General features: G+C 37.3%; 20 protein-coding genes and 1 long non-coding RNA gene across 45 annotated transcripts in view; 13 read left to right on the forward strand and 8 right to left on the reverse strand.

Moving 5' to 3' along the window:
• fndc3bb (fibronectin type III domain containing 3Bb) overlaps positions 1 to 924 on the forward strand; it is a 56,718-nt gene extending 55,794 nt beyond the window's left edge. For both annotated transcript variants that reach the window (XM_079863766.1, XM_079863765.1), the window contains exon 24: positions 1 to 924. This exon is cut by the window's left edge and continues 258 nt beyond it. In XM_079863766.1, the coding sequence (XP_079719892.1) occupies positions 1 to 42 (42 nt within the window). In that variant the 3' untranslated portion in view covers positions 43 to 924.
• Positions 925 to 3,869: 2,945 nt separating this feature from the next.
• On the reverse strand, positions 3,870 to 6,187 carry ghsrb (growth hormone secretagogue receptor b). The gene is made up of 2 exons (XM_079862406.1): positions 5,339 to 6,187; positions 3,870 to 4,240 (listed from the first exon to the last, which is right to left on the reverse strand). Exons 1-2 carry the CDS (start codon positions 6,123 to 6,125, stop codon positions 3,933 to 3,935), a joined length of 1,095 nt encoding a protein of 364 aa, XP_079718532.1. The 5' UTR covers positions 6,126 to 6,187; the 3' UTR covers positions 3,870 to 3,932.
• On the forward strand, positions 5,874 to 41,581 carry pld1b (phospholipase D1b). 6 transcript variants are annotated; one of them, XM_079862403.1, is made up of 27 exons: positions 5,874 to 5,894; positions 23,142 to 23,318; positions 23,954 to 24,120; positions 24,654 to 24,796; positions 26,387 to 26,498; positions 26,576 to 26,641; positions 26,728 to 26,786; positions 26,884 to 26,976; positions 27,092 to 27,244; positions 27,342 to 27,491; positions 28,676 to 28,759; positions 29,974 to 30,055; positions 30,258 to 30,368; positions 31,817 to 32,005; positions 32,386 to 32,602; positions 33,800 to 33,928; positions 34,159 to 34,277; positions 34,572 to 34,685; positions 34,774 to 34,884; positions 35,062 to 35,150; positions 35,440 to 35,553; positions 36,345 to 36,394; positions 36,627 to 36,677; positions 40,305 to 40,439; positions 40,678 to 40,831; positions 40,928 to 41,045; positions 41,271 to 41,581. In XM_079862403.1, exons 2-27 carry the CDS (start codon positions 23,174 to 23,176, stop codon positions 41,493 to 41,495), a joined length of 3,180 nt encoding a protein of 1,059 aa, XP_079718529.1. In that variant the 5' UTR covers positions 5,874 to 5,894; positions 23,142 to 23,173; the 3' UTR covers positions 41,496 to 41,581. The 6 variants fall into 6 exon arrangements, with proteins under 6 accessions (XP_079718529.1, XP_079718531.1, XP_079718526.1 ...); XM_079862402.1 differs by lacking the exon at positions 5,874 to 5,894 and adding an exon at positions 12,057 to 12,123; XM_079862401.1 differs by lacking the exon at positions 5,874 to 5,894 and adding an exon at positions 16,812 to 16,930.
• Positions 41,582 to 45,337: 3,756 nt separating this feature from the next.
• tnikb (TRAF2 and NCK interacting kinase b) lies at positions 45,338 to 105,471 on the forward strand. Of its 13 annotated transcripts, none has more exons than XM_079863265.1 (33): positions 45,340 to 45,654; positions 57,104 to 57,169; positions 70,481 to 70,537; positions 71,992 to 72,117; positions 73,808 to 73,918; positions 74,054 to 74,144; positions 75,901 to 76,031; positions 76,148 to 76,202; positions 77,284 to 77,362; positions 77,483 to 77,658; positions 79,699 to 79,765; positions 79,879 to 80,077; positions 81,053 to 81,169; positions 84,556 to 84,642; positions 85,029 to 85,232; positions 85,971 to 86,324; positions 88,356 to 88,520; positions 88,601 to 88,846; positions 89,474 to 89,583; positions 89,762 to 89,880; positions 90,685 to 90,782; positions 93,288 to 93,469; positions 94,718 to 94,826; positions 95,151 to 95,297; positions 96,217 to 96,319; positions 96,535 to 96,711; positions 96,857 to 97,000; positions 97,128 to 97,262; positions 97,474 to 97,574; positions 97,803 to 97,952; positions 99,217 to 99,376; positions 101,026 to 101,165; positions 102,349 to 105,471. In XM_079863265.1, exons 1-33 carry the CDS (start codon positions 45,598 to 45,600, stop codon positions 102,430 to 102,432), a joined length of 4,347 nt encoding a protein of 1,448 aa, XP_079719391.1. In that variant the 5' UTR covers positions 45,340 to 45,597; the 3' UTR covers positions 102,433 to 105,471. The 13 variants fall into 13 exon arrangements, with proteins under 13 accessions (XP_079719398.1, XP_079719400.1, XP_079719391.1 ...); XM_079863270.1 differs by having other exon boundaries at positions 85,029 to 85,217; XM_079863272.1 differs by lacking the exon at positions 84,556 to 84,642 and having other exon boundaries at positions 45,338 to 45,654; positions 85,029 to 85,217.
• Positions 105,472 to 107,536: 2,065 nt separating this feature from the next.
• On the forward strand, positions 107,537 to 110,876 carry eif5a (eukaryotic translation initiation factor 5A). The gene is made up of 4 exons (XM_079863281.1): positions 107,537 to 108,788; positions 108,871 to 108,975; positions 109,823 to 109,954; positions 110,042 to 110,876. The coding sequence occupies exons 1-4, from the start codon at positions 108,621 to 108,623 to the stop codon at positions 110,102 to 110,104; spliced, it is 468 nt and encodes a 155-aa protein (XP_079719407.1). The 5' UTR covers positions 107,537 to 108,620; the 3' UTR covers positions 110,105 to 110,876.
• Positions 110,877 to 112,796: 1,920 nt separating this feature from the next.
• On the forward strand, positions 112,797 to 114,697 carry rpl22l1 (ribosomal protein L22-like 1). The gene is made up of 4 exons (XM_079863282.1): positions 112,797 to 112,854; positions 113,196 to 113,300; positions 113,720 to 113,841; positions 113,936 to 114,697. Exons 1-4 carry the CDS (start codon positions 112,846 to 112,848, stop codon positions 114,078 to 114,080), a joined length of 381 nt encoding a protein of 126 aa, XP_079719408.1. The 5' UTR covers positions 112,797 to 112,845; the 3' UTR covers positions 114,081 to 114,697.
• Positions 114,698 to 118,935: 4,238 nt separating this feature from the next.
• slc7a14b (solute carrier family 7 member 14b) lies at positions 118,936 to 128,064 on the forward strand. Its single transcript, XM_079863533.1, has 8 exons — positions 118,936 to 119,007; positions 122,000 to 122,545; positions 124,455 to 124,691; positions 124,815 to 125,032; positions 125,132 to 125,278; positions 125,814 to 126,022; positions 126,441 to 127,288; positions 127,663 to 128,064. The coding sequence occupies exons 2-8, from the start codon at positions 122,248 to 122,250 to the stop codon at positions 127,977 to 127,979; spliced, it is 2,274 nt and encodes a 757-aa protein (XP_079719659.1). The 5' UTR covers positions 118,936 to 119,007; positions 122,000 to 122,247; the 3' UTR covers positions 127,980 to 128,064.
• Positions 128,065 to 128,250: 186 nt separating this feature from the next.
• Positions 128,251 to 133,648, reverse strand: cldn11b (claudin 11b). The gene is made up of 3 exons (XM_079863534.1): positions 133,254 to 133,648; positions 132,834 to 132,998; positions 128,251 to 131,086 (listed from the first exon to the last, which is right to left on the reverse strand). Exons 1-3 carry the CDS (start codon positions 133,477 to 133,479, stop codon positions 130,827 to 130,829), a joined length of 651 nt encoding a protein of 216 aa, XP_079719660.1. The 5' UTR covers positions 133,480 to 133,648; the 3' UTR covers positions 128,251 to 130,826.
• A 968-nt stretch (positions 133,649 to 134,616) lies between these two features.
• Positions 134,617 to 148,303, reverse strand: LOC307154008 (polyhomeotic homolog 3). 3 transcript variants are annotated; one of them, XM_079863891.1, is made up of 14 exons: positions 147,314 to 147,425; positions 145,494 to 145,697; positions 144,234 to 144,323; positions 143,968 to 144,117; positions 143,297 to 143,413; positions 142,333 to 142,573; positions 140,774 to 141,609; positions 139,965 to 140,124; positions 139,321 to 139,571; positions 138,892 to 139,030; positions 137,803 to 137,917; positions 136,552 to 136,648; positions 136,208 to 136,478; positions 134,617 to 135,680 (listed from the first exon to the last, which is right to left on the reverse strand). In XM_079863891.1, exons 1-14 carry the CDS (start codon positions 147,404 to 147,406, stop codon positions 135,520 to 135,522), a joined length of 2,925 nt encoding a protein of 974 aa, XP_079720017.1. In that variant the 5' UTR covers positions 147,407 to 147,425; the 3' UTR covers positions 134,617 to 135,519. The 3 variants fall into 3 exon arrangements, with proteins under 3 accessions (XP_079720017.1, XP_079720019.1, XP_079720018.1); XM_079863893.1 differs by lacking the exons at positions 143,297 to 143,413; positions 147,314 to 147,425 and adding an exon at positions 148,155 to 148,303; XM_079863892.1 differs by lacking the exon at positions 143,297 to 143,413 and having other exon boundaries at positions 147,314 to 147,421.
• A 1,324-nt stretch (positions 148,304 to 149,627) lies between these two features.
• Positions 149,628 to 153,969, forward strand: LOC307154058 (uncharacterized protein; the record flags this gene model as incomplete). Of its 2 annotated transcripts, XM_079863957.1 has the most annotated exons (5): positions 149,628 to 150,186; positions 150,360 to 150,418; positions 150,981 to 151,064; positions 152,247 to 152,320; positions 152,410 to 153,969. In XM_079863957.1, the coding sequence occupies exons 1-5, from the start codon at positions 149,891 to 149,893 to the stop codon at positions 152,425 to 152,427; spliced, it is 531 nt and encodes a 176-aa protein (XP_079720083.1). In that variant the 5' UTR covers positions 149,628 to 149,890. The 2 variants fall into 2 exon arrangements, with proteins under 2 accessions (XP_079720083.1, XP_079720084.1); XM_079863958.1 differs by lacking the exon at positions 152,410 to 153,969 and having other exon boundaries at positions 152,247 to 152,326.
• Positions 153,970 to 154,699: 730 nt separating this feature from the next.
• On the forward strand, positions 154,700 to 165,244 carry skilb (SKI-like proto-oncogene b). The gene is made up of 7 exons (XM_079863959.1): positions 154,700 to 154,912; positions 156,203 to 157,383; positions 159,927 to 160,015; positions 161,779 to 161,948; positions 162,026 to 162,222; positions 162,324 to 162,536; positions 163,627 to 165,244. Exons 2-7 carry the CDS (start codon positions 156,325 to 156,327, stop codon positions 163,837 to 163,839), a joined length of 1,941 nt encoding a protein of 646 aa, XP_079720085.1. The 5' UTR covers positions 154,700 to 154,912; positions 156,203 to 156,324; the 3' UTR covers positions 163,840 to 165,244.
• Positions 165,245 to 165,529: 285 nt separating this feature from the next.
• On the forward strand, positions 165,530 to 172,339 carry lrrc31 (leucine rich repeat containing 31). Its single transcript, XM_079862407.1, has 12 exons — positions 165,530 to 165,580; positions 165,672 to 165,815; positions 165,966 to 166,047; positions 166,557 to 166,772; positions 166,846 to 166,992; positions 167,089 to 167,256; positions 168,038 to 168,208; positions 169,109 to 169,276; positions 169,455 to 169,622; positions 170,115 to 170,279; positions 170,368 to 170,535; positions 171,175 to 172,339. Exons 3-12 carry the CDS (start codon positions 166,035 to 166,037, stop codon positions 171,522 to 171,524), a joined length of 1,734 nt encoding a protein of 577 aa, XP_079718533.1. The 5' UTR covers positions 165,530 to 165,580; positions 165,672 to 165,815; positions 165,966 to 166,034; the 3' UTR covers positions 171,525 to 172,339.
• On the reverse strand, positions 172,336 to 175,189 carry lrrc34 (leucine rich repeat containing 34). Its single transcript, XM_079862408.1, has 10 exons — positions 175,071 to 175,189; positions 174,876 to 174,988; positions 174,621 to 174,685; positions 174,434 to 174,517; positions 174,016 to 174,144; positions 173,846 to 173,941; positions 173,587 to 173,741; positions 173,078 to 173,233; positions 172,846 to 172,972; positions 172,336 to 172,762 (listed from the first exon to the last, which is right to left on the reverse strand). Exons 1-10 carry the CDS (start codon positions 175,160 to 175,162, stop codon positions 172,538 to 172,540), a joined length of 1,242 nt encoding a protein of 413 aa, XP_079718534.1. The 5' UTR covers positions 175,163 to 175,189; the 3' UTR covers positions 172,336 to 172,537.
• A 1,112-nt stretch (positions 175,190 to 176,301) lies between these two features.
• On the reverse strand, positions 176,302 to 183,605 carry mynn (myoneurin). Of its 3 annotated transcripts, none has more exons than XM_079862632.1 (9): positions 183,519 to 183,605; positions 182,996 to 183,036; positions 182,140 to 182,430; positions 178,940 to 180,351; positions 178,131 to 178,290; positions 177,678 to 177,856; positions 177,488 to 177,571; positions 177,318 to 177,404; positions 176,302 to 177,230 (listed from the first exon to the last, which is right to left on the reverse strand). In XM_079862632.1, the coding sequence occupies exons 3-9, from the start codon at positions 182,409 to 182,411 to the stop codon at positions 176,833 to 176,835; spliced, it is 2,592 nt and encodes an 863-aa protein (XP_079718758.1). In that variant the 5' UTR covers positions 182,412 to 182,430; positions 182,996 to 183,036; positions 183,519 to 183,605; the 3' UTR covers positions 176,302 to 176,832. The 3 variants fall into 3 exon arrangements, with proteins under 3 accessions (XP_079718758.1, XP_079718759.1, XP_079718760.1); XM_079862633.1 differs by having other exon boundaries at positions 182,996 to 183,033; positions 183,517 to 183,556; XM_079862634.1 differs by lacking the exon at positions 177,318 to 177,404.
• Positions 183,606 to 185,085: 1,480 nt separating this feature from the next.
• On the forward strand, positions 185,086 to 187,167 carry apodb (apolipoprotein Db). Of its 2 annotated transcripts, none has more exons than XM_079863602.1 (5): positions 185,086 to 185,176; positions 186,175 to 186,314; positions 186,522 to 186,643; positions 186,732 to 186,817; positions 186,922 to 187,167. In XM_079863602.1, the coding sequence occupies exons 2-5, from the start codon at positions 186,195 to 186,197 to the stop codon at positions 187,155 to 187,157; spliced, it is 564 nt and encodes a 187-aa protein (XP_079719728.1). In that variant the 5' UTR covers positions 185,086 to 185,176; positions 186,175 to 186,194; the 3' UTR covers positions 187,158 to 187,167. The 2 variants fall into 2 exon arrangements, with proteins under 2 accessions (XP_079719728.1, XP_079719729.1); XM_079863603.1 differs by having other exon boundaries at positions 185,089 to 185,176; positions 186,255 to 186,314.
• A 740-nt stretch (positions 187,168 to 187,907) lies between these two features.
• Positions 187,908 to 188,963, forward strand: otos (otospiralin; the record flags this gene model as incomplete). Its single annotated transcript, XM_079863604.1, has 3 exons — positions 187,908 to 187,968; positions 188,320 to 188,343; positions 188,644 to 188,963. The coding sequence occupies 3 exons, from the start codon at positions 187,908 to 187,910 to the stop codon at positions 188,817 to 188,819; spliced, it is 261 nt and encodes an 86-aa protein (XP_079719730.1). The 3' UTR covers positions 188,820 to 188,963.
• Positions 188,964 to 189,631: 668 nt separating this feature from the next.
• cops9 (COP9 signalosome subunit 9) lies at positions 189,632 to 192,900 on the forward strand. Its single transcript, XM_079863112.1, has 3 exons — positions 189,632 to 189,825; positions 190,186 to 190,258; positions 192,738 to 192,900. The coding sequence occupies exons 1-3, from the start codon at positions 189,763 to 189,765 to the stop codon at positions 192,773 to 192,775; spliced, it is 174 nt and encodes a 57-aa protein (XP_079719238.1). The 5' UTR covers positions 189,632 to 189,762; the 3' UTR covers positions 192,776 to 192,900.
• A 1,145-nt stretch (positions 192,901 to 194,045) lies between these two features.
• On the forward strand, positions 194,046 to 198,217 carry and1 (actinodin1). The gene is made up of 5 exons (XM_079863113.1): positions 194,046 to 194,135; positions 194,757 to 194,829; positions 195,645 to 195,689; positions 195,822 to 195,961; positions 196,200 to 198,217. The coding sequence occupies exons 2-5, from the start codon at positions 194,775 to 194,777 to the stop codon at positions 197,649 to 197,651; spliced, it is 1,692 nt and encodes a 563-aa protein (XP_079719239.1). The 5' UTR covers positions 194,046 to 194,135; positions 194,757 to 194,774; the 3' UTR covers positions 197,652 to 198,217.
• A 110-nt stretch (positions 198,218 to 198,327) lies between these two features.
• Positions 198,328 to 203,234, reverse strand: adipoqa (adiponectin, C1Q and collagen domain containing, a). The gene is made up of 3 exons (XM_079863919.1): positions 203,148 to 203,234; positions 202,835 to 203,070; positions 198,328 to 199,771 (listed from the first exon to the last, which is right to left on the reverse strand). Exons 1-3 carry the CDS (start codon positions 203,153 to 203,155, stop codon positions 199,224 to 199,226), a joined length of 792 nt encoding a protein of 263 aa, XP_079720045.1. The 5' UTR covers positions 203,156 to 203,234; the 3' UTR covers positions 198,328 to 199,223.
• Positions 203,235 to 240,007: 36,773 nt separating this feature from the next.
• On the reverse strand, positions 240,008 to 278,211 carry tmtopsb (teleost multiple tissue opsin b). The gene is made up of 4 exons (XM_079863596.1): positions 277,714 to 278,211; positions 266,586 to 266,914; positions 250,773 to 251,006; positions 240,008 to 242,492 (listed from the first exon to the last, which is right to left on the reverse strand). Exons 1-4 carry the CDS (start codon positions 278,075 to 278,077, stop codon positions 242,217 to 242,219), a joined length of 1,203 nt encoding a protein of 400 aa, XP_079719722.1. The 5' UTR covers positions 278,078 to 278,211; the 3' UTR covers positions 240,008 to 242,216.
• A 3,497-nt stretch (positions 278,212 to 281,708) lies between these two features.
• On the reverse strand, positions 281,709 to 282,959 carry LOC307153878. The gene is made up of 3 exons (XR_013820220.1): positions 282,732 to 282,959; positions 281,967 to 282,077; positions 281,709 to 281,747 (listed from the first exon to the last, which is right to left on the reverse strand). It is a non-coding gene; the product is annotated as an uncharacterized lncRNA (long non-coding RNA).
• Positions 282,960 to 288,358: the final 5,399 nt, after the last annotated feature.

Here is a 288,358-nt window from a genome sequence, read left to right on the forward strand (position 1 = left end):
CTCTCGGTCTTAATGGCCTTCCTGCTTCAGCTTCTGATTTAGACTTGAGTTTTAAACTAAAGCTTGCAAAACCATTAGTGCAAGTATTTTTTTTTTTGGTCATTGACCAAAATACACTTTTTACAGTTTTAAGAACGACCACCACATTATTTTTTATTACAGGTTTTTTACAGTTTCTATAAGGTGAGTCACAGCTTTAAGAAATCAGTAATGATGAAACGTACTGTTCGGCGTCTGTGCCTGTTTTTTGTTTTTGTTTTTTTTTGTTTTAGTTTAAGATGCTGTAGCATATTTTATACATTTTATATTTAGTATTTAGGAGATTTTTAACACTAAAGTAATAAGTGGCCTTTCGGATCTCAAGTTATGTAATAATGGAGTCTGAGGATGTTTTTTTTTTTAATGGTCAGTTTTGATTAACTTTAATTCAGTGTCTAGACAGATAAACGTCACCGATATTCTTTCTCTTATCTGTGCCCCTGAAAGTCTGTCTAAAAGCTTCTTAAAAGCTTTATGCTTTAGTTTGTCTTTCAAAAAAAAGAGGTGTCCTTGGGCCTTCTATACAAAAAAAGGAAAAAATTCAGAAAAACACCAGCAACTGTCAGTCCAAAGAGAGTCAAATGACAGTCTTTGCAATCAATCATCAATGTACAGTGTTGTGAAGTCTGGAGTGTTTGTACCTCAGGGACTTGATGTGATGTGAACCTGTGCCTTTAAATCCACAAATCCAATCTTTCATGACAAATCATTTCAGATCTGCTGCTTACAGTATTCAATTAACCCTTTACCCTGGTCACATACAGTACATGATCATGTTTACTAGCTCAATCAGCCCTTAACCAAAGTTAGTGAGCAAAAAATGGTATACAGAAACAGTTTGGTTGGATTTATTTATGCTATATACTTTTACTTTATAATGCAAATCACAGTGCAATCTTCATTTATTTATTACAAGAATCAGAACTGTCAGATTCAATATTTTCCTCATGTAGCATGTCTTTTTTACGACAAATCTTTATTATTTTTCCAAATATACCGCAGCATTTTAACATCATTAACCTGTCTTATTTCAGATATATTTGTATTGTTTGTTATTCTGTTTTTGGTTCTGAAAAGGTTGATAGACCTTGTGATTTCATCTGCACAACAGCAAGTTTAAGCCAAATCTTGGCATTTTTATTTTTACTTCTTTTAACTACTCATCGTATATATATATACATGTATTGCTGAAATTTTTAGACAAACATTCCATTGTTGTCTGATTAAAAGAAGTTGAAATGACTTGACACTAGAAAACTTGAAGTGGAAACACTTGAAGAACACTTTTTCTTTTTTTTTTAAAAGAACTATAGACCCAGAATCTTTTTAAGTGGAAAACATAAATACTTTTTTCTTTAAATTTTTTTTTTTTTTTTTTTTAGCTGGATATCAGGTAATAAGTGGCCTAGACATAGTTTTCCATGCTTGCATATTGTTTCATGAAAATCATTCCATATTACCATTTTGTTTTAAAGCATAACTGTCACATTTATTGATGTAAATTATAATCATAGACATATTTAAAAAAAAAAAAAAAAAAAAAAAAAAAAACTACCATATCAATTTAAATGTATAGATATTGAAAATTACTACCCTTTGTATTTAAGATGATTATGTATCTGTAGCATATATGTAATATATTTATACACAATAAATTTTTTTAAATTTCTGAAACAATTTGAGGTGTTTGTATTTAATTTGACCATCAATTATATTAGGTTTTATATTTTATTTGTTGTATTATTTACATTTTATCTTTACAGAAGGACACAAAAAACATTTTCATTGGATTTTCCTTGCTGGGGAGTCGAAACTTTTTATTCTTTTTTCCAAGAACAAACAAGCTGTGTAGTCGATAACACAAAATCCATTTTAATTTTAAAATCAAGTAATACTGCATGACATCAAAACCTTTATGTATATTACACAATAATGCCTTCCAGAAAATGCATCACAGTGTGAATTTAGGCATATAGACAATATACTAAATATCTTTCATAAATATTTTCATTAACAAAAACATGTCTCCTCTTGAAGATTCTTGTGTTTTACAGGCATCACAAGAAAAGGTTTTACATTAATTAGAATGTCATTGCCAACAAGTAACATACTGAATTCAAACACAAAGCTTACAATACACGGCATTGTTCACAAACCTGCAATAAGTGCACTTTTTATGCCTGCTATGCATTTATGTACTATGATCCAATGGCATAAGCTTGGTGATGGGCTTTAAATGGCATGGGATGTTATCATTCAGCACCATTGTATCTCTCCCACATAGGGTACAATGTTAGAGTGCTTACATCTACAGTGCTCTGTCATCCAGTACTTCACACAGTTTAAGGCATTTTGGGTAGTGTGCATATGTACAGTTTGCATGAATACCAGGTAAAGGGAATCGTCACACTGCTGGTGTCTGCTGATGATGGAAATACCTGTGCATAAACATTATCATAAAATACACTAATATTTGGTGTATGCACTAGGTATGTTGCTCTTCAAGTTAAAAATACAGCCATCAATAAAAAAATTAAAAAACAAAATATATGCTTTTAATTATTTAAAATAAAAAAAACTTTTCAGTCAGCATTAGAATAGTTTAAAAAATAAAAATGTCATTAATCACCCTCATGTCGTTCCAAACACGCAAAACTTTCATTCATCTTCGGAACACAAATGAAGATTTTTTTTAATGAAATCTGAGCGATATCTGTTCCTCTGTTGCCAGCTACACAACTGACACTTTAACGCTTCAAAACATTCATAAAGAGATCGTAAAACTAATCCATATGAATTGAGCGGTTTAATAAAAAATTTCTGAAGAGACATGATCTCTATGATGAACAGATTGAATTGAGGCTTTTATTCACATCTAAACATTCATCAACTCACACATCAGTTGTGGTAAATGGAGCAAAAGCATGTTCACATAACGTGCGAAAACCAATGAGGTTCATTCTCGTGTTATGCAGCACGTTTGAGCTTCTGTAAGAACCAATGAGGTTCATTCTCGTGTAAAGGTCCTTGCACAGAGTCTGAAATTTTCGTATGCGTTTTTCCGTATTCGTGTTTCAGAGGCTCTGAATTGTCAAAATACCATTCAAAATGCTTGCTACAGATGCGAAAAATGCAGAAAATCTAACCCGATCCAAAAAATGTTATGCCGGACGAAAGTTTCGGAGGCAGTGTGTAAGCGTGATTGACAAAACATGAGGTCATATTTATTTTTTAACGTGCGAAAATTTCGGACGCGAATTTCGAAACCAATTCGTTACGCAGCACGTTTGAGCTTCTGTAAGAACCAATGAGCTTCCACAAGGTTTGTTCTCGTGGTTCAAGCAGGTTTGGTTGAGTTTGTTTACGTTCGCTGATCAATGTTTATATGTGAAATAAAAGCCTTAATTAAACCTGTTCATTATATAAAGCGACGAGTCTCTCTTCATATGGATTAGTTTTACAATCTCTTTACGGACTTTTTGAAGTGTCAAAGTGGTAACATAGGCTGTCAATGGAGGGACAGAAAGATCTCAGATTTCATAAAAAAGATCTTCATTTGTGTTCTGAAGATGAACGAAAGTCTGAAGGTGAAACGACATGAGGGTGAGTAATTAAGGACAGAATTTTTTTTTTTTTGGTGAACAATCCCTTTAATATACTTAGTGTGATCAGGGCTCAGCAGTTCGATTATTTTTTTTCTGCTATATACAGGCTAAATTGAAAATATGCAATGGCTTTTATGATATCAGATGACTCAGTGGATGGTTGAAATGAAATGCATAATCTCAATATCACCAAAATGATGAGGTTAATGTTGACTGTCCTTTTCATTCTCATTCAGTGTTTTTAGTCTGTGTTGAAAAGTGCACGTTTCAAATCGATTTTTTCCTTTGTCACGTGCTCCAGCTGTATTCATTACACACCGAAAAACTCTCCGCGTTCACGATGCTCTGCACAGATCGTCCGGGAGCGCGCCTCACTCCGAACAGTTTGCACGCCGCGCTCCTGTACTTCTTCGACATGATGTTGTAGAGGATTGGGTTGATCGCAGCGCTGAGGTAAAACAGCACAAATGAGACCAAGTTGCAGTATTCGCTGATTTGGGAGATGATGGGAGAATTTGCCTCGGATGACTTGGAGAAGAGATAACGACCAACGTGGAACGGCAGCCAGCAGAGAACAAACGCAAGAACCACCACAGCTGAAAAAGGGAGAGAGAGAAAGTTATTGTTTTTAATGGTTTTTACATTGCATTATAAAAATAATTATATAAAAAAACATTCAATACGATATTCAAAAAGAGTGTTTAAACATGCTGGTAGCAATTATTTCGAGTCGGAAATTATTAAGTTAGGCTACTTACGGCTGAGTCGAATCACTAATCGATCCGACTAAATGGTTCGCTAAAAGAACCGACTCAAGAACTCGAGTCATTCGTTCTGGTTTCGGACTACACTGGTCGCTGTATGTTTTTGATTCACTCAAAGAAAATCGAATCTGAGTGACTCGCGGGGTAGATATGTTTTTGATTTAGAACCGGACAAAGAGTCATTTGTTCAGGAATCATGCTACCTCTAGTCAATGAATGTGTTCTTCATTAAAATAATTTGATTCTTATAAATAATAATAATAAGTTCAACATGCTTTTAAATGGAGGCTGGAGATACAGTTCTTGGTTCCAAGTAATAGTTAATGGTCCATAAAGTTGTAATATAGAATATACACTAGTTTAATCAAAAGCATTAATTGTGTATGGCAGAAATGAACGAATTTTAGACCATCAAAATAGGAGATTTCATCACAGATAGTCCCCATGTCTGATTAGGAGACACAATGTTTTTTTTTTGTTTGTTTTTTTTTTGCTGTACCTTTGCAGTCGTGCACAAAATGAGCAAAACATTTATTCTGATTCTGATTAATAATTAATGTAAACTGTAATGTCAAAAATACAGATCAATGTCAAAAATACAGATCAATGTACATTTATAACAATACTTTTATTATAATTTTTTTATTATTATTATTATTTATAGCCTATAGGAACACTTAATTTGGTTAAAATCACCTCTCGTGGCTTATTGCTTTATGCACATGGCGTTTAATTAGCGTCTGTTCTGTTAGATGTAAATACATATTAAATTAAACAATTGTTTTAAATATAATTTTTTTAAATAAAATTTTCTGAATGAAACCCACGCAACACATAGCCTAATATAATGGGCTAGATAGCCTATGATTTTTAAACATAATATAATACACAAAGTATTTGTCCGACTTTTCAGGGCATCGCTGAGCTCACCTAGCATTTTGACCGTTTGTTTATTGTTCTTATCTCGACTAGAAATGGGTCCGACTGGATTCTCCTTTCTTCTCCACAGCCTTCTGCCTATGAGGCTGTATAACACTGTCAAACAGAGGACCGGGAGGAAGAAAAACACACTGGAGACCCAAACCATCATAGTAAGCAGTCCGGACCGGATGGCATATTCGGTCGCTTTACACTCGTTGGTTTCCCAGGAGTTGGTGCCGTTCTCGTGCTCGACCCCAACCAGAATGAATATAGGTCCCGCGCTGCACAGAGCCACAGCCCAGAGGAGTAAAATCACCACTTTTACCCGACCCCGCGTGACGATGACTTTTGCCCTGAAGGGAAAGCATATAGCGAAGTATCTTTCCACGCTCAGCGCGGTGATGTTGAGGATGGTGGAGTACGTGCAGCTTTCACTCACAAACTGAAAGAGTTTGCACAGCTCGTCGCCAAAGTTCCACGGGCGATACCGCCAGACCCGGTACAGGTCGAGGGGCATGCAGAGGAAAATGAGCAGGTCTGAAAGTGCCATACTGCAGAGGTAAAGGTTAGTGGTGGTTCGCATGTATTTGTATTTAGTGACCACCGAAATGGTCAACAGGTTCCCAGCGATTCCGACGAGGAACAGGAAAGAGCACGTCACTGTGATGCTAGTCAGTATTGGGACTGGGAAGAGATGGACCGGGTACTCCTCAGCAGTTGCATTACTGTCCATAATGTCCTCAGCGCATAAAGTGATGCTGAACGGGCAGCTGGACACGTTTGTCCAATTAGTCATTATGATGAAATTTCAGAGGATTTGCATGGGCTTAATGGCACCTCATGATTTCCACCCAGCTGTTGTTTCCATGCACATCTTACAGGTGTTCAGTGCACAGCATGAGAAGTGCACGCGAGTAACCTGTCAATGATGCGCCCCGAGCTGCGCGCGGGGGTACACGATCCACTCCACGCACGCGCACAAGATGCCTCGACTAATTGGACTGTGAAAGGCAGATTTGTGCATTTGTTCATTCGCTATGTATTTTGTTTCCGCTTAGCGTTTTAGCATTTCTAACAAATACGAATTACATTAATAGAGCGATTGAAAGCTGGATTGCACGGCGATGGGTAATAGTTGTATATTTTATGCCACCTGGTGGTGTGAATAGACCATCTAAGAATGTGTAACAGAAAAATAAATTGTCGTGATATATAATACACGTTAAATAAATAGTAAGTGTAGCGGCGAGTGCTGCTGTCCAGGGTGCTGAAACCTGTTTGTTTGGTTTCTTTCTTAATGAAACAGTGCTGGATTCTCAATCTCAACTAATTCTGCAAGTCATAATAATGAGAAACTTTCTTGTAATGACTTAGTTTCTCAAAATATTGAGAGACTTTCTCGTAATAATGACGAAGGCTGTGTCCGAAATCGCCCCATATACCCTTAAATAGGGCACTATTTGAGTGGACAGCCATTTGTAGTGGTGTCTGAAACCATAGTGGAAGTATCGAGTGCACTCATTCAATCGCACAATGCACCGTCCGTAATTACGAGAGTACAATCCATTAGTGGAGTAACGTACTGTATATGGAATAGTGAATGAGGGTATAGGGGACGATTTCGGACATAGCCTTAGGTTCTCATAATAATGACTTAGGGTGCGTCTCAATCAGCTCCCTAGTTCAGTTGTCAGGGTGCCTGAATCAGGGAGTCAGTCATTATAAAGGCTGTCTCAATCGCAAAATCCTCCCAGTGCACTAGAACGTTCGCTCACTAAACATCCCACAATGCACCACAAAAACCAGGGAGCATCGATTGCTCACTATGGCTGTGTCCGATATCGCCCCCTATACCTTTCACTATTTGAGGGGACAGCCATTTGTCGTGGTGTCCGAAACCATACTGTTCGTTATCGAGTGCACTCATTCAATCCCACAATGCACTAGGGAATAGTGAATGAGGGTATAGGGGGCGATTTCGGACACAGCCTTAGTTTCTCTTTAATATGAGAAAAGTAAGTAATAACTACTAAGAAAGTTTTTCATTATTATGAGAAATTAAGTCATAATTATGAGAAAGTTTCTCATTATTATGACTTACAAAGTCATATTATTTTAATCAAGTGTGGCAGAAACGGTCTTGCATACGCCACAGATTTCACTAAGGCTTTATTTCGCTTTTCTAGTGGTCAGAAATATCTGTTTAAAATATCTGCATTTTTTTTTTAATATCTGAAAACTATTTAAACGTGTATTTATATATATTAAAGAAAAATGTAAGTCATGTCTTCTATAATAATTAGTGAGGTGGGTTAGGAACACTAATCTTCCGATTTTCGCCACACGATGGCAGCATTGTCACTTAAAAGACACCAGTTATTTAAGTTATTAAGTAGTTATTTATAAAAGACACTCATATTTCTAGCTCAAAATATTTCAAGAAAAGTTGAAAACGAAAAATAAATAAACCCGAGACTTCACAAAGTAAATGATTGATAAAAAAAAAAAAAAGAGAATAAAGTTTCTGCAGATTGCATCTGGTTTGGTATATTGACAGGATCCATATTTTAAAACATTTGAGACATGATCTTATCATTATCACATTGCCATGACCATACTCCCAAAAAAGTCAATAATGCTCACATTTTATTTCTGTAAAAGCTAAAAAATAAAAAAAGGGCTTTATTTTTTATATTTACTGTAAATCATTATGAGATTATTTCTTTCTTATTTTTACTCTATTGCTTGAGATAGTCTTTCTCAAATTCTGTAATGTTACATTCATAAGAATTTTAATATATTCCTGCTATGTGTAAAGAATCTTTTCTGACCTTTAGAAACTTACCAATAGCAAGAAAGGAAAAAATGCTTCCCTTGTGTCAATGAAATCGTAGTAACTATGTTTGGCATGCATGAAGGGGCCCTAATGACTATCCTGCCTCAATTAGAAGCCGGTGTGATGCAAGATAAGTTTCTGAGTTTAGTAAACGAGATTACCCTAATTTGTGTGAGGTAAACAGAACTTTTTGAATTTTTTGTTTAGCAGTCTACCTACACAGCCATTGTTAATTGGTATGAGGGCGTCTGATGCTGCTCACAGGGCTTTGAGACACAGCCGCAGTGTTTCCACTGCTGCAGTTGGCAGGGATGGGCAGTATTTCAGATACATTTAAAATATGTATTTGAAATACAAAATACTATTTTGTATTTTAAAGACTTTGGAAAAAATCAAATGTAATGTGTATTTAAATACATTTAAGATGAGTATTTTTGTATTTTCAAAATACATCAAATAATTTTTGCCAGTCAACATCTTTATCAAGGTATTGATTTTGTGGATCAACTAGTTCAGACATTCACTAGCTCAGCATTGGATCAGCGATTTTTTTTTTTTTTTTGGAATAAGGTGAGAATGTCATGATCAATTCTACTTGTTGATTAAAGTTAAAATAGTGCACTATTCACTTCAGTTAACATGAAAGAATAAAAAAGCACAGACAAATGGGAAAATAGCGTTAGCCAATCAGTCTTGACCGGTTGTTGATTTTGATCAACTAGCTTGTCAAATGTGTTTAAAGCATTACTGCATGTTAGTGTCACGATTCATGTCTGTGTTCCCCTGTCTCATCCTATGTTTAGCAGTTCCCCGTTATGTTGATTAGTCTTCCCAGGTGTTTCTTATTTCCCACGCCCCCTTGTTATCTTGTTTAGCTTGTTTGCCTTTGTATTTAAACCTCTGTTGTTTGTTGGTTGTTGTAGCTGTTTCCTGTTCCTGTCCTGAGTTCTGTTATTTGCCTGGGATTACCTGTTTGTTTTATTAAAGTGTTGCATGTGGATTTTCTCTCTGCCTTGTTCCTACCTCATCCTAACAGAACGACCGACCGACCGACCGACCAACCATGAATCCAGCAGCACGGATTATGTGTTTCCATCAAGGAGATCGACCCATCGAGGATTACGTAAGAGACTTTATCGATCTGGCAAATGTAACTTCTATGGACTCTCTGTGCCTCATGATTTTTTTTAGAGGGGGATTATCAGAGCCAATTGGCTCAGCCATGCCACTGCATAATCCCAATTGGACTTTAGAATTTTATATTTACTTGGCCCTGCAACTGAGTGGTTCTGTATGTGCTGTGGGGATCACGGAGGAGAAACGTGGTACTCCCACATTAGCCCTCATTCCACAGCCTCGTCCTGTCACGTCTGCCGAGCCAGAGACCATTCACGTCACGTCTGCCGAGCCAGTGTCTCCGGACAAGATGGCCGCCGCCACCACGTCACCTGAGCCCTCAGCAGAGATGGCCGCCGCCACGCCTGAACCTGAGCCCTCAGCAAAGATGGCCGCCGCCACGCCTGGACCTGAGCCCTCAGCAAAGATGGCCGCCGCCACGCCTGGACCTGAGCCCTCAGCAAAGATGGCCGCTGCCACGGTGTTTGTTCCTGTTCCTGAGCTGGCATCTGTTCCTGAGCCGGTTTCTGTTCCTGTGCCATGGTCGCCTGCCCAGCCTGCCCCGCCCTGGTCGCCTGCCCAGCCTGCCCCGCCCTGGTCGCCTGCCCAGCCTGCTCCGCCCTGGTCGCCTGCCCAGCCTGCTCCGCCCTGGTCGCCTGCCCTGCCTGCTCCGCCCTGGTCGCCTGCCCTGCCTGCTCCGCCCTGGTCGCCTGCCCTGCCTGCTCCGCCCTGGTCGCCTGCCCTGCCTGCTCCGCCCTGGTCGCCTGCACTGCCTGCTCCGCCCTGGTCGCCTGCCCTGCCTGCTCCGCCCTGGTCGCCTGCACTGCCAGCTCCGCCCTGGCCTCCCATCTTGCCGCAGTCTCCAGGTCCTCTTCCACTCCACGGGCCTGGCCCCCCATCCCGCCCCCGGGTCCGCCTCTGTTCCACCACCCTCCTGGACTGTTTTCCCGAGCGTCTGGAATCCGCTCCTTAAAGGGGGGGCTATGTCACGATTCATGTCTGTGTTCCCCTGTCTCATCCTATGTTTAGCAGTTCCCCGTTATGTTGATTAGTCTTCCCAGGTGTTTCTTATTTACCACGCCCCCTTGTTATCTTGTTTAGCTTGTTTGCCTTTGTATTTAAACCTCTGTTGTTTGTCGGTCGATGTAGCTGTTTCCTGTTCCTGTCCTGAGTTCTGTTGTTCTGTTATTTGCCCGGGATTACCTGTTTGTTTTATTAAAGTGTTGCATGTGGATTCTCTCTCTGCCTTGTTCCTACCTCATCCTAACAGTTAGGGCTGGGTGATATGACACTACATATCATAGCGATGATATAAAGTGCGAATTGATGGAACTTTTTCTAAATCGTTTACATAGATAGGCCTATTTGTGGGGTAAGCAAATTTATCCGTGCAGCTTTTAGTGGGCAGGAATTACTGGAACGTTGGAGTGGAAAAACAAACACTGATGAATGATACACCACAAATCTTCAGCTTTTAGTTTTATTGTACATAAATAATAAAAAAGGGGTAAATGGTGTCAAATGAATCTAAATTAATTCTAATTTAAAATTTTAGATACACTTTCTAACTTTAATAAACTTGTAGAAACAAATAAACTTTACATAAACATAAAATTACTTAAAGCATTGTACTACCTGCAAAAAAAACAAACTCAAAAGAGTTTGAAATTCAGTTTATGCTGTGGAATCAAAACTGATTTTGAGAATTGTGAAACCACAATATTGTTACTGTGAAGTAAAATTGAGATTTTGGTCATATCACCCATCCATATTCTTTCCTAGATAGCAGAAAAGGTTCCCACAGTTTTACATACAGTATGCAATTTTTAATAGTGTTCACCACAAGTAATAGACTACATTGTAACCAGAAGTATAAATGGCTGCTATTTTGCATAAGTTTATTTGTAATTGCCAGAAAGAAAGAAAGAAAGAGAGGGCAGAGATGTGGTTAGGAATGAAAAGTCAGTAGGCCTATGTAGTTTCTTCATTCACTGTGACCTATACCTGCACTGGATGGTTAATTTCACATGTATTTTGTGTATTTTCAAAATACAAAATACTGTTTTTGTATTTAAATACATTTTTCCACACAGTATTTTGTATTTGTATTTTAAATACATTTCCATGTATTTATGCCCATCTCTGGCAGTCGGTCTGTTGTAGTTGAGTCTGCCGCAAACTCAATATGTATCCTTAAAAGCATTGTTTTCAGCTGTCTAACCCTAACTTTATCCAAGGTTTCATATGAAACATATAGGCTGCAGCCTGCAGGTAATCACAGCCATGCGGATTTATACAGTAGTTCTGTAAATATGTAAACAAATATTAATTATTCAACAAAACTATTCAGAAAATATTCAACAAAATTGGCCAGTTTGTTTAGTTCTCCAACTTGAGTGTCTCCACAGAAGAGCACACACTGACACCCGGACAGACAACGTCAAGTGATACAATCAACATTATTGGAGAGCTTCTTGTTGGCTAATAAAATTTTCTACAACTAACTAAGGTGACAACTACAACATTAACTAACCCCCTTTTAACCCCTTTCTCATAAACTACTGAATAAATATAGTGCACATTTTACTTCCTTAATAGCTTTCGAAACCAGATTATGAACAAACATACATCAGCTTATGAACACGGTAATTGTTATTTTTAACCCTCAAAAACATCTCATCGAGTGTAGACGTACATGCATAATTTACATGGGCGGGTCCAACTGTACAGAAGAGGAAGCGCGAGCCAGATGATCCTCGTTCGCGTCCTTCTCGTGCTCACTTTATATTTGAGAAGCGGATTCAGAGCAGCGCGGACGTGCCTCCAGTTTTTTTTTTATCAGGTATGTTTACATGGCTTTTATGACTAACTAACGTTCTGTTCTCTGAGTAGAAATTAACCGAGTAAGTTTTATCACGCGGAAAAGTAGCCTAATGACATGTTAACAGAGTACTGTACAAAGATAGACCTCTGTCCTAGTGCAGTAACGAGTGAGTGACATTTGAAATGCATGGCAACAGAAGGTGGCAGTCATATATTGCATCTGGACTGCATCACATTAGATGCGAGTCTATCAAAGAGACTATTATTGGGATTTGATTTGATTTGTTTAAATTAACTGCAGTGAGAGTAGGCTATGACACCTTTCCAATAATGCAGTTATGGTATCATTGTTCACACCGACTAATTTTGCAAGGCAAACAACCTGCTGTACCTGCAGGGCAACTTCGACGACTTGAACTGATTCTGCTACAGCTGACTGACAGGTTTAAGACAAATACCAACAAACAGAGGAGCTTTGTGTGCTTCATTTTATGTTAATGTTTTGCTTGAAACGTCATTTCTAAGACCCAAGTCTGACCGTTTACTCCATGTAGCATCCTTTGGACCTTTTCTCTCAAAAAGGTGGGGTACAGGCCACGTGTAGCATATAGGCTATATCAAATTTTTTATAGATATTTTAAGTCATTGCATATGTAGTTTTGTATAAAATATAAGAAAATATCATTTTTTTCTCAGGTTTTGTGAGATTAATCCAAAAATATATGATGAATACAGTTCATTTTCTAGATTAAAATGTAGGATTGGCTGAGGAATCTTTACATGAACATGAATTACGTTATAATCAGTCTGACCACACTGTATTGTATAGTTCTATTAAGTTTGTATGGTCATTTTTATTTTTTTTGTCATCAGTACGATCCCCTCAAGGATCTTGGGACGGAATGGGAGTGTCTGGTTGACTTAGTGGGAAGGTGTGTGATATGTGTTTGGCAATTTTACCCTTTGTTCCTCTTTGTTGGCTAACTATCCCATCTGACAACAACTCGCATTTAGATAATGTGTAGGTTATATCTTGGATAGAGATGGTGACTACTGTACTTTCCAAGACCCATGGGTGTGGTTTCTGAGAACTACATCCGTGAGATATGACAGGTCTATTGATTACAACCGAGCTGTCAGATGATAATGTTGATGTTATACATGGGGAGACGCCTTATCTACAGGTTATACGTAAAAGTGTTGCCAGGTCACAATAGTTGCTAAACCACTTTTTCCCCTGTAGCAATATCACCCTTCCTCCTCTTTTATTAAACACAGGGGGCTGGACATATGTTACCACTTTTGCATGTTGAGCAAGTTCAAAAGAAGCATTGGTGGTGTTGTGCTCTCATTGTGGTTAATGTGCATCATCACACTTTGGATCCTCGTTGCAATGCACATGAAACCATGATATACAGTCGTTGAGAACCTTTTTATGCTCAATACTTAGAGATGTGATTCTGTTTTTAACATTTTACAAATCAAATAATATTGTGGCATGACCAAGCATGTGTGTTTGCCTTGAGGAAAGAGGAAACAGAGCTTGTGGTCTATGTGTAATTGTATTTTTTTTAATCGAGGGACAGGAAGTTGAGTTCACCAAGTGAGGATTAGCAATAGCGATCCTAAGATAGGCTGTGTTTATGTTTCACGTATCCAGGATTCTTCTAGAACCTCCACGCATGTGATCCTCTTTTATTACGAAATGACGCACAGAATTAGCATTAATGTGGATGTAGTGTTGCAATGCAATGTCCAGAGCAACTGTAGATCTGTTCATGCCTGTGGTTTTGTTAGTGATTTTAGATTTGTGGTTTTACCCTGATGCTCGTCGAGATGCATTTGCGAGCCACTTTAAATTAGAGGGGAATGACTGTTGGCTTAATGAAAGTCCTGTGACCATACACACGCTTTGTCTTCAGTTTAGCACAATAAACAAGATGCTGTTGCACTCACAGGTCACATGTCAACCAAGCTAGTCCTTTAATTTCTGATTTGGTATTTGTGTTAAATCTGACATTCTTTGGAATCAGTCTTGTTTACTGAGCATAATAGTGTTTATTAGGGATGACAGAATTGCAATTAGCAGACCTGGTGTTAAATTAAATCACAAGCTGTGTTTAATCAAATCCCAGTCAGTTTTAACAACATTAAGTCACTTGCAGGATCAGGAGGAAAATAAAAAAATAATACATGTTGGTCACAACTAGAGGGCGCTTACTCCAAAGATTTACCCTTGATCATGTCTGCAGTTTCATTTCAAATCCACGTGGATTTTCATAGCCAATATCCAATTTTTTTTTCTTTTGGAACATGACGTTTGTTCCACCTCCCGAGATCTCATTCTCATTAAGGGACCAAAGGAATGTAATGCAATTTCTGCAGATGGTCCAAACAATATGGAGATGCTTGTATGAATAAATTAGCTGCAATAATAAATAGAGTAGAAATGGTGCAATGTGGATTCAGATGTGCTCAGCAGTGCCATATTTATCTGCTTTCTGAGCATTAGCTGGGTTACGTGCCTTCATTGTGCATTGATGTTCAATAAAAAAATAAAAAAATAAGGAAAGAAATTCCTGTTAGTGGCGTGTCAGCCCTCCTCTGTAATTCTTTATAAAAGCCCATTAGAAAAGCAGTAGGCAGGATCCATTCTATTGGACATGAAGTTAATATATCAACAGCAAACACACAGTGCCTGGATAAAACCGATCAACACTGTCTCCAACTAATGTTGTTCAAGGGTGGGAATGAGTACATAGCAAAGCTTAGGCCTGTTTTAGATTCTAAATTGAAGATTCATGTCTGATCTGTGTTTGATGCAGGCAATGAATTATTTACAATGGATTACATTGCTTTGTACATTTAGAAAATGGATGGCCACAGCAGTACTTGAATTATTTGATTGTTTGTCACTAGGTTTTGCTCTGATGGTTAAATTATGGAATTTACATACAGATCAAGGGGAATGGTCAATTGCATTACTTGTCTGTCTGTTTTATTTTAACAAATTAAAAATATTTTATTAAAAAATAAAAAACGTTCTTTATGTCAATTTCACCAAGTTATGTACACTAATCAAAAGTTTGGATGGTAAGATTTTTTCACCAAGATGTTCACCAAGGATGCATTCATTTGGTAAAAAAATAAATGTTTTACTATATTTTAAAAAGGTAATTTATTCCTGTGATGGCGAAATTAAAGCGATTTCTTTCAGAAATCAATCAGATATGCTGATTTGGTGTTCAACAAACATTTCTTAATATGTGAACCGGACCACAAAACCAGTCACATGGTTAATTTTTTTTTTAATTGAGATTCATACATCTAAAAGCTGAATAAATAAGCTTTCCATTGATGTATGGTTTGTTGGGATAGGACAATATTTGTCCGAGATTCAACTATTTGAAAATCTGGAATCTGAGGGTGCAAAAAAATCTAAACATTGAGAAAATTGCCTTTAAAGTCCATTTATGTTCGCGATTGTGCTGCATTCACTCACAAAAGTAAATGTTTTGTATATTTACGGTAGGAAATTTACTAAATATCTTCATGGATCATGATCTTTACTTAATATCCTAATGATTTTTGGCATAAAAGAAAAATCGATAATTTTGACCCATACAATGTACTGTTGGCTATTGCCACAAATATACCCGTGCGACTTTTGACTGGTTTTGTGATCCAGGGTCACATATTATCAATTATTTTAAGTTTTTTTTTTTTGTTTTTTTTTGAAAACTGAGATAATTTCCCCTCAGGATTCTTTAATGAATAAAAGAAGTTAAAAAAAATGACTGACCTCAAACTTTTAAATGACAGTGTATTAATATTATGTAATTTTAATGCTTACAATATTATTGAATTTTCTTTGCAATGTAATCATCAAACAAGCATGTAAATACAATAATATGGGACTAGCTAGATGCGTATTATCATAGGTCAGGCCCAAAATGCAACAATGTTACTCAATATTTGAATATCTCAATATCTGAAGACCCCTTATTAAGGGGTCCTTGATGACTAAATATAACATTATTTTATATTTTATAGGGATGTCTCAATGTAATATGAGTTGTTCAACAGCTTTTATGTAAAGAAACATCACAGTTATGTCCTTTATCACATCTGTGGTGCAGTTTTTGTGCAGTATCTCAGGTTTCCATCACCACTGAAAGAGCCACAAGTGTTACATTTCAAACACTCTCTTTATGTGTGACTGTACACCGTGTGGGTGTGTATGGACTGTCATGTCATCTGTCATGCCGTCCTACCAGGAGATGAACGATTAATAACAGCTTTCAACAAGGACTGTGGGCTCAAACACGGCTTTGTTTTAAATGCTATGCTGGGAGTCCAGAATCTGATGTGCATCCACTAGATTGACAGGTTAAAATGCGATTAAAAGCAAACGAAGGCTGTGATGAATTATATGTTTGTGCGTAGACTCGGTCCACTTAGCGATAAGAGAAGAAGATAAGTTTTATATAAACTGTTGGAACCTAATCATCTGCCAAATATTAACCTAAATAGCACTTTTCTGAGCATGAGATGTCAGTCTTCAAGAGGATAGAAAAAAGAAGCATGTTGGTGCATCTCTGGGAGAGCTAGTGAGGCTCCGCCCCCTCTTGACATGTGACTACTCTGTCTCAGCCCCCATTGCCCCCCTCCTTGGACATATACTCAAGCACACGCTGTTGTGAGCGCTATATCAGTGTGTGTGTCTGAGTGTGTTAAACGCTTCTGGTTAGTTTGACTTTTCTGGGGTGAAGAAGAAACTGAGGATAACAGAAATGATGGGGGTGTCTCTGCCTGCGTGCAGGCAGGTAAGTTAACATTCTTTAAGGTCGATACGTTTTTTTTTGTCATACCAAATCTGCATATTTCTAAATGGATATTTAAACCTCTTTACGAATAGCTGAAAGGGATCTTTTTTCTATTTTGCAATTCAAACAGCAGAAATGAGGAAGAAACTTATTCTGTCATGGGTCACTTTTTTTTTACAGTGTTAGACTGCTAGTTGAAAATGCTTGAAATAGATAAACACTGAGCGATCAGAATGATCTGCATTTGCACAGAGGGTGTGATTTCTCAATGTTTGTGCAAATGTATGTGGGAGAGCATGAGTCACTGCAGCATGTCAATGAATGGAATATAAGCAGATGTTACATTTTGTAAAAGAAATTCATATTAATCAGAGATGAATATGTGCAGAATTGGATTTAGTCATCTATGTATGTATGCACATCATAAATGCTTCAGCACCTGGTTTGCAGTAGACTTTGGAAATGTAGCGGCGTATTCCTCCTACAGAGATCGCCGTCCACCTACCCGATTTGTGTCTTGGTAGCATATACAGTACATCCCACCAACCTTTGCGATGTACACAGAAAATGTTTCCTTGTATTTGCATTTGGTTCTTCTCACTATTCAGAATTTGTTAGAGCATTTTTCTCTGTACAGAACATGGTTAGTTTTTTAATAAATTATCAAAATAAGGTTACACACCAGCAATGTTTGGGAAAATGGCTTCAGGTAAAATACAGTGCCAGTGAAGTTTGGACACACTTGACTCAATTTGTTTCTCATGATCATAAATGATGATGCCTTAAATTTGTTTGCACCGCAAATTGCACTTTTTTATTTTTATTTTACTGACTATATGCCAGTACAAATGGGAACTTATAAGAAGCAAAAAATATAGATGTAAGAATATTTTATGTGTACTTTTTTGTCACTATATAATTATTATTGTTGTTTTTTTTTCAAATACCGATGCCATATGTTATAAAGGGAAAAAACGTCTATCAATATGTTTTTACTTCCATTTTTTACATTCATATTTTTGGGGAAAATCCTGCTTAAAGGAGAACTCCGGTCAATTTTAACATTGAGCTCATTTTTTTGTACATTTGGAGTGCTGTCAATACAGAGAACAACGACAAAAATCGGTGTTGCCTACACCGTGTTATCCTCTTTTTAAAATTTACACCCTGTTGACTTCAATGGGGCAAGTTTTCAACCTGCTTTTAGCCTCTTAACATCCTTGATGTGTCATTACAAGTGCACAGGTCATGTGAGTGATTCCTTCGGAGTGAACGCGGGTGAATCTGACTGCAGTAGATGTGAAAGATATGAATAAAAATGATATTTATTTAGCCAGCGCTCATCCCTGTATTTACATCCTGTTTTCGGTCAAAGTCCATAGTAATCGATTGTCGAGTTCACGCGCATTGGTTTAGTACCTATGATCATGCGCGTGAACTCGACAATCGATTACTATGGACTTCGACCGAAAACAGGATGTAAATACAGGTATGTGCGCTGGCTGAATAAACATCATTTTTATTCATATCTTTCACATCTACTGCAGTCAGATTCACCCGCGTTCACTCCGAAGGAATCACTCACATGACCTGTGCACTTGTAATGACACATCAAGGATGTTAAGAGGCTAAAAGCAGGTTTAAAACTTGCCCCATTGAAGTCAACAGGGTGCAAATTTTAAAAAGAGGATAACACGGTGTAGGCAACACCGATTTTTGTCGTTGTTCTCTGTATTGACAGCACTCCAAATGTACAAAAAAATGAGCTCAATGTTAAAATTGACCGGAGTTCTCCTTTAATGAGAGATTGCAACATAATGCACTATTAAACCTAAATAATCACAATAGCATCACATCCGGACCCAAATATTAATATAATATTGTATAATCAGGTCTCTTTCGTTCATTCATTTTTAATATCTCTCTTTCATGTTATTTGAACCTTTATGGAAGTGGGTTTTGCATCAGGGTAAGGTATTTTTGTAGTAGTGTCTGTTTGGATACTCCTACAGTGAGGTGACGTTGTTGTGGCAATACCGGTTTGACTGACTATACCGTTCAGCAAATTTACTGTTATAGAGGGACATGCTTTATTGCTCCACAGTTACAGTGACCCTTTTTCCTGCTTCTGTGTTTGAAAAGACTTGGTCACTTGCCAGTTTAACAGATGCCTTTCAACAAGCACAATTGGCTTTGGCTGTGCATTAGTTACAGGTATAGTCCCATTGGAGCAGCCTGCGGAACAATGCATGGCTCAGTAACTCACCAGTTCCTGGATCGCATGTTAATGCAGTCTTTTTTTTTTAGCCAAAAAGCCCAGATTGTTAATGATTAAAGTGCAACCTGCCATTTCGTTTTCATATAAAAAAGAAGAAGAAAACCGAAACAACATAATAAAATGCTTTGCCAAACTAGATTTTTACAATTTCAAGAGAATTTGAGAGGTTCTGCTTAATTTGCTGGCACAGTGCTAGGGTGTTGTGAGTGGTTGCCAAGACCTTTTTATAGTGGCTTTAAGGTGTTCTTGATTACGAAACAATTGTAAGGGGGTTCTTCTGAGCATCTGTAAGTGGTTGACATGGCATTGTTATATTGTTGCTAAAGTGTTCTTGATTGGGATGCAATTGCTTGGGTGTTCTGAATGGCTGTTGGGGCATCTCTAAAGCCCAAAGTATATTCCAGCTGTGCAGTGTCCACATGACATTTTAATTATCGTCATCAGGAGGGTCCGTGCACATTGTCCATGTGCAGCCCAATTTTTGTGTCCGTGCGTGAGTGATATGAGCGCTTGAAAACGAAGTCCACTAGATAGTGTGCACACGCCGAACCCATCTTTCTGCATTTACGGCCAAAAGAGTATAGGCCTACTTTGAAAGTATATTTTGAAAGATGGTGTGGAACGCGGAAAATGAAAAAGCCTCGCCTTAAGTGGTTGGTAGGGTGTTGGTTGCTTATTGGTCCCTAGATATGTCTTGGTTAATTAATTTATTCGAATTTGACGTCCAATTTATTGTCTGACAGGTATAAATCATAACCCTGATCGCTTAATAGCACACCCTTCCCAAATAAGCGACTTGAGGTATCAGTCATGTTCGTAGCACATGATTTTCAACAAACCCCAAGTACTAAAAAGTGTGAAATTATTTTCTCCCAATACATTTTAAACACCTAGTAGGACATAGATGGGCCCCACTAAATATATGATGTACCTTCAGGACTAGATCAACTAGATAAACATACGTCTGTGAGCTTCAGTTTGACACTTGAAGCAGCATGAGGTTGGGCGTTGAGAGTTTGAGGGTGTTTATAGTGGTGGTGGGAATGTGACTTTGCTGCTTTGCTCCAGTCATTATTCAACAAGTCTATCACTGTCCGCCCTCACACTTGCAGGACAGGTGCATTAATGAAATCACATGGGAGATTTCCAGAACTGTTGGAATGCGTGCTTGCATTCCTCATCTTATTTGTGAACAGTGAACTGTTTCCACATACTGATGGAGGTGAAACTTTCTCAGCGAAAGTCTATCACTAGTGTGAGGGTAGCAGAATGAGAAGTGGTGGATGTGTGAATTTGTGTTTTGCAGACTATGCAACACTGAAATGTAAATCGTAAAAAGCTGCTTTTGGTACCTCGCGATGTTAGAGAGATTGGTGTATGTGTGTGACGGGTGTCCACACTGGAACTCAAGGTTATTTGACTGTCTGATTTACATAAAACGAGGAATATTTGAATAAAGTCTTTGACCTGCAAATGTCCGCTTTTACGAGGATTTTTAAGAAAAGCATTATCTAGTGTTTGTCCTCGTTCTGCTCTAGAAATTTATTCATGATGTTAAACCTGTGTGATTTGTTACCTTGGCAAACGTGTTGTTTTAACTCTGCTGCTCTGTTACCCACAGCAACCTATTAATGGCTGTTTATAGTAGGTTTCCATTCATCTCTGTAATATGAGCCCACATTTACCAAATTGAGCTTTTTCTTTTTGCATACCTGGATGTTAATTGGAGAAACTGTAATTGGTGGTCAATGAGAACCAATAATTCTGTAAAACTGGATCTCTCAAGCAGCTTAAAGCCACTGATCTCCACTTCACAGCTTCCTTGAAACACTTTTAGTACACAAATTCTAAAAGACCATTGACATTGTAGAGTATCCACATCTAAAGATTTATCCAGTGCACCATTTTGTGCAATATATCAGCCAGTATTATAGTTTAGATTGGTTGATGCTGGATATACAGTATTGGATTTTTTTAGTGCATGCTCATATGCCCTATTTTTACATGTAGATTAACTTTGCCGTCATCTAACGCTTATGTTATATAAAAAAAAATAATACTCATAATTTACTAACATTGTTAAATGTAATCTGTATCAAATCTCTTACTGACTATCAATTTGTACATTATAATGTTGTGATGCCTGAATTCACTTGGAATTATTTAAATAGATTGATTTTTCTTAAAATCAATATTTTTAGAAATATTAGGTATTATATTTCATTTATTTAGACAGATTAGTTTAGAATTTTTTTATTAACCATTTATCGGTAATAGAGTAACTTACAACATGAAAATAATGATGAGCCAGAATTTGACTATCAGTGCAGTGCATCTCTTGTTGCTAGGGTGTTGTAGATAGAAGGCATAGTGGACGCATATCAGTTTTCCCAAAATAATTGTATTATTTTTCTCAGAGAGAAACTTCTCTTCAAGAGCCTTTGCATCACCGAATCATCTTAGAGGAAGTAAGAGCAGATGTATTTTAGTCCTCCTGTTGTGATTACGAGAATCCACTTTTTCGTAATGACACTTTAGGTCAGCTAGCAGCTCATTCAACGGAGAAGTGTCTGAACTATTACTGAAGATGTGATGATTGTAATGGGCTTTGATGGCTTCAGGTTACATCCATGGAAACAAGAGTTATCCTTTAAGAGATCTTCACTCCGAGAGTGTCTATTCTAACATTTCATTATGACAAGAAACATTCACTTGGACGCCACAGACCCACTCACATACACAGTATGCCTCGTCTAGAGTGGATTAAAGTGTTATCATAATGTCATGAATTCTGAGGTCTAGATTAGACTAAAGGTTTAAAAGTGATTAATCATCCTCTTCATTTTGTTCTGTGTGGTCACTGATATGAAGAGTCAATGATTTTAATTTAGTACCGATGTTTTCATTATGACATGCCATTTCCTAGAAAGATAAATGGAAAAATTGTTACCACACTATTATGATGAATATTGTAATTTCTTAAACCTGAAATGAGGATATGAAAAAGGAAGATAGGTTTAATATGATTATAAAAGAGAATTAAAAAAGGACTATGTCTATAAAATGTTTGGGATCAGTAAGATTTTTTTTTTTTTTTATGTTTTTGAAAGTCTTTTATGCTCACCATGGCTGCATTTATTTGATCATAAATACAGTAAAAAACTTAATATTATCAAATATAGTTTAAAATAACTATATTATAATATTATATAAAAAAAAATCTGGATTCTTTGATGAATAGAAAGTTTAAAAGAACAGCATTTATTTGAAATAGAAATATTTTGTAACAATGTGACTTCACTGTCACTTTTGATTAATGCAACCTTGTCCTTGACCAATAAAAGTATTAATATCTTTTAAAAAAATCTTTCTAACCCCAAACTATAACTTCTAACCTACCACTAAAATGCATTTTCAGTGGTTTTAAACAGACTATATGTTATCTTCAAACTCAGAAACTAACAAAATGATTTGTGTGTTTCACTGGACAGTGCAAAGGTGAGGTTTGTTGTGATATTAATGAATTGCATTGGTGTGTCTGGACAAAAGAGGGATTTTTGGTTTTGTATGCGATGTCTTTATGCTTCCTGAACCTATTTGTGAGCAATTAGGAGGAAAGAAGAACAGGAAGGAGGTTGCAGACTGTTGTCTGTTTAGTTGAATTTAGTTCTCAACTTTAGACACTCACCGTGACTTGTCTCCTGTTTCAGTGCTGAATGAGTTTCTCTCCTCCCCCAAACACAAGTCAAACCACACACACATGCTCACACACTCGTTTGTTTGACATTCCCTATTGTTGATACAGTGTTTGAACAAGATGATTATCATTTCTCATTCCATTCAATAAATGTTTTATGGCTTTTTTTGTCAAGAGCAAACTGTTTTAATACTTCCTCATTTCCCATGCTGAAAAAAGTGTTGTGTGTCTCAAAGGAGCGCCCTGGCCAGCAGGCCGATTGTTAGCCATGCTGCGACAGCAAGAACCCACGGTTAGCACCCTGCATCTGGTGGCCAATGATATGACCGATATCATGGAGAACTTGGACACACGAGAACTTGATATTGGCGATGGGGAAGAGGAGTTTGATGGCCGGGATCCCAATAGTACAGGTAAAAGAAACAAAGAAGTTGAACCACATACAATCACAAACATATTTAAACACAAAAAAAAGTTATATGAAGATAATATTCATATACACTACCATTTGGTGGCCAGTAAGATTTTTTAATATATATTTTTTCTTAATATATTTATTCAGCAACTATGCATTAAATTGATCGAAACTGACATTAAATACTGTACCAATAATCTATAAAAATGTATATTTCAAATCAATTCTATACTTTTGAACTTTTTATTCATCAAGGAATCCTGAAAATCATGGCATCCACAAAAAAATTAGGCAGCACAACTGTTTCACCATTGATAATACTAAGAGATGTTTCTTGAGCACCAAATATCAGAATGATTTCTGATCATGTGACACTGAAAGCTGACGTAATGGTTCCTGAAAATTCAGCTTTGCCATCACAGGAATAAATTACATTCGAAAATATATTAAAATAGAAAATGGTTATTTTGAATTGTTAATATTTTTTTCAATATTTCTGTTTTTACTGTACTTTTGATCAAATAAATGCAGCCTTGGTGAGAAGAAGATACTTCTTTCAAAAACTCTTTCTTACTGACCCCAACTTTTGAACAGTAGTGTGTCATATTTTAATTTTAATTATTTTATCCACAGAAAACCGCATCCCCTTCTCAGCTGTGTATAAAACAACAGGCTTTAAAGAGACCGGGGCACGCGTGTTTCTTACCGCGCTTCCCATCACCGCCAAAATCCTGGAGGTGGAACGCTTCACTTCTGCCCAGGATCGCTTCAACCTCACGTCCCAGAGAAGCGTCTCTAAGGTGAGATCTCCCACTCCTGTTCCCTTTCATGAAGTGTTAGTATGTGGGCTGACGGGGTATATTTGTTTCTCGGGAGATTTAGAGGTTGCCAGAGCAATTTACATGTTGCCCTGGAGATTTGGACACCATATCCGAAAATACTTAGCACATGTAAAATTGTTTTTCAGAAAAATAATGACAAACACTCATCACTCATGTTTTGGATGTAGTTTGTTAAAGGTTTATATAACTACAGTATTCCTTTAAGATTTCAGCTAATTATGTGCTCTCCATCATGTCGTTTCAAACCCAAATGTTCTTATTTTCATGTTTTTACACAAAAATGAAGCATTTTGAAGAAAGCTCCTTCCATACAATGACCGTATCTTTTAAGGTCCAAAAAGACACCATAAAAGCACAATCAAAGTGGTCCATACGACTTATGCACTATGTTCCAAAAAGCATTTAGGTTTGGAGCGACATGACAGTGAGGAAATTATGACAGAAGTTTCATTTTTGGGAGAACTATCCTTGATGGCTGGTCTTGTATCCAGGCGCTTCCGGCATTGTTTAAGATCGAGATGAGGCACGGAAACTTCACCTGGTTGGTAAAGAGGAAGGAGAAACATTTTATGGAGCTTCACAGGGAACTCCGTGCCTACAAGACCTTCCTCAGAATTCCATTGCCCACCCGCAGGTGACCTGATCATACATTGTATTATAATTATATCAATCATTTATTTATAATTATTTATAATGTTTATATGAATATATTAATAATTACATTTAATTAATTTGGTTATATGTTATATTTGAAACTAATATATTTATATTTTGTATATACTATATAATATAATATTGTTTTACATATACATTACTGTTCAATGCTTGGGGTCAAAAGTACAGTAAAAATAGTAATATTGTAAAATATTATTACAACTTGTAAAATGTAAAATGTAATTTTCCTGTGATGGCTAAGCTCAGCTGAATTTTCAGCATCATTACTCCAGTCTTCAGTGTCATGACATTTTAAATGTAATGACATTCATAATAGTAAAGTAGAATGTACATTTCCTCAAGAAAATGACATTGTGACACATTTTCACAAAATGACATTACATTTAAATGTCGAAAACAGTTGTGCTGCTTAATATGTTTGTGGAAACCATGATGCAGTATTGTCAGGATTATTTGATGAATAGAAAGTAGAAGTCTTTTGTAACATATATGTCTTTGATCAATTTAATGCATTCTTGCTGAATAAAATGATTAATTTCTTTCAAAAAAATCGTACTGACCCCAAACTTTTGAATGGCATTGTATATATAATCATGTTTTTCTCCCTAAACATAAATGTAAATATTACTCCAACAAAAGGATGTGTCAGTAGCCCCTTTCACACATCATGTCTTTTCGGGTAAATTAATTACCATTAAGAGATCATGGGCCTGATTCACTAAACAGGGCAAATTAGCATGAGAGAGCAATTCCAAAAAAGCGCAGATGGGAGTGGAAATTTCCAGAGATTCGCGTTATCTACTGACGAGTGACGACGCGCAAATTAAAGAACACAGAACCAGCCGGATCATTTCCATAATGACCAACGCAATCTAGCATCGCAAATAGCACCTGGGTTAAGACATGCTTTTTTAGGGCATTAAATAAATGCATATGCAATAAGATCAGCCGCAAAAATAACTGTGTCCACGCCTTTTCAGTGCTAATTGTTCACTATGTGTCTTTAGTAAATCCTGACAGTGGTTTTATAATGCCAAAAGAGGGTTTGCACTGGCGCAGGCTTTTAGTAAATCTGGCCCTATGTGTGAACAGGACCTTTTCAAAAATACCAGTAAATTGGTTCTGGCATTTTACCGATATGAAAAGTTGTAATATTACCAGTAAATTACCGGTATGATGCTGTGTGTGAACAAAGAATAAAGAGTACCGTTATGAGCATGAATGCGCTGATGTAAAAAATCTGCTTTGAGCCAATCATAAAGTTCTGACATCACAGAATTTACTGGTATTTTGGTGCTGATGTGTGAATGGTCTCTTACCGGTAAAAAGCCATATCACCATTGCTTGTGTGAACAGCATATTTGTGTATTTACCTGTGAAGTCATTATGGTAATTTACTGGGATTACTGTGCAAAAGGGACTAATGTCTCATCACGCCTATAGGCCAGCAATTGAGTCATGAACACTACTGGTCTACATGTTGACTTTATGCAGTGTGTTTGCCATCTTCTGGAAATCTTAAGATCTCTTCCTCTGTCTTTTGAAATAGTCACACGGAGCGAAGGCACACTATAAACCGGAACCTTGAACGGCACATGCCAAGTCTACCCCGGGGAGGAGGCGAAGAACTGGCCAGGGAAGAGCAAGTCTCTAGTCGAAAAGTCAGTTTCCTGTTTCAGTGGCACACTGCTAACTTATTCAGATGATTCGTGTCTGAATATTGTGGTTTTCTTCACAGAGACAACTTGAAGACTACTTGAATAAGCTGCTTAAAATGCCAATGTATAGAAACTACCATGCAACAGTATGTATATATTTGGATTATGTACAGTATTTCAGTAGGTGTGTTGTTTTTTACATGCATTAACAAATCTTTTTTTTCTTCCATAGATGGAATTTATTGATGTGAGTCAGCTGTCCTTCATTCATGATTTGGGACCAAAAGGCTTGTAAGAGCTCTTTGTTTATTAGCTAAATTTTTTATAAATATATTCTTGCATTTTTTTTGTAATTGATCCTTGACATTTTGCGCTGTTTCCTTCCCAGGGAGGGTATGGTTCTCAAAAGGTCAGGGGGTCACCGTATTCCTGGACTGAACTGCTGTGGCCACAGCAAAATGTGCTACCGCTGGTCCAAACGGTCAGTGTAGTGTCTTTCATTCTCATCACACACAAAAAAAACCTTGATTAAAAATGAAGAAAAAGGATTTTCAAGGAAATGCCATCTTATAATGTCTTACTGTTGGTCTTTCCAGCTGGATGGTGGTGAAGGACTCCTCACTACTCCTCATGAAGCCAGACACAGGTGCCATCTCATTCGTCCTGCTGATGGATAAGGCGTTCGGCATTAAAATGGACACTAAAGAAACTGAGACAAAGCACGGTGTCCGCATAGACAGTCTGTCCAGGTGTGTGAACTGAGGCTCACATGGTCATTAAGGCAAAATGCAGTTGACATGCACCATCAATATTTGATTAAATGAAAGCGCTTTCTGCTTTTTAAAGGACTCTGGTGCTGAAGTTCACAAGTTACCGTCACGCCCGCTGGTGGGGACAGGCAATTGATGAATTTGTGCGCAAATATGGCAGCAATTTTCTTAAGGATCACAGATATGGTTCCTTTGCCAATGAACAGAAGAACATCCCATCTAAATGGTAATTATGGCTTTTTACATGCATTCAATGTCTGAAAAGATCATATCATAGATGCTTTTGACTTGGGCTAATAATCAACCACCTACAGGTAGCAACACCCTGGCAACCTCCCCTCAAAGCCTTTGCCCTGTGGCAACAACTTTTACACAGAAAGTTCAACTAGGCAAAGAAGTACTTTTAGCTTTAGTTTTATTATATATTATATTTCATTATTGATAATATTATTTATTGAAAGAAATAATAATTTGGGTTTACTAAGCAAACTAAACTAACTTTTAGCTTTAGTTTTATATTAAATTATATTATATTACATTATAATATATTTCATATACATTCATTCATTTAGCAGATATTATGTTAGTATTTATTTATTGAAAAATAATATAATAAAAATAATAATTTGGGTTTACTAAGCAAACTAAAGCTAACTTTATCTTAAATTACATTCGCTATTGTACTGTATTATATTATATCAGTGATTTATTATATTAGTGATTATATTATTTATTTCTTGAATAAATAAAAAATATAATTTGGGTTTACTTAGCTTTAGTTTTATATTAAATTAAATGTAATTATATTGGCATATTATTTATTTATTTATTTATTTATTAAAAATAATATAATATTGTATTTTATTATATTATATTATATTAGTGATTGTATTATAATATTATTTATTTCTTGGATAAGTTGAGTTTAGAAATGAAAACTAAAGCTTTATTATATGAGTGATCATGTTATTATTTATTTCTCAACTTTTCTCACAATTTTCAGTTGATGTATTTCAAAACTATCCAGAAAATGTCAATAATCAAACTAGCCGAAGCAGGTCTCATCTCTCAGGTTTTCTAGAACAGATAAACATGTGAAAGCTTTAGCCGTCTGCCGCTGTCTTCAGGTGAAGCCTGTTTAACAGGAGTAACTTGAGAGAATGAGAGGGAAAGTGTAACCATAGACTCCATCCTCTTTTGACCCTGTGGAGAAGCGAGATATCTAGGGCAGCAGCTTCACTGCTGGTCTGGGCAGATGAGTTGTTCATTGTTGCAGCATTAAGCCCTATTAGCATGCTTGTTCCCTGAATAATGAAAATTATGTAATTAAGTTTGAGAATCAGCGAGAGTGTGAGCTTGGGACTATCAGCCTCACCCACTGATTTGACTGATTGGGTGTGTGTGTTTCAGGTATGTGAATGGGAAGCAGTACATGGAGGATGTGGCAAATGCGCTGGAAGAGGCAGAGGAGGAGATCTTTATCACTGACTGGTGGTATGTTGAGATATAGCCCTTCCCATACGTTCCTCTTTCCTTTGGGTACTATTGATTCATTTTAGAAATAATGAACACACAGATCAGGTGAACTGCATTGGTTAATGTTTCCTCAATAAAATTCTGAGAGGAACAATAACCTTGCCCAGTTCTAGGAAGGCAGCAGGAAATGGAGTGCATTTCTTGGAGGGTTTTTTGTTTTTTTAGAGGGATAAACTGACTTTACTTTAGGATATCAATGTCCTAACCTTGCGTCACACAAGAAGTGCTTTATCTGTCCAAATAGAAAGGGAATGTACATGAAAACTACAACATTACACATATTTGATGTTTTTAATATGCATGTGGAGCACAATTTTGAACCATTGAAATTTTATTAATAATGAGAATTATCATTTCAACATGCAATGGTTATTGTAATTTCCAGGCATGGAAAAGTAATTGAAAAGTATTTTATCATGACTTTTTAAGATATTATTCAATTTATGCTCTACAATGTTTGTTTTTCTTAATTGTATTTAAATATTTATTATTGATTCTTTATTAATAAACTAAGTTATTGAATTTAATTTTTATTTATAATTTTTTTGTAGTGATTATATCCTTAAGAATTTTTTTGTACTTAATTTAATTTGACAAATCCTTGATTTTACAAATCCTTATCCAGTAACGATGTATGATTGCAAAAGTTATGTAAGTTTATTGCTCCAAAAGTGTGAGAACCTTGAAAATTGAAACAAGTGACTATTACAATTTATTGTTGCTTGTCACGTTCTCAACTCAGATGGATGAGATGTATTGCTTATTGCTTTGACCTGTCATAACAATAAGGTCATGAACTGCGAGAAAAGCCCAAAGGAAGGTAGTAGAAAGAAGAGAGGGAAAGAAAGATAGTTGTATACTTTGTGTGCACCCTCTCAGAGGGCACCTCCAGCTGGGAGCAACAGCCAAACAGATCCGTTACCTTCATCAGACAGATGCCTGGTGCTGTGTTACAGCATCACTCAGTCATCCTGCAAGTGTGAGATTCCAGTGTGTGTGTGTGTGTGTGTGTGTGTGTGTCTACTTTTTTCACTGGCTTAATACATTTGAAATTATGTAAGTGACAGTGAGATGTGAGACTAGACGTTTATGCATATTTTATGTTACAAATGCTTCCCCTGCTCATGAGGTCACTGCTGTGTGTGTGTGTGTGTGTGTGTGTGTCAATGCAGGCTGAGCCCTGAGATCTTCCTCAAGAGGCCTGTCGTCGAGGGCAACCGCTGGCGACTCGATTCCATTTTGAAACGGCAAGCGGTGAGTTAATCCAATCCAACCCAACCCATAGCTGCAGTGAAACGCCATACATCCATCTGTGGCTTTACTGCGCCAGCAATAAAACCTTCCCATTCACTGTTCTCATGTAATAATTTACATTACAGGGTGTTTTCTGGGTTATATATTAATTTTGACTGGTGGATTTGCTGTACTGATCATTAAGAACTGTTTGTTCTTGCAGCAAAAAGGTGTGCGGATATTTGTGATGTTGTACAAGGAGGTGGAACTGGCTCTCGGCATAAACAGCGAATACAGCAAACGAACACTTCTACAACTTCACCCCAATATCAAGGTCAGATAAAAAAAAAAAAGTCAGTTCATTAATCGGCTAGTGCTGTCAAATAGATTAATCGCATCTGACATAATAGTTTGTGTGTTTGTGTGTGTATATATATATATATATATATATATATTAGGGCTGTCAAACGATTAATCGCGATTAATCGCATCCAAAATAAAAGTTTGTGTTTACATAATATATGTGTGTGTATGGAGTATAATTATTTTCTATATATAAATACACACACATGCATATATATTTAAGAAAAATGTGTTATTTATATGTAAAATATTTATATATAATATAAATTATATATAATATAAATATATATACACAGTATATACATGCAAATATTTCTTAAATATATACATGCATGTGTGTGTATTTATATATAGAAAATAATTATACACCGTACACACACATATATTATGTAAAAACAAACTTTTATTTTGGATGCGATTAATCGCGATTAATCGTTTGACAGCCCTAATATATATATATATATATATATATATATACACACACACACAGAAACTTTTATGTCAGATGTGATTTATCTATTTATCTATTTAATCTATTTAATATATGTAAGGAATGTGAATGAAAAAAAACAATATTATGGACAATTCAAGCTTATTTGATGTTTAATATGTATGTGGAGCACAATTTTGAACCAGTGAAATGGGGATTCATTGTGAATGTGGATAATCGTCGCAACGTGGATGAAAAATCTGGAATTTTAAAGTTGTGATTTCCAGGCATGGAAAAGTCATTGAAATTAATAATATCTTAAAAAGTAATGGGAAAATCATGGATAAAAATAGTTGTATTTCATATAAATTAGTTCCAATCGACTGGCTTTAGTGATCCTGAATGTATTTGTGCCATTTAAATATGACTACAAAATAAATAAATGTAAAAAATTGTTTTGAAAGAATATTTCTGCCTGCTTGAAAAAAAAAGTAACATAAAAGTAAAAAAGTAAAATACTGATTATGGGTCTGACAGGTCACTCAAACAAAGTTGATTCAACTATATATATATTTTTTTAAATGTTTTAATTTTTTTTGTTTTGTTTTTTGAATACCATTTTATTATAACAAATCTCTGTTGTGAATATGCATCTTAAATTAAACATTGTCATATGAGCAAACCTAAAGTGACATAATATTATATTATAATAATAAAAATTAAATTAAAATTCTCATTAAAAAGAACTACATCAACCGAGTCATTTGTTCATGAATCAGAAATCATGTTTATTATTGCACTCACACTCTAACATTATTGAACAATACACACAGAAAGTTTTCCTGACTGTCACCAATGGCAACATGATTAGTCACAAATTGTAGTTTTTGTCGTATTTGCATCCATTTTGCGATCTTTAACCCCTGTGCCACACCAAAGAAACAAAGAGAAGGAAAGACTCACCAATAACAAACTTATTTTCTTCTCAGGTAATGAGGCACCCTGACCACGTATCCTCTTCCGTGTACCTATGGGCGCATCATGAGAAGATTATAGTCATTGACCAATCGGTGGCGTTCGTGGGAGGTATTGACTTGGCGTACGGACGCTGGGATGATCGGGAGCATCGGCTGACCGACATAGGAAGTGTCACCAGGACTCTTCCCGTGTCTGCAGAGGTTTGGAACTTATATTCTAATGTTTAATGACATACAGTGTTGCTTTAGTATTATTTATTCATTAGTATAGTATTTATTCATATTTTGATTTTGTTGTGTTTTTGTCAATTTGATTAGTTTTTGCTTATTAAAATATATAGATTTCATTTATTTTATTTTTATTATCATCAACTTAAAGTTGGCATGAAACAGAAGCTTCTATAGTGTTATCTTCCATATTAGACGTTCGACCTAGTGAAACGACTTCTAGAGCGTGACTTGATTTTGTCTGCTGGGAATTGATAAGATCATAGGAAGTTGGGTGTTGCTATCTAAATGGAGGCAGATCTGATATGGGGGATATGCTTAAATTTAACTTGATGCCTTATTATTTGTCACAGAATGCCTCTGAAGCCTCTCCTGCTATGGCTGCTCCATCAAACGGGCCCAGTGCGGTGCACAGTAATGGTAAAAGTTTACCTGTCGACACAATGGACCAGCCAAAACTAAAAGGACAGGGGAAGACCAAGAAGACCCGTTTCAGCATCCGTAGGCACCTGCAGAAACACGGGCTGGCACCTACAGACAGCGTGAGCAGCGCCGAGAGCTCTGAAGAAAGTGAGTACGCCCCCGTCTCTGGAACGCTCGCGAATGCCGACTAGTGACACGTTACTGACCTAAACTCCCACATTCAGCTGTTATCACACTTCACAGCTGATTTTGTAATGCCTTTTGGCAGCGCTTTCATATGACCGACCATCTTATGCAATGATTTACAGTATTTACCATAAGTGCTGATAAACATGAATCATTACGGTTTTAGTTGAGGCTTAAGACATTAAGATATTTGCCTGGTTTCACAAACTGGGTTTAGATTAAGCCAGGATTAGGCCTTAGTTCATTTAGGACATTTAAGTAGCTTTTATAAACGTGCCTTAAAACATTACTGGTGTGTATTTTGAGACAAAACAATGTCACTGACATATTTTAAGATATGTCAGTGCAAGTTGCTTTCAGTTAAACAGCTCAAACATGCATTTTAGCCTAGCTTAAGCCTTGTGTGTGAAACCTGGAGATTGAGGATTAGATGTGATATTAAAATGCGTTGTTGCAAAAGCTTCCAACTAGATATACTTGTGCTCATGAATATTTTTGTCTAGAATCTATATTCGTGTTCATCTTCCACACCACACGTTTTAAAAGGGTTGTCCAGGTTGTAAAGATGCCTCCTTTTCTTTAGGTTATTCTAATAGTATTTGCAGCCACCAAAATTTGATCCCTCTTAAATGGATTGAGCTGAGGGTGTCCATGCCCTCCTGCCTGTGCCCAAGTGGTGAGTAAGAATCAGGCTTGGGTGAGACGTCTCGGGTGTGCACTCTATGAGAGGTTGTCCCTGATTCTGATCCCGAACATTTTAGTTGTAAAGAACTATTTTATTAGAAGTTAAATATCATCCATGTCAAACGGGCAACCTCTCAAAACACTCTTGGCACTCAGAGCACTGTGTGGTTTGCTGTGTTTCAACAGTCAGATTGGATTCTTGCAGACTCTTCCAGATGAGTAAGATGCAGAATATCCAATGCTTGCAGATTCCAAGCATGTGTATTATCTTGGACTGATGCGGTCGTAACTCAGCAGTGTGAAAGCATGGATTGCTTCCTTCATGTGTTCCATAAAAAGTGGTTTTGGGTGTGGTTTTTGATTTGACATGATTTTATGAAAAAACTAATGTTCTACTCTTGGTTGTATTATTTTTTTTTTTTGGTTTGGGTCTTTATTTGTTGTTGAATTTCTTTTGTTTGTCACTCTTATTAGAGGCTGAAGCTGCACAGGATCTGCAAGCGGACGTTATTGGCCTGATGGGGAACACCCGGTTCTGGCACGGCAAAGATTACTGCAACTTTGTGCATAAGGACTGGATCCAGTTGGATAAACCTTTTGATGGTGAATCATTTTTCTGAAGATTACAGCATTTATTTTTATATTAATTTTTTATTCATATAAACATAATTCATATAAATACAATATAACACATACAAATAAATTAATTAATATAAATTATAAGCATTCATATTATGTACATTTGTAAAAAAAAAAATTATTTAGAATGTTTTTTATTTTTTATTCAAATTATTTAAATTAAAATGTATTTCTGCAATATGCTCTTTTTGCAGATTTTATTGACAGGCACATAACTCCCAGAATGCCTTGGCATGACATTGCCTCAGTGGTTCATGGGAAAGCAGCCAGAGATGTTGCACGCCATTTTATTCAGCGCTGGAATTTCACAAAGGTGTGTGTGTGTGTGTGTGTGTGTGTGTGTGTGTGTGTGTGTGTGTGTGTGTGGGTGTGGGTGTGTGTGATTAAAATAATTTTAAAAGTACAAAATATTCCAGTTTTTTTTTTTTTTTTTTTTAGGTCAAAGCTGCATGCATAATACTTTAAAATGAATTAGTTTTAATTATTTTACATGCCACGTCACAAGATATTTCAACCTCCCAAAAGTATTTAATGTCTTCCCCTTGTTGGCTAATATCATAAACATGGCTTTGAATATGTTTGTATTTGCATTGCCAACTCGTTACAGATCATGAAGCCCAAATACAGATCCCTGTCGTACCCGTACCTCCTTCCTAAATCTCACACTACTGCAAATGAGATCAAGTATCAGGTCCCTGGCTGCACCCAGACTAATGTCCAGGTAAAATTTTACATAAAAGACAATATTCCCATCAGACCTCATACAGACCACGTACAGCTTTCATAATACTAATTCTCTTTTTACTCAGGTGTTACGATCCGCCTCAGACTGGTCAGCAGGTATAAAATACCATGAGGAGTCGATTCATACAGCTTACGTCAACGCAATTGAAAATAGCAAACACTATATCTACATAGAGGTGTGTGACGCAATGGACTTACTTTCCGTTTGTTCATATTATCCCTAACTAATAGAATCAATGTTGATGTATTGATTGCTAACCACAGAGACTGTGGCTTTTCTATATATTCAGAATAATTCAGGATGTCCTAAAGCAGCATTCCATTGATCTAATGTTATGCATTTCCTCTTTCAGAACCAGTTCTTCATAAGCTGCGCCGACAACAAAGTCGTTCACAATAAAATTGGAGATGCCATCGCCAAGAGGATCATAAAAGCGTATCGGTGAGCTACGGTCAATAACTTTTACCCAGTCCTCCCCCTATTATCTTTTGTATGTGCACACACCTATAACACACACAAGATACATTATTTCTTTAATGAAACACGTGTAAATCAATAGGACAGAGACAAGTGTTTGTCTAAAGACAAAAATGTATTCTTCATTTGTAAATGAATAGCCAGCTGCGATAAATAGAATGTATAAGGCCATACATAGGCAAAGCATCTCATATTGATCTCTTTTACTTCAAAGATGACAAGTAATCTTGTGTTCTTTCTGTGTGCTTCACAGGGAGGGTAAAAAGTACCGTGTGTATGTGGTGACACCACTGCTTCCTGGATTTGAGGGGGATATCAACACCGGTGGGGGCAGTGCCATACAGGCAGTCATGCACTTCAATTACAGGTAACACTAAATATCATGATCCTTTATATGCATACATACATGCATACACACAAACAATAAAACACTTCATTCAGTAAAGGATGCAGTTGATCAAAAGTGACAGTGAAGAAATTGAAATTAGAAAAAAACATTATATTCATCGAAGCACTCTAAAGAAAAGAACATTTTTTTTTAGTACCCTATCAGCATATTAGAATGATTTCTGAAGGATCATGTGAGTAATGATGCTGAAAATTCAGCTTTACCATCACAGAAATAAATTGCATTTCAAAATATATTAATTTAATTATTTTAAATTGTAATAATATTTCACAATTTTATTGTTTTTACTCAATATTATAATTTTTTTGTTAGTATTTTGATCAATCAAAAATATTACAAAATCTTACTAATTTTATTTTTGTTACTAATATATATATATATATATATATGAAAAAATATTTCCCTCTGTTTAATATAACTATACACACAAGGTAAGTAAATGATTCTATAACACCTTATGTTACGTAAGATGTCCAATTTTTTTTTGTGACTATACTATATTTCTATACTATGGTTTTCAACATTTTCTGTAGTAATTGACCAAAGAATGCCTCAAATGTTTGCGATAAAGCTTAGCTTGTATTGAATCCAATACATTCTTAAATTTACCTATAAAAAAGTTCGATATTATTCCTGCTGGAAGTTATCATTTATCATATAAACAGGGTGGAATCCATTGGAGGAATTTGTTTATTTGGTCATCTCTGAAATTATTGTGCCATTTTTTTAATACTCTCATGTTTGTGCAGGACCATGATTAGAGGAGACTGCTCCATTATCTCACAGCTGAAGAAAGAAAGTGAGTACAAATATATATAAATACCCATCAATGTTTAATCTGTACAGGGTGTGTCTGTAATTCTTCAGAAGATCTGACTCGTCTCGTACCCTAATGAGATGTTCTTTCTGGGGGTTCGGTGAAGTTCCTGTGGTTGACCAATGCAGTGCAGGAACTCACAGAACTGTGTGGTTTTCTGTATACATCGTTTTGAAAAATTAATGGCTTTGTTGATTTGTTTGATGGGTTTCAGTCTCAAAGGAGTGGAGCAAGCAGACTCAAACAGACAAGAGCAACAAAACAAGTATTTCCTGCTATGCTAACCTTTTACCTATAAACTAAAGGCTTTAGGCTTTCCATCCCAAAACTACATTGAAATAGACTATAATGAATCATTGCGTCTTGTATTCTCAAACAAGTTTGCTACATCTCTCTTTTTCATACTTTTATGAAATTTGGTAAAACATGAACATCAAAAAATGTATTCTGTCATAATGCCCTTCATTGGAATAAGATGCTTTTTTTTAGTCAGATAGTGTAGTGTAGTTACGTCATCTACCAGCAGGGGCTTATAGGACTGCTAACAGCCAAAACTTGACCCCTAGGGGACGACGGCCATAAAGGGTTAGTTCACCCAAAAATGATGCCATAATTTGCTCACCCACAAGCCATCCTAGGTGTATATGGCGTGCTTTTTTTTAGCCAACCACAATCGGAGTTATATTAAAAAATATCCTGGGTTGCCTACAGAGACGTGGTTTTTTGACGGCATGCTTATGGGGCGGGCAGCTAGCGGATCGTTAGGAAAGATTAGATGAAAATAAATGTGGGCCTGAAATCACTGATACAACCTTTAAAGGGGTCATATAATGCCATTTTTGTACAAGCTAATATGATTCTTTAGGGTCTAAATTAAAAGTTTGTAATATACTTTAATTAAAAATTCTCATTAGTATTGTAAGAAAACACTAATTTCACCTGCTCAAAAACAGCTCTGTTTTCAGCACGCCGTTTCAGTGCATGTGTCTTTAAATGATAATGAGCTTTGCTCACCCCGCCCCTCTGTTCTGTGCGTACACCGTTTCTAACACAATAACCACGCGTTGTTCATTATAAACGTGGGATTATGAATTATATTGAGAATGTCGTACATAGAAAATGTACTGTGTATAATGTGCCGTAATGTACCCGGAGTGTAAACCTTAGATGCATTCATCATGAAGCGTGCAGCAAGGTTTGCAAATTTGCAAAGATTAATATAAATATTAATATAAAGGTTAATAAAACATCACACTCACTTCTGGAGGTTCAGCAGGAACACGTTGGTACCGATCCGTTTTTTCTCGTTTGTAAAGCTGTCTGGTGTGAAATGATTCACGCAAACAGGAAAGCGCAGACAATCGTGGGGAATCCCCATGAGGGAATCCCCATGAGGGAATCCCCGCGTCAATCCTTTGGGCATATCCCTTCAAAAACAAAACTCAGCCACTGCATCTTCAACGGCTCGGATTTAGGAACATCCAAATGACTGCTGTGTTCCTTATTACACCGAAGAACAATCGCAGACGCCATTCTGCTCATAGACAGCGCTCCAGTGAGGGTATCAACAATGACACGCGGACTATGATTGACAGCTCGCTCATGAGCGAGGGCGGGTCTGTGTTGAAACGCTGCAGCTGTCAATCACAATCGTGGGAGGGGCGTCCGACCGTGTGACGTCACACGGTCGAACGGCTTGATTTCAGAGAGGGTCAAACATATAAGGAGATTAAAAAAAAAACACTGGATGGATTTTTATCATTTTATGATGGTTGTGTACAGGCACTGCCAACACACATTTCAATACAATCAACTTGTAAAAGTGCATGTACCATTATATGACCCCTTTAAAGCCCAAAAAAGCGCATCCATCCATCATAAAAGTAATCCATACAGCACCAGGTTAATAAAGGCCTTCTGAAGCAAAGCGATGCATTTTTGTAAGACAAATATCCATAATTTTAACTTTATAAACTAGAATCACTGACTTTTGTACGCGAGTCGAGTTCCGACGGAAGATTAAACTCTGACCCGACGCATTGACGAACGCGGAAGCGCAGAGGATAGAGCACAACAAAACACAGGTCACAAATTAGAAGTCTAAAACGAGAATTTCTAAAGAGAAATGTCAAGAAATCCAACAGTTTTTTACCCAGCACTATTTGTTTGAACCGCGAGAGCCGTCTACTCTCACCTGAGCTCACGCTATTCCTACATCCTACGTCACAGCCGGAATGCATGGACGGACATTACCGGAAGCTAGTTATTACAGTTTATTAAGTTATAATTATGGATATTTTTCACTTCAGAAGGCCTTTATTAACCCCCTGGAGCTGTATGGATTAATTTTATGATGGATGGATGTGCTTTTTTGGGCTTCATTAAAAAAAAGTTACTGTTCACTGGCATTATAAAGCTTGGAAGAGCCAGGATATTATTTAATGAACTCCGATTGTGTTTGTTTGAAAGGAGAAAGTCATATACACCTTGAGAGTGAGTAAATTATGGGATAATTTTCATTTTTGGGTGAACTATCCCTTTAAGAGCATTAAAACACAACAGCGCCCTCTTGTGGTTCTTAATTCATAGTAAAAGAGTTTGTTGTGAAAGACCTTGTTGTGGAGAAATAGCACTGTGTGTGTTTTTTATCATGCAACATCTACTTGCAGTCAGACACGTTGCAGTGTCACAATCATTCGACCTGCATCTATTAACCCGCCATGAGAGAGAAAGGAGTGAAGTTTCTCTTTGTGCCTGAATTATCCAGCAAGTTGTTGGTGTTTTGTTGCAGCTTCACTGGATCAGAGCGTTCCCGCCGTGTCCCGAACACGGATACAGATACATATCGCTGTTCTCTGATAATGCAGGAGCTCGATTGTGGGTGCATAATTGGTCTGGCGCGGTTTTAAGACGCAGTTAGAGTTCATGTGCTGTGTAACTGCATATCCTCCTGCTCAATTAAAACTGCTAGAGAAAATACAAAAATATTGAAAAAAAAGGTTTTATACATAAAAGGTATTTTAAAAAGAAAGATGAGATTAAACTGTAGGTCAAACAGAATGACTCTGAAACTATATCCGCTGGTGTTACTGTTATACAGAGAGGAAGGAAGTGTTTCTTTTGCCTCCATTGAGCTCCTAAAGTGGCTTGAATGTTAGGGGTGTCAAAATACATGCCAAAAAGTCCAAGTTGGCACAAAGCAAATGGGTTAAACTGCTGGAAATGGATAGAATAATTACAGAGCAAACAACTCAGACATTCAGTCAGAGTCAAAATTACTAACATGATATGACTTTAAACATGAAATGATTTTCAGATTCAGCTTGTTTAATTCACATTAAACCTTTGTGCCTGTGATTAATCATGACACCTATTTGATGACTTATACTCTGATATATAGGTGCCTATAAATTATTTTTATTATTATTAGGCATTTGGCTGACGCCTTTATCCAAAGCTACTTATGTTGCATTTAAGTGCACTTATGTCTAAATACTTTTTTCTTTTCTAAATATTTCTTTCTTAGTTTCTTTGTGCATTAAGTTTAACTAAATGAAAATGAGATGTTTTGTTTTACATTTTTATTTTATTTCTGTTTTTATTATCTTAATTTTAACCTTATTCCTAACCTTCTGTGGAACTAAAGAAGATAGTTTGAAAACAAAATTTCCATTCAGTTTTGGACCCCATTGACTTGCATTGTAAGGACAAAAACTGTATGTTCTGGGTGTTCCACAGAAGTAAAAGTCATAGAGTTTTGAAAGGACATGAGGGTGGGTAAATGTCAATGATGACAGAATTTTCATTGTTGGCTGAACTATTCCTTTAAACTGTGTAAATATCAAACGAAAACAGAAAAAGAAAAAGCCATTTGCTTTCTCTGTCTCTGCAGTGGGGGATCAGTGGATGAATTACATCTCATTTGGGGGTCTGAGGACCCACGCTGAGCTGGAGGGAAAGCTGGTGACTGAACTGATATATGTGCACAGCAAGATGCTCATTGCCGACGACAACACCGTCATCATCGGTGAGTAAAAATAGAAATTTGCAGACAGGAAAAGCATATGACTGTATCATCTATGCACATGTGCTGATAGGAATGATAAATGACTAAATGTAAATGTGATACAGCAATCATGAAACTGATGCTGTCATAATGTGAGATGAAAAAAATGGTGAAAAAATAGCAATGGCTCCTCCTATTGTTGAGATGTAGTATTGCATTCTGAATGTCAGTAATCAAAAATCCATATTACATCCATCAGGTTCTGCCAATATCAATGACCGGAGCATGCTGGGTAAGAGAGACAGTGAGGTGGCCGTCATTTACGAGGATATCCAGACTGTGAAGTCGGTCATGGACGGTCAGGAGTATCAGGCTGGACGCTTCGGATTGAGTATGCGGCTGGAGTGTTTCAGGTTCAGGACTCTTCAAGTCTGTTTACTGCATTTAGCATTTTTAGACACATGCAAATAAGGTTCAAACATGTCTTCTACTTCCTTTGAAATCAATAGGATGATTCTAGGTGCCAACACTGACCCCAGCATTGACGTGACGGACCCTATCAGTGACCAGTTTTATAAGGAGGTGTGGATGACCACGGCTGCCCGGAACGCAACCATCTACCAGAAGGTCAGCTTAACCTATTCACCCAAAATGTCTTCTTCTTCAGACGTTTAATTGAGTTTTATCTATCTATCTGTATATAACTTTGTTTATCTATCTGCATAACCATTTGTCTATCTGTCTGCATAACCATTTGTCTATCTTCTATCTATCTCTCTGTTTGCCTGTCTGTCTGTCTGTCTGTCTGTCTGTCTATCTATCGATCTACCTAAACTTCTCCATCTCCTCCAGGTTTTCCGCTGCTTGCCATCCAGCGATGTTCGGGCAATTCTGGAGTTGGATGGCTTCCTCTCAAAGCCTGGTTTGGAGAAGGAAGACCCTGCCCGTGCTCAAGAGGAGCTGAAGAAGATTCGGGGCTTCCTGGTCCAGTTCCCTCTCCAGTTCCTCAGCGAGCAGAACCTGCTGCCACCCATCGGATCAAAAGAAGCCATGGTGCCCATGGACGTATGGACGTGAGAGAACCTGTCAACATTACCAGGCTTAAAACAAACTGCAAATCTAGCAGATGTACCAGGAATTACTTCATCTTTCTTCTTACAAAACGGACACTTCTGAGACCGAAAAGGAGATCTGGAGCCATTAGTCGTTTACGCGCCTGGAATTAAGGACATCAGACTGGTTTGTTTCGTCCCTGTTCGAAACTTGATTGTTTGTGTATTCTAACACTATGCAACTTAAACTAATATTATTTTTGATGAACTATCCGTACAAGTCCTGTACAAGATGATGAAATGGACGTTTTTGGTGTCCTTGGACCCTTGATTGGATGCTAATATATTGATTCTTGTTCATCATCATTAGTGAATGGTTTTGTGCCCTGTAACACGCATTGAATATGTATTATTCTCTGCATGTAAGTGCCAACTATGTCTGTGTAACTTTTCTCATTTCTCAATATGAAGTGTAAACATTCCTTGTGTACTGTATTTTAAGGTAATTTATGGGTCTGCGATAGTGGACACGATCCATTAAATTGCCATGTTTTGGTGGCCTTATTTGTTTACTGTGCGCTTGATGCTAGTTATGAACTGAAATTGACCAAAGCATTTATCTATTATGACCAAATTGAATTGGTTTCATAAGAATACAGACTAGTATTCAGATTTATTCCAATTATTTGTCCATGTAGTACAGTATACTGTAAAAACATGTTATGCCTGAAGCTCTAAAGAAGTTTACTAATCGTTCTTATATACACTGTCGATCATCATACAGTCCATTCAGAAGTACTGAATCAACTACAAACATTTTAAGCTTTAAATAAACTGTTCTGGATTAACGTCACTGTAAAGATCGCAGCATGTGTGTTCGCAATTTAAAAATGCAGCAAGTAACCTCTAAACAGTTGTTAGCCAAGCACTTAAATGTCTGCACTGTTGACTGTGTATCTGCACTTTTATAGTAGTTCAGGAACTGATTTCTATTCTCTTTCTATCTTCTTTTCCTCATGTCTTTTTACCATTTTCCCCATGAATTGCAGTTTTGCACAAAATATTTATCATCAAAAACACAAATTATGCGTGTTGGAATGTTTATGAAATATGTGAATTGATGTTATACAGATGATTAAACAATGATTTTCACACTACTGAGGTGGACCTGGTCTGTAGATGGATTCGTCTGTCTTGCATATTTGCTTATCCATTTGTCTGTCTGTCTATCATCTCTCATATGTCTCTGTGTTTATCTGTCTGTCTATAGTATCTATCTGTGGATGAATCTGTCTGGTTGATTGAAACATGATGGAAACATTGTGTGTGTGTGTCTCTCTCTCTCTCTCTCTCTGGGGTGTCTGATAATGACTGAATGTGTGAACACTGTCTTATTGTCTCAGTGGTCTGTGTGGGTGTGTGTGGCGTGTACATTTGTTTCTTTGGGATATGTACAGCTGTTAAGTTCCCTGCAGACTGTGGTCTATGAGCTACAGCTGAGCAACAGTCCCTGATACAATCTCCTGACCTTTGACCTACCTCTCCCACAGTGCACAGATCACTTTACGGGGCGTCACATGGGAGAAACACATCAGTGCAGTTATAAAGCTATAAAACCTGATGAGTGACTTTGGATTCCTCTTGATCCCACATACAAATAATACATTTCACTGTCAAATTGTTAGCTGTAGCTATCATTTCAGCATGTAAATGTTCTATTATTGTAACAATGGTAACTGGCCTAAAGTTTGCCCTGAGCCTGTTATTTTAGAGAACAAGCCCAAACACAAAGTGTCATTTCTGTCTGATGGAAAAAAATGAGATAGACAGATAAAGACCAGGATTACTACAAAGGCATGTGGTCCTGTGCTCAAGCTCATGCATGTCTGAACATTGTTTCTAAAACCCTCAGATATGTGTACCAGTGAGAAAGCTTTCTTGTTACAATTAAAAAAAGTGAGATCTCTTTTTATCATGTTAAAAATGTAACCATGTGTTTTTATATACATTTGCGTCCTTCTGTAAATCTCAGTGAGACGGTGTGGTAAAAATGTTCACACAGGCATGAGTCACTGGGGTCATTTAAAGGTTCCTCAGAGAGGGTGTAAATGGAAAGATGATTGTTAAAAACCTAGAGCCATGCAAACATTCATGATCAACCATCACCATCTCAAAAACATTATTTAATTTTTTTTAAGTATATCAAAATACATTAAATTTCATTTAAATTCAAAATTATTTGTAAAAAAAAAAACTTTAATAATATCCTTATTTTCTTAAAACTTTTTCTCTATTTTCTACATTCAACACGAGGCTCTTTCAATAACCTATTTAGGTCTGATTAACCTACTTTATTCATCACAGGAATCCACAGGGGAAATGTTGCATAACCACAGGTTTCACTCCTAATAAATATCCCAGAACATACGCGTGTCTAGCAAAGTCTTTAATGATATGTGTACTATTGTGACCGATATTGTTCTGCTAACACTTTTACTTAATTCATTGTCCATTAGACAGGGGAAGAAAGACAACCACACTTTTCCTCAAATCTTCAGACAAATTCTAAACAACAGTGACAATGATGAATGGGAGCAAATCTGGTTTGAAGGCATGAAATGTGATCAGGCTAAGCCACACAAATACAAAGGATCTTATCATAAAGGCAGGGTATTGCACAAACCACTGCAATGGGGTTGACTGCATTGTCAGCACAAAACATTTTCTCACAGGCAATGCTAATGCTAATAGTGTTGTTGCAACAGATGCCCAAGAACCCAAGCAGGTTTTCAAACACAAATAAAATGGCCTGTTTTTACAAGCAAAAGTCACTGAGGAACAAAGCTGTTCTGTGGCAAAAAGCGAAGAGGAATGAGAGAAATGTAGCACACATATATAGCACAGTCTGTGCTGATAAGATGAAAGCTATTACGCAAGGGAGGCTTCACACTAGCTGAATGCTTGACAGGGATTCACTCTGGGGAAACATGGATTTTTACAAACAAGATGTTGAGGGAAAAGCTTCAAAAAGATGTATGGTTTCAGGACTATGTTCCTGTAAGGCACATTTATGCATGTATTTATAAGTTTCCCCCATCCAGCACAAAAATGCCTTTAGAATAATTAATATCCCCATTCAGTCTGTTGAATGACTAAATTATTTCAAACTTCCACCGCTAGATGGAGCAGTATTCACTGTAGTACTATGTCATTAATTTGTTAATCGATAGGTAGATAGATAGATAGATAGATAGATAGATAGATAGATAGATAGATAGATAGATAGATAGATAGATAGATAGATAGATAGATAGATAGATAGATAGATAGATAGATAGATGTAGCCGAGCTCACAACATTCAATGGGACTGCCGTTATGACAGACTGAGTGTGTCAGAGAGGATGTTTTCTGCCAAGACAAATGCGAAAGGAAGGTGGTGTGGGGGGAGGAGGTGTTTTATAAATCGCGCTGCTTACATAAACGGAAGGTGAGAGGAAGTGTGCTGTTTGTGGCTCACTGTCTCACTGTCTGAAATGTGGCTTCCTGTTTCTGACTGGTCTTACACATCTAAGTTGCTCAACACATGCATAGGACAACAATAACAATACATTTTCTGAAAAAAAGTGGTGGTTCTATGGTTACAACGACATTAAGACATTTTCACGTTTTGTTCTATAAAATAAACTACACCGCTTTTTTTTAATTGTCAAATTTGTCAAGCATCTAACTCATACCTTTATCTTTAGTTTCAAGTGCCCGTGTAACTACTGTGAGTTTGGCCCCGCCCCTTGCCCTGACCACGCCCTAGAAACCCCAGTGATTGACACGCCTTCTCCGCCTTGCCGAGCCCTGATTCACGTCCACTCGTGCGCGCGCTGGTGCTTTGGACTCGTGCAGCAGCAGATCATCGGTACCAGCACGAGATGTGTCCTTCACATGCGACCATATAGCGGCTAATTCGGTTTTATAAACCCGGAATCGCGAAGAACGGCGACTTCGCACCATCCGGGAGCTTCATCTGGTCCGATTGAAGTCAATCCAGCCTGTTTGGTGTATTACACGGATCAGCTCGGCGTCTGTATTCATGATATTTCGGGCATTATATTGTTGAATATAACAGATAATCATGGCGAGTGACTCTCCTGCGAGGAGTCTGGATGAGATCGACCTGTCTGCTCTGCGGGTGAGTGGAGAGATTCAGTGCAGTGAGATGTTTAGACTTACAATGGGTGAAATATGTTCAGCATCTCGCCATTAACGATGGAGGGGAAATATGGGAGCTGTTATTCATGCACCTGACCGAGAAAAAAAACTGATTAGAGATGTACGAATTGTTTTATTATTATTAGAAAATTTGTATAATTGAATGTATTTTCGAGATTTGTAGAGATGGTTTGTTAGGAATAATACAAATATTTTATAAAGGATTTTTAAAGACAAAGCTGCAGCACTGTTTGTCCTCGAGCATCTGATGAAATAATAAAGCTACAAAATTGCTTTTATTAGGCTAATACACAATTCGTGTTGTGTTCAATGCGGCATTAATGTGTGAATAATACTAAAACAGCATATTCAATAGACATAAGTCACCATTAAGCGTTCATTTTTATGTCTAATGTGACTGCACGACAGTAGTGTTTATGGGAAATTTCGTAGCCTACCGTGAGCAGTTTTTGCGTCATCCGTTTTTTTTTTTTTGCGTCTGAGTGAAATTATAGCTGGATATTTTTATCTGATACACATTAAGTATCTAGGATTCATCCGAATGAAATGCCCTATGCTGTATGAGGCCTATTAAAAATGGCAATGTGTGCATTGCAGACAGCTTCACTTCTTGTCCCCGCCATTATATGATAATGATATACTATCAAGATGTTTCCGTGCCAAACATGTGCACGTATTGTGTTGGATTTGCAGCTTCTGTCTGTCTGTCTTTTGTTTGCTCATTGTTTGAGATCATTTCTCTGTGACATACATCCTCTGACTGGGTGGACAGAGCCCGGGCTGCCCTGGATCCTGGGTGCTCTGGGCTACACTGAGTGGTCTGAATGCTGAGTTCCTTTTTGGTTGCTCTGCTTTATGGGTACTTCAGTTCTCCTTTCCCAACAACAGGAAAAATCACTGGCCCTTAAAACCTGCTGTACTCAAACCGGGAATTGTTAACGTGCAAGGGCCGGGAGGTGGGATAAAGTACAATTGTCAAATTTCTAAATCTGGCAACACTTAAGGAGCGGTCAGGTTAGCTAAATTCCACATGCAAAAAAAGGTCAGTTGGCTTTTCTCAATAGTGTAGCGATGTATGAAGTACAGCTCACACATAAGTCACTTTAAAGACAAGCAGCGTTCTGTTGGTCAGTGCGGCAAATTCATATGACCAACTTGAAAATTGATGAAATCTTGAGGGGGGAGATTTTTCACCCTCATGTGGAACTCCAGACATCTCGGATTCTTATCAGAATGACTGTATTTTGCCAGCGAAATTTTGCCGATAAATGTGAAAATGAGGGTCGAGATAAAGTACAACTTATATTAATCTGATTCTGGCAAGACTAAGGATGTGGTCACACTAGACTTTGGCCATGCAAAATTTCTTCAGACACTGCAGTGGTCGTGATATTCAACATATAACAAATAATAATACATTTAAAATGTAAAAACATAGCCTACTATCTACTCCACTTTCCTGCAACGCTGTTTGTGCTCTTTTAATTCAGCTAAGTGTTCATGCCATGACGTATCAGTTTTGTCTTCACATGATATGAATTTGCAGAACCAAACTTTCAGCACAGTGAAATTCGAAGATTCTTCGCATGAGCTTGCGTTTCCGTTCTCCTACATTTGCATGCGTATGAATGGAAGTGAATTGAACTAAAAGTGTATTGTGACCACCCATTTATGCAAACAAATAAAGACCATTCTCATTATGAGTAATGAATAATTACTAAGTTTGCACCCTAAGTGCCTGACATGACATCCTGTATGTTGTGTTTGCACTTTTTGTTTTCTCATATCTGATATAACAATGCTAAATTGAGCTTAACGTTAGCATGAACTGAGAATTCACCCTCTGTTTTCTAAATCCATGTTATAGATGTGAAAACTACAGACTTTACCCTGGTTTAGGTTATCATTTAGGGTATGTTTACATGACGACGTATGTTGTTCCTTTACGTGTTTTGCGTTCGACAACCTTGTCAAAACAATTCGACAATTCGTTGAAAACGACTAAAAACGCGGTATTATTCATGCCAGGCCAGTAGTTGGCGATGTCACTTTGTAAAGAAACACTACGCACCTATAAACTGAACACGTAATACGCATGTGCACGACGTCACCGTTTTCACATATTCACGTTTTTGTAGTTTACCCGGAGACAAGAACGGTATCGTTTTCAAAAACTTGCGCTTTGAAACCCGTTTTCAAAAGTTTGTTTTCAGGCCCCTAAAACACCGTTGTCGTGTAAATGAATGGCCAAAACGCATAAAACGTTTTTCGTTTTTATTTGAAAACAGTGTCGTGTTAGTCTGTTTAAACCCCGCCCTCAAAACTCACATTCATCTGCCTCCATTTTTGAGCGCAACTCCCACATCCACCCAACAAGCGATTATTACAACCAAGTCACCGCCCTACATTTAATTCCCCCCCCCCCCCCCCCCCAATAAGCCATTGTACTCTGATGTACATCACAAAACAGAAGAAAAGATCTGACGCTGCTTCTGTTTCTTTAAATTACTTTGGACATTAGAACATGCTTTCAAAAGTCGTAAACATTCTGTGATGCACCATGTTGTCTGGCTTTATCATCGTTAGTTTCTCAAGACCGTCGTTTTGTGGTCTTTGTTTTGGACGCTCTCGATTCCGAGTCTCTGAATCCTGGGCTTTCAGGCTGCAGCAGTGATATTCCTCACAGACAGTGAGTTCATACTGTGGGCTTGTGTCAGATCCGTTGAATGAGATGACAGACCCTGACTGTAGGCATGTTAGTTATGCAACATGATCTTACCTGCGCAGCTTGAGTCACGTCTGGACATGATTTGTGAGTTAATCAGTTGATTGTGGGAAGCTGAGAGGGGTTTTACTCTATATTGTAAAGTAGGACAGTTTAGATGTGACTGTTTAGCATCACCTGATGTCATTGCATCACATTGCTGAGGATTTACTGACTTGTGTATCATAAATGGAAATTTTCCTCTTTGAATTAGTCAGTCAGTGTCTTATATGTCATATTCGGTTTGCTTGCGCTGCGGAAACCGCTCACCATGCCTGACTGCCGTTTTAAGCGACCATGTCTGTGTTTACATCGATGTGTAGGCGTTTGGCATTTGAGACACTCTCTAGACTCAGAAACCGTACAGCGGCCCTCTCAAGCTTTCCCGTGTCTCTCCATGTGAGGTATATCTTTAATGCTATTTTTTCCCTCTCCGCTACCCATGGGCAAAGCTATTTTCCTCATGTCTGCTCACGAGCTCGCCACTCTCTCAGGATCTTTTGTGCTTAAAAATTAGGTCACCCAGTACAGTGCGCATGGTCTTGCCTCACAGGGAAGTGTATGCTTTATGTTTCGCTGACACAGATCTGGACAATGTGCTTGGTGCTACTGCTACATATATAGTGCATGAGTCCCAGCAGATGGTTTTACTGAACTTACATCATGTTAACCACATCATGTTTAACGTTTATTTACCTGTCATTCTGTCATCATTCAATCACATTCATGTCGTTCCAAACCTGTATGACTTTCTTTCGTTCTGTGGAACATAAAATAAGATGCATTGAAAAATGTTGTTTTGCACCCCACTGACTTTCATTGTACACAAAAATAGTTAAAAATATCTTTCATATTCCACAACAGAGAGTCATACAGGTCATAATTTACATTTTGGGGTGAGCATCAAATCAGCTTTTCGGTTTATACAAACACATTATATCAGTGCTGTACTGTCATGTTTTCATTAATAGAAATAAAGCTGACAGAAAGTAAAATATAAATATTAGATGAAAAATTTCAACTTCAGCAAAAATGAAAAATGTTTGCTTTGGCAACTAACTGAAATTAAACTTCAAAGACTAATAAAAATGACAAAAGCACGTAACAAAATGATTAAACCTTAGGGCTGTAAAATCGATTAATCGCAATTAAACGCATCCAACATAAAAGTTTGTGTTTATATAACATAGGTGTATAAATATTATTATATGTATTTATCTATTATATATTATTTATGTGTGTGTACATATACATACATGCATACATACATATACATATACATACATGCATATATGTATATATATATATATATATATATATATATATATATATATATATATATATATATATATATATATATATATATATATATATATGTACATATATACATATGTACATATATACATATATGCATGTATGTATATGTAAATATGTATGTATGTATGCATATATATACACACACACATATGTGTATGTATAAAACTTAAACTACAGTTAAAATGAAAACTGAAAATAAAAAAATACTAATTCAAAATATTAATAAATATATAGTTGCATATAAAAAATATATAAAAATAACATGGCATATTGTGGCATGTTTCTCTAAACCACAAGAGCTTGTGGCTCTGTGCAGTGCATTATGGGAGCGTTCCATATTACCATTTGCATGTTATTTCCACAGAAGAGTGTATGTGTGTGTGTATGCTCAACCTGTTTTGCCAGCATGGAAGAGCTAACATATAACATATAGTTCCTGCCTCATGTATTTACCAGTGAATAATTAATGGGTAAAGGACTGTTACATCTCAGAGTCATGTCAAGGGGGCGGGGGGAGTCCCAGCTGTAGATGTCAGCCAATGTTTTTCGTCTTTTCCTTGTTTTATAATTCTGGTCAGCAACATCTGCCTCTCGCGCTCCAGGACAGTGTTACTCAATAAAAGCGCAGATGAAAAGCTAATACTCACCCTCCTGCGCGTTGGAAGATTATCAGTATTGTTATCACCAAAGAGCAAACGTTCATCATAACCTCCTCATCTCTGAGTAAATGTGGGAGAGTTGCAGTGAGTCGTGAGGGGATTCCTGGATTTGGGATAATCGCTGTCAAGAGTAATGAATCACTGTAATGAAGCGCTAATGAGGCTCTGTGATTCTTTGAGCATTGGAGGTCCTGCCAGATGTGTTTATTTGTGGGAGAAGTTTCCTTAAATGGAATTTTTTTGCTGTTTTCCCTAGATTCAGCATGTTTTATGCACCAGTAAACTCAGTGGTTTTGTGTTATAGTGGTTTTGTTTGGTATGTTAAGATAATGTATTTTTTTGGTCTCTACTTTCCGGTTGATGCTTGGAAATATGTGGTATCTTGTAGTAATAATATTTCACCAAAAATGAAAATTGTCATCCTTTACTCGCACTCATATTGTTCCAAACCCACGATTTTTCTTCCATAAAGGATGTTTTGCCAAATGTTGACATTGCTGTTTTCACATTATGATATTATGGTGACCACAGGCTGTCAAGCTCCCAAAAAAAATGACCATACAAATTGACTATATGACTTTTTATATCCAAATCATCTGAAGCCAAAAGATAGTTTGGCTTCAGTTGTGTGGCATACGCAAACCAATGGCATGTGGCATCATTGACGTCAGATTTGAAAGGGACGTTTTTATTGAATAATGACATGAAATTTCACTTTGTTCTTCTCACAAGCTTTTGTTTGACTCCAGAAAACCGAGAAAATAGGGCATGGCTGCTTCTAGCGCATTGACAATTATGGTCTCTTTTTGAGCCCTGATCTTTCATTAAATGGAACGAGCTTGTTTTATGTTTTGTGGAAATAAGAATGGAATACGGGGTTGGAAAGACATGGTGGTGAGTAAATGACTGAATTTTCTGTTTTGGGTAAACAAACCCCTTATGCCTAGCTTTCTTATAGCTGGTGATTAATTGAGTGGGGATTAACAAGAAATGTAATTACTAGTGTTGCATTACTGTATTGACCCGGTCAAAGGGTTCAACTTCCCCTCTCAGGTACATTGTTTACCAGGCTTTCAGTGGTTTGCTGTGCAGAGCCGCAGTGCTGTCATTCAGCATGGCATGTCTAAACATGCTCTGGTCTCCAATGGTCTTTCAGGAGATCCTTTGAAGACGGCTTTGAGTTCTAATACAAACAGCACGGTCACATGGCTCTACACTATAGGGGTTTGTTTCAATGGAATATCTGCATTGGAGAGCTCAGATTAGTTTAGTTTAAACTTACGACGGCTCACGGTTTACTAGCAGTTACTAACAGTCATTTTGCTGTATTTTTTTGTGTATGACGTTTTTTTTCTTTCGTTACATTCATACAAAGCCCATATGTACAAAGTATTCATATAAAGTTTTCACTTTCTATAAATCTTGCAATGTCCTTTTTAGCGAAACTTGCATTGCACAAAGTGTTTTTCACCAGAACATTTAATTACCAGCTTAACATTCAGCACAGTAGATGGGAATCTTTGCAGATGGGCCCCTTCCTTAGTGGGGTTTTCCAGAGATCAAGTGAATGGGCCTCCACTGAAAAAGTGGACCACTTAATTTATGGCCCTTATGGGATTGACCCTGCCAGCATGCTAATGCCACAGGTGGGGTTTAAAGCTACAGTGTGATTGAAGCATACATTGATACCATTGAGTGATTGCTATAAACCATGGCATTTCCATAATATTACCTTGGTACCTTGACCACAAAACTCTACTACCATGAACATGGCAGAGCAACATTTAAAAAAATAAAATCAAAATGTTTTTACACATTTATAGAATTTACATCTAAATACTGGTTTAATGACAATTTAAGAGAACTCTATGGTTGCCTTGAGTAATTCACATCAAGTATGTACCAAAAGACTGCACGCCCTCATTGCATGGGCCAAGCCCTCATATCTGAATTTGCGTTCTTGTGCATTTCCGCCCTGTGAGGTGTTTCGGGAAGTTTCGGGCACTGTAATTCATGCATTGTAGCTTAAATACAATACTTCAACAGTAGAGTTCCAGAAGTTCTATTCATTTGCTCCATATAGAAATGTCATTTTTAACAAGAACACAGACCTACCATGAATGATGTAAGATTCTGTGGAAACCATAAATATAATAATATCATCAATAGCATTTTTATAAAACTGAATAGCTGAATTCCTAGTAAAGAACTACACTACCCATAAATCCCAAACATTGAGAATATGTATTCTCAAAAATATGTAACTCTCAAAAATATGTATTCCCGCCTCAAAACTCTTGTACACTATCAAACAACAGTTTTGAGAAAAACATCAAATATATTGTATTTTACAGTTTTATATTGGAGGCAAGGACACATTAAATTGATCTTTTGGACTTTCCAAAGAAAAAAAAAAAGCTTTCAACAAAAATATTAAGCAGCACAACTGTTTTCAACATTGATGATAATAAATGTTTCATGATACCAAATTAGCATATTAGAGTGATTTCTAGAAGTGACACTGAAGACTTGTCAAGCTGCATTCAAAAAGATTAAAATATTATTTTGTGCTTATAATAAACTAATAAATTATATATTTTTAAATAATTAAATATATTGTCTTATGGTTTTAATTTGAAAAGATTTTTTTTAGTTATAGTATTTGCAAGATTTTCAGATACTTTTTTGTTGTGAATCACCTCGGAGCTCTCTGGTTTTTTGAAATCCCTATAGAGAAAATAAATGGGGAGAAAATATAAAACCGGGTGCTAAATTTGCACTGCTGTGTACCGCCGGTGTGCTCCATCAATGTTAGCCTGACGCCTGAGGTGTCGTTTCCATGAGAAATGTGAACTAGCTTCTTGAAAAACAGTCTGACTCATTGTGTTATTTCCTTGTAATAGTTGAATTGCAATTTGGCAGAAGTAATGGTGTATCATTTAAAACTGCTGAATGCCCGGAGAAACATGCGCCACTTCTTCCATCTTTACATCCGTAAGCAGAATGTGGTTGGCTCATTTTGGTCAGCAGTTTCTTCCTCATGCCTGTCCATCTGTAGGAATTGTGTTTTGGAGGCAAAACAGTCTGTTCAAGAGGAAAATAGGCTCACAACATTCCCAAAATAGATAGTGAGCATATATTCTCTCCCCAGTGTGTGAATTATACATTGCTTTGAATGTTTGTGGTCAGGAATGAGTACCATGCAAGTTCAGGCACATGCACTGACAAAGATTCAAGTAAGATGGAAATGTTTGTTATTGTTTTAAAAGGAAGAAGGTGTTCCTGAAGGTACAGTGACGATGCAGGTGTGTCATTTTGGGAAGCTCATGTTCTGTCAAGTTTCAGAGCAATTGAGGTTTCCGCTCGCAACCAGCAGCTGTGACGTCGAGTGTCTCTGTCCGAACGCCGAGCGCTTGTGCTGACCTCATTCTTCCCACGCTGACTCTGTGGCTAGGTGTTAGAAGTCAAGCTTGTTTTTAAAGAATCTGAGCTGACTATAACGGATTCCTACTGAGTCATTCCACTTTTAACTTGCACCCGCATGCCTTTAATTCACTGTAAGTTCATGTTTATTTCAGGGCATTCAAAGGCAGCGTACTTCCTCCTGGCTGCAATTCATAATGCACCTGTCGTATTGAGTCTTTTGATTCTTAAGTCTTCACACTAAGAAGTGGTACAAAAAGTACAGCGGTGGTTTTAATGCTGCAGTGATGGTAAAATCATTTTCTGTAATCAAGATTTTGGCTTGTTTTCCAGTTAAAATATCCCAAAAAACTACTCTTCAAATGTTTGGCGTCAAAAAATGAATGCCTTTATTCATCAAGGGCACATTAAAGCTCCAATATGTAAAAAAAATTCACCACAAGAGGGCGCAGTTTCCAACAATAACAAAGGCGAAGCTTGACGACGCTATGAAGGAGGTGACGATGGGAGATGTCGTTTTTAATGCGTTTTCACCATCTAGCGATGTATCTAAATGGAATTAATGAATCATGATCACGGATGAGGTAATTTATTCGGTTTTGTATTACCTGTATGTCTGATCGTATTATTTTATGTCATCATAATTAATGAACTGCAAGGAACGTGAAATGTTATGCTATATTATTACAGGCATGTGGTGTAATTCATATCTATTAAAATCATCTTTACTGTAACTATTACGTTACTTGTACAATAATAAAAAATTTGATTTGCTTACCTGTCTATCAATACACTCGCGAGAGCAGAGTCTCTGTCAAGTCCAAGATTGTCGCGCAGCTCTCTCCATCTCGAAAACGCCTGGCCGATATTTATCCGGGTTTTATTCCTCCGTTTGTCACACATTCTGCGTGTATCCGAATATGGACACTTTCGTTTTGTTGGCACTTCAATACTTGCCAAAGAGTAATCGTGATCCATAACAGCTATAACCATACAGTCTATGGCAATAGCGCTATAACCACCACTTCCGCATTTGACCATGTGATATTCCGGTGTGGTAGAATATCACATGGTCCACACCGGAAAAAAAGGATAGTGCGGACATTGCGTCACTGAGAGGCGACATTTCTTTTCCGGGACGGACCGTTATTTAAAATCGGAATTTCTCTGAAATTAAAAATCTTTGGAGACTTTTGAGATATTGTAAGTACACAACTGGAGGAAACATATCACACTGTGCAAGTTATTTTCGGAAATTTTATTACAAAATTGTTACATATTGGAGCTTTAAGTTGATCAAAAGTGACAGTAAAGACATTTATAATATCACAGAAAGTTTCTGTTTTATAAGAAATGCTTTTCTTTTGAACTTTCATTACAGAATCATGGAAAAAAATTCTGTTTTCACAAAAATATAATAATCGAATGAAGGGTCATGTCGATTCATGTCATGTTACACCGAAGACTGGAGTAATTCAACTCTGCAATCACAGGAATAAATAACATTTTGAAAAATATTACAATTAGAAATCAGTTATTTTATATTGTAGTAAAATACTACAATGTTACTGTTTTACTTTTTTTTTCCCAAAAACATTAAAAGATCTTACTGACCCAAACTTTAAATTGGTAATATATATGTTGACGTTTATTTATGGCTAATAACACTTTTTTCTCACTCATTTTAATAATTCCAACAACATTTATTAAGGTTTATTTACTGATTGAGTAGGAAATCTAAACTTAATTAATTATATATTATCTGAAAAGTTCTTAAATTTATCTTGTTGTATGATACGAATGATTAGATATTTACTTTTACTAGAATACCATTTGTTTAGAAGGTGATCAAATTGCACATTTGATACTGTAACACGACTATCATATTAATTTACCTTGGCATTTAGAGTGCTTGCAAGAGAAAGCTCTGATGGAATGTTTGACAGATAGGCTAGTCAGAATACTTTCTGTCGTTGATCCTAGATTGTGGAATGATCTACCATTGGATGTTAGATCTGCCTTGACTCTAAATGTTTTTAAGGACTGCTAAAAATCGTATCTGTACTCTTTGGCATTTTAGTACATTAGCCTAGTACATGGATGTTTTCATATTTTGTCTTATTGTTTGGTTGCTTACAATGTACAGCACTTTGGAACTACTATGGTAGCCTGTACGGTGCTAAATAAATTGACAAACGAATTGTGTTTCCTAAAGGACATTGGACCCGCCTCACTAAGATTCTCATTGGTCAAGTGTGTCTTATGGCACCCCAAGACACAGGCTTGCCTATAAGGGGTGATAAAATGGACCTTTTGTCCATTACGGCCCTACTTCAAGAGTCATTGTAGTATCCAAAAAAACATTTGTATTTTTTTACAGCTTGTCCTTTCTGAATATCCCATTCAGTAACTTTATCAAAATAAACCTGCATCCATCCACATCCATTTAAATGAACCTGAATTCATCCTTCATTTTCCACCAGCTTCATCGCCTCACTTCGTTTTAAGCTGTTGTGTGTATTTGCGAATTCACTGAACCATATTTCATAAATTACTCCTCTGGTGACATGAATGGCAGCTATTGTCAGATTACCATGGCAACATGTCTTGCTTATTGTTCTAGGTGTATTGCATTATTTATTGGTTGTGCTTATTTTCACGAGAATCATGCTTGTTGGAGCTGAATTGAACTCTGACAGCTTTGATAACTGCCGTAGTGTTATTAAATGAAAATGACACGCAAGAGTGATTTGATTTCAGTCGTGTTGGCTTTTTATATTCCCACCACTGCATAATGTGGTTTGCCATCACTTTTAAATAGAAATGGCACAGTCAGGTAGATATTATTGGTTCTTGTGCTTAAAATATCTTTAATAATTTCAAAGTCAGTCACGATTGCCGACATATCCAATAAGGCAGAATGTTCATGCATTATAGGTAACTGAGAACATTATGTGCTTTGAGATATGAAAACAGAAATTAAGTTTTGGTTTTCAGGAAATCGTTCGCCTCAGAGTTCGTTTCAATATTTATTTTCTGGCTTTAGCTCACTAGATTCCTTAATAGGTTTTTATGTTTAGTGTGTAAACAGATATTTAACTATAATCGGCACACTTTGTTAGGTCTAATGCCTGCAGTATCAGCATTTATGATGATCTCAGTGTATACAGTATGTGTGATTGTCCTTGATGTTCAATGACAGGATAATGCAAGCTAATCTCCTCTTCTGTTATTTTCCCCCTCAGGACCCTGCGGGCATTTTTGAGCTGGTGGAGCTTGTGGGAAATGGGACCTACGGACAAGTATATAAGGTAAATAATGATTTAATGTTGTACTATAAGTAAGATACAGTATGATATGGTCAATTGGGTAAAGCCTGTTTAGCTTTTCTCTCAGCTGTTTGCCTCAGTGTTTTCTCTCAAAGATCTGCACTTGCCTGTTAGTGCCTCAGCAGCTCTTGCGTTATATGTGTGGTATGTCCAGACATGTCAAGACTCGTGTTTTCTTATTCTACTTGCCATTTCACTGAAAGATCCTTCGCCCATTTCCATTACCTGCTCAAAATCTACCGTGCATAAGTCAGATTTTTCAATTGAAAAGAGATTCAAGGCACCCACACACTACAAGATCGATTTTAGACCGATTTCTCCCCTTCAGACAATCCTAGCTAAAGTCCTGATTATCTTGATGGTCCTACAGATTATCTTATCAGATATATCAGTGGTGTGATGTGTGTTAAGAGTGATTGAATCTGCTTGGAAGGACGTCTGGGCCGCACCCATCACTAATAATAAATATCCTATCCCAACATGTTGAATATTTACGATCAGAAATCCTGTCGTGTGAGGGAACCACGAGGACAAATGCACGCGCGTAGATTGTCTCGTGGAACGAAACGATACCTAATGAGAAAGTGAGCTAACGGGAGATGGAAGCATAACACGACTTCAACCAAACCTTTTTATTATTATTTTTTTTTTCTGCGAATATTCTGTAAAAAGCAGTTATCGCTGTTTCTTCTTGCCCGTTGTCCGCCATGTTTGTTTACTCTGGAGTCACGTTTGGCCGCGAGAGATTTTGCGAGATTTCTTGTGTTCACAGTCTGTTTGTGAATGGAATCTGTTAGTGTGTGTTGTGCTGTCAAATCTTTTAGTGTGGGCCAGCCTTTAGGTGAATTTTTAGACAGGGTGATTTGTAAGTATGCAAACAACATGAATGAAAATATCAGGTTTTGTTGCAGACGGTCATTGTGTTGTGTTTCGTACAGGTTGATATGCTCTGGAAAGGTTGGCATGCTTGAACTTTTAAAGGTCCCGTATTATGCCCCTTTTCACAAGATGTAAAATAAGTCTCTGATGTCCCCAGAGTGTGTATGTGAAGTTTCAGCTCAAAATACCCAACAGATCATTTTTTACAGCATGTTTAAATTGTCATTTTTGGGGCACAGAAAAACACGCTGTTTTAGTGTGTGCCCTTTAAATGCAAATAAGCTGCTGCTGCACGGCACAGGGGGCGGAGCTTCATGAGCTCGTGCTCAGTCTCTCAGGACAATTTCATCTCACGGAATGATGATAATATCAGAAACTCTCAGTAACAGTGTTCATTTCGAGTCGGACAATAATGCCTACAGAGTCAGAGTGCTGTATAGAGATGAAACGGGTATAGTTTAGTAGTTTAATTACGGTTATTATAACGTATTTGTCATCTGCTTGTATGTATCCATTATTAATAGCCTACAAGTCTGCTGTTCCGGACCAGGTCCGAATGATAATCAAACATATACTGATGAGTTTAATAAAGTTTATTGTACATCACACAAAAGATGAAGCGTCAGTTTTACTTCAGAAAATCACCGTAAGAGCTGAGTAAACACAGTAGGCTAAGTTATAAGAAGTGCGCAAGTAGCCAGTAGAGTTGAGGGAGCATTCCTGTGGGTGGAGGTTAGTCAAAAAACGGTTCTAGTGACATCACTAAAGAAGGAAGTAGAGGGATGTAGTCCAAACGAGCCGTTCACTGTAGTCGACTTCTGTTAAATAAAATATCTTGCTTGGCATTGAACTTTGAGCTTTATAATTTTACAGATATTATTTATGCTCTAACAGCAACATTACACACTAACTAAAGTTTGAAACATGGGATCACGAAGAACGGGACCTTTAAGTTCTTTAGTTTTGTGTTTCTTTTTTTTGATTTCAAAGTGAAAAGGCACTCCTTTGGTCTTCATCCACAGCGATAGACTGCTAATTTGGGTATGACTGATGCATGCCAAAAGGAAAATACTATTGATCTGTTTTTTTTAATAGAAGAGATCACCGATCAGAGATTTAAAAAAAAGAATCTAAAGCCTGGAGCAGTGATGTACGAGCAGTTAAGCAGTCTGTCAATCTAACCCGCTGTCATAATGCAGTACTTTTAAAGGATTAGTTTCCCCACAAAAAAATTAAAATCATGTCATTATTTGCTTATCCTCGTCATTCCAAACCCATATGACTTTCTTTCTTCTGTGAAAAGCAAAAGGAAATGGTAGAATATTCATGCTGCTCCTTTTTGTATGATGAAAACCAATGCGAACTGATGCTGTGAAAATGATAAATGAGCACCTTAAAATTAGTCCATACATACATGCGTACATACTCGTATGCTATATTTCAAATCTTCTGAAGCCATATGATAGCTAAGAAGGAGAAATTATTCAAATTATGCCATCCTCTCCACTGCAGCTATGAACTTTCAGTCACATCTGTATGTATTTAAATGTGAATTTTGATGGCTAATGATTTTGTACCAAGATTTTTCAGTCAATAATCAATCTCTACCTCACAGAAGGGTATAATATTGCTTCAGACGATTTCAAATAAAGTGCACTAGTAGTATGGACTTCTTTACCATTTTGTAATTGTTCTTAGTTCTCTTTTTGGGGGCTTGACTGTCAATCCCAATTAATTTTCATTGTACACTACCATTCAAATGTTTTTTTTTTTTTTTTTTTGCTTATGCTCACCAAGGCCGCATTCATTCTATGAAAAATACAGTAAAACTGTGAAAATAACTGTTTTATGAATTATTATTCCTGTGATGCAAAGCTGCATTTTCAGCATCATTACTCCAGTATTCAGTGTCACATGATCCTTCAGAAATCATTTTAATATGCTGATTTGCTTCTCAAGAAACATTTCATTGATGAATTGAGTTCAAAAGAACAGCTTTTAATCCCTTTTTGACAATTTTAATCAATTTAATGCATCCTTGCTGAATAAAAGTGCAAATTTATTACTGACCCCAAACTTTTGAACGGTAGAGTATACCGCAGAATATTTTTCCAAACTTATACAGATGTATTCCACTGAAGTCATACAGGATTGAGACTATATGATGTCAAGCTTTTTTATTTTTAGATGAAAATAAGATAAGAATTACACATACACAAACCCTGGACCACAAAACCAGTCACATGGGTCAATTTTCTGAAATTGAGAAGCTGTAGAACATAATCTGGAAGCTGAATAAATAAGCTTCCATTGATGTATAGTTTGTTAGGATAGGAAATATTTGGCTGAGATACAACTATTTGAAAATCTGGAATCTGAGGGTGCAAAAAATCGAAACATTGAGAAAATCGCCTTTAAAGTAGTCAATTTATATTCTTGATTGTGCTGCATTCACTCACAAAAATAAATGTTTTATATTTATGGTAGGAAATATACTAAATATCTTCATGAAACATGATCTTTACTTAACATCCTAATGATTTTTGCCTTAAAATAAAAATCGATCATTTTGGACCATACAATGTATTGTTGGCTTTTGCTACAAATATACCAGAGCTATTTGTGACTGGTTTTGTGATCCAGGATCACATATTGAGTTATTAGACAAATGTAAAAAGTGAAAGAGGATGTGGTTGTGTAATTATCACTTTAGAATCCTCAGAGGAAAGCCGCAGTTTGCAGAAGTTTTTGGGTTGACATTGAGCTCTCTGTGTGAGTGCAGTCGGTATACTGAGAAAACCAGTAGGAGGTGTGATTTCTGAGGTGTCGCCCACTTGTGAAGGTGTATGGAGGGGTCAGATCCTATCAGGTGCTAGTTGTTGTTTCTTTTAGTCTCACATGATGGGAATATTAAATATTGTGATACATTTCATCTCCTTTTTACAGAAAATGAGACTTGCGTCACAGCAAAAGATTAAAATCGAACAGACACCCTTCATGTATAGTTAGCATGTGTTAATGAGAGTGAAAGAGATATATGGCGTGAAGAAAGGAGAAAAATAAAAAATCATGTGAGGCAGTGTATTTCGCAAAACTGTCTGCTGAATCAGGGCCTCAATGTACTGTCATTCTTTATTAATGTGCTTATACCATTAACGAGAGTTCCTCTGTTTATTCCTTCAGTGTTATTTTAGGATCTTGGTCTTTATCAAAAAGTTTTGTGACAAGTATGTTAGCTTTATGACCATTTATGTGCTAGTGTACTTCTAATCATTGACGCTTTTAGCAGATATCTGCATTTTATAAATCAAATCCTTCTCTTCAGGAGCCTAAAATATTTATAACTCATCCTGCACTACACAGATTTTTGTCCAATCAAATGCTCTTTTGATTGAGAACGGCCCTGTCAATTCCGACTGCCATTGACTAAAAAGTAAAGCCTATTGGCTACTAAAAAAGGCAAATGAGTCCTTTTTAAAATTTGGAAAGGGAATAAAGATATGTAAGGAAATAAACAAAGAAAAAAAATCAGTCCAGTAGGTGGCGATATGCAAAGTGCAAATGACCTATAAACTGAAGAAGAATCCCTGTGATCTGTCCTGTTTTTACTCAAAAACAGTTAGTTACTCACCGGATATTAACGCTTAGTAATAGTGTGAGCAATAGTAAAAGTCATGCTTTCCTTGGCAAATATGTTTCCCAAACATTCCCTCTGTCCTGCATAGTTTGCTCAAGCAAAGAGAGCCTCTATAAATCGCTTACTTTAGTTAGCATTCGTTTTTTAATTTACCTTGTAAAGGTAAATTTCTGTCTGTTGGTGAGCCAACAAGAAAGCACACAGTCTGTGATGTTCGTGAACCGGATTTGCGTGGGCTAATCAGTCGGTCCAAATATAAAATGAATATAAAACACACTTGCTCATTTACGTGTGGGAGTTTTTTCAAAAGCACAAGCCGAATGCTCCTGACATCTTTCATAATTCAGATATTATTTAGAACAGCAGGCATATATGTGTAATCGGAGTAGTTTTTTAACCAAATTAGGCATTTTGTAGATAACATTCTGGTGGCTTTGGTGAAGTCACAATCAGCCGTGATTGACTGAATATTTAGTGTAAAAGAAATAATAGAGGCAGTGAAATTACGAATCATCATGGTATTTATACATTGATGAATAGTTTTTCTTTTGCCAACCATGACATTTTTCTTGACTGTTTTAGATATGAAATGACAAGCCTCCCCTTTTGAGACTATTGATTTGAATTGCTTCGTTATGTGAATTCTTTCATTTATTTTTTTTATTTTTTTTCTTGTTAATGTGTAATCAGTCATTATTTATCTTTATGAATGTAATGAATGAATATTACATTTCTATTTATGCTAATTCAGTGAACTAGTGGATTTGTAATGTCAGTTCAGACATTTAATTATATTTTTTCCGCAGTTACTGATTATAAAAGTTTGTTCATATAGTAAAAACAAGTAAAAATATACTGTACATTTCAAAAGTCAGTAAGATTTTATTCAGTCCAATGGATGCATTACATTGATTAAAAGTGAGAGTGAAGAGATTTATAATGTTACAAAAGATTTCTATTTCAAAAAATGCGGTTGTTTGGAACTTTCTGAAGAATCCTTTGAATAGTTTTGAAGAATTCTGACAAAATGCATCACGGTTTCCACAAAAATATGTTTGATTGTAATAGCTGATAATGTTTCATGAGCCCCAAATTGGCATATTAAAATAATTTCTGAAGGTTTAGCCATCACAGGAATAAATTGCGTTTTAAATGTATTGAATTGGTGAGCATAAGAGACTTCTTTTAAAAAAAAAACATTAAAAACTCTTCTGACCCCAGACTTTTCAATGGTAGTGTAAGTATTTAAAGGGTTCATATAATGCTATTTTGAAAGTTCATTATTTTGTTTATTGGGTTTAGTAGAATAGGTTAAAAAACACATCATTTTTCACATAATGTACATTTACACCTTTTCTATTGCCAGTCTGTCTGAAATATGCTGATTTCTATGTTCAGGAACAGCTTTACAAATAAATGTAACTTCTGATTCTTAATTTCATCTGTTTTTCTGAAGGCCCAACAAAAGGGATGTAGACGTTTGAGGAAGTAATAACTGGACTTTGTATCGAGGTGTTTTAGGCAGATCAGGATCAGTATTCTCTGTTGGGAGACTAAGAGCTTTGTAACTTTGCAGATCGTATACATGCACAAACAGTTACATTACACACTAAAGGAAAAGGAAAATATCATCATATGACCCCTTGAACTTTTTTCTGTGTTATAGTGTTTGTTTTTTCTTTTTATTAAATTGAATATTAAAAACACATTTTTTACCCTACTGACGTAATGCCAATGAACAACGCACATTTTACAGAAAAGGTCCTCAGGCTTCCATCTGGGCAGCATTATTTAGCTAAATCAACTGCACTACCCAATTCTAATTTCACGGTGTCTGGAGCATCTTGGATAAATTGTGGGTAATTTCTTTAGAACTAAGTTGTTTAGAAGCTCAGATGTGCTGGTCCGTAGCAAAACCTTTTTCTTTTTTTAGTCAGTCTTGTTAAACAGATGTCTTCTGCCTCACTCCGTAGGTCTCTAGCAGCATGTTTCCGCATCTCTGTTCATCTTAATGTGCTGCTTTTTTTGTACTGTAATTGAGATTCTGGAAATAGGGCCTCATATTCACATTACTCAGCCTCCGGATCTGTCAATTTGGGTTAACTTTGAAAGAGAGAAGGTTGCTGAGTTTTCTTCTTATTATTATTATTAACATGGCTTCTTTAAACTCTTGGACTCCTGTGTTGCTGGCAGGCGGTTTAATTAGTCCAAGGGTCAGAGTTTACGACCTCACTGGCCTGCAAGAAATTATTGATCATTTTATTTGACTAGATGCAGGTAGACCAATCATTAGTCACGTAAAACTGAGGTAGTGATAGATTTATTTATTTTTTCTGCATATTGCGACATGCATCCGAGTGTAAAAGATTATCGGAAAAGAAAAAATGTTTCTATTTATCGTTTGATGATTGGATTTTGAGATGTGTCTGTTGCTTGCAGAGATGAGGTTTAAGCGGACTAAATGACTGGGAAAAAGTCATCACCAGAGAGAAGTCTATTATTTTCACCAGAAGGTCCAGCTGACATTTGGAAGTGAAACATTGCGAGGTTGATTATTTGTATTGTTATATTTTTATCTATAACATCCAATTAGAAAATTTCATTTCATGCTGATTTTAAAGGAAATGCAGGAGTTTGATTTGCTCTGAGTCCCTGCAGAAAGTCCCACACAGACCTTGCTCTGGTGGGGTGCCATCTTGGGAGATTCAGAAATCCATTAAAAGCGTGCCCTGTATTAGAAGAAATAGGTTCTGGGTCAGGATGTGCAGCACTAGCACTGGGACCGCTCATCTCCCACTCACATGACACTGCTTTTGAGAGAAATCTGCTTTGAAGGAAAAAAATAAAATGAAGGCACTTTGAGTAAAGCTTGTGAGTTAGGTACTTTTTAAGATTTTAGTGGTTGTCAGGCTACAAAATGGATCATCATAAAATTGGACGATATATTTCAAGTCTTCTGAAAGCATTTGATAGCTTTGTGTGAGGAAGAAGCTGAAATTTAAGTCTCAATTCAATGATCTTGCTTGACAGTCATTGGTATTTTATTCACTGTATTGGAAAAGAGCAGCTTTGACATTCTGCAATAAATTTCTTGCATGGAAGAAAGTAATAAAGGTTTTGACATGAAGAGGAGTATATGATGACAGAATTATTTCAGTTTGAATTATTCCTTTGAATTCCGACATGTAACAATTTATACTTGGATGATAACTCAGATTATGCGGCTTGTTGACGAGGTGAGTGAAGTGACAATTTCATCTAGATTTTAGTTTTTAGACCGCTTTCACTGTAAAACCCCCTCTGAAAAGTATTTTAAATTCATTCCCCTTTGCTTTAACGCACCATCACTACATTAAAACTGACATCTTTGGCCTCTGAGCATTGCATTTTTGAGATGGCATGTCAAGTTAAAAATAGTTTAACTTCTAAAATTGTCTCAAGACCCCCTGCATTCTGCTCCGTTTCAGGCTGGAATACACTACACAAATTTTTGCCTCGATTTACGGTCTAGACGAGTCGATGCTAGTTGCCGAAAGTCAGAACCAGTCTGCAGATTTGAGTTGACTGATTTCACAGAACATTTCTGGGAAATTTTCAGAAAAATGTAAAAAAAAATCCTCAAGTTCCCAAAAATTCTGGAAAGTTTCTGGAAATTTAGCAACCCTTGTAAACACCCATAAGAAACACAACCAGTTAGGCTCAGGTGAACCAGAAACCTAGTCGTTCATAGGGCTGGGCATTGACACAAATTTCAGAATTTGATTCGATTTCGATTCACAAGCTTGCGATTCGATTTCTATTAAATTTCAATCGATATCGATTAATTGGCCCTATCAGATACAGTACATTTAAATTTCCTCAAGGAAATGTTTTTAAACTAATTTTGTAAACTGTACAGGGAACCCCAGTTGGTACATCACTATAATTTGAATGGTTAAAATTAACTGATTTGTAGACTACTTACAACCTACCTACCTACTTACTTAGTACATTTTTGTAGCTGTCTAACACGTATTTGGACATTGGCTTTTCTGAGGTAAATGTAACATTACCTGACATTGTTTACAAGCTGTTATATTGACCTCCTCCTGCGGTTGAAACACTAATAAAGCGATTACATGAGACATGTCACATGATATGGATTTCGGTGAGTTGTACTGTATCTTTCAACATACCTTCTGATGTTCATTCATGTTTATTTTTTGCTATAACTAGCAGTAAAGCAGAAGAAATGATCAGTTTGCATGCACACCACACTGCCACTTTTGACAGGATTTGAAAGCTGAGAGGTTTTGTTATCAGAAGTAACGAAAGCTTATTGCGATTTATGGGAGGCGGGAATTTTTTCATTCATCAACTGAAATCAGTAGGGATGCACATTTTTTTCCCCGATAATATTAACATTAAAAATGAACATGTATCGGCCAATACCGATATATTGGCCGCTATATTGTGCATCCCTAGAAATCAGCGTAGACTGAAAGATGGATTCTTGAGGTTTAAGAATCGATATTCAAAATGAGAATCGATTTAAAATCGAGAAATAAATATTATTTTACCCAGACTTAGTCATTCAGACAAACCACCGACTTGTTGATTTATGCACATCTCTAACTCAAAACATCTCAGCAACCACATACCAACTCCCTGGCAACCACCCACAACACCCTAGCATTATAGCAGCACATTTCTTTTATGTTAAAGTACCCAAACATCTGGTTTGACATTTTCAGTGGTGCCTTAGCATGTTCTTCTCACCCATGAATTATAAGATAAACACAGAGCTTATGGTTAAATAAGGAAGTTTCCACAATGAGGTTCTAAATAAAACACCAACTTCCTGCATTCCATAAGTGACTGCAGGGCATGTGGTCTTTTGAAGGCTGTTCTCTGAATGGAAGATGAGTGAGGAGATTCTGGCCCCTCAAAAGCTCTCACAGAGACTTAGCTGAGAGGGTCATGCTAGGTCACATGTCTCAGGAACAAGAGGAGCTTGTAGAAAAGTGTGAAAATCACAAACCTCCTCCGCCTTCCAGGCCTGTTGCTAGGCTACGGAGAGGAAGTGGTGCGTTGTGCTTTTCTTTTTTCTCGCACTGGCACCCTGTGTCTACCGTTAAGCGGTACAAACATACACCAGTCTTGCAGTGACAAATAACTTCCTGATCCTGAGTGTACAATAATAATAATGGTTCCGTTTTCACAGCTTATACAATATATATGACTGTCATTGCCGTTGTTTGGCTTCCCTACCTTCCAGCAGACACTGTCTTAATTCTCATGATTGGATTGTTGAGTGTAGCCAATAGCAGCCGTGATGATGAAACCGCACAGCAATGTCTTCCTGACAACATTTTGCGTCTACAGTTACAATGCATTACTACCCCAAGCTCTCCGATAGCCATTTACAGTCATTTCAGATATAATAGGAACAGACCTCAGTATACATTTCAGCTGCCAGTCTAGATTAGAAGGGTTCTGTGACCACATAGTGTGCTTATCTGTTTGGCTTCTAAAAGCATTTGCATCCATCACACTTAGGCTACGAAAAAAAAAAAAAAAAAAGCTGCAAATGTGCATGACAAAACTAATCTTTTTAAGTATAAAACTTCCTTTGACTTTGTTGAAACTGTGTAATGCGGTACAGTATACATATGTATGGAAATACCCAGATTACCTCCTGCAGATGTACACTACAGTAGAGCGCACTTCATGATGTATAGCACTCGACTTAATCATCATTTCCATTTTTAACTCTTTACTCATTACTTTTACTTTAATTTAATAAGATCTTACCTGAAAAGGTTTTAGGCCGTGTGTCCACTAGGGGCATAACAAAACACTCATGTCACAATTCGATACAAATCGCGATACTGAACTCACGATACGATACTATTTTAAGATAAAATAAAGAGAGGGTTTTATTTATTATTATTAAAATAATTATTGTATTATCAAGAATATTACCTGGAAATATAGTTGTTTGGATTGGTATTTGCCCCCCCCCCCCACCCCCCTCTCCTCCACTGTGATTGGACGGCTGGGTAAAAAAAAAAAAAAAAGTGTCCTTTGGTGGACACAAGGCTTGAGTTTTTATTATATGTACATTTTAATCTTTATATATATATATATATATATATATATATATATATATATATATATATATATATATATATATATATATATATATATATATATATATATATATATATATATATATATGAAAAACTGTCAAAGTGTAAGACATTTTTGCATAAAACTGCAAAATCGTATTTATCAAAATAACCATATTTATTTTCAAAATGTAACATGAAATGTAATGTCGTCATGTAACAACAGTTTGAAACGGTTTTCGTTGCATACTGTTTTGCATTTTGTTTCTAAAAATAGTGGACACTATGCGGCATATATGTTAATGCAGTGTGTTAATATTCCATTCTGAACATACTGTACTTATTTGTTTCTCTAATATTGCATGGTCGGCACATTTGTCCCCCCCTTTATTATGGCTTATGGCGGTTGAGGACAGTCTTATCTTACACGTCGGGGCTCCAGAACTTTTCAGTTAATCTCTGTCAGGATGCCAGATGGTTTTTCCAGTTAGCAGTCGACCATGTGAATCTTCTCATCAGGAGAGACGTGGAGCTGCAGAGCTCAAATCCATCACACTTGCACCCATTCAACATGTCCACACATCTGATTCACTAATATGCCAGCATAATTTATGACGATTAGTCGGTTGTATTATTATGATGATTGGCTCATGTGTTCTGTCACAGATGTATTCAAATTAGCTAACATTTTTGTCCAGTCTGCATGTCTTTCCAGTTCAAAAGCTTCACCCCTTCCAAGCCATATCTTTATTTCAACAGAAGAAATATTGTTCTAAACCTGTATGAGTTAGAGTAAAGGATGACAGAATTTTCATTTTTGGGTGAACTGTCCCTTTAAAACGCATAGCATGACAAGCACCACAGTAGAAACCTTTACAGTTTCGAATGATGTTACTCTTATCTATATGACCTAAAATACGGAGTATTTTAAGTTGTTTCCGCTGTTATCAGGAAAAATTGCAAGTTATTCTGCCGGTGCCTCCATGTCATGCAGTAAGCGTGCTATACATTATCTTCCACTCTGCACAAACACTCGGATATGTGCCTAATAATAGTACACCTTTATCTAGGTTAACGTTAGAGCGAGCAACCATGTAAAGTTGCTACTTACATGTTTCAAATGATAAGCCATATTTGAGGTCGATTTCCTGCTCGACATACTGTAATTACCACAAGGACCCGCTGTTAATGATCTGTCCCTCACGGACTGCGAGACAAGTTTATTTATTTATTTTTCCGCGATTAACCGGCTAAAATTTTGGTCGAGTAAGCATCCCATATACTGTGTTTTCAGAGTGGCTTAGTACTAAATGCCACTTCTCACAAACTCCAGCTTTGCAAACACTGTGAGTTTAACAGGGCGAAGTGTGCTAGGTTTGCTTTATTTACATTACATTCACATTTGCATAATTTCATAGGGATTTTTGGGAAAATTTGGGAACCCCTTTTTTAGAGAGAAGTGTGGCTGATATATAAGATATTACACTTTAATGTTAGTAAATAACACATGCTGCAGTTCAATTTATGATTGTGTAATATTTACTAAATTAGGATTTAATTTGAACTTGAAAAAATTTACCTAAATAAACAGATTTATACTATACTACTAAGTCTCGATTCTGACACTTATCGGTCGATGCCAATAATTAAAAAATGTTAAATTTCAGCCGTGATGATATATCTGTCGACAACTAGTAAAAATCGAATTATTAGACGCTCAAATTGGGATCAAGTAAAGACATAGGAACTCAGTGCACATCACGCCATGGCTCCTACGAGTGTCTGTGTTTGATCAAATGTCGAAAGTTCCCTTCTCTTCTTATTTTTATAAGCCATGGGGTTTTTCTGGGTTTCTCCACTCAGTAGAGGTTGAAGTTGTTAATGAGCACTGATGAGACTTGTATGACACTCTCTCCTCATGTCCTTCTTTCTGTTTCCCACCTTTTTTCGCTCCTTCCCTCCTTCTCTCGCTAAAACATCTCCTCTGCTCAGAATCAAAGCGGTGGGAGTGTGTTGGGTGAGGAGATGAAGTGTGCATAATTCATTCTGAAGAGCGCACACTGGGTGATTTCTGCCGTTCAGATGAATTCACTTCTGCTCAGATCTGCTGCGGTATCTCCTGCTATTGTCCCGAAACTCAGGACCTGCTGTGCGTGCAGATGATCTGTGTCCACGGTGTCTGTTTCCCTCATTCTGGTTATGAAATGAAATTGAGCTCAGGGGAAGTGAGGAACTTGACAGGTAAACAGGAGGGAATCGGGGGAGACCCGGGACAGTGATTTCCATTTCCACATTCCTTCAGTTCCTCCATAACAGCGCAACGGTCCAACTTGCATAACGCTTTTGGAGGTTCATCCAATCCAAACAGAGTTGTCATCTGGTGGCATTGTAACACACACACACATTCACAAACATAAAATGGTACAGCCAAGAGCCCGAGATCATTCACACAGGTTTTTGGGTCTGTTTCAATCATTTTAGGAAGTGAGAGTTTTTTTTTTTTTCTTTCTCTGCTATTACGTAAGGATGGTGCCTGCCAGAGAGGCTTACGTCAACCTATTCTTCTGCCACAGATAGATCTCATTACCACACGTTCAATAATGCTGGCATGATGTTAGTATGATACTTGTAAATTATATTTCCTCTCTCCTTTCTTTCTCTCTTCAGGGACGCCACGTCAAGACGGGCCAGCTCGCTGCTATCAAGGTCATGGATGTCACAGGGGTAAGAGCGCAAGCGGTGCAGGCCATGACAGTTTCAGTTTGACTTTTACACTTTCACACTTGCCTTTTGTGCATGATGTCATTCAAACACACACAAACATGAATGGGTCATTCTCAGTGACATTTGTAACTCTTTATTAAGTCATTTGAAATTACAAAAACAAAGTACCGGGTCTTTAAACACCATAGACGTTAAAGGACCAACATAGGGACACACGTCATTCCCTCAATATTCAGATTATTGGTCAATCATGGGATTTTCAAATGCATCAAGCATATTGGAATATTTTAATTGTAAAGATTTTTTTTAAATTTCATTAAAAGCTAAATATTGACTTTTTAAATATTTCATATTTAAATATTGACTCACAATAATAACATTAATAAAATAAGTCAATATTTAGCTTTTAATGAATAAAATAAATAAATATATATATATATATATATATATATATATATATATATATATATATATATATATATATATATATATATATATAATATATATATATAAATAAATAAATAAATATATATATATATATATATATATATATATATATATATATATATATATATATATATATATATATATATAATTTGTAATATTACAAACAGTGATATTGTGAAATATTATTACAATTTAAAATAATTTTTAAATTTGAGTATATTTTTATATGTAATTTATTCCTGTGATGTCAAAGCTGAATTTTCAGCATCATTACTCCAGTCCTCAGTGTCACATGATAAATTTTTCTGGAAACTGTTCAATTTTTCCCTGGATTCTGAGATGAATGTAAAAGTTCAAAAGAACAGAATTTATTTGAAACCAAAATCTTTTGTTACATTACAGATTAATACAGTACATTACAGTATTAATTTATTTTGAAAAAAACTCACTGACCCAAAACTTTTGAACAGTAGTGTGCATTAAAATATGAATAAAAACGATATTAACATATATTAAAATATGAACTTTTTTATATTTTTATTCTATAACCCATTACACTGATATTCTGAAGTTTTTTTATGTTAAAATACTATTAATATAATAATGTGTAATATACAGAGATAACTATAAGTAAGCCATTTGTAGGTTGATTCTGTCAAGCATTGTCAAACCATTGCTTTGTCTGAGAATTCCAACCAGCTGGCATAGCAACAGACTCAACCAATGGGATGAGTTTGGGGCGGGGATTTCTGTTTGGATGGTGAATGACACAGTTTGAGGAAACCTGTTGGAAAACAATCATTTTATCCACAATGTTGTTGTTGCTAGTGGCACAGAAATGACACGCTTCGCCTTGAAAAATAACAGTAATATAAATGATGTACTTTTACTGTTAATTATATGCAGTAGTATCTCACACTGTAGAACACAAATGGGGCTATTTCCTGACAATGACTTGCTCACAGACGATGCATGATATTAGAAGTGTTGTCTGTTTTATTTGACAGGATGAGGAGGAGGAGATCAAAGCTGAGATCAACATGCTGAAAAAATACTCCCACCATCGCAACATCGCCACCTACTACGGTGCCTTCGTCAAGAAGAACCCACCTGGCATGGATGACCAGCTCTGGGTCAGTCTTCACCAGTAGTAGGCGAAAAGAATCAGGGTTATTTAGTGTGTGATTGTTTCATTGTTTTTGTATGTAGTACAGTGTTAGGGAGTAGATAGCTAAATGTAGTGATGTTAACTACATTTTAATAATAATAATAAAAGAACAAACTTTTTTTTTTCATTTTCAGTAGTGTTTCAGTAGTTTAGCTGTTTTCAAAACAATGTAGATTTGTCATTCATAGGTAGTGTAGCATGACAAAAAAAAAAACAAGTGCTATTTTTACCTTTTAGATGGGATAATATAGTGAAGACAGGAAGTGAAGTGGGAGAGAACTACTTGTCGAAGCACTGCCCACAAGGCTATCGACAGAAAAGTAAACCTGAAATAAGACCACAAATGTGCATTAAATGAGTATTTTGTTGCTTAAGAAGCTAAAGCCTCAAAATACCTTCCTCAACCCTGGTAACAGTTACCGAATTCTCACTCATAAACGCAGTGTTCACACTCTGTACAGAGGTGCCGAGGCCTTGTTGTTTTTACCATTGAATGCAGACTGCCAGCCTCATTTCCTTTGTGGTGAGCTTTGTCGTTCTTTTTGCCCAGCAACATAAAAATAAGTGTGACACTGAAGACATTTATTTGCACAAGAGCCTCTGTCAGCACAAACCAGCCTTCATTGGGGGTCTTTGCAAGAAGGATTTCCCTTAGAGACAAAAACTGTGTTGCCAACTCAGCAGTCGTGACTTTGGAAAGTCCCAGAGGCCAAACATATTTAGACCCATCTGAAGACTGGCTCAAGAGAGCATTCAAAACCAATCGGTGTTTCAGAAATAACATCATATTCTGCTCATGAATTACATTTATTGACTTTTATTGTGCCCCAGGGGCCCCTAATGAGAACAGGGCTCTTTTTATGAATGTCTTGGGAGAAAATTTAAAGGCAAAGTAAAAACACAACTGGGTTTAGAAGTTTGTATGCCACTGCCACTTACTAAAACTCTATATTAAAGTAGGGCTAAAGGGGAAAAAAGAAATTGCTTGGCTTGACTTTTTTTGTTTTGTTGTGTCAAATCTTTTTCTCTGGACACAGTTGTGAAATTCCCCTTTTTTAACCACTAATACTTTTTTTATTGTACCCTTCTATCTTGGCATTTAAACTGAAGTGGGAAAATGAAGTTGCCCTGGGACAATTGTGTCACTTATAGACCTAGTTTCCGCTGAAAAGCGTGAATTTGTGAGTGTGAGTGTTGAATGTGGCGTCTAAATAAAACACCGGTTCTGCCACTTGTGTTCTGCTGTAGCTAAAATAAAAATAGAACTTTATAGCTCAAATTTATTATAACTTTTTATTTCTTTTCATTTTTGTTCCTCAAATCATCTATGGTATTTGACACCCTTGCTTTGTCCTCAAATTTAATTTCAGAGGATATTAAATAATATTATGTAAATGTAAAGACAGAGGATAAGATAACAGCTGAATCCCACAGTGACTTCAATTCAAAATCCAGAAATATATATATATATATATAGAGCTGATTAGCCAGTATTTCAACATCAGTTCCTGTTCACATCACACATGACCTCTAAATTGAAATAATGCTTTTAAATTTATTACAAAGCCTGTATGTGTGACAGCGCCTTAGCATTTTTATCATTCTTGTGGCTTATTAGGTTTTATCCTAATTTTGTTGGGGTGCTGTGTCTCTAGTTGGTGATGGAGTTTTGTGGCGCCGGTTCAGTAACGGACCTGATAAAGAACACCAAAGGGAACTCTCTAAAGGAGGAGTGGACTGCCTACATTTGCAGAGAGATCCTCAGGGTGAGTGAGTGTGTGTGTGTGTGTGTGTATTCTGGACCACTAGAAAACGTATTAGCTTCCAGATGTGATATTTCTGATGGGTCCCTCATTTGATCTTCTCCAGTTAAATTTAACCTCTTCATCTGGTTTTGATAGGGTCTGACCCACTTGCATCAGCATAAAGTCATCCATCGTGACATCAAAGGTCAAAACGTTTTGCTCACAGAAAATGCGGAAGTCAAACTTGGTGAGTTCACACCCCTGACAGCTGTAACACAAAAACATTATACTAAGCACTATGTATTCTACCATCTCTAGTTTATAAATGTTAGAAGGTTATTCTGTCATTCAACATCGCAGTCTGATAGCCACTCCCCCTCTGCTACGAATAGAAAGCTAGGAAAATTAAGTGCAATAAGTGTCCAACATTCCACACTTCGTTTTTCGTTAAATAAGTGCGTCATCTGGGTATTTAAATTGTACCTTATCTTTTTGGAATTTACCGTGTGAACATACTACTCGCACTATTTATACAAAAAAATGGCTCAACACCTAATGTTGAGGTTTAACTAAGGAAAAGCTGCAATTAGGGATGCACCGATACGAAAATTTTGGTTGATAACCGATAATTCTTTATATTTGAAAGCCGATAACCGATATATTTGCAGATAAATCTAATCCAACTTTTTATATAATTTTTGAGAGCCTGATTACAAAAACAAAATTCCCATTAAAAGGGATGTCCCAAGCACACAATTATGTTTCTCATTATAATTGTATGTAGCCTATATGACAGACTGGCGCTGCACTTAACTATATTTTCCTTTTTGAAGTGATTTTAATCATATTTCAAGCTATTTAAACCCATCATGCATCTGAAGTTTCTCAGCTGAAGGAAATCATTCATTATTTATCGGCTTTAATATATCGGCCAAATGTTGTTATCGGGCCGATAACTATAACATAAAAATTTACATATATCGGCCGATACCGACATGGTGGCTGATATATTGTGCATCCCTAGTAGCAACAATGCTAACTAAACTAAATTTGATCTTGCTTACAAATGAGATAAAAGCATTAATAAAACATCGTTCATTTAAATGAGAAACTATATTCATCAAAGTTTTGGGTCAAATAAGCTTTTTGTTTTTGAAAAAAATCTCTTATGCTCACCAAGGCTGCATTTATTTGATCAAAAATACAGTAGAAATTTTAATGTGAAATATTATTACAATTTAAAAGAACTATTTTCGATTGTAATATATTTTAAAATGTGTTTTATTCCTTTTTATGATGCTGAATTTTCAGCATCATTACTCCCAGTCTTCATTGTCACATGATCCTTCAGAAATCATTCTAATGCTGATTTGGTTCTCTAGAAACATTTCATAGTTCAGAAGAACAGCATTTATTTGAAATAACTTTTTTTTTTAAGTAACAATGTAAAAGCCTTTGTATCTTTTGATCAATTCAATGCATCCTTGCTGAATAATTTCTTAAAAAAAAAAAAAAAATCTTACTGACCCCAAACTTTTGCACGGTAGTGTATGTTTTCAGTTTGATTTGTGCCAGATAAATACTACACTGTTGTTGTTTTTTTAATTAATGAACTGATAATTTAACAGTCAAGATATTACCCCTTTAAATAGCTTCAGTGTAGATATGTTGGTATCTAGCTACGTTTTCAGTAAGTACTTTGAGTTATGAGAAGCTCGTAACTCCCTCAGTGTTAGTTTGCGTGTGCGTGTTTTTGTGTTGAGGAACCTGTGACCCTCCTCTGGAGTTATTAGGGCTTGTCATTGAGTTGTTTGAGTTTGGGAGACAGTTCAGGATGGTTGCTATGACAACGCTGCCTGCGGTGAGGAGGGAAGAGTGGCACAGAGGCAGATGGCAGAATGCACTTCATCAAAGACCTCTCTGCTCGTTACTGCACGCAGACACATTAAGGCCAAATCTTCCCGGTGTGTTTGTGTGTGTGTTTGTGATTGCGTGTTTTACAGTTGATTTTGGTGTGAGTGCACAGTTGGACCGCACCGTCGGTAGGAGGAACACTTTTATTGGCACACCATATTGGATGGCTCCAGAGGTCATAGCCTGTGATGAGAATCCAGACGCCACATATGACTTCAAGGTATTTCAAGCGATTCTTAATTACGCTGTCACTTTCTTCTCACAGAACCTGATTGCTTTAGTGTGAGGGTATTGTTTGGCTTAAGGCACAAATCCTAAAACACCTTTTTGTTACAGAGTGATCTGTGGTCGTTGGGAATTACGGCTATTGAAATGGCAGAAGGAGCCCCTCGTAAGTCTAACACAATGCAATATGATGTTAAAGTACCCCTATTATGATATTGTTTTGGGGTCTTCTACTATAGGTTTACATGCAAGGTCAAAAAACTATTTGATTTTCTCAAAATTAACATTGAAGCATCACCTCTTTTCTAACAGTGTCTGAAACAGTTCAATTAATGATTCAGTCTCTCAGAGAGCCTGCTCTGCTCTGATTGGTCAGATGGCCCAGTCTGTTGTGATTAGTCACCATTACCATATCTGAATTTCAGCTCTGGATGCTTCCTCAACACTTGTATACACAGTGATATGAACCGTAACGATGACGTCGGTTTTACAGTATCAAACTCTTCCAGTTTCAGCTACAGGTGAAACTCGAAAAATTAGAATATCGTGCAAAAGTTCATTTATTTCAGTAATTCAACTTAAAAGGTGAAGCTATTATATTATATAGAGTTATTACATGCAAAGTGAGAAATTTCAAGCCTTTATTTGTTACAATTTTGATGATTATGGCTTACAGCTTATGAAAACCCTAAATTCAAAATCTCAGAAATTTTGAAAATTTTCAAAAGCTGTAAGCCATAATCATCAAAATTATAACAAATAAAGGCTTGAAATATCTCACTTTGCATGTAATGAGTCTATATAATATATTAGTTTCACCTTTTAAGTTGAATTACTGAAATACACTAACTTTTGCACAATATTCAAATTTTTCGAGTTTCAGCTGTATAACTACAGTGTTTGAGGGTGGGTCAAAATAGACGTTCAGCCAATGAAGACTATAGACGGGCGTTATGCAAATTTGTTACAAACCTACGTAGGTTCGAGTAGGAAGTAAGGAATTACTGACGACTCGTTTCAGGAATCTGTTCTTTCTTTCGGGAGACAATAACTCCATTTAGTGCTCACATTGACCTTTGAAACCTTGCAGAACCTTTACATTCACGAACAGCTATATTAGACACTACATGAAAGGTATATCTGGTAAAGTATAATGGGGCACTTTAAACACATGATGGGTGTATTTTCTATGAAATTGAATATGAACACAGTGATTGCTAAATGCTCTCACCTGTCTGTTTCCTCAGCGCTGTGCGATATGCATCCCATGCGTGCGCTTTTCCTCATACCCAGAAACCCAGCTCCCCGACTCAAGTCCAAGAAGTGGTGAGTCAGGCATGCCTGAACCCCACGTCATTTTGAATATACACTTCAGATATACACCTGATGATAAAAAGGCCTGAGCGTCAAAACGGAGGAAACTCAACTGTTTGTCATTCTATGTAGGTCTAAAAAGTTCCAGTCATTCATTGAAAGCTGTTTAGTGAAGAATCACAATCAGAGACCAAGCACTGAACAGCTCATGAAACATCCCTTCATCAAAGACCTCCCCAACGAGAGACAGGTCCGAATTCAGCTCAAAGACCACATTGACCGGACCAAAAAGAAGAGAGGAGAGAGGGGTGAGTTTACTTTGTTTCTGTTTGGGCTAGGCTGAATAATATAGATTGATTCAAATCAATTCAATCTTCGTTTTTATGAACCGATATTGATTCTTAAATCTCAAGCTCAATCTTTTGCATGAACGGAACCATTATTTGTAGAGATGCACCGATTGATCGGCTGGTGACCGGAATTGGCCGATTTTCACGTGATCGGCCATGACCGGCGACCGGCCGGTCAGTCTGACATATGCCGATTTTATGCCGGTCAAATGCACTCGGGCGCCGCATGATTAACCTTTTGAGCGGTACCGTCTCATATATGGTATTTTTATTTATGTGCTCCTGCCCTGAGTAATGTTACGGTGCCACATTTAGGATGTTCAGTGACGTCGCATAACTGCCAGATTCAAACTGTGCTCTCGCACGTTGGTTGGCGCTGAGCCAGAGTCGGACGCGTTCAGTGCTGTCATATATCACAACTAAGCAGTGTTTTCAACCTCATAATGTTTATTTTAGGTTTCAGATATTTAAATACACATAAGCACGAGTAAAACAATACATTTGGAGTTTGTAAAATACACTGATGTCTGTGGAAGCAGCAATAACAATCTATTCAAATATAATTTGCCGACATGTGTTATTCATATCAGACAAACATAGTGAAAGTAACTTAACTATAAAGTTTACTCTATTCTTCTCAGTTCACCGGCCACTTTCTTGCATTTATTTCGGGAGAAACTGATGAATTCACGTGCTGTAAATCCGACTGACAGTACAACACTGCGGAGCCCATCTCATGTTATAGATCAAGACTATTTATAAAGGTTTTTAAACGACCAAACACACTCACTTACACTTATTTGAGAATCGGAATAACAGATAGGCTGATTGATGACATGGTAAGCAAGTTTGTGAATATTTTGAATAAAAAAGGAAAAGCGGAATAAAAGCGACACATCTGTCATACAGTATTATTGTGGCTGCGGTGTATCGCGTGACGCGTCGCCATGGAAACATTAAAGGGAACGTTCGCCTCGAATGAAAAAACTCACTCTGGGGGTGGGGGTGTCAGTTAGAATATTTTAAACTTACGCGTGAAAGGGTTAAAGAAAAGATCGAAAATAAATATTTGTGTGTGCTGTAAAGTGGTTCGAATTTTTTTTAATCGGAATCGGCTAAAATCGGTATCGGCAGGTCAAACTCAATGAAAAATCGGAAATCGGAATCGGCCTAGAAAATTGTAATCGGTGCATCTCTAATTATTTGTAGCACAACACCCTACCAATAATTGCAACTTTGTTACTTTTGATATGATTTGAAAAGTCTCAGCTTTCAAATTCTGTCAATTTGATGTTGAATTTCAAACAATACATCTCATTTCGGAGTTCTTTAATGTGGCATGACAGATCGCTGTAGCGCCTCAGGCATGTGAATCATCTCTTCCTCTTTAATAGTTATAGCAAGAAATAAACATGAATGAACATCAGAAGGTATGTTGAAAGATACTGAACAACTTACTGAAATGCGGCATTTCTCGTGTAATTAGTCAGAATTTCAGCTGTGGAAAGACATCACTAAAACAGCTTCAGTGTCCATAGCTAGATAAGGAGCATTTTGCTAAATATATGCACTATGTTCTTTATATTTCTTACCTGTAAGTGAATATACTGTATATAAATTATGTATGTTTGAATAAATCTGTCAGGAAATTTTAGCGTTTCAACGTTTAAATGTTTATTTTAAAAAAATACAATTATATTTCTACTAACATTCGTTGAAAAGGTTTATATAAAAACTGCCTTGATGCAATTTTCTAACTTTATTATATTTATTTTATTATTGTTTATAATTTAATTTATTTTTATTATTATTAGTGAGAGTGACCACTATTAAACAATAACTTTTTTGTCAACCTTTTTTGTTTTATTTGCTAATTTTTGAATATGGATATTTTAGGATATGTGACACAATTTTTCTTGTGGTCCTTTAATCTTAAAAGTTGTATTCCTAAAAACCTTCATCTTACAATGCTGTGCTTTTTTTTTCTTCTTCTTCCAGACGAGACGGAATACGAGTACAGTGGAAGTGAAGAGGAGGAGGAAGAGCGAGACATAGGAGAGCCGAGGTACATAGACCTTTTACGCTCACCCACACACACACACACACACATAAGTATATGTGGTTATAGTGGAGATGTGATTTACTTAACGTCTTGATTATTTAATGTCTTCCTTACAGCTCCATCATAAACATCCCTGGTGAGTCGACCCTGAGGCGGGACTTCCTGCGTCTGCAGTTGGCCAATAAGGAGCGCTCCGAAGCCCTGAGAAGACAACAGCTAGAACAGCAGCAGAACGAGGAACACAAGCGCCAACTACTGGCCGAGAGACAGAAACGCATTGAGGAACAAAAGGAGCAGAGGAGGAGACTAGAGGAGGTAAGAGGAGAGGGATGAGAAATACAGTTTAATTACTGTGGGTTGCAGACATGTTTCGAAAATCTTCAGCATTAGAGTCGTATTAGATTTATTCTATTTTATTCTCTTCCAAAACATCCTTAACTAGTGGTTCTCAACTGGTTTTGCTGTAGGCCCCTTATTATACATTTATTATCAAGTTATGACCCAACATAATATCAGCATTAATAATATCATAAGCAATATGCAAAATGATTAACAACAATAACAGCAGACATCGTTTCAAACATGTCATTAGTATTCACCATATTTCCAGGTGACAAGAACAATAACAAAATATATGGGAAGCTTTTACTTCTGCTATCCTGTATGATTATGTGCTCAATTGCATTTTATTATTTGCATTTAGCATTGTTGTTCCTTGCAACCATATCGGAACAAACAGACAATATGATTTGCTATCGTTCTTGTCACATTCAGACACACACTTCCTGTACTCTATTTTGTCTGTGTGTGTGTAATGGCTCATGAGATGACTTTTTAATGTCCCTGGGAGACACTGAGCTATGATCAGTCCACAAGAAGGTTACCCAACATATTGGGAATTCTTCAAACGGGAGACAAAGAAAAACGAAGCTCATTGAGCCAGTAGAGATATTCCCGAGTTATGTGATGTAGGGTTTTCTCAGTAGGGGAGCGAACAGAGAACCTGTAGGGATGAATCAGGTGGCTCGGCTGGGCGTCAACCTCTCATTCAGCACATCTATCTCCCGCTGGTCCACTGTCAGGTCGCCTCTTTTCAGCACAGCCCCTGCTGGGGAAAGACCATTCAGCATGGCTGTCTGCTCCAAATGCATTGTCTTTTACACCGCCACCTAGTGGTAAAAGGATCTGCATTATGCTAGTGTGAATCAGGGCCAAAAATTGCACTCTGCACTGAGATTTATATATAGGAATGAGAGGGTCATTAATGAGTGCTTGTTTATAATCTCACAGCAACAGCGACGGGAAAGAGAGCTTCGAAAACAGCAGGAGAGAGAGCAGAGGAGGCGCTATGAAGAGATGGAGCAGCTCCGCAGAGATGAGGAGAGGAGACATGCTGAGAGAGAGCAGGTACATATGTACACACATCCACGATCATTTATGGCTTATTGTGGTTGATCAATATTTTTTGGCTGCTTTTATTAATAGTAAAGTAGAAAGAGGGCAAGAAATGATTTGGAGAATTATTTCAGGACTGAAAATGTTAAATTTTTCAGACTGTTATATATAGGTCCATCACTACAATCTAGCCCATAATCCGCTATGCGAAAAGAGATAGGGCCACAAAACCGAGAACTGACAACTGCACACATATGAACAGGAAGAGAAGAAATAAAGTGATGTGGCAGCTTCACACTCTCACACTCCATATGCTAACAAACTCCCAATGATTTACCACTACTGAGATGGAGACAAGATGTACTTTCTGTTAATAAATGCCACATGTATATGACAGATATTAATTAGTATTAAAGTGTCCATTAACTGATATTTTATTTTATTATTTTGTTTTATTATATTTTATTTTATGCTTTTTTTCATCATTTTCTCCTCTGAAACATTCTAAAATAATGGTTCTCAACTGGTTTTGCTCAGACCCCAGATTTGAATTAAATCAGATTAAATATAAATATTAAGTAGGGCTGTCAAAAGATTAATCGCGATTAATCGCATCCAAAATAAAAGTTTGTGTTTGCATAATATATGTGTGTGTACTGTGTATAATTATATTATATATATAAAGACACAGAAATATTTGCATACATATACTGTATATATTTATATATAATTTATATTATATATAAATATAATTTTTTTTTATATAAATTATACAAAAATCAACATTTTTCTTAAATATATACAACATGCATGTGTGTGTATTTATATATACAAAAAAAATATACACAGTACACACACATATATTATGTAAACACAAACTTTTATTTTGGATGCGATTAATCACGATTAATCTTTTGACAGCCCTAATATTAAGTTGTTATACCCAACACAGAACCAAAGTTGTTTATCAGAAAATGTCTTTAAAAATATTAAAATTGATTAATATGAGCATGTACAATATGCAACATTTTATACAAATATGCAGAATAACTGATATTCAGAACCAGTTTTTGCCTTTCGACGTTTGATAGCAGTAATAACCAAATAATCATTATTGAAATGCATTTTATAAAAACATAATATTGATGAATATGTTAGTAAAAAAAAAACAATTGGAACAATGTTTCATAAGTGAAAATGATTTTTGATCTGTCTCTCCATGTAAACACATACACGCATTACTGCTAGGAATACGTGAGGGCATAAAGCAGACGTGCATGAAGACAGCTTATGTATCCATGCAATGTTTTTAAAATCCTCTGTTAATCAAATGTAATTCGACATGCACTTTGTTCTCAACTGTAACCATCCACTCAGATATTCATATCAGACTCTCACATGCCTAAATCCCTTATTTAAAGCATTCTCTCCAGTCTATGACTCACTTCCTTCTGGAAGGGAAATGTTCTGCTGGATGGTAGGCATATTTTAAGCACTCACCCACCCTTTCAAATGCAGTCGGGCCACTTGAGCCCTGTTCAGTAGTGAATGAGGATGTCTCAAGGGCCGTGAGTGTGAGTATGTGTAGAGACAAATAAGAATGACTGAGCTATTACTAACAGTGAAGATTCACCATCTCTCACTCATGCCAAAAGTTATTAATGACAGTGAAGATTCACCAGCTTTCACTCATGCCAAAAGTTATTAATGACAGTGAAGATTCACCAGTTTTCACTCATGCCAAAAGTTATTAATGACAGTGAAGATTCACCAGCTCTCACTCATGGCAAAAGTTTAGCATTTTAAGAGATTTAGCAATTCTGAAACATCATTTTAATTGGACACGCCCCTTTCCCCAAAACTCCACCCTTTAAAGATACTGTTAAAACCACTGTAATCAGAGATGGAGCAGGAGAGCAACAGCTCTTAATGAAGCTGATCTCACTGTTGGCTTGTGGATTGTAGCATATGGACTGCCTTGTGAATTTGCAAAAAGATTAAAACTTACAAAAAAACATTGTTTATGAGCCTCAGAGACAGTTGTGATATTTCGGTACACCTTATTCAGTATTATCTGTGAAACAATAGATATTTTCCATTAAAAAATGCTTCCAGTGGCTTTAAAGCAACAAAGCAGAGCATTTTCTTTGCTGTCATAAAGAATTTCATCGTTTCGTTGCTAATAACAGTGAAAGTGTCCTCCACAACGCCTCAGTTTAGGCACATATGATCCATATTTTTAATCTTTTAATAAAGAATAAGTCATCCTTTCAAAAATGAATGTGTCTTGCATAATGAGCCTTTCTTTTAACACCTTTTTCTCGCCATATACCTTTAAAATCTTTCTGCTGGGGTTTTCTGTCAGAGCACACTGCCATAAACCTGTTTTGCTCTATAATACTGTACTAAAGTTTGGGGTCTGTAGAGTTTTTTTTAAAAATGTTTTTGTAACCTCTCTAACCCTCACCAAAGCTGCATTTATTGATCAAAAAAATACAGTAAAAACAGTACTATTGTGAAATAAGTTTTCTATTTTAAATATATTTAAATGCCATTTATTCTAGCATCATTACTCCAGTCTTTAGTGTCACATGATCCTTTAGAAATCATCTCAAGAAACGTTTCTTATCAAACTGTTGAAAACCGTTTTTGCTGTTTAATATTTTTGTGGAAACTGTGAGACATTTGTTTCAGTATTCTTTGATTAATAGAAATTTCAAAAGAACATAATTTATCTGAAATTGAAATCTTTGTAGCGTTTTAAAAGTCTTTTGTCACTTTTGATCAATTTAATGCAGCCTTGCTGATTAAAGGTGTTAACTTCCTTCAGAAAACATTTTTGAACTGTACTGTAAATGTATGTTACCACTATAGATCTATCACTTGCAGTACATAAAATATCGTCTAAATCTAAAAATGATTGTAACTTGGTATTATTATTAGAAGTGATATTCCCAATGACATCCCATGGCATCTTCATCCATTATGAGCCCACTGTCTAGAAGACAGCTCACAGATACTCACATTTTTTTTGTGATTTTAACAGAAGTGGGTTTAATCGAAAGCAACGTTTTCTTTGGTGCAACATACCCCTGGAGCTGTCTGGGGTTAATTGCCCTGCTCCGGGAAATTGGGATCAGGGTACGAAGTAACTCCCTAGTGCATGGATGGCTCATTCCATGGTTTGAACCAATGACCTCTAGCTAGTGAGCTCATCACACACAAGGTCACATGGGATCTATGCAGGGCAGCGAGTTATTATCAGGGTTTCTTACCTTCTGATTTGCTTGATTAATCTTTCATTGTTTCACTTAAACTTAAACTCTTTGAAGGCCCTGTCATCTCTTTTTCATCTTTCTTTCTCGCTCTCGTTCTGACGTGCTGCGCTATGGGGTTAGGAATATATCCGTCGGCAGTTAGAAGAAGAGCAAAGGCAGCTGGAGATTCTTCAACAGCAGCTTCTCCAAGAACAAGCTCTTCTGCTGGTAAACATTTCCACTATCACCTTTAAAGCACTTCCTTTCTTTTCATCTTCTGCACTTATGGCATCTGTCGGTCCCTAGTGCACTCAGAGAGAGTATCGATTGTGCGAATTGATCTGGGGAATTTTGGGGTTTGTGGCAGCTCTGTTTGTTATTGCTCAGTTCTTTCGGAAATTAGACTCAGGGTCCATGGCTATCAGGGCATCGGAGGGATTAGCTTATAGATCTGTTGAGATCTTTCTAACATCTGATAGCCTCCAGTTATTTTTAGGGAGTACAAAAATCTGACCCTGTTAGGATTATTTTGTCTCATGTGGAGCATCTGCTCCATATGTCCCTCAAATCTTGCTCTTTTCACCTCATCCTCTCTTGTACTCTGTTGTGTCTAGGAATATAAACGGAAGCAGCTGGAGGAGCAGCGTCAGGCCGAACGGTTGCAGCGACAGCTTCAGCAGGAGAGGGCTTACCTGGTCTCCCTTCAGCAACAGCAACAAGAGCCACGGCCTGCAGACAAAAAACAACTGTACCACTACAAAGACTCTGTCAACCCCAGTGACAAACCGGCCTGGGCCAAAGAGGTACAAAAACATCTGGTTAGGACCCTTACTTGATTACTACTATCTAGGGTTGTGTGAGAATATCCATTTTCTGATTAATCAGTCTTCCAATACTGAGTCATAAAATCCTGAATGTGAGTTTGCAATTAAAAGAAAGTATACCACTGAAACAATGGCAAGAAATGTCTTTTTTTCAGTTGTCTTCATTGACTGCAAAAAACCCTACACCACATTAGTGTAGCCTGATTCACGAAACCAATTATTTTTGGTGAGCTGGTTCTGTTTACTGAATCAAAAACATACACGGCTTTAGTGTTGACCAATTCATGAGATCAATGACTCGCTGAATTAGTTCTTTTAATGAATAGATTGGGGAGTTACTGGTTTCAATCTGAAATACTGCCCTTTATAATTTACAGCATTAACAGAGAGACAATGTCTTTTATATGCAAGCGAAATTGAAATATATCCAAATGAATCAGAATCTAATACAATTTAGCACTGAATCGAGAGCTTATTAATCCGAAACAAACTGAATCAGGACTCTGAATCGATACCTAGCCCTATTGCTCTTTATCAAGATTCTAGACTCATTGATTGTAGACATTATAAGTCATGTGTTCTTACATTTTGCTTCCTGTGAATAACTTTTCCATTGGTTTTCAGAATCCACTGGATGCTTTTTGGTTTATCGTGCTCTGAAGCGGCCTTCCTTGCATCCTCAGTTTTGTGGGTTATTATCTGAACGGTTTTATTGTGCTTATCTGAACACAGGTGATGGAGAGAGCTCAGAGTAACTCCCCTCGAATCCCTCCCAAGAAGCACCATTCGTTTAACAGTCCTGGAGAAAAACGTGTCGGCCACCTTGTCCCTGCTGACCAGAACCCCTCTAATCAGCCCACGAGACCCCCCTCCTACCCAGCAGCCTCCCACTCAAGAGAGACGGAGCTGGTCGAGCCTCAGCTCAGGATAGTCAGTGGGCCGAACGTTCCTAGAATCCGTGTGTCTTGCGAGCCAGATCCGTCCCAGCTGCTCAGGATGGTCCAGCAGGAGCAAGAGTCCCGGGTCCGCAATCCCGGTCGCTCCAGCAAAGGGGCTGATATTGAGAGAGACTTATACGTCTCAAAGGTCTGCCTCCGCTAGCATGACTCCTTTTTTCATCATGACCTAGACGCTTACCGATCTGGTCATGGTGTATTAAAGATTTAATGTGGGAAAAATATATTTTTTTCCAAATTTCTATCGGGGCATTTGGATGATCACTGCCTTGTCTCTGTTTTCCTCTTGTTCTCCGGGTGAACGTGTTCACATCTCCCTGTTAGTTTGGTGGATTTTCTTCAGACAGCTTCTGCTCTCGCTGTCGTCTTGTTCTAATTTCCCGTAATCTTCTCTTTGATCTCACCTATCGCTCCTTTTCTTCTTACAGAAAGCTGATTACAGAGGAGCAGGGGTTTGTGGGGAGAAGATGAGAGAGGTTTGGATGTGTTGGGCAATAAGAGTAGCTTTAGACCAGTGGTTCTCAACCTATTTGACTCCAAATACTTCCATTATCAAAGACAATACAAAAGTCCCCTCAAAATATTTCTGATCCTTCTGCCACAATGGCAGATCTGCAATATATTTACGTAATTAAATGAAATAATTATAAATCATTAAATTCCATAATCCCAATAACCTAATGTTCTTAATGTGTAAACTTGTTTTGTCTTATATTTTTATATATATTTAACTCATTTTTGCTTCCCCCTTGGAAGTGTGCTGAGGCCCCCTAGTGAGTCCTGGCCCCCCTGGTTGAGAACCTGTGCTTTAGGCATTGTTACAATTACAAAGGATTGTTGATAAGGGGTGGTGTGTTACTTGTAGACAGATTGTGCTCTGAAGACTGTCTCGGAGTCATTTCAGATCCAAACCTCCCTTCATTCTCAGAGAAGAAATGAACATGGTTTTCTCACTAACATGGCTTTTTCTGTCTCATTGAACACTTGACGTCTAGATTGGCCATAGGCGATTCTTTTCATGTCTGGAAATGCTTGTGAATGGTGCATGACAGTTTTGAGGCTTGTTGTTTGAATTTGAGTTAGCTAGAAACAGCTACTTTTCAGCATCTCCTTTAATGTACTGGACATAATGGACTAAACGTTTCCTTTCTGTCTTTAACTTGATGATATTTCTTTTTCTGTCATTTAGTTGTATGTTTCTTCTTTGCTTATGGAGTCATTTTGATTGGGCTTGCGGAAGTGAACAAAAGATTATCTACAGTCAAGCTCAGGGAACAGGTCTAAAAATGTCTCTAAACTGTCTTGTAATGAGGCCGTCTCTTGAATTTAGGCCAGGCGGATTTTGACAAAGATTGAAAAACAATCTCGGGTGATTATGTATATGGGAAAGATGAATAAGATTGCCAGAGAGAAGTCTCTGTACAACCTTCTTAAATTGCTACAGGTCTCATCACCACGTTATTAGCTGTTCTTATTATATGAAGTAAACTAATTTGTGTTGATTTAAAATTTGAATTAGCTTATGCAAATGCACTGAATTGCCATCTTTAGCCACAAAATTGGTTCATACTAAAAACCAGAGTTTATTTGGGGTTTAGAAGTAGATTTAATAATTCAGTGTCAACAGTTCACAATCTAATTATTTGTTTAGAAAATATTAGCTATTTTTTTGTTGGTAATACATTAATGGATTCAGCTCATTTTGTGCATATATTTAAAGATGTGTACATATATACTACTGTTCAATAGTTTGGGAATAAAAAAAGAAAAGAAATTAATACTTTTATTCACCAAGGATGCTTTAAATTGATCAACAGAAATATTACAGGATATTAGAATGAAATCTAAAGGATCGTGTGACACTGAAGACTGGAGTAATGATGCAGAAACCTCAAGAATAAATTACATTTTAAAATATATTGAAATAGAAAAGTTATTTTAATTTGTAATATTATTTCACAATATAATAAAAATAATAAAGCAGTTATAATAACAATTTTCACAGTTTTTTTATTAAATAAATGTAGCCTAGTTACGGTAGACTCCTACGGTGTCTCATATGTACTTCGTAGTTTCGCAGTCCATTCTGACTCCCAAGCAAAGAGGAAACAGATTGGTTGTGAAGAGTTGCATGGACATTAACATCCTCTCTGTCTGTCAGGTTGAGGAACGTTCCAAGCTGAACCGCCAGAGCTCTCCGGCTCTCCAGCATAAAGTGGCCAACCGTATTTCTGATCCCTCCCTGCCTCCCCGCTCAGAGTCCTTCAGCAGTGGAGGCATACAGCAGGCCCGGACGCCTCCCATGCATCGCCCGGTAGAGCCTCAGGTACTTCTTGACCTCCTGACCTGTCTTAACAGATTTCAGATGTGGTGTGAAAAACACTGACCTCAAAGTTCTTAATTCAGATGGCGCACCTAGTTTCGGTGAAGTCCCATGGCTCCTCCATGACAGGATCCCAGTCTCTGCATGATCAGTCCTCTCAGGGCGTCTCAGCCTTCCAAGAGGGTCTGTCGCCTCACCGACCCCCGATGCCTCGCCAGAACTCTGACCCCACGTCAGAAACCCCGGCCCCACCACCTCGCATCACCAGCCGAGACGACAAGTTTGACCGCAGCTCTTGGCTGAGACAGGAAGATGATGTCCCTCCAAAGGTGATAATCTGGGATGAAATGTGTTGACTCTGAAGCAGTGGTTCTCAGCTGGTGGATCACAGGTCTTTTCTGATTGGGTCTCAGAAAGCGAAAAACCTTGCTGAATATGATTAATAATCAAATTTAACTGACCATATAATCAAGCATAGTTAGGACTATGCAAATTTAATAGGCTTGTCAACTTAATAAAGGGAGGAGAAACACCTTTTATATATTTTGTCGAAGGCTGTGCACCCAATCAAAAAAAAAAACAGCTGGAGAACTTGACAAGGCTGAATCAATAAAAAGGACATCAGCGCACTATTATGTACTTGAAGTATACCAGGGTGGGCTGCATATTGTTGCAATCTTTTAAGAGAAACACAAAACATAATAAAATAGTGTTTTTCTCAGTATTTATACTTGGCATCATATATGCTTTCAGAAAAAAAAAAAAAAAAAAATTATTCAACAACAAAAGTTACAACAATGTCCCAATATGAAATCTAGTTCCTGAACCAAAACCAGTTGAGATCCACTGCTAACTAAATGTGATATAGGATTAAAAAAAATCAAAGCCTATCTTTTTAAAAAGCTGTTTTTCTAAAGTGCATCTTAGTAAAGTTAACATCTGTTAACATGCTTCAGGTACCCCAAAGGACCACTTCCATATCCCCTGCGCTGGTGAGAAAAAATTCTCCTGGGAATGGACCAGGTGGACTGGGACCAAGAACCGGAGCACATCTGATCCGAGCCAGGTATATACTATACATCCCACACACTTTTCACTAACTTATATACATATATAATATATATTTGTATTTACTTATCTTGACATCTTAACTCCTTTAACTGTAACTGCTAGTAGTAAGTTAATCAGTCTTCTACGTCAAATGTCAAACTCCACATCTTCCTTGTGTCCTACCATTGCCACAGTAACCCAGACCTGCGTATTTCCATGGACCCGGCTCTCCAGAGAACCAGCAGTGGGAGTTCTTCCAGTTCTAGCACGCCCAGCTCTCAGGGCGGCTCCAGTGAGAGGAACCGGATGGGAGGTGAGAGACCCTCTGGAATATTCTCTCAGCACAGCCTCTCCACTAGCCTGGGAAAACCCAGACAACTTCCGGCAAATTTAGATTTGCTCTGCAAGTAGTCTGGCAAAGAGCTCATTCAAGCCCATTTCTAATCCGTCGAAATCGCGACACCAATCAGAAACGTTGGGACGGGCTTTACACGATGACGATCGTTCTGATTGGTTTTAGGTCTATCCAATTGCGCCCATTGAGCGACGTCCGTTGGTGAAGCGCAGCAACTTTTAAATGCATTATTATATTCAAATTGCAAACACATGAGGACAGTCTCCATGAAAGACCCACTGGCAGATGAACGTGCTACTACATTTCTCTCCGAAACGGTAGGAAATTAAATTAGATTTAATAGAGGATTTTAACTGTGACAAGATGATTGACAGGGCAGTTTACGTGACAGGATGCACGCGACAGATCCGTCCGATAAAGATGACGAAGTAGTATGTCCCAAAGCTTGCCTACTTTTTTGCTACACATTCAAAAGTAAATACCTTTTCTTCACAAAAAGAGTACATACTTTTATGGCGTAGTGTAACTTAGGCGAATTGGGACGCAGCATACGGCTTTACACGATGACGATCGCTCTGATTGGTTTTAGGTCTATCCAACTGCGCCCAGAGGCATTTGAGCGACGTCCGTTGGTGACGCCCCTTTGGAAATTAGTTATTAATGAAGCTTTGCCAGACCATAACTCAGTTACTACTGAGAATGGTCTGGTTTTAACCAGGCTACCTCTCCACACCAATCCTTGACGTTCAATTGTCTCCACAGGCTCCAGTAAACCTGAAGGATCCCCATCAGTGTCCCAAGAATCCAAACCCAAAAACCAGGAGGAGAACAGGGAGGTGACCAGACCCAGCCGACCAGCGGTGAGAAACACAGTTCCCAAAATGTATCATCAAAGCGTAACTCTGCTTCAAATGTTTCTGCTCTGGCAGGTCTCGTTTCCAAGAACAGGATAAGCCTAAAATGAAAATATCTAACACTTCACTAACTTCTTTTTAAGACTTCTTAAACTAAATATCTTTTACAAATCTGCACTGTTTTCCCAATAACTCATGATGTTCTTTCCAAATTGATTTACCATCAATTAAAGACTCCATTAAATCTAAATTGTCAATGTAAGTCCTTCAATATGCCCCACCCAAACTTTGTTTCAACAAAGTACATCAATGCAGAAGTTAAAACGTCAAGCAATTTTATGGGGTCTTTAATATCACCAGTAAATCAAATCTCATTTGAGCTAACCTACACATGACCTTCAGCTATATAATGATGTTCACATTTGCCTGAGAGTTCAAATAAAAACTGTGTGCCGCTTTGTGTTACTAACCATTTTCTCATTTAACATTTTGTCTAATCCGTTCAATTGTCCCTCCACCCGTGGTTCTCTATTGTCAATTGCTTTTCTCCAGAGTTATAAGAAAGCCGTAGATGAGGTTAGTGACATCTTCTCACTTCATCTCTCTCTGTCCATTTTCGTGCTTCTTACATTCAAGCACTCATTTGCTGCCTGTCTCATCTATTTCTGTCACTCGCCCTCTCAAGTCTTCAATCGTTCTCTCATCAATATTTCACACCATCTCTCATTCCTTAACTCCCCTCCAATCTTTCTGTCTGTCTCCTTCACAGCTTCAGACGCCGTGTCAGTCACCATCATTAGCTGCACTTTTCTCCATCGCACCAATTTGTCACAGTCGTTCACAGTGTCCGTAATCCTTGACACCATCTCAGAGTTTTCACTGTTACCTAGACAACAGCTGTTTTAGGCCAAGGAAAAGGGATTTTGTTTAGATGTAATGTTATGTACTTTGTTAAAAAAAAAAAAAAGGACCCTGCAATTATGTATCTTATTGAAGTGATTTATTTGTGTAGTCGTTTAAGAATATTAACTTTAATTGACTTTAATCAGTAGACCTTACATTTAATTTGTTGTGAAACGAAAACAAGGCAGTGAGGGATGGAAGTCCAGAGCATTCAATGGTTTCTCAAGCATATTGTTTTTGTGGAAATTGTAATTCTCATTCATACATATTGTCGTATTCAGTGCAAAAAGACGAGCGTAACAAATTTGTGCAAATTATTTGTAAAACCATTCTTGCGTAAATTGTTTTTTTCGCCAACAAAGCATTAGTGCCATTGCATAATTGTGTAAATCATTTGTAAAAATCATTCTTGTGTAAATTGTTGCAATGCCACTGCGAACGGACAAGCTAATCAAAAGTTGATTAAATTGTTTGTAAAAAGTGTCCTTGTTGTTGCTTTAAATTAACCCTAACCCTAAGCCGAATGAACTTCTTTAAATTGTTGGTTAAACTATTCAGATCAATCTGAGCCGATATTTAGGTGGAGTTTCTGTGTAATTCGTCCATAAACCCATTTTTGCATTTATTGTCACATTCCGTTCAATGCATCAATTTATATAAGAATGATTTAGTGAACAGTTTGCACAGAAATTAGTTCTGCTCATGTTTCATGAATCAGAGACAATATCATTTTAGTCCTAGATAATGTAAAATGCGATGTTTCCTGGGTTTTGTGACCACTGGATAGACATTATTTTATAATCAGCTGCTCAGGTAATCAATAGTTTGACACACTGAATGTACTGTACTTCTATTCCTCAACCTTTTTTTCCATTTGTGTCAAATGATGCATTTAAACGTAATCTTGCATTTTGCTCAAGATTGTTTACAGCATCACACTTCCAGGTGTTAGGTTGCACATTCAGTCAAAACTGGAAATTTGCATCTCTTTCAAGCATCATTGTTTAAATATAAGAGCACAAGAGTTGACTTCTGGTTTCTCAATGACGTTTTCTCTCTATCTGGCTGCCTGGTGGCCTGTCAACAGGAGGAGCTGGTAAGACGGGCACAGAGCTGGAGCTGCTGACTCTTACTAACCTTCTGCATGCAGGGCACAGGCCTCAGGAACAACCCCTAGTTCTGCTTCAGTTCTTCACTCTTCTTGTCTATTATTTCTCTGACTTGTGCACGTGATGGTTTATACAGTTGTGCATCATTCTCCGAAATGATGGCGGATGTTTTTATCTCACCTTTTGTAAAGCTTTATCAAATGTTTTACTTGATTTTCCTGTCTGTAATGGTTTGCTTATTTCTATGTTTCTGGTAATCTCTTCGGTGCCATTTACATGACCTAAATGTGCAAAACGAAGTTTATCGTCACGACTTCTACTAACGGATAAATTATTGTAGCATATGCTCTTCACAGGCTTAAAACATGAAATGCTGTTTACATTTTGGTGGATTTATTGTTCGATGGTGATAAAATCAAGCAGATCAAGGAATGAAGAAAACCTTATACGTCGTCTTTTTGTCTTCCTCTCCCTTTTCTGATCATTCCCTGCCCTAAAGGACCTCACTGCTCTGGCCAAAGAACTCCGCGAGCTGCGAACCAATGAGGAAACAAACCGGCCACCCAGGAAAGTGACAGATTATTCCTCATCCAGTGAGGAATCAGAAAGCAGTGAGGATGAGGATGGAGAAGGCGGAGCTCATGATGGAACGGTCCCTGTTAGTGATATTCCACGCATTATGTGAGTGTTTTGGTTAACAGTAACAATACTGGTCGCGTTTCTTTGAGTCCATGGCATGCTTTTGTACTTTCAAATGTTGACAAATTATATACACATTAATATACAGTCTTTTGCTCAGGGCCTCATTAAAAAAGTTTTTGTGCAATTAAATTCTCTCCTAAATGAGAATGTTCTCTTTCCTCGACTCCTTTACATTATATATACACTATAATACTGTCTGCTATTTTTAATTAGTATATAAAAACATGTAACAATAAACGTTTCAAACTATATTATTGTTGGCAGATGACCTTATCAGGTTGAATATTAAATATCAGAAAGTGGCTTCCAATTAAGATTATTTAGCATTTTATGCGAATGCATTTTATGAAAAGTTAATTTGAGAAAAAAAAAGTTACCTTTTTAGAGTTTTAGTACAGTTTGGAAAAAGATGACAGATGATATTACGTATTGTTTATTTGACACATGAAAAATAAGGTGAAATCAGTTGCATTGCATTGTGAGAAACAATACCCAGCACAGAATGCTTTGTGCACAGACAATTTGCATAATTCGCAAACAGCAGGAATGGAGTAGTATACTAGTATTTCAAAATGTCTAATTCAACACAGGAAAGTAAGTGTCTTTGACAACCATTTCAGTTGGTCTCTACAATGTCTTAAAGGTGCAGTATGTAATATTGACAGCTAGTGGTTGAAATGGGTACTGCAGTCTAAATTCAAAATATTGGAGAGGGTTGTTTCTCCCATCCTCACAGCTCACGCTGTTTGCCAGTTTTAGAACACAGCAGGAATGAGCGCAATTGACAACAGTAGGCGATGAGCCTTGCACTGGAAGTTGATGAGTTTTAATTTACCTCTTGGCATAGAGCTTTTTAGATGGATGCTGAGGCTTTTTAAGAATCTGTGATCTCTTACCTAGTTTGTTTGCTGGCTTCCATGGCTGCAATATGTTGTTTTCCGCCAACTGGCAACCCAGGGTGTTTAAATACTATTGGGTAAATTGGCAGCGGGCGAGATATCACAGACCAAAACAAAAAACACAGAACGCAAAATTTCAAAGTAGAATAAATTGCTGTAGCATTGTTTTCCATAGAAACAAGTGTGAACTTAGCATGTTTCCTAAAAATCTCTGCAAGCATATTATGGTGTTTCAGTGCTGTCAAAAAATTATATACAGCACCTTTAAAGAAAGCATCAACATTTATAGAAGTCATTTATGTGTATTTTTGTCCTATTCTCCCAACAGGCCTTCTGCTGGCCAGGGTGGCACTGACTCACTGGGCAACCTGGAGGATTCTCATGCCAATGACTCATTTGGTAAAAATTCACAAGACGGCACCCTGGTGATGCGAGAGGTAGGTGCACCTACCTAGACGGGTTCCTTTCCTGGTTAGCAAAAACTCCTACACTCATTCCTCTAGTGTGTCACACTTTTATTTCTCTTTTAGTTTACCAACTCATGTTTGTTTTTGCCTTGGTTAAGCCTTATTTTATTGGCTTATATTTTGGTATTTCTTTCACCTTCTGATTTCTCCAACAAAATCTCTGATCAAGCTTGTCACACACTTGCTGACAGAGGCACACTCCGTGCATTTCCCGAATATCTCTCCAAGATGGCTTAGCCACGCAAGGGTCCTCCAGTAGTGTAGCCCTACTCCTCTTTCTCTTCCTCTCTGCAGACGTTTGGGGAAAGAAAGCTCGGTCATGCCGAGAGCAATGGTTTCCCCGGTAACTTCAATCTGCCCGATCTAGTGCAGGAAAGCCACTCGCCTGGCGAGGGCCCTGGGCGGCATTCTAGCGGGCTGGACCTGGACTCTGTGGCTGAAGTAGGTGACGGACAAGCCTGTTAGAGCCACCCTGCACTCCAACCCTCAAATTTCTAACCCGACACATCTAATCCATCCCCATTCAATTCAGATGCACATAATTATCTGGTTGTAGATTCACTAAAGCCCAGATCTCGTTATAATTCACATTCATTTCCTTGTTTTTTTTTTTTCTGTTTGTTTCTTATTTATTCTCTTTATTTAATTTGCTATCATTTTAACCTCACATTTTTAAACATATAGGACAGTCAATAAAATGCTTTCTCCCCTTTGACCCATTTTCCCTTCTCGTAAGTGCCCTGATTTTGTGCCTTTACTTCAAAAGATTATTTTATTAATCAGTATTTTTCTTATTTTTCATTAAAAAAAAAAATCTAAACGTCCTTTTAACAAGATTAATTCAGATTTTTGTAAATTTTAAATACACAACAGTTTAAAAGTTTGGGGTTGGAAAGATTTTTAATGATTTTGGAAGAAGTCTCTTATGCTCACCAAGGCTGCATTTATTTGATCATAAAGTAAAAACCGTGTGTGTGTGTGTGTGTGTTTGTGTGTAGCATTTATTTGAAATAGAAATCGTTTGTAACATTAATATATTTACAGTCACTTCTGATCAATCTAATGTGTTCTTGCTGAATAAAAGTATTAATATCTTTCATGAAAAAAAAAAATCTTGCAGATCCCAAACTTTTAGACAGTAATGTAGATCTTGGAATAAATCTGTAAGAAAACACACACACACAAATATATATAAACAAGACAAAATGCTGATTATGTAAATAAACTTTTGTAGTGCTTGCTTTTCCTGCTAACATTTTACAATAAATGGACCTTTCTAACTGCAGTCAATCATTAAATGAGACATTTTGTATTGTTTGTGGATGCTTGTTTCTCACATCCTGATTCTCCATGTTGGCAGTTTGGGATGGGGAGTGGATCCAAAGCTTCCTTCACACCTTTTGTGGATCCACGAGTGTATCAGACCTCCCCCACAGAAGACGATGAGGACAACCCTGCCTCAGGTGACTTATCCTCCTCTTACACCCCTTGTTCACTTAAATAGTTACAGTGCTGGTGTCCTTTTCATCAGTGGAAATGCTCAGAATTGGGCACCAGCTCAGAGATTGGCACTTTGTTCATGAAAAAGGGGGCACTTCTTGATGTATGATGAGCACTCAACAAAATCCTACTGCAAAGTGAAACAGTCAGTGATTATGATGTTTTTCTTTGGCGACAGCTCATTTTGCAGATGAACTCATGCGACAGGAACAGGAACAAGCTCGATTGAATGAGGCTCGGAAAATTTCTATTGTTAATGTCAATCCCACCAATATCCGGCCGCACAGCGACACACCGGAAATCCGCAAGTACAAAAAGCGCTTCAACTCTGAGATCCTGTGTGCTGCACTTTGGGGTGAGTCCAAGGCTGGTTTATCGACTTTTTTCTTACTTTATACTCAACATCTGTTCCTAATTGAGAGTAGCATAAATGCCTTCATATCACTTCAGATCCATTATGATCTTCAGATCGTTTTAACTCTTGTTTTTGATCGGTGTAGGTGTGAACCTGCTGGTAGGAACAGAAAATGGACTCATGTTACTAGATCGCAGTGGTCAGGGCAAAGTCTACAATCTGATCAACCGCAGGCGTTTTCAACAGATGGAGGTTCTGGAGGGTCTCAATGTCCTGGTCACCATATCAGGTGAGCTCATTATCAACTCTCCATTTGACTGGACAAAGATTTGTTTTGTTTATTTTGTTCGTTTTGTTAGATCTCTGTATTTTCTGTATGTAATGAGAGGTTCATAATTCCTCTTTTTTTTTCACAGGCAAAAAGAATAAACTGAGGGTCTATTATCTGTCATGGCTCAGAAACAGGATACTTCACAATGACCCTGAGGTAGAAAAAAAACAAGGATGGATCACTGTTGGTGACCTAGAGGGTTGTGTCCATTATAAAGTCGGTATGTGCTTTGGTCAATTTGGCCAAATTGTTTTCATACCTAAATTTACTTTATCCATCTATCCTTCTATCCACCCATCTACCCATCTATCCATCTATCTATCTATCTATCTATCTATCTATCTATCTATCTATCTATTTGTCTGTCTGTCTGTCTGAAAAAAAAAAATTACATCCTAATAATATTTTCACATGTATTTGTTGTTCAACAGTCAAATATGAGAGGATTAAGTTCTTGGTGATTGCATTGAAGAATGCAGTGGAGATTTATGCCTGGGCTCCCAAACCATACCACAAATTCATGGCTTTTAAGGTGAGACCCTTTACCCCCTTTAAGAGCATTTGTGTGATCGTTTTAACTAAACTGCTCTGCAAGGTTGAATTCTAAGGCCTATTTTCTTCTCAGAGCATGAAATGTGCAATTTAGGTAGCTATTTTGGTACTATAGTGCCTAGAGCATATTTCGTTGTGAGTGTCATTGTTTAAAGTCCCTCAGTAGCTTGTTCGTCATGTTTTCAGTGTCTCTTCTGTCTCTCCAAAGTCTTTCACAGAACTTCAGCACAAGCCTCTGCTTGTAGACCTGACGGTGGAGGAGGGTCAGAGGTTAAAGGTTATCTATGGCTCCAGCGTTGGTTTTCACGTGATAGATGTCGACTCTGGGAATCCATACGATATCTACATTCCATCCCACGTAAGTGACAACAGGCCGAGCGGAGGCAGCTCTCCCCTCCTTACCCTGATTCCAAGGGACTTTAAATAGGACGACTCCTCCCCGGGGACACTGGCATGCCACTGTAGTGTTGATGTCTGGATCACATATGTGTCTTTTAATTACAGACAGGGTCCAAATTTAACACTCAATCCAAATGCAAGTTAAGAAACGTCTTTGGTGAGAAAAATAAAACCCTTTCCAGTTGGCTGGTAACTTTTTGGGAATGTAAAAAATACTTTGTTTTATTTAATACATAATATGTATTAATTGTCTGACATGAGGCTAACCCTTATTAGTTAAATATATATATATGACATTTAAGGCAATATTAAAGACATCTGGCGCAACTTAAGTCTTCTAACAACTTGATCCTCTATGAGAAATGTATCGTCATAAGTTTATCAGCATAATTTATTATCAGAAATGTATCTTTTTTTTTAACTTAATAAACTATATAGGTGTTGTTTTATGAATTTATCCAGAAAAGCGTGCAAGATGCCTAAAATATAGGAAAACTAAAACATGACGCATTTACTTTTTCACGGAAATTCGGAGACCGGCTGATTTATTTGATGCTGCCGCAATGACCTATCATTTTTGTCACAAATATATCATGAAGGAAAACAGCTTATATAAATATTACATACAAAGATTAATTAATAAATGTATTAATATAAATGAATTTAATTTCATGGTCTAAGATTGACCTGAAATCACCTGGTTTTGCAGAAAGTTAATTTTGGACCCTGATTGCACAGTTTAGAGCAACACGTTTGAATGTTTTGTGTGTAGATGAATGGTTATTCATCTATTCGTTGACTAAAACAGATTTCATGATATTGCAAGTACATGCCATTATTGTTCTAACATTATCAAGTGTGATAGAAAAGTATCTCCACTGTAAGAGAAAAACATGTCCCCGATCTACGACCTTTGACAAACCAAACTTGTACATGAACCAAAGCAGCCAAACCGTTCCAATGCCCCATGGTAGCCTGTTAGCGGGGCGCTTTTGGGCTCAGGCGTCGGTGTGGTGGAGTGGAGGGCAGGAGTCTCGATTGTTGCAGCAGTTTCTCGAAGGGAGAAGCTCTGGCCGCCCACAGCACGAGACAGTGGAGCAGAAAACATGACTGACAGGGCCGGCCCGAGGGGGGGGAGAGCGTCATCTAGTGGGGGAATGTTTTGCACTACGGCTCGTTTTTGTCACCCCAAGGCTCATCTGCGCCCACCCCTCCCTTCCCAGATTCAGGGCAGTGTTACCCCTCACGCCATTGTGGTGCTTCCCAAGACCGACGGCATGGAGATGCTTCTGTGTTATGAAGATGAGGGAGTCTATGTGAACACATACGGCAGAATCACTAAAGACGTGGTGCTCCAGTGGGGAGAGATGCCCACCTCTGTTGGTAGGTTTTGGTTGTTTATTTCACACAAAACGCTCCTGTTCTCCTTCTAGAGCCCTGATGCGAGTGCACCTGACCGTCCCCGACACCCCTCAGAATGAAGCCTCTCTGAATCAGTCCTCTCACACAAACACGCATGTCTCTGTCCACTCATTGCTCTTCTCTCTTTCCTGTCCCTCACTTAACTAGACCGCTTTTCTGCCCATATAATCTGCCCTATGCCGCCTCACCTCACCTCACCTCGGCCCACCTATACTAAACCCTGACAGAGTGCAATGTTTGTCTGTATGTCTGGCACATCTTGTGTACTGTTTTGTTCACTCTGTTAACACTATATATATCTCTGTTATTAATAAACACTTCATCTGATTTCCTTTAAGACCTAAAAACTTTCTGATTTGACCTTGAATCCAATTTTCATACTATTTTTATACTTGGGTGAATGTCAGAAAACACGTCTGGGTCACTTAAAATCAAAATAAAGAAACGACATTTGTGTTATAGTATTATTTTATTCATATTATGCTTTGATGCTATTCAATTTGCATATGTAAATTGTTTAATTGACATGAAAAAAAACAAAAAAACACAAATTAAAAAAATCTCTTGATTTACCCAAAATTAAAAAATGTATATATATTAATGTTTCATTTGATTTTGTTTCTTGAAGAAAACTATTAGTCCATATGTCCATATGCACATGGAACAGTGTTTAATTGTCATAAAAATAAAAATAAATCACATTTCACAATGCAAATTTATTTCATTTTCTCTTGATTTTGGAGTGAAATGTGACCCGTTTTCATGAGATTTACCCAAAAATAAAAAACAATTCTATTCAGCATGTTTAAACAGATTTTTATTAACACTAACCGAGACAAAGAGACCGTCATCAGTTTCGATGTAACTCTTGTTGTCTTTATAGATGTAAATATTGGTGTCTTTCAGCTCTTGCTTTACTACCATCATGCATCAGATATTGTGCCATTTGTCTCTATAATTAATTTCCAGCCTTAATTTTTGTTTGTATGTGTGTTTTCATCTCTCATCTGTGAAAAATGTGAATGTTATGATTTAGTCTTTTGTCATAATGTTGTCTGATACTGAGGGTTCAGATGTAGACCAGCAGCCGCCCACCCCCTCAGTTCTGAACAAATTAATGTTTCATCCAAATTATGTTCAACTCTACAGTGATTCTGCATTCATGATAACAAAGTAAAATTCATATCTCATGCATTTTCTACACAAGATATCAGCAGCAAAGTCAGTCAAAACAACCATTTTCTCTATGAAGGGCACAGGAAGTCCTCGGAGAGAGTTGATTTTTAGTTCATTAGTATCCAAAGAGCTCTGGATTTGGATGCTAGTTCCTTTTGACATCAGTTTCAAAATGAAAGCCCAATAATAACCATAATGCTTTAATTTGTGATGCTCAGAAACTGCTGCAATAATGACCTCCTGATGATGTGGGGTGGCTTTGGCAGGCTTGTTTTCATTGGATCTGGGCTAGTTTCAAGTTGCTGTTGGAAGTCAGAAGTCGTTGAGGAACGGGGTGCTGTGATGATGTACTGCATTTGATGTCAGCGCTCTCCTGTCACATGTTTCTTTTGTCTTTTGTTTATGTTCGCGTCCTTCCCCCTCCTCTTCTGCAGCCTACATCCACTCCAACCAGATCATGGGCTGGGGAGAGAAAGCCATTGAGATCCGCTCCGTGGAAACGGGACACCTCGACGGAGTTTTCATGCACAAGCGAGCACAGCGACTGAAGTTCCTTTCGGAGAGAAACGATAAAGTATGTCAAGTCACCTTTGTTTTATGGTAGCGATTTATACAATATAGATTGTTTCAAAGCAGCTTCACAGTGATAAACAGAATTCAATTCAATAGTGTCATTCAGTTCAATAACTGTTAAGATCATGATCTTACCCAGTTTTTTCAAACATTTTAACAGTGTTTAAAATTACACGCGTCACTTTTAAATTATGGGCGTCTTTATGTGGGCCAATGACACGCCACACATTTTGTTTGTTCGAATTGATTAATTTACTCAAGAATATGATCAAATTCATTTCTGATTATAAAATGTATTTTATATATATATATATATATATATATATATATATATATATATAATTTTTTTTTTTTTTTTTTTTTTTTTAAATATGTATTTTTTTAAATGTCAGCTTGTTATATAAGATAAAAAATTAAAAGTATTTTGCCATAATATATATAAGTAATATATCTATTTAATAATGTCATTTATAATATAATTTTATTTATAAAAAAAAAATGTAATTTTATTTTTAAAAAAAGTATAATACTTTTTTACCTTTAATCTGTAATACTAAAAATATAAAGGTGTACACTCATAATCAAAATTTCAGGAACGTATGTTATTATGTTTTACTTGATTTTTATACATGACACATAGGCTAAACCTTTAGCCACTTCGTTTAAACATTTCTTAAAAATAGTATAAAAGTTTTTCAAAACTATAAACCAACATGAATCCACTGATCATATTTGTGAACATTTGTTAGTGTTTTAAAAGCTATTTTCTTTTTCTTGATCATGCATGTGTTGTCAATTGATCAGTGTTGATTTAGTGTCATTGAGATACTATTGTAGTTTTTATTAATATTTTTCCTTTTCATTAAAAAAGTAGTAATCTTGTGTTTTTGTCATTTTTATTAGTTTTATTAGTAGTTATACTGTCTATAGTTTTAATTTGTTATTTTAGTACATTATGTTAAACTAAATGAAAATGGGAAATGTTGCCTACTAGCTGAAATAAGTTTTATATATTTTATTTATTTCAGTTAATGTTTATTTAATTTCAAGTAACACATTTTTTTATGGTTTGAGCTTTAGTTAAGTATAATAACTCTAACTGATAACAAACAAAAACTGAATGTAGATTGTAAGAGTTTTGTCCTTTGTGTGAGTATAATGACACCCGTTCCTCCGTCTTGCAGGTGTTCTTTGCCTCGGTCCGATCAGGAGGCAGCAGCCAAGTTTTCTTCATGACCTTGAACAGAAACTCCATGATGAATTGGTAATTCATTCCCGCCCCTCCCCTGCATTGTATCTGTGGACCTTTTCTACTTCATTGAAAAGTGTGAAAAAAGGAAAGACAGGAAAATCCAGGTGCTCTGGATAATCTGGCAGATGGCAAAAAGACCAAACCTAGCTGGGTCCTTCTCAGAAGAGTCAAAGACAAACCCAAAATCCAAACGCCCCAACGAACAACAAAGGGTGACAGAGGAGCACAACCGGTCTGCATTGTTTTATATGGCCCTTTCATTAACATTTGTGGGGTTCTGATGTTTTTGTCCTTATAAATATGTATCTAGATTCTTCTGGACGTGGAGACTGGAAATATGGGAGATCCAACCCACAGAGTAGAGTGAATATTTGTACTGTTAAGACACTTTTTGACACAATAATTTATCACGGTTGCGCTGAACGTCGGTAAACCTCCCTTGCGGGATGAATCCATTGAGCCTGGTTTGTGTGATCAACCCTTTTTCTTTTTTATGTTTCAGCTTGGAATGCACACAGATGTTTGTGTCATGTGAAAATCACTCTAATGTGTGAATTGAAACTGATATTTAAGACTTGTATGATACTTTATGAAATACCACATTATGTTGGAGCAGACACACACATCGGGCTGTCCACAGAATGCCTTAAAAATGAATTTGCAAAGCTGCTCGTTTTTATTTTTAAGTCCATAATATATTGATGTGTATGCATTTTTCTGTAATGAAAAGGAAACATGCTAATTTTTTGGATGGAAATTGATGCCTGCTGATATGGACCTATAATGAAAATACAAATGATCCTGAATATTAATACTGTGCATTCCTTGTTTTATGCCAAAGCTCTATAGTATTCACATCACATTTGGAGCCTGTGATTTGCGCTGTTTTCCTTGTGCTCAGGGAGATTGTGCTGTAATTCAGAACCTTTTTCAGTTTATTTCAATTGTCTCTGCAACTTATTCATGCACATTGTGGGTATTGTGGGTTAAAGGGATAGTTCACCCTAAAATTGACTCAACCTCATGTCAATCCAAAACTATCACTGGATCATTTAGTCACACACAAAAAGAGAGATTTAGCACAATGTCCAAGCTGCTCTCTTCCATATAATTAAAATGACCAAATGCTACTAAGATCTAAAATGGACAAAAAAGCATCATAGTAGTATATTCAACTTGTGCACTATATTTCTAGTTTCTGAAGCCATATAATGTTTTCTGTGAGGAACAGGCTCAAATGTAATGATTTCCTGGTCACTTTTCACTTACATTGTATGGAAAATGACAGCCTGGACATTATGACACAAAAGTCAAACAAGTTTTGAAAGATGATAGGGTGAGTAAATGACAATGTTTGGGTGAACTATTTCTTTTGGTGAACAAATTTCCAGATTTTGATTTAAGGATGAAACTGATCAGCAGAGACTATTCTTGAACGCTTTAACGTCAGTCTGAATCCTTCAACTGATTGGTCAATACTACAGAGCTTTGTATTGAAACATAAAAAAGTACATTAAGATTCTGTTAGAGTATGAGAGTTGCTGTCTAAGGGAGTGTGTACATGTGAATGAATGAAATGTAATGCTTTCCACCAACAATACAAAAAAGGTAGATATGTTAGCATTAACATACCAGCAATCTCAAATTGTTGAGTAACGCACCTCCACGTGTCATTAGGATAAGAATGTGCTGCAGTTTTGTATTTTTAAGGTTTTTTTCCTCATGACTTTCAGCAAAGTGCAATAAAGGCCAAGGGAATCGAGCCTGGTGAGTCAGTTGCTCGCCTCTCCTCAAGATGGATCTATAATCTCCAACTGTTTCTAGAGGGACTTTCACTACCACCCTCTGTAAATATCCACTTCCTTTTTGGAAAAGAGTCCTGCCTCCGAAACGAATGCATATGAATTGTCTGGGAACGTGTGATTCTGTACGATCCATCTTGTCCTCCGTGTGAATCACATACTGTAAATCGGTGAACGAAGGGTAGTGTTTGACAGAGCTTCCTTTTAGGCTACCTCGTTTCTGTTCACCTGTTGGATCGGTTCAGATTTCTATGTGGGTAATGACTATCGATGCCGTAAATGAAACTTTGTGAGTGACAATATGAGGCAATATTCGCGATCGTAGTTTGAAGAGGCGAGTGTTTATTCTCTGGGGGGAATTGTCTTTTTGAAATGCAACCAGTAGATCAGTGAATTTTCAAGTTTATTCAATTAAAATAGGTATTTTTAATTGGCGATTAAGTATGTTGTAAATGAACTAATGTTAAAGAAGCCTATGTTGTCATTACATGTAGATTCAGAGGTGATTTAAGTGTAGAGCGCCAGACAGAAATTTTCAGAAATGGAAGCTTTAAAAAAAAAAAAAAAAAAATCATGGTGCAATGTCTCGTGCAACAGCCAAATCAAGCCTACACTTCATATTAGGGTGATTCTTCAATTAGGGAATTTTTCAGTAGCCTAGGGGGACAATATTTTTTTCTTTTAGTTTGTCTGTTATTTAATCCTAATGATATATTCAGTTAATTTTGATTATTTGTTCAGTTTTCTCTTTTTTTCTCCAATACTGGCCATCAGATTATTAGGTGTCATTACCGGAATTTTGATTCAGAACTAGAACAAGCACACAACTGTCACGTTATTTCTACTTGAAAGTTATGGGAAAATATCATAAATATTGTATGGAGCCATTTAAAGAACTTTTTTCACGATTTTGTGTACTTGAAAATGCCTCTGATTGCAGAATCACCCATTAATAGACTTGAAGTCCTTCCAAACGACATGGCATTTTATTCAAATGGAATCATCAAGTCCTTTATGTACTTTTATACATTTTCATTACTGTTCTGTAAGGGCAATAGAGTGTGAAATTCATTTGTCACAACTAGGATCTTTTGAGACCATGTTTTTTATCCATCAAACTGTGAACTGAGTGGATGTGTGTGCAGGTTTGAAGTACTTATGGGATCTTTCCATCCATTTTATCAACACAAACGTAAACTGTGAGGTCGGTTGATTTCTTCATCCTCTCTCACGCACCACTTTCAGTGTGGAAAGTCTTTTGATGTGTGCTTGACCTCATTTTCTTTCTTAATATGGACATTAATACTGTACATCCTTTATATTCGGGCTGAGCGAGTTGTTGTTTTATTTCTGTATTTCTCTTCATTTTTTGCGTGTATTAAACTCTGAGATTTATAGCACAACCGAGCATTCTGGATATTGGCTGTTATTTTTATGGTTGCTCCATATGGATGTGTGATTGAGTGAGTGTGTGTTTGATTTAAACATGCCGTTTTTATAAGCCTGTAAAAACATAAATTAAAGACGTAACAGGCATACTGACACTAAAATTAGAAATAGGGAGATTTCAAGATCACAAGCCTTCTGTTATAGACATTTGAAGCTGAAACTGGGCATATCATGTTTTGTTCACAAAATAGGCAGGCTGTAATATTTTATAAATAGATTTGTAAGGCTATTAAACTAGATTTTTGTTCCAAATGTAACTTTAAATGTAGCCTGGACTTTTAAGAGATGATCTCATCGAATTTGTGCCTAGTAGTAAGAGTTATATTTTATTGCTTACAATTTATTACATGGTGTGAATCAAACAGAGTCGCCAAAATCTCCTTCGTGTCATTCAACCGACAAAAGAGCTTCTAAACTGAGTAGCTATTTTATGGTCCAGTTTTGCTTGATATTCTGATCCAATTTATTTATTGTTTTGTACAGTGCTTAAATGCTGGTAGGCTATCTTGTATTCAGAAAGCAGCAGTATTGCGATTTTTTTTTTTTTTAAAGGGATTGTTTTTTTATCTATTATAATCTAATATAGTGTCAGGGATGCTTTAATATGAGTGTTTTATTTTACAACAATTTTTACTTTTTTTAACAAAGTGTTGGTTTGTTTTATTATTTTAATATTGTTCAGTGCCCTTTCCGTTTGAAATAAATTCACCCCTGATAACTGCTAATATGTTTGAATATTATAGGGTTGTTTGTGGATCTATTCTAGTCTTGTTAATCAATACTCAGTGTTTATGTTTAAAGAGGAAACCCGAAGAAGACTGCATATCAAAGGTTGAAGAATCGGGAAAAGCTGTTAGCAATAATGATCATTACTGATTTTGTCAGTCTTCACGTAAGACTCTTTTCTACTTTGACTGAAACTCCAGTTTTTGATCTTATTCAGATGGAGTCAGTCGTTTCTGAATGAGGAGAATATGAAATTGATAAATGGAAATATTTCAGATTTTGGAAACTCAGCCAGTGTGTTCACTTGTCACCCAAAACAGACATTTTCTTTGCTTTATTTATTTTTTTTTTTTATAATAAATTGACACTTAAAACCAGACCATGTGTGCTGTTTGAATTTATATATATATATATATATATATATATATATATATATATATATAATAAACAACTATATGATATATTTTTGATATTAATAATAATATGTATATTTGTGTCTTGTCAAATCCAAGGTAATAAATAGGCTACTGCAATATTCCATTAAAAAACTGGATGATCAAATTTGATTTTATGACTTTAAGACGTTCATTTAAAGGACAGAATTCACAAAATTCATTCAGATCTGCAATTTTGAACTAAATGTATATAGATCCACTTTTTTACTGGAATTGTATTAAGTTAAATATGTATAATAACATGGGTATTACACGGGTATTACAGCGTAAATGTGGTTTATGAGGACATTTCCTGTGTCCTCGTAATTGAAATGGCTTAAAAAACGTATAGCCTAGCCTATTAAACAATGTTTTATTAAAAAAGCAGAAGGTTTTCTGTGGTGGGTAGGATTAGTGTAGGGTAGGGGGATAGAATATACAGTTTGTACAGTATAAAAACCATTACGCCTATGGATTGTCCGTCCTCATAATGATAGGTGCACCAGGTGTGTGTGTGTGTGTGTGTGTGTGTGTGTGTGTGTGTGTGTGTGTGTGTGTTTATATAGGCTATATTTATATGGAAGGTTGCACCATTCGTGGCGTTCAATCCACAGATCCTAAACGCTAAGAGGCACTAAGCAAAAGCTTCAGGCACAAGCCATCCTCATCTCTGCAGAAGAAGTGGAATCCCGCCCACTGTACGGATGCCGCATTAAAATTGGCCGCGCTTGCGCGTTGACGTTCCTTTTTTTCTTGGAAGTAAGTGCTGCATGGAGCGTGTTTGAATTGTGAACGAAAAATTACACAGAACTTTCCTGTCTTGATGTTTGTTTTAAAATGCTGTCGGACTTGAAAGTCTACGTCATGGTGGTGAACGTAACCGGATCGTCTTGAGTAAACGTGTTACGGGAGTTCTTTGATGCGGCTCTCTAGTTCGCAGGCCGCGAGCACGCGCGAGGCCTTTCCTCGCGCGCACTGACTTAATTGAAAAAGGGACCTGTGAGAAACTTTGGCTAACCCGCACGAGACCCGTTTCCCCTCCTTTTGTTAGTTACCTTATAGTTTAGTCGTGGTCGTTGTTCCATTTATGCGTGTTTCTGTTACTTTGTTCTAGGGAAGAATGGGGCGTTAGCCTCTTAGCCGAGTCATTGATCAGCGGCGAAACACGTTGACATGCGCCACGCGAATCAGACATACGGTTAACCGTTCGCTTTTCTGCAAGCGTGAACCTGACATTGGATTAACGAGCTACTCCACTGATTATTTTTGGCGAGTTTTAGCAATTTAAGCTAGCTAGCATGTATAGCCTTCTAGTTCATCTGGCCTGTTCGGCGTGGTCATTGTGTTAATTGCGTGCAAAACAACGACCGTAAAGTGTCAAATGTGGCTCGTTAAGTATTTTAACTACACGTTTGTAAACACAAACAAGTGTTAGCTGAAGTTGAATCAAGTTTGGTCGTGTATTTGGCTTGGATTCTATAAGCGGTGAAATTAGAGCAGCATGATGATGCAGGTTTGAGTGCTAATAATAACAAGGTCGATTTATTTACAATTCGATATAAAATGGCTGCTTAACATTTGGCAATGGTTAATTGAAAACTGTATCTTCAGCTGTTAAAGTTGTAAGGCAGTCCTAATGTCTGACTAGCCAACTCATACAGTGGAAACCTGGCTCATTCTTATGTGACTCATCTATGATGTTATTTTGTGGGATTGAGGCTTTTTAAGGTTATAATATAATAATTTCCCCATGTCCTTTATTCCCTCCAGTGCCCCTTGTTTAGATCCCCATCATGGCAGATCCAGATCTTGATTTCACCAGCGGAGATGCCGGGGCCTCTGCCACCTACCCCATGCAGTGCAGCGCCCTGCGCAAGAACGGGTTTGTGGTCCTGAAGGGTCGCCCCTGCAAAATTGTTGAAATGTCTACTTCTAAGACTGGCAAGCATGGTCATGCAAAGGTAATATTTGGATTTAACTCTTTTGCATGGCTGTTTTTAAACCGTGAACGTTAGCATTAAGTACTTGAGTCTCTGTTTACAGGTTCACATGGTTGGAATTGACATTTTCACAAATAAGAAATATGAAGATATCTGCCCCTCCACCCACAACATGGATGTGCCTAACACCAAAAGAAATGACTACCAGGTGAGACATGCGTGGCTTTGTGAAATTCAAGATTTATTGGTGAAAATGCACTTTTTTTGTGTGTGTGTGGGAGTTCATGTGACGTGTTATTTCAATTAAAGTTCTCCTGACCCTGTATGCTGTGTGCAATAAAGGCAAACGCTTCACAATTTCCAACGTAGTAACTTGACGGTTTATCTAGAATTCAAATGTCACCATCTTTTTGTTATTGATTGTTCCTGATTGCATTGAACACTGGTCATTAACTAGTTGGAAAATTTAACCTGCTAGTTATTGGTGTAGTGAAATTATTGCCATATTTTGCATTGCATTTGGAGCAAATTTTAAAAGACTTCTTGAGCTCTTAAAGGTATAGTTCACCCAAAAATGAACAAAAGATATTTTGAAGAATAAGGCTAACCAAACCGTTAATGGGCTCCATTGACTTCCGTAGTAGGAAAAAAAAACTCTGTGGAAGTCTATGGTTCCCCACAACTGTTTTGTTACTAACATTCTTTAAAATATCCTTTTTTTTGTGTTCAGCAGAAGAAATTTATACAGGTTTGGAAACTTGAGGGTGAGTAAAGGACAGAATTTTCATTTTTCGGTGAACTATCCCTTTAATATGTTAGTGTCCCAAACTGAGATTGTTAGCATCTTTCTAGTCCTTTTTAGAACATTATTAGTTAAGTGCCGCTTTTCTTACACAGCCGATATTTAGTTATTTCGCCTTAAATTGGTTGCCTGAGGTGAATCTCTTCCACCAAAACACAGACACAGCAATGCTGTAGCTTTTGTTCGAAGTGTAGATATTCTTCTGCAAAACCATTTCTTCCCTTTTAAAATATGTTTTCTTGTGTTTTCCTAGCTGGTTGACATCAGTGAGGGATTCCTCTCTCTTATGATGGACAACGGTGACGTGCGCGAGGACCTGCGTGTGCCAGACGGTGACCTGGGCAAAGAAATCGAAAGCAAATTTGCAGCTGGTGAAGAGATGTTGGTAAGTGCACCTGTTTGAACGAATGCATTTAGATTTTAGCCTGCCTCTTGTCAATGTAAACCACTCATTGTTTTTTTTGTTTCGCAGGTTACTGTGCTTTCAGCTATGGGTGAAGAATCTGCAGTGGCTGTCAAACCCATGACCAAATAGGAAGAGAGACTGGGCTGCTCAGGCTACAACATGCTACACTTTAACAAATCTCTTGCATTTGTTTCTTTGGTTTTATTTGTCACCAAAGCTATGGCCTTCACAAGCAACCTCACATTTTTGTTGTGATTTGTATTCCTTTTTTTCTTCCAATACTGTGCTGGACTTGTCGGGTCAGTTGGCATTCTCTAGGGTAAGAAGTTTATTATTGGCAGTGTTTACCCCTCAACCTCCCCCATTCAACTTTTTTTCTTTTTTTTTCTTCCCCCCCTCTCAAGTTTTTAACCACTTGCATTCCTGAATGTTAAAAAATCGGATCCATTTTCCGTTTTTGTATTCTTGAATTTCTTAATAGTAACTAGTGCAGGATTTATGCAACTTGTTGCGAAGAGAGGAAACCCCAAACTGACACTGAAACTTTTTTTTTTTTTTGTCTCTCTGGTAGCCATACTTTTACATTTCTCCTTACATGATCTATGCCATGCTGGCACTGTGGTTAATTTCTCTCAATTGAATGCCATTTTTCCCCCCAAAGTGAGATGCACACTGGTAGTTGGCACTTCCTTGTTCTTGCAGTACTTCGAGTACCTTCTCAAGTAAAAACCGCTGTGACCGAGAAATAAACTCCAGTGAAATGTCCTCTTAAATGACAGTCTCTAATTGTTCAGAAGTGGAAAGGATGTGATGGCCATGTGCGAATACCTCTGTAACCCAAAATAGCAGCCAGCTTGATTTTGGCTGTCAGTGACGACATTAAATAAAGTGTTGAAGCCTGTATTTGTCTCCAGGTAGACTCTTATCAGTGCTGCCCCAGAATGAGCTCAGGCTCTTGTTAAGGACTGAATCTTTGATGCGAGTTCTAATCTTCCTTTGTTCACTCGAGGCCTTTGTCACCTGACTGGAGAGAGCAAAAAATAAAAACCTAATAGATTCTTTTCTTTTTTTTATTTTCTTTTTTTATGAAGCACTTCATCAGTATTGAAAGAAGTTCCCAAATGCTGGTTAAGGTGTTGCTTCATATTTACAGTGGATTTTTCATCTGGTAATATTTAACATGTGAACTATTTTTATTTATCTCTGTCTTTGGAGAATGAATATCCTTGTTTAAAAGTTACTTAGTCTAACCTGTCTGGTCATTTGGGTCAACATTTACTAAGGTACAGATATTATACTTGAATCAGAAAGTGTCTGTTTTGAAGTATGATCTTAGGTACGTCACCTAAGTGTTCAGTAGCACAACATGCAGTGTTTATGTTCTCAAATGAAGTCAAATGATATATTCATGTGTATATATTAGGTGTATAAAAATAAGTTTCAGTTTGTCTTTTGAATGGTTTTAAATGTTCAATTTAAGGTTTAAGAATTCATACAAATGGGCAAAATGACGGGATATAATTTTAGAAAGTGAGGACAGTAACTGGGAAAGAAAGACAGCTTTGTTGGGTTGGGCTGCCAAATCCTCTGCATGGGAGGAGCCAAATACTCATTTCCCATTTGTGGCCGGGTGCCCAGACAACACAGACTCAATGAAAGTGTTGCACTTCATTCTTGGAGGCCTGTGGCATCGCAGTATATTCAAACACACAAACTTCATCTAGCAAGTGGCTCCTAGTGAGCACGCTCTCTAAAGTCAATCTATGTTGAATCATGTCTTTACATGAATTTTTCAGATGGTTTAATTTCTAATTTTGCTGTTGTGTAGCTGAGTGACATTAAAAATTTAACCAAGCAAACAGAAATCTTTATGTGCCTATTTAAATTTGTTCAAGATTAGAAATCTGCCCAATAACTGGCAAATCGGGCTGTGCCCATGTGCCTGCTGAGGCCTCACCCAAGTTTTTCTTGATGTGTCTGCACAATGATGCAAGGATGAGTCATGCTTACTTAGCAGGAATGCAGAGCCCAGTCTCTGCTTTCTAACTCTACTGGTTGAGTATACATGTGAATGTGTAACAATGGAAATCACCAAAACGAAGCATGCTGCATGTTTATTGTATGTTAAATGGGATTGTCCACTACATCCGACTACATTAATGATTACATAGCTATGTTGTAGATGTGTATAATCTTTGATTGTACGAAATAATCATCAACTCGATTAAATGGTAAGTGAGACAAAGGCCATATTGGTGTGGAATGCATAACATTGCATACTCGGGTGTAATTACTTGCTGAAACAGAATTGCTTAATCATATATTTTTTTTTTTTTAAGTTTTACATTTCTATGCAATTACGTATCTAATATAATATCTAATTTTAAGATATTGGATAAACATGTTTTTTTACAATACATGCAAATCTGACAACTCTTTCTTTCGAACAGTTCGTTTTAAAGAACCTGTTCCAAAAAAAAAACGATTATTTTACCTCAGACATAAATATGTGCACTTCCCCCCAGGGTGGTATTAAATGTGCTAATAAAGTCAAATCTTCGGTTCACTTAAATGCTTTTACTATCAGATATCAACGGTTCTTTGTAGTCAGATCTTTTGAATTAATAATTAGTTGAACCCAGCCTTCCTAATATATCTCGACAAAACCCATATAATAGACTGAACCGTTTCACAACCGTTCTGAAAAATTTGGACTGAACTGAGGTAGTCTGACCCATAGACCGGTCAAGTCGTTCACAAATCGGAAGTCGCTGAATCCTCCCCAACCGGCAGCCAATCAAATACGAGAAATTTCCGTGAACCCTCGCGCGGACGTACGCCACTTCCTCTTTGAAGCCAACCTCACCAAGATGGCACCGGTACGTGTCTACCGGAGACCGGTCTTTATGGTTAAATGTATTTTATTTGATCTTTTCGTGTTAACAAAATATCAGATATGTTAAATAAGAATATAATATGTCACTCAGTGTTGGTTTTTGCATATGGAATAATATATTAATTCATTATTTTTGACGTACTGTTGGCAGACACGTGGATGAGCATTTTAGCTTGACTGAAAAATTCAAACAAATCTATTTGATTACGACTGAGAGAGAATTACAGTAGTTCACTTCATAATGCGTTTATTCATTTTTATAACATGGCTGAGTTTATGAAGCAAACATTAACTTTAAGTTAACTTTATAAAATGTTTCTTTAGAAAAGGCAGACTGTTGTGAAAAAGAGTAAAAAGGGAGCTTCCTGGAAGTTCACCCTGGACTGCACTCACCCTGTGGAGGATGGGATTCTCGACTCTGCCAACTTTGTAAGTTGTGTAAAAAATTACTAACCATACTTTGTATGATAAAAACACAACTAAATTCCAGGCATGGATAATTGTTATACTCAAATAATGTTCTCATTTTCAAATGTTTTATTGGATAGGTGATTAAATTGAATATTTTAGTAGTTTTTGTCTGAGAGATCTGTACATTTCAATTACATTTATTTCTATTCATCTCAACTAGCATTCAATCTATTCGTTTCTGATCCAAATACATCATTTAAAAAAAAAAAAAAACTTATTCGTTAACCTTGCATATTGAAATTAAAACAAAATTATAAATGTCATAAATTGTGTTCAGGAGTCGCATCACTAATGCCATGTCATAACTAGGGTTCCCTTCCCTAGTTAAATGCCTAGGGTTCTCTTCCCTAGTGGTCATGCTGTTTTATTACTAACAGGAAACATTTCTGAAAGAGAAGGTGAAGGTTAATGGCAAAACAGGCAACCTGGGAAATGTAGTGCAAATTGTGCGTCAGAAGAACAAGATCAACGTCACCTCAGAGAAGCAGTTCTCTAAAAGGTGAGATGTTATGCCAACAGATTCTGTTGTTTATTAGTGTTTTTATTTTATTTTATCAGTTTTATTTATATACTAACAATCCCATGTTCCTCAGGTATCTTAAGTACCTCACAAAGAAGTACTTGAAGAAGAACAACCTGCGAGACTGGCTGAGGGTGGTGGCGTCGGATAAGGAAAGCTATGAGCTGCGCTACTTCCAGATCAGTCAAGATGATGAAGAGTCTGATGCTGATGAATGAAGCTCTGTCTTGAAATATGTTTGATTGGTGTATCAAGGTCCTGTATAAGCTGTCACACCTTCAAATGCAGGATTACATGTTTCGATATCTGCTTGTAAATAAAGATACACAGAAATTGAGTGTCTTGTTTTTTCAATTGTGGTAAATGTTTTATGTAATGGGCTTTTTCAATCAAGTTGGGGCAAGTGTAAGAGTTAATAAATATGATTCATTAACAAACTGGTGGTGTTTGATAAGGTAGAGGGAATGTATTGCAATGATGATTAAACGGTTAATCATTACAGTAGTAACAATCCATAGAGTATTTTCATGAATAAAGAGATTGCTTTCATTTACAATTGTAGAACTGTAACTGCAGTTAAGATTTACTAACAACAATATTAGTATAAAAACTATATAATAGCTTCAGGAAATGATGAAAGAACCAACTATTACTTTAATCTTTAGGAATAGGATTACAGAGGCCATTTTCAAATGTGATTGATTTAACTGGGTAGAAAGATCTAAAACAAAAAAAGTGATTAATCAAAATGTGTTTCTTATTTGCTTTTAAGTTGGCCTTCCAGTTTGGCCTCTTTAAATGTGTAACAAAATTAAATATTACATTAATTTTACATAATCATGGTCAGTGGAAGTTCTTACATGCTTACGATGACATTAAACATATTAACAAAGAGCCACAGCTATCACTAGCAGTGATAATGATCTTCCAGATGTTAACTTCTGAAGTTTAATCTCACATTGATAGAATTAAGTTTTATCTTGAACGTATTCCTCACCTAAGGTCAAAGGTTAGTGAAAATCTTATCAGTAGATTTATCAATGTATTTTCATTGATATGGGTGACTATTATAAAGACCTCCACTGTGAAAGCAAGCCTGACTTTGAGCCTCCAGTCAGGATGTCATCAACCGCTGTGCACAGAGAAGAGCCTGAAGTGGCGCCATGGACCAGCACAGGGAGGAAACGTATTAGAGAGCGATTTCGTGCTACTTTGGCAGGGCTGCTGGAGTTGGAGGTCCTGAGAGTCAGACATAAAGCAATGGTGGAGACTGCCCTGGAAAAAACTGAAACTGATCCTGAAGATTTAACTTCAACAAATATCCAGCAGGGACAACATCATTACTGGGTGGATAAAGACTCATTCCAACTAAAGCTCAGGCGCAGTTTTTCTGAGGAGGCCATTCATGAGGTTGGAAAATCCAGAGGACTTTGGTCGTGTTCCAGTCATTCATCTGACGACCTGCTTCACCATCAGTGCCTGACGGAAAGAAGCTGGCATCACCAAGAGCTTCACTCACACATGGAAAGTCGGTCAAGAGCAAGCTCAGGTTTTTGCGACAGCAACTTTGGGGATGTTTTTACCCCCTGCGACAGTGACGATAATGTCCGCTCCCTCTCCACCTCTTTGGCCTCCTTAAAATACAACTCTTTTGGAGAGAGAGAATGTTTAACAGGTGAGGAAACTCTAAGGCACCGACCCATTTTATTGCAAGAGCATAGAACAGTTCAATCCAATTTCTCCGATGAGGCGATTCCTGAGGATGGTTTCCGATCTGTAGCGGATCTGTATCCAGACTCACACTGGCCAGATGTTTCAGACATACTTCAACCCAAAGTGGTCCTGCAACCCACTTACCGTTCTGACCTTGCAGGTCACCAGGGCATGGAAGTGTATCGCTATCCCAGTCCACTGCATGCCGTGGCCCTGCAAAGTCCCCTATTTGCGCCACACAGCCCCCAGAATAACAGGGAAAAGAATGGAAGACATTTTTCCGGAAGCTCTACAAGCTCCTCGCCGAGACCGGGCTTGGCGTGTCCCTGGAAGGTTTCAGAACATTCATGCTGCCTTGCGAAATCCACCTATTCATCATCATCACCCAACTTACTCGGGAAACACATCAATTCTTTGGGCAGAAATATGCACTTAGAGAAGCACAAACGTGAGGAGATCATTTTGAAACGGGCCCGAGTTCAGTGCCACAGTCATACTGCTTCACCAAGAGATGGAGGGATGCCCTCACGGCCAAAGAGAGGCATGCACCGCACCAGCTCCCTACACAAAAACAAACCATCCTTCTATTCTTTTCAGTCCACATATCTACAGAGAAACAGATGTGAGTTGTAATGAGCACAACATACAAACTTTGAGAAGGCATCTAAATGTATAAAGCCTTGCAATGAGACAGATGGCTGCTTGGACCAACCTGATCATGTGCAACCAAGCACAAAAGTCTTTTCACTGAAACTAATATGCAATGTTGTGATTGAGGGATGCAAATTAAGGACACCATGAATGTGAAAAATCCAGAAATGCATGGCAATAATCAACACAAAGATTAAACACTGTTAGTGATTGCATAGAAACTCATTTATTATGTGTTATATCGTTCAATTTGATTAAACAGTGCATGTAAAAACGGTCTTTTCATCTGTGATTAAGTCATATTGTTATGTGGCATGTTATCAATTCTCTTTTTGAGAAAGCTCAGGATAAGTTAAAATTATGTCGGAACGAAAATGCAAAAGGTATGAAAACTCCATCGTTTTAGAAGCTTAGCTAGAAGAGGCGGGTACGTGCATCCTAAAATAAAATCGTTTCCAAAACACTTCGTGTATTTGGTTAAGTCTTAATCAGAGTCTGAATAAACAAAAGTCTTAAAAGTACGTTTTTATGGTAGGCTATATTATAAGTTCCATTTACTACATAAACTTTAGATTACAGAAAGCGAGTTCGCCTGGTGAGGTAAACAGGAACAGTTCGCTGATTAGATTCACAGCGTTCCCTGTAGTTCATGAATATTAATTAGCACAATGTTGACGTTATCGCATACTCGTTCACTTTTTCGCTTTAACATATCCTTTTATATCCACCAGATGTCATCAGAGATCTTTTGAGTTTGTCTAAATTTGAAGTTAACTGTAGCTTGTGCACATGTGAAAAAAAACGAAAAAAAAACAAAAAACTATTGTCTCCTTTTAAAGTTAAATAAATTGTGTCAGTAACAACAATAATAATTTACCCAAAGTACTGTTCCACTGACCTGTAGTGGGCCAAGATTCAGGCAAGAGCCAATCTTCAGAACATTGTCTAGGGGGAAAATCCAACCGCTTAAATCTCTGTGATCCTGCAGTTTTCACAGAAATTGTGGAATAACAGATACTGCTGAGTGTCAACAAGAGCGCAGAAGCTATGAAAATGTGACTAAATTCACAAGGTTTGGATGTGGGAGTGAAGGTCATATAAAGGAAATATTTGAAAGATAATATTGCATAGCCAAAACCAATTTTTATCACATTTTACAGAGCTGTTTTTTGGGAAGTCAAGTAGGCCTATGTTCTAATGATTTTTTTCTATGTTCTGATTTTGTATTGTGAATGATGTTTATGTAAATAAATAAAAAATATGTAATATGTATTTTCTTTGCTGATACATTCGTACCAGCCATAGTTTTTTTTTATTCACTTACTCAATGCAGTTCAGAAAGAAATCTGTGTTCCTTGGTTCTTATCAGGAGGAAATATGTTTTTTGACATCCCATTGATGTGGTATCACAATGGTGCATTTGATTTTGGTTATGATGTAGTTGAGCAGTAGCTATAGCAACGATGACTCATCTAGTAAGATCTCTTTGAATATTCTTTCTCGCGCGCATACTTAACAGTTTGCTCTTTAATGTAAGGTGCATTCGTATGTAAATTGCAAATGAAAAGACGAGTATAACCATAAGGCCAGAAACATATACGCAAGTACGCGAAGGCTAAAGTTTTTATCTTCTAGTGAGGCAAGAAGATATGCCTTTTTCGCGCGTCGTTGCGTTGGGAAAAAAATAAATAAAACAGAATGGAAACGCTTACATGGCAACATTCAAGCACGTGCATTAAGTGACTTACTGTAACCTACGTACATAGCCTACATAAATTGTAATTTCAACGGATTTTTTTGTCTGTGAACTGAAAGAGTGCAATGTGCGTTTGCATATAATGGAATTTCATTTGCATTGATTGGTAGGATGACTAATGCTGGTGACGATTATTATGCTTAGAAACTAAGTTTGACATGAATTAGCATGGGTAATAAGGTTTTCTGTTGAAATGTAATTGACCTGGCTATTGTTGTTTTTGCAGAACAAGCATGATCACTGTTGCAGCGAGAGCTACCGTTGCAAACACTTGTGCTACATTGCATTCTGACATTCAGTCGCCATGGCGATCCTTTTGTTTCCTGCGGAACCTGAGATCCACTTGAGTCTCAGCCATTGAAGTTGAGTGGCAGAGCAATTAAAAATGAATTAAATGCAATAGACATGCGTTACTACAATAATAATGAAACTGATGGCTTTGTGTCTTTTCAGGGCGCATGTCTTTTTGCGAAGGGTATTCAGTCTGCCAACAGCTGAATTTGTCAGTGCTCTTATTAACTTCTCAGACAACAATGAATGTGCTGCAACAAGTTTATTTGAGTAGGCTATACAAGCTGTCTGTTTTCTGATTATGACAGTAATTGATGTTGTGGCTCAGTATGATGTCCAGTTCTGTTTTTCTTTATTTTGTGAATCTAGTGCTTTTTGTGCACCATCATGGAAAAGATTGGAATTGATCTTATATATTTGTCCTGGTAATATAGCTGTCAAACTGCTCATTTAATCTAATCTCATCAATCTCATCAGGGAAATAAAGTATGTAGCCCACACTAACCTAACAGAGAATGACCATCTAAAAGAGTCTGGGAATCTCTAAATAGGCAGCTGTTGAATAGCGGACACATCTTTTAATAATGAACTCTCCTCTGATCACACGGAGAAGAGCCTAAATAATTCACAATGTCTCCGCATTATGTCCCCTGCTGTCTCTAACAAGCTTTGCCTGGATTCCTCCTGTACCGCTGCATCGACATTATGAAGCATACAGTGTAAAATCCCCACCGGTGAGTTTTTGCTCCTTTTCTGCCAAGGAAAAATGTTTTGGATTTGAAACTGGACACCTGTATTTCTGTTTCACAGAGCAAGAGAACTCTAGAGCTATTTGTTTTACCAGAGTGGACAGAGTAGTTGCAGGCTTTACTTTGGCTCGGTTGGAGAAAATTGTATTGGCTATGTCTGTTTTAAGAGCAATTCATTTATGGCTCAGTATAGCACTTTCAGCTCTCCCTTGACAAACCACAGAAGAACCTCATCAATATTATACATGGAAAGGTTACAGGTTGCGCAAGTTAAATAACTTATTGGATCCAAATTAGATCACGCATACTCCAGATATTTTGGATTAAGAGAAACAGCAAGAGTCAAATTTAAATCTGGGGATTATTTTAGAGGTATGCTAATGTTAAATCTGTATTTTAAGTGCATTATCCAGATTTAATACTATTTAGGCTAAGGGAACAGTACTTTATTAGAAGCATCATTATATCGTCATGGTATCTGTACAACAATGGAACTGACCAAGGTGCTGAAAAAAAAAATGGCCAGGATAAACAAATTTTAATTACAGTTTACAAGGCATTAAATTCATCTTAAATGATACTTAACTTGCATTTTAAAAATGTTTTATACACAATTTGAGACTTTTACAAGCTTTAAGAAAGGTTTAGGTTTCAAAATCTTTCAGGAGTTATATTTGAGCTGACATATTCTAGCTGACATCCATCACCACCATCAATATTTGCATATTGAGTTACATTTGGTCTCCTTTATTGCCTTTATTTGCATACTGCATTATCATTGATCATTTCTTTCTAACATAGGCCACATATTTAATAATCTATAGCTGCGTTAATAGTGCTTTATGTATGCTGAATCTACTATAGTTTGATTTTTTTTTTTTTTCTCCACAGAGGTTAAGTGTCATTCACAAACCGTTAAATCGCCGGATTAAAAAGCAACAGTTTTTTTATTTATTATTTTTTTAGAGGAGCCTACTATTTACATATCAGCTCCAATAAGGTAAACTCAAATGCCATTCATCGACAATGAAGTGCTTTACTATCTGTTCAATTTGATGAATTTTCACTTCCGAGTGACAGACGGTTTCTTACCGAACGACGTTTTTGTAAACATGCGTTATACGGACATCTTTGACCGTTGCGCCAGGTCTCGTTTCATTCTCAGTAGCCTATCCATAGACAGTATAAGAGCCTATCTCCCGCATGAGTCGCACATTAAAAGTGGTTCAGCTTTTAAAAACGTTCTTTTCCATTCCATTTCAATGCGCTGCGTATCGCTTTTTTTTTTTTTTTTTTTTACCGAATCCAAAACCGTGCTGTGTAAATAATGGAATGGCGTCTTTTGCTGGAGCTTTGTGTAATTGTGACTGATGTCTGACTTCTCTCCTTATATATAATGCCATTCATCTTACCTCTTCCAATCTATTTCCTATTCTTTGCACAGGACCACATGTAATCACAGATCCCTTTTTAAGACTTCGTAATTCATTTCTACCCAGAGAAGATGAGAGCCAGCCTTAATCTTTTATGTTTGTCTCTAATCTGTGAAGAGTAACATATTGGGTATGTATTGTTTAAAATATTGCAGTTTATATTTGTGTTCATTGGGTAGGTCATATGTCTTTTATGACCTGGCATTCATTCTATTATTCAATTTCCAGTTATTCACTCAATTCCGCCAGGTGAAATAGAAACAGGAAAGTGAATGGGTTACTCAGACCACAATATAATTATAATGTCTATAATATGGCACTATTATGGAGACACCTGAGAGTGTTTGACGTCTGGTCTCTCATTCTCTCTCTATCAAACTCCAAAGATAATGTGGATATAACTTCCCTCCGAATATCTGACATCATCTGGTAAATCACTGTCAGCTGTGCATCAGTTGGCGTGTGTTTTGATAACAGCTGAGATATTGTCAGGTTGTATGAACAGAGCCTGCAGTGGGACTGGTAATTACCAACAGGCAGACCCAGCAGATCTCGGGGTCTGTGATGGCAACCGCAGCTTGTCTCAGTGAGCGGCAGGCCTGCATTAGATTGAAAGAAACAAGATAGCACTGAGTGGTGATGCTATCTGTGCAGGGAAAAACAAAAGAAGGCCTTGAGGTACATGGTGGATGGAAGCAGATGGTGTGACTAACATCAAAGACGACGGTTCATAAATGGGCTTCATGCAGATAGACAACAGAAAGTAGTGTGGAAATGGAAATGTTAGGAAAAACTGTAGTTTTCAAGCCTGGAAATGTTATTTAAGCTGGGAAAAGGCATTACAATTTCTAAAGTAAGTTATATTTTGATATTGTTATGCTAATCTCTAAAGTATGTAAGGATTTCCAAAGCAGTGGGATATATGATGCTCATCTTAAATATTGTTTAACACTAAATTTTCTGACATGTTTTATTAAGACTGTTGGGAATTTATTATATTAATCATGCTTATTATATATTTCTAGTTAGTAGTAATATATTGCATATTCTATTTCTTTAGTACACACACATATACAATATATATATATATATATATATATATATATATATATATATATATATTGCAGTAAGTATAAGTATATTATTTAATTTAGGAAAAATATCTGCTATTATATTTTAGGAAAGAATCACCAGATTAGCAGGCAATTTAAAAAATGTTTATATCTTAAAGCACCAACTTTGTTCTATTTACAGACTTCTGCACTGTTTCCCCAGGCTGAAATATGACATTCTGTTCACATTGTTCTCTCTATTAGTATATCAATATCCACTGGATATCTGATGCTCTCCATATGCTAATCTGCAAGTTTAATGAGACGTGCCACCATAGCAACATTTCACCTAAATGAATGAAGGGACACTTTCTATTGTTCGGCTATTGGAATATGTTTCTCTGCAGTATTAAACCCAACATGATGTCACCGTGTTTTCTTAGTTTCATTATCTTTGGATGATATGTAATTTGCTTTCCTTTTTTTTTGTAGGAAGTCATTGCTTATTCAATATAGAGCATGTTGATTGATCAGCTCATGGATCCTCTCTGAGACTGTGCGAGAGAGAGAGAGAGAGAGAAAGAGAGAGAGAGAGAGAGGGAGAGAGAGAGGGAGAGGAGACAGTCATACAAGACAAGTTTAGAGGAAACACCTGGAACGACAGATTGGGGAGGTGACACTGTCACATAAGAGAGGACAAACCTTACCCTTCTTTCATCCGAGTCTTCCTGTTGTGGAGGATGAGTGCTGTCTTTGCTAAACTGGACCCCAGGAGAATTGAGTGGGAGTCGTCCTGGTATGGACTCCACTCACGAATCCTGCGCACTAAACCTGTGGACTCCATGCTGGAGGGCCCAGATGACCTGCATGGCACCAGACTTGCCCGTGTGCTCACTACAGTGGATCTGGTGTCACTTGGGGTGGGCAGCTGCGTGGGCACTGGCATGTATGTGGTTGCCGGGCTTGTTGCTAAGGAAATGGCAGGACCTGGAGTGATCTTGTCCTTCATCATTGCAGCTGTGGCGTCCATTCTGTCAGGTGAGACTTTATGACTATTAACAATTTATAAACATTTTGCAATTTAGAGCGTTAACAAATCACTGCTGGTGCTCTAACATAAATAGGCCTCTCATCTTTCCTGTCGACTCTAAAATAGCATATTTTATGTTTTTCATATGTGCCCTTGAGGGCGGGATGACCCCACCTGTCTGTAGTTACAGGCAGCTGTGATGAGGTTTTCATTGCTTTATTTAGATGAAATTCTTCAAATTTAAGTCTAAAGTTCATGAACCCACAGCAATATGCTTTATGGGGTCTTTTAGCTAGCCCTCAAAAGTTGTGATTTGACAAAGTATTTTATAAAAAAAATTATATATAAAAAACAATTAAGAACCAACTAGAGTAAACCAGACCCATAAGACCCAGTTCTAGACGGGGCCGGTTTCACAAAGCTATTTTAGACCGGTCTATAGTGTTAGACAAGTCTAAAATTTGCTCATAGACTAGTCTAATGCAAGTTAGACTGTTTCACAAAAATAAAGACTGACTTAATTTAGACCAAAAAAATTAGACACCTTACCCCCAGGCTAACTTAGGTCTAAGACTCTATGTTACCTTGGCAACCAGCAGTAACAATCAGTTACATTACAAACTGCCAAAAGAAAAGGGAAAATGGCTCATAATTTAAACATTTCTTCTTGTTACTACATTCTCCGCTAAATTTCCCAAGTAAAATGTCCTTGTAACTGTTATACTCCTCCAACAAACACATATTTTCCACTGGGGTAAACTGCACTGAGCGGTTGAATGCGCTTACTCGATCCGCCATGTTTTATGAAAAGTGTCTTATTTTACCCAGAATGCATTGCAGTGTAGTCCTACTTAAGATAGTCAGAGTCTTAAGTGCTTTGTGCAATGGTCTGATTTTGATGTCTATCTGAAGTCTGACTATCTACTATATCTAAGCCATAGTCAAAGTCTATCTTTGTGAAACCGGCCCCAGATCGTAACCCCAAGACTGAGACTTGTCAGTACAAGCACCAGTAATGGAGTAATACAATAAAATAATAAAAATAATAAAATGCTGAATTTATTTCAAACACCAAACAATCAAGTTTTCTTTGTTTACAATTTTCAAATAAATACAAATAATTTTACATTTCCAGTAAAACTGTCAGGGTTTGGGTAAGTGAAAGGAGTGAGGACACAAGTGCAGGACAATGGGTATTTATTGAGTATGAGACTGGACTGGACTGGACTGGAAACATATAATGTACATATGACAACAAACCAGCATAGCATTGCAAACACAGGGAAACTAAATAGGGAGAGCAAACAAAGCATGTAATGAGGGAGGACAGGTGGGGTACATTAATCAATAATCGGATAATAAGATGGGTGGGGTTAGACAATCAACAGGAAAGCCCATGTCACAAGGAAATCCATGTGCTTACACCAAACATGACAAACACATGAGCACATGGCCAGCAAACACAAATCACCAGCCATGTGCCCCAACAAAACAAGACATGAACACACAGCTATAATAGCCTCATAAGCCACGTGTTCACACAAAACATGACAACATGAAAGCACGCATGCAGCCAGTGATAAACACAAGCTGCATGCAACTCAGCACAAGACAAAACATGACATGAAACAAGGCACACAGACAAGACAAAACAGGAGTGTCAGGGCTCTGTCACAAAACCAAGAAGCAGACTAGACAGAAGTGACAGAACCCTGACAAAAACTTGGTAAACATTAAACATGGTCAACTTTATATTAAATTTTCATAATAATCAGATAATGAAAACACATAAGCTGAGATCCAAATCCAGACCAAAGCCACGTCCAAATAAACCTCAAAATTTCAAAAATCATTCCTTAAAGTATATTGCTCTATAATGTACTTGCTAAACAGCTAACCTCAGGGCTTTTCACACAGGGGTCTGCTATGCTGAGTTTGGAGTGAGAGTGCCCAAGACAACAGGCTCTGCCTACACGTACAGTTATGTCACAGTGGGAGAATTTGTGGCCTTTTTCATTGGTTGGAATCTCATCTTGGAGTATCTGATTGGTACAGCTGCGGGGGCCAGTGCTCTGAGCAGCATGTTTGACTCTTTAGCCAATCACACCATCAGCCGCTACATGATCAACCATATTGGAACGTTGAATGGCCTGGGTGAGTGTCTTTCATAGTAATGATGCTACACAAATTGTTTGTGCGGTTTATGGGGTCTTTATGCATTCTTAATGTTGATGTTCATCACACAGCTCATTTATTTGTCCATGCATCTCATATCAGGTAAAGGAGAAGAATCTTATCCAGACCTGCTGGCTCTGGTGATCGCTATGTTGGTGACGGCGATTGTGGGTTTAGGGGTGAAAAACTCTGTGGGCCTCAATAATGTGCTGAATGTTATTAACTTGATCGTGTGGGTCTTCATGGTGATTGCCGGATTGTTTTTCCTTTCTGGAGCCAACTGGGAGGATGGGAGGTTTCTTCCCTATGGCTGGTCAGGGGTAAGAATGTTAACTGTAGGGGAAAAAATGTCTTTATTTAATGGGATGTTTAGCAAAATGACCTACTATAGAGATCAGTAAATATTGTGTGCTCTGTAGGTCATGCAAGGAGCTGCAACCTGTTTCTACGCCTTCATTGGCTTTGATATTATCGCCACCACTGGAGAAGAGGCCAAGAGTCCAGACACTTCCATTCCATATGCCATAACGGCCTCTCTCGTCACCTGTCTCACGGCGTACGTCTCTGTGAGTACAGCGACTCCTCTCACACTCCAGTACTAAACTGCATGTCAACTTAGGATAGTAATTCATTGTTTAACACAATCATTTTTAACAAGTTTACCAAATATGATAAAGTTAATCTATAGTTAAATCTGCTTTCTAAAGGCTTGTTAGATTAATCATGATTATTATTACTGACAGCCATAGTTTTTAATAGTTCAAAATATAAAACAAAATTGCATATAATTTGTCTTTCTATGGAGTTTCTTCTCATTATTGTCACAATTATCTTGTTGGCTGGGGCTTGTCAGGCAGTATTCTCTATAACAATTCATTAACAATTCATTTTTTTCATAATTATATCAATTCATAATGTAAATGCACTGCAAATAGACAGATAGATAGATAGATAGATCATCCTACAGCCTCCATCCACAGCCACACCTATAAATGAGATTTAGAATGAGAGTGTTTTCCAGAGGACATTTCATGCAATGTATTGCAAATTGTTTTGACAAACTACCAAATAATACATTTTTTACCTGTGTGTATGTCTTAGGTGAGTGTGATTCTGACATTGTTGGTGCCATTTAACCTGATTGATGGAGATGCTCCGCTCATGGAAATGTTTGCCGATCACGGCTTCCTGGCAGGGAAGTATATCGTAGCCATGGGTGCTGTTGCAGGACTCACCGTCAGCCTGCTGGGATCTCTGTTCCCGATGCCCAGAGTCATCTATGCCATGGCGGGAGATGGTCTGCTCTTCAGGTACATTAATTAGTTTCAAGGGAAGTCAGTTCACTCAGCAGCCAAATTTGCAATGCCTCCAGGTATGCTACATGTGATGTGGAATCCACATGTTCCAGATGTGGCCCGGATCTGGGCCAACACTATGTTGCTGTCTGGGTGTGAATGGAAAATATTATTCTGGAACCAACACTGCTGAAAAAGTGGGCAGGTACTGATGCACTCTAGTGGCAATTGCCTGTTGTATTTAGAAGGCGGGACTTCTATTACTAGAGCCGCCATTTTGCGTGTTACATTTTCCCTTATTCATATCAATAGGAGTGCACTATCTTGGGTAATATAAAGTCGTTTATTTGTGTACAGTCCTTTCTTTTCTTGTTATGCTCATATGCTTATTTTTACAGGCATTTCATCCTAAGTTTGCTTGTGTGTATGCCAGGTTCCTGTCCTTTGTGAGTCCCCACACAGAGACCCCCGTGGTGGCCTGTGCTGTATCGGGGTCTCTGGCTGCTGTTTTGGCTCTCCTGGTGAGTCTGAGAGACCTGATCGAGATGATGTCCATCGGCACGCTGCTGGCCTACACGCTGGTGTCGGTGTGTGTGCTACTTCTGCGATATCAGCCCGATAAAGACAGCTTCACCAGTTTCCTCACAGAGCAGGAAGAGGAGGAACGGAAGAGAAAAGAGGAATTAATGGTGGCTAGTGAGAAGGACATGAACTCACCTTGTGGAGAAGGGTATGCCGACAACCCCTGCGGGGCCAAGAACCTTCCCTCCAAAGGAGACGACGAAACACTGATTGAAAAGTCGGATTCTGGGGGCTACCAGTCGGATAGTTCTGGCTTCGGCGTTGGAGAGAATGGCATCGAGGCGGACGACTCCGGTCTCTTGAAACGCGTATTGGGGTCTCAATATTACACTATGCGGATGCGTTTGGGCCTGCCGAATGTGGGCGATAGGCCCACTCCTGCAACAGGGCGTACTGTTACTTCCTGCGTTCTCCTTTTCTTCATCCTGACCTTCTTTCTATGGATGCTCGTCATCTACGGCTTCGACCGGGTTTCAGGAGGAGCCCGCTGGGCAATATTGCCTTTTATAATGACTATAATTATCCTCATGGTTACTTTGGTTGTTATTATTCTTCGACAACCTGAGAACCCTAAAAAGCTGCCTTACATGGCGCCCTGTGTGCCCTTTGTGCCCACAGCTGCCATGCTGGTGAACATATACCTCATGCTCAAACTGTCCACCATCACCTGGGTGCGCTTTGTGGTGTGGTGCTCACTAGGTAGGCCAAGACTTCTCTTTATATATGCTCCATATATTCCCAATCATCTGCAAAGGGCCGTTCAAACCAAAAACAATGACTATAAAGATAACTGTGACGATAACTATATTAGCATCCACACACCAACGTATGATAATATTTTTATATTTATTATAAGCACATGCTGAAGATATCTCATCTGCTGCTTTAAATGCTTGAGCTCTTTAAAGTTGAATGGATTCTGATTGGCTGTCAATGTTTTAATTGCTCATCATCTGGAAAAAATCTGATGTTGTGGACTTCCCTATTCTCATATTATCAAAACAATTTTTAAATGTATTATTCTAGTTATGATGTGAACGGGCCTTACCTGACCCCATCTCTTCACCCTACAGGTGTGCTGATCTATTTTAGCTATGGGATGTGGAACAGCTCACTGGAACTCAGCGCTAGAGAGGAAGCGGCTCACGCCAGCTCCTACCAGAGGTACGACACGGAGGTCGACGACAGCTTCAATGTTGATGAAGACCTCCCTCCTCAGATGGACCAAGAGGAGGGACAGTACCAGGGCTGGGCAGCTGAGGAGCGTGGCTATCAGTACCAGCAGCAGGATGATGAACAGAGACCATCCAACAGTCACAATTACAGAAGTAAAGGCAGGACCAATAAAGGCTTTGAGGAGCTGGTCAATGAAGAGTATTCACCGGAGTGAGCAATATAGACTAAACTGTTGTCGCAGTAGAGGTTGGATTTGGGTGACCATGATTTTTTCAAATTGAATATGTTCCTGGATCAATGGAATTACTGACAAAAATGTGAAAAGAGTTTTAAAAAAAGTAAAAAAAAATAATAATTACCGTCATTTTTGTTTTTGGGGTGTACTAGAATATGCTTTCACGCTTGATTGTTCAAAAACACATTATTTTGCACTTATTTTACATTATTTCATCAACCCGAACACGTTTTTTAGTTCCGTTTTCAATGAAGCCCCTCCTTCCGAAATACGAAATGTGCTGATTGGTAAGCTGGCCCAGTGTGTTGTGATTAATTAGCAGCGTTGTAGTTCTTAGAAAGTGGATTCTGTTAAATAAAATATCTCCCCTTGGAGTGGACTTTTGAGGTTTGTAACCTCGCAGATCTTTTTTATGCTCAAACAGCAACATTACACACTAACTATAGTTGAAAAAGTGAAAAAGCATAATCAGACCCCTTTAAATTTAAATTAATATCCCAGACAGCAACATAGTGATGGCCCAGATCCGGGCCACATCTGGTACATGTGGACTCCACGCCTACCGGATCTGGGCCAACACTAAGTTGCTGTCTAAGGTGAATGGAAAATATTATTCCGGAACCAACACTGCTAATAAAGTGGGCAGGTACTAATGCACACTAGTGGCAATTTGCCTGTTGTATTTAGAAGGCGGGACTTCTATTACTAGAGCCGTCATATTGCGTGTTACAGTTTCTCCTATTCATATCAATAGGAGTGCACTATCTTGGGTAAAATAAATCTGATATAGATATGTATCTGGCCCGACACTATGTTGCTGTCTGGGTTGTTTGTTGATTGGATGGAAGCAGATATGAATGCGAGTTTGCGTTCGATTGTAAGAAAGGGGCGGAGTTTAAGCGGACGAAATGTTTGGAGAAGTCTGGCATTCGTTACCAGAGAGAAGTACGTTACCTTTTGTTTCACCGTAAATTCGAGTTTTGAATTAAAAAAAAAAAAAAAAAATCTGAAAATGAAACGCATGCATTAATGAATTGTTCACAATAAGATCATTAACATTCATTTAGAAAACCAATTTGAATTTCCATTTCATGCCAGCTTTAAATTTATGTAAATAAGTATGACATAACAAAATATATAAAATATTTTAGTCAAAATACAAAAACTATTACTTAAAAAAACAACAACAACTGGTTATGTAGTTAATGGTTAGGGTTAGTTGTAGTAACAACAAAAATGTTCCCGGAGCACATTCTACTTTAAAAAATCAGTCACTGATGGATTTCCTAGGTTTGATAGTGTTGTTAATCAAGTCTCACTAGTTATTAAAACATTTTTGAGTGTATTTCTTTGTGGAAAAAAATCTTAAACAGGTTGTTAAATGCATTTGCACCTTGTGATGGATAAGTGACTTATCTAGAGGGATGTTTAGACCTGTTTTTAAGGCTTCTTAAGTGCCTTTAAATAAACCCTTCTAAATGTTATTCTTCTAAAATCAAATATAATGTCTTTCTGATGTGAGCTGCTGTTTCAGTGTTGGATTTAAAATCGCACAGTACTCTTTTACTCTGAGATGTTACTTAGATCCTAAACCAATGCCCTCCATATAAAAAACTCAAGATGCCTCTTAAATGTAAAAACCAATGCAAGTTGTTACTACATGAGCAGAAACCCCCTAAAGATGCATTGAGTGGACTTTTCACCTTGCATCATCTTCACAGCTGTGTTGGATCTAAAATCTCAAGCGCTCCCTTGAATTCAAGGGGAAATATTATGATTGGCTCCCTGTGAAAGCTTAATAGTTCTCAAAATATTTTGCAACATCGATATCAAATTCTTTCTATGTTGGTTTGTAGAAATGTCTTACTCTTGTGGTTTCACCCATATTTAGGTTTGCACGAGGATATTTACATTTCTTCCCTACAGCTATGTGCGTAAAATCATTCTGATTCAGAACACGTGTAAATACACAGAGATCAAGGGTTATATGTTTGAGAAGAATATACAAATATATTTAAAGTGAAGTATTAAAATTCATATATTTTACAAGCACAAATGCTGTCTTTTTTGTGTGTCGTCATCATCAGCCAAAACAATAATGATTTGCATTTTAAAAAGAATATTTTGTGGGTTCATGTTTTCATTCAGACACGTTAAATCATGAGACCTCATGACGATTTTGAACATATCACTCAACATGCATAACATAGTGGAAATTATATGAAGTGAACTCCAAAAGAAGCGCATAAAATAATACATTACCACAATAAATCAATCACAGACCATATAAGTCGTGAATGACCCGGATTCCTGTTACAGACAATTTTTTCTCAAATTTCAAATGCTGATTTCCTAAGAGGTTGTGTACAGGATGCTGTGAGACGCTCTCCAGGAAAACAGTGCAGATGACATCTGGTCATTTTACCACACAGGTTTCCTGTCTGTACATGCTTTCCTTAAATGTCGGCATGAACTAATAAGCTTATTAAGCTTAAGTTATTAAGTAAAGAACACTTTAAAATTATGTCACTGGAAAATAAAATATAGGAGCAAAATGAATACTGTGTGAATAGTCTATGAAAAAACATGTGTAAGGAACTGGAAGAGAGAACTGTTTCCCTTTGGATTCATTTCACCGTCTGTTCAAACAAAGCCTTTAATGTTCAAACGTCTGCGAGCACAAGTTTCCACCGAATTCTCTCTTCCCTCCAAATCACATGTTTGCAGTCAAACCATGGCAGTAGAAAAGAAATTCTTCACATATTTCATTGGTGTGTGTGAGCTTTTTTGAGGTAAACTCGTCTTTTCCAGTCTTTATCTCCGCTCTCACACATGTGCGCTCTTGGCGTGACTGTTTATAGGAGGGCCAGAGTTAGCAACTCCACCGTGTTTTGAGTAGTAGTAGTGGTTTTCAGGATTCTGAGTTGGGCTGTCGCCCCTTGAGCAACAAATCATCATCGAGCTGCCAAAAAAACAGAGGGCTGAACCGAGCCATCCAGCATACAGGGAGAATCCGAACGACATCAGGCCGTCCTCATGAAGCACTCCAATAGGGAACCACACCGTGGACACCATCCCACACAGAGCTGAAACAAAAGGAAGGGCACTATGATGTTCTACATAATGACAGCACCATAATCATGGAGAATGACAGACTGACTTACAAGCATCATATTAGGAGTTTTATTAGTGTTTGCAGAATTGCTCAAAACACCTGTAAAAATGGGTCAGACAGAGTTGACCATGACTGGCTCTTCCCACTCTAACAGGATGTAGGAAATCTGGATGTTTTATAGCTACTTCAGTCAAGGACATTTTCAGCCCTGTATGTTGAAAGCATGATTTCAGGGAGGATATGAGCAAACACAACATCTAGCATTTTGCTTAGAACTGCTAAATTTTCAAGAGTGTAATAAATTCCTGTCATTTCGATTCTGGAGTAATACACTAGTGGGTTGTTTACAGGAAACGGTATAATTTGAATGACTGTACAAGGCATGGTACACAATTGTTAGCGGTTAAATGCGTTTTGGTTAAAACTAAAATTACAATGATGGGGTTGAAGTGTAGCACTTTACATAAGGTTCCCAAAGGGTTCCCCAGAAAACCTTTCAGTGACAGCTAGTGCTTAAAAGAAACATTTATTTTCTTAGTGTGTAGAACATTTTAATTACATGAAGCACGAATATTTTTTTTCACTATAAAGAACCTTTTGTGGTTCCATGGATATTAAAGGTTCTTTATGAAAGCATACAATCTATATTTTTTTCTACGAGTGTAGGTTTAATGTTGCTTATGGTAAATATTACTTTAAAATGTTGAATCCACATATTTAGAAAGGAAAGTTCACTTAAAAATATACTATTTATTCCCCATTAGTTGAAAATCCTAACATTTGGTCTTTGCATTAGAGTTTATTAACAATATTTTTCCAATTAATCGATCGATCCAGTTCACTTTGTTCACAATTAGACTGATCCAATTCTCAGGTTCACTTACAACTATTCCTAATGACTATATAATGACTTTTGCTCTATTTGTTAAAAAAAGGTTATACTATGACTTGAAATACAGCATACAAACCATGTGAACTACATGTACTTCTAAGAAAATTGTATGATATTTTCTACTTCATATTTTATGCTGGTTTTGTTTCCTTTCCTTTCCTAACTTGAGTCCCTCAGTCCCCTTTCATGCATTGAAAATAGCAACAACCAGCACATTATGAATTGTTTCCCAACGGGTTTCAAAGACTAGGCTTAAGCTAGTCCCAGATTAAAATGCATGTTTGAGCTGTTTTAACTGAAAGCAACTTGCACTGACATATCTTAAAATATGTCCCCAGACAGCAATATAGTGTTGGCCCAGATCCAGGCCACATCTGGTACCAGATGTGGGCTGGATCTGGACCGACACTATGTTGCTGTCTGGGTCAGTGCCATTGTTTTGTCTCAAGACACACCAGTAATGTTTTTTTTCTAAGGCACATTTATAAAAGCTACATAAATTTCTAATTGAACTAAGGCCTAATCCTGGCTTAGTCTGAGCCCTGTCTGTGAAACCAGGCCTCTGAGTGCTAGAACAAATAAAGTGAAACAAATCTTAGAACAATGTGAGGGAGAATAAATGATTTGTGAGTGAACTATCCCTTTAAGAATTGGCCATTGAAATTGTTTAAATATACAGCCATATATATATATATATATATATATATATATATATATATATATATATATATATATATATATATATATATATATATATATGGCTGTATATTTAAACAATTTCAATGGCCAATTCTATATATATATATATATATAAGCAATGACTCACATATGAAAAGTATAAGTAGTCCTCCAAGGACTGCGCGTCTGTGTTTGGTGTCTTCGGTCTCTTGGCTCAGTTTGACGCAGGGCATCGCCAACAGCACGAGCGCCAGAGCGGGCAGTCCGAGCAGAGAGGCGGAGACCATCAGAGCGCGAGACGTCTGGATGTAAGCTAAAAATAAAGTATCATAATGTGAAAATCAAAATATCATTAGCGAAGCTTTACATTATGCTTCAAAAATTCATGCGACATAACTTTTTGAATGCCTCAAATAATATTCTGGGAAAAACAGTTAAAAAAAAATGCATTTAAATGTGACCAATGAAAAACTGAATGTTGAATTGGTTTTATTACATGAATGAAAAAAAGAAAAAAGAAAAAAGGATGCATACAAACAATTATTTTTACGAAAAAACTGTTTCTCACCTGGTATATCGAGGATTTGGTTGAGTGAGATGCAGTGATAGAGAGCAGTAGAGATGACACACTCTGTCCACAAGCCCTTGGTCTCCAGCTCATCCATCTTCCTGCAGGTGTGCATGCCGTACTTACAGGTCACCACCCAGTCGTTTGTTGAGGTCGCTATTATAATACCAGTCCAGCCGATACAGCTCATTAAAAAACCACAGAGCAGACGACAGCTATGAGACATGATTTCTGACTGATGTGAAATGTGTTCGCAAAGAAAATGTTTACTAAAATATGCTCTTCAAGTCAAAAACATAAAGTTATTTAAACATCATATATAAAACGCATTCTGGAGAAGATTAGTATACTAACAGTTTGAGTATGGATTGTAAAACAATCCATTTGGAAAATGTACTTTTTATAGTGGACGTGCCCAGCAGAACTTTCAGCCAATCAGAAGAAAGCCTTGGCAGATACGTCACACTGGCCTTCCCTCAAAACCTGGAGAATAACATCGTTTGATTTATTACAGCATTAATATGTTTCTGCTCATAATTTCTATAACAGTCTTATAATTATTTGGCCTATTCTCAAAATAAATAATCGTGATACTATTTTACAAATTAGGCTACTACAGAACTTTGTGTCAACCATAACGACGCTTTCTGATCAAGTATGAAATTACCATTTTGGGTGTGAATGCCATCTAGTGGGTTAGATGGTAAGCTGTCCAAAACATTTTTTGACATCATTAACATATCTTGGCGGTGAAAATCAGAGAAGATCTTACTAAATCAGAGAAAACATGGAGCATGAATATTTGATCTACAATAATTGTTGTTAATGTTTTTCTTTTTTTCGTTTCTTTTCTTATATATATATATATATATATATAAAAAATAGTGATCTACAATATCATCTACATACATCATATATATACATTATACAAGTTCGGGGTCAGTAAGATGTTTTAAATTATTATTTTTTAGATGTAATTTGTTCCTGTAGTCACAAAGCTGAATTTTGAGTCGTCATTACTCTCTTTAGTCTTCAGTGTCACATGATCCTTCAGAAAAAAATCTATTTCAAATAAATTTTGTTCTTACCCTTTTTTTCTATTCATCAAAAAAAGTATCAATTTCCACAAAAATATTAAGCAGCACAACTGTTTTCAACATAAGACATGTTTTCTTGGCCAAATCATATTATTTTGTAACAATGTAGAAGTCTTTACTGTAATTTGTAATCAATTTAATGTGCCTTTGCTGAATAAAAGTATTAAATCTTTTGAACGGTAGTGTACATAACCCACACTGCCAACTGCAAAAGCACAAAAAGAGAGAGAGAGAGAGAAAAGAAAATGAACAATAAATGACCAATTCAAGGTTTCATAACAAAATGTAGTTGGTTTAATTAAATAATCAAAAGTGGCACAAGAAAGGTAATGTAACAATGAGAAACAACACTTGATGACACAATCTAGCACATAGTTTGCCTTAGCAAAATGCCTACAGTAGTTTCATAAGGTCTCATAAAAAAGGCACCTTTTCACTGCCTTGATTGAAAACGATTGCCTTTGGATACCTTCTTCTTATCTTATTCTTTGACAGTTCGTCTGATTTACACAGTACCACTGCGGAGATTTCACAAAATGTCATTTATGTCAGTATCTCAAACGTCATTTAAAAATGTTTATAAACTTGAAATGAATCGCATTTGTACTTTCTAGAGCCTTAGAAGACAAATATATTAAATATTACAAATCCTTCACAAAACATTTTTTTTAAATTTATACACACAGAACACTGCATTGTTATACATGTATACATGGTATGGAATACGATAGGAAAATATATACATTGGGACATGCACACAATAACAGCACTTCCGTTCTTGTCGAACCTCTCCGCACTGACACAGGAAGTGATCTCCTTTGCTCTCAGTCAAAAATATAAAATCATTGACCCTGATCATGATTACCCATACAAAAAAGGAGATGCTAACAGTTCCCTCCTAATGCGATTAAATATACATCCTGTAAAACGCTCACAGACTGAGACCATTATATTGCTACCATGCTTTCAGACAGAGGCTAAGTTTACAAGAACTGTAAGGTTTTGCTAGTTTAGTTCAAGCAAATACATGTAAGCTTTTTCATAACAATGAAATTATCGCATAAATCTCTGAAGATTAAAGTGCACAAAATGGCTCTATTCTATTGGCAAGTGCTCTTATGGTCCACAAGGATATACCTAGCTTCTGTTGTGTCTCAGTTTCATTCTCTTTATCTTCCGCCTTCTTTCAGGGAGTTGATGCGGGCGCATATTTTGAGAGCAGGGCCGAGTTTGACATTCAAGGCGCTCATCAAATGGTCTTCGGTCAGCAGAAGCAAGGCCTGCCCGTCTATCTCTTGGGCTCTGAAAGATTCTGCGATGTCTTGACACCCTGAGACAATTTAGATGGGGTTAAAAACTGTAGTGTTCAAACAAAAAAGATTTAATCATTTGACAGACAGACAGACAGACAGACAGACAGGTAGATAGGTAGATAGGTAGATGGATAGATGGATGGATGGATGGACGGACGGACGGACAGACAGACAGACAGACAGACAGACAGACAGACAGACAGACAGACAGACAGACAGACAGACAGACAGACAGACAGACAGACAGACAGACAGACAGACAGACAGACAGACAGACAGACAGACAGATAGATAGATAGATAGATAGATAGATAGATAGATAGATAGATAGATAGATAGATAGATAGATAGATAGATAGATAGATAGATAGATAGATAGATAGATAGATAGATAGATAGACAGACAGACAGACAGACAGACAGACAGACAGACAGACAGACAGACAGACAGACAGACAGACAGATAGATAGATAGATAGATAGATAGATGGATAGATGGATAGATGGATGGATGGATGTGGCACTTCACAGTGTTACTTTTTACCTGGTAAATTGGATATAAAGCTTGACACTTGATCCACCGACCACTGTGCTGGTTTTGGGTAAGGGGAGACATCTGTGGGAGACACAGGGTCTATGGGTGAGGTGGGAGCACTTCTCGTCTCCTCCACCGTTTGTCTGACTCTAATCTCTCTCTCCCGTTCCTGTTCCGTGTGCCTGCGGAGCCTGGTCTTCATCGGAGCGGCCGTCCCGTCTTCCCCCTCGTGTGGAGGCTGTTGAAGGATTCTCCACTGCTCCGTGGTCCCATGTTTGGCCTAGGCGGGAGTAGAGTTTAGTAATGCTCAGAGAACACAAACATGCACATTGTTTTACAGGCCTTGGACGAACCTGGTGGAAATTTTCCTCTGCGCCATTGAGCTCAGATCGATGGCCCCCCTCGCTCACACAGCGCCTCAACGCACGGAAACGTTTGGTGTAACTGAACCTGCAAAAAGGTACATGGAGGTAAACAAAGGTTGTCTTTAAAGTCAACCCAACACACTGACCAAAATCAGCCTTGCAGCTCATAATGTGTGTCATGGGTTGATGTTTATCACAAACCATGACCACATCCTGTCACAGTGTGTATGTGTAAAGTGTGTGAGTCTTTTTAGGACAATGCTAGTGACTAGCTTTGAGTGCATGACTCACTATTCAAACATGCTATATACAGTGGCCCTAAAAAGTATATGAACACTGTTGCACACTTAAAAAATTAGGAAAGTCATTGCATTAGATACAATATATAAAACCAAGCGGCATTTGCAAACAAATGATGCCGCTTTTCTCGGCACTAACTTCACTTAGTCATTTTGCGATGACCAAGTGGTGTCATTTTTAGTGTATGTATGAAGTCAGTTCCTCAAGTTCACACAGGTGTCCTAGTACAGTAACCACAGATGTAGTTTTTCACACATTACCTATAAGTATGTTCCATCTGACAACCAGAACAGTTACATATATATATATATATATATATATATATATATATATATGTATATATATATATATGTGTGTGTGTGTGACTGTTGTGTGTGTATATATATATATATGTATATGTATATATATATATATATGTGTGTGTGTGACTGTTGTGTGTGTATATATATATATATATATATATATATATATATATATATAGAGAGAGAGAGAGAGAGAGAGAGAGAGAGAGAGAGAGAGAGATATTATCATTTAAAACCGTATTTTTGTTTTTCTTTGTTCTATATTTCTTTAAATATTTGTTAAATAATGCAATGCTATTCATACACTTTAAGGTGTCTAAACACTTTTTGCGGCCACTGTAAACATTCTGATGGAAATACCCTTTTCAACACCACACAAAATATCTGTTTGAGTCAATTAGTCAAGCACACCTAGTTATTCTTGAAGTAAACTCTTGATACATGCAGGAAATCATGCTCAGGCCCTTCCAGTTGTGGTTTCTGACATCACCAAGCAAGATAGACATTTGCAATGGTGTTGATGGAGTGGTTGTATGTGCATAGAATACAATTTAGGCACCAATTCATTGTGCCAGCCACACTAACAGGTTGTTTATTTCACTCTATCAGTGTGGTATATCAAGTAAGGGAGGTGTACCTCTTGGCACAGGATTTGGAGCAGAAACGCTTGGAGCGTGGGAATGTTTGGGCGGTGCCTTTCCTCTTGCAAAACTGGCACTGCAAAACAAGCTTGTGGGCCCGTACGATACCATCTTCAGTGAGAAACAAGAAACAGATTTTATATTTACACAAAATCCTGCAAAAATATTGCGTTTCAGTTTAAAGCCTTGTGTGCTATTATGCTAATGCTGCAATATTCTGATCCAAAACCTTGTGTCCTAAATGATGTACTATACACTATGCACTCAACCGTATGAATTTTATAATGTTACTTTGTCATGCAATATCAGAATCTAACAGCCCAGCCCCCTCTGCTACATAACGCTTTGAGTACATGAAGTGTCCAACCTTCCACAGTTTGTTTTATCAGTAAGGTTGTTATTTGTGCATCATCCGGGTATTTAAAGTACACTTTTTTTGGGAGGATTTTCAGTGTGAACACACTACTCATACTATTTATATCACAAAATGGCATAGAATAGTGCATAAGTATGCAAATTAGGACACAACTCTTTTCTAAATGCTAAACTATTTTGATCCAGGAACTTGAGTGCGGCTATGCTAATGCTGCAATATTCAGATACAAGTGCTTTGAGGTTAATGCTGAAATATTCTGATCCAGAACCTTGTGTGTCGCTATGCTAATGCTGCAATATTCAGATACAAGTGCTTTGAGGCTAATGCTGAAATATTCTGATCCAGAACCTTGTGTGTCGCTATGCTAATGCTGCGATATTCAGATACAAGTGCTTTGAGGCTAATGCTGAAATATTCTGATCCAGAACCTTGTGTGTCACTATGCTAATGCTGCAATTTTTAAGTATAAAAATGCAAAGCACACACAAATATTGTAATAAATAGTGATTTTTTTTTAGTCCATTTTTGTATAAATGATCTGGAACAGGCCAATGGTGTCTTGCTTGTGATGTGGTCCTTGATGGCTTTGCTAATTTTACAAATCCCTAAATGAGGCAGCCATAAGTTGTTTAGTTAAAGATTACATGGCGTAAAGAATAAAGAATAAAGATGCTGCAATAAACCTGAAAAAGAAGTGTGTTTTACTTACTGTTTGTAACCAAATCCTCATCATCTGAGTCTGTGGAGTCTTCTGGAGGTTCTGAACTAGAAGGGATGAGTTCTGCTTCCCTCACCCCATTCACCCCAGACTCCTGGACAGGACCCACCATCAGAGATGACCTGCTCACCTGTGGGATTCAGAAGAAATATTATTAGAATTTAAATTTTGTATTTTTCTTTATTTTAAAATTATTTATTCCTGTGATAAAGCTGCATTTTCAGCATCATTACTCCAGTATCACATGATCCTTCAGAAATCATTCTAATATGTAGATTTGCTGCTCAAGAAACATTTCTCATTATCAATGTTGAAAACAGTTGTGCTGCTTAATATTTTTGCATGATACATATTTCCAGAATTCTTTGATGAATACAGAGATATGTTATTCAGGCAGCGGTTGATAGATGTTTTGTTTACCGGGAATGGCTCCAGTCCCTCCTGTATGATAAATCCTTCCACCAGGTGTGTTAGAACCAAAGGTTTGGCCGCTCCTGAAGGTTGCTGGACCTCTGTGGGAATCATTTGACTGATGGTGGGAGGCTGAACCGGTGGTCTGTCCGGCACAGGGAGAAACTTTGGAGGAAAGCAGCTGTCCACAGGAGACATATCTAACGGCTGATTCATGGAGGACTGGATGGGTGACATGTCAGAGGAGAGGCTGGAGATTGCTAGAAAAAAGACAGTTATGATATTACCAACAGCGTCTATAAATGCTCCTTCATATCTCAGGACACTTTATGGAGTTCTTAGTTATATATAAAAGCACCAACTTTCTCAGATGTTTCTCCTAACACATTCAGATAAATTGGACAAATTTGAGTTTGAGCTTATATTGAAATAACTGAATTTATTTCCCTAACCCTAACTAACACTAACCTCTTTTGAAACTGTACAAGAGACACATGTGAGACAATTAGGTTATTTCTCAGGAGAAACATCTGAAGAGCATTAGACTTGAGCAGAAATATCCATTTAATCTGACCGTTGTCTAGAAGAAATGTTAAAATTACTTGAAAATATTTGTGATATTTCTTTTATACAGATGATAAGTGACTGTGTACCTGAGTGATTGTCTGACTGGGTGGACATTTCCTCACACTGGTCATCTTTCTCAGCCGACCATGGTGCGACTGAAGGCGACAGTGTCTCATTCTTCTGTGACGTCTTCATTTGGCTGTCAGTCCTCGAATCCTCTGTGCAGACTGTCATCTTACTCAAGACCTGAAATGCAGGTCAAAATAAAGTAAAAGTAAATCAAAGCATCATTAATAATATACTATTATAGTTTAGTTCATATTTCAAATTCTTTTTGACTTCCATTGTATTCTTTTTCCTACTTTGGAAGTCAATGGCTACTGTCAACGTTTTGATTACCAACATTGTTTAAAATATCTTATTTTGTGTTCAGCAGAAGAAAGAAACTCATGCAAGTTTGGAACAACATTAAGGTGAGTAAATGATGACAAAATTTTCATTTTTGGGTGAACTATCCCTTTAGCATTTATTTTATAACGAAATAACAAAAATGTAACGGAAATGTTTTTTATGGTTTTAGTTTTCATTAACTAAAATAACCCTGGTAAAAAAAGTAATGAATAATGATAGACCGATATATAGGCCATGAGTATTAATCAGAACATATGTGGCATTTTGAGATTATGGGTATTGAAAGATAACTTCCCCTTCCAAATTTGAGCAAATTTCTCAAGTAAAATAACTGTTCAATTTCAGCAATTTGTCTATGCATCATTTGCCATCATTAAATTGTCTTTTATATATGTCTATCTTGTTCTCTAGATATCATATCAGCCATTGAATAACCCATACTGGCCAAGATGTTTGAGTGAACTTGCACTGTGCTTCTTCTAACCTTCTCCGAAGTTTCACTTGACGGCTGATCTACGGCAACAGCCAGGGGGATTTTCTTTTGGGGTGCTGGACATTTCAGATCTTGAGGAGTCTGGTCTGGTACATCCTTCTCCTTCTGTTCTTCCTTTCTGTCTTTTGAGTCTTTTAACGTCTGGGCCGTTTGCGTGGGGCTCTGTGAGGTCAAAGGGGATTGTGGCGGCGCGAGAATGCTGCTGGTGGACACCAGGGGCAGCACTGGAGAAGGAGGAGACGCCCTTTGAGGTGACGCCAGCGGAGGGGTGGTGATGAGAGGTGTGGCCGCTGTGGTTTGTCTGGAGGGCGACAGCTGCACCAGCTGTGGGCATGGGTTTGTAGTCCGTAGCGGCTGGGCAGGGCACTCTGGTTTAGAGAGCACAGGCAAGACGAGCGGCTTCGATTGGATGAGATCGTGGGGCGGGGACACAGAGGGTGTTTTTGATTGGCCGTTGGTGCACTGGGCAGATGCAGAGGACAACGCGATCCTCAGCAGCTGTTTTGTGGCCAGTAAGGATCCACCGGGTGAGGAAGACCTCAAGGGCAAAGTCAGGGTAGGGGGTGTGAGGTGAGACCTCGCAGGGGAAGGAACTGTGATGGGCACTGAAGCGCTCTGCGCCGACATGCTTTGTGATGGCTGGGTGGACGGGCAGCGCTTTAACTCTGGAAGAGGCTTCTTTGGTGTGGCGGGGGGTGAGTTGGGGGGTGTATGCCTCTGATTGAAGGGGTGCTGGGGGATGCTGATCTGGCTGTGGGGCCTCTTGAGACCACTGCTGTTTAGCTTCTGTTTTGCTAAGGCGTGGGCCTGTGCAGGTGCGTACAGGGCTGGAGAAAAAAGAAAAAATAAGAAAAATATTCGCAATTCAGCTTTTTATTCCAACATATCTCTCCAACATGGGCTTTTAGTCCTACATATTTATAAAAAAGGTCTCTTTTTCTCACCAAGGCTGCATTTATTTGATCGAGAATCCAGTAGTAACAGTAATATTGTGAAATGTTATTGTACATTTTTTAAATAACTGTTTTCTATTTTAATTAGTGTTATCAAATCGATTACTGGCGATTAATCACATCAAACATAAGTCTTTGTTTACATGATATATGTGTATATATTATTATATTTATAATATAATTATTAATATAATACATATTATAAATATGTCTTTGTGTGTGTGTATTTATACTGTATATACACACACACATATACATATATACACACACACATATACACACACACATATATATATATATATATATATATATATACTGTATATAATATACAGACACATATTATGTCAACAAAAACTTTTATTTTAGATGTGGATTTTTTCCCCCAGTATTCCTTGATGAATAGAAAGTTCAGAAGAACAGCATTTATTGTCTTTTGTAACATTATAAATGTCACTTTTGATTCATTTAATGTGTTCTTGCTGAATAAAAGTATTCATTAAAAAATATTACGGACTCCAAACTTTTTTGAACATGTTTTTTTAAATGTGATTCAAATATTTGCATTATGTAGAGAGAGATACGTATGTGGCTGCTTACATGGAGGTGGAACCGTAAGATGGCGAACAGGTGTTGCTTTCGTTTGAGCTGTTGGGCTTTCTGTCTTAGTTGCTCCCTCTTTCCCTGGAGCATTCGCTGGCTGGCTGGCTCTCAGAAGGAAGTTTGATAATCTTGGGCATGAAAGCGGAGGGGGTTGGCTTGACGTTGTGGGTTTCAATGGTAAGTTCGGAGGAATGGTAAGGGTGCCAGGTAGAGGTGGACGGAGAGTCAGACTCTGGAGCTGAAGAACAGAACAGAACGAGAGAGATATTAATGCCATACATTTGGAAAAACACCACATGCAGCATAAGCTAGATAAACAAAGATTTAAAACATCAGAAAAACATCAAATATTTTCTTGTCTTTTGTTTTTGCGGTTATGTTACATGAAATTTACACAGTAAAAAAGGTATAGTTCACCTACAAATGAAAAATTTGTCATAATTTACTCACTCTCATGTCGCTCCAAACCTTTCTTCAGTGTAAGGCGATATTTAGCAAAATGTCTGAGTTCCTCTTTCCATATTTTCAAAATGACAAAAAAACAAATTAAAGATAATATTCTTACAAAGTCTTACAGAAGTCATACGAAAGTTTTGTATGAAAAAAAAAGGCAACCAAACTCAATGACGTCAAACATGAAACGCTATATGAACTGACACATTAATGTGCCATTTTTATTGTCAATAAAGTGAATGAGACTTGAGAGCTGTTGCGGAAGGGAAGATTTTCAAAAAATAATAATCTCAACATTTTTTGGACCTTGTCACCATTAGTCTGCATTCGTTTTCACAGTATAGTATGAAACATTTCAGAGATTCTCCTAAATTTTCTTTTTGTGTTGCATGGAAGAAAGTAAGTTCAGGGTGAAGTAAATGACAAAATTTCATTTTTGAGTGAACTATCCCTTTAAATTCAGTAGACCAGATGCCCCTATCACATGACCATACATAATCGAGCTCACCTGTGTGGAAGGAAATCGAGGTGAGGAAGAGGAAGGGGTGGAGGAAGAGGAGGAGAAGGAAGAGGAGGAGGAGGAGAGGGCAGGTACATCAGGCCGCACAGCAGACGTTAGAATCAACTGCCAGATGGCAAGCACAGAAAAAGAGAAAAATGAAAGAGAGAAAGAAAAAGAGAGAAGCTAAAAAGATAAAGAAAAAGTCCCAGTGGTGCAAAATAGAAGGCTGTTATTTCCTGCCTGTTGTGCTTGTGCTGTGTAGGTGTGATGGTGAACTTCACAGCACACTGAAAAGCTTTTGATGTGGTCGAGTAAAATCTGTCCTCATCAGAAACATGCAAGCATGCATTGAGTGCAGACCTCTAGACACTAACCCTCCATTTGTTCAAGCCAACATACCAGGCTGGTCACAATAGACCATGAGCTGAAAGTAATACAACCTGTAGACACCAATTATGTGTGCACAGCACATACATGCTTCACTCTGAAGCAGATTTAAGCAATTAAAAAAAAAATCACAGGACAGAGTTTTAGATCAGCATTCACTAAGAGTCGAGAAACCAGCAAAGTTTCCATCTGTAAGTGTGAAAGGGGGCATGGCGTCTGGGTAAAACGACGTTTAAAGTGCATGTGAAGATCTTAAGATCTGCAGAACAGGACGTGACAGGTTGCATTACCATCTGGGCCCTCAGGAGCATCTGAGCCTGACTCGGATTCGGGCTCTTCCCCAGAAGCAGAGCTTGAGGGGAAATCTTACGGGTGGCCGTAGCAGCAATCGGATTATGACTTCCTCTTACAAGAGGAGTTGATCCAGCAGGAAGAGAAACCTGATGGTTAAGAAATGGATGAAATCAGTGGAAGTTAAACCATAAATGTCATGACAGCACATATAAAACGAGCATCATTTTTGAGAGCAGGTGCTTCTATGTTGTTGCACACACACCGTTTTCGGGGTCTGCTGCGAAGATGAAGCTTGGCTGAGTCTCTCACTAGGTGAAAAGGAAGGTGCCAGTCGGTCCCCAGACAGATTGACCTTCAGGAAGAGATGGAAGTTATGGTTACAGAAGAAAGTGGTTCATTATATTGCGAGAAGATTAAAAACAATAGTTACAAACAGTTATAGTATAATATAATATATATTATATTGGACAACTTGCAGTGCAAGTTGCAGTCCATTTCCGTGTTATGGTTCAACATTTCTGGTAATTTCTACAGTTACTCAAGAGAAAGTAGATTATTACTTTTTATGATTGTCAGTTGATTAAAACAAAGAATCATGTTCTCTGCGTTCACATGAATTAACTGAATTGTTCCTGTACTTATATACATTTCCTTTCCAAATGTGGATTCTGAATAATAAATCAAATATATTTCCTCACCAACCTATAATCATCGGTAACCAAAAAGTTGATTGACCACATTGACTTCTATAGTATTTTTTTCCTACAATGGAAGTCAATGGGACTCGTCAACTGTCTGGTTAACGACATTCTTCAAAATATCTTCCTTTGTGTTCAGCAGAGGAAAGAAATTCATACAGGTTTGAAACCACTTGAGGGTGAGTAAATGATGACAGAATTTCCACTGTTCCTTTAAGGATCATATTTCAAACCAGAATTTCCATTTAAACGTGTAATTTACATATAGTGAAATAATTGTCAATGAAAATGACAGGATAGTGATCAAAACATTTAATAGATATACATATAAATGCTTGTTCTGATCTTAATCATCAGGTCTCAAACTGAAGTAAACAGACACCCTGTGGTAAAATAATCTTGTACGGTCTGTTTGGGTTGGAATAACTTCACGCTTACGTAATGAAACTTCACGTTCCATTGAGTTTGGAAAATTCTGTACACAGCAATAATCAGAATATCTCTTGTCCTGTGTCTGAAAATGGCTGTATTTTCAAATCTTCTCATTTTAAGTGCCGTTTTGTCAACTAGATGACTACATTCATAACCGGAAACTAGCGAGCTGCAATATTTGAACGTATTGGAAGTACGTCACAAAGTTTAGTGAAAGTAGTCAATTAATAGATTATATTTGAATGTTTATTTTTTCTTCTTCTTGTGTTTAAAATTAATATAGAAGTATATATATATACAATTTTAACACATACAATTGCTAAAAAGGGCCAACTCTGTGACAATTGGGAAAAGTGATACAAAAAAATTGAGCATGGTTTGAACAAATATACCTGCACCACTTTTCTGTTGGTGGGAGTGGGTTGATTGTGGAAGGTGGTTACAGTTGTGAGTGCAGGGGGCGTTTTCGGTGTGCCATTGGCCTGATGGGAAGGGTTCACCGCTGTGGTGGTCGTGGTGTTGACTGTGCTCTTTGCAGGTTCTGCTTTAGTTTGTGGCTCCTTGTCCATTGTTCCAGAGAATCTGGACACACGAAGCTGAAATAAAGTTGATCGTAAATATGTACATGTGTACTAAAATTCTAACACAAGATTTCACCCTTGAGGTCAACTGTCCATTTGTAAAATCTTCTTCCCAGTGCAATTGACTAGTATATTTCCTAAAGAAGTGCATAAAGTATGTAACCCACAGGCAGTTCATTTGTCTAGAGACTCAAGCTAAACATGCAAATTTCCAACAGTTTCCTTGTATTTGCTTACAGGGCCTGTCTTCCGACCTTATGTAAGATGAAACTTAAGTCAATCAAACAGTTTGAAACAAACACTGCTTATGCACAAGAAAGAAGGGTAGCACATGACTGATAAGGAAACTGAAAAACTTGTACTGAGTTTCACTAATCGATGACCGGAGAGAGTGGAGGCAGAACGGTTAACAATAATAATTGTGTTTTAATAAGTAAATCTGCATGCACCACCATACCCACGATTAAACCTACACTATATTAAACAAGAAAGGTATTCGTGGTCTTCCCTTTTCTAGTTATAATTTTTCTGCGTGCTAAAGAAAATGAATGTTACATTGTTTTAGTTCTAGCTGAATTTCTATCAGGAAATAAATCTCAAATCAGATTAAGTACAATTAGTGGGATCTTTTGAATTAACCAAATTAATAGTGCAATTATAATTCTGTATGTGCTGCTATTGTATGCTATACATATACAGTATGTATAATAGAACTGATAATCCCACATTAAATATACGCAGTTTCAGAATGGAACTATCAGACTGTCAGAACTGTGAATTTAAAATGCGTAGTACCTGCAGAAATAAATGCTGAAACTGAACAACAGTATGGAATCTAACATCTGATCATTATAGCCACTGAAATAGCCAACGTTATAAAAACATAATTTTAACTGGAAAAGAATGTAAAGTGTTCCAGCTAAAACCATGTTAATCGGTTAACTCAACTGTAAGTTAACTTTTAAATGATGATAAATAAAAATTAGCCCTATATCAAAGTGTAAAAGTGTAAATTTATATTGAAACGTGAGGGAATTATCTTATAATTTATAGAGAAAATGTATAGGCTATTATATTTTTTTAAAAAGCAATAGGCTATGTATCTTTTAACAGTAATATAATGTTAAAATTACGTTTTTTTAATATGTAAAATGTACAAATCACCTTTGAGGGAAATTTAAAGGGAAAAGCAACATCTCAGAAGTTCATGTAAAAAAACATGACATTTGTTTGGATTTTATATATAAAAAAAGTTAGTTTCTTTTATTTTTGTTATAAGTTATATACATTATGGTGTTTTATTTTACTTTAATGGTATTATTTTAATGTAATCTGATTGGTGTTTGTGTGGGTAATTGTGATCTTTCTGTTACTATTGACCTCAGATGCTTGATAGGTCAAATAGCTCACATATGTTGGCATATTAACAGTACATCGTTTAATAATATACAGTTAGGAAGAGTAAAATACACAATCACCAAAACATCTCCCTCAATGCTTGTAATATCATCATTGTAATTTTACGGTTAAGTTCTGGAAACACACAGCTGCCAGTTTATTATTATCATTATTATTATTTTACCTTGAATTTGACCAAAAATGTATAGTGTATTATTATTACTACTACTCACACCAGGCCGCAGCTGAACAAAAAATGAAGCGTCTGAGCATTTCTGCCTAAAACAAGACATATCGGCTACATTAATAATGTGAAATCGCGCCATGCCTACGCCGTGAAGACGAGAGTAATGCGCTGCCCTTTGTTTCATACGAGCCATAGAAATAAAAATCCCGAGAGCAAATGAAGCATTCGTATAGTTCTTGAACACCAAGGCTGTCCGTGCAATAACTGTGAAACCTGAACGACATTAATGGACACATACCAGGAAGCGCCGCGCGCACAGGTGCCAGAATGCCACGCGCGTTTTCAATGTTTATGCGCGAGCCGCAGTCATTTGTGAATAAACACCCACTGTGATTCCCAAAAACCTCCCCGTATTTGTCATAACATTTCGACGGCCTATAACGGAGAAGCTGAATTCGCAATAAAAAACAAATGCATATGTCCAACAAAAAGCCCGCTGAATACGACTGTGTCTAGCAGAGTCGATGCATTTACGTCTAGTTCATTCCTCGGGTCATTATTTTGGTCATATATTGAAAATGGGCGTGTGTTCGTGCAGTGACAGCTAGAGCCCCCTGTACGTCCCTGAAGACCTGCACTTCCCTAAATGATGGCGTGGCGTGATATATATAAAAGCAGCTGCCTTTTATCGAGCACACGAAATGCACACGGCTACAAATCACCGTAACTTGCTGTGCATCGAAATACACAAAATGAAAGTCAAAAGGGAAAATGATGATGCTCTGTGCGCGAGCGTGCGCTCCTCCCTTCCAACCCAGCCGGTCGCAGACCTTTCCTAAACATCCGTCTTTTAACGTGTGATTAATGATCGTTCAAGGTAATCCTACCTGTCCGAAGTCAACGGGCTAGTTCTCCCATCACACACTGACCGTTTTCAGCGACTGCTACAATCCCGTCATGTCCTAATGCGTCAAAGTAAAAGTAGAGAGCGATAGAAATTCATCGGGGCGGTGAATGTTACAGCACCGCTTACAGTGTAGGAGGACCGTTCACGCTTCTGTCGTCGAAAAATACATGAGGAAATGTACCTACCTACACTTTGCAGAAGTAATAAAATGCATATTTGTCCGCATATCATAACCCAATTTGATTGTGTGCACGTGCATGTATCTGTATGATGATTTATATTGTCGCTTGACCATTGTAAAGCCAATATCATGCAAATAGGCTAATAGAACTTCTTGAATCAATTAGCCTACTGAATCTGAGTAAATGACCACAGAGCTCTCTTTATTTTTTTATTTTTTTTTGTAAACTTTTATTGACCCATTGATTAGGCCTATATTTTCATTTTTGAAAGTGGTTTTGTGGAAAGTGGAAGCCACTGGTTATAGCCTATATTTTGGCATATTTTGTTTTGGGGTGGATTCTGTAAAAAGGCCTGCGCTGTAAAAAAAAAAGTTGGTTGCTTTAAAATTTGAGGTTAATTGAAATAATAATAATAATAATAATAATAAATAGTTAATACAATGAAGGAGATTGGTTTAATAAATAGAAACTCAATATAGTATGTTATCTGAACCACATTAATCATCTAAGTTGATTTGACAAAAGATAAAAAGTTGTGATAACAAATCATGAATATATAGTTTTTTACAGTGTGGATTCAGGGTTGGAGACGTTCAGTTTCACCAACAACAACAACAAAAAAAGAGTTCGAGCACAGAGAAGCATTTGCGGGGGATGCAATTTTGATGCCCTCTGACACACTCAAGTTTCAAGATCCTTCATATTGCATTTCACTGACTGCCTGTAAAATACATACAATTGCATGTATAGCTAGGCCTAGAGGTCTACAATGCACCGGTTTTAAACCGCCTTAATAAAAGCTAGAGGCTTAAGTTTTTATTAACTTTATTTTAGAAAATTAATAGAGCAGCCCATCGACACTCTTATTGTGCAACATTAGACACGTTTCAGGCTTCGTTTAGAATAGATTTATCTTTAGCCTATTTGTTTGTTTGTTTTAAATTACGAAACAAGATTTTAGAAAAAAAAAAAGAAAAAAAAAGTAATATTATATATATATATATAAATCCAATAGGCTATGTTTTCAGAAATCGCTTCCAACAGGGGTGGTAACCATAGCAACAGTATACACCTTGGTTCGATAGGCGATCTACAAAACACAAATATACTGTGATTATATAGATTTTCACATCAACAATTTTTTTTTTTTCAAAAGTAAAGGAGATTCACTAAAAATCATCCATATCTATATGAGCCTATTGTTAATTAGTAGTACTAGGCTAGTTGTTGTAGTAAAATTGGTTACTATGGGATACCGAGGTCACCACAGTGTGCGCCTTGCGCGCTCATTATAATCGGATCACATGCGCGCGGTTGCGCTGTTCACGGTTGTCCACTAAACTTAACACGCACGGCTTTGATAATTTCTTATTTGAAGCTGATCCTTTTGAATGAAAATATCTGTTTTTTTTTTCTTTCTGACCTAAACCGGTGCATTCAAGAAAAAGTTTCTTTAACGGAATACGGAAATTTTCGGATAGGTGAGAGACAGATGAGAGGTTGATTGCCTCAATGTTAACTCTGTAACTTAAATATGCCGGACACGAGACTTATAAAACCGAAACCTGTTGAAACGAAACCTAAGCATCTGAACAAGAAAAGCAGTACAGCCGAAACAACACCTGCCGTCAGAAGCAGAGATGTCGGTGTCGGTCACCGCAAAAGGGCCTCAAGCTGCCCAAGATGTGTCACCGAATACAAACCCAAAGCGACGGAGAGAAGCACTAAAGCAATAAAGGAGAAACAGCCCGAGACTTCACCGAGGTCAAAACTTGCAACGTGTGCACCGAAGGAACAACCAAAATCACATTCTCTTTATGAAATCCACAGGTAGGAGGAATGCTTTACAGTGCCAGAGGCCCCAAAAAAACATATGGTGGATCAGGTCTTAATCCAAGCATCAGCATTAAACTGTGTAGTAAATAGTTGCCAAAAGTAAATCCTTTAGAACTTGTTTTGTTTTGCTCACTGACTTGTTTTCTTTCTTTTTTTTTGTATGGCAGTCAAAAAGCATTTACAGTATTTGCACCGAACCCAAAGAAAAGACAAGACATTCAGCAAAGTAAGTTGGGAATATGCTGTGCTTCAACATCTCTCATTTCCTTTTTATTTCTCACTGAATGGGTGATTTTTCAACTGGGGAACCCTTGGATGATTTAAAAAATAAAATAAAAAAATAAATCCAGTTAAATGAAAAATTATAGCATTCTTAACTGTGTCTTTAATTCATTATTGTAAAGTGTGCTTCTTTGTCTTTTCTTCCATTACTTTTTAACTTCTAGTGTCACAATTGAAGTATGACAATTTACAATATTTTTTTCAGTTCATTTGGTATTTGTTTACATTTTTTTCAATCTGTCTCCAATGATCCTATCCTCACGCAATTTTAAAAGAAAGCAAAAAGTTACTAGCCCATTTGATGTAAATGTGGCCAACTGGAAGTTTTACACTTAATTCAAAGTAACAAGAGCACAATCATCCTTATAGGCTATTATACTGAATTCATTTTATGTTTTTGTGGGTAACGCTATTTAAATATGTGATATTTCCTGTTTTTATAAGTTTTAAAGGATAGAAAGTTAAGCTGTCAACACTCACTGACTGAATGCTTGGCTGTTTAACAGAAGCAGAAGCAGAACTGGCAGCTCTGGAGGATCTGCGCTTGAGTCGGGCCATGGGTTACATTTCCATATCTCCTAGTACTGTGGGTGAGTCAATCACCAACCATGTCAGAAAACAAATATGTAAAGTCTGTTTGAAAGGATTCAAATAAAAAGAATGTGCCATCACCACTAGGGGGAGTTAAAGTGCCTTTTGTTTATCTTCCTGGGACCCAGGAATAGATTTTTGTCCACTGTAGTGGACATTATATTTTAGTGAATTTCTCTAAGACCATACATGTCACAGTTTTAACAGTTTCACTATGACAACAACTTCTCCTTGATCTTTAAAAATGACTGACATTAATTAAGTGATCAAATTTAGCACTCTTATGGAAATATGATCATATTTTGTAATCATCTAACTCATTTTCAAATTGAATAAATCAACATCTCAGGAAAATGTAATGGGTTTCAAATTAAAACATGATTTTCTGTTAAAAAACAGGGCATTGATTTTATACACTTAAATCATGTTTATCAGGCATTTTGGGAGACTGGTGAATAGGAAAAGAAATGCTATATCAATATTCCTATGAAATATTAGATATTATTATGAAAATGTTGCCAATTATTACACTTCTTTTTTCATTAAATGTTGCCACAGGAACACATTAAAATGCAAATTAGATACAGTGTATGAATTTACGGATATTTTACCCACATATTACATAAAGTAAATTGGTATGTCAGTTCATTCCATTATATCTTTCATAACAACATTTGTTTTTAGAAAATCCTGAAACCTAAAAATTGATTGGTGAATGAAAAAAAAATATATATATATATTTTTTTGCCTATACATGTCATTTCATGTCTTTTTATTTTTTAAACAACTGAGTGGTGTCCACTACAGTGGATATAGCATAACATATGATTAAAATATATTTTGTTTCCCTCCATTTGTTTCTCATGCTTTTAACAATGTAATGACATGGAACAAGTACTACATTCAAAGAAAGACATCAGGGGTGCATTTCCCAAAAGCAACTATATAATATAGATGCGAGTTCCCTCGTTACCAACCGAGTTCAACAGAATTTGCGACCATTGGCTTATGATGCTTTGGGGAAACTCATCCCAGGATAGGTCTTACACAATTGTAAAACCATTAATGACAAAACATTGGCTACATCTGTTTCTAGATGCATCAGTTAGTAAATATAATCAATATTTTCATAGAAAATAATAATTCGTAGTCTGGTTTAACCGTGTCTACTATTTCCCCAGGTGGATGCCTAACTCTGGAAGAGGTCAGGGCAAAACAACAGCAAGAAATGCAAATCAAGAGAAGACAAAAGCAGGTATAAGACCCAAATTATATTCAGTGAAACAAAACTTCTCCATACATAACAAGCACAATAATCTCATGAATGCCTTTTCCCCCTTTCAGGTTAAACATGTATTTTAGAAACTTCTTCAGTTGTGCAAGAATAAAGGTTAGAATACTGCCGACAACAGACGAACATTATTTAGTTTGCTTTTTAATTTTAAAAGTGCAGCTAATTTCCATGGACTTCCCGATGTGACCTTATGTTCTAAATGTATATTCACCAAGTCTTTGTGAAATATACCTGTATGACTTTTAGGTTTATGATGTTGTTTTGAACTCTGGGCATTGTCATTGATTAGATGTGATGTAAATGCAAATACTCCCTAAAAGACAGTATATTGACTATGTATATTAAAATGACAGAATCATTTACAGAATATAATGATAGTGTGTTTGTTATATGCATGCAAACTAGACTTCTTTTAATGTCTTCAGTGCCAAACACACATTGAGTTATTACAATTGTGAGGCACGGTGTAGTAATTCAGCTTAATTTGGTCTATTATTTCATGCAAGCGGTTCTCCTGGTGATCTGTTTCTCTGTTCCTTAGCAACAAGGATTTTTCTCTCTTTGTTTTGTCCTCTGTGTATATTCTGGGAGCCGTCTGCTTTGAAGGTTCCAAAAATACGAATCAGAGTCCTGTTGCTTGGCAAGGGGAGAGTGACAACATAATGAAAGGAAGACGATAGGTGAGGGCAAAGAAATTAATAAAAGAAATTATTAAATTCCCTGGTAAATTAATCTAGCCGATTGAGTCTCAGTCTATCAGGTGCCGCAGAATACAGTTTTTCCAACTATACTCTAATGCACTGTTCAACAATGTTGTTGTGTTTGGCCACTTTTAATAACTTGTGTTTGCACTGCACATAATTCAGAAACCATGACTATATTGCTTTAAGGTACGGAAAGTTTTTTCTTTCTCTTTCTGGATAGATTGAATTACACTTGTTTTGCCACTTTACCTATTGCTTTTCAACCCTTTGAAACTTTCTAATTCCCTCTCAAAATAGCAGAGAAACTGTTGTTGTTTATTCCAGTGCTTTGAAAAGGTTTATCTGAGAGACTGGAAGTAATGAAAAGTAAAAGCCAAAGGCTTCAAAAGGACATTAAATTAGTCTCAGACTGAAGAAAAAACACAAAAATAGCTTTCCTGGAAAACACACACAGCGGCCAACTAGTGTTACAGACGTTTTCGTAATGTGACCCTTAAATTATTTACTTAAGGGTCATAATTTTATGATGCTAATACATTCTTTCTTTCTAACACAAAGTTGCACAAAAGTCTAACCGTTAGGGTGTTTCCTCTGAATTGAGTAATCCAGGCATAGGTCAGGGTGTGAATTTACAACATGTTAGCAGCTAAACTATAGAAATGCTAACTTTGACGCAAATGAGAGTCTAACTAGAGCCATTTGCCTTATGCTAATGTCCACATGGAAAAGGACACAAAGAAGAAAGGGAATGCAAATGGATGTCTGGAGGAATCATTACACAAAATGTAAACAGAAAGTAAAGATATACTTATGCTCAAATACAATATATCGAGTGATATTTTGGGGACCTGAATGGCCACTCCATCCATTCATAAAACCATCTTGTATCAAATATATATTTACATTAAAAAAAAAGAAGAAAAAAAGGATTTGGCATCAACTGGTAAATACCGGAGGTTGGAGGTAAACAAAAGCACTTAATATTTACTTAGTACCAGCTGGTGAATGCTAAGCACTATGGCATAATGTGAAAATACATGATTTATGTAAACAAAGGCTAAAGGATGAATTAGCAACTTACACTCTGTGTTAGTCACAGTAAATGATGCTGAATGACAGGACTAAAATTAAAGATTGAACTAAATATACATAGACAATGACTAAACAACCTATGATATGGATATGGCATACAATGATTTTAGATAAATATACCTAGCAATATAGGACAAACTTTGCAATCTAGTAAATGATTAAGAATACGTTTTTAAAAATAATCACACAAGGAGACTATAGGGTTAGTTATCAGAATGGAAAGTTGTCACAAAGGCTATCTTAGAAACTATAAGCTTTAGAGTCAAAAGTCCATTTCCACGGTTCACAATAATTCTTGAATGTTTACCACATAAGCCCTAGATCGCTAGACAGACCTCCTACTCTTGCTGCGGTTGCTATGACTAGCTGGTAGAGCCAGAATAGGAGCGACCGACTGCAATTGGACAGTTCAGTAGTCATTCAGAGAGCTTAACCAATCAGTGACTAGGTTAAGGGCGGGGCTTGTAGAAATGCTGGCAACGCCCCCCAGAGATAGACAGACAGACTTCCTCCGCTAAATCACGCCGTCTAGCCGTGGCAGCCCGTCGGGTGACGTAGGTTGTTGGGTTGTGGATTGACGTTGTAAGTCTATCAGCATGAAGTCAGCAGCACCAGTGTTATCAGCGGCAGGGCGACGGGCGCTCGCTCGACTGTGAACTCCGACACGGAATCCCATGAAATAAAAACACAAATATCTCACGCGCTTTCCTTCGCTTCTCGTAAAAAAAAACTGTGGATGGAATCTTCTGATTTAAAGGTAAGCTTGAATATATGTTGTTTTATGTGGGTTTACATTCTCTATAACGAAAGAATGTATTTTCAATATTTTTTATGATTATTATATTAAGTTTCTCATGGATATTGCACCCTCCCGTGCCATTACATTGAATGCCTCCTTTATAATCTTACAGGATTATTTTCTGTTTCAGTTGTATTTTATTGCCTATTTGAATCTATGTTTATATAGATTTTTAAGATTGCTCATATATATATGACATATGATAATCGACAGTAATCGACTGCGATTATAGACCATTTGGTTAAATCGCTGTTAGATAAGATAACAATGTATATTTCTTTTAACATAGTGTTGATCATATTTCAAATGGGCAGAACCTACATATTTTTATTACCACTAAGGCTATTTTTTCGGAAATTGAAATCTTTCGAGGGGTGCCTTCACAGTTTGTTGTGAGATGTGAAAGTGTCATAGGTGTGGGAACATGGGGGTAGTCCCGCAGAGGTCTCTGGCACGACTGAGTGAATGTCATTACCACGGCTGAGGGGGGAGGGGGAGGGGGAGGGGCGGAGCTCTGCTGTGAAGAAGACAGGTCAGAGAGGCGGGGCTTGTGCGCGGAGGGCGGGGCCTCTGTGAGGGCGGTGGAAAGTCTATTATGTGCAGTCAAAACACATTACAGATGATTAATTTGAGACGAGATTTCACTATCGCTGACGAAACTCAAAAAAACCATTAGCTTTCCTGGAAAAGAGGTTAGGGCATGTATTTAAATGAAACTATTTTGTGAATGAATCGAATTTCCCAGACATTTAGTTCACACATCAGTTTTATTTTAGTATCATTGAGATGCTATTATAGTTTTTTAATCAATATTTTAAATTCGTTTTTATTTTTTACATTTTCTGCTTTCATTTTAATTTCAGTTTTTTTTCTAAATATGTCTATAGTTTTTATTCATTTTTATTTATTTTTTGTTTTAGTTATTTTAGTGCATTAAGTTAAACTAAATGAAAATGAGAAATATTGCCTTGGCAACTAGCTGAAATAAAATATTTTATTCCAGTCAACATTTATTTATTTTCAAATAACATGTTTTTAAAAGGTACTTAGTCTTGGTTTACATTTAATTTTTTAATATAAAAATCAACAATGTATTATATTATATTTTAAAATATTTCTTCTCCATCTTATTACATTTATTAATTAAAAAAATAAAAATAAAAGATGCCTGTTAAATGTTACTTTTACTATCTTAAAATTCTTTTTATATGTATTAATCTGTGATGCTTGTTTGTTTTGACTTTTCAGTCATCTGGGAAGCATTGAAGACTTTACTATGATCCACATATAAAAACCACTGCATTCCTGAGACTTCCTCTGTGTATCTTCCGGTCCCTGAAGACCACTTAGCTATATCTATAAACAACATTATGGCGACTACTGAGAACAAGCGTCCAGACATCCCCAAGGAGCAGGCACTTCTAAAAGTGCCATTAAAGCGGTCGATGCGAGACAAAGGCGTAGACGGCGCACCCATAAAGAAACGTGTGATGGCTGCTCTCAATCTATCCTGCAAAAAAATCCCAGAAACCTCTCTCGGCTATCAGGTCTCCAAAGCGACGGACAGGATAGAGGCCACTCCGGATCTGAGCCCTGGTTTGAAGCACACTCTAGCGCAGTTCTCTCTGAGCAGCCAATGTTCCCTCGGTGGTCCGGCTGCGTTTACTGGTCATCGTGGTCAGTATAAGCTGGCGCCCCCTCTGGCCCAGGGAGGTATTGCAGGAGGGCCCCTACTAGTCCCCCCTGACAGCTCTACAGACCTCAGCATCTGCTGTCTGGAGGGCGAGTCCATCTCCTGCTTCTCTGTGGGAGGCGAACTGCGTCTTTGTCTGCCCCAGCTGCTAAACACCGTCCTGCGGGACTTCTCGTTGCAGCAGATCAACTCAGTGTGTGACCAGCTGTATTTGTACTGTTCCCGCTGCGATGCCACACAGTTACACATTCTCAAAGTGCTGGCCATCCTTCCTCCAGGGACTCCATCCTGCGGCCTCATCACGCTGACCGACGCTCAACGTCTCTGCAACACCCTGCTGCATCCAGGAGAGGAACCGTCTCGTGATTCCCACAAAGGGCTGGGCGCTGAAGAGGAGGAAGAGAAAGATGGCGAGGAATCTGGAGGATTTTGGGTGGAACACCAATGTCTTGGCAAGTGTCAAGGCCTGCTTGCACCCAAGCTTTACTCCAGCCCGGATGCGCCCTGCATCCGCTGCTCCCAATGCCGGATGCTCTTCTGCCCGGAGCGCTTTGTCATGCACTCCCATCGACAGCCAGACAAACGCACATGTCACTGGGGCTTCGATTCTGCCAAGTGGGCCTGTTATCTGCAGCTGGCGCAAAGACACCTGGGATCAGCGGATGAAGAGAAACTAAAGCAGTTTCTTGAGGATATGAAGGCGAAGTTCCAGCAGGAGAAGAGGCAGCCACATATAGTGAGTATCTCTTATGCAATCTATATTCATTCAGAAAGTAGGCAATTCATGTATTGTAATCATAATGTAATTGCTCCAATTACATTTATCAGGTATTATAGATTGTGGTTTTAAAGTTTGTTCACATTAACCTTTAAGGTCAATCTCACAAAAACAAACAAACAAAAAGAAAGAAAGATATATTATATATTTTTCATAAAGGAAATGAAGCATATTTGTAACAACATTAAAAATCTTTGGGTCATTTTCAAGCCCAATTGTCTCAAATTCTCCACAAATTATTACTACCATAAAGTATTTGTAATACAATACAATACAATGTTCTTTTTCTTTAATTTTAAGGTGATATATGAAATGTTCTTGACATGTTTTGTGAGATTCACCCTATAAGCAAGTTATGGTGTTTAAAGCGCTTGCAGCTGAGAATGTTTGGAAGATCATATTTGTCTCAGTCCCAAATTTTTAAAAAATGTTTCGTGTGGAAAGTAAACAGCAAAGCGAATGTTGGGTCAGCTGAATCCAGCTCTCATGCCACACCAGATGTTTCCCTCCAAAGGAAATGGCTGAATGTGGTTCAAACCAGGTCAATAGACTCTCAAACTCCTTCTGACAGAGTCTGCACAAACAGCCGGAGCCACGGCAACAGGGGAGAGAAACAGAGAGAAAAGAGTGGGTGGGAGGGAAGAGGAAAAAAAAACGAGGAAAGAATGAGCAAAAAGATCGAGAGAGAGAGTGAAAGAGAGCGTCTGGGACATTCTGTTACATGTGCCAGCAGAGTATTGCTCCCCCCTTACAAGCCCAGCACTCACCCTGCAGGACCTCCATCATCAACCAATCAGAGAGCAGATCCCTGGCCCCAGCCTCCCTCTCAGCCAATCAAATCTCAGAGCATTCAGTGAATTCCCATCTCATTATATAATGCTTAGCCAGAGACTCAACAACATCCCCAGCAACCGCTGTTCTCAGACAGCCCATTTTCCGGATGCAGACTGGACTTTCTGTACATTTAATAAAAAATATATTAATACTTATTAGATATAACATACTTAGACAGCATTTTACGGTATTTTATAGTTAATTTTCTCTCTGTCTGTCTTTATCTGTCTGGTCTGTCTGTCTCTCTTTATCTTTCTATCTATCTTTCTGTCTGTCTATAGATCTATCTATCTATCTATCTATCTATCTATCTATCTATCTGTCTGTCTGTCTGTCTGTCTGTCTGTCTGTCTGTTTGTTCGTCTAGCTTTCTGTCCGTCTGTCTGTATTTCTGTCCGTCTGTATTTCTGTCCGTCTGTCTATCTATCTATCTATCTATCTATCTATCTATCTGTCTGTCTGTCTGTCTGTCTGTCTGTCTGTTTGTTCGTCTAGCTTTCTGTCCGTCTGTCTGTATTTCTGTCCGTCTGTATTTCTGTCCGTCTGTCTATCTATCTATCTATCTATCTATCTATCTATCTATCTATCTATCTATCTATCTATCTATCTATCTATCTGTCTATCTATCTGCACATAAAAACCCTGTAATGAGCACATCAATAACAAGGTTAAGGTCAAGGCAGGAAGTCTCATTTCATTGAATCAATCGGGTGCATGTGAGCTATTTCAAGAGGTCTCAAATGAATCATGTCATTGTAGTGCGTTAAGAGTGACCGTCCTGCTCATGTCACGTCGTAAATAGCAGTGTAGATTAGAGTCCTCGTGCCATGAGCGCCACGTGACGGCCCCCAGACAGCCCACCCCTCCCCCACACAGAGTCGTCTGGAGCTCTCGCACATGACTTCACATGGAAATGTATGAAAGTGTGTGCGTGTGTTTTTTTAATAAACCTGTATTGCTTGTTTTGTTTCTAAGAGACGTTCTCACCACTGGTAGACAGTTACAATCATATGCTTAGAAAGGCTCCATTTCCATAGAAGAACTTCACAAGTTCAAATGAAGAACAGTTTCAGGTCCGTGTTTCGCAACCACAGCACAGGGACTTTTGAGTATGTGTGAATTGTTACGCTATGACCAAAGGAAATTTTTGTTTCTACATCGTGTGGGTGTTTTTTTTTAAGTCCGCACATGCTCTGAGTGTGCGTGTGGTGTGCAAGCTGGTCGCTGAAGCTTTATGATAGATCAGATGGCCTATTTACATTAAAGCAGCGTACGTCACAGACTGTTGATGGAAGAAGCATCCATATTTCCTCCAGTATTCAGAGGCCTGTAAAACATGTCAGAATGAGGGTGTTGATCCTGGATAAGATTTCACAATCCATTCACAGGGATATTAAATCTTATTTAAATATTTCTAGATCTGGGTTCTCTTTTGAAATAGAATAAATCGCAAGAGCTAACGGTGTGTGTGCATGAAGCCGTGCAGAAATGACACACAGGAGGCTGCTTGACATATGAAGGGATCAAATCAATGATTTCTAAGTGAGAAACCTAAAGGGACTTGTAATACGTCAAGAGCAATCTGCATTAACACACAATGGGTTAATCAATTCCTATTTGTTATTGAAACAAGGTTAACCAGTTCTTTCTTGTTATCTCTCTTTCAGGAAGTATCTTCACCTGCCTTTGTGTTTGACTCACGTTTGCTTGCCAATCTTAAGGAGGACCCCGATCATGATGACATGATGTGGCAAAGGTTCAGTTCAATAACAAATCTACATCTCTCTATAAATTACAGAAACGTCTGTCTGTCTGTGTGTGTGTGTGTGTGTGTGTCTGTCTGTCTGTCTGTGTGTCTGTTAACCACATATCTCTCGAACCGTTAGTCCGATGGATTTCAAACTTGACAGGTGTCTCGCTACGGTCACGAGTAAGTGCAGTGCCAAGTTTGACGTTGTTTGGATGAGAAATGATAAAGATATCGTTAAATATATCATTTTTATAAGGTTGTGGTTTAAAAATAAACATTCTGACACTAGAGAGTTGTATCGGTCAAAGAAGCCCCAAGAAGGTTGTGGTTTAAAAATAAACATTCTGACAATCTGTCAGCTACACTGTTTACTTCTGAATATTATAGTTTGGATCCAAAACGTGATAAATCCATTTTGATTAATTTGAGTAAAAATGTGTTTTCTTTACCAAGAAACCAACAATTACTAAAAACACACACAAAAACTGATTTTGCACGGGCATTTTGCACTGCTCCCTGAATCGACACGCTTATTCATTTGTGGATGTTAACTGAATCTGTAAGTCAGCTATGCTGTTTACTTCTGAATATTATATTTCATTCTGGTGCGCTTAACGTTATCGCTACTGTGTAATAGTAGCCTATGCTATTCACCAACTAAACATATCCTATTCAATGCGTTTACAGTCTCTTTCACGGGCATCATTTGTAGTGGCCTATACACAAACTGTTTACTCAAGCGCAGCGTTTTCTCAGAGTTCACTGTGTGCTTTCTACCATGCACAAAAAAAAAATGTCACTGAACTTTTGCTGTGTAATTGTAACAATGAGCACTCAAACACACCAAACCAACAATTACTAAAAACACACACAAAAACTGATTTTGCACGGGCATTTTTTGCACTAGTTATTCAATAATATATCAGAAAAATCCGATATCCGACAAAAAACATGTTCCAAATCGGCTATACGGATTATTCCGCTGTGGCAACCCCTTGACAAAAAGGGGCAAGTTGAAAGAAAGAGAGTCCTGGCAATATTTCATCCTGAAAATTAAAAGAAAAAAATATGATAATATACAAAGCACAAAGAAAATAAAGCTTATGTGACTATTAAGATGTTTTTTGCATTGTCATTGTGATATGTATTATGATATGATTTTTAATTACTCTAAATTAATTAATTACTGCAGTATATTTGTATTTTTTACATCTTGAGTTTATTTGTAAAATGTATTGTTCTCAAGAAGAACTAATATTAAAATTAATTAATAATGTATATGTAAATTAATTAATTAAAATTATTATATTTAAATGAATGTTAAAAAGGTTACAGTAAATAAATATGTTATTATGATGTATAAATATTTTACAATTTGAAAATGATAATGTATGGTGATATTCTTAATTGGAATGAAAACAATTATGCCAATGTAAATCATTTTAATTATTACATTTATTTATTATTTAATTAAAAACAGGCCTTGCTGTCTGATTATAAAACATAATTTTATATTTCTTTCAGTTAATTTTGAGGTGAAATATTATCTGGACATGTTCCTTGAAAGCTTTCACACTAATTCTTAGTGATCTTTATGTATATTGTGGATGTATAGGACAATGTTAAACACTCAGATCTCATGTTAATGATTATAATCATATTCACAATTACCATTAAAAAAAAAAAAAAAATTACTGCAGTAATTCTACAACTAGAGGTAGTTTTAGTACACAACTGCAAGTAACTTCCTTTTTTGTTTCCCTCTCCAGCTGGTACCAGTACACTCCTGACAAGCTGGCAGGTAACAACTTGGCACAACACTCTGAGTGTTTGTCTGAAAAGGAAATGGAGTCTATAGGAACAGAGACACTGGGCGATACTCAGGACGAAAAGAACCAGGATGCACACGGCACTGACCCAAAGACGCCCACCTTTGCAGGTCAGTTTGCACCCACCATAAGTAACATTGCATAAATAAATGTATATGTTTCTAAATGTGAGATCTAATTGATACAGGGCAAGAAAAAAGTGGCCAGTCAGATGATGCCAGTCCAAATGAATGGCAGAAAGTAGATCCATCAGCTGGTAAGCGGTCTGTTGGTGCGACTGTGGATCACAGTAAGGACTACATGGTGATGGAACTCCTTCAGATGTATAGTGCTCAGCACGACAAACTTCAGTCAACACTATGCAGACAAAAACAGCTTGAAAAGGTTTTTACCCCAGTACACATCACATGTCCTTTCCTTTTCGTTCGCCAGAAGGTGCTTGTGAGTATCTAATGTGTCTTTCTCTCTCTGATACTCGTGAACAGGAGCTGCAGGCTCTGCATCAAGGTGAAGCCATAGACCGCTGTGATCTACACGGGGAGCTGGAGGCGGTTCAGACTGAGCATGCTCAGAGGCTCGGTGAAGTCCAGCAGGAACAGAGAAAGTTGAAGTCCCGACTCGACAAGCTGAGGCAACAAGGCTGCAAATGCAAAAAACTGAATACTGAGCCACACCAGGAAACTATCTATGCCAAACAGGTACTGACCAATCACACACACCCACACAAGTCCTTTTCAGGGCCATCATTTATCATACTATATTTTTATTAGGGCTTTAAAATCAAGTAATCGGGATTAATCGTATGTAACATAAAAGTATACGTGTGTATACTGTATATATACACACATATATTTAATAATATATATATATATATATATATATATATATATATATATATATGTGTGTGTGTGTGTGTGTATGATTATATACACACACAGAAATATATTATATAATATATATAAATGTAATATACACACACATTTATGTTAGATGCGATTAATAGCGATTAATTGATTTTACAGCCCTAATTTTTAAACAGATTTTTTAGAATAAAACAGATAAATTTGTAGTCTTAGCATGTTAAGTATATACTAATGTTCAAACGTTTGTGTTCGTCAGATTTTTCAATGTTTTTGAAGTCTCTTATTCTCACCAAGGCTGTGTTTGTTTGATCAAAAATACAGTAAAAAGTTAAAAAGAGTAATATTGTGAAAATGTATTACAATTACAACAGTTTTCTATTTTAATATATTTTAAAATGTCATTTATTCCTGTGATGGCTGAATTTTCAGCATTATTCCAGTCTTCAGTGTCACATGATTCTTCAGGAATCCTTCTAATATGCTGATTTCTTATTATAATCACAGTTGTGCTGCTTATATTTTTATCGAAACTATGATAAAAAGAAATTCAGGATTGTTTTAAGTTAAGTAACCTTTATTTATATAGCGCTTTATACAATACAGATTGTTTCAAAGCAGCTTTACAGTGATAAACAGGGAAATAATGATTCAATGATGCAAACTTAATTCAATTCTGCTGTAAAGCAGCTCTAAAAAGACAATAGTAAACTGTCATTATTCAGTTGAAATCAGTGTTGATTCAATTTAGTTCAAAAACTGTGTATTAAGTTAATCAATTATGGAATGAGTTCAATTCAGTTCTAAAGCAGTTCTGCAGAGAAAAGTCATGTCATCATAACATGGCCCTTGCTGAATATTCAAATTTCAAACCCTGTCGTAAATGTAAGCGCATCACTTTAGCTGACCAATGGCTTCCTGTGCTTAGTTAACAGAACTGCGTCAGAGGCTGGACCGCGCTGAGGAAGACCGCGAGGAGCTGCAGGAAGAGCTACGCAGGGAGAGAGAAGCCAGAGAGAGGCTGGAACGTACCATCTCTGAGCTCAAACAACAGATGAGGGAGTCCCCCCACCCGGCTGAAATGGACAGTCCCGTGTCTTCAGCCTCCAGTGACACAAATGTCCCCGACGCCTTAGCGTGATCTACAGTCACTAACCAGCAGCCTGATTTCTGTGATCAAAATTCATTTTGGAATGGTATCTCCATTTTGGAACCGGACGCCAAAGTTGTTTTTATTGCAGTTCTACGGAACAATTCTACAATTATGGGCCGTCCTGAGTAGGTTTGGGTTTTATGCTGTGAATTTGTTGAAACGTTGAATTGAGCTGAATTGATTCTTTTTTCAGACACGTGAAAAAGGATTTATTAAGTAGTTAGAGACATTATGCAAAGCACTAAACCTGCAAACGTACAATCAACACCATCCGTCTTGGTTTATCACTGCTACTGATATCAATTGGAAAATTATTTTTTTTGGACTATTGGAATTGTTTAAAAGTACATCACAACTGATATTGTTTCTTAAAATATTTATTGTTTATTGATAAATGTTATGTGAATAATCTTATCAAATTATACATATTTAACATTCTTTTTGCCATATTTTTTGTTTATATTTTATGTAGGTAGTGCTCATTATGAATATGAATGTACAAAATATATGCATGTGTACCTTCATTAAATATGGATAAATATACTATGTTTACACTGTGGTATGAAGTTCAGATATAACAGAAAATGTTTTCTATGCCATTTCCAGTGAATGTTTTGCCTCCTTTAATGAACACCCGAATTTTATTCTTTCTCATTTCAAGGACTTCTAACACCAAATGGAAATAACAATATTATAGATTTTAAAAGTGATGGTAGAGTTGAAACACTCCCATCAATTACAGTTTAAGTATATGAAATGTTCCTTCTTTACATTCTAAAAACCATCTAGACAAAAAGGTCTATGTGTACTTTGCTCAGAGAGAGATGTTATTCTTATGTGTGTGAAAAAAAAAAAAAAAGATGTATTGATATGGTTTGCTGAAACTGACAATCAGCGTGTTTATCTGTAATTGCTTTTATATCCAAAATTTAACAGAATAATTAAATAGTCGCTACCTCAAACACAGATATATACGTATAAAAACATAAAATATAGGTTGTGTATAGAAGTGGATGGATGGAGTAGTCAGGCGTATGACTGATAAATACCTCTGTACTGCTGCTATGATGTTTATTGATTTTCCAGTTGACTTATGCATGTGAGATTGAAGAAATATATAATATATAGAAAATACAGATATACTGAGTATTGTTTCCTAACATTTCACACAAAAATGTTGTCACGTACAAAATGTAACTTAATTATCTTTGCCAGTGCCATCTTTTGTGTGTATCGTATGACATGACTCATTTGTCCTACCTCCACTTGTGATCGAGACACTTTGTATCACCCACCAACTTTTGTATGTCATCTTTCTACAACAACTCATGGGAAATGATATATTAATGTTCTGTTGCTGGGGAAAATAATAAAAATGATTATATATAATTATATACACTAGCTTGTATCTTTTCAAAGTCTTGTCTCAAAGCATATTTCCTTTTTCTAGAAATAAGAAAACACCTCTGTAATCACAAAAATATTCAATGTTAGATAATGCAATAAAACTATAATAGTAACTTGGTCATATCCATCAAAAATAATTAAAATGACAAAGACTTTTAGAAGCTTCTTACACTGTTTGAAGGAGATTCCGTATTGGTTTTAAAACACTAACTGTCGGAAAGCTATTTCAGCAGTTTCCAAGATTACCATAGTAAATTGTTGCTGAGAAGGTCTGTTGGCTTATAGGTTAACCACCTCCGGTGTTCACTCAGCAGATTCATGGGTTGGTGCAATTTTCATAAATGAATAACAACGATTTTTAATGAATGGGGCTTTAAAGTGACCGGATTCATGTGACATGTCTTTGTTTACAGTGTTTTATACAGTCAAAGTTCAGCTTAACTTCCGGGATCCGGTATGAGTGTGAAACAGGTGTAAATGCGGACTGAATCTGCTTATTAAAATCATCGCGCACTGATGAATGCATTATATTTAATAGATTCAAGAAACATTTCAAGGTAGGAACAACTCGAGTCATTAAACAATTTCGATTTAATGATTTTAAAACAGGTCCTGTTTCACCGATGAGCAAGTCATGGCAAAGTAAACAAGTAAATAAATGGATTGTCAGTCATAATGATTTAATGGTTTGTGTATTTATATTTCAGTTCGGAAAAGGACAGAATAACCGTACATAATTTACCTGCAGATGAGACGAGATCTTCTTTTAAAAAGCAATGGATTCGACAGGTATGTTACTGGCAGCATTAATTCTGAGGTCTGTCAAAGCATGTCCGGGTCACATTGAACCCCCAAATTAGAAATTTTATACACACACACACACACATTTTTTAAAACCATTTTGATATTACTAGTTAATCAAAATTAACCCCATCCCATTATATTAATTATTTATTATTTAAATTAGCAAATGTTTCTATTTATTTCCTAATAACACATTGGCTGGTGCATCATCATCATCCTGTGCATGCTAAACGTATATCTAAACCTCATAAATCTGATTGGTTGATTAGAATGTTGTACCAGGATTAACAAAAATTTTATACTTGGTGAAATCACGTTCACACACACACAAAAGTGAAACATTATCACATATGGTCACAAATCAAAAATTGTGATTTAAGATTTTGGATTTCAACTCAAATTATTTTCTCAAACGTCACCATTGATGCAATTATGCAACACAAACAAATAATACATTTGGATTGAACTTCAAATCCATTTTTGTCACACTGCAGAAGCAACCAAAGGGAAGGAGAGTGTTCAGAAAAGATCTCCTCTGGATCTCCTTATGAACCAGCTCAGAAGGAAAGCCTCTTTCACGGAGAGAAAGAAACCAGCAGTGGGTCGCCTCTTCCGCCCATCAGAAAGCAGTGACAAGAAAAACAGCAACATACCTGAAATGAAGGAATCAGAGGCCAGTGAAGGAAAAGAAAATAACAACCCTGGGAAAGGTGGGCGTTAGATTAGACATTTAGAAGATACAACGATGTAAATATAAATGAACAAACCCTTGTTTTCCTTTAGAGATCAATAACACAGATGATGAGACCGGCTCTGTTGTGGGCTGGGGTCGGGTGAAGCAATTCGTTCAGAAGCTTGGGAAAACCCCTCACAGTCAGAATTTGAGCCTGAGCCACTGCGATCTGACAGCCACAGATGTGGTGGAACTAGGTGGGTGTTTTTATGACATAATGGTTTTCACACAGTAACATACACAAGACCGTATATGTGTCTGGATCGCTAATTACCGTTTTGACGTTGTCTCAGCCACCTTACTGCCATTTGTGGCTCAGCTGGAGGTGATGGACCTGTCCTGGAATGATCTGGTTGGAGGATCCCTGAAGGCACTTACTGTCCACCTGCAGCATGTAGAGAAGCTGAGAGTGATGAAGATGTGTAACTGTAGATTAACAGCTCAAGACCTCACTGCTCTCGGTACAGGAAGTATTCATTTATTATAGAAAAAACAATGTAATTAAACAAATAATCCATCTATCTATCTATCTATCTATCTATCTATCTATCTATCTATCTATCTATCTATCGTTCTATCATTCTATCATTCTATTACTGTATCTGTCTATCCATCCGTCCATCCATCCGTCCATCCATCCATCCATCCATCCATCCATCCATCCATCCATCCATCCATCCATCCATCCATCCATCCATCCATCCATCCATCCATCCATCCATCCATCTGCATTTAATAAATGTATCATCATAACTTAAAGGGGTGTTCACCCAAATATAAAAATATCATAATTTACTCTCCCTTATGTTGTTCCAAACATGTATGACTTTCTTTATTCTGTGGAAGATATTTTGAAGAATATTGGTAACCAAAGAGTTTTGGTTCTCATTGACTTCCATTATATTTTTTGGTCATGCAATGGGAACCAAAAATCTTTGGTTGCCAACATTCTTCAATACATCTTTTATGTTCTACAGAAGAAAGAAAGTCAAACAGGTTTGAAACAACGGTGAGTAAATGATAGCAGAATATTCATTTTGGGTGAACTACCCCTTTAAAAGACCTTACAAAAAAATGCACAATTAAAGCTGAAACCACACACATGAGCTAAAATACTAAATATACACACCAAATATAAAGACTTTTCTTTGCAAAATCAGATCTGAAATCTTGAAATTGGCCTGATTTAAGGCTGAAACAATTTTGAACAACTGGCAAACCTCTCCTAAAATGATATTCCAGGTGAGGCTCTTGACTGCATTCCTCTAATAGAGGTGCTAGATTTGTCCTGGAATACTGGCGTTGGTGCAGGAAATTTCAGACACTTCACAGAACACCTCCAACCTGAAAGCACACTGAAAGAACTCCGCCTGGTGGACTGTCAGCTCTCTGAGACAGACGTTACAGCTCTGAGTAAGACTTGCTTTCTATAAACCTCATAAGGATTTCATGTGTCATCAAAGACTATGAAGTTTATTTTTTGTGGCAGTGGTGGACTAGGTACACAAATCCAGCGATTGAATTAAATATACATACTTCGATGAAATATAACTCCAGTAAAACTTCACTTCTTTTAAATGTCTACCTGAGTACTGTTTTGAAAATTAGGGGAAATGTGCTTAATTATCATAAATGTAGTCACAATGGCAAACATCTTAAAGGTCCTTAATTTTTAATTTAATAGATATATATATAACCAATAACCCAGGCATGTTCTTGGCAGCTTTCTATTACAATTTATATATTTTTTGTTTATTATTCTGCTGCTCAAAATACCTATAAAGAGCGAGGCCAGCCAGATAGGAAAGTCGGACATTATTATGAATTATTAGGAGTCAGCGTATTCGAGCTCTGAGGATCGGGATCTTATTACTCCTGGTTCTTGGCTCCTTTTAAGTCGGACTAGATTGATTCATTGATTAGTAAAGTTGAGATTCGCTCTGACCGGATCACTAAATCAGTTGTTAACAGCTGCAATCGTTTCAGACGATTGAACAAATTATTCATTCAATTTTATTTGCGAACTTGTTCATAGAAAATAATCAGCTCAAAAGAATGGTTTGTTCCCAAATCTGACATCATTTTCATTTGGTTTCTGAATCTAGTAAAACATCAGATATTAGTTTATAAAATGAAAATACTGATGCAGTGCTATAGACACTTGAAAATTTACTGTTAGTTTTTTTAATGTTCACCTTTGCTTTTGGGATCTTATAAACTGGGAATTCAGAATAAGCCTATAATGAGTCATGATTTGTTTACAGCAGGATATTTCATCAATTTCCTTTTAAAAGCACTGACATTTTTCTTCAGGTGAGGCTCTTCCCATGTTGTCTAGTTTGGAGGAGTTCGATCTGTCCAATAACAAGCTATCGATCAAGGGAATGGAGAACCTCAGCTCCTCTTTAGGCTCGACTCCACGGCTGAAGACCCTAAAACTGAGCATGTGTGGACTCAATAAAGACAGTCTCAGTGTCCTGGGTAAGAGTGATGATGAAAAAAAGCCTTCAATGGACTAAGCAGTCAAGCATAACCATTAGCACACACTTACATTACCTGCCAGGAAGCTCCAAATGCAGACTGTGATTTCTGTGATAACTGAGTAACCATTATAATTTTGAAGAATAATTCAATTAATTTGTTTTGTGAAATGTTAAAGGCCAGGCACTCAAGTTAATCCCTGCACTAGAGCACTTCGACCTGTCGTGCAATAAGGAAGCAGGTGGAGGTCTTGCCACACTGGTCACTAACCTAACTCTCCTCACACACTTGAGAAGTTTGAGTATGCATCTGTGCTGTCTAACAAAGGAGGATGTGTTGGCTTTAGGTAAGACTAGTTGACACTAGCTATTTTTCCCTTCCGCCATTTTTATGCGATTTTGGGACATTGCACACATTTTTTTAAATATTTAACATTTATATATATGTATTTAATATTTAAAAAAAAAAGTTAATGAGAAAAAAGATTTTAAAAAACTTTTTTCTCACAATTGTTAGTTTACATCTCGCACTTCTGACAGAATTGTGAGGAAAAAAAATCAGAATTGTGAGATATAAACTTTTTAAAAAGTAAACTTGAATTTTTGTCTCAATTGCGAGTTTATATTTCAGAATTCTGATTTATTTTCTAAGAATTGTGGGATGTAAACTCATATTCACGATTCTTAATTCTGAGAAAAAAAAGTTTGAATTGCGAGTTTATATCACAATTCGGTGTTAAATTCAAAGTTAAATTCACAACTTTGGATGGTAACATAGCTACTATTGATTTAAAGTTACGTGAACTTGTTTGTATACTCTTTTGAACTTGCTTTCTCAGTCCAGGTAGCTCCATCTCTCAAAGAGCTCAGAGAGCTGGATTTGTCTTCCAATAAAAGTGTTGGAGATACACTCCAGAATCTTCTGCAAACCCTCCCTCTTTCTCAGATGACCAAACTTCCACTAAACAACTGTGCTTTGAGCACACCTGCATGCCATGATCTTGGTATGAAGCCAATGCGAATTCAGAAAACACTGAACTTGTTTTTGTTTTAAATGAAAAAATGCATTTATGTTTCTGGAATTCCTAACAGCTACTGCAATGAAGAAGCTACAACAGCTTGAAAGTCTGAACCTGTCGTGGAACAAGTGTGTGGGGGAAAATCTGAGGCAATTTCTGGAGCCTTTGCAGTCTGATTGCAAACTACAGGAACTCAGACTGAGTAGCTGTAATTTAACCACTGAAGATTTGCTACATCTAGGTCAGTTTTGGTCAAAGAGTGTTCAATTATAACATTAAGGCTGGAATACATTACACAACTTTTTACAGATTTTTGCTCTGATTTAGTTTGGACGAGTCGATGCTAGTTTCCTAAATCAGAGCCATTTTACAGATATGAGTTGAACAATTTCACAGAAAATCACAGACTAATCGAGAGTATCCTAAATCTAAATCACAGATTTTTTTTAGCTTTAGACTATGATTCCATCCAGTTATCAAACATTTTTGATATTTAAGCCAATTTCAGAACAAATACCCCAGTTTCAAAGACAAGGTTTAAGCTAGTCCCAGACTAAAGTTTATAAAACCCACTTAAATGTCCTAATTGAATTAAGGCCTTATCCTGGCTTAATCTATACCCAGTATGTGAAACAATGAAATATTATTTTAATTTGTCAAGCATCTCCTAGCATTGAAATGCATGTTTCTGTGAGAGTTTGTTGTGTTCGGAACAACTTCTAAGTCTGGTAGTGTGTGATCCTCAGTCATTTAGTATATGATTCCCAGTTTTTCTCTGTAACTATTTACAAAGTCTGCAAATGGTATGATGATGTTCAGATTTGAAAAGTCGTGAAGTGTAATCTATGAGGATTTTTCGCAAACTGTTGTGATCTTGCAGAATCTGCTTGCCAGCGTGGAGTTCTGTCCCAGCTGAAGCAGCTGGATTTGTCCTACAATGGCAGCGTCGGAGATGGCGGTTGGACGTCTCTTTTTGGGAAGGCTGCTGGTCTAAAGGGACTGGAGGAGCTGGATGTCAGTCTGCGTCCTTCTGCATTCCTCTCCGTCTCCCCCTGGCTGCCCGCCTTGTTGGAAGCCCTTCCGCATCTCTCCTCCCTCACCCGTCTATCTCTGCAGCATTGGGCTCTGAGTTCAGCTGAGAGGGAGAAGCTGGAAAAAGTTCTTAGCAAGAAGAACGTCATCCTGGAATGTGACAGAATGGCTTCACCCACCCCAAAGGCAGCAGGTTAATGACAAGCGTTTCAACCGCTTTGGCAATTAACGTTTTTCCAAGTTACTGAAGTTGCAAATCAAGATGTTACTGAGAATGATGTCTTGATCGAAAGGCATTCAGCTATTTTGTACTTTTTTTTAAAACCCATTTTTATTTTATGTATTTCAAGATTATTATATCAAAAATGATCATCATATTAAAATAAAAGGGTGTTTTATCAGCATAGCATTGAAACTCATTACCATAGTTAACATAGTTGCACTAAGTATTTGACCTGACAGTTTTAAATGAAGTAATCATTGTTATATTCTTTTGTGTCCTTTCTCATTTACATAAAAAAGAGATTGTTTTAGACTGAACTTGCTAAATCAACAAAATCTCTCTGGCTTTTATCTGTCCTGACAAAACTGTGTAAAAATTTGCATGTGACACGCAATACAGCGAAGACTAAGTGTCAGAGCAAACCATTTACATAAATGACGTGTTTTCGCGAACATCATGGCAGCCTGTGACATTTCCAAACACTGGACACATGGACACAAAGATGTAGGCTGATATCTAAAAAACTAACCATGTGATTTAACTGTAATAAATTCAAATGTAACCAACAGTGCTGTTGATTATTTTGCCTGTCAACTAACTACTGACAAAAAAAAAGTCACAATTAAAGGGATAGTTTACCCAAAAATGAAAATGTTGTCAACCTGTATGAGTTTCTTTCTCTTGTTGAACACAAAAGATATTTTAAAGAGTGCTGGTAATCAGACAGTTGACAGCACCCATTGACTTCCATAGTAGGAAAAAAAATTCTATGGAAGTCAATGTCTGCTTACCGACATTCTTTAAAATATCTTCTTTTGTGTTCAACAGAAGAAAGAAACTCATAAAGGTTTGTAACAACATGAGGGTGAGTAAATGATGACAAAATGTTCATTTTTGGGTGAACTATCCCTTTAAGTTCAATCTAAATGTGTCTTACTCTGAAGCAGCAACACATACTTTCGGACAAACCCAGAAATCGTGAATTGTTTCATGAATGTGAGTCTGGGTTGATCTGCAGAGCCAATGAATCTGACGCCATCAGAGCCCGTGCTGAATTACTCGAGTCTTCATCCCTATATCTGGATCTCCAGTAGTAATGTCTGCATAAACCATGAGACGCTTCTGCCAAGAAAACATGACCATCCACCTCATAGGGAGAAACATCTGTGTGTTCCTCCAACAGCCGCCCGCTGCTTATCAGCCGCGAGAAAGCCTGATTATACAGGCAGAGAGAACATCAAGACATTTGAATGTTGAACACTGTATTTCATAATGGGAAAATCTATGGAATCTCACCATGCAAACTGGCTCCTCAAGTTTGTTCCCCCATATGTAAATGTGTGTGAGACAGGAATTCACACTCATTGCCTTGTTGAGGGACAAAAGACCTTTTTTTCCAATGTTGTTGCTGGTAACAGACAATCTAGGAGGCAAAAACGATATCAGATAAGTTGGACAGCATGAAGAATGGAAATAGTGTCGTGTAAACTTAACAATAGCATAGTTTGATAAATAGGAGGACACTTGCGCTTTGAGTTTGATGTGTGGCAGCTTGATAGCTTCACTTAGATACACCGCACCATCATCCTCAATGCGATTGAAAGAAAGATCTAGAATCTCCAAAGAGCGACTTTGGTTCAAAACCTCCGATAAGCATTTAGCTCCATCCCGTGTAATTCTGTTACTGTTAAACAAAAAAAGAAGCAGAAATGTTTTTTTTTGTGAAGCACAAAATGAGTGTCATGAGTTGATCTCTGCCATCCAACGACAGTAAGAAAACATCATTGAAGAATAATTCAATTCCAGACAATTTTGTCGTTTTTCACTTAAAGTTTTGCTCGATAGCCCTGGTCACTTAAAAAAAAAAAAAAAACAGCTACTAGTAAAACCTTTGCTATTGACAGAAGAAAATAAGTCATACAGATTTGGAAAGACATGAGAGTGAGTAAACAGTGACAGAATTGTTTTTGCTTGTTTTTTTGGGAGAGCTATGCCTTTAAGATCATGAATTAGAGAATGATGTGCATGAGTGTATACCAGCGAAGATCCAAGTAGCATAGAGAGGTGTTTAACTTCAGAGCTTCACACAGCCTCTCTACACCAGTATCAGTCATGCCATGCTTTCCCATGTGCAGCTCCCTCAGTGTCTTATTCACCACCAGCATCTGTGCCATATGGACTGTTGTTTCCTCCTGTCAATTAAGTTAAGATTACTTTAACCAATAAAAAAAGACTTTTGCCATATATATTAATCATAAAATGAGTATATCAAAGCACAATTTTCCTGAAAACATACCTGAAGACTGAAAATAAGAGGTCGACTAACATTAATGGCACGGATTCCCCTGTTGTTCTTCAGGACGATGGCAAATGCTATGACACTTTGTGTAGCCTAGAAAACAAACACAATACTTTAAATACAAATGACATTTATTTTGTGATTATATTTGTGTTCGGGAAATTTACCAGATCACAGTCTGAGACATCTATTTCTTCTAAAGTGGCATTAATCTTCAACATAGCAGCCAGTTGCATGCCACCTTCATTTCCAATCTTATTTCCCGTCATTCTGAGTGTCTTCAAACTTTTATTTGTCTGTAAAATTAACAGAAAATACATGCACTGTAAAAAAAAACTTTCAACTTAAAAACTTAAGTTCATTTGCTGCTTTAAATTACTTTTTTTTAAAAAGTCATTTCAATTAAATTATATTAAACTGACTGAAGAAATGAGTTGAATCGCATATAACTTATCTAATATAACATACAATATGTTGCCATGACTTACTGATCATATCATTGGCATTCATTTTAAATCAATAATTAATGCATAAATAAATGTTACATTTTAACATTAATTGTAAATCCAAATTAGCCACACTTACATGCAAACTTTTTGCTATCACTTCTGCACCATCTGCCTCAATGTTATTACACATCAGATCAAGAGATTGAAGGGACTTACTCTCCTGTTAAAATGACAATATTTCTTTAAGGTTCTCAAGTTTTCAGTTAGGTTGAAACTAGAAACTTAAACAGCTGGTCTTTAGGAAAACTGATGATTTAACATACCTGAATGAGGTGTGCAACATAAACAGCTCCTTTATCTGTGATACAGTTGTATCTGAGATCTAAACCTGCAATGAAGTTCACTTTCAGTTCATTATGAAATCATTTAAAATCAAAAATACTTTATTCTTGTGATTGATTTGGTGACAGGCCAACCCACTGAGGTATGGGTTACAATAAACTTTCTAATATTTGCAGTGGTTTATGATTTGCATGTCTAACCTAAAACTGTTCTGGGTAGGACGAGTTAATATTTACCCTTTATAGCTGAATTTCCCACGAGTGTTTTTGACAAGACCAGCACATCGTCATCTGTCAGTCTGTCTCCATTCTTCAGTTGATCATTACCTGTTAGTTTGAGTGAGCCATCGCTGAATAGAAACACCAACAACATAAAAGAACATGAAACCGCCAAAATGAGAAATAACTTTATATTTTACTTTTCAAACCAACCTGCTGTCTTCCAAAACTTTCAAAACACACATATTTGGGGGCTGCTGTTCTTCAGCACATACAGTTAGATATCGATTCATAATGTCCACCATGCTTAACGCTCTGAGAGGCTAACTTTGAAGTTGCTATGCCAACATGGATGCGCCTGCGCAAGAGCGACATCTACAGGTCGTCTGCGTTTAGATGACTGCTCTCTATTCATTAAAACAAAAAGGCTTCACAGACATGCACAGACAGGGCTTAGATTAAGCCAGGATTGGGCCTTTTTTAAAGTTTAATTAGGACATCTAAGTAGCTTTAATGAAATTGCCTTAGAAAAAAACAACTGATGTGCATCTTGAGACAAAACAATGGCTCTGGTTGTCTGTGAAACCGGGGGCAAATGTTTTAAGTCACTGAGAATAAGTGAAATATGCCTATTCAATCTTTGTTCACTGATTATCTTCTTCATAAATGCATTTACACAAACAAGTAGGCCTATTTGAAATATATGAATGATTCTTCATTTTTGACTGCTTAAAATCTACAAAAAAAGGACAATGCTCAAATGGTCCTATAATAAAAATGTTATCCACCTGTAAATTATATTAGCATATATATAAATAAAAAAAGGACTGCTTCTAAATTAAAATTCACAAATGCTGTTAGGTAATGGCATTGAATAAAAAGCTAAAATATAGTAAAATTCTTGTAAATGTAAGAGTTTTTAAACTTAAAATCAAAATTAAGCAAATGTAAATAAAGAGACACAATAAAAAGATATAACTAGAATGTTTTTGTAAATTTTGTCTTTTTCCTCTTTAACATCATCCTGGGGACAGAAAACTTCCACTAGTTAAAGAATCAACCTTATATAGAAACAGTAATATTGAAATATTGAAAATATGTCTGTGGTCGGTTACACTTTAGAGTTTAGGGTTCAATTCTCACTATTAACTATGACTTTTGCCTCAGTACACTCCTAATTACCACTTATTAATAGTTAGTAAGGTAGTTGTTAAGTTTAGGTATTGGGTAGGATTAAGGGATGTAGAATATGGTCATGCCGAATAAGCTATTAATATGTGCTTTATAAGTACTAATAAACAGCAAATATCCTAGTAATATGCATGCTAATAAGCAACTAATTAATACTGAGAATTGGACCCTAAACTAAAGTGTTTCCCTGTGGTCTTTACCAATGAATTTCATGAATGCATTACTCAAATATATATCAACCACAACACATATTCAGATGTGAGATGATTTATTATAAAAGCTGCCCAGTTTGTTAGAGGATTATTTCACATAATATATGAAATATTTCAGAGACTGGGTTATATAACATTTTAGGTATTTACATGTCATACTTCTAAAAGACAAACGCATAATTCAAAAACATCAGCATGACCAAGTCAGTTGTAATGTCCGCACTGTCCTTTCAATTAAATAGAAAAATCTTTTTTTTAAACATTTGAACCAAAATGCTTTTTCTAAGCACAGCATTTCATATTACAGCTAAACCTACATTTGGCCTTCCCTTCATTTCAGAAAATATGCCTTTAATGATCCAGATTCTGCAGACTTTAAGAAGGAAAAAAGAGAGGGAAGCCTCACACGCTCACACAATAGCTTTGTATAACTGATATCTGCTAAGAGTTTGTAATTCAGATGATTAGAAAACAATCATAACAAATTGCTTCCGCACTGGCCTGGCTGATCCTACCTTCAGTCTTCACTTCATGGAGAAAATACACTTAAAATGGAAGTAAAACCTGGTATTTTAATCAATGGTCTGAACGATGACAATCTGCGTGTGCTCCATCTCAGCAGTCGCTGGGATTTCGTACTGTTCCACAACGTAGCTGACTTGCTCGCCAGATTCTCCGTGTTGGATGAGAACCGGCGCTTCGGATGAGTCCGCGTGCTGGAAGATCATGGAGGGCTCTGAGCCGTCTGCGTGCTGTATGATCATCTGCGGCTCTGCCGACTGTTGGATGATGAGCTGGGCTTCGGGGGGCAAAATTGGCAACTGGGACTCCATCTGAATTTCATGGTCTTGGGAATCGACAAGGGCAGAGCGCACCCGTGCAATCAGGCCCTGGTGGTCGATGGGGATGTTGAGAGGACACTGCGTCGGGTCGGATTTCACAGTCTGAGTCTGCTCTTGTTCAGGAAGAACTGAAAAGTATGTTTTAAAATAGACATTTAGATGAATGGACAGATCAATTTAGCAATAATATATAATTAAACAAGAAATAAACACACCATTATGCTTCAAAATGCTGTGCTTCTTCAAGCTATATATGTCTGAAAACATGTTCCCACACAGGTTACACCTCACTTTTCTCGAGCCTAAAGGCAAAAAGGACCTAAATAAATCCATATTTGGAAATACAAGGTTTCCATTTTGAAAACGCCCAACTTGTTAAATTTACCGTTGTGGATGTCCATATGTTTTCGAAGTTCACCAGCGGTTAAGCAAGGTTTGCCGCAATCCAAGCATATATATGGAGTCACACCTAAAAATGGAGTGCATTGATTAAAAAAAGTCATTTATTCAACAGACTCCAAGTGGCGTCGAAATGACCAGAAAATGCTGACAGCTTTTATGAATTATAAACCCACCGGTGTGTTTCCTGGTGTGAGCGATGAGAGAGCTGGACACAGCGAAGGCCATGCCGCAGGTGTCGCAGATGTACGGTTTCTCTCCCGTGTGTCGTCGCTTGTGGTACATTAGAGTGCTGGCCTGTGTGAAGCGCTTCCCACATTCTCCACATTCATACGGCTTCTCACCACTGTGCTTTCTGAGAGCAAATGGGTAAGAAAGAGAAGTCGATGGAAACTTATTGACCAATAAGATCATTATTTTTATGTTTTAGTGTCCAAAAATGTATTCAACCATATAAAACAATAAAACATTCATTGTGAATATTTTATCATTGTAACATTTAGTCTAGTTTTAGTTTTGATTTATGCAAACTTTATTTTACAACACTAAGATTCACTCACAATCATGTTTAAGTGTATTTGTATCAATGAAAAAGAACTGGAATTGTTCTCATGAACTGCACTAGATACCTTATGTGAATTTTTAAATTGCTAGATGTGGCAAAAGCCGCTCCACAGAAATCACATTTGTGTGGCTTTTCTTCTCCGTGATGCATGCGGCAATGATAGACCAGCTGACACTTCTGAGCAAAACGTGCCTCGCAGGACGTACAATTGAAGGGCTTCTCTCCTGAAAACAGCACAGAACATGCATCACTCCACATAAACCTACAAACAAAATTATGACACAGACACTACAGTTCAAAAGTTTGGGGTCAGTAAGATTTTTTTTATTTGGAAGAAAATTCTCTTCAGCATGGATGCATTAAAATGATCAAAAGTGACAGTAAATACAATTATAATATCCCAAAAATATTTCTTTTTCAAATAAATGCTGTTTTTACCTTCTATTTATCAAAGAATAATCATGAAAAAAAAATCATCAAGGATTCCACAAAAATACTGTTTTCAACATTGATGATAAGAACGGTTTCTTGAGCACCAAATCAGCATATTAGAATGATTTCTGAAGGATCATGTGACACTGAAGACTGGAGCAATGATGCTGAAAATTAAGATTTGCCATCACAGGGACAAATTACATTTTAAAATGTATTAAAAAATGTAAAATAGACATTTAAATTGTAATTATATTTCACAATATTACTGTTTTTACAGTATTTTTGATCAAAACATGCAGGCTAAGAGAGTCAAAAAATCTTACCGACCCCAAACTTTTGAATAGTATCATGTACATTTTTTTTGTCATCAAGACAATGGATTAATCCAAGAGATTTAGTGTATTAATGCAGTGTAACAACTTCATGTGAGATGTGTACCTGTGTGTATGCGCATATGGGTCTTCAGCTGGTTTCCCTGTCTGAAGGAGCGGGTACAGAGCTGGCACTGATAGGGTTTGAGGCCCTTGTGTATGCGCATGTGTCTGCGCAGACTGCTCATCTCAGAGAAGAGGTTTCCGCAGATGTTACAAATAGGCCTGTGTTTGTCCTGCAAAGGTTTCACTTCCTCTTCTCCTGCCCAGTCCTCATTGTCATTGCCAAATTCGTCATCCTCTTCGTCGTCATCATCTTCCTCGTTGCTAGCTTGGCTTTCTTTCAGCTTTCTACTCAAGCTTCTCTTTCTGGTGCTGGCGCGGATTTTCTTCGCAGCACTTGACTCTGAATCTTCTGTGCCTTGAGATGAGCCTTCTTCAGTGTGTTTCTCAAAGTCTTGGTTTGCTTCTTCACCAGCTTCTTCTCCACTGTTCTCTATTGGATTTGAAGATTCGGGTGCCTCAGAAGAAAGGGGCTTAGAACGAGGTCTTCCTCTTTTACGACCGGTCCCTTCGTTCTCTTTTGTTTTTGCAGTTTCTGAACCGTCTTCTGTCTTTGTAATTGCGGTCTCAGCATTTGTAGTTTGGTTCTCAGTGGATAACGGCTTAGTCCGTGGTCTTCCTCTCCCTCGTTTGGAAGCCGCAGCTTCACCAGGGTTCTCTGTATCAGTCTTTTCCTTACCGTCATCTTCCTCACCAGCATTCACAGCATCGTCTTCAACAACCTCTGTTTCTTGGGTGTCTCCTTGTTCTTCGTCTCCTTCCGCTTCAGACGGTAGGGGTCTAATTCGTGGACGTCCTCTTTTGCGGGTAGAGTTCTCCTCTTCTTGATCTTTGTTTGCTACAGAATCGTCTTCAGCGTTACCAGAATCATCTCTATCAGTGGTCAAAGGCCTAATCCGCGGGCGACCTCTCGGTCTTCCGGATCCTCTCCCTACAGAGCTGCTATTTGGATTCATGCTTTGCTGTGCTGGTGATTGATCAGTTGAATCGAAACTCAATGGCCTCACCCGTGGGCGACCTCTCGGTCTCCCCCGACCTCTTCCTCTGCCTCTTTGAGCAGCGATGGCCTCCCTCTCAACATCATCCTCATACAACCTGGTTTTGGGTTTCCTCCCTCTCTTGCCGCTTCTCTGGGGAGTTTGTTCGCTGGACGACTGGGCTTCATCCGTAGAGGCGGGATCATCCTGAGACCCATCTTCTTTCTCTCCCCTTAACCACATCCGTTCCTCCACCTGTGAGATCGGCTCTAAAGGTTCATAGTCGTCTGGGCTCAGGGGGGAATGTGGATCTTCATACTGCATTTGTCTTGCGGGCGAGCCACCAGTTTTGAGATCATCTTGGGATAGGGTACAGCGAGCCACAACCTCGGGCATACCAAGATAAGATGCAGCTTTCTGAACACTTTCAATTTCTTCTCTGTAGACAACAAAGCACAACAAATATGCTATCTTTCTCTCTTTATATATATATATATATATATATATATATATATATATATATATATACATATATATATTAGTGGTGGGCAACGATTAAAATAAAAGTTTGTGTTTAAATAATATATGTGTGTGTACTGTATATAATTATTTTGAATATATAAATACACACATATGCATGTATATACTGTATATATATTTATACATAATTTATATTATATATAAATATTGTATATATAAATAACATATTTCTCTTAAGTATATACATGCATATGTGTGTATTTATATATACAAAATAATTATACACAGTACACACACATATATTATTTAAACACAAACTTTTATGTTGGATGGCCAGCACTATATATAAAATTTTAAAAGTAAAAAAAAAATGTCAGTAATGAATATGATTTTTATTTTATTTTACCCTGCTATAAAACATTTCATTGGCTAACTATATATATATATAGTTTTAATGTACAGTATTATTTTTTGAGACCTTAAAATTATGCTAAAATATATTACATTTATATAGGGCTGTGCAAAAATATCGATACAGCTAACTATCGCGATATTTTTTTTCACGATAGTGTATCGATATTTCAACCTCTAGTATCGATATTTAAAAAAAAAAAAATAATAATAATTTTTCATCAAATCCCTCTGTGTGCGTCAAACGACCTCCTCCGCCGCTGCTGTAGTTGTCGCTGACTCACGACAGTTGTCAACTGTCACTCAACTGTCCAGTTGTATGAGGCGCCGGACTGGACAAAAGCGAAGCGAACTGCGCGAGCGAGCAACAGAGCTCGAGAGAGTATCCGCGCGCGAGAGAAACCGAGTGTGTCTGCGCGAGAGAAACCGAGTGTGTCTGCGCGAGAGAAACCGAGTGTGTCTGCGTGCGAGAGAAACCGAGGGTGTCTGCGTGCGAGAGAGACCGAGTCCGAGCATTAGTATTGGACTGGTTAGGTACATACATAATTACTATATAAGAGGCATGGAAGTTCGATTAATGGACACATCAGTGCAAACGTCTTGTTTTGAACTATTGTTTAATAAATATAAATAATTCGAGCACATAAACTTCCATATGGAGGATTAAATAAGATTGAATGTATGTAGTAATAATATATAAATATTATATAAGAGGCATGGACGTTCGATTAATGGACAACAATATAAATAAAAACAACAATTAAATTATTATAAACAATAGTTCAAAACAAGACGTTTGTAGTACTGATTATTGCTGTCCATTAATCGAACTTCCATGCCTCTTATAGTATATAATATTATGTACCAATTAGGCTACTAATGCTGGGGCACACTCGGTCTCTCTCGCGCGCAGACACACTCCGTCTCTCGCGCACTGGCGCTCGCGCACGCAGACACACTCGACACAATGCAAATACCTTTGCGAATAAATTGGAATTTAAGTTTTTGTCTGCTGAGTTATCAATATAATGTGATACACATTCCAGAATACCCCAGGTGGTACATAAAAAGTTGTATATTCAGCTCTATTTCTTTCTTTTTTATTACATTTTTGATTTAAAAAAAAAAATATTGCAATATATCGCAATATGTATTGTATTGTATCGTATCGTGATATATCGTATCGTGACCCATGTATCGTGATATGTATCGTATCGTGAGGCCCTTGCCAATACCCAGCCCTACATTTATATATATCTATTTATAAAAAAATGTCAGGTTTTCTATGTCAGTAGGAAGACTATATAGATGAAGATTTAGATTCCCATGAACTCACCCGTCCATATTCAATTCCCCGGTGTAAATATATGTCAGTAGTTTTTCAAACACAGCACTGCTCACTGACTCTGGGTCCAAAGTTATGGTGGCATCCTCTCTTCCGGCATCAATAGACTGTGTGGAGAAATACTCACTAAAGGCTGCCAGAACATTGTGATGGGCTTGATATTGAGCCTGTCCTATTGCTACTGTGCAGTCACACAGAAAACTTCTCTCACGTTGCCTCTTAAGCTGCTCCAGAAGAAACTCACTGTGAGTGATATGTGGCATGACGTGTAAGACTGCCAACCTGCAAAGTCAAAGTCAAAGCGTTTATTGTCATATGCACAGTGAGGAAAATAAATTTCCCTGTACAATGAAATTCTTTCTTTGCTGTCCACATTGAATGCCCAGACAAGTGCAAAGTATGCTAAAAAACACAGACACACACACACAAACAAAGTGAAAAATGCTATAAAGATAAGAATTAGACTATTAAAATATAGTACATCTATATATGCAAATGTGCAAAATTATATTAAAGTGCCATTTGAGTGCAGCTCCATGATAATACCAGAAATAACATTAGCAGATGTGCAATTATTATTATCGCTGTATGCAATGTCAAGAGCATCTTATAATATCAGCCACTATTAAACTTCTTAAAGAGAAAGTCTGTCATTATTCACTTGCATTGCATCTTTTTTTCCCATATAATAAAAGTGGTGAATTATGCCACATAATAAATGTTTGGAACAAACATGAGGATTAATAAATGATTATATAATTTTGGGTGAACTAGACCTATACCTATGATGCAAATTTATATGTAATCGTTTTGTAAGCAATAAACAAAACTAAAATAATTCACTTACCTCACGTAAATTTATGATGGTTTAAACCACACCCAAAAAACCTGTTTAAATGAAACACACATGCATGAAAAAATTAAAGAACAGATGCATATATAAAATAACCTATAACGCTAAATAAAATGTGCGATTGTTCAGACTTGACATCATCAGTTAGGGAAAATAAAAGTTCCCGCCCATTACTCAAAAGTTGGCTGAAATAACAAGCTTGATGACAAACTATCATTGTTAAAACACTACTCATAATATTAGAATGCAGCCAATAATTGTAGTTGTAAATATGCATTAAAAATAGCTAAATGCATTAGCTACGGGATAAATGCAGACACGAATGTTTGTAATTTTAACATGCAAAACAAAGGGCTCTTATTTCGAAAATGCTCGATCCGGTAGAGCGCGAGCCGCAATTCACAGGTTCGGTCTATGTATTACAAACACAACACAGAGACGTGCAATAATTATTTAAATTGTGTGATTATTAAATATAAAGTTGAATTCGATTTTTTAATAAAAATTCAGGTCTCACGTTATTTCGACAGTAGATTAAAATCTCTTTGCTTTGACGGCCATTTTCGAAGTCTTCAAGGGGATTGGTCGGTGACGTCATATCCTCCTGTCTGAATTCTTTCCGGTGTTTGAAGTTGAACCAAAAAAAAAAAAAGAAGTAGAAGAAACAGCTGTAACCATTAGGTGGAGCCAAAGGAGACAGCAGGCACATGAATGGACCATTGGTGCATTCAAGGAGAAAAGCACATAATTAATTGTAGGCCTACTTCAAAGTTCTTTTGAAACGGCATATTTTTATTTAATTACAATTCCAAGACAAAAAGCTTTTCTCTTTTTGCTCCATTATACTGGGCTTAAGCGTAATTTTACAGGTAATTTTATTCATTTCGGTATCTAAATCTGCCTTGTGAAGGTATCTCATCAGTCATTCGGAATATTAGATTTCAAATATTGTTAGGTTAATTATTCATGTATTATTTCAGGTAAACCTTCATAAATGTTGATGGGGAATGGTCTTTATTTCCTACTGGACCCTTTCAACAGATTTTAGTTGCTAAACTTTTAAAAATAAAGATTCCAAAAAGAGGTTTTCACAGCAATGTATAGAAGAACCATTTTGGGCTCTCCAAAGAACCCTTTTTTCTGTGTGATGAACATTTTAATAATCTAAAGAACCACAATAAAGAACCTTTAGTAGAATGGAAAGATTTTGTGAATGAAAAATGTTCTTCACCATAGATGCCAATAAAGAAACTTTATTTATATTGTATTATATTATAACCTTTACTCTTTAAGAGTGCATGCTTAAAGATCGCAAAAATCTTGGGCTTTACCAGACATCGCACCCAGCAAAAACTCATTTCGCTCACTATCCAAAAAAACGTTTTCTGAGATATTGTATAATTTGTGGCCGTCAGGGAGCCAATATCAAAATGCAGGAGACTCCTGAAACTTCCGGGAGAGGTGGGATGTCTGCTTTTCACATTAATTATTGTTAACCCGGGGTTAAAACCTATAGGGTTTTAAAAGATTTTAACACAAGGTTTTGTGAAAACACCTTTTGTTTGCTATTGATTTTGATCAAGCAATTAACCAGCAGTGGCATTTACATCACCAAGTTGACATTGAACCAAAAAATGTGGTGAAACTATACTGAGATATCATATACTTTTACTATCTAACTTATATAACATTATTAGTAATACTTGTTTTGTAATAATACTTAACAGCCTACCATGGTTATATCACTTTAAAACAGGTTATGCCACTGCCATTTGTTCATCACGAGCAGTGGAGGACTCAAGAATTACATCATTTAATGTCTACAGCCCTTAAGAAAGTCTGATTGTCAGTTTTATGAACGAATAAGGGACTGAAACTGCTGAAAATTACCTTGATAAATAAGGTCACCTGATCCACATTACTATAAACCATTCTGTCATTGTTTGAATAGGAAGGGTTTATGTAAAAATGACAAATAAAGAGACACAAACAGCACACATTGTCTCTGCGGTACTACTCCCATGATATCTATTTACATAATCAGCTGCTTCTTGTTACAATACAATCTCTGTCTATTATGAGTGTCTCCTCCTCTCTTATCAGCGCACTGTTAGTGTTCCAGCGCACACTCAACACCTTCAGCTCTGTGCATAACAACATCTTCCTCTGAGACAGGTACCCATTTACTTTGCATTGTTATTATGCCTGTTTTGTGATTTTTTTTACTGTATAATATTATTTAGGCTATATCATAATATTTTATCATAATTATTTCAATTGTATTATTTTCTGTCTATACTTGTATTGTGTTCTGTGTATTGTGAACCTGTGTTTGGTATTTTATTTTAGGGCTATCACCTTAACTAAAAAAAAAACTAAAAAAAAAAAAAAAACTAAACTAAACAGTAGCCTATTGATTTTATCCAACAAACTGAATTTATATGATTTAATCTAGCCTGTTTAACAAAAGCATTACAGTAAAATGTGTATATATAGGCCTATATTCCTCAGTAATTTAATCAATAAGTGATAGCTATTCAAAAAATGTCGTAACCACAGAGTTTTATAACATAGCCTAGTTACTGCACGTGTACGCCACTGATTTGTTGTTTTTTTGCAAACGGGTCCAGCAGGTTTGACAGCTATAGAAAAAAAATCATGCCATTCAAAACAAAAGGCGTCTAAAAACTCCCCACATGCTACATTTCTTAGGTTCACATGGAGAAACGCGAGACGTAGCGCAGCGAAATCTCCAGGATTTCTGTTAATTTGAAACGCCATTTTAAGAACGCGCGAAACACCGGGAGAAACAACGATACGCGAGTTTTCCCCCCAAATGCAAGTTGTTTTTACACTCAATCGCAGTAGAACGCCAGAAGCGTGTTAATCAGTGTTATACCGAAATATGTTACCCACCGGTACACATAGGCTACCTAATGTATTGATGGTATGGTTGGGAATTGTGACTATAGGCCTATTGGCTCAATACAGCGCCTAGTCACATAATTCGGTGGGTCACAGAACACCGGGTCTTTTGTAATTAGACAATAGGTTGCATTTTCTAACAAGCCATTGTGCAGAAATAATACAAATATCCCTTTAACACTGTCATTGTCACAACATGAAATGACTAATGCACTTGAGCTCATGACTCCATAACTTTCTCGTCACAGCTGAGACACCAGTTCTTGACATGATGAAGGCCATGATTGTGTTGCTCATACCTCTTCTGCTTCCCTTGGCTTGTGCTCAGACTTTTCGTTGGGGCCCCTGCCCAACACCAATGGTACAGCCAAACTTTGAAATAAACAAGGTAGGACTATAAATATATAGAATCTTAAATATGTCACCCCCCAAAACTTTCGTTTTTTACTCTTGTACTTCCAAATCCGAATGCTCTTCTTTTGTTTGGTTTGGAATGACATGAGGGTGAAAAAATTACAGAATTTTTATTTTTGAGTGTACTTGTGTTCTTAACATTGTACTGTCTGCTTATTTGAGCTCTACCTTTCATTTCAAGTACCTTGGAAAGTGGTATGAGATCGAAAAACTCCCAGCATCCTTTGAGAAAGGCAAGTGCATTGAGGCAAACTACTCGCTAAGACCTGACAACACCATCGAAGTTCTCAATGTTCAGACATAGTGAGTAATTTATAGACCAAATCAAGTCTTTTGACTTCTAACTAGAGTTTTCGTCACAATCATTTATCCATGTATTTATATAAAACAGCAAAGGAAAAATAAGAAAAGCAGAGGGCACAGCAGTCGTTCAGGACATGAGGGAGCCAGCAAAGCTTGGAGTCAGTTTCTCCTACTGTAAGTCTATCAATGTTTTCAAATCTAGAACATCTCTTTTCTATTGTTTTCAAGTGTGAATAGCTCTTTTTTTAAAATTCACTTTCTGTGAAATTCTTTTTCAGTCACACCCTACGCCCCATACTGGGTCCTGTCCACCGACTACAACAGCATTTCTCTTGTTTACTCGTGCACTGATGTTCTCAGGCTGTTTCACGTGGACTATGCCTGGATCCTCTCGCGCTCACGCATTCTCCCCGCAGAGGCCGTCTACCACGCCAAAGAGATCTTCTCACGTGACAACATCGACGTGAGCAAAATGACACCCACAGATCAGCAAGGATGCGATGGTCCTTTTTAAACAGTGAAAACTGAAATATATCATTTTGGTTCAGAAAAGTTTGTGCCTTCACTATCTCTATTATGAGTGAAAACAACTTAAATTATCATTATAAAACTACTCCTGTTGCATAAAACTGCTGAACCCAGCCTGCAATATAGTGCTCTATTTTTGCACCTCTTGAAAAATAAATAAAAGCATAACCTTTTGCCAATGAAGTTTCCGGTTATGTCATGTCATTACTGTATAATGATTTTAATTAACAGGTGTTTATTTTGTGAATATACTAAAGTCCTGTCTGTTCTGCACATGTGCATTGGTCCTCAAAAGTGTATTTTCTATGCCTTTTAGGAATGCTTGGTGTTTAGATTTCTATTGGAATATTAATGAATTAAAAATGGAATTATGTTCTTGGAATCTAATGTTGTTGTTTTTTTTTATATGGAATGATGAATAAACCTATTTGATTTGAAATGCATATCATAAACGGTCTTGAGGTGGTTTCAATGATGTAGATCTAGTTTGGGAGGGGACAAAACTTTCCTGAACTCAGGGTCCAGTCCGTGCAGAACCTGTGAAGCACAAAATCTTTTAGCTCGCAGAAACTGCCGGACCTCGTGCAATCAGTGCAGCAAAGGAGGTAATGTTGTTTATTTCCAACCCAATTATGAGGAATGCGTGAATATAGTATAGCAAAAGTTTACATATTTTTCAATGTTATATTTTAACCATAATTGTAATTAGTAAAGTTTTTTTTTTTTTCAGGGAAAGATGAAGTGGAGTGTGCTTTTTTGGGTTTTCTTGCTGTGTTTTCTTGCTAATAATCTCAGCAGTAAGTAGTGTATATTCCTCATATAACTATCTCTGGACATTGTAGGCTAGATATTTGCTTTGAACGCTACTTCATGATTATCAGAATATGAGACCGATCTTATTAGACATATACTTGCTATTTGTCAAATAAGCAAACTGGAATACATGTTTAAAGGAAAACAATACAATATGTTAATATTAAAAACACTAAAGACTTGAGCTGTGTTCATCAGGACAAGTGTGGACATAGTTAGGAATAATATTTGAGGAGGAAATGCACACATTTCTTGAATCCCTCAGGAGATCTGAGCCTGAATCAGCTCTTTGTAAGGGATTTCATTCACTCTTCCTCTACTTTCTCCTTCCACAGGTGCCAGATTCATTCCTGAAGGGGGTAAACAGACTATTTAGCATTTTGTTTACACACCTTTAGCCAGTATATAACCTACAGTATTAATAGTATTTAAAAAATGCACAATGAAGCTTTTGTTTGAACACATAATTGGATTGTATGAAATGTTGATGCTGCTTTATAATTATATTCACTATATTAAGTGTATTGTTGTGTTTGCCAGTCTGAGGACACAAAGAGGCACATTTAGACATAACTTCTGCAGTTACACATCATCAGGAATTCTGGAATGCAAGAATTCAGCAGAAATACACAAGCTCTATTTTTCTTTCTCTCACATAGTACCCTATGAAAAGCCCCCGGCTATGCCCTACTGGTCATATTCCACCTCAGATTTCTGGAACTATGTGGAATACTTCCGCAGCATTGGGGCCTACGAGCAGATCAATCAAATGGCCAGAACATTCTTCGCCCATCAGCATCTGGGAGACACGCTGGGTTATGAAGTGGCAGAGTAACATGAGCACTAAGTGGATGTCATTTCATAGTTTAGTTTCTGTCACTAGAAACTAAAGATGTTTATTGAAATATTACTAAAAACACGTATAGCCTTATAATGATGCATCTTGTGCCATTACTATTAATAAAAAGGCATATTTAGGATTCACCGTTTCATTGTAATGTTTCATTAACAGCTTCAGAGTGCATGATTGTTATGTATTATATATCATATATAGGACATGTAAGAAATAAAACAAAAGTGTCATCCCGATTCACAGAAACTATTTTAATACCTTTTTTTAAACACTGGTATAAACTGTGGGGACCAGTTCTCCAACCGAGCCAGTAGGACCCGTTTTCCAGCCGGTTACATTTTGATGTAACACAACTGGTAATATGAAGCCTAAAAAAATAAATAAAAAATCCACGAATCGATTCCTTTGAACCGTTCGTTTTTAAGAAGTGGATCGATGCGTTACGGCATCATGTGGACCCTAGCGACCGACTGGCATATTTCATGCTCTAGATGAAATATTGCTAGTCATGTAAAACTACATGTAGCCTCATATGGCTGTTGATTTTTATTATAATGCTATTTATTTTTGATTAGGTAGTGTATTAATAAGAGTTTAGGCCATAATTAAGCTAATTTTTATTTTTTTATTTTTTTATTTTATTTATGCCAGTCATTTAGAAATACATTTTGTATTCATGCACATGTATTGAAAAAGTTTTGTGCGAAGAAATCATTCAAATCGACTTTTAAAACAGGTTATTAAAAAAGATCCGACTCAAAAGAAAAATTCATTCACGAATCGGACATCGCGAATCGAAACACCACCGGAAACAGGGACACAACGAACGGGTTGTTTTTGGTGAATTTGACAGCGAGCTGAAAAACACACCATTTTAACATTTATTCATCGCTGTTTTATTTTTTTAAATACTCGCGCTGAAGTTATGAAGCCAGCAGTTGATGAAATGTTTCCCGAGGGAGCTGGTCCGTATGTGGACCTGGATGAGGTTGGTGTTTACACATGGTTCTCAGTACGAAATTCTACGATAAGACGTGTATCTTTAAGTTTACATACGCTAAAAAATCTCAAATATATGTGATCGAACAGATTTATGTGTCATTTCATTTAAATCTGTATAAACCACAGCGTAACGTAGCTATTATGTGTAGCCAATCTTTCTTCCAGCTAGTACATAAGTCCAATTTCCTCAGATGCACACACTGTCTCATTGGTATTTATTCAATAAATGTTTTGTAGATGTTTGTGGTGTATTATATGTTTTAAAAAGTGTGACCTTGTTCGTTTAAAATACATGATTGAGTAAATGTGAAGACAGTGTGTAGTAGTGCTGTGTGTGTGTTGACAGGCAGGGGGCAGCACTGGACTGCTGATGGATCTGGCCGCCAATGAGAAGGCTGTACACTCGGACTTTTTTAATGGTGAGACTCACAAACTCCATTCATGACTCAATTATCTGATATACGATACAACACAATACGTTGATCAATTACTTTATTTTACATGTCCAATGGTTTGTCATTACTGGAAATTATTTTAATGGAAATTCCTGGGCAAGATTTTGTTTTATGTACAAAACCTACAAATGTTCAATATTTATTTAGTTTGCTCAGGCCTGGAAATTACTATTTTTAAATTCTACATTGAAATCAGGTGTTTTGTCTGCTTACAATTTAATTTGTATATCTCCATATGATCTTTAGTATGGCACAATTTTTTATGTTTATGATATTTATGGATTGTCTAATAGTTAAATCAGTTGGTATGTGTATCCATTTTATGTTACTTTGATTATAGTTTTATTGACATTTTGAATTAGCTTTTATTTTTATATTTTTAGTTTTCATGTTAACTTTAGCAATTTCGTTATGTCCTTTTGTCATTTTATTCGTTTTTTTTAATTGATTTAAATATTATTATTTATTTATTTATTTTCAGTTTAAGTTTAGTTTTTATTTATGTCCAGGTAATACTTGTAGTGCTTCAACTTATTTAAGCTTTTTGCCAAGGCAACATTTCTAATTTCCGTGTAGTTTGTTTTTCAAATAATATTCACATTTTATTTTATTGCAACTTTGTCAATTAACATGAAACCCTCATAAATATATATGCATAGTGCACACACACATGTATAATGTGTTTGTGTTTATGTACTATATGCATGTGTGAGAGTATATGTTATATATTCAACTAATATTTATATTTTATTTCATTTTTATTTAAATTATAAATGTTTTCAATAGTCTTAGTTAACGATAATAACCCTGATGTATATATATGTATGTATGTATGTATGTATGTATGTGTACTAGGGCTGGGTAAAAAAAAAATCGATTTCTCGATTTTAATCGATTCTCATTTTTACGAAACAATATCGATTCTTAAATCCCAAGAATCGATTAGTCATCCTGTTTTCAGTTGATGAATGAATGTATCATTGTTGCGCGCATCCCATCCAATAAATCACAATAAGCTTTGTGCTTTGTTATTATTGATATGAAACAAAGTCTCAGATTTCAAATTACGTCCATTTTCTTACGAAATTCAAAAACATAATTACCGTTTTGGCGCTGTGGCGTGAGATCGCTCCGGCGCAGCTCAGCTCAAGAGAAGCAACGGAAGCAACTCTTCCGCCTTAATAATACCAGTTACAGCGCGAAATAAACATGAATTAGCATCTGAAAGTGTGTTAAAAGATAGAGTACAACTTATCGAAGTCCGTATCATGTCTCATGGAATCGCTCAATCAGAGTTTCAACCGTGGAAAGACGTTAGTAAACAATGTCATGTAACGTCACATTTACCTCAGAAAAAAACATATCCAGTGACCATAAACTCGTTAGTCAGCTAGAAAAGTTAACTCTAGAGAGAGAGGAGCATTTTGTTAAATATATGCACCATATTATATATTCATTATAATTTTTAATGTTCTTCAATATTTAATGCATGTTTGAATAAATCTGGAAAGTTTTTTATGACAGCCATCATTTAAAATTTTATATAATTTCATATAATTTTATTATTATAAAAATAAATAAAAGTGTATTTTAAGTGTTTGTATACAAATCAGTTAATTTTTTTTACCTTCAATATTATAGTAGGCTAATGAAGCCTATAGGCTACAACTGACTCCCATGGTTTACAGCATTAGTTAAGAGATTTGTTTTCCTTGAGAAAATTTGCAATGTATTGTACCTGATATCCAAAATAATCGAATCGAATTGCAAGCTTGTGAATCGAAATCGAATCGAATTGTGAAATTTGTGTCAATACCCAGCCCTAATGTGTACATGTGTGTAAGTACTGTGTGTTTTGCTTCTGTGCAAAATCTTTTTAAAAAAACATTCTTTCCATCATTTAAATTGCTGTTTTCTTTGTTTGCTTGGCAACAGAATATTGCAAAGTGCTTTAGCATGCATACTCTACAATTTTCTTTATAAGTTTCCACCTCCTCTATATGCTGATAGTAAAGGTAGTTTGATCTTGGCACAGGATGACCCAAAAGAGCAGGCAGTTAAAGAGTAAAGCAGGTATGAAACTGAGCCCATGTAAAGTGCTTTTATTGGGGTTCATTGGCTCCAGCGCAGCAGGTTTTCCCTCTTATGGCCCCTGTATCCATCTGCAGCGCTTGAAGTAGCTGAACACGTGTCAGTCAGGGGCGTTTTTATCAGGCAAGCTATTATTTTTGAAAGCTTCACGGAAAATAACCCAGAGACCCCGATATGAGCTCATATCCTTATTTTAGGAACACCATGTCAGAGATGGATATTTGTGCAGACTATTTGATAAACATATGTTTATTTAAAAAACATATTCAGGTTAATTTGCCAAATTAAAAGTACTGTATTCATATATTTTTTCGGTGTTGTGCTACTCCTTAACACTTCTCTTTCTCCACAGATTTTGAAGATCTATTTGATGACGATGATATTCTGTGATGAAGAGGACGAAAAAGAACGATTTTCTCCATTGTATAAAATGTTCATTGTTTTGCATTTAAGTGAGTGATGTAGCATTTGTTAATTCTTCAGTTCATTAATAAACTTTTGTGCAATACAAAGTCTTCCCTTTGCCAGATGTTTTAAAAATCCCTGACATTCCAAGTCAAAAGTTGGAATTATTATAAACGTTTTTTTCCCTAGGCTGAAATCTGTTTCTAGCCCTGATTGTAGGTTTTTGCACATTCCTGAACACCTGTAAGTGTGCATAATTACATGTGCGATTCACTGTTAACATAAAGCACAGATGTTTTACGCTCTGACATTGACATGAAAATATTTTCTGCCAGTATACATCCGAACTCGCTTGATAATCTGTTTTTATTCAGGTTAGATGATTTTAAAAAAGAGGATGTATACTTTAAAGGGATAGTTCACACAAAAAATTGGTCGTGAGGTTGAGTAAATTATGACAAAATGTTCAATTTTTGGGTGAACTATCCCTTTAACTCTTAATCTGCATCACAAACAGGGTTTTAATTGTGAAAGATCACTTTAAATGTCATTCTGTGCAGTTAATTATGGGATGATGGATTGAGCTGGTGCTTGGCAGATGTGCGTATGAAAAATTCCCCATGAGGGGTTTTACAAAGTTTGCTGCACTTGACGGTTCAGTGGATTTCGTCTATGACAATATTCAGTATATAGAGATTTGTTTAATGTCTGTTATTCTGTTAGCTGAAGATAACAAGAATCGTCGCTTGATGAAACCTTAATGGGAGTGTCCTCCTCCATATACTCAGCAATGTTAAGACATGTATAGGATGTTCCCAGTTGCTAATGACAAAATGTAAATTGCAAGCATATTAGCCCGATTCTACTTTAAAACATTTGTTATTGGTTCTCATAAAGCAAAAAAAAAAAAACCCACTTATTTAGTAACTGAAAGCTAATGTAAAGTTACCAAATACGCTTTTTTTGCATTCTCAATTTTGAAAGCATCAAGTTTAGAACCTTCTAAATGGAAAACAGTTGGTGTTCTTTTCTCTCCTGCTGTGTCTGTCTATAATTACAACATCTGATTGGTTGACTTGCTTGGCTAGAGAAAGCCAATGGTAGTGTTGGAAGCAGTGTGTACTTGGCCCCATGGGATGCACCTTTTTTGTTTTTAATGATCAAGGTTGGGTTTAAATTGTGGCCAGGTTCTAACGGTGGCACAGTCGGTGTACAGGGGTGTGTTGAGACTAGTACACGAGGGGATTGACTCACCTTCCTCTTCCAGTCAGTCAGCTGTGGAGCTGAACTTCCAGGCCCAGTCGGCTGTCTCTTCAGCGGTTCACGTCGCCACATCCTAACACAGGTAAGACACAGACTCTTATATGTCTGGTTATAAAGCAATTGCACATTAATATGCAGACGTGCTCTAATTTTTACAATGCTAACAGAATGCACCAAATTCTTTTTTTGCACAATTAAAAGATCATAAGAAAATCCTTTTATAATTATGCGTTTAAGAAAATATTTCAAATGTATTGTTTCTGTTCATTTGATAGCTGCACCAGCAAAAATACTGACATTGGCAGGAATATGATGAGATAGTGTAAAGAGCTTGAATGTGCAAATGCAATGTTTGTTGAACTTACCTTGAAATTGCAAATGTCACACAGGTCCCACTGGAAAAAAACCTTCATTTTCTTTGTATACAGGCATTTGTTACATGTAACAACAAATAATTAGCTGGTAATAGACTATATAGAGTACATTTTTTTGTCAAATTCTGTCTATGTAAAATGTAAAAGTTTTCTTTTCTTAAAATTTTCAAATACTTTTAAATGTAAATCATAAAATATCACGGAGCAAAAGGAAGCTTTTTCTCATAACTCTCATAATCATCTTGATTGAGGTTCATCATGTTAAAGTATAGACATGAAAGCTTATGAAAATGCAAATAAATGCTATAATTAATGTTGTTTATCCAAAGGAATCAGGAAGGTTAAGAATGGCTCGATCTTCCATCTTCAATGTGTTGCTGTTAGCAACGTTATTATTACCAGGTGAGATATCTGAATAATTTTTCATGTTAATAAAATCTGTTCTGTGGTTTTCCTGATAGTAAAAAAAAAAAGTTACGTATGAATCCTTATTTTTAGTTGTTCTATGGTAGAATACCAGATCTGTTTTAGAAGCTTTATGACTTTGTAATGTATCTTCTGACTGAAATTTCCCAAAAAGTCCTGTATCAAACGAGGGGGTGTCAGGTTTCTGAGTCCTTTGCTCTTTGCTCTGCAACTGATAAAATAATTAACGGTTGTCAGCAAAACTCTAAGTGCACCAGGTTTCCAGATGTGGCAGCAGTATACAAGCTCATAAAAATAAACTTGCTGATCCTCTGAAAGAGCAACATTTCCTTTACCTACATCAAATAAGACACTGAGATCACCTCATGGTAAACTACACATCCATGATCCCCTCATCTCCATTCCAGCAGAGATGAGTGTTACCTTCAGAGAGATAAGATGGAAAAGGTGTAAGTTCAGACGTTTTCTGATGCTAGGATAATTAGGTTCACCTGTAGGTATATAGGCTCCTTCCCTTTGTAGATTTTATAGCTTTTGCTTGTATGAGCCCAGTTACTGCAGCCCCCTGCCAGGCATCAAAGTGCTGATGTGCGCTGTTTGAAGATTAATTTCCTACAAACCCCTGTATATTACCAACTTCCCTTCCCCCACACAACTTGTAAAACTGCATCCTGCTGCCCTCAGCTCATTGGGTCTTTACTGTCTGTAAGCATTTTCTACTCTGACAAAGGCAACATCTGGTTGAGACTTGGACCCCCTAATTTTTTTCTCTCTCTACTCTTCTTTATCAGAGCTTCTGTTGGCTGGCCCTGTGACCCAGCGTTTAAAAGGAGACGGTAAGTATGGCTTGTTCTGTCAGTCTTTATTGAGTCTCAAATTCAATCCATATATCTGTTGTATAGCCACAGTATAATCTGTGTGTGAATGTTAGATATGTACAATTAACTAACACATAATTTTTCTGCCAGATGGAAGCGATGAAAAGGCAGGCGTTGAGGAAGGCTCAAAGAGACTAATCCGCAACAGGAGGAATATCAGTTGGTACAAGCAGCACTCTGACTTCTGGAGCTGGTACAAATACTTCACTGACAATGGGAACCAAGAGGGAGTGAGTACAGCATATTGTGAACTAAACAGGAAAACACAGTGCACCTGCAGGACCTACAACAAGCGTTCATAGTTTTTGCATAGGTTAATCTGAGGAATGCCCAATATAATCAGTACCTTCCATATCGGTTATTGGCCGATATTTTTTTAATTTATCAGTAACAACCAACGATTTATGTATTTTATGTTGGTTATATAATCCAAGTACTTAATCAAGATCATTTGTTGTCAACTTTCAGGTTGCAGAGCTGGATCGTGTCTATCTGGCGTACTTGCAGAACAAGAATCGGGCTGAGTCACGCAGTTCCTACAAGTTGTACCTGCAGCACCTAGGCGACATCTACAAGTCTTGTGCCGAGTCTGATGACCCAAACTGCGTGGCCTCATACACCAGCAGACCCAAGCCCAAGGCTGAGGCACCAGCGCCTGCCCCAGTCAAGTCTTGTGACCCTTACAGAGACCCGTATTGCATGTACTCGAAGGGAAACTCATATTACCCCTACTTGGCTCCGGCCCCAGCTGCTGTCAAAGCTCCTGCTCCAGTGAAAGCCCCAGCTTACCTCCACACCCCTGTGGTGAAGGATCCACGTTCCAATTACTACTACTACTCTCCACTGGTGCAACCCTTCCTGTCAGCTGAGAAGAGAGCTGAGTTGTTGCGCATCTGTGATGCAGAAGATGTTGAGTGTCTCCAATACCACCTCCGCGCTGCTTACGGATACAAGCCCGCTACTGCACCGGCCCCATCCTACGCCCATCTCGGCTGCGACCCTAAGACAGATCCTTACTGCGTACCCCGTCTGGCTCAGAAGGCGCCGTCTAGTCTGTATCTGCGGTATCCCCATTGTGACCCTCGGGTTGACCCATACTGTGCTTATGCTGCTGCTCTGGCATCCTCGCAGAACCACGAAGCCCCACCTTCTGGCTCGGAGAGATCCTGCAACCCTCTCTATGATAATAACTGCAACCCTCTGACAGCCACAAGGTTTGGAAGCTTGGCCTCTGAAGATCTGAAGGACGAGCCAGCCTCTGAAGCCGGCGCCATGCGGGCACCTCCGAGCCCTCGCCATGACCCTTACGCCATGTACCGAGATGCATCTGCTGGGGCTGACCTGCGAAGACACCTGCCTACACAGTTCCAGCCTCCAAGGCACCAACCGGAGGAAACTCAACATCCTTTGGGACCTCGCGGGAAGACCAAAGAGGGATATGAATGTTTCATCGGGTATGATGAAGAGTGCTTCCCACTGGGTTCCCAAAACGAGCCCCGTCGTGCTGTGCACAGACAGACGTCCTACCCGGCCGAAGCCTACGAGCCTCACCTGAATGCTGATGGATCCAGAAATGGGGTGGTCGAGCCTGATCCCGACTGCGACCCAGAGTACGACAGAAACTGCCGCTTGCGCCGCCATGAGGCGGCCGAACCCGCTAGTCCTTCACCACAAGAGGAGCATCCAGCTCAGGAGCAATCCCACGAGGAGGTCCGCCAGCATCGAGAAGAGTCCTACCCTGAGACCCCAGGCTATGACCAGCAGCAATACTACATGAGTGGACAAGAGGATCCATATGCAGGATACGGCCCCCAGGAACCAGGAGCGCCTAGTTTTCAGGATGTCCTGAGAGGATATGGTGGTCAGTATCCTGGCCAGGATGACCACCGTGCCTACAATGGAGACTACAGAAATAAATAAATCCCTGTGACAATGTATGACAAAAATAGTAGATCAGGACAGAATGTGTTTTTTTGTAGATAAATATTGAAATGCACACTTGTAGAAAAGGTGCACATAAGTTTCACAGGATTTCACTTGGTTCACACAATATTTTCGAGAGCTGCTGAAATTTCCTAGCTCTGGAGTTTGACAGCACTTGTATAGGGATTGTTTTTTTGTTTCTTACTGATTCTTTAAGCCCATGTAACCTGGTTGTGTGTCGCAGCTTCTCTAGGAGATTGACTGCTCTATTTTCTAATGGAGGAGCAGTCTTCCTAGCTCTTCATATCTTTGTGGAGGGAAAAATAAGCCAAACAAAGTGTATACAAGATCAATAGTGTTCTTGCATATACTGTAATCATGATCACCTCTCCCATTTTGGTTAGATTCACCAGACAATCTCCCTTCAAATTAATATTTAATGAACTTCTGGGACCTTGCCTATTTGTATTCTTTTTTAAATTGCCAAATTGATTCTTTGTGATTTGTTCGCATATTTGTAAGATGTTTTTCTTTGAATGTTTCAAATAAAAGCTTTAAAGATCTTGAGCTCTTTTTCTTTGCAAATGTATGATTACTACTGACAAACTACCTAATTTAACAAACAAAGAGTTTTTCAATTTAATACAAATAAATGAAGTAACATTATTTTTTTAAAAGGCTTTTGGCAGAATTTTTTTTAATTTTAATTGGACTATCATACAAGTGAACTAGTATGCCACAACTCCTATTGTCATTCACAGAGCAATGCAATAAACTAATTATGGACACTTTCATTCATTTTCTGTAAAGCTGCTTTGAAACGATTGTGAAATGTGAAAAGCGCTATACAAAAAAAACGTCAACTGAATTGAAAGGAAACTGACATGCAGACACTCAAAAATAATGAAATAGCCTGCACTAAATTAGCATACAAATCCATATTTAATAAGCACCCCACCAGTACATATACTGCTTTCACAGTTTAAACTTTAGCAGTCTTATAATTTGCAGGATTTTTCAGTTAACCGCTTTGGGAGTTTAGAGAAATGCTAAATCATTCCATAATGAAGAGGTTTCTTCAAACTCTAGAACACAGTTAAAGTTGTGGCACAGAAACTGCCTAATTAACATTAATAAATATAAATTCTCATCAGCTGTGAAGCTATTTTGGTTAATTAAAAACAATCCTAACAGCGATTAAATAGTTCTACAACGTACAAGATTGCAAGTATTTTACACCCCAACTCACATTCTTAACAAAAATATAATTATAAGGTCATAGCTCAGCATGTATGATGACATATACTGACCTTGAACATTGATTAAAATATCTGCTAGGATGATGTGTGCTAAACTACACTGCTGTGCTGAAAGGAAGCCAGTTGGCTAGATGTGACGTTTAGTGGGTGGGCACTGGGCATGCAGACTCCCTGTGATCTGGCCTATAAATCTAAAAATGACAGGGCTTATGACAGTTTAAAAAAACACACTGCAAATAATCTTTGCATGCTGCATTTAACTGTTCAATGAGATTAAGTGAACATATGGATACAAATGCAGATGGTGTCATCATCTGCGGTTGTCAAATGGGTTGCTTAAGATTTTAGGAGTCAAAAGGAAACCAGTGAAGGTGGAGTCATTGTTGATATCAGCATAAATCCCTTCATCAAATATGTCATCATACAACTGAAGCCAGACCTCATCTCCAGCAGACAGATTTAAAATCGTCCCTCCGGAGGCCTGATCTAGATTTCCGTTGTGGAACTGGTCAAGAGTGAAGGCCACAGTCCGGCCATTTTTGAACATCGCTACCTTGGTCTCCTTCCCGTTGATAGTGAGGTGATATGTGAAGTAGTAGATCCCAGGGATTGCACAGCGAAACTTTCCGGAGATGTCATCGTAGTGGTGCTGCTCATTGTAGAAGGTCTTTGTAAAGCGGATTGGAGCTCCACTAGCTGGGCCGATTTTACCTATAAGTCCCATGCTAAAAGCAGAGTGGTAGGGGAAGGAACCCTCTCCACTTTCTCCTTTCAGACCTGGATTTCCAGGAAATCCTCTTTTGCCCGCACATCCCTTGTCCCCTGGTTCACCTGGCTCTCCATTTGGTCCCTTGGAGCCTTGACAAAGATAATTGAAGAGACTTAGGCCACATTCACACAGCGATAAAATACGTTGTCAGTCCTGAATTTGAGGCCTTACGTTCACATACAGTTCAGTTATATGGAAGTGATAACTACCCAGCAAACACATTTACGTTGTGGCAACGTCTGTGGCACGTTGGATTTCTGCTATGGCACGCTGTCGCTGTCTACGTGCTCGCAACATTGTAACAACGTAGAATTGTAAGACGCGACAGGGCTGTAGCAACGTTGTTGCGCTACATTTAGCAACTGAGAGACAACGGTCTGACAATTGTTTTTATGCTAGATAGGTCTATAGATATCCCCCATTTAGCATTTTATGTTTTGAGGTTAATTTTTAAATAGTCAGATGTTAGATAATTATACAGTTTTTTAAATATTGTTTTTTCCTTATTATTATTTAATGGGGCTATCAGTAAATTAGCCTAATTATAATCAACACCTGCAAGTGTACACTTTGAAGAGTAAAAATTACAGAAGGTTATGTTAATTCAACTTTATTAACTAACTGCATATATGGTAATCAAATTGCACTTCCAAAAGTCATACATTTGTGAAAAAAGAAAAAAACTAAATAAATGAATATGCAAATTTCTTTTAAGTATAATAAATAAAACATAAAAAGCAAAGATCAGAACATTTAATGAACAAAACCGGTTCTGTACATGGCAGACAGTAGTCAAAAGCCGGACGATAAAGTTTGGTAAACAGAATCAGTCCAGGAAACATCCACAAGTCCAGAAGAGCAAAGAAACGAATGAGACTAAATAGCAGACAAATGAAATGAAAAATTAAAGAGTGCAAGCGAAGCTACATTAGTCACATTAGAAAATTAAGTTGTAGGTTGTGTTTGAATAATTACGTATCTTATTTAGCAATACTCACATATCCTTGCTCGATGAAGAACGAGACAACACAATGAGCCCAACGGGCGGTTGAAATTTAAAAGGCTGATTTTCGCGCTTCAGGGCAGTGACGAGTACATATGTAGTCAAGTGGTTGTCAAGACACTGTTGGCACAACCTTAAGCAATGGCCCTGAACGGTGGTTTAATGTCAACATCGTAACAACGTTGTAACAATCTTCACCACACAACGTATTTACATGGCCTTTATATACAATAAGGTTATATACAACCTTTTGGCCATGTTGATAAAACGTTGTTAGAAGGTTGGGTACGTTGTGCCAACGTTCTGTGTTTGCTCATGGGCGGCCCAATGGTCGGTTGAAATTTAAAAGGCTGATTTTCGCGCTTCAGGGCAGTGACGAGTACATATGTCGTCCAGTGGTTGTCCAGACACCCTAGGCACAACCTTAAAGGGATACTCCACTTTTTTTTGGAAATAGGCTCATTTTACAACTCCCCCAGAGTTAAACAGTTGAGTTTTACCGTTTTCGAATCCATTCAGCCGAACTCCGGGTCTGCCGGTACCACTTTTAGCATAGATCATTGAATCGGACAGGACCATTAGCATCTCTCTCAAAACAAGTAATAAAAACTCAGTGAGTGTTTTAGCGCAATTTTCTCACCTCATGGGATCACAACACTAAGAGATAGTAAATCTTTTCCTGGATCTTTTTTGTGCGTTCCCGAGATTAGACCTTCCATAACATAATGCCGAAAACCCGAAGTCTCTAGGTGGTCTGGTTGAGGAGTAGATAGAAGTGCAAGATTGGTGCGCACAGACGCACAGAACAGAAATCATGAGTTAACAATCGCAATTTGTCCGGTGGAAAATTGCGCTAAAAATGACCAAAGAGTTTCGATATTTTTCCTATTTAAAACTTGACTCTTAGTTACTTCGTGTACTAAGACCGACGGAAAATGAAAAGTTGTGATTTTCTAGGCTGATATGGCAAGGAACTATACTCTCATTCCTGCATAATAATCAAGAAACTTTGCTGCCGTACCATGAGTCCAGCAGGCGTAATGATATGACACAGCGCCTGAAAATAGTCCCCAGCTCAGTAACTTCCAACGTGACCGGGACTAAGATTCTATTTTCAGGCGCTGTGTCATATCATTACGTCTGCTGCACTCATATCGAATATCGATTCTAATATTGATTTGAATATCAATATCGAAACTCTTTGGTCATTTTTTTGAGAGAGATGCTAATGGTCCTGTCCAATTCAATGATCTATGCTAAGCTATCCTAAAGTGGTACCGCCAGACCCGGAGATCGGCTGAATGGATTCGAAAACGGTAAAACTCAACTGTTTAACTCTGGGGGAGTTGTAAAATGAGCCTATTTCCAAAAAAAGTGGAGTATCCCTTTAAGCAATGGCCCTGAACGGTGGTTCAATGTCAACATTGTGACAACGCTGTAACAACCTTCACCACACAACGTAGTTATAGCAACCTTTTGGCCATGTTGTTAAAAAGTTGTTAGAAGGTTGGGTACGTTGTGCCAACGTTGTGTTTGCTGGGAATGCAGTTGTCATTCCCAAAATTTGACAGTGAACATCAGTTTTTTTTTTTTTTTGCAGACAAACATTGTCTCTCGTTTACAGAAGAGTCCACAAAGGTATATTCACTCACAAATAATTTTTAGTGTGTTTCTCCGATTTATGGTGCGGGTCAATTTGACCCATTTCGATTTTTGAGAAATACTGGTTAACCTGTGATGTTTTTGTTGAACTTTTGTGACTTTTTCTCATTTCGAGTCATGAACATGCCTTGCAAATGGTCGACACTGTGGATCTATGGAACCTTCCATTCCACAAAAAAAGGTTCCTTTAAGAACTGTTCACTGAAGGGTTCTTTGGGGAACCCAAATAGTGGAGGCCTGGAGGGCCACTGTCCTGCTGAGTTTAGCTCAAACCATGATCAAGCTCACCTACCTGCAATTTAACTCTGAAGACCTTGACTAGCTTGTTCAGGTGTGTTTGATACGGTTCTAACTAAACTCGGCGGTGGCCCTCCAGACCAGATTTGAGGAACCCTGTTCTATGGCATCGCTGACCCCCCTGTTAAGTGTGTTTTAAGTGTACTTTTTATGGGCACTTAATACTATTAGGGGTCTGCCAATGAATCACCTGGATCTCCGATATCTCCCTTGTCCCCCTCATGCCCATCACGTCCATCCCGCCCGGGGATTCCATTGAACCCTGGGGTTCCAGAAACACCCCTCATCCAGCGGGCACAAGGTTCCCTGCTGTCCTGCTCAGCCAGCTCTGTGTTCTCCTCCTGAGAGACGCCCAGTCTGGCTGCCATTATCACAAAAAGCACAGCTATCCATGCACTCTTCATCGCAAGAGCCATGTGATCAAATCTGTTGTGTTACAATGAAAAAGCATTTAGAAAGCATAAACATAAATTTCAGGAATAGACAAGCATGTTTTGTCCTACCTGGCCATCAAAGTGTGTCCTTTACAGTGATTTGTGTGGAGTGATAGCTTGAGCTGTTGTCCTTTTGCCTTTTAAAATCTTGTGTGCAAGTCTCCTCTGTGCTTGTCACCCCTAAAAATATCTGACTGGACATGCAAAGCAGCTGTTGGTATTAAACAAGCGGTCACGCTATCACATTCAGATAAGACGGTGTTTTCTATATTTATTGTTGTCGATTGATTAATTCCTGCTGCCTTTCTAGTCAGTTTAATGCACACTTGCCATGGATAGCTTATAGCTATGTTATCTGATTGCTTTTGAAGCTTTTTGAATATTATGAGGGGTCTGCTTATTTCAGGAGAGAGATGGAGGAGATGACTGTCTGTTAACCTGGTAAGACCCATTTAGTTTGGAATCTAGCCATGCAATTCACCAATACAGCTAATATGAGAAAAGGGAGAACTTCTGTATCTAATCATAGGGCGCCACCTTGTGGCTAATATAAGTATCATTATTTAAAGAAAAAGTGTGTACATGAGACACAACTTATTATTGGAGGCATATTATAATGATTTCTGAAGGATCACGTGACACTGGAGACTGCTGAAAATTCGCTTTGCCATCACAGGAATTAATTAAAAATATATATAAAAAATGTTACTTTGTTTCACACATCTACTGTTTTTACTGTATTTTTGATTTTAAAAAATGTAGCCTTTGGTGAGAGAAAACAAAAACAAAACATGTAGCCTATAAAACATTTAAAATTCGTAACTCAAACTTTGAAACGGTAGCCTAGTGTATATGCACACATTATTCATGAAACAGTTCTCTATAACAAAAACGAATGATAGATTATTATACGGGAGATTATTAATCACAACTACATTTAAATGTAATTCTTTTGTTTGAAGCACTGTCAAGGTAGCCTGGTCTAGAATCAAAATGCTACCTCATCCTTTGATAATAAGGTTAGCACAACCGAGCTTAACGGACATGGTAATTTTATCATAATGCATAAGCTATTATGTAGTGCATGAGTCTCCAGGTCTTTATAAAGACTCTCAGAGTTAATTAGACGCTTCATTAAAACATGAAACTATTTAGTTATCCATTCTCTGCTCTTCCCATCTCAGTTGTCCTGTAAAGGTCAGTGTTCATCTCACACAACTCCCTATGCACCACCTGACACTTCACTGGACTAATTGTATAGCTTATACTGATTATAAAATGCCAACATATTTTGGTAAAAACAATGTTTTACTGAAATGTCATGACTATGAATAATCCTCCTCCTATTTCACCTTTGAATCAGCACCATCGATCTACTACTGTGTTTGTTTAAGCCAATATCAGGTGAGAGCACAATGAACACATTAGTTGTGGTGAGAGCAAGAATAGACCCTGTTAATTTAAATTTTATCAATAATTGCTCATAATAGGTCAGTCATACCGGTCAGTCATACACACACAGGGGGTTATTAACTCTATAAAGCCTACTGTATCTTATTTGAAACTCAAATTTCTCGAAATTAAGGCCTCAAAACTATCAACATGATCAAAGCTTTGCTGAAAAAAATTATAATTGGGTTGTATGCATCATGTTTTGTCCCCCACAATGAAAAGATCTCATTGGTTTACATTAAATCATCTGATGTTTTGTCCACATAAATATCAGCAAAATTGAGAATTTTTTGCTCAGTTTGGGCCTCTGAATAAAAGTTTTTTTCTCTCTCCATATTTTCCTAAATCATACTATATGAGCCATGAAGGACTGATGTATCAAATATGATGATACTTAACCCTTTCACGCATAGTGGTCACTACAGTGGACAGCTATTAAAAAAGCATTTTCTTGAATTTGCACGGGTTTTTATGGCAAAGTTGCACATCAGCCTCTTCATTGGACCCTGGTGCATCATCCTATAAATTGCAACCAAGTGGCAAGCCGTTGTGTTTCGATTTTTTCCCCCTCCACACCAAGATGGCCAAGGGTCAGTCAGACATGCCAAGTTGCTCCAGAATATCCACCGATTCCTTCTATCCTAGGAGACTCTTGTAGGTAAAAAAAATATTGCAGCATCAAGCAATATCTAATGAGTCATATCACAGTAAAATTTTCCAAGTTTTGATTTTAGATTGAGAGAAAACTCTGATTAATCACATGTCCACTGTAGTGGACGTCATGCATCAACTGCTATATTTCAGCTACAATTCATAATTATAATGTGAATATTGTTTTTGAAATTTAAAACTTAAAAACTTAATATGCATTGACTTTTTCTACTGTAAATAAATGTATTTGTATTATTAGAATGTAATTTTCATTGACATCGAAAAAAGTCATGTGATTACATAATGTATGACACTTGTAATGCATTACTTTACTTGTTAGATCAAAAAGTAATCTGATTTCATAATGCATGTTATTGTAATGCGTTTTTTTACTCATAACATCAAAAAGTAATCTGATTACGTAATGCATGTTACTTTTAATGCGTTTCTTTACTCATAACATCAAAAAGTAATCTGATTACATAATGCATGTTGCTTGTAATGCTTTTCCTTCCTCATAACATCAAAAAGTAATCTGATTATGTAATGTGCGTTACTGTAATGCGTTTCTTTACTCATAACATCAAAAAGTAATCTGATTACGTAATGCATGTTACTTGTAATGCGTTTCTTTACTCGTTACATCAAAAAGTAATCTGAATAGGTAATGCACATTACTTGTAGTTAATTATTTGTTAGATCAAAAAGTAATCTGATTAGGTAATGCATGTTACTTGTAACACATTACTTTACTTGTAACATAAAAAAAGTAATCTGAATGGGTTATGCATGTTACTTGTAATGCGTTACCCCCAACACTGATCATTTCAGATGAGATTGAAAAAACGTATCGCTAGGTTTTCTCAGAGGAGGGCTATGATAGAAATGTGCATGTCCATCTTGAACATAATCAGAATTATCAGCTAATAAGGGTAAATCTCCATACTCTGGTACACTGGAAGGAGCATCTGAGTGGTTTCCACAGTTGTACCTTGACAGACTGTAGAAAATTCTGATGGAATCACGTCCTCATGTTCTGATATCAAAGATACGCGAAGTGCAACTTGTATGAAGTTGTATGAAGCCTTTGCAATATTTTGCATTTATATTTTTTGTATATATTTTATAGTTTTCACATGATTTGATATAATTGCATTGATTAGTTTGTTAAATTCACATACTTTATCTGTTTGATTATTGTCTTATATTTAATACAGTATATCTTCAGCTTAAACGAACCGCATGCTGTCCACTCAAGTGGACATCTGAAGATCTCTTTGAAAAATTTGTAAAAAAATAAAATAAAAATCAATTCTTGTTTTTCATGCCCTAAGAGCAATAAAAACACATAGGAAAAAAAAAAAATCCTGACTGAGGTTATCATAATTCATGCATGAAAGGGTTAATAACAACAAAATTATTTTTTTTCATATAAATAAAACAGTTTAACAGGCTATATTGTATATGTATGTATGTATATTTATACACACACACACACACACACACACACACACACACACACACACACACACACACACACACACACACACACAATTCATATTTCTTCACATGTCAGGATTTACAGTATTAAGGAATGCTTGTACTCGCAGCTTTCTAGTGTTGACAATATTGGTGTGTAGAAAAAAATAGAAAAGGAAATATTCACAAAACATGCAGATTTTGACATAATGACCTTTGATACATAATGACTTGGTAAAACCATTTAAATATTAGCAATGTAGATTTAGAGGAGCATTTTAGAGCCGTTTTGGTACAGAAGTTTTATATTGTCAAACAAAAAGAGAAAACTGGAGCATTAAATGTAAGTATTAAGTAACATGCCAAGTAATTAACCAGATTTTTTACATGAAAGCACTATATTTAGTTCAGAGACCTTAAGGAGATTTGTTCTATTGAACAAGTCATCTTTTGCCAGCACAAATAACATGCATGCAGGGAAAGTCATCATTGAGATCATTCAGGGCACACTCACACTGAACTAATCAGAATCAAAATGTAAACAAGTGTGCATCGATTACCATGGATACAAATGAGGAATCTGAGTTTCAACCCAGCGGTTCAAAACGAGGAGGAAAAGCCCTGTGAACAGCATGAATGGCATAATGCAAACCAAACAGGCTTATCTTACTACTGCAGAGGTTTCCAATATGCCTAGTTAGAGTCATTTCGTGGCTGCTTGTTCGCAGCTCTAAAATGATTCCTCTAGAATTGGATTATACAGGTAATAGAGGAATAATACTGTGAGGGAATTATTACGATTATGACAGCTTCATTCAGGAAGGGAAAATATGCAGTTACAGTTGAAAATGGGTTTTCATGATATCCCATGTTTCAAAATAAACAGTTTGAAAGTGTAACTTGAAATGAATGTCGTTGGAGGTAGAAAGTTGCCAGGCTGAAGTTTGAGGAAAAGTTCCCAAAGCCTGTCAAAGTCTATCTCTCTCTTATTGAAGACAGCTCAGGCAAGCTGCTAGTTAGCGCAAACAGAGCTCGCTATTGGATAAACATTAGCCGAACGACCCCTTGATCCCTTTAATCACAAATGGGGATGAAATAATGAAAATTAGGGAAATTTCATCGTGTGCCAGTGATATTAACGTTTGATCAAATAGCGTGTTCACAGTAAGTTCATCTTCCATACCTCTAATGATTAGCTTAATGAAAGTCTCTGTAAACTATCACTTCTGTACTCTTTACATTTAAGAGGCTTAGACATGATAAGCTGACCACATTTCTGAAATGAAAACCATGGCTTTATTACTAGTTCAGCTTAATATGTAATTGAAATTGCGAATTAAATGAATTGATGAATTTGGTAATAACTGAAGCACTATTTTACATTCACATATATATGTTCTGTGTTACTAGCAGCTTACAGCAATCAGACTTAATGAACTTCAGACATGGTGTTAATCATTTTTATTTAAAAAAAAAAAATTAAAAAAAAAAATTAATACATTGACTAAAATATATATTTTTTTAATGTGCATTATAGCATTAGGTTATTTCACTTCATTTCAGTATTAAGTGATTATTGCACTTTATTATTTCACTGAGACAGTAAAAATGGGGACATGTTCAAGGAAAGGAAATTTTCACCTGTATGTGGACAAACAATCAAAAAGGGTTGGAAGCAAAGATATGAGGAAGGCAACTGTGCTCGTTTTTAATTAAGATTTATGGCAGCATGGCAGTTCATTTCTCAAAGTCCAGATATTAAGTTATGAAAATCATTTGAAAGAAACATCATTCAAACACCGAAGAGCAGAAAATATTAATCCACTATAACTCCCTGGGTTGTTCTTCAGTATTTATGGGATATTAATTACAGTTCATTAGGTGAGAGGCTTCTTGAATGCATGATTTACAAACACATTTTAAACACACGCTTTGATCGATGTGGATTCTGCTTTAAAAGCACCGATGGGTCACTAGAAGCACTGCTAGGATTTGATTGCTGGGATATGAGACCATGGGCAGGTCTTCTTTTGGCCTTAAAGCACATAAATCACAATAAAAGAGAGTAACTAGGGAAGGTCTAAATGACAAGTTGGAAAATGATTCGATTTGTTTATGATGCTGCATGAACATTTTATAAAAATACACTTTTGCAGAAGCCTGCATATAAATAGTCTCGCATAGCCAGACCTTCAGACTGACAGCAAAAGGTCTGGACTTCATGGCAGATTTTATTGGCTTATATAAGCTTTCATTGTCACAGTTGTAAACACAATGGCTTGCTTCTTCCATGAGGGGGTTTGGCATCACGGTTACTTTGTTTCCATGCAGACCATTTAAGAACGCGACACACACCCAGACATATCGTAGAGTACAACCAATCAGATGTTCAGAGGTTCAGACCTCAGTCCAAGGCTGAGACTAGGGTTGTGTTCGAAATCGCCCCCTAAACCTCCCTACTAATATAGTCCACTTGAAGGAGTGAATAAAAACGAGTGAGTGAATTCAGACACTGAGTGCGCCAGAAGGGCTGCCGCTTTTGCATAGTTTGTCCTTGCTGTTTAATTATCATTTGAAATTAGCAAACTGGCAGCTCCAGTAGTAATATATTTTTATTTATATTATGTTGAATTCTGTCATGGAAACTAACATATACAGTATAAACCTTATTAAACTATTTAATAATCAATCAAAAAGGAAGTTATACCTGTATAATATTACGCTGTAGCCACATTGGACCAGTGATTTGGAAAATGGATGGATGGATGATTCAGCTGCGGGCGAGACGCAGGAATTCATTCGGCGCGACCCTCACAGTGCATTATGGGTATTATCTAAGCCGTTGACCGTACATCTGTTGTTCACTCGTTATTGCGGTGCATTGTGGGATTGAATGAGTGCACTCGATAATGTCCATAATGGATTTTCGGACACCACTATACAAATGGCTGTCCCTTCAAATAGTGCCCTATTTTAGAGTATAGGGGGCCATTTCAGGCACAGCATAGTTGCACAAGTAACTTAACTAATGCACCATGGTAGTGTTTGTAGATGTTATTTAGCATGTGTAACATTGGGCTGTCTACAGATGGGACAGGTGCAGACAGTCCATAGCACTCCTCTGATGCCACAGCAGGTCGTCCAAGCAGCCTTCGCTTGATGGATGGCTTTTATTTTGCTGTCAGCCTTGAACTATTTTGGTGTTTATCTTATTAGCTTCCCCCAATACACTGTCATTTGTCTTAGACGGTCAAGGCAGAGGAGATTTTACCACAACCATCTGTAATTACCCAATTTCCAAAACGGCCTAAATATCTTTATTAAAACTATTATTATTTTTATTAAGACTAATTACATTTTTACTTTTTTATTTAATGGCCAGCTCCTTTGTGTTACTAAGGATCATTTAATTCTTTTAATTTTATATTTTTAATTTTAATATTAAAAAAAATTCTGATATTTACATTTCTTCACACATCACACGTCTCAAACTCTTCACTTACACAGCTGTCTCAAATACACCAGTACAAGTACATCTTAATTTTATTTTACTCTGTTTTATGGAACAAAAAGATGACTTAATAAAGATTCTAGTCTTGTTTTGTTTCTTATTTGCATGTTTTTAATTGGTTTTAAACCAACTAATCCACAAAGACAACAAAGATCGCATTAATTTAGTGGGAAATAAATGACATATCTGGGGATTGGTCTTAAGTACACACATATAATTTATAATAGTCTTTTACGACTGTTGTCAGACTGTACAAACATAATCCCCATTATAAGCCATGTCACACAGTAGGATCTCAGTTATCATTCATGTCACACTGTACGGCAGTCAATGCGCGTTTAAAACGGACACGCAAGAAAACTCGTCTGGAGTATTACATCAATCCGTAACATGTTCGGTGACTATGAGCTGCTTTTACATGCGGGATTGAAATGGTAGCTAGCAAACAAAAACAATAGCTTTAATTTTGATCATGCCAAAAAAAAAAAAATGAAGACGATGTGTGTGGAGCAAGTGGTGGTTTGATGTTGTCTCACTAATTGCGTCATCGGGTTCAGCGCACCTAATGGTTTTTGATTTGATGGTTGTTGAAGGTGAAGCTATCTGCAGGACTGTGCATCAAATCTTCAGACAGTGCCACAATTTCATCTGAGGTAAAATTTGATCACAATGGTCAGTAATTGGCTGTCATTTGTGGCCAGAGTCGTACAGCGTGAACCTGGCTTTAATCTCCAATCATTCAAATTTGTCAGAAGGATCATTAAGTAGCGAGCAGTTGTAATTTTCATAGGCAGTCGAGGCGCCTGAGGTCTGAGCGTGTGTGAGATAGAGAGAGTAAAGCAGTGTCTCAGTAGACGGCTTCCTCTTTGACAGATGAAACAAATCCCTGCATCCTCTTCTAGGGCAATGCACACAGCCTTCAGTTGATGCCATCAGACTTTCCTGACCTTTGACACATACTCAGTCCATTTTACCTCCATTGTCCTTTGAACACCCATAAGAGTGCATTTTCTCTTATCTTTTTTTCTGGAGAAAGCGAAAGCTTGCTGACGGTCTCCAAGGCCCTGTAACGCATCAGTGCACTGTAATGATCTCTGCCTGAGGTAAATGGCTGCCAAACAGCTCTTCCTTACAGCTGAAACTCAAGTGATGCCTTCAGGCATAGTTTCACCCACATCCCAGGAGTACCGCCATTTTAATTATATTTTCTTTAGCAGTGAACTCCTTTCTTTCTTTCTTTCTTTTTTATTTATAAAGTACATTCAAAAATTGATGTACATAAAAATGTACAAATGGATAAAATACAACTACATAACATATTTTAGACTGACAGCATCTGTTCAAGAAAATAGGATCTAAGCATAGATTTAAAAACAAAAAGAGATGGTGCTGTTCGGATGGCTACAGGGAGCTTGTTCCAGAGTTTTGGACCAGCAATAGAAAAAGCTCGATCGCCTCTGGACCTAGGGATGGACAACATTCCTAAATGTCCCGATCTGAGTGGGCGCGAAGAGTTGTGTGAATGCACCAACTCAGCAAAATAGACTGGTGCAAGATTATAAGGATTTAAAAACCAGGGTTAATATTTTGAATTCTAGTCTAAATTTTACCGGCAACCATTTCAAGGAGATCAAAATAGGAGTGATGTGCTGAAACTTACATGAGCTAGTCAGAAGCCTGGCCGCTGCATTTTGGACCATTTGTAATCGCTCCATACATGACCTATTAATCCCATAATTAAAGTGAATTGCAATAGTCTAAGCAGGAAGTGATGAATGCATAAATTACTTTTTCAAAAATGTTAGAGATAAAACCGATTTGACTTTAGCTAGACGATGAAGATGGACAAAACACGACTTAACTACCACATTGATCTGCTTATCAAACTTGAGACCAGAATCAAATCAAAAGCCTACATTTTTTTGCACACGGGGTGACCCATTGGGGAACTCCAGGGGAAGGAAGAGCTTAAACAGTTTTTCTTGCTGATTTGATTTTGCTGTACAGCGTGTGGGACTACTAGTCCCTCGAATAAAATCAATTTAGGCTCAGTTGAAAAGAAAACTTTTGGCAACAGATGGGTTTGATGCCAGAAGCCGCTAAGGAATTGCAGGCTCAATGTGAAGTGTCTGAGAGCGTGACATAACAAATGCAAAGTATTATTCATCGGACACCTCCCTTGATAACGTGAACATCTGTGCCCGATACTGATTCATCATCTGATTCATCATGATTGGATGATCTCCTAGTGGAAATAAACTGCAGGTAAATATGAGTCTGGATGTATTATGTCATGTCAAAGAGCAGAAAGTTCCGCAGTGGAATTACACATCTTATTATGACAAAAAATATAATTTTTACATATTACATATTAACATTTTTAATAGCATTTTATGTGTCCCAAATACACACAACTATATAATCAATGTTGTTGTTAACCAAAACTTCTGCAAAATTATTTTCATTAGATGATATAAAGCTGAAATAAAATAAAATATAAATATTAGATATATTAGATAACTTAAACTTAAAAAAAAAAATGTGAAAGGCCTTTGAAATAAAATAAGTTTAAGTTGTACTAAAATTACTTAAACTAAAACTGAAAAATAAACTGAAATAAACAAATAAACTAAAGCTAAATTGAAAAAAAAAAAAACTAATAAAAATGAGAAATGCACAGAACTTTCACACTTTCATTGTGTTTGGTTTTCATTTTCAAGGACTTTTAGTTTACATCCTGTTTCCTTTGTCCTTAGTTTCCCGCCATATTTAGTTTCCATGTGCATTAATTGGTTCACCTATTTGTATTCAACATGTGTGTATTTATACCCTTCAGTTCCCTTTGTTCATTTGTCTGGTGCTGACTAAGTTTAAATACTCACTGTTACGTAGCTATATCATGCTGGGTTATCTGCTTTTGTTTCTTTTGATAGAAGTAGAACCTTATACTTTCATATTCTCCTCATCTTCCTAACTCATTACAAGAACAAAATGCCAAAAAAATTCAAACGAAAACAAATTATAATATAAAAACTCATTTAAAACATTAAAAAAATAATAGTATATAAATAATACTAAAATAACATTTTCATAATTTGACAAAATTTGCATAATTGAAATGATGCACAATTATATATGTTTTATAACTACATTATTATCTACCTACCAACCTATCTATCTGTTTTATATAGCTTTAAACAAGTTTTTTCCCATAATTTTCAAACAATGCTTTAGCAAGAAAGGATTTAAAGTCTGTCATGACAACTTTGCTGAAAAATTAAAGTTATATGAATTTCAGTTCATTTCAAATGCACTTCCTTACATTCAAATTGCACTTCTGTATTCTGTTTTCTACCTCAGTTCAAATTCATTAATTAAAAAGGCATTCTAAATTCAGTTTGGACGAAAAACCCAGGGTTAGTTACAACAACGCTGCGGTGACAAAGAATGCTGTAATAGGCAACAACAATTAGTTAATCAGAGCCGCTGTAATCGCAATATTGATTATTTTTTTCGATCACTTGTGCAGTCCTACATCTGGCTATTTATCAGGTGAAGTTGCTAGCGTTGCGGGACCTGACAGGTCTTCCCTGGAGCCACAGACTGCTGCGCTGGTGAGCCTCCGACTAGCACTCAAAAAGCACCGCTGAGATTTACCTTTAAAATATATATAAGAAAGAGAGAGTGGAGCTGCTCAAAATGGATGAGTGTGATCCTCCCCTATCTCCATTTTCATGACCATTCCTACAGCAAGGGCAGCGGCTGATTGTGATGAATGAATAAAGAAGTGATGACAAAAAACGAGTCTTAGCAGATGCTGTGATCTATCAATGCAATCTATGGGACAGTGGATTGCATCTAGGGTATTAAATTTGAGCAAATCGTCTGCTTTCCCGAATGCTAAAAAAACCTTTTTATCAAAAACTTTTTATTATTTGTACTTTCTCCTGTAAAGAGGACATGACAGTCATTGCAGGGGTGAACAATGTTACGTTTTCTAGTAGCTTAATAAAATCTCAACCCACTTTGTCTGACAGGCTCTGTACTAAAACAAAGATGACAGCTCAATTCGTTTTTGAAACGAAACCTCTGCAAACACATCTGTGGATTTACAGATACAATGTGGATTAATAACAACATAATCCCTTATTTATTCTGGAAACTGGGCATCCAGGCGGACGGGCTCACAGCTGCCTCGGTCAAAGCGTGCGTTCTCCCTTCGGGCGCCGTCTGCCATGTCTGACTGCATATGTGGCAGACACTCTCAGGGTTGATGTGTCACTGATGAAATATAAATAAAGTAGAAGCCCAGAATAAACAGATTTGACCCAGCTGCCAATTAGCACTGGACACAAGAGGAGGAGCCTGAGATTGCAAGAAAAACTCTAAGTATCTAAGTAATTAGTCTCATTTGAAAATGAACATTTCGTCATTATTTACTCAACCTCATGTTGTTCTATTTCGCCTGTGGAATTTAAAGAATGTGAAACTGTCCAACAGCGCCAGGGTCTTTCAAGGATTTTATCACTCCGATTGTTTGGGTTTGCTGTCCAGACAGGTTGTCAAGTCTTTGCATTAGTAGTTGGGTCTTTTTAGTGGCTCTTTCTGCAAGTTGCATCATTACGCGTCACATTGGCGTCAATTTCGGATTTCTTCAAAACCGACAATTTTGTTGAGTAAATCATTGAATCGTTCACAGATTCTTTTGAATGAATGGTCTTTAAGAATGAATAATTAAATCATTTACAAAACCGATTTATATGCTGAATCATTGAGGAACAAAACCCAGCGGTTTGCTGCTTCTTTGTTTGGAACTATTTTAGTCGGCAGAGCAAAAACAGACAAAGTTACCTGGCAAAATTGTGTCTTATAGGGGGCATTTCTGAAAAGACCAGACATTCGGAAAGATAAAGTGTGATAACATACCAATAGAGCTTATCAAGCCTTCTGACGCAGCCATAGAAGCCATCACAACACTATGTCAGCAGATATGTAAAACGGCCTAAAGACTGGACAAGATATGGGTTTATTCCCATACCCAAGAAAGAGACACCACCGACTGTAGCAATTATCAAACAGTCGCGCTCATACCTCATGCTAGTAAAAATATCGTTCAGTGGCAACTACAACCATACGTCAAGAGACAACTGCCAGAAGAGCAAGTCGGTTTCAGAAAAGGTAGAGGAACTCGAGACATCATAGCAGATGTAAGATGGATATTAGAAAAGACCAATAAATACCAGAAAAGCCTCTACCTATGCTTTATTGATTACAGCAAGGCTTTTGTGTGTGGATCCACCAGAAACTCTGGGTGAATCTAAAGAACATGGGCGTTCCGAAACCATCTGATCATCTCATGAAAAATCTTTATATCGAACAGGAAGCAACAGTTTGAAGAGAATATGGAGAAACGTTGTGGTTCAAAGTTGAACGTGGCGTCAGAAAAAGATACATCCTATCACCATATTTCTTCAATTTGTACACTGAAGCAATCTTCTGAGATTCTGGTTTAGCCGAATGTGATGAAGGAAAGTTTGATGAAGGAATGTAAACATTTTGAGATATGCTGATGACACCACCTTGCTGGCAAAGAAGAAATAAAAACCCTACTAAGGAAGGTCAAAAGGGAAAGGCAGAAAAAAGGACTCGTGCTTAATGTGAAGAAAACCAAAATGCTGACGATGGACAAATTCAATCATGATACATTTGAACTACATGGTGATGAAATATAAGTGGTCAAATACTTTAATCTACTGGGATCACTGGTCAATTTGGATGCAACAACAACGCAAGAAATTCAAAGAAGAATCGCTATGGGAAAGTCTACAATGAAGTCAGTAGACAAGATGTTCAAGTCTAAGACATCTCCCTAAAAACTAAAATATGTCACAAACAGACAGATTTCTTCGGTGGTTATTTATGAATGTGAGAGCTGGACAGTAAAGAAAGGAGACAGAAGACGAATTGATGCATTTGAATTGTGGTGCTGGAGAACAATCCTGTCAAACAAATTCATGTTGGACAAAATCAAGCCAGCTATAATCACGGATGATCAAATTAAGCCTTGTCACACGATTAGGAGGGAACAATTACTGAAGAAGGACATCATGATTGGAAAGACAGATGGATCAAGATGAAGGGGAAGACCTGCAATTTGATGGCCTGACACAATCTTAACAACAGCAGGGAAGACACTGGAAAAACTTGTTCAAATTGCACAAGATCGATCTCTCTATAGATCGTGTGGTAGATTTTTCCCTAAACCTAACTCTGGGGCGTCTCCAAATTGACACCCAACTGATCTTAATATATGTGGCGTCTCCAAATTGACACCAATACCTTTATCTTGGGGCGTCTACAAATCGACACCCAATTCCTTAAACTGGGGCGTCTACAAATCGACACCCAGTTCCTTAAACTGGGGCGTCTACTAATCGACACCCAATACCTTTATACTCTAGCTCTTGCGTCTTCAGTCGACAACTGGCCGAGTCTCTTACTCTAACCTGCTTCCCTAAACTAGCTTCCTTTCCTAAACTAGCTTCCTGCTTAGGAATAAATCGACAAACAGACTTCTGCAAATGTCCTTTAAATGCTTTAATCACGGCCAGGAGATCTTCCCGAGCAGTTCTCAGGGAATCTCTCCCAAGAAGCAAGGCCGGAGGATCTCTGACAAATTCCATTGAGAATCCCACCGTAAAACACGGATACAACAGTTTTTATAGAATCGAGACAACAAATAAGACTAACATGTCACCTTCAATATGATTGGTTCAATTGGTTCAAAAGCCCCAACCTTTTCCCTCTGTCACTGGCACAAGCAAACTCTGATTTTGTGATTACTTATCCCAAGGTTTTGAGAACTAGTCATCTGTCTAGTTTCACTTCCCTTTTCTGTTATTTATACACACATACACTCAAAGTCACAAGTTTTCCCCAAAGAGTTTGGACACATTAAAAGCATAATGTTATTCCTCCAAGAAAAACAAATGTTAGTTGATTAATTAAAGTTGATTCATTTAAAATCCATCACAATCGTTTATCCATTTAGTCACCATGGATCGGGATTGAACCGAAAACGTATGTGTTTTGGCCGTTAATTTACACGGCAACAGCGTTTTGGGGGCCTGAAAACGCAAACTTTTGAAAACGGGTTTCAAAGTGCAAGTTTTTGAAAATTATACCATTGTCATCTTCGTATAAACTACAAAAAAGCGAATTTGTGAAAATGTTAACGTGACGTCCTGTGCATGCATATTACATGTTCAGTCTATAGGTGTGTGTTTCTTCATTCAAAGTGACATCATCAACTACTGGCCTGGCATGAATAATACAGCGTTTTTAGTTGTTTCACGGATCCGTGTGAATGGTATAATTGTTTTAACAACGTTGTCGTGTATGCGCAAAAACGCAAAGGAAAACATTCTGTTTTTAGTACATCTTTGTCATGTAAATGTACCATAAAATGTAAGTACTCAATATTAACTTGTATATTGAACTGTTGTATAGTAGTAATATGACAATAGTTCTAACGTGACGTTTTCGAATAGCAAGGGAATAGCAAGTTCACATAGAATGTTTTTGCTCCATGTTTTCTATGTAAATATGCGCTGTTGAAATGCTGTGCTCACATCTTTTGCTCTATAACTCTTGCATGGATGTCTTTTACAGAGTTGTTTGGAACCTAGGCATTTGAATTGTGTATGAATTGTAGTTATATAAAAAATAACTAGAAAACATCTTCTTGAGAATTTTCGTTTTTAGGTCAACTATCCCTTTAAAAGCATGACCAAATTAGAATTCACACTTCAGTGACCAACCACAGCAAAGGGACCACAGTGGACTCTTCTGGACACAGATTCTGATTACAGATAAACTATATATTAGCGCCCAGAGCACACAGCAGCAGGTGCACAGTGCAACCAGGGTTTAGTCAGGCCCTAATATGTTTTGGGAACAATACCATTTACACCATTAAACAGGTGATAGCGAAGGGACGGGGTTTGGGACATAGCTGGCCAGAGGAAAATAAAATAAGATGAGAGATAAGTAAAGGGCAAATGTAATGAATCATGCAGGACAGGTAATTTATCCCAACTCCATGGGCCGTGCTAATGAACACAGAGAGGCCATGCGTCCCAGGAGACCTCTCTGTTTTTATGAGCATTCCCACCACCTTCATCTCTCTCTCATTTTCTTCCTTTAATGGGATCTGTGGCTCGCTATCAGAAAAAGAGCTCCCACATTGAACCTCATACATGCACATATGTGTAATAGACCAGCAATATGGTGATCGATAGAGCTATTCAGCAATTTTCAGTATGAATGGTTTCTGCGTGGGAGTTGGTTTTCTGAACTAATGGAATCCAATGAAATCTATTTCAAACATTATAAGAGATTTAGTCTGGGAAACATGTTACCGAAAACTGAAGCATTTCCCCCCTAACAGCATCTTGACACTTCGAGAAACTAGGTTGAAATAAACCTGAGACATAAAAGTATGTCAGAGAGCTGGTCTTCACCAGATATTATAATTTGAAATTTCACACAGCTAAATATGGAGGCACACCATCCAGACCTTAATGTAGGTCAGGGAACCAAACTGATGCTATCCATACTTAACCAGTTCATTGTACGCTACCGTTCAAAAGTGTGGGGTCAGTCATATTTTTTTAAATGGTTTTGAAAGTCTCTTCTGCTCACCAAGGCTGCATTTATGTTATCAAAAATACAGTAAAAAGAGTAATATTTTTGACAATTTAAAAACTGTATTTTAATTAGTGGTGGGTGGGCCGTTATCGGCGTTAACGTGCTGCGTTAACGTGAGACTCTTATCGGGCGATAAAAAAAATATCGCCGTTAATCTATTCTCAAAGTTGGGTTGGGAGCTGAGTCTATACTACGCAAGCTATGGCGCGGATGTATACCTAGCCGAATTCGGTTCGGTGTTCGATTTTCCTGCCGATCAAAATTTCGTTATTTCAAATGTAGGCGGGTCGTGCGTGGCAAGCGCGCTCATAATGTAAGAGACGCTGGCGCGACCACACAACATTGTCCGACGTCACATCAAATGGCAAACGTAATGTAAGCGGAACGAAACTGAGCTACTCCTTATTGTGTGGTTGACGGACCGTTGTTTATCAGTTTGGACCAAAGCAGCGCGAGCCGATCGTGATCATGTGACACTGTTACTACACAGCGCTAAGAGATCCAGTAAAGAAAGCATTTGAATTCGCCACAGAAGTAATAACATTGCTGCGAGATCTAGTGAGAAACATTCACATTTCTCCGTTATTAACGGATCAAACAGTGCGTGAAAGCCAGGAAGAAACATTGTGCCATGAATGAACTATCCGGTGTCCACAGATCTGCAACATTTACCATGGATTTACTGTAGTAACACTAACTGCAACCATGGAAGTTTGGCAGGATTAGTAGGCTATAATGCTTTCAAGTAACATTACGTTGGTTTTATTTTGACATTATGAATAAAATTGCTGCCCTCAAATGTTAATCTGAAGACCTTTGTTTATAACTACTACAATATTAGGCTACATTTAATTTTTTTTTCCAAGGAGCTGTTTTGTTTTATATGCTCATAAGAATAGTCTATTATAGCTCCATCATTGCTCAAAGTAAAAAAAAAAAAAAAAAAAAAAAAAAAAAAAAAAAATCATACTTTGTTAGTTTTGTCATATTATGTTAGTTTTAATAATAGAAAAAAATCTCTGGCATTTCTTCACAAGTTCTTTTAAATGTCACTTTGTATTTAAGAAACACGTGCCCTTTAGTCATTATTTGGATAGCACACATATTCTGAATGCCTTCGGCAGAATTCAAATGAGCCATTTTAATCTAGATTAATCTAGATTAATTCCAAGATTACAGTGAGATTAATCTAGATTAAAAAAAATAATCTATGCCCACCACTAATTTTAATACATTTTAAAATGTAATTTATTCCTGTGATGGAAAAGCTGAATTTTCAGCATCATTACTCCAGTCTTCAGTGTCACATGATCCTTCAGAAATCATTCTAATAGGCCAATTTGTTGTGTAAGAAATATAGATTATTATTATTATGGTAACACTTTACAATAAGGTTCATTAGTTAACATTAGTTAATGTATTATTAACTAACATGGACTAACCATGAGCAATACATTTGTTACAGTATTTATTAATCTTTGTTAACATTAGTTAAAAAAATACAGCTGTTCGTTGTTCATGTTCACAGTGCATTAACTAATGTTAACAAATACAACCTTTGACTTTAATAACGCATTAGTAAATGTTGAAATTAATAAACTTAGATTAATAAATGCTGAAGAAGTATTGTTCATTCTTAGTTCATGTTGACTAAGGTAGTTAACTAATGTTAACCAATGAACCTTATTGTAAAGTGTTACCATTATTATTATCAATATTAAAAACAGCTGCTTAATATTTTTGTGAAAACCATGATATGTTTTTTTCAGGATTCTTTAATGAATAGAAAGTTCAAAAGAACAAAATTTGAAATTAAAAATATTTTAACATTATTAATGCCTTTACTGTCACTTTTGATAAATATGTCCTTGCTGAATAAAAGTATTAATTTCTTTTAAAAAGGTGCACTTCATATACCCATGTAATGCTTGACGTTTCATGCATTCAAGTGTTGGAGCTTTCCTTAAGAATCTGATGCTGGATGACAAATAAATACAATTTATACACTAGATGATAGAGTTTGGGACACAACTAACGACTTAATTAAAATACTCAAGGCAAAGCATTAATTTAATGTTTTTAGCACCTGGTTAACTTCATTTGCGATTTTTCCATTGAAATACAGCGCCCCTGAGAGGCACTACATCCGATAATTGCTTTGTGCTTCGCAGCAGCTGACCAAGCACTCGCTCAAACAACCAGCAGACAGCCCATGATTGTCAGTGTAGATGTACTGTCACACTGTTATAAAATATAGATGACTTCATAAACTGCTTAAAATACTCCATAAAGGCCAAGGCACGCAACCAAGACATTGACGATTGGTGAAAAAAGAGAAAAAGGCATTTTGTAAATTGCCAACAAACAGAATAGAGACCTGGTTATGTCATCTCTTCAGGTAGTGACAGCTGGAATAATGAGGTTTTAGCTTGTCTATTGGTATGCATTCGAACCTTTCCCTCGCTCTCCGCACTTCTCTCTCTCTCTCTCTCTCTGCCCTGGGGCTGCTTTAGGAAAGCAGGAACCATTTCACTGTCTTATACAGGGTCAATTTCCCTAGAGCACGGACTGAAGTTGTTATCGGAGGAATCTATTGAAATATTGAGCTGTAGAACAGTTTGCACAGGTATATCATTTTTTTTAGCGCTTTTTAATACTTTTGCATATTAGTGCTCCATCGCAACTGCATGAGGAACATCTAGAATCGATAGGACTATATATAGAAAGGGTGTCCACAGTGAGGGGTTGACTGACAAACTCCCTGACCATCACATCACTCTGTGGACTTTCTGCATAAATATTTAGTGCATAAAATATGGAGAGCCAGGAACTGCAGTTTGGTCATATATCGATTTTGAAGTTTTGCAGTCAGGTGACTTTTTTTCATTTTTTTTCAGGATCAAATCATTCAAATCTGAGATAAGTTGGAGGCCCTATGGCTAGGTCAGATTGCCATAAAAGCATCTTGTGGATTCCCTGAATTATGCATAGATGCGAATGAATATCATAGAAAAACAATCATAAATAATAATTATAATAATAATAATAATTGTAAGGCATGGCAATGGGTGCGGGTTCATTCAATGAGAAACGACTGACTGTACCATGAGAGTTAAGCAAAAGCAACTGATGCAGAAGAAGATAGAAGAGTCATAGATGTTGTTTGCTAACAGTAAGTTAGTTTATATTCGCATATCACACAAAGGGCAAGAACATGAATATAATGACGACCCCTTAAACATCAGGATAATAAGGTCTTCAGGGATGCAACATGTAGATTGTATGAATCTACAGGTTATGGATGAAAATTAAGATATTATGAAAATGACCTCTCTTTCTGATGAACATGAAGATTGTGAATTTTAGATGATGCAATCAGACACAGGTTTCCCGAGAGCCCAAACTTTGTCACTATTCAGGAACTTTTTTCTCACCCAGAAGTATTTTCACTTTTCCATTGACATTGCTTCTATATTCATCTCAGCACACCATCAACCACCAAGAGTTTATTAACTGGATGTCAAAACTGAGCATGGCAGGTATCGACATCCAGAAATAGCCTCCATGCCTCATTTGTATCTCACGTTTACCCCTTCTCTCCTTGCATACTGTAGTGCTAATTACTTAATGACTCTAATTAATTATTTTTCTCTCTCCTCACAACCCATCATTGCCCCCCCGCCTGCTTCCTCAACAGACCCCAGATGTTGAACCACTGAGACGACGCAGCTGCTGTATTCTCTGCCTGAGAAACTTTTTAATGATGAACCCAGGGGCAGATTCCCCAGATGATCCGCTGCACACTACACTCACGTTCAACACGATCCGAAGGTCATGTGATGGAGAGATATTGGAGAGACAAGAAAAAAGAGGAATGGAGGAAAAGCTCTATATCCATAAGTCTGAACTTCTCCACTTCACTCTTCATTGAGCTCTCAGTCATGCAAAGCCAGACTTTTTCATTTTTGAAAAATGGTTCACATTGCATCTTATTCAGAACAAAAATGTCTAACCTAGAGAGGAAAATACTGTCTGGCAAAAAAAAAAAAAAAAAAAAAATTCTCTGATTGGTCACATTTTAACAGTATCTGCCATTTAGGGAAGGGATTATATTAAAGAAACTACACTACAATAATAAGACGGCATGCAATTTCGTATCATTAAAATAGTGTGGGTGCCATCAAAGTCTCTTTAAGGGAAGTCAGTTCTTAATTATTTTTCCTTTTATTTACATTTTAATTATTTTTTTCTCTCACTTTTCATGTCTATCTAGCAATTATCCACTGTGTGATGAAATAGGCTATGTAAATAAAAGCCTTAAAGGGGCTATATGCTTTTTTCTGAAATTTAAACTCGCGACTGACACCTGTGGCCAAAAAACGGAACTGCTCTTCCTTTCTGCTCGCTCTCGTACGTGCACACTTCACAAGTCATCCGCTGCAAAGAAGTCAACATTATGTTTACAGAGGTAAGAACAGTCAAATACATATATTGTTTGAGAAACTAAGTTTGTTTGCTGACTAGCGGTGGTGGCAGAGTGATCTGAAACGTTTAACATGAACGCGCTTGACGTCACATCCGGAGACAGCGCGCGAAAAATCCGACCCGACAGAAAATAGGAAAAATAGGATACAGGCTTATAGGTGCACCCACTGTGAGCTGACAAGGTGTCCGTATGCTCATCAGGAGATGTTTGAGTCATACATGGTCAAATAAAAAGGCTATTGTTACGTTTATTTTGGGGAAAAAGATGCATATAGCCCCTTTAACTAAGAGTTCTTCCTGGTGACCATCTTGAATAACACCTCTGCATGTAGGCATTTGGCATTCACAGCTCCTTCTATTTAAATGAGACCGAAATGTTCAAAACTGTTTGTCAAGATTATGTTTCAGTAACATATTTCAAATAAATCTTAATAAAATCTGACAGCAATTGTACAATATGCTTGATTCTCTTGATTCTTTAACTGAAACGATGCTAAAAATACCTCGCTGTTTGCCTCGAAACTCTCCCCGCGTTCCCTCTTTCTTTATTGACTTTGCTGGATCAATTAACACAGAAACAGTAAGGAGTGAAAAGTCTGCTGGGTCTGCAGAAACTGTGCTGAGTTTAGTCTAAGAATTCCAGGTGGTCATATCAGGCTATGGGATGTAATATCTTAGGGAGCAGCAGGTCTGGTCCCAGCTGAACATGCATTCTGTACCAGCTTCAACTGGGCTCATTATTACTGGACTTCAGCTCTCGCTGGGGCGGAAGGAAGCTACAAAGCTTTGGTCCTGCTGCAACAATAGAGCATTAAATCATGTGCTACAGCAATTCAAACAGTATTAATGCCTGTGCACACGTCCCACCACACATAATGAGAAAACACATACATGGAAAGCAATTATTGTGAAAAAATTAGAACAAAAGAGTTCTAGAGAATACCATTACCATCATGGTCAAAGGTTTTCTTCAGAAAATGTAACATATGGATTATTGTCAAATCATTACTATTCCAATATCCTCACAAACTTTTATGTGTACGTGTAAAAATTTAGTAATGGTGAGGGCTCTGCTAAAAGCAAATTAAAACAAAAGAGGATACCACTTAGATAAGAATCTGTCTTCAGTTTTGTGTTAGTGTTTGTCCTCCAATTTGTTTTGCTAGTATCAGATAAAACAGTCTGACTCCATTTGCAAAATCTAAAGACAATCTCAAACTAATACAAAAGCTAAATCAGTGGGTGCAGGGGTGTTTTCACATTAAAAGTCCGTTCAATGACAACGATTTGCAGAAGGAACATCCAAAAGTACAGAAACCTGGCAACTTCAGCGATAAAATCACTACTCTATAGATCTTATTCAGAGCAGTGTCATGTATGAAATCGAGGTTGAGCGTGAGGGATAGACTTGCCGTATTTTCAATAGCCTATCCACTGCAAAAAGCTCCTGTTTCACCTCACAGTTTCAACCTTCCAGACAACTTGCTCAAAGGTAACAGGAGGGTGATCAATATGTTTGTTTTTGCCCTCCAGCGCTCAAAGGGAGTCCTCATCTAAAATCTTTTTATTGAACAAACTCACCTTTACAGTAACTCTTAACATCTCCCCTCAAGCAAGTGTCTTAAGTTCTCACTCAATAAATCAAATGACCACAGGATCAATGGCAACACACTGTATGCATTCAATACACATTTTTACTTATATAGGCTATATAAAAAAACAGAGACGGTGACTGACAGGCTAGATATAAAATTAGGTAGATTTATCAAAGCAGAAATATAGTAACTCTCAACATCTCCCCTCAAGCAAGTGTCTTCTCACTCAAATCCAATGATCACAGGACCAATGGCAACACACTGTATGTATTCAATACACATTACACTTACTCTATATATATAAAAAAACAGAGGCGGTGACTGACAGGCTGGATGTATATACAATTAGGTACATTTATCAAAGCAGAATTATTAATCATGTTCCACCATGCCCTTCTCTTCTGTCAGCACAACGAACAGCCACATGGGGAAAGATGGACGCTCAGCAGCAGTGCACCTCCCGGCCACAACAATCTCACATCATCACCATTCACCACCAACACATCATAAAATGCGACATGATACGTCACTAAATTTGGGAAAGGTAAAAACACTTACAAAGATAAACCTGTGTCAAGGTAAAATAAGTTCGTATAAGAGAGAATTTAATTTCACACATGGAGTGAACGTATCTGTATCCCCTCATACAGCAATATGAGTTAGAGAGACCGGCGGGGATGGTTGTAACACGGGCCAGTTGTAACAATTCCAATCTGTCCAATCAGGAACTAGTTACAAATCACCTGATTCACTTCACACACGCTCAGTTTAGTCCTTAATCCACATGTGATAGAGTAGAGCCCAGTGGCAAACACAGCAGATGTTAGAGTGGAAAAAACAATTTTGAGGTAAGAAAGTAACTTTTTTTATTTTTGTTATGGGAATTCCTGCTTTGTAGTTAAACTCAAATTTAAATTATGTTTATTGTGTGTCTGTGTAGATATTTTTCATGCAAGTTGTTAGTGCTAATGTTTTGCCTGTTAGCTGTAAGGTGAGCTAGTTCATGGCTCTGGGTTGTAACAACAAGACTCGGGGTTATTGGTAACAACAATGAATGAGTGTTCAATTTAAATTTTATTATGGCCAATACTATGACTGACAGTAACAAACATGCTTACACACAAACAATGTTTGTGTTCAAATTCAATTTATAATGGTTAATTACTATGACTGAGAGTGACACACACACATCAGTTATATTGAAAAGTCAGTGTTGAATAAAAAGCTTTCAAAATCCATTTTTTTGTCCTAATCATTATGTCATTATGTTACATATCACACCGGTGGATATCATAATGTTACATCTTACCCCAGGGTATGTTACAACTAACCCAGACTATGGGGTGAATTGTAACATTTCACTCCTCGTGTTTGAAACTAAACCATGCATTTTCTGTTTGTGTTGCAAAGTTAATAGCTATGTCATTTGATAGCAGACACATGTAACTAGTTTGAATCACATTTTGAACACACTGTCTTAAAAGTACTCCAAGATAGACAGAAAGGTAAAAAATGTTACAACCATCCCTGGTCTCCCCTGTTACTCAAAATCCACCATGTATGCTTGTTATGCATGTATACTCACGTAATGTTTTCTATGTTTCACTGTCGACATTGCAATTGCGTGAATTTCGACAATTGGCTACTTCAACTCACGTGAGCGTGCATGATGTTAAAACGTAATCTATTTTTAAGCAGTGTTGGGCAAACTTGGAAAATGTAGTGAGCTAAGCTAGCAGTTACTGTACATTAAATGTAGTTTCACTACACTGAAGAGACCACCCTGGGAAATGTAGCAAGCTAAGCTACAGCAATATGGTAAAAGTAGTTTACTACATCTAAGCTTTTTTTTTTTCATTTTTATATTGAACCAACTTCATCCCAAGTAAAAGCTATATCTCAGTGGTCAGTCAAACAGATAGGCAGGAATAATTTGTCAGTTCAGTTGTTTATTCAAACCATATAATTATATAAAACTATAACAAAACCAGGTGTCGAAAGTGTGTGCATCTTTCCATTAAGTAAATTTCTCACGTGTCAGCCCAAGATTGGTACGTGATGTCACCATCCGGAGCAGAAGGTGGTGGTAATGCACCAAAAAGCTGGTTGTAGGGCCCTATGAAATCCGTTTTATTTTTTCCCACATTCCAAATTCAGTTTTTTGTTTAAATGTTTCTGTATTCTGTTTTTTTCCCGTTTTTTATTTTTTTTGGACTCCCATTTTAATGGTGAAATTAAATTTAAGTAATTAACTGAAATCATTAAACTTATACAATTTAACAATAATTTATAACACATTTAAAATAAATTATATTTTTAGGGCACTGTGATTTTTTTGTTGATTTTTTTAAACCAAATTCTGTTTTTTTGTTTTGTTTTATTGATTCCATTTTAATGGTTTAATTCAATTGTAATAACCAATGATTTAAAATGTAATGATTTAAGCAAAACTTTCTTCAAAAGTTAAACCAACCTTTTATTTTGACGGGTTGCCGTGTAGACCTTTGATTCTGTCTGTGTTTTATGATATGACTATAGTTTTTCTCAGATCAAGCTAAAATGCTGCTGAAGTGACTCTCAGAGCGGCAGTGTAGATGCAGTTCATGCATTCATGTCATTGTGTGTGTGTGTCCTCAGTGAATGTGTGTGTTAAATGAAACCGCGCGTCTGCGCCATTCATTCACAAACACACGCAGAACACGATTCCTATTTAAATAGTCTTTGTGCGGTTTAATATTCACAGACACTAGTCTACATCGCGATTTTATGTTTTTTTTAACCTAGCCTACTTTTCATCCAAGATCTGACAAATTCCGTGAAATTCCGTGTTACAGTAGCCTAGGTAAATTCCTTTTTTATGCCTGGATTCCGCGATTCCGTCCGTGTTTTCCTCATGGCGGGAATGAAATCATTTTGGCCCTATGGTTGCCAACCGCCGTGAAACACGACGACGACGACGAAGAAGAAGAAGAAGAAGAAGAAGAAGAAGAAGAAGAAGAAGAAGAAGATTTGAGCTTGAGCGTTAGAAATGCTTGGGAAAATGTAGCTTGTGTGGACCACATCACTTGATCAAAAAAAGAGCTTGCTACTGAAAAGCTATTTGATTCTATTTGAACTTGTAGTTACCCCTCTTGACTTAATTAAAAATGTCAGTGTTAAATGTCAAACAGTATCTGCAGTTTCACAGTTTTCATCATATGTGAGCACATTGACAGTTGAGTTATTCTCAGGAAACTGTGCCCAGTGATTTCTGTGTTTTTTTCCCTTTGGAAAAGGTTACTGATGAACTCATGAACTTTAAAAAAAAAAATCATATATTACCACAAAATACCATGCAGGGACTCAACCACCATAGACATTGAGTAAATGTAAATGTGTGAATATTCAGATTAGCGGTCAACAAATAAAATTGAAGGTCAGTATACAAAAATGTCTTAGAGTGACCTTAACAAATATCATTGCACCACATCATATCATTTACAGTCAATATCCTTTTGAGACTAAATTTATGAATTAGGTTTTCCCCAATAAATAACTACTGAACTTGACAAGACCGATCATGAAATACTGATAAGGACTGTAAAGGAAACTTAAATATAAAAATGAATGCATATAAAATACAATAAAAGTAAAGAGCATAAAATAAAATAACTGCATAATATGTGGTACGTAGTACTGCGGGGGCATGTTTGTAGTACTGCAGGATGCAGTCGGACACACTCTGGCTGCATCCGAAATCGAATACTTCCCTACGATAACATGCAAAAAACAGTTCGCCAACAGATATGTTCGAATACAGTAAAATGTCCCCGGATGACCTACTATTTCCGGCGAGATTCTGAAGTGCACATTCGATGGACACTTTACTATCCCATGAGGCCACAGGAGAGGATTTATGAATGGAGGTGAAGCGACATAACTGACTTTGTTAGGTCACGTGATAATGAAAACATGGTGGATGTACGTGCGGATTACATTCATACTTCACACATGTAACCCCTCAGGTCCTCTTCTCCCCAGGCCTCAATCTCTGGTATCCGGCATGGTAGGTGGGCGCTCTAACAAGGAGGATAAAGACCGCAGTCGCATCAGTCGCTAAAGCGCGTCTTGAGATCAAGGGAGTGAGGTTTACTCACACAGCTCTTACTGGCTGGCCTCATACTATATGGATTTATTTTTTTTTTTACCGATTGCAAAGTAAGTTCAAATGTAGGACCTACTCAGGCAGAACGTGATTTCGGACACACCGCTGGTATCCCTGTGAGGCCACAGGAGGGGGTTTATGAATGGACATGAAGCGACACAACTGATGCTTGTATATGCTTGTAGGCTACAATGGCGGATGTTGTACGTCCAATTTCATTCATACCACCCATATTCATACTAGAGCATTCTTTTTTCAAAAGTTGCAAAGTAATTTCAAATTCAAATGTAGTACCTACTCAGTATGTGATTTCGGACACAGCGTTTGTCTTCAAGGTAGATTTTTTTTTTGATTATCGGTAACAGTGACAGAATTGCCATCACATTGTTTTCCTGCTTCTCTCTAAATGTAAGCTGTTCGCTGCGAGCGTGGCATGGATCCATTATCCTGACAAATCAAACCCATTTGACAGCCAGTAAATCACACAGATTGAGATTGTGTGTGAGTGACAGAGGACTTTGGAGAGGTTCTTCCCCATGCTTTTCTGTATTCAGAAGTCTGTTTAATCTACCCCACCTCTGAGGACATAAAATGAGCCAAAAGAACTCTTCAAAAGCCACAGTGTTTCTGCCGGGGTCCCTGAGGGCCAGACGGCCATTGGTAGTGTGAACGCGGAGCGTGAAGGGAGTGCTGCGTGTGAATTAATGAGGGGTCGACATTGAGATCGCGCATACAGAGAGGCCCTGTAAGAGAGCGCTCGTCTCTGGATCTGCGCTAGACAACAGCGTCCTTGAGAGCCGCTCAACAGTCAGCTCCCACCATTGCCATTTCCTTCTCCCCACTTGCTGTCTGTATGAATAAATCATGGGTTTGGACTGCAGAACACATTCTCATATTATCAGTCTGTTGCACAGGGTTTGATGTGCTCCTTCATCTCCACCGCTTCAATTTCTTCTCCTGCCTGGACATTCATCAGATATCGTCTCCGTTCTTTAGTCACATGGCAGAGTATTTCATGGTCATTTCTGCTCATGCTTGACTAACTTTTACTTTGCCTTACATATTTTCAGATTTTTACTTGTTGCTGTGTGTTCACAAACATCCTGATGCCACCAACACAATCGCATGATAAAATGTAATTATTTTACGAGGTGGCGATTTTGAATGAATTTTGTACGATGTGATTTGTATGGAAATGTAAGATCTTTTAGAAAAAACGACCACCACAACCCATAAACCCAACCATCAGTGGGGCGTAAGCAGATCGTATGTGAACATAGAAATGAGATTGCATGAATTCATACGGATTAACCACCAATTTGCCAAAATGTAAAATAGATACAAATTGCCACAAGAGTATGTTGGATGTCACTTTTAAAACTCATCTCTGGCCTCTGTGACTTCAGTGTTGTTCTCGTAAGTAAAACTAAAATTAGAAAAAATAATTTTCATTAACTGAAATAAAGGTGAAATAAAAATAAAATATTAGATGAAAGACTGAAATAAAAAGTAGTTGAAGTACAAAGGCACGTTAAAAAAATTATAAAACTTTACAATATGTTTCATTAGATAACTACTTTAGGTAACATGAATTAAGAATTAACAATAGGCCTCCTTCTACAGCATTTATTAATAGTTCATGTTAATTTCAAAATGTACTAATGCATTATTAAAATCAAGCATTGGTTATTGCACTGTGAACTAACATGAACAAACAAAGATGGATTATAACATTAAAGATTAATAAATACTGTAACAAATGTATTGCTCACTGTTAGTTCATGTTAGTTAAAGGAGAACTCCAGTAAATTTTAACATTGAGCTCATTTTTTTGTAAATTTGGAGTGCTGTCAATACAGAGAACAACGACAAAAATTGATGTTGCCTACACCGTGTTATCCTCTTTTTAAAATTTGCACCCTGTTGACTTAAATGGGGCAAGTTTTAAACCTGCTTTTAGCCTCTTAACATCCTTGATGTGTCATTACAAGTGCACAGCCAATGTGAGCTATTCCTTCAGAGTGAACACGGTGAATCTGACTGCAGTAGATGTGAAAGATATGAATAAAAAAGTTAATTCGGCCAGCGCTCATACCTGTATTTATTTCCTGTTTTCGGTCGAAGTCCATAGTAGTCGATTGTCGAGTTCACGCGCGTGATCATAGGTAGCTAAGCAACAGTGGAGAACTCGACAATCGACTACTGTGGACTTCAACCGAAAACAGGATGTAAATACAGGTATGAGCGCTGGCCGAATTAACTTCATTTTTATTCATATCTTTCACATCTACTGCAGTCAGATTCACCCGTGTTCACTCTGAAGGAATCACTCACATGACCTGTGCACTTGTAATGACACATCAAGGATGTTAAGAGGCTAAAAGCAGGTTTAAAACTTGCCCCATTTAAGTCAACAGAGTGCAAATTTTAAAAAGAGGATAACATGGTGTAGGCAACACCAATTTTTGTTGTTGTTCTCTGTACTGACAGCACAAATTTACAAAAAAATTAGCTCAATGTTAAAATTGACCGGAGTTCTCCTTTAATGGAAACTAATGTTAACAAATGAGACCTTATTGTAAAGTGTTACCAAAATATTAATACAAAAGTGCTTAATATTAAAATAACACTGGTGTACTTCTAATTTAACTGTATCTAAGTTATAAATCTAATTGACATTACATATGTACTAATCCACATTATTTAATCTTTTAACCCTCTGATGCATGACCAATAGATGATTTTTTTGAAGAAAAATAATAATCCATGTTAATCATAGCGTGATTCATCTAGATCACCATGAATGACCTTTGATCCTATATGTCTTCCTATCTTCTTTATGTGATGTTTTTATGATAACATAAATTTAGCAACGCTGACAGTACCTCTGGAATATTTACCATTATCTTCTGTTGGAATCGAATAAATAACCCTCTCAAAATACTTTTGGAAAAGAGAGAGGGGAGCTGGGAATTACAATATGCTCTTGTTTTGAAGGAAAATGAAACACTGATCTTCCTTTCTTTGTAATATAATAATTCACGCATCAGTTGAGTAAATGCAATATATTGTCAATTCACTTTTATTTAATATCAGTTCTCTGTAACTTGTGAGGAAAGGAAATTTCTCACATCTATAATTCACCATTGCAAGAAACACCTCTGAAAACAAATTAGGTTCCTACATGTACAAAATCAGGGTATTCATATTTAAAACAGTTACAGCTATGTAGTGTAATAAAAGCATAAATAAAAACACCTACATCTTTACTCTGAATCCTAAAAATGCAGTTTCAAGAAAAGGCTTAAAATATTATGACTTTTACAGAATTTGCCTGAAGTATTTTATCCTTTCTAAAAGTAGATTCTGTATAAAAAAGTAAACTTTATCAAAGTGAAAACATAATTAAATAAAATATGTTAATGTTCAAACTAACATGGCTATTTATAAAAAAATAAAAAGCAATGCAGTGACTGAACTATTGTGCTTTCAATTTAGCAAATATGTCACAAATAAGATTAAGCAGAAAATTCCTTCTGAGGAACAAATTAGCATCACAATGATCTTTTAATCATTTTTCTTTTCCCAACCTATTTTAATCATCTATTTGAATCACCGGTTTGTGTGATTAATGTAATTGAACTTTTTCATATCCTAGAGCCTAGCACACAATCACACACATGACATTTACACACTATAAAAGAACAGCGGCTAAGTAGAAATAGTGTGCTGACCCAGTTTGACTCGCAACGATTCAAACCTTTTCAACTGAGGAACCTGAGGTCAGACATAATAGAGCCATTTAGGACCAGTTTTGACTGTTCATTGGGAAATCTCTAAAGAGGTTGTGCTCTGATGCTCAGGAAAGGCATTCGATGACAGAAATCTTTTACGAGAGCACTGCGCTCTGGGAGACTGCTTTGCAAATGGTCTGGAAAAGGGCACCAAAGGGCATTGAAGACAAGCGTGAATGTTCAAATCCTGGAAAGAGAGCTATTGTGGATAAATATTTAAACGTATATATATACAGCGACCATTTTATAATATCGCAACCATTTTATAATATACATGATGGAATTTATTTTATCCAGAGAACTGGCTGTACGGTGGAAAGCAAGGATGCACCCTAAATTAAAAATAAAACACCAAAAAAACAAAATGAATCATCTTAAATGTTACAAGTGAATTTAGACATCACAACATTATAGTGTACATGTACCAATATCTGTAAATATACTAATGTGCTGATATTGGTACTAACATTCTGTATTGTAATATACAGTATAAAATCTAAATTACGATATATGCGCACAATGACAAATGCAGAAAAATTAGTTTATGACTTCAAGGCTAGATTATTATAATACTCTACTGGGTGTTTGCCCCACACACTTAATAAACAAACTCAATCTGGTCCAAAATGCATCAGCTAGAGTTCTTACTAGAACCAGGAATATGATCATATTGTTCTGTCAACACTGCATTGGCTCCCTATTAAACATTTCATACTTTTTAAAATCTTGCTAATTACTTACAAAGCACTAGTTTAGCACCCCAGTACTTGAGCGAGCTTTTAACTCATTATAGTCCTTCACGTCTATTGCGATCTCAAAATTGTGGCCAGTTGATAATACCTAGAATATCAAAATCTACTGAGGTAGATCTTTTTCCTATTTAGCACCCAATCCCTGGAATAGTCTTCCTAGCCTTGTTCGGGAAGCAGACACATTATGTCAGTTTAAATCTAGACTAAAAACACATCTCTTTAACCTGGCATACACATAACACATTATCAATGTCTATTATTCAAATTAGTTTATTGATGAATGCCCTGCAGAGACCGTGTCTAGACGATCCCTTGTTAAGGCCTTGTCGACATCACAGATCCTCAGCAGAGACCACAAGAACCAGACTGATCCTCCACACAGACCATATGGCAAGCTTCGGCTCCATACCAACGTGATGAATCGATCTTCAAGCAAATGGAACTGGATGATTATTTGAATGCTACCGATCTCCATTCTGAATTCTGATGCAGAATGAATCATAACGACACTGTTCTTTCATTGGCCAGAGGAGAACTGGCCCCCCCGTCTGAGCCTGGATTCTCCCAAGGTTTTTTTCTCCATTCTGCTGATGGAGTTTGGGTTTCTTGCCATTGTCGCCTCTGGCTTGCTTAGTTGGGGACAATTAATATTCAACAAACTGACGCTGTTGTATGTGAACTGAACTGAGCAGGACGATGACATAATTTTTTTTGCGGAACTGCTTTATAGATAAAAATAACTAATTTAATAATTGATGATCTTTACAACGGAACTGAATCAGCTCTGAATTGACTTCAGCTGAACAACAACCGAAATGCATCATTTTCCTGTTATCACTTTAAAGCTGCTTTTAAACAATCTGTATTATATAATGCGATATATATAAATAAAGGTGACTTGACTTGTGCATATCTGAAAAGTGTTCTTTGTATGACAGGCGGTTGTAGGGGTCGGGGATGGATTGAAAAATGAGAGCTTGTTGATCACCTGAATAGACATGTCAGAACCAATTTTGATTATGAAGATTGACATTATTCCCTTCAAATAGAGTGTACCGATTAATCATTCATGATAAGAGTAGGAAGATAATTTAAGAAAGTAACTTTGACTTCATGTTGAATTCATACAGCTCTGGACTGTCACTGTACAAGAGATCTGCATTTCTGAGCTGCCTTTCTGAAATTGTATTTTGGATAAACACAGCAGTGTGTACAGCCTCCAATGGATGTGATTAATAGTGCACAGAAGCAGCATAAAATGTTTCCCTGCTATAGTGTTTCTTGCTTTCATGTGGCATTTGTACTTACTTGGTTAAACGTTCTGTTGGGTGAGCGTGTGTCTTTGTTGGCTGTGGCACAGTTGAGATAAGCGTTGGGCTGTGATGGGCTTACTGAGCTGCTGGGTGGTAGGATGCCAGTGCGCCACAGCGGACGGCCCAGCATGCCAGTGCTGCTCCCTCCCGTACGCCTTACTGGAGCCAGTCACTGCGGGTCACTGGCGTCTAATCTGTCACTGAGGGCATCTGGCTCTCCTGCCGCAGAGAAGCACATCAGCAGATGGCTCTCTCTATGAACTGGCAGTAACAGAGAGAGACGAGAAGCAAAAACGAAGGGAGAGAGAGATTGGGTGGGCGGACATCACAAATACAAAAAAGACTAAATATGGTGATTGCATCTGTGTATACCCGCTTACAAAGCAAGCTGAAAGGACTATTTTTCTGAAGTGAGAGAAATGCATGCTTTTTTTTAATCCATGCTCATTCATTTCAATATTTTTAATATTAATTAAATATTAAACAAATCAAACATAATTCATTTATAATAGTTAGCATGAACAAAGTTTTTTAAAAATCATGAATTTCCAGCCTGATCTCACGGCAATTCGTACGAATTCTACGAGGTGGCTAATTCGTACGAATTCATACGACCTCACTTGTACGAATTCGTACGATTTTTGCTAAATCGTACATATTTTACGAATTGCCCAATTCGTATGAATTCATACGAATGACCTACCCCTGACCCCGCCCCTAAACCTAACCATCACGTGGGTTTAGACAAATCGTACAAATTCGTACGAGTGAGGTTGTACGAATTCGCCACTTTTTTATCACTCGTACGAATTCGTACGAATTGGTCGTGAGATAGCGTTGGAATTTCTACATCGTCACTTAATTTATTCTTAATACCGTGACACATCTGGAAGACACCAAATAATGTGCATTACATTTAGTTTAAAATTACATTTTATATAGATATATTGTAAGCATTTATGTTTTATTTGTTGTTACCAAAAATACAGGTTAAACTCTAACTTGGGTGATCACAATTTAGAGTTTTGGCCTTGAGTGGCCAATCAAATTTTAGGAGACGCTCCCCTGCAATAAAGGAATTCTCTGTATAAATATGTTCCTCATATCTATTTAAAATTTGAATAAATCACATGCTTTTTCCTATGATAAACAAGCAGATCTATCACAGAAGCCAATGACATTGATGCTCTGCCAAAACGACAGTGAAATGATTACGGTCAGGCCTGAGGGCTTTGGCGATAGTTCACAGTAAGTGAGTATTTTTCTGCACAGAAGGATAAGTGTGTATTGCTGAACATTCATCCATGGCTGTGGGAGATTTATTATGATGCCTTACAAGGTGAGAAGTTTATATTTGATTTAGCTGATAGTTGCTCTGTTATGTTCTGTGTTTATCTTATACCATCTGCTCCTCTGTTCAACTGTATTTAAATGCATATAATCAAAAACACAAGGACAGTTCACACAGCATGTCACAGCATGTGTTCTGCAGTGTACTTTATCTTAAACAAAACCAATATTATCTGATGTAATTGACATCAAACCTGGAGTAATGCATCTTGGTTAAAAGCATCCCTGTGTTCCTGGAAGAAACAAAGTCAAATGGGTCAGAGTGAGTAAATGACGGGATTCTCTCATTAGGTGAACAGAAATGTACAATATATTTGTACGCATACGATTTTTAAAAAAATATATGTAACATAAATCTGAAAAATATATGAAATATTATTAATATTATATATAATTAGGCCTATATAATTTTTACCCACACAATATATACATATATATATATGCCGGTACATACATGCAGCTCGCTTTTGAGAGTTCGTCTAAACCCTCCACCTTCTCCAGCTCCACCTGTATAGATCTGCTATGGGTAATTGATATGCTATGTGTGCAGCAGCAGTACATATATATATACATATATATATATATATATATATATATATATATATATATATATATATATATATATATATATATATATATATATATATATATATATATATATATATATATTATGTACATTAGGCTATATATTATATATTATAATATAGAACATACACTAACCAGTTTCAGTATCTAGAAATATTTTTCAATTATTATTAAAAATGAAAATAGTGTTGATAAACCCCTTCATGTCCTTGTTATTTATAAATCACCCACACACTATATGTGCACATACTTCCACACAGTGACCAAGGTGTGCAAAATTGTGTGACCGGCCGCTATGAAGTCCATACTGATGCATGTGTGAAGTTAAAAATAATTGATAGAACTGTCAACAGCTCAGTCTTACAGTGTGAAGCCTGGAGACCCAACTTGACAAAGCTGTACAGACTCTGACTTACTTCCTTCTGACATTCACCCATCAACACCACACATATACGCGTGCACACATTTTCTACACACTCCCTGCATATATTTATGAATGCATTATGTGAAACTATAAGTGAAAGCTCTTGCTGTTTGGCATACTTAATTGCAAATATATGCAGTTTGCATACCTGGAAATGACAGTATACAGTATATTTTTTCTTACCCTGATATTAATTCTGCATATTTCATATATTTCTAATGCACCTGCTGCATCTGATGGCCCATCAACGACTACTTTTTTCAAGCTGTGAGAACTCTTTCTGTCTTTCAGCATTTCTCTCTTCCTCACCGGCTCTCCACCACCTTGACTATTGATTCATTCTTCTCAGACTGGGATTTATCATACTATGGTGTGACTTTCCCATTTTCAAGTCTCAAATCAGATCCCAGTACATCACACTGTTATGACAGAAACTAAGAAAGCGGACATCTGTCACAAAGACAGATGACGCAGATGCTTTACCCTTTGCGTTTTGGTATGAAAGAATAGGAAACATTACTCATTTCACACAAGAGAGGATATATGAGAAAATATCTGACAGCTCAGATCACCGTAGATTTCTTATACACAATAGCAAAGCAATCAGGAAATATCAATAGAGCACAAACTCTGAAATATGCTTCTCTCTGTTGTACAAATGGTATTCAAAGCATGTTACAAATAAACAAAAATGGTCATTTCTATAAAAGCCACATACATATTGTATATCCAGAGCAGACATAATATTTTTATTATTAGCATTAGCATTTGTAACAGGAAAAATAAATCTGCTTTGGTAATATGTAATACAGACGGATGTTAGCACACACGCACACACACTTGTACAAACAAAATAGTGATCATCTGTCAAACATTTCAATGCTTTTAACGTGCGATCACAGCACAACAACAAAACAAACTTAATTTTGGGGCATATAAAAAAAAATCAAAGGAAGAAAAAAAAATCAGCAATATCAATCTTATTTGGATTGCATTAAGCGAGCTAGAGAAAAATGGGCAAAACAAAACGGCTCTCATATAAGCACTGGACTGTAACAAATGTAGTTTTTGATTAATGTCCAAAAACTGCATTCACTGTGCTGTTCATTTGCATTTTTATGCATTTCAAAGTGCTGTTATCTTGCATTTCCATATGTATCCTGACACAACATATACAGTACAGCATTGACGGCTTACAACATTCTTGCTTAATGTACAGAATTCAAGGAAAGTTTTGCACATCGTCAGCTTTGCACTGCTGTACCAGGACGGCAACTCATAAAAATGGCTCACATACACCATCATCTAGAAATGATCCTCAAAAATACTCACTAAAGTTTTTTTCATACAAATAACCTTCCAAAGAGCCACAAATAACCCTCAAAATAAACACTGTAATCAAAGTTTTGGATAAATGTCAGTTTGTTTAATAAAATCCAACTCTTGTAAAAATGAATCCTGTGAAATGGCTCTCATCTGAATGCTTGTGTTTATGTTCTTATAATAATATCATATATATTGTTTTATTTATTGTTTGATTGATGTTTCTGGGTAATCCTCTATTACTATATGAGGTGATAAGTGATAATTGGATTCGTAATCATTTAAAAAAATAAAAAATGTACTGTACTGTTCAAAAGTTTGTGGTTGGTAAATGTTTTAAAATGTTTTTTGAAAGAAGTCTCTAATATGGAAGCTTGTTTCCGCCACAAAATAAAACATTTTAAAAGATAATTGCGACTTTTTATCTCACAATTGCGAGTTTACATCTCGCAATTCTGACTTTATTTCTCAGAATTGCGAGATATAAAGTCAGAATCGCGTGAAATAAAGTCGCAATTGCGTGTTATAAAGTCAGAATTGCGAGATATAAAGTCAGAATTGCGTGAAATAAAGTCGCAATTGCGTGTTATAAAGTCAGAATTGCGAGATATAAACTCGCAATTGCGTGTTATAAAGTCAGAATTGCGAGATATAAAGTCAGAATTGCGTGAAATAAAGTCGCAATTGCGTGTTATAAAGTCAGAATTGCGAGATATAAACTCGCAATTGCGTGTTATAAAGTCAGAATTGCGTTATAAAGTCAGAATCCTGACTTTTTTTCTCGCAATTGCGACTTTATATCACGCAATTCTGACTTTATAACACATAATTGCGAGTTTATATCATGCAATTCTGACTTTATATCTCGCAATTGCGACTTTATTTCACAGAATTGCGACTTTATATCTCCCAAATTGCGACTTTATTTCTCAGAATTGCGACTTTATATCTCGCAATTGTGACTTTATATCTCAGAATTGCGACTTTATTTCTCAGAATTACGACTTTATTTCTCACAATTCTGACTTCATATCTCGCAATTCTGAGAAAAAAAGTCACAATTCTGACTTGATATATCGCAATTGTGAGAAAAAAAGTCAGAATTGTGAGATAAAAAGTCGCAATTATTATTATTTATTTATTATTCAGTGGCGGAAACAAGCTTCCATACTCTTATGCTCACCATGGCTACATTTATTTGAAAATACAGTAAAAACAGTAATATTGTAAAATACAATTATTAAATTATTACAATTTAAAATAACTATTTAAATGTATTCATGTGATGCAAAGATGAATTTTCAGCATCATTACTCCAGTATTCAGTGTCACATGATCCTCCAGAAATCATATATGCTGCTATCTAAATGTCTTAACTGTCACTTTTGATCTATTTAATGCATCCTTGTGAAATTAAAGTATAAATTACTCGCCTCAAACTTTCGAACAGTAGTGTAAAATTAGACACTGATTTCTTTTACATTACAGTTTTTAGTGTGACCTTAACAAGAAAGTATACTGAATACAAGTACAAATGAAACTGATCAGTAAAAACTTGATACCAAAACACGTACAGTAAGAAATACTTTGAAGAAGTCGTAAAAAAATATCGACATCTTTCAAATCTGCTTCAGAGTTCAAAATCTTAGCTACATGTGATTTATTTCTCTTATAATATTTCTCTTGTCCGATTGTGAACGTTGCTGCATTTGTAAATGCAGATCAGCTGATTAGAACAGTCACATCCCCACTTGGGACCCCATGGGCCAATCCCATTCAAATCTTCAAACAGGAGTCAACAGCTTTCTCATTGCTGAGAAGCCTGTCCCTTTAATGCTAAACTAATTTAAATATACATTACAAAACCTAACTACCAGAATCAAAACATATGAATGCTAATGAAAACATATGAAATGCTCTAAATGATTAATAAGTTGTTCCCAGTTTCTGTTGCATGTTTTGGCTTCAAGGCATCGCTTTACAATACATTATGGTTTATGAAAGCTTTTTGGCATTTAATTATTATTCTTGTGTAAACAGAACGATGAAGACATTTCATGGGATGGGTGCTTGCAGCCAATTTCACATAACATTAAGGAAATTGTGAATTTAAAATGAATGAATTGTGAATTTAAACCTGGAAATATACGGACAACTATTCTCGAACTGTTCAATTGCTAAGCAGTTTTACATGTTACACAAGTTCAAATAGACAGAGCTTACATATAAATATTTATTTGTAAAAGTGTATTCTATTGCATTTTCATTTTAAAGGGGTCATGTATGATACATTTTTAACACTTTTCCCTGAGGTCCATTAATAATGATAGTCAAGGTTTCTTATACCTCAGTGTTTTCTAACATTTTGAGGATTATCATAAAGCAAATTCAGTTTGAAGGGATAGTTCACCAAAAAATGAAAATTCTGTCATCATTTACTCACCTTTATGTCGTTCATTTGTGTTCCGAAGATGAAGAAAAGTACATGAGGGTAAGTAAATGATTAAAAAAAAGCATTTTGGGTGAACTATCCCTTTAAATGAGCTGCGTGAACTGACTGATGCAATCAGGGTTAAGTTTCATTAAACTTAAAGTCTATTGACAATTGACCATTTTTTTAAAATGGAATATTGCAGTATATTTCTTACAAATGATTTATCTGTGCACATAATTATTATTATTTTGTTTTTAATTCATGTGCTTATGTAATCTTTAATTAAAATATCTCAACATCTCTTCTCTTCTCTGGTGACGTGGTTACGGGCGTGAGGACGGGATAACCTGTCACAGTTTCACTTGGATATACGTCAAAATAGGGAAGAAAAAGCCTATCGCAACCTCCATTTCATGGTGTCTTTAAACACGCAACAATAAAAATTAATTATTGATGTGTAAATGTGGACATGTGTTAAATGTATTTGGAATTTTAATAGTAGAACTGCTTCAGAATGTTCAAGATTTAACAGATGCTCTTTTTGGATTGAGGAGGAAGTTATGAGACTCTATTTCAAAAAATCAAGAAAAATGACATGACCCCTTTCAATTTCAGCAACATATATCCCTTAACAAACAGAGCATCGTGTGCTTTCTGTACTTGTACATTTCCACATGATTAGCAGAATTACAAGAGTAAGAAAAGTATCTCTTTAAACAATCTGTGCTAGTCTTGTTGTCCAACAACTGGTAGTGAAAAAGCATCCTTGTCAAAGTAAAATATCAGAAACAAACAGGCTCATCAGTTTCACCTCACCAAAATCTGAGAGCACATTTACATCCTGGACTGAAGAAACATCAACTAAATTAACAATTAGATCCATGTGCATGTCCATGTACGCGTTTCCTACTTGTTCTAGAGAAGTCATCCCTTTCTTCAGCTGTTCACTAAATATCCATTCTTAGTTTTGTTCCCCCAGAAAGATACATGCAACATGATTGTCAGTGAGGGGCATGTCCTAGTTCCATATTCCAAGACACGCCCACTTATCAATTCTCTTTTCTTTTTACCCAATCCGTGACCTCCGTCACCTGTGATTCCACTGTATTAGTGTTGGTTTGGCCTGACCGTATGAGCTCAACCATTGTAATAGGCCACAAGTGAGACAACAGGTCTGTTGGTGCACTGGCCCGCAGCAGGAGAGGGTTTCTCACCCTCTGAGGAACTTTTCTGCCCCCCGCTGTTTGGGGCACAGATAGTAGGATGGCCAGCCGAGGCCACCGCGAAGGTCACATTCTGGCCATTGGCGCGTCGCACTGTCCTGAGAGTTTTGGTGACTTTGGAGGAGTTTCTAAAGCTGGAGCCTCTCTCTGGGGTGGTGCACATGATGAGCGCATGGAAACATCTGCAAAACTGAAATACAAAGATTGAGAGAGCAGGGATTACATTTCTACACCTTAAAGGGATAGCTCACACAAAATGTTTTTTTTTTTACTCACCCTCATGTCATTCCAAACCTGGATTTTCTTTCTTCTGTGGAAACACAAAAGAAGATATTTTGGAAAATGCCTGTTCACACTAAGAATGATTTCTTTTTTAGCATCCACACCAAAGGACAATAACATTCTGTTATTAAAACTAATTATAGCTTTTATTATAGTTATTGTCCTTGGTGAGAACAGGCATTAAGTGTTTTTTGTCCATACAATAAAAGTCCAATGTTGTTTTGGACCCCAATGACTTTCATTCTATGAGCAAAAACCACTGAAATTCTCTTTAAATTATCTTCTTTTGTGATCTTAAAACTAATTATAGTTCTCATTATAGTTGTTGTCCTTGGAGTGAACTGGCCTTTAGTTGTTTTGTTTTTTGTCCATACAGTGAAAGTCAATGTTGTTTTGGACCCTAGTGACGTTTATTGTATGGGCAAAAACTACTGAAGCTTTCTTTAAAATATCTTCTTTTGTGATCCACAGAAGAATGTCAAACAGGTTTGGAACAACACGAGTTTCCTCTTTAAGAGAAGGAAATTCACATTATCAGTCAAAAGACAAACAAGACAATGCCTGAATGTTCACTTGACTGCCCGACTCAGCTCATTTCTGCCGTTCTCTGCTGGATTTGCAACTGTACAGACAGCAGGAATAATAAAATAGCAACGTGGGAATCATCAGCCCTGTAATAACAGCTGATGCTATGTCTCCTCTAATGTGGACAGGGTTGTTTGCAAATTGAAAGCTCTAAAATTCATTAACAGAGGCAGGACCTCTCGGCAGGAGTGTAGGCAGTGATTATCTGAGGATGATGATGCCTGATTTAAGGTGCCAATCCCTCGCTCAGCATCTGTGTATATTCCCCCGCACGCGGATCACACACTCAGAAGAAACAGCCTGCAGGCTTTGACCACCAGGTCACCATAAATGGAAGCAAAGCTAGCTCTGTGTTCTTACGCTGCACTTTTCATTATAGATAAAGGTTTATTGTAATTAATCATAACAGTCTGCAAAGGTCTCAGAGGAGAAAAATGCATTTTCCAAGAGAAGGTGTTCTGTCGACATGTGTGAGAGATTTACCACATCCTCACAAAACAACCTTCACCATTAAATTGACAAATTCAGCCAAAACCTTGAAGAGAGTTATATAAATACTAAAATGCAGAGGTGCAGGTATTGGTCGCAAAGGTTCAGCAATTCCATTTCTGTAACAGAAACATTTATTTTAACCTTAAAACAATGACAAAGCAAAATATTTTGCGGCAAGAACACCCATTTACAGCAGAATAAAATGAGGAAATGTTTGTGTGGCCGTGGCCATTGTGTGGATTGCATGCAAGTGTTGAGTAGATGAATGGCTAGTCTTGAATTGTTCCCTCAGAAGGAGAGTGGAACTAATCCGCCCTTTAAAATCCTCCTTGTTTCTGGAACAGTGGCTTTTGAAAAACACTGAAAAACTGGGATTAAAAAATCTAATTTCAACCTGGAAATAAACAAAGTTTAAGACGTTTGACAAACACAGAAACATCACGACATAAAATAAACTAAATAGAACTAAAATAAAATAAATAGAATTTCCATATAAATACTTTTTTTGACCCATAGAAATCATCTTGTAAAATAAACCTTTTTCTGCACAGTTTAAAGTAACATAATCCACAAAACACAGAGCGAGATTTCACCCCTTGAGAAAACGTAGTGTACTTAGTATACGTCCATGTTCACTGTATACTTATAGTCTACTACATTTCCTCAGAAGATGCAGAACCGTCATGTTTTGTCAGTTTAGTCTCTTTGTATGTTATACGCTTGAAACATTGCTGTATTAAAACATAAATGCTTTTTTGATACTCAATAATCAGTGCCTTTGAAACATAATGACAACAAAAAGAGATAGTCAGAGACAGACCTCTGCAGGGGGTTAGATTTGGGTCAAAGGGTCACGGTTAATGGCAGACTGCAGATACACACTTTTCCCAAGACATCTGACTTCAGTGAGCCTGTTAATGGCCATTCAGTGTTCTGTTAGTGCTGATGGAAAGCAATCATGCATGACCCCGACACTCACTGATAGTCCTCCCAAAACACTCTTCATGCCTCCACCATAAATCCACAGCTAGTCCAAACATACATGTTCTTAAAGGTATAGTGGAGGATCTTTCCGGATTTTAGATAAGACCCGCCCTCTCCACTTTTTGAACAAGTTTGATTGATTCACCAGAATGATTGACAATTAGGAGGACCAATAGTATAGGTGATCCACCCGGAAGTAAAAAATCCTCCACTATACCTTTAATGTTTTCTACAGACATGGATGAACTATAATGCAATGAATCTGAAAATTGGTCATGTTGCTGTCAGCCGTTGCAGGTGTGCAGCTTTTTTTGGGAAAGCGAGCAGGTGAGGAATGTGATGAGTCTAAGGTGGGGGGAATGAGTCTATAAATGGATTCAGATTCACACACTCATTACAGGAGCTGGCATGAGGTCTGGTGAACCCCGCAGAGATGACAAAGGTGGCTTTGCATCTGGACATGCTGTAACACAACTATCTGGCTGGGTGTTTCAACCGGAATCAGATTTAGCGCATATGGCACATTGATTTTACATGGCCATAAACTGAATTTACAAGGATTAGATGACATTAATTTAGTTGATTAGTGTGTGCAATTTTCATTCATAAGTAATGTTCCTGGTTAAAAACAAATTATGCTCCATTGCCAGCATTTGTGGCAAAATGTTGATTACCAGAGGAAATACTTGTGACTCTTCCTAGTTATAGTAAGGCATCTATGAAAATACATGGGGCTGTTAGATCGGATGGATCTCAACGTCAGAATAGTGATTTGCGTCATTTGATCCGACCCAGGATAACGAATCCCTGCCAGAAGATTGAGAAAGCCAGGGAAGAGGAGAATCAGGAGACGAAGTGATGATAATAAAAAGAGCAGTTTATTGAATAATCTTAATGCCCATAATGTTTCAATGCCCAGACTTCATCTGACTAGTACAAATTCAACAAGTGTTATTATACCACAGCAAAAACAATGAAAATTACTGCTTTGCAACATCGTCCTGTAATGTTAAAAACCTTGAAATGGAAACATTATCTCTTACTCACAGAAAACAAATATCTCTTGAAACCATACAATCACACAATTAAATAGCAACCATTAGGAAGCATTGCAAGAGCAACAAAATAAGTAATAAGTAATATAAAAATATAACATGACAAATGAATAATAATAATAATGATAAAAATAATAAACATTTTGGATGAATTAATGTAAATGCACAGACAAGTTGCAAATTTTGGATGATGGCAGTGTTTGCTTTAATTATTTAATAGAGTTTAACTTGTAGGCAAAACACAGAAAACTCCTTTAAGGATGTAAGTCAAAGACAAAAGAACTTTGTTAGTTTGTCAGTATCATTGGAGCTACTACACTCTTATTGTGAGCTAAAAGCTTTCAGAAAGTTAGCCTAAATATCTGATAAATAAACTAGCAAGTGATGGAGGATATGTAGAACTTTGTAAATGCTTCACATTTTTCAGACATCAGCAGAGCTTGCAATAACACCTTTACCTGTACTTTATGTTCCCCATGATCTGATAATCTGATAATCTGATAATTCCAAGCGTGAAAATTCAAACTGAAGAGTGAGAAAAAAAAAAAATGTCTTTGCAATTTTCCTAAAAGTCTGAACTTGACTTAAGCAGTTCTTTCTCACCTCTGGCAGATAATGAGCAATAATTTCTGTGTATACTCATGCTGGATAAGTGCATGTTCTTTTGGCCGGGGTAGCCGGGTACAATCCGGATCAAAGAGGAGTGCTGGGTAGCAGACTTTTGAGCAGATGATGGTCTGGAAAGGAGATGATTGGCTCTCTGTGGGGTGCTGAGAAGCTTGGGAGAGAAGGACAGAACTTTCTCGCCAATTATGCTACACCTGATCACAGGTGGTCCGGAATAACTGATCCCATTGCTTGGATGAACTGCCTGTCTCTCTGGAAAGCTCTTACTTTGGAAGTGGGCAGTTTTGTTTGTCTCTTGCATAGTGTGCAATAATAGGTCTATTTGCAGTCACTTTTACAGCAAAAAAAAAAAAAGAAGAAGAAGAAAAAAAAAATCATTTACTTATATTTTTTGTCTTGTTTTGCAGTAAAACCATCAAATTATCATAAAAATATACTCTTACCAGAGAAGAAAAAAATTGTAAGACATATTTTTTTTTTTTTTTTGCCAGTTGGGTTTCTTGTTTTAAGCATAAACCTCACTAATTTTTGTTATATTTATAAAAACATTGAAATATGTAAGACTTTTTTTTTTTTTTTTGCCAGTTGGGTTTCTTGTTTTAAGCATAAACCTCACAAATTTTTGTTATATTTATAAAAACAATGAAATATAAGTAAGTAAGTAAGTAATTAAGTAAGCAAGCAAGTAAATAAATCTAGTTCAGTCATGAAACTCTAGAGGGCGCAGGCTGATAGGCCCTTTACATGCAATCTGCATGCAATCACATCATTACTGCATGGCACAAGCTGATTGGCCTCTGCTGATCCTGCAGCCAATGAGATTGCTTGCTTAACATTTAAATGGTCTGGTAGTTCTGTAAGCTAGTCCTGCAACGAGCTAGAGTCAGAGTTCCTCTAAAACCCTCCTCCTCCCCCAGCTCCACTTGCCTAGATCTGCAACGGGATTTTAAAGCCCAAAAAAATGCATCCGTACATCATAATAAATAATCTATATGGCTCCAGGGGTTTAATAAAGGCCTTCTAAAGCGAAGCGATGGGTTTTTATAATCTTACGTCATACATCGCGTCAGGGGTTACTCTTGCCACAAGAGTAACCCCTGATGCGATGTATGATGTAGGATGTCAGAGTATCGTATAGCTAATAAAGTTTTAAATATGGATATTTTTCTTACAAAAACCCAACCCAACCCAACAAAAAGTCAACTTGCGCAGTGCATACATACAGTCATCTACCGGAAGCTAGTTATTAGCTAATAAAGTTTTAAACATGGATTTTTTTCTACGCATCGCATCGCTTCAGAAGGCCTTTATTAACCCCCTGGAGACGTATGGATTACTTTTATGATGGATGGGTGAATTTTTTTGGGCTTCGAAATCTCACTCCCATTCACTCCCATTATAAAGTGTGGATTTTTAAATATATCTCAGATTGTGTTAGTCTGAAAGAAGATAGTCATATACTCCTAAGATAGCTTGAGGGTGAGTAAATCATGGGATAATTTTAAATTTTGGGTGAACTTTCCCTTTAAGGAAGTTTTCAATGGAAGCCAAGACGAAAATATTGAGAAAATTACTTGTGCAATTTACATGTGTGTGTGATTCTTATAGCCAATTAATGAACAAGGGAGTTTTTTCAGCGCACTGATGCTTCCCCTAAGCACACATTGTGCTCTTAATAAGGGAGAAAATGTGAAATGTGACAGAAAATTCTTTGCGTCCCAGCAGTAAATGCAATTACCACACAGCATGACAGCTCCTGAACCAGGGCGGTATAACAGTACAGTTATTTACTCACGGGCTCAGGGACTTTGCAGCTCTCTCACTCTCCAAAACTCACTCTTTTCCATACTCTTCCATTTTCTGCTGTCTTTCAAAATCCGGTGGTCATATCGACACATGCCGAGTAGATACTTGAATCTGTACAGCACTTTAAGTCTTCAACTCGCCTCAACTCACAGTTTCCATGGTTACGGGCTGGGAGGAATTGAAGACTGAAAATGACATACAGGTGACTGGTGTCTCCTCCGACAGTCAAAACTAGTTTCTCCAAGTCTTCATCTCCGGTCTTATCACAAGCAATTGTTTGGAGCAGAAGCCATACAGAAGAGATAATACAAAATCTTATGTACACAAGTTCAGAAATAACAATAAAATGTGCATCTTGTATCAGTTTGATCATATAAGAAGTGCTTCTTTGAATGAAAAGTTTCTTTGAAAACTTTCTATTACTTTCGCTGAACATACTCGGATTCAATCCTTGATCACAAACTAGAGCATTGAAAGATTATATTTACTATAATGGTTTGTACATTCTTCCAAAGACTAGCATAACTGTTTAATTTTTTGTCCAGCCATAAACTAGAATGAAAATTCAAATGGAATACAATCCAGCCATCAGAGCTGTAAAGTAAATTTTACTTTGTTTTAAAAAAGTAAAACAAATTTACTTTGTTTCAAAGTAAATAACACTGAAAAAAAAAGTTTTTAGTAATGCATCTAAAAGCAGCTTTTCTATTACAATATATTCAGATTTTCTGAGATACATGGCAGATTAGTTGAATTAATACTTTTTTTTTTTAGCTCAAATACGATGATATAAAAAAAGAAAGAAAGTGGTTTTATGATTCAGTCTCATTTTCCCTCTTTCCAGCATTCACTAATCAATATGGTTGCATTTTTTGGCCTTTTGCCAGTTTAATTCACATCATTGTTGTTGGCTTTATCATGTGTAGTAACTTAAATGATAAGGTTTAAGGTATTTCATGCATGTTCATGAGCATCCATATGGTTTTTCAATAATTTAAGCCAAGCCCTTTGCTCTCCATAACATGTACATTACGTAAAGAAATGAACAGTACATTGAACAATTAAAAACCATGTAAATAAAGGGAAAAGTCTGCATAGAACTCTTATGCCATAATTTACTCACCCTCATGCCATTCCAAACCTGTATGACTGACTTTCTTCTGTGCAACTCAAAAGAAGATATTTTAAAGAATGTTGGTAATCAAACAGACTTCCATTTTATGGACAAAATATTTCTCAAAAAATTATTTTTCTTGTGCCATAGAATAAATAAAGCCATACAGGTTTGTAATGACATAAAGATGAGTAAATGACACATTTTTGGGTGAACTATCCTTTTAATAAATCTCAATATACAATTTCAGTTTGTGGAAACATGACCTTTTAAGTTCATTTAGTACATTTTCAATTAATAAAAAACTGAAAACTTTTGCCTTCAGTTTTTTGCCCTCAAATACAGCTAATTCAGTGGAGAGTAGGAGAGGAAAAAGATGAGCAGAAAGAGAGATTAGAAGTTATTAGCAGAATACAATTCAAAACCAGTAAAAAAAAAAATCCTTGTTCAGTTTTGTCCCCAATGAAAAACTGAACCTTAGAACCTGATATTAATATTACAGCTTAATGAAATTTTCAAATGGTACAGTTTAAATCGGTCTTTGTATAACAGCCTTGTAATTTTTCAATACCCATAAAAGGTTATAATTTAATCTATAATGACTTGTCTAGAGGAACTAAGTGGACTTTTATTTTTATGGAGCTATAGTTTAACTTAAGCAACCCAGACATTCATACAATTTTTCGAAAAATAAGTTCTCAGGCAAAACACAGTTCCTATATTTCACATTCAAAGGCGGTTTGGACTTGGACAAAGAATGACTTTAACTAAGTTTGTGTGATTTGTGCTGTTAAATTCATACAAAAATGAGGTGTTGATCATGTTCTTTTGGGAATGACACCCAAACTGAAAACCCTCAACTCAAGTGATCCTGCTGACAGTGTGTTATTTTAAAGAAACTGTTAAAGACTAAATATAGCAAAGAATAGCATGTGCTTATTACAATACACAGTAGCATCAAAAGCATATAGTGAGTTAAGTCATTCTTCGCATTAATTACAATGGATTGGCTTACAAAATAGCAACTAAATGAATAATGCAAACAAATGGTGTTAAAACTTTTCTCAAAACTGTAATTACTGTAAGGCTCTTCACAACAAGAACGATAACTATAACAATAATGATAAATATATAGTTCTAAAAATCATTCTAAACACAAAATAATAGCAGAGTCCAGCTGATGAACAATATAAACATTGGGCGCACATAGAATGAACAGGGCGTTATTGTTTGTTGGTGGATGCTCATTTAGTTATCATTATGGATATCTTCATAGTTATTGTTTTTGGTGTGAATGGGTCTTTAGTCATTTTTGCAAGCATTTAAGGTCATTTTTAGCTTAACACTTTTTGTGAAATGTTTAGCATTAAAGTGTTTTCTTTCTTTGCAATGACATTCATCCATTTTTAAGTAACTCAGCGTTCAAATTCTTATAGTATGTGCTGAACGTGGATGCAAATAAACCATCCAATTAAGTTCTAGCAAAAATAGCAGATTACTGATTAGTAGCTTTTCGGTTACCCACCTGTTTGTTCATGAAGATGTAGATGATGGGGTTTATGACGGTGCTGGTCTTGGCTAACAGAGAAGGAACAATGCTGGCCGCTGGTGTGACCAGGCCGGGCCGCCCAAACGTGGCTAGCAGGGCCATAATCCCGTAGGGTAGCCAACACAGCAGGTAACACACCACCATGGTGACCACCATGAAGAGCACACGCTGCTCCCGTTTACGACTCACCACCGTATTGATCCGGCTCACCTTTGTCATTGCAATTAGGGATGAGCAAAAAGAGGAGAAAAGAAGACAAAGAAAAATAAAAGAGATGTGAGGAAAATTACATTACACTGACAAAATGATAAAACTGTATATGCAGACACAGATTAGATGAACGTTTAGCATAAGCTTCAGGACAGCTCGGCAGAAATGGATACAGCCGTGAATCGATCGTTCTGCTCTGTAATAGACCCTTAAACACAACAATGGGCGAAGAGAAGGACCATTACACGTTGTAGAATTGCCTACTGAGCATGACGCACCATTTTCACAGTGTTGTAGCACTTTGTCTGACAGCTGCTAAGTGCTCTTTTGGTGTAGGTGCCCAAGAGCTGAGAGTTGCTACTTTGGTTGAACTTTAGTCCCTGAAGTTTGGTGCAGTGGCGCTCTGAAGTGCCATTCGCTCTCAGAACGCAATGTGGATGCGGAGTAAAGACATTTGCTTTATCGGTGCTTTTGTCTTATTCCAGTAAAACATTTAAACTGTCCACCAGATACAATTACTTATTAACACTTCTATTCAGCAAGGAAGCATTACATTTATCAAAAGTGAAAATAAAGACATTTATACTATTTCAGTTCTTTTGAACTTTCTATTCAACAAAGGATCCTGGAAAAAACTATCCACAAAAATATTAAGCAGCACAACTGTTTTCATCAGTGATAATATGCCATTTTTCTTAAAATCAGCATATTATTATGATTTCCGAAGGATCATGTGGTTGTAAAATGGAGTAATAGCTGCTGAAAATTCAACTTTGCCATCAGAGGAATAAATTAGATTTTAAAATATATTATAATATAAAACAGTTATTTTAGATTGTAGTAATATTTCACAATATTACTGTTTTACTGTATTTTTTTATTAAATAAAGATTAAATATAAGAGACTTCTTACAAAAACATTGAAAAAATCTTACCAACCCCAAATTTCTGAACAGCAGTGTAAAGTAATTTATGTGATCAACTTTGGTCATGGGATCTTCAAACAGCAAATGCAACTTTGAGCTGGTTAACAAGAAACATTGTTCAACCCAAATCTGAAGTTTCTCCTAAATGCATATTTAAATCAACATATATTCTTTTAAATGAAAGCAGGGTATTTTTTTCTATACATGATATACAATATTTACAGTTTGGTTCCACATGTGAAATGACCTAGCAATGTTGTTTTCTTGATTTAAGGTTAAATTTAACTATGTATTTTTTAGATTTATGCTTTAAACAAGAAAAAAGGGGTACAGAAAAGAAACACGAAACAAGATATGTTCTGTGAAAATAGATATGTTGTCTTAATACCTTACATAATTGCGTTTTTGATTTAGGATGTTAACAAGAATTTTCTTTTACTGGAAAATTAGGCAAAAACTCCCATTCTTCCTGCATTCATGTCAAATCAGTTGTCAAAACCAAATAAGTGACTATACAAGTAAAATTAATAAAGCTGTATTGTGAAGTAGCCTTGATATAACATTTAAAGAATTCACCTCTACTTTAAGCCACATTTCCTCCTACATAACTCAATGATCATACAGCACTTTGAATTATATGCTATACTTTAAATTACAACATGAACACATTTCTTCCTGATTGGCCTGTACTTCTGAACACATTTCTTCCTGATTGGCCTGTACTTCTGAATGTAATGTAATGACCAGTGCCAACATAATTGGGCTTTGACTAAGAGCTAATTAAGAGCAATGGAGTGGAACGAGTGCAGCCTTTTCTTCACAGGCGGTCCTCGCTAGGTACCCTCGATTCCACCGTCCACCTTGAGCAGAAGCCGCAACTTGACAAATTATTACTTAGCAGAATGTCAGATCAATGTCAAGTTGCTAATAGGCTCCACATGGAGTTGTGCCACAGGTTATTCTTTTTTTTTTGTGGTTACATTAAAAAGTCCTATATGCACAGAAGGGCACCACACAGGGGTTCAGACTGTGAATAACACAGCGAGGTGTGAAGGCCAACGGGGGTGTGAAGTTATGGTGCAGAACATCACTGGAGGACACAGCCAGCGGCACATCTGCGGCCGCTCTACCAATTAAGAACTAGAGAAGACGTGATGGCTGTTTGAGATGCAGTGCAGAGATGGGTGGACAAAAAAAGGGCAGTTCGTACCCCCGCATGTCATCCACAACTTCAACCCAATTGAAGTTTGATTGGCAGGTGGAAATTTCATGGTCACATTAAAGGGATAGTTCACCCAAAAATGAAAATTAGCCCATGATTTACTCACCCTCAAGCCATCCTGGGTGTATATGACATTCTTCTTTCAGACGAATACAATCGGAGTAATATTAATACCCAAGGCGTCACTTTCAACCATGCTTCAATATCTGACGCTCAAAGCACCCTTTAGCGTCCATATGAGACGCATAACCCTACCACAGACCTAAACCTACCCAACCGAAGCGTCACATATTGACGCTAAAGGGTGCTTTGAGCGTCAGATATTGACGCTTCCGAAAGCGTCAGTTACATGACGCCTAAACCTACCCATAACCGAAGCGTCACATATGGACGCTAAAGGGTGCTTTGAGCGTCAGATATTGAAGCATGGTTGAAAGTGACAAAAAGTGACGCCTTAGGTATGAGAATATGGGGGGGGGGGGGGGGGGGGGGGGGGTTAATAAAGTCCTTCTGAAGCGAAGCGATGCGTTCATGTAAAAAAAATATCCATATCTAAAACTTTATTGACTAAAATAACTAGCTTGTATTCGTCTGAAAGAAGAATGTCATATACACCTAGGATGACTTGAAGGTGAGTAAATCATGGGGTAATTTTCATTTTTGGGTGAACTATCCCTTTAAACACAGGATGCCAAGCAAAGCAGGCTAAAGACGGACAACCTCAGATGTGAATCACAATAGGAGAACAGCGAGTTTGTTGTGTGTAGGTGTGTGTCTGTAATCCTCAGATGAATTCAGTAATTACAGCACAACTCCTGATGAAACATAATTGCTGGGGAATAGCAACTATAAGCAGTTATTTAAAAGTGCCGAAATGCTAAATGGATTAAACAAATAAACTGTGAAATAGGGAAAATTAGTCTAACTAGGACAGAAAATGTGCTTTGGGAACATTACAATAATCACACAGAGTGTGAAAGCAAAGGCTCAATCAATGCTCAAACGCGTATTAGCATAAATATATATATATATATATATATATTTAGCTCTCGATAATAAAAATTTGAGATTGAATAGATTAAAAACTAAAAAACGGATGACATTTAGAGCTGTCAATCTTCTAAAATGTGCCTGGAGAGACAAACTGCAACCGTCCACAAAGTTGCATCATTAGAGCGGGCGAGTGCATGTAAATCCAGGCGTGTGTTACACACCTAACCTCAATGTTGTGGTGGTGTTGTGGTAATGAGGCTCTCCCCTCGGGGTGCGTGTGAGCCCTGCAGTCAGAAGGTGGCAAACCCAGCAGGATGGAGAGCTGTGAAGGAGATGCTAATGCATGTGGCATATCCTGCGTCTGTCAGAGTGTGTTTGGTCAGGGAAGATCCCTCGGGTATGTGGGTAGGTGGACGTCAAACATTATGTTGCTAAGAAGATTCTGAAAGCTGTGATCACAGCTGAGATCGGCAAAATAAACTTTGTTTCCGGAGATCTCACTCTGTTCTTCTCTGATACTGATAAACCAACAGTCTCTCTTAGAAAAAGAAATGTCTGTCAGCAGTCTGTGGAACATGGGTAAATCTTTCAGTTCTCCAGTGAACCTGATATTTTGCTGATCTGGGGAGGGAGTTCAATTTTAAAGGCTTAAGCAAGATGGTGATACTCCTTAAAGCAGGGTTCACCAATCTCGGCCCTGGAGGGCCGCTGTCCTGCAGAGTTTAGCTCCAACCCCAATTAAACACACCTGAACCAGCTAATCAAGGTCTCATTAGGCATACTAGAAACTTTCAAACAGGTGTGTTGGGGCTGGTTGGAGCTAAACTCTGCAGGACAGCGGCCTTCCAGGACCGAGATTGGTGAACCCTGCATGCCTTAAAGGGTTTTTTTTTTTTTTTCGTTACGGACTCACTGCTCCGAGGCTTTATGAGTGATCCAAGTGCAGCATTTATTTAGGACAATCCATAAAAGTAGTCAAAATCAGGCAAATGGTCAAATACACACAGCAACCCAAACAGGATCCAAGGAAACAGGCAGAGAACACGAAATAGGGAAAAAATAATACAGGTGCTCAGAAATGCAGTGGTAACACTAACACGACTACACAATGAAAGCAAAGGAGAACACAGCTTAAATAGGCAAATACAAACAAGCTAATGAACCACAGGTTGGAGAAATCAAATCCCTAATGAGTCGGGGCAATGGATTATGGGGCATGGAGTTCATGATGAGATACAGGAGACAGAAGGAGTGCCCTCTGGTGGAGATCATGGACACTCCAGCTGGTGAATGTGACAATTCCAGCCTTTACCAAACGTAGAAAGTTTATTTCACATGTAAGCATTTTTGACATTATAACTGAAATATACCCAATTGAATCAGAATCAAATCGCAATCAGACTGAGCGCTTCTGAATCAAAATCAAATCGAATCAAGAAATCTGTATCTGTAAATCTGTATACCCATCAAATTATTAAATAAAAAGAACAATAATCTGGCGATAGAACAGTTGTAATCAGTGGGCCCACACACAATCTGCACCCACAGAAGATTTCCACAGAACTGGAACACCCTTCATTCACCAAGTTCTACACATCCCCCAACACTTTCATGCTCAATGATTAAATATTTGGGCTAATTTAATTGTGTTTTCAGCTTCCAATACTCTCAGCTCCGATTAACACATTTCCCCATGCCTAAATCCCTTCGGCAGATTTCCCCATAAATCAACGCAGAAAATAATCCCCAGATTCCCTTGTGCCTCTTAACCATTAAAGCCTATAATAGGAATTTTTTATTTGTTAATAAAACTCTGACATTTATGACATTAGCATCACTCCACTCATATGTTCTTTGCATCCCCGAGCTCTACATTTTACACCATTAAAAAGAATAAAGGATGGATGGATGGATGGATGGATGAATGGGCAGACAAACAAAGGGGCACACAGATAGATAGATAGATAGATAGATAGATAGATAGATAGATAGATAGATAGATAGATAGATAGATAGATAGATAGATAGATAGATAGATTCTAATTATTCTTGAGCAATGAAGGACATTTTTCTAAAAACACCAAAACAATTCAACACAAAAAAGGAACTAAAAATAAGTAGAGAAAGAGAGTTGATAGTTGAAAGATGGATGGCTGGGGTGACAGAGGGAGCAGTGAGTGAGAAGCACAAAGCAAGTCAAAAACAGACTTAAAGAAAGTGGCAGCCAGCGAGAGAGAAAAGGGTGATGGTACTACAGTGTATATGTATGAGGAGTAGGAGTAGAGTGACAAGGGAGAAGGACAGATAAAACATTCTAGACCAACCCATTTCAGTAAAATAGGGCCTGACGATCCTCTCCTGATTGATTTGGGGCATAACCTGATCCGTCTTCGCCCGCACTAAACAAATACAGTGGACTAGATCATTAAATCTTCTGTCTGACAGGTGGGGAGACCAGTTGTGAGTACAGCTGCTTAAAAAGCTCCCAGGAGAGTGTGTTGCTCTGTGCCTCTCTTTCTTTATCATTCTTGTTCTCCCTCTATTTTTAAGCAGCCAGTTGCTAGTACAGCATACATAAATCAATGTCTTTTGGTAAACAGAATAGAGTGCAGACGTGAATGTGATGAACTCATTTTGGCGGACTCTGTCCTCATGTAAACTGGTGACGAGGTTGAGTGTGTGTTCAGCAATACAAACGCTCCTCCCACCACAAATCTAATTTTCTGAGTGTAATTATATCCCTCTATTTATCATAACATTTTGATTAAATTCGGTGTCCACTAATTATAGACTGTTATAAAACCCAGTCAAATGGAAATTATAAAGTCTGTGCAGGAGTTTCATTAGAGAGTTAAGTCAATAAGAAAAGCATGAATGAATGAACGAGTCACATTTTATCCTTTTTATTTAAACTGTACAACTGTTTCAATTGGACAGCTACTTGCGTGTGATCAGTCCTGAGAAATTAATCTTTAATCATCGGGTGGCTACATCCAAAACCACCTGCCATAGTATATGTGCATGTTTAAGCAGAAAGAACAGCATACTGTCTCAACTTGTATCAACCTTTAAATGTAGTTTTGGAAAAAGTCAAATCATTTTGATATTTTAGTGAATTGGATTGTTCAGAATGCAAGGTTAACTCGACGTCACACATTCCCTGAACTCTCGGGTGATTAGCCTAAACCTTGTTCATTTAAAAAAAAAAATAAAAAAAAAAAAATAAACGGTCTGGAGTAAGTTCAGTCAACCCGGAGTATGAAACTAAGAGTTGGTGACCACACCGGTGCTGAGTCAGAAATCGCATAAGTCTCATGATTCTCTTATTTTGAATAAGTGGAACCCCCTTAAAAAAGTATGTTCTATATTATGAATGTGTGTAGTTTGAATGAAATCTGGACGCACTACATTCGCCATGTTGTCATAATGTGACCAACCAGTTACATAATGTCAGTTACATCGCTTCACTGTCATTGACAAATCCTTTCCCATGGCCTCATGGAATATTAAAGTATCTATCGCATGCACACTTCCGAACCTTGTTGAATTATTATTATGTAAACTGTAAAGTAGTTTAATTTTAATTCATGCTGCATACTCCGATACAGTAGGTGGCGGCGTGCACTTGATAAGTCATGGTTGTAATCCGCCATAAAACTAAAAGAAGAACCTCGTCGAAAGAAGTAGGTCATTCAGGTACTTTTAGTACTGTGTATTCGAACATACAACTTGTCACATACTGTTTTATTAGTGGTATTCAAAAGGCGGACCGCTGTCCGGTTCCGGACCTCGGCTTGGTTCCATCCAGACCGTAGGACATAATTGCGCCATTTGACCATTTCTACACTTTAAAGTATAAGCAGCGCGTCAAAACAACGGAGGAGTTCACACCACAAGTGCTCAGGGTTGCTTACGGTGATGATCTTTCAGGACTACATTCTCTAACATTTTTATCTAGAGCCAAACGCACTTCATTCAATCACTTTTCGTTCGGTTGCTTCTCTCTCCTGCTAAAGACGCTAAAGCACCACATAAAGAGCTGTAGAGGATGCAATTATTTTAACAAGCAGAAAAACGGTGAGCAGGAAAATATATACTTTTGCTAAAACCCTGCAGAAAACGAGAATAGAGCAAATAAAATGATTTTATCTGTCATACAGATGTCTCAAACCCTTTAACTAAACCAGATTTGAGACAAGTTAACGCGTGGCACCTTTAGACGTGTCACAATTATGTTCTGTCTAGTCTGCACCTGTTCTCTTTAGGCCCTGATTAGTTTACCCTTCTCCACCTGTGTCTAGTTAGTTTCCTCATTTCCTCCTGTGTATTTATACTCCCTGTTCTGTTCAAAGAAACAGAAACCTGCAGCCTGTATCCCTGCCTAACCTCCTAGTCCCATCTCCATCGCTGGTCATGGCCAGTCCCCTGGATCCGTCGGCCCCACTGGTGTGGTCCAGCTCCTTGACTCTGCCACCGCCGCTCACTCCTTGTGGCTCATCCTCTGCGACTCGGGCTTCCCCTCCGCCAGCCTGGCGTGAGGCCGAGCCCCCGGCTGCACCTCGGGTCTCCAGGCCCATATCTACACCTCTGCCTGTCAGCCCGCCACCATCCCTCGACTCACTGCTCCCTCATCGCCTCCGCAGCCAGTCTACCTGGAAGCTCCGCTGGGCTCCCTCGTCTCTCCAGGTCAGCCTCCGGTGGTCGACGCCCAGCTTCCACATCGGACTTTCGGGATTCCGGCTGCGCCTACGCCCTGCACCCCTACAGCTTCATCGAACTCCTCCCTTCCTCCGACCTCCCCGTCGTCCTCATTCGCTCCAGCGTCACCCTGGTCATCAAAGTCCTCGTCACCGCCTCAGTCAGCGGCTCAGTGTCAGCCTTCCAAGCCTGTGATGTCGCCCTGGTCCGTCAGCCTCTCTGGTCCACCGGTTCCTCCGCCACTCACCATGGTTCCGCCTCTGCCTATCGGTCCCAGGTTTCCATCCGCTCCCTCTGTCAAGAATCCTACCTGGTTCCTCCCACCGTCAGCTCCATCAAAGTCGACAATTCCACCGACTCCTCCTCACCACCAGCTCCACGCCTTCCGCCTAAGCCTCCGCCTTTGTTCTGTTTTTTGGAACTTTTGTTGCCATCACGGCACGAGGACGTGCCTTTACGAGGGGAGCGTTATGTCACAATTATTATGTTGTGTCTAATCTGGTGTTCTCGTTAGTCCCTGATTACTTTTACCTTTCTCCACCTGTGTCTAGTTAGTTTCCTCATTTCCTCCTATGTATTTATACTCCCTGTTCTGTTCAGTCCCTTTTCGGTTCTCGTTTATGTTGAACGTGGTTGTGTCTGTCCTGCCTGAGTTAGTTTCAATAAAGACTGTTGTTATCCTCATCTTCGTCTTGTGCCTTCAACGACCACAACAGCGTTACAACGTTTAGTTTTTTTCCATATAGCATTATTTATTAAGAGCATTTCATAATAAACAATGTTCTAATTTGGTAAATTAATTAGAGGTGGCAAGGGAAGACTTTGAAAGTTAACTTTGTTTTGTCCTCATGAGAGTTTTGATTAATTAGATTATGTTTTACTTTGTGAAAAATATAAAAATGGTCCATATTTTTCATAAGAGGTAAACGCTGCACCCCCAGTATGTTTTCTCAGTCCCAAAGCCATCTATGTGCCATACCCATAGGTGTAAAAAAAAGAAGCAAAAATGAACGTGGTTGGGAGAAAAATGCCGATTTACATTCTTAGTGCATATCGCCACCTACGGGGCAGTTGTGCAATCATTTTTTAATCTTTTCTTTTAATCGTTTATCTTTTCAGTTTTTTATAATGGTGAACAAATAGTTTGTTTGATGAATGATTATAAGGTGAGATGTATCACATAGCCTATGTATTTTTATAGAAATATATTATATAGAAAACGTCCTGTTGCCAAAAAAAAAAAAAAAAAAACTACAATGTTTAAAATGAGAATATATGCTGAATACCTCTGAAGTAAACTAAACTGCTCCGGAGTTATGTTTATGTTATGTGAACACAGCACATCACCTGATTTCTGGATTAGGTTTGCAGAAGCCCCCTCTAACATACCCATTCCTGAAGGACCCTATCCACATTAGAACTGCTGCAACATTTGCCCAACCACAACAAAACAAACACTGCTCTAAATAGTACAAGACAGAATATGACAGTGCAGCACATTTCAGAATTGCCTCATAATTTTCTCTTTTAGGACTGCAGAGTAGCATTTCAGCACTGCAGAGTAGCATTTCAGCAGCAGATTTAATAAAGACGTGTGACAACAGAGATATGGTGAATTTTCTGACAACCAGAGGGCTGTCTGTTCTGTCTGAAATGAAACAGGAGATGAGGAAAGACTGGGAGGGATGGCTAGCTAAGAGCAGGGGTGTCCAATCCCGCTCCCGAGGGGGGGACATTTGTCCTGCATAGTTTAACTTCAACCTTCCTCAATAAACTTGCATGGAAGTTGCAGTATTCCTGAAGACTTTAATTACTTGGTTTCTGTGTTTATTTTTGTGTTAATGAGATATCATTATAGATTTTAAATAATCTTTTAATATAGATTTGAATAATCTTTTTTTCATAAGTTTGAAGATTTTATATTTTTGATTTTTTTTGATTTTGTTATTTTTATTAGTAACACTTTACAATATGGTCAATTTGTTCACATTAGTGAATGCATTAACTAACATTAACAAACAATGAACTACATTTGTTAATTTTTATTCATTTTTGTTAACGTTAGTTTAAAAAACAACAGTTCATTGTTAGTTCATATTAGCTCAGGTTTAAATAATATTAAAATATACAACTTTTGATTTTAATAATGCATTAGTAAATGTCGAAATTAACATTAACTAAGAGTAATATGTTTTTCAGAAGTATTTTTAAGTTAGTTAACTAATGTTAACAAATGGAACGGAGCTAAACTCTGCAGGATAGTTCCCTTCCAGTAGCGGGACTGGACACCCCTGGTTAATATCATCGGTCCTTGAAGTTCATTACAGAATAACTTTAGCTTTTACAACATATGGCCACTTAATCTACCAATTCTCCAAAAAGACTTTAACTTCATTGCCGACGTCATTTGAAGGCTCCTAATTAAGAGGGACTAAATAGCAGACTAATTAAGTTGAGAGTCGTCAGGCTCAACTTCAAAACAAATAATACAAAATAGGTGATACTTATATACAGCTCATCATTTACTCACTCTCATGTCATTCCAAATGTGTATGACTTTCTTTATTCTTTGGAACACAACATATATTTTGAAAAATCTCGATGTTTTTGCCCATACAATGACAATCAATGGGATTCAGTGTTCCCCTTTGATATTCATTCTATGGGCAAAAGCAGTTGAAATGTTGTTCTGCTGAAGAAAGAAAGCCAGAGTAAATGACAGAATTTTTACTTTTAGGTGAACTATCCCTTTAAAGAAATGCAATTTGAGAAGTTAGAAAGAACTGGGAGCAAGCAGTAAACTCCCCATGTCAAATCCAAACCTATTGAATCTGCAAAATTTTATTCTTGAAACCTCACTTGAGGTCAACACTTTTCAGCGATGGCAACGTCACCTGCAGCAGATGTGAACTTGGTTTCTCTCTCTCTTTGACTCTCGTTCTGTCTGCCCAGCCTGTCTCTGTGCGAATGGACAGTTCTGTCTTGAAGGATGGAGAAAACGAGCGTGGTAAATCCGCTGGGTTTTTCTCCCCACGTTTCCCCAGTATGCTCCTTTTCACCCGCAGTGTGAGTTTACAGAAAGAGACAGGCCGTGTCCGAGCAAATGAGGCTGTTCTTTGGGAAGGCGGTCGGCCCCCTACCGGGTGACATTTTGGATTGGTTAGTGAACGGCTGAGTGGAGCGACAGGAGCTGGGAGGGTTACTCTATGTGCTCTATGCACTGCGAATACACAACTGTCACATCTTCATTCAAACTTATATAACAATGTGACACTTTCTGGGGGACGGAGGGACAAAGCCTGTAGGTGTACTTACTGTAGGTGACATTCACACTGTCACAGTATCCACCCAAGACTCTTAAAAATAAAGTTACCAAAAAGGGACAGAGAGAACATTTTAGGTTACCTAAATAATCTTTTAGTGAACAGTTCTTAAAAGTTTCTCTTAGTTTGAATATTTAAAAAATCTAAAGAACCCTTTTCAACTATAAAAGAACATTTTGTAAGGTTCCGTTGGTGTTAAAGGTTATAAGACGCCAATAAAGTCGCCATATAAGTTGCGATAGCCTTTTCTTCCTTGTTGTGACGTATATATCCCAGTGAAACGACTTCCCGAACAAGTAAAAATGTAGGGCGGGACTTGATTTTGTCCATCAGGAATTGATTGGATCTTTGAGGTTTGCAATTGTTGTGATCTCATGTGAGTGACAGGCTGTTCCGCCCTCGACCCAGTAAATATGTTAACAGAAATGAGAAGAGATGCCGTTGTAAGGGTTTTTCTGATGAAAGATTACGAGGGCACATGAATAAAAAAAAAAAATGTGCGGGGATTAATCATTTAAAATAAATGCTGCAACATTCATATAGAAAAATAGGAATATTCCATTTTAATTTGCATGTTAATTGCATGTTGTAATGAAAGCCTGAAAGCCTGTGGTCTTATTGATTGTAAATGGACTTGAATCATTATCCAATTGATTGCTTGTGATGCATGCAATTAAAAGAGCTTTCAGCTTAATCGAAGAGCCGGTTACTATGTGTAATATAACATCATGTGGCATTTTTTATCACCCCCTTTGAGATTTATCAGAGTGGAGGGTGAATATATTTGACACCTGTCCCCCTAGGACTCCACCGCATCGAACGGTCAGAGTCGCATCTCGAATAAACACACAGGGTGCTAATTGTCCAAAAGACTCTGAGCTTATCAGCATTCCGTCTCTGCACCTGTGGTTCAATACCATCGGTGTGGAGCTACAATCACTCTTATACAGTGGAGACAACACACTAGTTATCTGATCTCATGCTACGATTGGCCTATAATTGCCTTGCATTAAATGACATCTAAATAAATTGAAGGCAGCAGATAAGGAAAAATGCCTTTGATCAAATTCAATGATTTTATCATCTTCAGGACACCATTATGCAAATGATTTTGTGTGAGGTGTCATAATGCACGCTCTCTAAGCATCTACATGAATCATATAAACTGTTATATGCTGTTGGCAATGACGTTACTAATGGTCTACCCTATTTATAGGCCCACTGTAAATAACCCTCAATAACTTGAATAGTGGTATGAAGTTAAATGTCATGTAGAGGTGACTCCAAAACTGCAAATCTTGAGCACTTAAGCACTTAACCCTGGGTTGCTGCAAAGGGACTAATGGCGCAATTGGATCCCCGGGGCCAGTTCCGTAAACATAGCCGCCAAGTTAAGACCATGTCTTAAGAACTAGTCTGACAAACTAGCAATTAGTTACAGCTAATCAGTCCTTCTTTTTGGATTCAAATTAGACCAATCTACCTTTTCATGCACTGATTTAAAATAGCTCTGAACAGTCTTGAAGAAAAAAAAAAAAAACTTTTAAGACTAGTATAAGCAGTTTATGCAACCAGCCCCTGGTTAGTGAGGAAGTGTGCCACAAAATGTTGTATACAGATTTTTTTTTTCTCAATTGACAAAACCTAGTGTTAAGATGCAGAGCAAAGGCAATATCTGTACATGCATCTATATCGGCAATGACAAAAATATACTAAGGCAGAGTCAGATGTGGGAGTGGCCAAAACTACAGTACCAAAAAGTTTGGGGTCAGTAAGATATTTTGGTAATGCTTTATAAGGGTCCAATTCTCACTATAAACTAGTTGTTTATTAGCATGCATATTTATTAGTACTTATAAAGCACATATTACTGCCTTATTCTACATCCTTAATCTTACCCAAATCATAAACTTAACAACTACCTTACTAACTATTAATAAGCATTAATTAGGAGTTTACTGTTCATTTTATTAATATATTTTCCAAATGTAATTTTGTTCCTGTAATAGCAAAGCTGAATTTTCAGCATCTTTAATCCAGTGTCACATGATCCTTCAGAAATCATTCTAATATGCTGATTTGCCGCTCAAGAATCATTTCTTATTATTATCAATGTTGAAAACTCTTTAACATTTTTGTAGAAACTGTGACAGATTTTTTTTTCAAGATTCTTTGATGAATAAAGTATATGACAGGCAAAATAAAAGGAGACTGCAAGGTTATAAGCCTTTTGAGGTACCCATTCTAAAGGTTTGTTTCCCTCTCTGCCCTTTTGAGATAGTAACTCGTTAATTGGAAATGATTTCCGCTCAGGCTTAAGGAGATACCTCCCTTTGTTCCTGCATCTATCAACACAAGCCCAGGCTCAAAGTTATCTGCTCTCACAAGCATGTATCTGTCAGAGAAGCAAAGTCTTTTCACCTCTGAGGTTAGATCACACCACTGATGTCTAGCGATAAGTCTTGACCTAAATACAGTACTGTGTGATGCAACACATACAGTATAACTGCGCAGCTTTACATACAGTTCATTGCGGATGCCACTGTGCATGAATCTATAAGACATTCAGACTAAAATGAGATTCAGCAGAGTTTTCGCACGGCAAAAGAACCTTTCTGAAAGTGCTTATGTTAATGCAATGACACAAGCTGAGCGATTTGAGTTGCTGTTGAATGAAGTGAAACGAAAAGGTGACGCTTCCAGTTCTCAAAGCATCAATGGCCCATTTTAGACAGGGCTAATTTACATAAACATGAATGTTTTAATTTCCAAACTCTCTCAGAACATCACAGTATATTAAAAGTGCTGACACATCCATTTCATACATTGTACTCCATTTAGACGCAGAGATTTTTCATTCATTGTTGCTTTTGAAAAGTAATTCAGTTGCAAATCAAAGCATTTTATTGTGTCAGTGCATTTGATGTAAGCAGCTGGTGGCCTCTGTTAGATCACCCACTCGGCGAGGGGCGGGAGGAAGGAAAGGAATTGTGGGAGCTTGAGAGCACTTGTTTTGTGTTTACTTCAGAAAATTGGGCCACTCTGGGTAATCAAATAAAAACTACTTCTCAATTGAAATGTTATTTTCTTCCCATTTCCATGCAAATTCTGACACGATTTGCTTTGTGCCTGACATAATATGGTGTTTAATTTGCATTCAAGAAGTTTCACACTAAACACTGAGAATAACTGTCAACAACAGTAAATTGTTGCTGACTGCCAGGGCGTTGTGGACATTTATGAAGGACATTTCCCGTCGAGAATGAATTAATCTTGCTTCCTCTGGTAAATTGGAATTTAAACCACAGGTCGAGAGGCCTGCTGAGTGGTTTTATCAATTAATGGTGCAAAAAGGTCATTGTGAAAACTCATAACAATTTATGAATATTACGCTAATTGAAGCTGAAGTTCGTCTAGGTAACTTTTTCTCTAGTCTAAGGTTGCATACGTCATTTGTTTCATTTTCTCTGCAAAGTAATGTAGAGGAGTTTTCCACACAAGACCATGGAGAACATTTAGTTTTTCCTGCAATTGTATAACATTTCAATACAATAATATTACTTCATGATAAAATATTAAAGCAGATGCCTTGATCTACACTTTTGTTGCTTGAAGTTTGGGGAAATTCATGTTTATTTATTTGCACATGCTGTTTGAATTAAGCAACTGATTCACTAAAGGAATGATCTAAATCACGTAACAGTGCAAAAACGCTCTCAAAATTAATGCTGAATGCAATTTGTATGGTGTAATTCCCTATCTTGCAGCCCGAATCTGAGTGTTGAGTTCTGTAGGATGCAGCAGACTACCTTGATCTGGCATAATGTATTCCTGCGATGGCAACGCTGAATTTTCAGCATCATTACTCCAGTCTTCCATCACATGATCCGTTAGAAATCATAATAATATGCTGATTTGCTGCCCAAGAAACATTTCTTATTATTATCACTGTTGAAAACAATTGTGCTGCTTAACCTTGATACATTTGTTAGGATTCTTTGTTAAATTGAAATTTCAAAAGAACAGCATTTATTTGAAATAGATTTTACTATCACATTTGATCAATTTAATGTGTCTTTGCTGAATAAAATTATTCATTTAAAATCTACTGACCCCAAACTTCTGAACGGTAGTGTACACTTACACTACAGAAACAATTAGCAGTACTAACGCTTCTTCGTTTTGCTTTTAAATATTTTGTCTCATGGCAGTTTCCTCTTTGTCTTTCTCATTTAGCTCTTAAATGTGGAGATGACGCGTGAAAACAATGACGCAACATTCCTCAAAGAGTTACGTGTGAGAAAAGCACTTAATTCAATGCCAAGTCTCTATACAAATCACATAATGGTCTGTAACTTTAGGCAGAAAGCTTCTTTGAAACCAATAACTCATCAGCTGTAATAGTTTTGACACCTACCTGTGTGATAGCCTGGAGGAGTCTTCCATAGCTGTAGACAATCACGATAAAAGGGAGAATAAGGCAGAAGAAAAACAGACAGACAATGTAAGACACGTTGTTGGCCGTCCTGGCGGCCCAGTTGACGCTGCATGTGGTGCCGGGACCCTCCGGACCGTAGCAGCTCCATCCGAACAGTGGTGGAAGAGTCCAAACCATGGAATATATCCAGGAGAAGGCAATACCCATGGCCACCTTTCTGTAATTGGTAGAGTCGGCCTGCGTGGCCCCCATCATGGTGCAGTAGCGCTCGTAAGAGAGCACCGCCAGCGAGATTAGAGACACGACACCTGTACAAACAGAAGAGAGATACAGACAACACAACGCTCTGTTATGAGTAATAGCTTCGGTCCGGGGTTGCTAACAGATCATTATTGCCTTTGAGGGTTTGTTTACATCAAGTAAAAGTCCAAAATCTGCAGATTTATCGCATGCACTGCAAAAATACATCAAGCTCAGTGCTGTTGGTTTACCTTCACTGTACGCTAACGCTCAAAATAATTCATTGGTTTGAGTAGGACAAACTTAAATTAAACTAATTAGTTCAGTCAAATTAACTTTTATGAGTATTTAGCACTTTCTTTTTCTTTCAAGTTCACAGAACTGATATAGTTTAAGTAAACTGAACTGTTTCATTGTTTTGAGTTTTATGAAATGATTTATTTTAATTTAAACAAACTTAAGTTTAACTGAAACGGCTGGGATTTCTTTGCCGATGGCACTTGAATGGGAGAGTAAATGCTAAAATTAAGTGTAATATAATGTTTATTTTGTGCAAGATTAATGTTAAGTGGGAGATTGTGTATTGATTAATGTTTTGTTATGCTAATTTAGAAGAATTTCTGTTAATGTTGGTTTTAGGATAGTTACCATCATGGTGACAAGTGGTGCATGCGGCTTGATTTGAGAGCAAATAAAATCTTTATATTGTTGCACTCATACAGCAAGTGCTGTATAACATACTATTGTTAACATGATAACATAATAGTATTTTAGCAAACTAGCTTGTTAAAAGTATAAGTTAATACTGTTGAAAGTGTTCACATTGAGATTACATGAAGGTTTTAAGTTAAATGTATGAAATAGTGTACTCTGATTTTAATTGTTCTTAACTTGAAATGTTTAAGTACAAACTTAAAATCTGCCAGTTCTGCTTACTTAAACTTTGAATTTCAAAACTTAAAAAATTGAGGCAATCCAAATTTTTTGAGTTCTGCTAACTGATTCGGGTTCAGTGTTGCTTAACAGGAAAAATTCGAATTTAGGTGCACATTTTTCAAAGTTGTAAATAAAACAGATTATTGGATTGTTTTACAAGGAAATACTATGTCAGTCTTATTAAATCGAAATTTAATTCAATGTGTTAATTGTGTTTCTTTGTAATCATTTGAGAAATTTGACTAAAATTGTTTCAAAGTGTCACACTGTGGTTTCCTCAGGAACAGACTGAAGACTCCGATTATAGATATAAACTCAAAACTTTAATAATAGTACTCTGGAACAAGCTGACGGCAGGGAAAACACACATAAACACAACAGAGATCGGACAAAGACTGAAAAAAAAGGTGCATCTTAAATAGCAAACAGAAACAAGATAATTAATCATACACAGCTGAGACAAATGAACTCATAATGATAGTAACCATAAACGAAGGAGTGGTGGGAAAAGAACAAAGGAAAACAGGAACCAATCAAAACACAAGCTGAAAGTTTGCACTGACATGTGACACAAAGTAAATCATACAACTTTTTTTTTCTTCAGTGTACCCGTTTTGCATCTGTAGCTTTTTTTTAAATAACTAAACTGAAATGAATGTTTGTTTGTTGTATAACTTGCATCATTTTAGTGTTGTGTGTTTCCATAATGGTGTTTTGTTTTTGTGTACACTGTGTGCCTTCTACAGTATTAGTATTTATTTCAGCTTATGGAAAAGTTATTTGTAATGAACTTTGATTCATTATGTGGCTTTTTCCTTCACCGCCTGTGCTTTTAAGGTGCTTGTCAGCTTTTCTCAAAAGTATAAAGGTCATTTTAGTAATTTGATATATAAACATTATTTCAGGAAATGAAATATACATTTTATATACAGTGCCATAAGTAATAAGAACCAGATCTCAAAGTGTTATTCATCTCACATCGAGTTCCTCTTCAGAAAACCTGCTTTAGTGGGGTTTTTTTTCAGTGCTTTTTTTGTTAGAGGAAGCTGATTTACACTGGTAATTTACAGTCTGAACAAGGCAAACATCCTTATCAGTGCACCACACTGTACACATGCAGACAGCTTTTGGTGTATCTTGTAAGGGACACTTCTGTTGCATTGTGCACTCCTCCTCTGTCATTGTATAGAGTTCTGTCATTTGTGCTGGCAAAACCAAAAAACCCAGGTGGATCTTAAAATATCTCACCTGAAACTGAAGGCAGCTATCATGTCACTGCAATTTTAACTGTGAAGAGCAGGTGTTCACACTCATTTGAGATGTGACTAACTGCAAGGTCTCTTGGTAACGCACAAGGGAGTGTGTATTCTCACGATCAAGTCAAATGTATAATAGTGAAGTAAAGGTGTCAAATGTGCCAGTACTTCGAGTAGATGCACAAACAATAACAAAACAGTACTGCTTTTAGTACAGAGTACAGACTCAATTCAGTGCATGATTTATGAACTCGAGAAACGACTTTAATTTATAGCAAACAAATACAGGATTATAATAACAAAGTGTCAGAAATTGCAACCCTACCACATTTATTATTCAAATGTGTAGTCACATTAGGCTTAATTAAGCAAAGAAATAAGGACTCTATACAATAGGCTACTTGTTTTGTTTTTTTAATCACCCAAGTGGTCAATTTGTGGCGTTTAGGTTTGTTGTTATTTTTGTTGTTGTTGTTGTTGTTGTTGTGTGAATTCGCAGAGTTCACCAAACTTTGTTAAGCAGAAAAAGACAAAACTTGCAATGTGCTTATGTTTCCGGTCTCTTGTGTAAACTCTTTGGGAGATCATTTCATGAAAATTATCTCTCAAAATCCTGGCTTCTTAGAAAGACCTTTGCTCAAGAATTGTTCAAAGAGACTATTAGCTTGAATATTTAAAAGCCTGAAAAAAAATATCTCGAGAACATTTTGAATGTTAATAGTCATATTTCCCTGCCTGATATGTGTGTGTGTATAAACCTACACCGTGTAACATCTGGATGAAGCTATGTTTTCATGAGCCTGACAATGTGTTTGCTATATAGAAGATTCAAAGAATAAAGGCTGATATTTCTTACAAGTATAGCTTAATACAAGTATTAGCATTGTTAGTGTAATTTATTCAAGGTAGATAATCAGTGAAAGAAATCTATAGTCCACTGCTTACAAATAACTTCATTATGGCATTAGACATTGTGAACGAGTAATGAAGCAACTTAAATCATTTGCATGGTGGTATGATGAAAACTAATAAAGAAAGCGAGTAATGAACCTTTTCAAAGCAATGAGAGGCATTTGTCAACAGGTTTTCAAGGAGTGGAACTGATTACAGAGCTTTTCTCCATATAAAGCACACTTAGTTCTCCCATAAGCACAGTTTTATCAAACCAATGCTGATTCATTCTGCTTTGTTTAGCCAAGGTCCCTAACCGGTCATTTAGGTTTTGACAATTACAACGAATCAACAATATTCTTTAATTACCAACTAGGTTGTAATTTTAGAGTTTATAAGTACTGATGTAAAAATCTGTTGTCATATAATACAGACCAATTCAATCTTTAGGGCTGCTGGTGTCAGAAAAGTGACACCTGTTAATTAACCACAAAACAGCTATTCTACTGACTGGAAATACTACACTCATCTCTGCCCCATCAGAGCCTGTGTTATGGGTCAAGTAAAGGACAGCCCACATCTCTTTTCCCTGAAAACAGTTCTCCACACCTTCAGGTCAATTGCTAAACCCCAATCAGGAGAAGAATACACCTCTACCCTGGTGTGTTTATTCCAATTATGGAGACTTATGGGCCTTTTCAACAGTACACTGTAAAATGTTTTCATCCTCTTTGTTTCCAATAATTTGTAATTTATTGTTGAGTTAATGAGTTTTCAACTCATTTAATAGTTCCAACTTCACTTTTTCATCAGTAAATAAATTAAAAGTGGTTAAAAAGTGCAATGAACTTATTACTGTGGGTTGTAACCTTGGCAAGTTTTCAATTTTATTGGGTTGAACTTATTTAGTGTACTTTCGAGCATTTCTTTTTGGTGTAGACTCAAGTCTTTTCTTGTTCACATCCCTATACAAACATTTAGGCTACTACGTGCCACCACGTTATGGTATCAGATCATGTACTTTGGAATAGCACTACAGTGTTATTTATATTTCCAGAAACATGGTACTATAGTACACTTTTTGTGCACAATATGTTCCATAAACTAAAGCATAACCAGTACGAGGAGTTTAATCTATCAACAAGAAAACATCCTTTTAAACTGATTCCCATCTATGGGCAGAGGGGAGTTATCTTGCTTTATTATTATGTGTAAACATATATATTTTGGATGAAGCAGCTATGATGTTTAGGCCTATGTTACAGGTGCATTCGTTTATGTATTCTGTGCTATAAAGAAAATAAATCAAGAAACCACACGTAAAATAAAAAAAATAAAGGATAGAATCACAAAAAATGTCAAATGTTGAAAAAAATATTTATCATAAAGAATGTGTAGATATCACTATGATGTATTTTAATAATAATAATAATAATAATAATAATAATAATAATAAACAGACCAAACAACGTTGGTGGGACGATATAGCTATATTTGGGTCTTTATATGGCAATAAATGGTAACACTTTAGAATACTGTTCTTTCATTAATGAATAACAGGAACAAATGAGTAACAGACTATTAACATTCTAGTAACTACTATTAACTAGAAACTTTGATTAATGAATTAGTAAGTTATAGTGCTCAGTCGAATGTGGTAGTTCACTATTAGCTAATCAGTAACTACTATTTTTCAATCCTCACTGAAGACTAGAACTACTATATAATTAATATTAATAATGAATAATGTATAATATAAGGTAATGGAAACCCTTTAATTAATCAAGTGTTACTACATCCTTCTAAAGGAACTACTAATAATTTGGATCAGTATTCTAAAGTGAAGATCACACACTAGTAATGACTAAAGTGTTACCAAATCCATCGGAAGGAATTACTGTTCAAAATCTTACAAAAATCTCAAAAGCTTACAATGACTTCAGTCAATATTAGGTAGTTCTCTTTCATCATCTCGTGTTCGAGATCCACCTATGGGAAGGGCATCCGTACCTGACCTCTGCAGAAGCATCCAATTGCACCAAGTCTGGCTAGACAGACAGAAGCGAGCAGCCAATGCCATGTAAGGTCCCTCCCTCTTACCTGAGGGCATATAACGCCTGCAAGCGCTGCTATTCTCCAGTTGACATTCGCTTCTCGTGATCTCTGCACTTACGCAGTTCGTGGATTTACACTTCACATTTGCGTGTCTTCAGGAGGACATATCGCCTGATCAGCCTCTGCCAGATTTGACAGTCTTTTATTCAACCTGATTAACGTTAGCTATGTTCTGCATCCGGAGCCGCCCGCGCTCTTGCTTTTCTTGCCTGCTCCCCCTTCCATGGCTTCCCACCACAGATTTTTCTCCGGTATGTTGCTGTCTAAATCTGCCGCTTCTCCGGGGAACAGCCAATCACGGGACTGCCCGGCCGCGTGCTCTTTATGCATGGTCTGCTTGGGCCTCAAACACGCTCAAGAAGACTTGGAGAACCCAGAGAATTGCAGTCAGTGCCTTATGCTGCCCAAGAAGCTTTTGCGACACTGTCTTAAAATCGCAGCGACCCAGTGCGCCGAGCTCGGCCTTTCTGACTCGGATGGGGGACCAGTGACGACAATGCACTACTTCACTTAATTGGGCTGACCAGCCCGATCCTGCGTTCCCCGAAGAGGACATCTTCGCGGGCAACCTCCCGCTCGTTGACAAACCGGCCGGTTCCGGCGACGACGATGACGCGGCCCTTCTTGGGGTCTCAGAGGACGAGTAGGCCATCCCGCCTTCTGGCGTTCCCCAGGCCTAAGCCCCAGCGGCCTTGCCTCAGTCTATCCTCCTGGAAGTGTGTGAGCGAGCGGCCGCTCGCCTCAACATTGAGTGGCCGGCTCCACAGATAGCCACCGACCAGGAAAAGGACATTTATGAAGGAAAAGTGCTGGGACCCCCTCCTGGTTCGAGGAAACAACTCTTTCCCGTCCTTCCAGCGTGCGCAAAGCGCATGAGGCACAACTGGAGCGACCCGCTCGATCTCAAGCACGGTCTCACAGGCCTTGAGGTGAAGAATATGGCGGCTCTTGGCATGGGTGACCTCCCCGCTATCGAGCCGTCCTTCGCCAGGCACCTTAACCCCGCACAGGGCGGGCTGCTCGCTCCCCCTAAGCCAGTCTTGCCCAACAAGATGGACCGTTTTTTTTTGCCTCAGTTCCCCAGGCCACTTACCTCAGCCTTGGCTGTCAGGGCCCTGAACGTCTCTTCCCTCCTCTCCTCTTACCAGGCGGAGATCTTGGACGAATTATGGCAACAGCTGGAAAAGGGAACCCCTTCTCTACCATTGTGGAAGGAGATCCTTATGGTTAACGACCTCGTCCTCCGTAACGCTCGTCAGGCCGTCCAAGCCTGTGGGCGCTCTAAGGCGCTTTCTGTGGTGGGAGAGCATGCACTCTGGCTTAGGCCTTCCTGATAGTGAGAAGAGGCGCATTGCCGTCGCACTGATGCAGCAATGATGTGATGACAAAAAGAAGGAGGATGAGGCCTTCAAGTTATGCATTCCCAGTGTGCATTTGCCTAACCACCCCGTCACGAGACGAAATTTCCATCAGGGAAAGGAAAGGCCCCGCAAGAACTCGCCCGCGCCATAAAACAGAACAACTGGTTCACATCGGTCGATCTGAAAGATGCATTCTTCCACATAAGCATTTATCCGCCTCACAGGAAGTTTCTTTGTTTCGCCTACCAAAGCACATGTTACGAATTCACAGTTCTGCTGTTCGGGCTCTCGTTAAGCCCTCGGACCTTCTGTCTGTGTGTGGAGGCAGGCTTAGCACCCATGAGAATGTTAGGTCTGAGGATTTCGAAATATATAGACGATTGGCTCATTATAGCCGAATCGAAGGAGAAAGTGTTGCAGGACACCTGCCGTGTGCTCGCGCACATTCAATCTCTCGCGTTCAGGGTGAATGGGAACAAGAGCAATTTTACACCCCGTCAAAATGTGATTTTCCTGGGCTTGGAGTTGAACTCAGTCTCCATGTGAGCGTGTCTCTCTCAAGAGCACGTTCTCTTTCTAATTAACTGTCTGTCGCAGTTCAGAGAGGGGGCAAAAGGACAATATCGCACATGTTTCAGATTGCAGGGCCTTATGGCTTCATCTATGCAGGTTTTGCCGCTGGGACTCCTGAGAATGAGAGCATTCATGAAATGGGTTTTGTCACTACATTTCAGCCCGATACGTGATCTTTGCCATTCTGTAACTGCTTGGCAGCCTTGCACCACTGGAAGAGCGCAGACTTTTACGCACAGGGAACCCCTCTGGGGACGATTATGATGCAGAAAGTTGTAACAACAGATGCACCCTTAACAGGCTGGGGTGCCACCCAGGAGGGCAGAACGGTGAACGGTTTGTGGCTGAGCAGACTATGTTTAGCGCACATAAATTATTTAGAGCTTATGACCATATGGAAAGCTCTGAATCATTTTCTGCCTTTCCTGCAGGGACATCATGTGCTCGTACACTGTGGCAATACCACGGCAGTGGCTTACATCAACCGTAAGGGCGGCGTGCGCTCGTCTAAACTCCACGCTCTAGATTACAAGCTTTTGGTGTGGAGCAGACGGGATTTCCTGTCGTTACGCGCAACACATGTTCCAGGCATTCTGAACAGAGGTGCGGACCTTCTATCAAGGGGAAACCCAATCTACGGAGATTGGCGCCTTTACCCTCAGGTAGTGGACATGTTATAGATGAGATTCGGACAGGCAATCGTAGATCTATTCGCCTCGCGCGAAAACTACCATTGTCCGATGTTCTTCTCTCGCTAAAGGACGTGGACGTGCCCCTCGGGGTAGATGCACTGGCCCACCCATGGCCCAAAGTGCTGCTGTATACTTTTCCTCCCCTGTGCCTGATAATTCCCACACTGGCCAGGGTAAGAGAGCAGGGCCTGTCTCTCATTCTGATAGCACCCAGGTGGCCCAAAGCACCATGGCTGGCGGAGATAATCCCTCTGTTATATGCCGAGCCGTGGCACCTCCCCCTCCGTACACCTATTGTTCCAAGCGAACGGGGAGATTTATTACCCATACCCGGACAGGGAGGCTCTCTGGGCCTGGCCCGTGAGAGGACGAACCTAAGCACACTGGGGCTTTCGCCGCATGTGATTGCTACTATACAGAATGCCAGGGCCGTTTCTACACGGTCCTTATATGGTTGTAAGTGGCAAGTGTTTGAAGGGTGGTGTGATGGGTGTGGTCTCACATCATATCAGTATTCAGTTCCTGATATTTTGTGTTTCCTTCAAGACCTCATGGAAAAAGTGAGGTCTTTTTCCACAATTAAGGTCTACCTGGCTGTGATTTCTACCTGTCATGTGGGTTTTGAGGACTCAACAGTCGGCCAGCATCCTCTAATCCACAGATTTATGAAGGGTGCCCGTCGCTCTTTGCCAGTCGTCAGGAGAACTGTTCCTGAGTGGGACCTCTCCATGGTGCTGGAGGCTCTCTCTCAATATCCTTTTGAGCCTCAGGGAAGTATTTCCCTAAAGCATCTTTCAAGATGGCATTGCTCTTGGCCTTGGCGTCAGCTAAAGTGTCAGTGTGTTACATGCACTCTCGGTTCATTCCTCGTGCACTAAATTCTCTTTTAGTGGAGATAAGGTTTCCCTTAAGCCTAATCCGGCCTTCATGCCGAAATGCTTCCCTGCGTTCACATCGGAGGTGTTAGAGTTGTCCGCTTTTCACCCTCCGCCTTTTTCCTCCGCGGAGGATCAGAGGCTGAATGCTCTGTGTCTTGTCTGTGCCTTACAGACATATATGACCAGGACCAGTGTTTTCCGGAAGAGCGACCAACTCTTTTTTTCATGGGCGCCCCCTCACAGAGGGAGTCCCATATCTAAGCAACGCCTCTCACATTGGCTTGTGGATGCTATAGCTTTGGCTATAGCATATGAAGCATCTGCACTCCCTTAGATATAGCATTTAGCATCTGCACTCCCTTAGATATGAATCTAAGGGAGTGCAGTCCCCAGGGGACATCAGTGCTCATTCCACGAGGGGCTTAGCCACCTCTTTGGCTTTGTTTAGGGGAGTGTCACTGCAGGACATCTGTTCCGCTGCCAGTTGGGCTTCTCCTCATACCTTTGTGCGTTATTACCGGCTGGATGTCACCAGAATCTCGGTAGCACATTCTGTTTTAGGGGTGGGGTCTTCTTAGCCCCTCCCTGCAACCCCATTAGAAGTAAAGAATATGGGGTGAATAGGCCGGCAGGTTCATGATTATGGGACATGTCAGGCACCGCCTCCCTGGGATGACCGTCCTTCTCTGGCTTACAGAACCTCACTGTGAGTGTATTGGACAATCAGGGAGCTGTCCATGTCTCTCCCACAGGTGGACCTCGAACACGAGATGATGAAAGAGAACAATAGGTTACTATCGTAACCCCGGTTCTCTGAAACATTGAGTGGAGAGATCCACCAGCTTTGCCCCGCTTGCCGCACGAGAAGCGAATATACTTACTGGAGAATAGCAGCGCTTGCAGGCGTTATATGCCCTCAGGTAAGGGGGAGGGACCTTACCTGGCATTGGCTGCGTGCTTCTGTCTGTCTAGCCAGACTTGGTACAATTGGATGCTTCTGCAGAGCCATAGGTGGATCTCTCCACTCGATGTTTCAGAGAACCGGGGTTACGATAGTAACCTATTGTTATCATGTTTTTCACTTAATTAGTAGTTCCTGTAACACTTGAGTCAGTACAAGTGGGTTACCATTACCTTTTATTATAAATTATGCATTATTCATGTTAATTATGAACCTGTATAACGTAGTTCTCTGGGAGGTAGCCTATGAAAAAAAAAGTTTTGTAACTGATTAGCTAATAGTAAACTACCACATTCAACAGTGCTATTAGCCTACTTACTACTGTGTTAATCAGAGTTTTTTTGTTAGTTAATAGTAGTTACTAGAATGTTAATAGTGCATTACTCATTTGTTCCTGTGTAGTAGTTATTCATTAATGAAGGAACAGTTTTCTAAATTGTTACCCAATAAACCTTCCAACATTAATGGGAAATCTGTGCCAACAACGGGTACAACAGCAAACATTCCACTTAAATAAGTTGCAATTGTTCATATTATTGCAACTTTTGGAATAGAAAAGAGTGGGCGTAGCGGCATCTGCCTGGCGAAAAAAAGCCCTGTTAAACTAGCAGCGCGAGCACGAGTCTGACAGGAGGCTTCTGAAGCGAGACGCTTTACCTCACGAGAAATAATGTCAAAGATTACTATTAAAACCATGCAAATTACACGATTGCTTTTCAGATATCATTTAAGTGTATAGGTTACCTAAAGGTAAGGAGGATTTTTAAAAGAAAATACGACTAGAACGCTAGAAATTGCATAGTCATTATATAACTTGAGTTTAGAACGATAAGAAGTATAAAAATATACTTATACATATCTCTATACATATTTCGCACTCTGTCCTGTTACTGGTAGAATTTTACTTCGAAAGACATAATAGACGTCGTAGCGAGGTTCCCAAAGTGTCCCAAAGGGAATGTGCTAAAACATTTTTGCAACGTTGAGAAAAAAACGCATTTAGAATTTTAAAACATCGGTCGTATGAAGTAGGCTATCTAATAGGCTACACAAACGTTATCATAACACTTTCACGATAAAAAAAAGAAGCGTTTTAATGTGGCTTGCGTGATTCCAAAGTAGCCTACCAAACTATCGCACCTGCACGCGAATCCTACTTTAATCGTTTATTGACATCGCTATAACATATAGCCTACAGACTCACCCAGACATGAGTTTATGAAGCCATACCACACGCATCCCGCGCGTCCGATGAGCCACCGTCCCTGCGTACTGGCGGCGAAGCTGAACGGAGTGCCGAGGACGCACACCAGCAGATCACTGACTGCGATGCTCACCAGAAGATAGTTCATGGGCGAGCGCAGCACTTTGTAGCGACAGAACACAATGAGAACGAGCGTGTTGTTGAGAAACCCGAAAGTCCCGATGAATCCAAGGCACACCGCGACCACCAAGTGTCCCGTCGGGCTCAGACTGTGTTCTGAATGATTCTCATCCAAATGCGCGCTGGTCCCGTCACCTCCTCCAGCGCACCACGCGCAACCCCGACTCATGTTGGACTCAATCATTGCACCATTAATTATGGCTTATGTAAAGGATTTAGTCAGTTTGGTTTTGAAACGAGAGTCTGTGCTTGGTAAAGTCGGTGGAGGGTTTTCTAACCCATTGTTTCAGTGGGACAGGAGTTCACCAAACGCTAAATGCAGAAGTACATTATTGCCACTGATAGAGGTTTCAAGATGTGGTCAAGCCAATTATGCCCCTCCTTGGGATGAATGGGAGTTTTTATTACCCCCCGCCTAGCTGACGTCTCAAGCCACCGATCTTCATGTGCCAATATGCCACTCTTTCCTCTTTCGTTTTTCACCCTTAAAGCCATTCCTTATTTATTCACCAAAATGTAAAATGCTAATTATAGCTTTAAGGGTGAAATAAACACAGTAAAAAGTAACAATGTGAAAATAAGGAGGTAGATTTATTTGATTTAACCTGAAAAATATTTAATAAAGTCAGGTTCATATTTATGACTTAAAACCAGCTACATGACGCATCCTTTTTAGGTTACCTGCATTATATTGTTTTAACTCTGTGCTATACAACACGGAAACTTGCATTATAAAATGGTCTAGTAGACAGAAGCAGGTGAACTAATTAACAGATAATGCCAGGTCAAAGTCTGTTGAATGCTCACAAATTTCATAGGAAAACAATACAGATTCATGAGCAAATTCCTGCAGTTTTATGTTTTTTATTTATTTTGTAACCTTTCTATTTCTCCATTGCGGTATACATTTTAAATATGACGTGTGACGGTAAAATATAAATTAAGTGCTTTTATTCAAGTTAAAAATATTAAATTGGACAAAATCTGCATGGATCAATTATAATGCATGACTTTTAAGGGTCAGAGGTAAAAAACAACAACCTTCACTGTACTTTTTACCCATTTGTTGTTCATTTTCAAAATATTACAATAGTTTTTATTGATTTATTATTTATCAAATAACAATAATATTAATTACATTAATTATAGTATAGCCTAATTAAAGCAGTTAAGAGAGATTTTAATTCTACTTCATAAACTCTGAAAGTGCTCTTTGGAAACTCATAAACTCAGTGAAATTATGCTGTTTAAATATAATAAAATCTTGTACTATGTGCAAACACTTAAATCAATTATTGCATTAAGATTGTAATACGTTTTTCTTAGAAGCAGCAAGGCTACATCAGCTGTCTCCTGAAAAAAGATACACACAGTATGATGTATACTGTATATATATTAAGTTATTCATAATTCACTCAATTTATGTTGCATACATTTTTATATATATATTTTTTAAACATACAGGCATCAAATTTGATTTCCAATATTCCAATTTTGTCTTTGCTGAACACTGACACCTGTGGGGGAAAAAATATTTTAAAAATGAGATCAAAATAAGATGCATTCAATGAGGGAACAGATTTTGTGGTCAATAAAACTTCAGTGTTTCTAAAAATGAAACATACCCTGGCTTTTCCTCTAGAAATCTACCTGTCCTCATTTGACTTATACATACATAGTTCAGAAATACAAATCGTTCATCTGCTTTTTTGTTTGCCTGATCAATAATTTCCTTTCTAAGCATATTTACCTCTTCAAATTGATTCTTTTTGACAGGTGAGAGGTCAGGGAAAGCAATTTTCCCTCCCTATTTATCCATCTTTTTCCACAAGGGAAATCAGAGAATTGCTTCGCAATCAATTCTATTGATATGGGATTTCTTTGTGTTTTTGTACCACCTATGAGGTCCAAATCTATCAGGGATGTTTTGAAAGAAAAGTATAAGAAAATCTAAGTGGAGTGAACTGTGAACACGAAAGAGATCCATTCTCTGTATAATGCCATTTGATGCATCTTTGAATCAATGTTTTCCTGATTCTCCTGATTCTATCATAAAATTGCAGTTTGTACAGTATAAAAATCATTAATTCAAGGAAAAGTCCCCATAAAAAGATGCAAACCCAACGTGTGTATATAAATCATCAGAAGATGGTCTTTAAAAGTAAGATCCCCATAAACTGCATGGGTTCCATGGCAACTTTACGAGCAAACTGTGCAGTAAGATTTAGGTTAAAAGTTAAATCACATTAGTTGGAAATAAAAAATAAGAGGGGTCATCGGCATTACACTTCTTCTGATCAGCACTATGAAATGTCATGCACCACAATCTATCCTTCCCTCAGAAAACTACAAAAAGGAAAAGCAGTGAAAAAGCCAGCACCCCCTCTATGCGACGAATGGGACATTTTTGAGCCCTAAATATTTTTCCTAATTAAACATTATTTTATCTTCCACCAAAGGAGCTAGAGATCTGTATATTCTATCCCCTACCCATAAACCTACCCATCACAGAAAACCTTCAGCATTTTTACATTTTCAAAATACATAGTTTAGTATGATACAAGTGGTTTTCCTACACAATTTCCCCACAAAGTCAAAAATGACTGGTGTTAATATCTTTGTAGGAACATTTGGTCCCCATAACATAGGGAATACCAGGACCACACACACACACACACACACACACACACACAATTTCCACAAAAATATTAAGTACCACGACTGTTTTCACCATTGATCATGTGACAATGAAGACTGGAGTAACGGCTGTCAAAAATTCAACTGTCCGAAATCGCATACTCTCAAGTAGGTACTTGTTTTGAAAAAGTAATTACTTCGCATTGACATTTCGTCAACATCCGACGCACATGGCACCCTTTAGCGTCAATATGAGACGCAGATAAATATGGGCCAGAAGGCGCCTCCTAGCGGTCTAATCCTAACCCTACACCAGACCTAAACCTACCCATGTATGTATCGCTGCAGCCCGGAGACCTGCAGGTGGGAGGAGCTTACGCCGCAAGTGGGAGGAGCTTATGCCGCAAGTAGGAGGGATTTCAGAAATGTGCAAGTAGGAGGAGTTTACGCCGCAAGTGGGAGGAGCTTATGCGGAAATCCCCAAGCTGTCATTGCCGAGGACGGCGGTGAATGAGTATGGCAGGAAGTAAAAAAAAAAAAAAAAAGTATGGCAGGAAGTAGCGACAGTAATGAAAATAAACGATAAAATATTACATTCCTCATCATGGTCTGATTTCTTACAACTTTGTTATTATTGTGTGTGTCCAATACCACTCACTGTCAATGATGAAGTCACGTCTTTACACCTTTTACCATACTTAAAGTGATGGTGTTTTAAATTCATCAGGCTGTAGGCCTTATTCAAGCATATTTCTGAATATTAGATATATCTTCTACAATTCTACAGTATCAAGTAAATGAACATATTAAAATGTGATGCAATTGGACTCAGTGAAGTGAATGTGTAAAATACATGAAAAACATTTGGCTAATGTAAAAAAACAAAGTTACCATCCATCTTTACTGCATAATGTTTTTTAAATAGCATAATGAAATAATGTTCTTCTGAACGTGTTACACATACATTACATTTAAATCTCAGGGTGGATAAATTATTTTTTTCAATGAATAAAATCATATAGGCTACAGGTCACTCAGAATTGATTGCAAAAGTGTTTATTTGATTTGATTATTTTTAGTCTTTTTTTGTTATTTGTAAGGACACTATATCAGCTCATTAGAACTGATCTGCATGCAGTGAAAACTGCAAAATCCAGGGTGGAAGGTTTCTGAATATATGCCCTGGAGCTCGCCTCGCTTTCCCTTCCCAGCATAACCTGGTGGATACACAAGAAGCACAATAAGAACTAGGGTTTATAGTTGACATTGAACATTTACAAACATTAAGAATAATTTCTCAGCTCTGTAGGTCCAAGGCCATGCAAATGAATGGTGTCCAGAACTTTTAAACTCCAAGGGATGACATAAGTAAATTAGATTTTTAGTTTTCCTTTAGACTAACTAGTTTATTCATCACCAATTTACACAAAACGTACCAGGTGTGCAGCATTTGTACTCAAACCCACACTCCAAACAAGTGGAGATTGAGTACATCCTGCAGAAGAGCTGTTTGTAGTGAGACGACTTATTTTTCCAGCATGCAACACCTGAGGTGAAAAAAAAATATGAACATAACATTTAACATTATCAATGATGTTCTTGTTATGCATTTTATTTTTTAATGTCAATATTTACTTTCTAGCCATAAGAAGCACAATAACATGCATTTCACATTTATTGCACTGATTGTTATGAGTAATACATTTTATAAAATAATTATGATATTAAAACAAATGTTTCAATTACATTACATTACATTGTGGATTACGCAGAAAAAAGCATAACTGCAATGAAAACAAGTTTTAAAAGAATTGCATGCATTGTACAATTAAGTTAGGAGTTGTATTCTAATGTCAAATCCATTTACAAAATGTTTAAGACATTTACAATTTGAAAATCAATGCAGTCCTAAAACGTACAAAAATTACACTGCCACAATACCTTATTTTGGTCTTCAGAATCCATAATCTGGAGAGTAAATTGTAGAAATGGAATGCAGAAAAGATCTTGTCATGCACGTTACAGATTTTGTAATTTGTGTGCTACTAAAAAACTACAGAAATTTATTTGGATACACTTTACCCTTATTCTTTTTTTAATACATCAAGACTAAAAACAGTGTACAAACGCCATTATGAAATGGTCTTTTTCAGAACTTATAATGCTTTTTCACAAAACTAAAAACTGTACAACAAGCTTACCCCTTCATCTCAACGGCACGCTGACATGTGAAAGCGGTTTTCTTCTTTGTTTTCTGATGGATCGCAACAAAACTTACACATTACCGCCACCAACTGTGGAGCATAAACCAATAGCTACTACAACACAGGTGATACTAAATAAACCAATCAAAATCCTCTGGAAGTTTGTACAGCCCACTTGCGGCTAAAGCTCCACCCACTTGCTGCTAACCCACCCATTTGCAGCTGGCTCCGACCTCCGTTTATATACTCAACCTACCCATAATCTGCGTCTCATATTGACGCTAAAGGGTGCCATGTGCGTCGGATGTTGACGAAATGTCAAAAGCGTCAGTATATGACGCCCTAGGATGAGAATGCGTTGCGTATGAATGTAATCTGTCATTGTCATGTGACCTACCAGTGTCAGTTACTTTGCTTCACTGCCATTCACAAATCCTCTCCCGTGGCCTCATGGGATAGTAAAGTGTCCATCGTATCCACACCTCGTCGGAAGAAGTAGGTCATCCGGGAACTTTTTGCCTACTCTTTTATGAGTACTGTGGATTCAGACATACTTCTTTTGTCACAAACTGCTTTTCGCCTATAGGGAAGTATGTGATTTCGGATGCAGGCCTGCAGCCTATGTCCCTTTAATAACTCTCAAAGCACATATCAGTCAGCATTACCGCTAAACATCTAAGCCTGATCAAGATCTAAAGGGCCAATGCTCATCAGTTCAGCTGTACAAAGTGAGTTTGAATTAACCAATGACACGGTAGGGGTGAAAAGTAGGGTATTAATTTAGGATACGTTTTCATCTTTTGTCCGTACCTGTCATCTCTGAAAAGAAACAACAAATCTCCTAGCCAAAACATTTTTTCTAATAAGGTTAGGATGGCAAGGCAACACCATTGCAAAAGAAATCCATCCCTCCAGTGTGCTATCAGCTGGAAGGCTGCAGTTTATTGAATTTGCTCTGTGTGCAGTGCGCCACTCAAGGTCATAATAATGAATTCTGATTAGTTCATATGGGTGGACATGAGGGAGGTGAATAGGTCTCAAGATAGAGTGGGATTTGTTTCATATAGTCTTGCTTAGCTTCTTCTCTCACACATTAACCACACGCATGAACATACATTCATTCAAACACAATCACCCACATGAGCTTCATAGATTTCATTTGATTGTATTCACCATCACACCATAGGGGTCCTAGACTTTCTTGCCGAAATCGAAAGCCTGATAATGAGAGTGATACAAGTATGAGACAATAATAAAATAGCATCCAAACACCTACAGACTCGGATGGACTAAGACTGATCTTGGAGGGGAAACAAACCTGGCTGAAACTGACCCATAAGGTCTCATTCCATATTGGTTAATGTCCAATATTATAGATTTCTTAATTGTTTTTGGTAAATAATATCAGATACTTAATTGTGCATGCTCATTTTTGCCACCATCTAACATTCACTTAAAGTTAATCTTTAAAAAATATAATGAAGTAACACTGAAAATGTAATCTGTAATCTCCAAATGAAGATGTGTATCCATTTTTCATACTGCACATTTTAGTGTTGTGATGCTTGAATTCACTTTAGCATTTACAATGGTTTATTTAAGTTTGTCTTTTATTTATACTTTATTTAAACAATATAGCACTGACTTTTAAAATCAGCGACTAACATGGAAGTAACAACACTATGTCCTTCACTATAAACTTGGTATTCATCAAATCCTGAAAAAAAGGCAGATAACGATTTCCACAAAAATATTAAAGCAGCACATCTGTTTTTAACATTGATATAATGAAAGAAATGTTTCTTGAGCACCAAATCAGCAAATTCGAATGATTTCTGAAGAATACATGAAGATATGACCTTATCATTATCAGCCTGAATTTTAATATCAATACATTTGAAATATTTCTCAGTTCAATCAAAGTGGATCCTAGCCAGTACAGCCTGTCCACAACCTTGAGAAGACTTGCTGCCAAAGGTCAGTGATACAGCCTAAACACCATCTTTCTAAACTGTGTTCCAGTATGCCAATCATCCCATGGGTATTTGCAACAAACCAACAAGCCACGTCTCCCTTTTTTAAGTGCATCGTATGTGTGAATAGTGACTGTCGCAACAAATTTCCATCAACGATGCCTTATGTCTCAAGATGGTCTCTTTCAATAGTCCCACTGTGAATCGTGACAGGGTTACAAAGTACACTAAAATGTCCCTTTGCATGCACAGGCTCAGAATAACAGGGGAGAAAAAGCTGCTTTGTTCTGGAAAACAAGCCACCTTGCAGCACGGCCACGAGAAGGGAGAAAAAAGGAAGATGGAAATCAGCAAAAGAGATTACCTGTAACAAATCAAACAGGAGTAGATGGGATTTCATTACGTTAGGGTTTCAACTAGATATCAAGCAAAAAAAATAATTCAGCAAAGCCATCAGTGTTGGCGATGATAACACCAGAGACTTATTCAGGATTGCACAACAGCCGAAAGCAATAAAGTTCAGTGAAGTCAGAGAAGCTCTGCAAACAAACACATGAACAAGGCTTTGATACAGTCAATAAATGATCTAAAGCTCTAAGGTTTCCAGTACATTGAAGCTTTACTCTACGAGCTATAACTGGTATTTTCCGACCAAGGCTCTGTACACACAAATGGAAAGGACGTCATTTACATTCTAAATACACTGTGCGTTCATGGTCTTATTATGAATAATTCATTGGTGCACATCTTTTATATATATCAAATTTCCTCACCTCTGAAAACGTCACCTCTAAAATGACTTGCATTTTTGGATGACATCAAGCCCTTTAATTTTTTGCCCTTCCCCTCAAACCGCAAGCCATCCCTTACGAAAAATACGTTTATTCAAGTGTTCTATTAGTATACTTCTTTTAAACTAAAAATAAGAAAGTATACTCTCAGTCTACATTTTATATACTTCTCAGAAATATACTTAAAATTGCACTTAAGTGCACTTGACTTACTGAGTGAAAAGTATATTTGGCCTGTACTTGTACTCAATCTTTTGATCGAGATATACTTAAAAGTATAATTAAGTATTCAAAGTATACTTGGCTTGTAGTTGTGTTAACTCTTTTGATCGAGTAGCCTATTAAATATACTTTTTTTTTTACATAGTTTACAGACCCTAGATTTTGTATGTTGATTATACTGTCTGACTCAGAAATACATGACAAGACAGAAGTAAAATGGTCATGAATGTGTTTCATGTTGACTTAAAGGTAGGGTAGGCAATTATTATTTATTTTTTTTAATAAATAAAACGTTTTTTTATACTGGTTGAAACTCTCTTCACATCCTGATAGCAATCAATTATAGAAGTGGTCTAAATATGAAAACATGTACATATATCTTCTGTGGATAAGTCTCAGAACCAAAAAATTTTCATCCAATCGTTGCATTCGATCCGATATTAGAATGCGTTTTGAAGGATCATGTGACACTGAAGACTGGAGTAATGGCGAATATTTGGAAATGAATAGCAAAGGCACTTCTGGAAGCCAGATCGCTGAAAAAAGTCAGCAAACGCTGTTGTCATATTGCTTGTCATGGTTTTGCAGTGAGATTTTTGTTCTCAGTTCCGAAATTTTCCACGGACCCCTTGGCTATTTGAGACAGACCCCAAGCTTGAGAAACATATAAGAGAAGCGAAACTAACCGTTCATGTCAAATAAAAACAGATGGACGTGTTCCCACATCACGCTGTCTGATTTTAACCAAAACCTCTCACTTTCTCATCACGCCGGGACTGTTCCGTCTAACGTGATATGAAATCCATGCCTCCAGTGTGCTATCAGCTGGGAGCCTGCAGTATATTGAGTTTCCTCAGCGTGGAGTGTGCAGACCAAGGTCATAATAATGATGTCTGATTAGATCATATGGGTGGACATGAGTGAGGTGAAGAGGCCTCAGGATCAGAGAGGGATTTGTTTTGTATAGTCCTGATTAGCTTCCTCTCTCTCTCATTCCCATCGAACATATGCACCTACAACACATTACGCCAGCTTCACAGGTTGCCTCTGCTTTGTACTCACCCTCACACATAAACAAAGTTCCTACAATTGAAGAAATGGAAAGGTCGAGTGTTTCAGTGGATGCAAAAGATCTATTCACAAGTCTGCTGCTTCAATAAAAGACATCTATAGACAGAACTTATAAAGAATCATTCAGACACATTACTTTTGACTGAAAACATGTGAGTGGATACATACAGAAGTTTGCTTATTCAGTACCATGAAAAAAAGCAAACGAGGTTCATACATTCCAGAAGGCCAAGAACCCATCGACTTCATATTGTTGACACAAAGCCCACATACACACTGAAGGTTGTCACTGCTCTTCTGAGCGCTCAATGCTTGTCCGTACAAAGAGTTCATTTACTTACGGGAACGGCAACTGAATTGTACAATAATATTCACTCCTGAAAAATTGAGATTGATTTTGTTTTTGTAATTGATTAAAAAGGTGTGCATAAACTTGAATGGAAACACTTTTACAGATATGCAGAAAAATTATAATTTCCCTCAAGTCATATGACTGAATTTGCTTATAGAATAAAATATCATCAGACCACTGATCGCCAGCAAACACATTTTGTCAGAGTGTTTGGTCTGTGCACTTTAATTTGCAAGCATTCTTTACATTTAACAAAAGTAATGAAGTGGCTGCATCGTCCATTATCATTTTTATTTTGTGCCAGTTCTCCTGAAAATTACAATTTTGTTTTCTTGAAGACATGGAATGGAAACACTTTTTTTTTTGTTTTTTTTTGCCATTTCTAATTTTTCACACAGAGTAAATGAGCAACTTGACTGGAAACAACTACAGACAGATTTTGTGAGGTGGTGCTAGAAAAAAAATTGAGTTGGTGTTTTAACTCATTCGCAAACATTAATAAATGTAAATATTCAAAATTCAAAACTACAAAAAGCCATTTGCTTACACATTAGATTTAACAAACTAATGGTTCATTGTGAAATCCATCAGACGTTCTTAATTAAAAGGGTTTTTGAACGTTACATTTTGAAAGGTAAACAGAAACCCATCAGAAATGTCATGAAAACAACTAATAGTACAAAAGAATCCTGTACATGTAATCCAGGGATGGACAACTTTGGTCCTGGAGGGCCACTGTCCTGCAGAGTTTAGCTCCAACCCTTATTAAATACACCTGAACAAGCTAATCAATGTCTTCAGGATTACTAGGCAGGTTTTATCAGGATTGGAGCCTTCCAGGACCTAAGTGACCCATCATAACTCTCAGGCACTACAAATTATGAATCTCCTCATCCTTTGTGTTTGGGGTTTGACACTTTTCTGTAGTGACAGCGAATTCTGTTTGAGGACAAACTTCTCTTTCCCTAGGCCACACATTTAATGTCTGAGTGTAGATAAAAACATACGTATCGCTTCCATCTAGACACAGGAAATCACTTTTAGGCTCAAACCTACAGCACAGCATTGGGAGTTGTCTGCTCCCACTTTCCCTGGTTCCTCTGGGATATGGGCCAAGACAGAAGGAAATTTGATTGGAGGAATAATGGTAAAGAGGATCTCGAGAGGTCAAGAGGATGCCATTTCCACCATTAATCATGTTCTTCAGAGCTATGT

The sequence above is a fragment of the Squalius cephalus genome (assembly GCF_949319135.1).
Source record: "Squalius cephalus genome assembly, chromosome: 25".
Classification (NCBI taxonomy): Eukaryota; Metazoa; Chordata; class Actinopteri; order Cypriniformes; family Leuciscidae; genus Squalius; species Squalius cephalus.

Coding starts and splice junctions, on each gene's coding strand:
- tnikb (XM_079863265.1), top strand. CDS start 45,598: ATGGCGAGTGACTCTCCTGCGAGGAGTCTGGATGAGATCGACCTGTCT. Junction 73,919..74,053: donor TTTGCAGAGAGATCCTCAGG/GTGAGTGAGTGT, acceptor TGGTTTTGATAG/GGTCTGACCCACTTGCATCA. Junction 101,166..102,348: donor TTTCGGAGAGAAACGATAAA/GTATGTCAAGTC, acceptor TCCGTCTTGCAG/GTGTTCTTTGCCTCGGTCCG.
- cldn11b (XM_079863534.1), bottom strand. CDS start 133,479: ATGTCTCATAGCTGTCGTCTGCTCTGTGGTTTTTTAATGAGCTGTATC. Junction 132,999..133,253: donor CCAAATCCTCGATATACCAG/GTGAGAAACAGT, acceptor CTTTATTTTTAG/CTTACATCCAGACGTCTCGC. Junction 131,087..132,833: donor ACTACTTATACTTTTCATAT/GTGAGTCATTGC, acceptor CTTTTGTTTCAG/CTCTGTGTGGGATGGTGTCC.
- apodb (XM_079863602.1), top strand. CDS start 186,195: ATGATGAAGGCCATGATTGTGTTGCTCATACCTCTTCTGCTTCCCTTG. Junction 186,315..186,521: donor CAAACTTTGAAATAAACAAG/GTAGGACTATAA, acceptor TTTCATTTCAAG/TACCTTGGAAAGTGGTATGA. Junction 186,818..186,921: donor TGGAGTCAGTTTCTCCTACT/GTAAGTCTATCA, acceptor ATTCTTTTTCAG/TCACACCCTACGCCCCATAC.
- lrrc34 (XM_079862408.1), bottom strand. CDS start 175,162: ATGGTGGACATTATGAATCGATATCTAACTGTATGTGCTGAAGAACAG. Junction 173,234..173,586: donor TGCTACTTGGATCTTCGCTG/GTATACACTCAT, acceptor TTTGTTTAACAG/TAACAGAATTACACGGGATG. Junction 172,763..172,845: donor TTGAGGAGCCAGTTTGCATG/GTGAGATTCCAT, acceptor CTGTATAATCAG/GCTTTCTCGCGGCTGATAAG.
- rpl22l1 (XM_079863282.1), top strand. Junction 113,301..113,719: donor TTCTCGACTCTGCCAACTTT/GTAAGTTGTGTA, acceptor TATTACTAACAG/GAAACATTTCTGAAAGAGAA. Junction 113,842..113,935: donor GAGAAGCAGTTCTCTAAAAG/GTGAGATGTTAT, acceptor CATGTTCCTCAG/GTATCTTAAGTACCTCACAA.
- skilb (XM_079863959.1), top strand. CDS start 156,325: ATGGCGACTACTGAGAACAAGCGTCCAGACATCCCCAAGGAGCAGGCA. Junction 157,384..159,926: donor AGAAGAGGCAGCCACATATA/GTGAGTATCTCT, acceptor TCTCTCTTTCAG/GAAGTATCTTCACCTGCCTT. Junction 160,016..161,778: donor GATGACATGATGTGGCAAAG/GTTCAGTTCAAT, acceptor TTCCCTCTCCAG/CTGGTACCAGTACACTCCTG.
- LOC307154008 (XM_079863891.1), bottom strand. CDS start 147,406: ATGGCGCGATTTCACATTATTAATGTAGCCGATATGTCTTGTTTTAGG. Junction 144,324..145,493: donor CCAACAGAAAAGTGGTGCAG/GTATATTTGTTC, acceptor CTCTTCCTGAAG/GTCAATCTGTCTGGGGACCG. Junction 144,118..144,233: donor CGCAGCAGACCCCGAAAACG/GTGTGTGTGCAA, acceptor CTTAACCATCAG/GTTTCTCTTCCTGCTGGATC.
- and1 (XM_079863113.1), top strand. CDS start 194,775: ATGGCTCGATCTTCCATCTTCAATGTGTTGCTGTTAGCAACGTTATTA. Junction 194,830..195,644: donor AGCAACGTTATTATTACCAG/GTGAGATATCTG, acceptor CTTCTTTATCAG/AGCTTCTGTTGGCTGGCCCT. Junction 195,962..196,199: donor ACAATGGGAACCAAGAGGGA/GTGAGTACAGCA, acceptor GTCAACTTTCAG/GTTGCAGAGCTGGATCGTGT.
- eif5a (XM_079863281.1), top strand. CDS start 108,621: ATGGCAGATCCAGATCTTGATTTCACCAGCGGAGATGCCGGGGCCTCT. Junction 108,976..109,822: donor CCAAAAGAAATGACTACCAG/GTGAGACATGCG, acceptor GTGTTTTCCTAG/CTGGTTGACATCAGTGAGGG. Junction 109,955..110,041: donor CAGCTGGTGAAGAGATGTTG/GTAAGTGCACCT, acceptor TTTGTTTCGCAG/GTTACTGTGCTTTCAGCTAT.
- slc7a14b (XM_079863533.1), top strand. CDS start 122,248: ATGAGTGCTGTCTTTGCTAAACTGGACCCCAGGAGAATTGAGTGGGAG. Junction 125,033..125,131: donor TTCCCTATGGCTGGTCAGGG/GTAAGAATGTTA, acceptor TGTGCTCTGTAG/GTCATGCAAGGAGCTGCAAC. Junction 125,279..125,813: donor GTCTCACGGCGTACGTCTCT/GTGAGTACAGCG, acceptor TGTATGTCTTAG/GTGAGTGTGATTCTGACATT.
- adipoqa (XM_079863919.1), bottom strand. Junction 199,772..202,834: donor GGGAGATATCGGAGATCCAG/GTGATTCATTGG, acceptor ATCTTTGTCAAG/GCTCCAAGGGACCAAATGGA.
- ghsrb (XM_079862406.1), bottom strand. CDS start 6,125: ATGACTAATTGGACAAACGTGTCCAGCTGCCCGTTCAGCATCACTTTA. Junction 4,241..5,338: donor ACAAACGGTCAAAATGCTAG/GTGAGCTCAGCG, acceptor TCCCTTTTTCAG/CTGTGGTGGTTCTTGCGTTT.
- cops9 (XM_079863112.1), top strand. CDS start 189,763: ATGAAGCCAGCAGTTGATGAAATGTTTCCCGAGGGAGCTGGTCCGTAT. Junction 189,826..190,185: donor CGTATGTGGACCTGGATGAG/GTTGGTGTTTAC, acceptor GTGTGTTGACAG/GCAGGGGGCAGCACTGGACT. Junction 190,259..192,737: donor ACACTCGGACTTTTTTAATG/GTGAGACTCACA, acceptor CTTTCTCCACAG/ATTTTGAAGATCTATTTGAT.
- mynn (XM_079862632.1), bottom strand. CDS start 182,411: ATGCCACATATCACTCACAGTGAGTTTCTTCTGGAGCAGCTTAAGAGG. Junction 177,572..177,677: donor TCACACCAGGAAACACACCG/GTGGGTTTATAA, acceptor CTCCATTTTTAG/GTGTGACTCCATATATATGC. Junction 177,231..177,317: donor CAGCATTTTGAAGCATAATG/GTGTGTTTATTT, acceptor CATACTTTTCAG/TTCTTCCTGAACAAGAGCAG.
- tmtopsb (XM_079863596.1), bottom strand. CDS start 278,077: ATGATTGAGTCCAACATGAGTCGGGGTTGCGCGTGGTGCGCTGGAGGA. Junction 266,915..277,713: donor CTTCATAAACTCATGTCTGG/GTGAGTCTGTAG, acceptor CTGTTTGTACAG/GTGTCGTGTCTCTAATCTCG. Junction 242,493..250,772: donor ACATCTTCATGAACAAACAG/GTGGGTAACCGA, acceptor TTTGTATTTCAG/TTTTGCAGATGTTTCCATGC.
- pld1b (XM_079862403.1), top strand. CDS start 23,174: ATGCTGCGACAGCAAGAACCCACGGTTAGCACCCTGCATCTGGTGGCC. Junction 40,440..40,677: donor CGACAACACCGTCATCATCG/GTGAGTAAAAAT, acceptor TACATCCATCAG/GTTCTGCCAATATCAATGAC. Junction 41,046..41,270: donor ACGCAACCATCTACCAGAAG/GTCAGCTTAACC, acceptor CATCTCCTCCAG/GTTTTCCGCTGCTTGCCATC.
- lrrc31 (XM_079862407.1), top strand. Junction 166,993..167,088: donor CACAGATGTGGTGGAACTAG/GTGGGTGTTTTT, acceptor ACGTTGTCTCAG/CCACCTTACTGCCATTTGTG. Junction 169,623..170,114: donor GGAGGATGTGTTGGCTTTAG/GTAAGACTAGTT, acceptor TTGCTTTCTCAG/TCCAGGTAGCTCCATCTCTC.